This window comes from Xiphophorus hellerii, chromosome 18, assembly GCF_003331165.1.
Source record: "Xiphophorus hellerii strain 12219 chromosome 18, Xiphophorus_hellerii-4.1, whole genome shotgun sequence".
NCBI lineage: Eukaryota > Metazoa > Chordata > Actinopteri > Cyprinodontiformes > Poeciliidae > Xiphophorus > Xiphophorus hellerii.
Window position 1 is genome coordinate 3646272 of NC_045689.1, and position 245106 is coordinate 3891377.

At 39.7% G+C, this 245106-nt stretch overlaps 6 protein-coding genes, 2 long non-coding RNA genes and 1 other non-coding gene across 19 annotated transcripts; 5 read left to right on the forward strand and 4 right to left on the reverse strand.

Annotated features, from left to right (window-relative positions):
* The first annotated feature begins 3163 nt into the window (after window positions 1–3163).
* Window positions 3164–67058, forward strand: caln1 (calneuron 1). 2 transcript variants are annotated; one of them, XM_032544950.1, is made up of 6 exons: window positions 3164–3658; window positions 16186–16307; window positions 32458–32601; window positions 36218–36330; window positions 56182–56338; window positions 65404–67058. In XM_032544950.1, the coding sequence occupies exons 2-6, from the start codon at window positions 16193–16195 to the stop codon at window positions 65529–65531; spliced, it is 657 nt and encodes a 218-aa protein (XP_032400841.1). In that variant the 5' UTR covers window positions 3164–3658; window positions 16186–16192; the 3' UTR covers window positions 65532–67058. The 2 variants fall into 2 exon arrangements, with proteins under 2 accessions (XP_032400841.1, XP_032400840.1); XM_032544949.1 differs by lacking the exon at window positions 3164–3658 and adding an exon at window positions 5192–5722.
* Window positions 67059–76810: 9752 nt separating this feature from the next.
* Window positions 76811–92257, reverse strand: LOC116707490 (scavenger receptor cysteine-rich type 1 protein M130-like). 5 transcript variants are annotated; one of them, XM_032544854.1, is made up of 7 exons: window positions 91980–92257; window positions 89885–90088; window positions 88294–88602; window positions 85150–85443; window positions 78636–79004; window positions 77904–77989; window positions 76811–77827 (listed from the first exon to the last, which is right to left on the reverse strand). In XM_032544854.1, exons 1-7 carry the CDS (start codon window positions 92023–92025, stop codon window positions 77735–77737), a joined length of 1401 nt encoding a protein of 466 aa, XP_032400745.1. In that variant the 5' UTR covers window positions 92026–92257; the 3' UTR covers window positions 76811–77734. The 5 variants fall into 5 exon arrangements, with proteins under 5 accessions (XP_032400745.1, XP_032400747.1, XP_032400746.1 ...); XM_032544856.1 differs by having other exon boundaries at window positions 77904–77983; window positions 78675–79004; window positions 85150–85449; XM_032544855.1 differs by having other exon boundaries at window positions 78675–79004; window positions 85150–85449.
* A 1504-nt stretch (window positions 92258–93761) lies between these two features.
* On the forward strand, window positions 93762–96251 carry LOC116707635 (uncharacterized). Its single transcript, XR_004336542.1, has 2 exons — window positions 93762–94317; window positions 95969–96251. It is a non-coding gene; the product is annotated as an uncharacterized LOC116707635 (long non-coding RNA).
* Window positions 96252–120574: 24323 nt separating this feature from the next.
* LOC116707605 (scavenger receptor cysteine-rich type 1 protein M130-like) lies at window positions 120575–124488 on the reverse strand (the record flags this gene model as incomplete). The annotated part of the gene is made up of 3 exons (XM_032545019.1): window positions 124213–124488; window positions 122112–122321; window positions 120575–120828 (listed from the first exon to the last, which is right to left on the reverse strand). Coding segments are annotated over exons 1-3 (510 nt in total), but the record flags the coding sequence as incomplete, so codon positions are not given.
* Window positions 124489–147286: 22798 nt separating this feature from the next.
* On the reverse strand, window positions 147287–196416 carry galnt17 (polypeptide N-acetylgalactosaminyltransferase 17). Of its 3 annotated transcripts, XM_032591030.1 has the most exons (13): window positions 196303–196416; window positions 190092–190860; window positions 189753–189976; window positions 188367–188550; window positions 182248–182414; window positions 159153–159327; window positions 157844–158041; window positions 156837–156954; window positions 156226–156411; window positions 152702–152839; window positions 151901–151996; window positions 148940–149101; window positions 147475–147609 (listed from the first exon to the last, which is right to left on the reverse strand). In XM_032591030.1, the coding sequence occupies exons 2-13, from the start codon at window positions 190214–190216 to the stop codon at window positions 147475–147477; spliced, it is 1908 nt and encodes a 635-aa protein (XP_032446921.1). In that variant the 5' UTR covers window positions 190217–190860; window positions 196303–196416. The 3 variants fall into 3 exon arrangements, with proteins under 3 accessions (XP_032446922.1, XP_032446920.1, XP_032446921.1); XM_032591031.1 differs by having other exon boundaries at window positions 147287–147609; window positions 189753–190860; XM_032591029.1 differs by lacking the exon at window positions 196303–196416 and having other exon boundaries at window positions 147287–147609; window positions 190092–190216.
* On the forward strand, window positions 149000–150274 carry LOC116707632 (uncharacterized). Its single transcript, XR_004336539.1, has 3 exons — window positions 149000–149134; window positions 149681–149748; window positions 150219–150274. It is a non-coding gene; the product is annotated as an uncharacterized LOC116707632 (long non-coding RNA).
* On the reverse strand, window positions 196028–201666 carry rhbdd1 (rhomboid domain containing 1). 2 transcript variants are annotated; one of them, XM_032544916.1, is made up of 8 exons: window positions 201400–201666; window positions 200027–200191; window positions 199389–199668; window positions 199178–199310; window positions 197589–197677; window positions 197303–197365; window positions 196685–196819; window positions 196028–196610 (listed from the first exon to the last, which is right to left on the reverse strand). In XM_032544916.1, the coding sequence occupies exons 2-8, from the start codon at window positions 200177–200179 to the stop codon at window positions 196510–196512; spliced, it is 954 nt and encodes a 317-aa protein (XP_032400807.1). In that variant the 5' UTR covers window positions 200180–200191; window positions 201400–201666; the 3' UTR covers window positions 196028–196509. The 2 variants fall into 2 exon arrangements, with proteins under 2 accessions (XP_032400807.1, XP_032400808.1); XM_032544917.1 differs by having other exon boundaries at window positions 200027–200213.
* A 2516-nt stretch (window positions 201667–204182) lies between these two features.
* eml2 (EMAP like 2) lies at window positions 204183–240667 on the forward strand. Of its 3 annotated transcripts, none has more exons than XM_032590961.1 (22): window positions 204183–204424; window positions 219207–219434; window positions 220300–220417; window positions 221052–221153; window positions 226481–226509; window positions 226968–227097; window positions 228007–228156; window positions 230067–230136; window positions 230447–230557; window positions 231265–231360; window positions 231465–231599; window positions 232395–232494; window positions 232590–232744; window positions 233246–233371; window positions 233780–233911; window positions 233994–234061; window positions 235101–235189; window positions 235267–235364; window positions 236229–236316; window positions 236409–236504; window positions 237226–237356; window positions 239107–240667. In XM_032590961.1, the coding sequence occupies exons 1-22, from the start codon at window positions 204214–204216 to the stop codon at window positions 239230–239232; spliced, it is 2589 nt and encodes an 862-aa protein (XP_032446852.1). In that variant the 5' UTR covers window positions 204183–204213; the 3' UTR covers window positions 239233–240667. The 3 variants fall into 3 exon arrangements, with proteins under 3 accessions (XP_032446852.1, XP_032446853.1, XP_032446854.1); XM_032590962.1 differs by lacking the exon at window positions 204183–204424 and adding an exon at window positions 213370–213456; XM_032590963.1 differs by lacking the exons at window positions 204183–204424; window positions 219207–219434; window positions 220300–220417; window positions 221052–221153 and adding an exon at window positions 221844–221971.
* Window positions 206382–206571, forward strand: LOC116708375 (U2 spliceosomal RNA). Its single transcript, XR_004336664.1, has one exon. It is a non-coding gene; the product is annotated as a U2 spliceosomal RNA (small nuclear RNA).
* Window positions 240668–245106: the final 4439 nt, after the last annotated feature.

Sequence of the window (245106 nt, forward strand, 5' to 3'; positions counted from 1 at the left end):
GATCAGAGGTGTCCAAACTTTTTATCAAGTGATAAAGTTACCGTTTATCAGTGTGAGATGTCCAGTCAGTCTTTGCACGTCTGTCTGTTTTGATATGACCTGTCTCCGTGGTTTCCATGGCAACAGAAGCCGAGTACAGTTTCTAGATTTCTAAAAGTCTTGAGAAATTTGAAACAAATCATTTAAAGTTCTTAATTTTTTTTTTTACTTTGACAATTTCTAAAAAAGTGGAGATGAACTGAATCCACTAAAATACAAAATACTTTTTTTCAAATTTGAATCCAAAAGATTCAAATTTTTGGATATATACAGTTCAGACCAAAAGTTTGGACACACTTTCTCATTGAATTCAATGAGAAGGTGTGTCCAAACATTTGGTCTGTATATGTATATATATATATATATATATACACAGTATATAGTGGCTAATACAATGGTTAGAAATATAAATAAATAAATAAAAATCTGAGATGTGGATTCTGTGAGCTTCAGTTTGTTATTTAAACCGTCACAGAACAATAAAAAACTGTTTTTCTTAAAGGTTTACCAGAAGAAAACCTTTTAAAGACAAAACTTGTAGCCAACCAGGAAGTGATGGACTCTTCCTCTCTGATTGGTCTTTCAGGCCATGCCTGTAAATTACTTGTTTTATTGTGAATAAAGACACTTTTTATTTATTTATATTTTCTATATTTCCTGTTTGTTACTGTTGAAATTTATTGACTCAAACAAGAGATTTTTTTTTTAATGGTAAATCATGGTGTGCATTTAATATTTACAGATATATCTTTATTTCATTCATTTTTAAATAATGTCTGTTCATGATCATTTAAAAGAAAACATGCATTTCATCGCCCCACCTTAGTGCATTTCCATATTTTTTTCTTTGTTCAGGAAGTGCCTGCCATTAACTTTATTATCTGCCAACATTGATTAACAACCAGACGCAGGAAAACTCACCGGACTCTAAATCACTGGCTGTCCTCTCAGCAGAAGACGTCTCTCGTGTCCCTCGTCTCTTATTGAGACACCAAATGCATCCTGATTCCTTATCCTCTGGTTTTTATTCAGATCTTTGCTTCTACGATCACATCAAGTCTTCCCTTTTATTCACTGAAGCAAACTGATGATAGGAAATATTTTAGGAAATATTAAAGTTCACCAAGTTCTCCTCTAAAAATACCAGATAACTTTTTGTGTCACTTTATTTTCTGGGCTCCTGTTTGACGTAGAAAAGCCTTTTGTCTGAACCAACACCCTGATTTACGTTGTAATTCATCACAGAGTGGTTGGGCCCTCGCTCTCCTTCCCTGCTCCGTCGTGGAGATAAGAGCCAGAAACATTTGCTTTGTGCAGAGAACTGATTCAGGGTCACCTGGTGGTTTTATGCTGCGTTCAAGTTTTACTCGGAATTCTGAAATTCCGGCTTCCAGGTCTGAAAAGTCAACTGGAACCAGGGTTTTCATTCTGGTTTTGTTTTATTTCATTGTGACTTCCTGTTAGTCAGTTTTAATTAGTTTTTAACGTGGATTTACTGGTTTTTATTAGTTAGTATTAGCTAAATATTGTTTCATTTCAATTTAGTTTTGATTAGCTACATTAGTAGTTTTAGTTATTTCATACTTTGGTTAATTTTTAGGTTCAGATTTGAAAAAGGTCAATGAATTGTATTGTGATTATGTATGCATTGATTGGATAATGAATACTCAGCAGAAAACAATTTTTTTATGTATTCAGTTGAACAACCAAATTGTCTCTGGTGTTTTCTCCCGCCATTTTGTGGACTAGCATAGCGTAGCCACTAGGGGGCGCATGGAGCGCCATAATTACCGACTGCTGACGTAAACTGCTTATTTGGGGGGGCTAATATTATTTGCCTTTCACATCAGTTTGAAAGGCTAATAAATATATTTATACACACGAAAACAATATTACATCTGTACATTTATAAATGCACCATATAGTTCCAGTTAGTTGCAGTTTCCGTTTTTATTTATTTCAGTTAACGAAAAATGTTTTCTCGGTTTCAGTTTCCGTTATTTCGTTAGTTTTAGTTAACTGGAACAATCTTCACTGGACCGCCGTCCGAGGCGGAAAACTGGAGGCAACTCACGCGTTTCAAAATGGCCGCTCCTCACAACAACTGTGGTAAGATGAAGCGTAAACATGTTTATTTTATGAGACTCACCTGGAAAAATGCGTCTGCAATCAGCGTTACATCTGCAACTCTAAACTGAATAAATTAAAAGTTATGTTTACTCATGAAAATAAATTAAAGTTGCGTTTTGTAAACAATGTTTGTGGCCGTTCCCATTTATTATTGAAAATAAATAATTAGCACAAAAATATGCAGAATTAACTTTAAGTTTCTGAAAGGACAATACATTTTAAGTGCTACCATTTACTGTTTTTTTACTTAGAAAAACATGAAATTAAAAAAAGTTTAGCCTTTTCAATGATTTTGTAGGAGTACTTTGGAGATAAAAATATGTTTTCAGATTTATTTTGTAAGGTTTTATGAAAGTATATTAAATAAAATATACAATTATTGTGCATTTTGTACAAGTGTTGCACAAAAATGACATATATGCACATATATAATGTTCTAGACATTTTGATGGTCACCCAACATATTCGGAAGACATTTTACTCATTTTGTTTTGGATTAATGTTACGGTTTGTCAAGTTGTATTTTGTGAATTTATATGTAAATTTATCCAAAAATGAAGGAATTATGTATTTTATTCAAGCTGCTGTTTCTTGCTGAAAACTTACTTGTGACTCAATTTTGTCTTATTTCAAGTGTACTTAAAAATTTGCACTAAAAACAAGATCAACAGTAAGATGCTGTTTGACAATCATCTCAATTCACCAATTTTTTCTCCTGTTTTTGCGTTATTGTTTGATTGGCCTAATTTCGAATCATTAAATATCCCGAACAAACACATTCAACATTGATTTTTACCAAGTTTTTTATATATATATACCAAAAAACAACAGTTGGACGCATCACCGCTGCTCCTCCGTTGAGTTTAAGACGCTTTTGAACCTTGAACGCATCACGAGTCAAAGTTGGAGACACACGCGGGACCAATCAGGACCTTTCCCTCCCCTCCTGTCCGGGTTTTCTCTCCGGGCTGAATGAGAGGATGAACGGGCGGCTGCAGAGGGAGTGAGCGCAGCCAATCCGCTGCGTCCTGCCTGGCTGCGTGTTGGAGTCTCTTCAGCGCCGCCGCGCTCTCATCAATCTCCGCTCCTCACCTGTTTGCGTGGATCCGTCCCGCGTGGACTGCCACTCAGAGGAAATGCTGAGTGACTCGTTTTATGCTTTGTAATTTATTTATTTATCCACCGGATATCAAAACAACATTTTTTTTTGAAAGCTGATGAGAGTTTGGGCTGAAGGACCAACTCGTATAAAAGCAACCTGGACCCACAGACACGCCAAGCAGCTTGCGTGACATTTTCCTTTTTCTATCTTTAGCCTGGGAGGAAATGACCGCGGCGCGCTTTCATAATAAAGGAATAATCCAACATTTTCTCTGCCGTCAGGAGGATCGATCCGCGCCGCCGACTCGGAGCGGATAAACTGGATTCTTCCGCGGACATTGATCCGAGGATTTGACTGTTAACCTTCAGACATTTAACACTCCCAACGGTAAGTTCAGGAAATTAGGCAATAAATCTACTACTGATGGGAAATGACTGGTGTGTGTGTGTGGGTGTGTGTGTGTGTGTGTGTGTGTGTGTGTGCTGCACAGAAGGCATTAGATCACACAGTTGTCCACCTGTTGTGTCAGTGATGGTTTTTTCTATATGGATCGATATAAAATACTTATTTTATTTAAAATTTATTTTACAAGATTTTCTCATGATAAAAGAAATATGAACTTGTTCTCAGTTTTATTGACAATAATTATTTAGAGTCCATATGTGTTTTTGCAGCAGTTTTATCCACAGCGGTTGCTGGACCTTCATCTTCTCTTTTTCTGGTCAAAACGTTTCGGTTTAGCTTCAGGAGCAAAGCAATCAGTAATATGGACATGATAACATATCAATAAATTATTTTAAGTATATGTTTGGAAGTAAAGAATGAAAAACAGTTTAGATTTTGTGACAAAAATACAATTAAATATTTCTGATGAAAAAAAAAAACAGCTTAGAAGCACAATAATATAAAAAAGACAAAATGAGTTTTAATTTTTTTTTAGAATAATAGAAAAATAACTTTAAAAATTAGTTAAATATAGAATAAATTATGGTGATGTACACAGAAAAAATGCACAGATATTTACACTAAATATATCAAAAGTGAAAAAAAATAGAATTTTCAAACTGGGAAATATTCTAGAAAAACGAGGAAATTTTTGAGTTTGAAAAGTCAAACATTTGTTAAAAAAACTCTGACATTTTTGAGAATAAAACTTTGACATTTCTGAATTAAAAAATCCCCTTTGAAACTCTGAGATTTTAAGGGTTTTTTCTCAGAAATGTCGGATATTTTTAATAGAATTTTTTTCACTTTTGAAACTCAGGAAATTTCCAAAAATTGAAAAAAAAAAGTGAATTTTGACACTCAGAAATATCCAATATTTTACTGAAAATGTTTGAGATGAACCTCAACATTTCTGAGCTTTTTCTAATAATTTTTTATTTATTTTTTACACAAGCTCATAAATCTTGTGTAAAACTGTTCATGTTCTTCTTGTGCAATTATTTTAGATCAAATGCATTTTGGATTCAATCAAAAATTGTGAAATAGCCCTTTAGCTCAGCTCCTCCTTCTGATGAACAACAGGAAACTCATTCAGCTGACGTAGCTTTTCATTTTGGAGTGAGCCGCCGCCCCTGGATGGATGACACCCCGGGGAGAGAGCCATAAACTCATGAGCTGTATTTGAATAACATGAATCCTGAGCTGTAATCAGAATATTATAATCAGCTGTTGTGATGGAGAGAGAACGCAGCATGGATGATTACAGTGTGTGTGTGTGTGTGTGTGTGTCGGAGGGTCTGAGCGGAACAGCGGACCCCCTGCTGACCGCCGCCCCCCACACGGTGGCGCTCTGTGTGATTCTCTGCCTCCCTGCACTGACCTGCAGAGCGCACTGTAAGAGCGCCAAACACCGACTGAACGCAAAACACTCTTCACTTCTCTCTCTCTCTCTCTCTCTTCTTCTTCTTCTTTTTTTATAGTTTCAGCTGCGTTTGTTTCTCATTTTTGGGTTTTTGTCTGAGTTTCTTTCTCATTTCCCTCAACAACTCCTCAGCCGCTGTCAGTCGCCGGGGTTCATTAATGAGCCCTCCTCCGTTTCCCCATGTGGGGGAATGTTTGCGAGTGGGAGAGCAGAAAGAGGTGGGGGCGGGGGTCTGGTGAGAGAGACAGAGCAGAGGAGGAGTGGAGTGTGAGATTATCCGCCGTACCTGCTGCTGCCGCCGCCGCTGCTCAGATATTAACAGCTTCTTTCCGGGATCTGATGCTGCCCGGAGCGCGGAGGCAGCGCCGCTGGAGGCAACCCTGCTTCTGAGCCTCAGGTGGACAGATGGAGACGGAGGAGGAAGTCAGCGAGCCCCAGACAGGCGCGCCGCACCCCGAGGTGAACGGGGACTTGCCGGGGAACCCGTACCTGAGGGACGGGGCGCTGGACGCGGCGGGGAGTCCGGCCAGGGAGCCGGCGCCGCCGCAGTGTCCCCCAGAGTTCAGCCCCAGCCACCAGTGTGGGTAAGGATGGGAAACAAAGAGGCTGCTGCTGCTGCGGGAAACAGCTGCTGCCTCCTTCATCGGGCTGGAGGGATTGTTTGATCGTTTGTTGGGTTTTTAATAAGGCATTTTGTCAATAATCCCGCACGTCATTTATGGTAATGGGCTGCTGTGAGAGAAAACTCGTTTGTTTTAATTAGAAGGAAAAACTTTGACAACAAATTTTTGGTGTGGAAAATTGAAAGACTTGGTTTGCTGAGCTGCTGAGGTTTTGAATTTAGAGTAATTTAAGGCATTTTAAGGGAAACTTTGCTGGTAGTAAATCAATATGACTGAAAAGATTTACGTCACGTTGCCAGATTATTGTCCAGCTTGGTGTTTGGGGGTCTAAACCTGCTGCTTTTGCTCTTTGAATTGTACGGAAGAGGATTAGTGCCACTTCCTGTCATCTTCTTTGTCGTTTCCGCCAGTAGTAACATACAGTTGTTGATCATGTGACTTTCTGTGATTGCGCAGAAACTTTTTTAAAATGAAAAAAACATAATCCCAATTCTCACAAAATTAGAAAATTAGAGTTTAAAGTCAGAATTATTAACGTTACGATTAAAACTGTCGACATTCTGCTAACTTTGAAAAAACACAATTTTGCAATCGTGTTTTTGTTTTGTGTCATGTTAGCACAGAAGCATTTCTGTCTAAAAATATGATTTTTCTTTTTCAAATTGCAGTGTTTCCGTTAAGCAAACTTATTTTCGTACGTCGGATGGGAACGCAGCTCGTGTTTAAAACGCAGTGAACGCACACTGAGCTTCCTCTGTGACCAGAGAAGAAATGAGTTCACTCATTTTCTGGTGCTTCGGCTCAGAGTGGTGCGGGGTGAAAGCGTTTCTTTGGTCCTGTCCAGAGTTGGTTTCTGTGACCCGAGGGCCGGCGGCCGGTACACCGTGTCCCGGTGGCGTCCCCATCTGTGCCGGCCATCGCTGCGGCGCTGCGGAGTCTGACGGAGGGAACTGCCATCTGGCCTCCCTGTCATGCAGAAAGCCGCTCTTTTCATCAGGTTGCTCTCTCCTCGGTGTGCCTCCTTCTGCTCTGGTCACTTCTGGAGACGACTGGAACTTAAATGACCGGATGAGACTTTGTGTGCATGAAAATGTCGTCTGTGGCGTAGGGGGCTCTTTACACTCTTGGCTGTTTGCCAAGTGGGCGAAGCATCAGAACGGTCGATAAATTGCGACTTGGATCGAGAGCTTGGTGTTGTTTTCACTTGGTTTTGTCCTGGAGACGGAGGGGATGTAATTCAGTCTGTTCCTTCATCAAAGCTGCGGCCAAAGCAAAGAAATGTGGTTGTTTCATTTTATTTTTAAAGAGAAATATCCTAAATAAATCCAGTCTGAAGGGGAAACTCATTATATTTGATCGCTTTTATGAGAATATTTGAATAAAGCAATTATTCCCAGTCTGATGCTTTATTTTAAGTTCATGGGAAATTCCTAACAGGGATAGAAAAAACAGTTTGAGCTTTTCTTCCCAGTCTTTACTTCTCGTCAGATTCATGTAAAATCAAACCAATTGGTTTCACTGCTGTTATATTTAAGACTTTGAATTTGCAGGAATATTCAGAGTTGAGTAGTTACTAGTTACGTTTACTCCATTACACTTAAGTTTTTTCAAAAGAAAAAGTACTTTTAGGGAGTATTTTTACTACACTGTACGTTGAGTAACTTTATTAAGAAGTATTTCTGCTTTTACTTGAGTAAAACTCTGGATTTTCTCTGGAAAAACCTGCAGTTTCTGTTAAAGTTTCATAGGTTTTCTATTGAAAGAAACTGATTTGGAAAAAGTTTCTTTCTTAATTTTTTGCTACTTATATAAATGATTGTCATTTTAGTCCTTAAAATACCAACATTTCCACTTAACTTTATATTTTGGTCCATCTCATGATGTAATTCTTAAATATTAAATGATTGATAAGCTGATCAATCATACTTGAGTAGACTTTTTACCAAATACTTTTTGCTTTTACTTGAGTAAAAATATGTTGAAGTTGTGTTGCTCGTACTTGAGTACAATGTTGGAGCAACAGATCGAAAAGTTGCACACATGCAAAAGTTTTAACAACTTCCCACTTCCTGTCACGTCTCTCTATAGGAACCAGACTTCCTTGTACTTTTAAGTGTTTTTAATCAATAGTTTTGGGTTGTTTATCTAAGGAGGACAGAAAATTGATTGTTTCCCCCCCCCATAAATTCAGAAAGCAGACAAGTGGAGGACAGAGGAAGGTGTTTAAAATCAATATGTGCAGCAGAATGTTGAAAACTGAAAACCAAAAACCTGAGAGAGGCATCGTCCTTAAAGTGACCTTCTACTGAATGCTAGGCGTCCGGCTAACGGCTCTTTGCTAACAGGTTTGTTTTTTTAATAAATTAGAATACCATCAAAATGTTTCAGTAATACTGAAAAACATATAAAGGCTTGTTATACACAGAGTGACGTGTTCAAGTGTTTAATCCTCTTAATTTTGATGGTTATTGGTTAAGGAGAAATATACCTAAAACTTCAGTTTGTCAAGAAGTTACAATGTTTCATAACTAAATGTAATTATTTTTTTAAAGGAAAAGTTAAATTATCACCTAATCATGTGGAAATCTGCTGACTCAACAAATGTTCAGCAGTCATTGACTCCTTCCACAAGCAGCTGCAGGTCTTTGAGTCCTGTATCTAAGTATGTTAATGGAAAATTGTGTGGAAGGAAAAATGTGACAGATAAAAATGCTCCAGGAACAGTAGTAAATGTAAAGTGCAATTTAGTGATCAAAAGATCTGTTTTTAAAGTAAATTTGAAAATCCAAGGCCTGTGGGTCAAATTTGGCTTCCAGAAAAACAATCGTGGAACCCTGGAGGAATCGATCAATCTGCTCAACATCATTTAAATTTAAGAAATCGAATTCAGATGCGGCTACTTACTAAAGTTTTAGTAGTTTAATGTGTTTTATCAATATATTCTGGGAAGGATCTTAAAAACAGATCAACTTAAATTTCCAGTTTGGTTCATTAACTTTGCTGTAACAGGTCAGTCACAGCATATTGGAGCTTAAATTTTTTTAACATAGGAGATCGTAAAGTTTGAGTTAAATGGTTCCAGTCTCAGGCAGCAGGAAGAATCGTCTCTTGTGAAGTCGGACCTTCGCCTGGAGCTTCACACCGACTCCTGACTGAAAGTTCCTCTGAATAACGGCCGGCGCTGATGCCTCCGTCCGATTAAATAAGTCAATGAGCTGCAGCCCATAAAACCAGGGCAGGTTTCATCTGCCTGTTCAATCCCTGTATAGTAATAAACCTGCCGCTTTAAGATTGACGACAAAATAAATAACTATTCTATAAAGGTAACTGTCAGGAAACTTTAAAGCAGTCAGTTCTGCGTAACGCTGAGATAATGTCCTGATTTAACGCTTTTATTCTGAAGGGCAAACCGCTTCCCTTCAACTGGGAAACTTTGATCCATTCAATCAGCATAATGACACCAAAGCAGGCTCTGTTCTTTACAAACTGCTTCATGTTTTCTCCCCTTTAGCTCATATTTCATCTTCTGAATTAATAAAGATTTTATTATGAGATGTTAGAGTAAATTATGGCTGTAAGATATAGCAGCCTAGTAAGGTGCCATGTCCAGTTTGTGCCTCTGTCTACATTCTTGTTTGTCTTTAGTTTTTGCTTTATTTGGTTTCCTCATTTCATGCATTTCATGTGAGAAACAAACAAAAAAAAACCCCAAATCAAATCAAGGTACTGAGGATTTAGAGGCTTTTTAGAAGTCCTGCTGTAAACTTGAAATACATTTGATTTCTGCTGCATTTATAGTCAGAAGTTGTTAAACAAATCTAGATTACGGAGAAGAAAAGTTTCATGGCCTGATTCAGTGAATAATCTTCACTTATTTTAATGTTTTTTTACTTATAACAATACATTTTGCCCATGTTATAAGTGAAATAATCTGCCTATGTTATCAATATAAAACAAGCATCTACCCTCTATCTTGCTGAAAAGTTCTTTGTAAGTTTTAGCTTAATCTGATTTCAAACAAACAAAGATATTTTCAGTAGAAAAAAAATAAAACACTTGGTAAGATTTTATGCTTTTGTAACCCTTCAGTCAAGTTTTATTTGTGTAGCACCTTTCAGCAACAAGGTATTTCAAAGTGCCTTACATCATAAAAACACAAAAATACAAAGTTATAGAGCTCACAGTCAACAAATGAAGCATTATATTTTGTCCATTGCCATCATTACGCAACAGATTATAAATTTTTCATTAATTGTTGCTCAAACCCAACTCTAATCATGTGGGTTTTCAGTCTAGATTTAAAGGCACTCAGTGTTTGATCGTCTCAGCAGAAACTCTCAGGTTCACCGGATTCATTATAAGAAAAGATTGAAATCAAGATGGTGGTTAAAATCAGCCCAGCAGCTTCTGTACATTAAATAAAATACAATAAATAACCCTAAACAAAGTACAGATCAATAACTCCCAATGAGCAGTTAGCAGCAGTTAGCTGCTAGCTAACAGCAGTTAGCAGTTGTAAATTTAAACATAGCTAAAATGCACAACATTAATGATAAAAACGTATATAAAACGCAACAAAATTACTCATGAAACACTGAATATTATTAAATTTGTCTAAAATCTATCTAAAATATAATGGCTACTTCCTGTAAAAGAAAAGATGATCCTGATGCAACAGAAAAAAGGGGGCGTGGCTGTCAGCTACCGGTTGCTATGGTAACCGCCAACCGTCACGAGCAGCGCAACAGAACTTAATATACTGTAAATGTCTGTAGAAACAACTAAACAAAATGAATTCAAAGAATAAACAACATTTTGACAAACTTCTCTTTTACAATATTGTTAATGTCAAACAGAAACATGTTTTCAGATCTACTTTTTCTTATTAGCTTGGAAACAAAGTGATTTTATTTTAGAATGAAAAAATAGAAATAATATTGCAGTACCTTAAGCATATAGATAATGGCTACTGCAGATTTGTTTTTTTCTGTAAACATGTAACATCTAAGCTGTATAAGAACAATATAATCTTTACAAAAGTTGTAAAGATTGATTTATTTAAACAACTGGTGGCATATTTTGCTCGTAAACTGGAAAAAAAAAATGTTTTTGTACTGTCTTAAAATGATAGAAAATGAATCTGGGTATGAAGAGCTGAAGTGTGAGGCCGAGCAACACCTACACAGTGGAGTTATTTATTTATCATCCGCCACAATCTTTTATTTTTTATTTTTTCAAACCTGGAGTAAAAGCTGGAGAAGGAGTAATCGTGTACCTGCTGAGTCAGCACCAACCTGTAAGCAAGATGGCATGTGTGAATAAATATGATGTGATGAATGCATTAGTGACTCAAACAGCTGGTAAATCTTTCAGCCAAGGATTAAAAAAAAGATGATTATTTCTCTTTTTGTTTACTTCCAGGCACAGAGCAGTTGGCGCCTCTGCTGCTAGGAAGGTAAACCAAAGCTTGACTGGAAGAATGTCAAGTGTTTCGCTTACAAATTGGGCTAACTATGAAGAATCTTCCCCATAATTCAATCCAAACATGGGAAAAGAAAAGTTTTGAAATTAAAAAGTGAAAGAATTCACTGTAATTTTCAGACATATGGAACTGGTCATCCATTTGAAACATTTTCAGAGGTGGACAGAGTACTCAAAAACTGTACTCAGGTAAAAGTATCACTACTACAACATATTATTTTTACTCGAGTAATAGTAAAAAGTATTTGTCTACTCAAGTATAACTGATCAAATGATCAGTTATTTATTTAAAAATGACATCATTAAATGGACCAAAATATAAAGTTAAGTGGAAATTTTGGTATTTTAAGGATCAAAATGACAATAATTCATGTAAGTAACTAAAGAAAATGTTTCCAAATCAGTTTCTTTCAATGAAAAACTGATGAAACTTTAACAAAAACTGCAGGTGTGTGTCTGTGTCTGGCGAATTTCCGGTTGAAACATGTTTGTATTTCATTCAGTGGGTAGAAAATCCAGAAATTTTACTCAAGTAAGAGCAGAAATACTTCATAATAAAATGACTCAAGTAAAAGTAACAGTAAAAATAAAATACATTTTTACAAAAATGTTACTCCAGTAAATGTTAGTTTTAGCCAAACATTTAAACAAACTGCTGCTTGTGTATAATTTCTCCATTTCTCTTTATTTATTTTGATTTGTGAGACTATCTAATAAATGCAAGTACATAAATATAAATTACCTTCTCAAAACTCCAAGTAGTGCTTAAAAAATGGCATTTTGAAGGAATAATTAACCATAAGTTGCTGATGCTTGTTATTGACATGATGTGGAAAATTCAAACCAATATACCGATTGCTGAAAACTAAAGAATATTTTGGGAAGAAGCCAACAGTTACCATCATACAACATCACTGCTTCTGATTTTTATAAATGTCTTCCTTATCGGCTCTGTGCTCAGTTTGGTGAACTTTAAGAGCAATTCGTCTGCAAGCTGCACAGAACCAGGGTTGAATATAAAACGCGATGGATTGCTTTGCTATAAAGCAGAACGACGTGAGCTGGGACACGAGCGAATTATTGATGAATTAGGAAATGAAAAAGCTTCACATTATGCGCAAAATAAATCTGCATGAAATAGGTGGAGGTGCAGACATCTGGATTAGATTATTAAACTGACGAGTTGGAAAAATGAAAAAGAAGGGAGACGGGGAAAAACCCTCTAAAGTGACACAAACACAATTGTTGGACTAATATTAAAACAAAATGTCCTTTTTCCCTGATAACCATGAATGTGTGTTTGCTTCAGTTTGAACACATCAATAATTTACATTTAAAATAAAATAATTTACAGCTGTATCGGAGTTAAAGAAATTACAGAAATCAAAGCACTAAGTTGAGTATTTTTATCCAGCAAGAAACAAAAACTTTGTGCTTTTCATGTCTAATTTGGTGCCGAGGCATTTAATATTTAATAATTAATTTTAAAAATGTCATAAACTTCAACTTCAGCAACTCCTGCTGGAATATGAATATGTGAATATCAGTGAATATGCTGAGAAAGCCACAGACAGACTGGACTTTCCAGAAAACCTGATTAGACTGAATGTTTTCTGTCCTGCCTTGTGGTAATCCCCTGGCTCTGCCGCCCTGGGCAGAAAGTCATAATACCCACAGCAGAAACTGCTGCTGCCAAACGTGAAGCGGCTCTTCATTTATTATTTAAATGGCCGTTCTGCTGATGGATTTGCATCCAGCCTTGTTGGTTTAATCTTTTATTACAGTTTACCAGCAAACTTTTTTTATTTCCCTCCCGCTTAATGCAAATGAGAAGCAGCGTTTCTAAGCAGGCTGGAGGGATCCGTCGCTGATAAACAGCTCAAGGCTTTTTAAACGCTGAAGTTTTCCGTTTTCTGTCCTCTTTAGTGCTGTTCAGGGTCATGCAGGGCTGCCGCTAATCTGCTGCTGTCACAAAGCGAGAGGGGGGTACAATCTCCCAACACACACACTCATGCACACACACTGTTTGTGATGGGTAGCTAAGCTAGCAAGAATGCAACTGTTAAATCTCCTTCCAGGGAAGTCCTAAAGGAGCAGTATCGTGTATTTTCATGGCATGTGCGATCATTTTATAGCAAAATCAAGGAACTATGCTGTATATATCAAATAAATTTTACTTTGTAATTTAACACCTTCAAATTGGGCACCTGTCACTTTAAGAAGCTCCTGCTCTTCTGAATCTCCGCCTTCAGAAAGTCATCACAACATGGCTCCTCTATTAACCCTTTAACAACGTTTTTACCAGTGTTAAACTGAGAAGCAGCTCCTTTAATGAGCTGCCAGATGTTTGCTAATTGCTGCTGGCTAGTCTGAAGGAGACAGAAGCTTGGAAACTGAGGAGGAGCTGCGTCTTGAAGGCGGAGCTATGTCCACCCAGGCGTTTTTCACAGCTGAATGGTTGCCATGTAGATTTTCTTAGGCATGTTTGAGAGGTATGTTTTTGATTACAACATGATATACATCTAAAAAAGAGGCAGTTTTACATAATACTGCACCTTTAAAAATCTCCATTTGATCTTTAGATGCTCACAGAAAGATGTTCAGCAGAATTTGATCGTTTGTCTCCTGAATCCAGCCAGAAGAAAAACAGAATCTCTCCAATCTCTCTGCCCTCCTTGCTCTTACTTTTCCCCTCTGTGTCCTTCAGCTTCAAATTATTGAATAATTAATTGCCAGTTCAGACTCATTTGCACATACAGTGCATGCATGCACGCTGGCGCTCACACACTAAGCTTTTGCCTGAGTCTCCCTCACCGGAGGCTTCTCGTTTAGTGAAAAGGTTCTGCTTCATTTGTGGCTCTCCTAGTGCCCTTTAGATGCTAATTTACTTTAGCTTCACCTTTGTCCTTACTGTGGGGTAATATGTGCAACTTTGCTTGAAAAATAATTTTGTACACAAGGCAGCATGCCAGTGATTAAATTGTAGTTTCAGATGAGGGTACGGTAGTGGTATCCAAGTCCAACAACCGTTAAAGTTACTGCTAAATGTGCTAAAAGCGGATAAAAAACTTTTGGTGCGTTTAGAGCATCAGGAGCGTCTGGTTTACATTCAGAGTCTCTGTGGTCGCATGTCGAGGGGCGTCATGGCTGTGCGATGGAAGCATTTCCAGTGTTCGACTCACGTCAAGCGTCAAACACTGGAAAATTTAAACTTTTGCCACTGGAAGCGCAGCGCCAGCCAATCAGAGAGACTCTACTATGTGACACAGTGACCGGCAGTTGGTGTCCTGTGTTGAGAATTAAAAAAAGCTGGCTGCTAAGCTAAAGCTAAAGGAAATGACATGTTAGGAAATGCAAATGAACGCTAGGATTAAAGGATATGACACACTAGGTAACGCCTTCTTTAGGGCGGAGCTTAGACAGAGGCTGACAAAGGAAGTTACCAAGTGTTGCTTGCTGCCATTTTGTCCTGCTAGCTCCTGAAGGTAGCATGAGAATTGGACCAGCTGCATTTTGGTATTAATAAATGGAATTCATGAATTCAACTCACCGACTCTTCTTCAACCTCATACATCAAGAACGCAGCATGGAGAAGGATAAATTCTCCACACCAGCCAGGAGATGCAGGCAGGGTTAGCGGGTCGTCAGTCTGGACTCGGGTCAGACGAAAACAGCGCTGATGGCGACGTGGCTTGTGAAACTCGCGAAACTCGCAACACCTCTGAATTATCTGTTGAATTCAAACACACGTCCTACGGAGACATTCGCTTGCTTTCAGTAAATAAAAACAAGACACTCTCAAGATTTCATCCAACATTGTTCGAAGTAACCGGGAGAGGAAAAAAGGCAGGAGGTTCCAACGCGTCGTGCCGTTATCAGAACGAAAAATATTCAGCAAAGACATCTGAGCTTCTGTTATGACTGCAGAAGCTTTCAGTTCATACTATTTTGGTGCCGCTCTCTCAATTTCATCCGCCATTGTAGAAAGATACCGGCAACGCATCCAGAGCGAGTTTGATGCGTATAAAGCAGAATGTCAAGCGTCTGACTTCACAGTTCAAACGTGTCCAACTGGTAGCGTCGGACGTGTTTTTGAGGCACGAAACGCTTCCGGTGCGAACGCAGCTCAAAGCAGCAAAGAGAAAGGGTGTGAACAGCGGGTACTCGAGCATGATTGACAGCGCTAAAACCCTCCTTCTGGCTTGTGTTTGGTTGTTTCTGACCTGGAGTGGCGTATTTCTGCAGATGGATGTAAGACCACAAGACGTTTTTTTGGTTTTTTTTGCAGATTATCTGTCCCATATCATACTGACAGTGTGACAGTTTTGACAATTATGCAAGAAACTGTTTTTTGTTTGAATTATTGTCATTTTGTCCTTACAAACCCCCCAAAACATTTCCACTTAATTTATATTTTGGTACGTCTGATGATGTAATGTTTAAATGTTAAATGATTGATATTTTGATCAGTTACTCAGTTCTTGAGTCGACTTTCTACCAAATACTTTTTTACTCGGGTAATTTCTTGGATAGCCTCTTTTTACTTTTACTTGAGTAAAAGTATGTTGAAGTAGCGCTACTCGTTCTTCAGTACAGTTATCTGTTCTCGTTTGTGTTCAGACTCACCCGGTGACATCACAAACTAGAGCTAACCTTTTATGGATCAGTGGAAAGAAGAAAGCCAAAAGAAATTAGCCTGTTAGAGAAACAACAAACCAGAAGGAAGAAGTTGCTCTTCCACGAAACCTTCTGACCTAAATGCAGAATAAACTGAATAAAAACCAACTCTGGAAGAAAACCAGTTGAAGGTCGCATTTTTAAGATTTCTGAGTAGCTATGAAACCTGAAAACATGAATGTTGTGTAAGTGATTAACAGATTAACTGGATGTGCAGTGTGTTGGTGTCTGCAGCCGTCTTAATGCGTGTTTGTGTCGCCTGTCAGAGAGAAGATGCCGTTCCACCATGTGACAGCAGGTCTGCTCTACAAGGGGAACTACTTGAGCCGCTCGCTGTCCGACAGCGACAGCGACGTTCTGGCCAGCATCTCTGAGGAGGAGCTCGACGGTAAGGCTTTTCACACATCTGCCTCAGCTTTTAACACTTCACCTCAAGAGGATCACATGTGTTTGGTGCCTTTGCATTTACTGTGTGAATATTTGTATTTTTGTGGGGAGGAATAAGACGATCTGGTTTTGCTCTCAGAAGCTGACGACACGAGCTTTAGTCACTGTTTTACCAATTTGAAACCAATTTATTGTGACAAGGTAACTCAAGCACGTCCTTTCTGTGAAAAACAAAAAACACTTTGAGGAAAATGGCTGGACCTGAAACACACTGCTGCATACTAATCACAGCAAACAAACCTTTGCTCTGTTCTTTGTTACACTTCATGCCAGCTTACGGTCAGAACCACAGCAAACCGCTGCCTGAAATGGAAAAGCAGCAGAAATGTTGAGTAAAAATGGAAAACCCTTTGGAAATAAACATGGGCAAACTTATTTAGCAAGAAGATGTAAGCCCCAGTGCATACAAGTTACTGCTGTTAAAGAAACTTTTTGTTTTTCAAAGTACTAAACCTGCAGCACTGCAAACACACAAAAGTATTTTTGTCTAGTTTCCAGTGCAAATATCTTCATGTTCTTAAAATAAGACAAATCTATCTTACAAGTAACTTTTCAGCAAGATATAGCAGCTTTTTTAAATTTAAAATGTCTTAATACAAGCTAAATACTTTCCCAAAGGATCTAATACTTTTATGTCAATATGAAGGAATTATTGACTGAAAACAAGCTCAGATATCTTGCTGAAAAATTACTTGTAATTTAGTTTTGTCTTATTTCAAGTAAACAAAGATATTTGCACTAGAAGCTAGATCAAAATAATTGGTAATATTTTGTGTTTTTGCAGTGTTCACTTTAAAATTTTATTTCTTTTTGGTCATTTTTAGTCATTTTAGTCCAAATTTATTTGTATAACAGCAACAAAGCATCTGAAAGTGCTTTACATCATAACCAAACAAAAATAAAAAGTCATAAAAACAACATAAAGTCAACAATTTAGAAACCAAGCATTGCGTTTTGATGAATGTCGTCATCAAAAATAATCAATACACCTCAAATGTATTGGTCAAATATGTTGATCGGTGTTCCAGTAACTATTAATCAAAACAACTCTAAACTGGTGGGTTTTAACTTTGATTTAAAGGAACTCTGTGTTTCGGCTGTTTTAGAGTTTTCTGGAAGTTTATTCCAGATTTCTGTTGCACAGAAGCTGAAAGTTGTTATTTCAAGTAAACAAAAGATATTTGCAGTAGAAACTAGATCAAAAGTAATTGGTAAGATTTTGCGTTTTGCAGTGAGTGTAAAAAGCAGAAACGTTGCTACCGACCCAGATTCTGTTTTTTAAAGGTCAAAAACAGGAAAATAAAACTCTGGTTTGTTTTAAGCTTTAAAATGGTGCAGCATAAACTCATCCTGGTCTGTTTTTAACTCTCACAGAACAATCTGTCTTCCAGTATAATTTCTGCTGTGTCTCCTCTCGCTCTTTATGAACCTTTTGTTTTCTAGCCTGTCTGAGAGTAATCACCCGGCTCTGTACAACATCTACCTGATCAATAACAGTCTGCTGGAGTCAGCAGCGGCAGCCTCACAGGCAAACTAGACTTCCTCCCTCGTTCCAAAAATATTAATCCACTGATGCGGCATTAAGCTGCTGCCGCCGCCTGGAAAATTGGCAGCGCGGCGCGCAGTAATGGCCAGGTACTCTGTCAGGGTCGAGCTTTAATATGCATGAAGGAACCTGCGAAGTATGAATTCCTCACTCCTAGTTTCAACGGGCCTGTGTTGTTTGGCAGGTAGGAAATTGTCGGGAGCGAAGACGATTCATACGGGTTCCATTTGAAAACACTCCGACTGGCTAACTGCTGCCTGTCAACAGAATAATTACTGTAAAAGGATTTACCGTGCGCGCCATGCTGGATTGATGGCATCACGAAACACCTGGAGCTGAGAGGTTATTAGTTTGTTTTTGCAAGCGGCTGAAAGGGGAGCAGAGTCTTTAGTGCCTCAAACAATTAATCAACTTCTTTCTAATATAATGGAAAGGACCAAAGTTAACAGATGTGTTCTGTTTGTTTATGCATGAAGCGCCCAGCAGTACTTTGTTTCTGTACTTAAGTATGTTTTTCATGTATCTGTACTTTGCTTAAATAGATTTAATTTTGGAGAGGGTCTCCAAAAGTTGCATTCAAGTAAGATTTAAAAAGTATTTGACAAAAAGTCTACTCAAGTTCTGAGTAACTGATCAAGTCATCTATCATTTAATGTAAAAAATTTACATCATCAAACGGACCATAAAGTTAAGTGGAAATTTTGGTATTTTAAGGATCAAAATGACAATAATTCATATGAAGCCTAGGCGCAAATTCAAACTGGAAGACTCTTTTATCCCCACCGGGACCTGCTAATTGAAGCGACCCGCCTACAGACATCGGCCTATCAACGCTGGACCAAGTCCAAGTCCCAGCTGATAAGGACCTTCATTCATGGTGTCCTCCGCTCTCCAGCCGAGCTCAACCCACCACCACCCCTCCTCCTCCATTCGCCCGGTCCTGAGGCCCGCTCCCTTCTTCAACCGCCACCACCAGTGCCGGGCCCCTGGGGGATGACGTTCCTATCGGCATCGGGAATGCTCATCTGAAGCTTATCGCTAACGCTGCGATAACCGTTATCTCCAGCCGGGGCCTGAGCGCCAAAGACTTTAAATCCTGTATGTCAATAAACTCTTCTAATTGTCTTTTCTCCGTCTGAGTCTCTCCAGATTGAAATAACTATCAAAAAACAACAAAATCAGGCAAAAGAAAATTTTTTCAAACCAGTTTCTTTCAATAAAAAACTTATGAAATTTTAACATTAACAGTTAAAAACATACACAGAACACAGCAAATTTACTCATGAAATGCTGTATATGATTAAATTTGTCCAAAATATATGTTATATATATGGCGTGTCAAAAAAACACCCACAGCTCATCCTAATGGACCTTACCAAGCTCCGCCCACAACCGACCCACGTGACCGCAAGTCTCACAAACAAAGCCTCGCGGCGCGTTGTTTCTATGGAAACATGACTCAATTAGTGCATCATTTCTACCGGATTTTCACAATATATCAGCTACTAAATGGACAGAGGAACTAACAAGTTCATGTCATCATCTGGGAGGAGGTTACTGGTTTCTCAGTCACAAGCTGGTTGCAAACCTGAGGCCAGCAGGTGTCAGTCAGTTATGGTAGATCTGAACTTTGACCTCAATATGAGAAGCTACAGACTGACAGGAAGAACCAAAGAGCTCTGTAAATTAAAGCCAAATCTTCTGAAGTTGGGATATAATTAATTTAATTTCACATAATTACCGCGGTAGAAGCCATTTGTTTGTTAAAATTTTATGAAATATATTTGTTCTGTTTGATGTTTGTTGTGAATGACGTAAACTCACAAACGAACGAGGTAATTAGTCCAACGTTTAGAAAGTACAGCGGCTGTAATGCGCCACAGCAAAGGTAAACAAAGGTAAAATAACCCGAACAGGTGATCAACTCAAAACCACTCCTACCTTTTTACTCTCTCTCTCTCTGTAGTTTAAGCACACCTGTTACCGTGGCAACCGCCTGCGCCCCGCAAGCCGAGCAAAGATTAGTTAAAAACATAACATTCAGTCCGTTACGATATCAAGTTTCCAGGCTTGATATTTATTTCTCGATTATTAATCAGCGCTTCCCTGAACACAGCGATGGTTGACTGACTAGCTGTACTTGGTGCTAACGTGGCTAACACGAGTAACAGTTTAGTCCAAAGCCTTTTCTGCTAAAATAAAATCTTTAGTGTATGTCAGATACAGACACATTGCATATTGATCTGTTTAGCTAACGTAAGACTGTGTAGCAGACAGGCTTCAAGGTGTAGAAGTTGTATCAGTTCTGCCATTATGCTGTACTTAGCTAACGGGAAGCTAAGTGTGTTTGTGAGACGGCCGCGCACGCGACCACGTAGAATGGGCATCAGCCAATGAAAAGCGGCTTCTGTGGTAAGGTCCATCCCACAGTTACAGAACAGCAACAGCAAAAAGGGGGTGAAGCTGCCGGTTACTGGTTGCTATGGTAACCACCAACCGCCAAAACACCAAGAAATGTCTGGAGAAACAACTTGACTAAACAAAATAAATTCAAAGAATAAATAAACACATTTCGACAAACTTCACATCTATAGTATTGTTAAAATAAAACCCATTCTCCTCCACTGGTTTGAAACGTTTTAAAGTCTGTGAGACAAGCTGAAGAAAACAGAATAACAAAATCTTTTCCAACATGACAAAAAATGAACCGAATACACGAGGTGACCGTCAAACAACTGCGAGTTTCCTGAGGCAGAAACTCCAGGACCAAAACTGGATGCCGGTGACGGTGAGGCCAGGGGCCCATCAACACGTTTGCTGTAAACTCAGATGATTTCCAGCGTCCATCCAACACGAAGTGCAGCGAAGGGACTCTCTCACAGGCGCTTCCGGCTTGCTGGACACTGCTGGGTTTTATTACCTGACTGGTTCCACTGTGTGCATGTTGACAGGAACTGAAAACATTCCTCCCAAAGTTCCTGTAAAACAAAAATGATTTAATTCAAGCCGCAGATATCAGCATTTCAACTGTCGTCCAACGTATGTCAGACTGATTAATCCTGATAATTCGTTCTATGAGAATAAGCTAGATCCATCTAAAACAAATTCAGACATCACATCTGCAGATTTGTTTTTTTAGATATCTGCTAATTTTGTAATTTTAAAGCCGTTGCTTCCTCTCCATAAACTGCTCTGCAACTGATTTAGTTTATAATTAGTTATAAAAACAACTTATTGACTCATTTTGTAATTATGATAATTCCTTAAAATGAGCAGAATAATATTATTTCTTGAATGACAAGTAAAATTTTTAACATGTTTAATAATTCTAACCCATAGACCCATTTTATTTTATGTACCATGGTGAACTGTTGTGATATGTCTTTTAATTCTTTAAATATTATTTAATATGCTATTATTTAATTCTAATTATTTCATATTATTTAGTGGGTTTTTTATATGTAACCTATCTTTTTAGATAAAAAAGTCTTTTATTTATTTATTTTTTGATGGAAGAAGTTTGTTAACTTGCCATATTGCAGTATTTTTATCCAGCAGTGTTTTTTTCTTTTTGGCATTATGTTCATGATTTTTGGTGTCTGGAAAATTAGTAGTTTCAAAAACTTCTGGAATGTAACTTCAGGCACTGCGCCGTTACCTAGCAACCCAAGCTGAGCTCCAGAACATTTGGTCAGCTGGTTTTACCGCTATAATGGCTACTGTTGTTGTTGACTTACCATCCAGAAACCACTTGCTGCATTCTTGAGTTTCCATCACAAAAGTGTGCAAAACTCTGAAAATACATAATTTCACGGTTGGGCTGTTCCCATTAAATAAGAAAAATAATTAAAATCACATGTAGATAAGTTTGTTGACATGAAAAATGGAAACGCAGATGCTGCGCTGCGTCTCACCTGAACCGAAATGTTGAATGGGCAGCAGGAAGATAAAATCCAGGCTTCAAAGCCAGAAAGATGAAAAAAAGTAGAAGTTGGGGATTTGAAAAGATGTCTGACAGTCAGAGGCAGGTGGAGCAGATGAAACATGTGACTCATCTTACACACTCCCACCAAGTTGGAATGTCAAAAAGCTGAATAATGATCCACCCAGACGTCCAAACTGCTTTAGAAAAGTCCCTGCAGTGTAAATACATACTGATACCAGAGACGAGAAGTACAAACATGTTAACCAAAAGAGTGGGTTCCTCTCTACAACCTAAAAAAAAAGAAATGTTCTTCAAACTAACCATTTACTAAAGTTTAATTGGGAAACTTATAATTTCTACATTTTTGCTGAAGCGCCAGCTTTAAACTCAAAGTTTACCATTTTACAACATCAGAAATGGCTGTTTAAGTCAGAATCAGAAAGGCTTCGTTATTCTGCAAGGGGAAATGATTCATTTGATGACACTAAAAAAGAAATAAAAGGTCACTAATTTACGGTAAAATACCGGCATCTGAATTTTACCATATTAGTCCAATATTTATACGGTAAAATTCTGGCAACCACAGCTGGCAATATTTCACTATAAATTATAAAGTTTTTTTTACAGTACATCTAAAGTGCTAAAATATTAGAAAAAGCAAAATATAAGCATAACACAATTATTTTTACAGCTACTACACTGTATATATGTTGAAATTTTTTTAAATTGTTTTTTTTAAGTCAACATCAGTGACGTGTGGTGAGGTTCATAGCTGGTGAGGCATTGACTTAATCATAATCATATTTACAAATATAGACCCCTGCATGTTGTTGTTTACATAAGGAAATTTCGCGCATGCGGACAAAGCTGGAGGTCAAAAAGTCTAAACCTTTACTTACCATCGATAGCCGCGCTGCCGCCGTAGAATAATTCTGTTAACTCAAACTTGGACATTAGATATTAATTTCTGCTGGGCTCCACAGCAAAGTGGAAAACCGTTAAAGTACAACTCAAAACCACGTTTTTCTCGCTCTCCGTATCAACGCAGCTACGCGCAGACTCGTTGCCATAGCAACTGACAACAATGCCCCTAAAAAAACACTCAAATATTTCCCACGCAAAGAGCAAAACATTCAGTCTGTTGCAGTAGTATGGTTTTAGGCTTAAAGTTTATTTTGCGATTATTAATAAGCGATTGATGTGGTAAGAGGAGAAAACTATAAATATATCGCTGCACTTGACTGTATGGCTAGCTCCATGGCTAGCTCCATGGCTAGCTCCATGGCTAGCTCCATGGCTAGCTCGCTGTTACTGTCTCTTACGCTGCAGTTGTGGAGTCACAACGTCTGGGATCCATGAGCGCCCCCTGCCATGAGGCAAGAGAACTGCCTGCCTCACCTCCAGTCTGTTCTCTGCCGTTTCTGATCGCTACTCAGCACACGAAACATGTTACCCAAACAGTTAGTGACAAAAAACAAACACTGTACCTTATATACATAAGCTAAATTATGAAAAATCAGTTTATACATTCAATGTTTTTAGCCATTTTATTGGCGACATACAGCCAGGAGGAGCATGCTCTCATCGAATGGCAGCCAGTGCCGTTAGCTCTGCCTCACCTCACTGCACGTCACTGTTCAACATATATTAAATTCTTACTTTAATGTCAGAATTTTGACTTTTTTCTCAAAATTCTGACTTTAACCTCTTTTCTTTTTTCTCAGAATCAGAATAATTTAAACAAAATTTAATTTTCAAACTCAAATCTACCAAGTAAATTTGGACAAAATGTATAAAGTGCATGTGAAGTGATTATTTATGTTACGACATAATTGATAAACACCTACAAATGTTTGGTTATTTATTTGGATTTTGACATAAATTGACAGAAGTCTTTATTTTGGCCCTTATATTCTTCCGTACTATTTTCATGTAAATGCAACAGTTAATTTAGTCAGTAACAGCTTTTTCGATAAAGTAACAACAGGATTGAATGAAAAGTCGGGTTGCAGATGTTAATTCATGTCAAACTTGGATAAATCTCACGATTAAAATGTTGAGCAGCTGTTTGCCGTCCAGCTGTGTTTGGAGTTATTTAGATTTTTTTCCCGTCTGATTTCCGATTTCAGTCCAAATAAACGCCACAGTCTGTATGTTTACCACTTAGTGCTTTGCAATACTTAAAAAGGCGACTTACAGAGTTTATTCAGGTCATTAAAAGCCTTGCGCTGGCTGCCTTTTGGCTGAAAGTGTAAAATCATTCATCTGGTTAATTTCCCATCTGAGAGCAGAAGCTGCTGCTGCCTTCGGGGAGAGCCTGCGGTCTTCTTACCGTCTGGATAATGGCTTTAAAAGTTGACATCCATGTCAGTCATACAGAGGCAGGTTGCATCGGTGTCAGCTTTTATTTATAACAACCAATTATAGAGCAGCAAGAGAGGGAGAAAGGAGAACTTTATGTATAAATCCTGGAAGAATAACCAGTCTGTAACCTGACTACGTTAGTGCTGCAAGATGAAGTCGTAAATGTGCTTCCACAATGTTTTTAGTTTGTGATCGAAATGTAACGTTTTCCCCAGGAAAGTTGAAACTAATGTACTGTTTCTTCATTAGCTCTCTGTTTCTGCGTCCCATTTTCTCACACGACGTAATGAAGCGTATTCCTAACCATTTTCTGTCTAAATTTGTAACGTCGTTAATGCTAATCCTTGCAGAATCCTTAAAAGTTTTGGTTTTTAGTCGCAGAGTAAACCACGAAGGAAAAGACAAAGCAGGAGAAGATTCGGTCGCCTTCGTCTTCTGTTCTTCTGTTACAGTTTAACTGAAAACTGCTTCAGTTTTTAATGTACTTAAGAAACATTTAGGATTTTTTTCATACCTTGGAATAGTAGTACTACACCTTCAACTTTTAAACATTTTGCAACCACAAATGTCATTTGGTTTTGAGATTTTGAGAAAGCAGTGTATGTCTAGTTTTGACACCTAAAGGTTTTTTTAGTCTGCTCTGTTCACTCACACTTTCAGTTATGACCAGTTACCTTCAGAAGTCGCCTATTTTAGTAAATATAAACTTTTTCACTTAATCTTATCTTAACTCCAGGTTTTCAAAGAGAAGTTTAGAAAACAAACAGAATCCTGAAGACCAGAAAGCTTGTAAGACAGCATTCGCTTGTGTTTAGTTCAGCTTTAGTTCGTTTACCTAGAAAGTCCGGTTCGTTTGGGGAGGTGTGAATGCGTAATCAAACTGTGATGCAGACCAAAATGGTGAACTCTGGTCCGCCTAAAAACCTTGGTCTCAGTTCGGTTGACGTGAACTCTGGTTCGGTTTGAATGTATATGTGAACGCCAAGCAGACCGGAGACTGCTCCAAAAACAGGAAGTGGACTACAGCGCAGGGCATTCTGGGTAAAGATATACAGAACAAATGTGTTAGCCTAGTGCTAGTGGGAGAAATGATTTGTTGTCTTTAATGAAAGACAAAAGAGAAATCCTACAACTGTTAAAACAGGAAGTTGCGCTCAGCGTCTTCTTCAGAGGTAATCATGTTTTTTCCTTGAGTAGCGCCCCCACAGGTGAGAAGGGGGAACAGGTTTTTCAAATGGCAGCCGCTAAAAATGGAACAAATGTTGCAACTTTGATCAAACCGAATCTGCCGGACTGTGAGGTGTGAAAACAGAGCAATCCTGGAAGTAAACCTGCTGGAGTCACTTCAGTCACTAAGACTGAAGAAAACTAAAACTAAAACTCTGAATCGACACCCAGAGCTACAGAGAATAGTTTAAATCGAAGTCTAAAACTTTTAGATCTAAATTAAACCACAGCTCATCAGCAGGACTCCAAGCTGAAGAGTTAATTCATGTATTTCATTTAGATGTGTTAGAGCAAAGTAAATACATGTTACAAGGGCCTACTCAAAGTACAGACCTTAAATAGATAGATAGTCTTACGGATAGATTTGCAAACTGACGTTTACAGAAGCCCTCTGTCTAATCCGACTGAACTTCAGCAACTCTACAAAGAACAGTCAGAAATCTAGTTTGTATCTAAAACTATATTCAAACTCATTCCATACTTTTATTTTCTGCAAAAATAAAATACGTTAAAGTTTGAGGTTTGAGTTTTAACTGTATCATTTCTCCTGCCAGGCACTATTACTCATATCTGACATTTTCTTTCTGCCCAGAAACCTTTGAGAAAGGCCGGTGTGGGCACAACTCTGTTGTTTTCTCATTTGTTTCATTCGCAGCAGGTTGCAGCCCTTTTCAGTAAGGTTGCTGCATTAAACATGACATTTATACAAGTAGGCAAACATCAAGGGAAACTTTTGTCTTCATGTTTTATGCAGATCATATATCAGCTGCATGTTTGACCTCAGGATGGCCTTAAGGGATATTAACCTCATTTAAATTACTTTATTCAAATTTTTCCCAACGTAAAGTCACTTTCACAGATTTATGGTTACAAAAAAAATGTTAATTAAACTCAAACTGTGGCGGAAAAGCCACTGGTGGATTTATTTAATCAGAATCGGCTTCATTATGTGCAAAAACTATGAATTTTCTTCAGTTTTGGGCGTTTGCAGCAGCAGACGGGGCAGACATGTGAGGTGGTATTTGTTTTTCAGATGAAAGGAGCATCACACTGGGTTTTACTCTTAGTGATTTTGTTTTAAGTGCCAGGACAGCCGTGTCAGTCTGGATCAATGTTGGGATCAATTTTTGTTTCTTTTTATGTCTCTCTTGGTTTTCTAATTTGAGAGAATCACATTTCAAGGTTTTGTGTGGAGAACAAACAAATCTTTTTGTCCTTGAATCGTTTGGACCCGTCAGACTGAGGCGCCTCACTTCACTGGCAGATTTATTTCAAGATTTCTTTTGTTGTTTTGTAAGCTGTGCATGGATTGATTGTTATTGCTGCAGCAGGGATTTGCTGCTACGGAATACTTAATGTGTCAAGAAATTGGAAAAATTCACTCTGACTAAATCTATTAAAGAAAAAAAAAAAACCTGATCCAGATCTAAATAAATCAATAAATGTGTTTTTGTAGGTGATGTGTAGCCAGTCAGAAAGCAGGACATTCATGCTGAAGGTGCGTTTTGCCTTCATGGCTTGTTTTAAGGAAATAATTTCTTAATACTGATGAAAAAGTGGCAGATTATTTCACTTATAACAAGACATTTTCCCATACTATGAGCTGATTTTTTTGCTGCCAGTGAAACTAGAACTTTTTCATCAATACTAAAACATGATTTACTTAAAAAGGCTCAATTTCTTGCTAAAAAGTTACTTATAAGTTAGTTTCGACTTATTTCCAGTGTGCTACGATGTTTGTAATAGAAACTAGACGAAACGTACTTGGTAAGATTTTGTGTTTTTGCAGTGCAACTAAGATTTATTTTTTTATTGTCATGTTCAAAGTTTCTCAGGTATGGAGACCCTAAAGGGACACTGAAGGAAAAAATTAAAAAAATTAACTTTCAGAAGCTGCGTATCCATTACAAATACTCTTAAAAAATGTGTAAAAAAACAAAACATTTTCGCAGTTGCGGTCTTTCCATTAAATAAGAATAATTCACATATGAATAAGTTTGTTCATGAGTTATTAAAAAACATCATCCTAAAACTACTTCCTGTCGTCTTCTTCGTGGTTTTCATCAGTGGCAACATCCGGTTGTTGATAATGTGACTGGTGCGATGTGAAAAGAGTGTTTCCATTGCAGTTTTGCAAAATAAACCAATTTTGATACGGCCAAAAAAAATAATCTTCTAAGCAAACTTACTTTAAAATGTCAAATTGCGCAATTTTATACTCAATGGAAACACAGCAAGATACTCTAGAAAGTTTACTTTTTACATTTTTAGGGTCAAAATTTAAAATCTCGCTGTGTGGATTAGGCATGCATGATGAAAAGAAAGACCGATCGACGGCTGCCACCGGCCGGACGCAGCTGTTTGATAAAAAATGATGAAGCCTGATTTATCTGATGCCCGTCTGACAGCAGCGAGGCGCGTCGGCCTTTAGTCTTTACTGGACCCCTGCTGGGAAGTCAAACCTGTCCGGACAGATCCGTGTTTCCACCAGGTGTGTTTACAAGATGGCGATCTAAACGTTGCATCAGAAAGGTCAAATGTCATGTCATGGTGAGGAGATTCCAGCGGTGTCCAAAGATACGTGATATTAGGCATTTATATCCCCATAATGTGTTTTATTTGGCAGAACAAAGGAGGAAACTTAAAACAGGAAATTTAATCGTAGACGTTCTGATTTTTCTGCCAGACATGTGGAAACATTTCTGCACCAAATGTCAGATTTCAGCTGGAGAGTCGCTGAATGTTTCAGTTGCTGCGAGTGTTGATGGATAGCATTTGTTCATGAAGCAGACTGAGTTATTAGAATATACAAGGCGAGCCTGTGTTGTTCAGCGTGTTCCAGACAGAGGAAAGTGCTCAACAAAAGCCTGAGTCACTGCTAGATTTATGCACGAAACACTCATTTCAGCGCAGGGGGAAATTATCTGCATGCTCTGTATGTGGCTGTTGGTTGGCTTCCATGTGTTTGCATGCGGAGAAACGTTGGAGAGCGTTGTGTTGCTGCAGAATGATGATGATAATGATGATGATGATGATGGTTAGAGAGCCTCGTGACCAGCTGTCTGAAAAGGTCAAAACGATGCCATGTTTATGCAGTTTGTCACAGACTGCGGCCTCTAATTATCTCTATAAACGCAACCAAAACATTGTCTGTAACTTCATGACACAATTCATAATTCATGCTCCATTAAAGCTTCGCTGTCCCAACTCATTTACCAGCAGACGGGACCAGCATGACGATAATAAGATGATTGATTGGATTATTTTCAGACCGGCGATTATTTGGCTCAGGCAGACAATAAATAAGAAGTAAATTACGAGAATATCTGAGACTTTCCTTATTTTAAAGAAACACAGATTATCTGTTGGATACTGTACTGTCATGTTTTCTTTAAAAGTTCAAAGGTTGAACATTTTTTACTTTTCATTTCAACATTTTTTTCTAGAAATTTTCTGAGACAAATCAAAAATGTAGAATTTTTACCTAGCAAATTTTGACTTTTTAAACTCAGAAAATTTAATGTTTTTTCTAGAAAAATTCTGATATCTCAAAATTTCAGATTTTTTTCTTGCAAATTTTGACTTTTCAAACTCAGAAATTTCAGCGTTTTTTCCTAGACATTTTCTGACATTAATCCCAAAATCTCTGAGTTTTTTGACATATTTGTAGCCGATTTTTGTCTTTTCAAAGTAATAAATTTCCAAGTTTTTTACTTTGAAAAGACCTGATATTTAATCTGAAAATTTTTGAGGTTTTTTATAGAATATTTTGACTTTTCAAGTTGATAAATTTCAGTGTTTTTTGTTGAAAATTTCTAAGATTAATCTTAAAGTTTCTGAGTTTTTTCTAGCAGATGTTTAAACTCATCAACTTTAAAATGTTTTCCAGAAAATTTCTGATATTAATCATAAAATTTGTGAGATTTTTTTGTAGCAAAATTTAGACTTTTAAAATTTATAAATTTCCAAGTCTTTCTAGAAAATTTCTGAGATGAATTTAAAAAACAATTCTAGAAACGTTTTGATTTCACAAACTCATTAACTCCTAAGTTTTTTGTAGAACATTTCTGATATTAATCGAAAAAGTTCTTTCAACTCAAATATTTGACTTTTCAAACTGATGAATTTCCATGATTTTTTCATTCATATATTTCTACAAAATTTCTGAGCTGAACCAAAAATTTTTTATGTCAATCTCAAATTTTTCTGAGGATTTTCTGAGAATAAGGTTCCAAGTTTTTCTACAAAATTTCTGAGATGAATTTTGAAATTTGTGAAGTTTTTTTCCACAAATTTTGACTTTTTGAACTCATAAAATTCCATATTTTTTCTAGAAAATTTCTGAGATAAAACCTAATATTACTGAGTGTTTTGAGGAAATGTACTGTTTTTGTTTCCATGTATACTGGCCCTAATGTCGTATTACTAGAGAGCCAATGGAGGGACTGTAAAATGGTTGTGACATAATTTTATTTTTTGTGAGTAGCATTGCCACTCTTCTTTATTAAATGCATTTTCTGGACATTTTTTACTGAAATTTCATCAGAGTGAGTTGCAGCAGCCTGTAAGAGATGGAAGGATGGCCAAGTCTTCCGGCATCATTCAGGTTGACGGATGGAAGAAACCTTCCGATATTTTCTAGGTGACAGAATGAAGTGTGTAAAATGTGTTTCTGAGGAAACGTAGGAACCAAACACCGTTTAATCAAAAACAGGAGTACATAGATTTGTTTTCAAGATGGAGGATTTGACTCTTCGGCTTCAAAAGCAGCTGAAGTTAGTTTTAAAAACATTTCTGTTTCTGTCAGATATTCTGTTTTTAAACTAATGTGATTTTATGTCTCCAGGTTGAGATATATTACGTTCAGATTCAGTGACAATAATTTAAAAATTCAATTCAAAAGTTCAACATTCAGAGGTTTAAGAATGCCTCTTTTGAGCCACCAAAACCATTATTGACAAAAACCGATTTTAAGCTCTTGAGCTGTTTTTAGAAGCAGTAGGAAACCAAATGGAAGCACAAAAAGTGTGAATTTTGCATAACATTTCCCCCTTGAAGTAAATTTTTACTTCTCATCTAGAGTTTCATTGATTTGTGAGCAGCCATTTCAACCACAACTCCGGTAAACACGTTTTGATCTCTGTTGGTGTTTCCATCTAAACTCGTGGCGTCGACGAGAAAAGCCTCCAACGTTTCTGCTGCCTGTGAGGTTTGCAGGAAAGATGGAGGTAATCATCTATTCCAGTCTGCAATCTGATGTTATTCAGTGTTCAGCAGCGTGTTCATGCATGGCACACAGTCAGTGTTCTGCAGAGAAGTGACATTCCACCCCATTTAAAAAACACCAGATGCCTGTCAGCCTTTTCTTACCATCCTCCCTCTCTGATCCGCAGGCTCACTTGTGAAATATGCATTTATTAAAGCGCAGTGAAGTCTGCTGACTCCTCTACTGATGACATTATTACTCAGTGAGCAGCGAGTGAAGCAGCTGATTCAAGGTGCACCAGTGAGATGTTTCCGAGAATCGGCTCAGGAAAAGGATCTTCACACCGAGGTTCCTTCCACACAGTTCAGTACCTTTAAATGCACGGCAACGTTTGTTTTCTCAAGACTGACTCAAGAAAACCATCTAGAAAACGTACATGCGGGAAAACGGGGAATGAGCTCGTTATCTTGAGAAAACAGGAAATTAACTCATCATTATCTCAAAAAAAACATATGGAAAGTATATGCAGAAAATGTTCAAAGTTAGCAAAGAGGCTAAAAAAACTAAAACTAAATTAGCTGAGCTGTTAGCGCCTGGCTGGATTAGCTGATTAGCTGCTTTCCCATCACTTCCAGCTAATTTGACCATCAACACAGTTTGACCAGTAAATTCTTCACCGTCTTTCATTGCTGTTTATTAGAAAGCGTTTAATCTTTTTATTTATAATTTTGTGCAGTTTTGCTTCACAGAAACTTTGCATTCTATTCATAAATGTTTTCAGCTTTGTTACTATGTAAAAAAACATGCTGGGAAGCAAAACGGTTAGTTTGTGACAACAGAGGAAAACTAATGGAATAAGTTGTAATAATTTATGTTTAAATCAAAAGTTTTGCTGTGCACTGAGTAAATAGTATTTCTGTTTGTGTCGGAGGAATTTCCTTACTGTTACGGTTTTAGATTGTTTTTTGATTGCAGCTTTTAAGCTTTAATCATTTGTTGTGATGTGTAACCATAGCAACAAGGTGTTAATCAGCGGGGAGTGGCCGATTAACGCAGGAAAGAAATATTTATTTCATTTGCCTTTGGGATCAATAAAAAATGTTGTAATTTGAAAACATTTACGGTTTATAAAATGTGGTTAATTTATCTGAGGTCACATTTTTTGGTGTGTCATGAAACATACAATTATTTTCATATTTTTACAGTTTGACACTGTTCAGGTGAGTAAATAACTCCAACATTATCCACACAATTAGGTTCATTTTTCACTATTCATGGTGAAAATCATGTATATTTTACTCTCTAAATGCTTTTAGAGAAAGAAAATCCAGATTTTCTGAAGCTCAGATGCTTAACGCTGTAACAGACTGGATGCCCAGAGAAAAAAACCAGCCCTCCTTTATCTGTTCATTGTAGTGTTGGATGATTAGCTACCTGAAAGGTAAGAAAATGTTCTGTAAATGTGACTCAATGGGTGGAACAGAAAAAGCAGCTCAGCGAGGGCCGACTGTGAAAGCCTGACCAGAGGAGACGGCGGCTGCGGAAGCAGGTGTAGAAAATAAATCAATGGCTGGAATTGATTTTGTTAACTTGAGGCAGTGGTGCAAGACCAATCGCATAACAGGAAGCTGGGTCAGGCAGGAAGGAGAGGGAGCAAAGGGCGAGAGGAGAGGAGCAGAACAGAAATCCCAAAATGCAGAGGACAAAATATGAAATCCATAAATAAATAAATTTAAAAAACACCTTTTCCCCCCTGCAACCGTGAAGCAGGAAGATGAGGGTTGCTCACTGATTGTGAGTGGATTTGTTGTTTGTCTTGGCAGAGATCCGGGAAGCGTTTAGGGTGCTGGATCGTGATGGAAACGGGTTCATTTCCAAGCAGGAGCTGGGAATGGCCATGCGGTCTCTGGGGTACATGCCCAGCGAGGTGGAGCTGGCCATCATCATGCAGAGACTCGACATGGACGGTGAGTCACGGCCGCACTCGGCTGCAGAGACGGATTCGCTCGGCATCAGACGGAAAACGGCTCATTGTTGTACAAACGGTCGCAACAAACACCAAATCCTACCAAGGACAGCTTTTAATGCAAATGTCTTGGTGCACTTGAAGTAAGACAACAGTAACTTAAAAGTAACTTTGCATCAATTTACAGAAGGTTGTTTTCATGTCTGTAAAAATTTGAATGTTTTAAGTCGATAATTACTTTATATTGATGAAAAATACTAGTTCCATTGGCAGATTATTTCATTTGTTGTAAGTGAAATAATCTGCCAGTGGAATTTACTAGAACTTGGTTGCTTGGTAACAACCTGGGCGAGGCTGGGGTTGCTAGGTAACGGGACAGTGAAATATTCTACCAGAGGAACTACAACGTTGTAATCAATATTTCAGTCTTATTTACTTACAATAAGCTCCTATTTCTTGCTGAAAAGTTACTTGCGACTTAGTTTAGTCTAATTTCAGGTTCTCTAAGATATTTTAACTAAAGAGTAGATCAAAATTACTTGGTATGAATTGGTGTTTTCACACTCAAAGCATAATTTTTTTGTGTGCATATCTTAAAAACTTCAACATAAGTGTATAAATATACAATTTACTGTCTTTAATGTTGTGCCTGTTTTACTACTACGAAAATATCAAATGTTACCACGTTTCAAAACAGCTTTTCCTACGTTTCCTATGTTTGCATTTTTGTTCAAATTTTAAAAATCTGAACCCAATTATTTTCTGCACAGCCAGCTTACCTTTCACCTTTTAATCAAAACACATGAAAAAACTTTTTACTTTTTCTGAAAATATTATCTGTATCAAGCAAAGTCTGAGACAAACACCAGTTAGAATAAAAATGCCTGTCGGCTTATAGAGGATGTTCAGAGCACTGCAAAAACGCAAAATACTACAAAGTATTTTTGATTAGTTTCTACTGTAAATATCTCAGTACTCTAGAAATAAGATAAACTAACTAACAAGTAACTTTTTAGCAAAGTATTAGGAGTTTGTTTTAAGTAACTAATTTCTTAGTATTGATGCCAATCTCCCATTGGCAGATTATTTTTTCCCATCTTATAATTTGAACTTTGTCATCAATATTAAGGAAATATTAACTTAAAACAAACTCCTGTATGTTGCTGACAAATTACTTATGTTAGTTTTGTATTATTTCAAGTGTACTAACATATTTGCAATAGAAATTAGACCAAAATTACTTGGTAAGATTTTGTGTTTTTACAGTGTGGTAGAATAAATTCTTTTTTATTCTTGACAACCTTTTTACCTTCTGAACCTCGCACTTTCCTCCAGACATTATTGTCCTGCATTATTTATCACTTCAATAAAGAGGTGCCGTACTTTGTTTTAAATTCATGAAGCCAATTTCAAGCTGCAGCCCTGATTCATCGCCAGAGTTTGGAAAAAGGGTTTAAATTTAAGTCTGAGCGTTTACATGATAATTAGTAGGAAGAGAGACGGCATTAAAGAGAGGGATGATATTAGCAGACGACTGGGATTGGATTTTGGTGATTATATTTTGGCCAGATGAGATGTAGTGAACATTTGATCCTTGCTAACCTGCTGATTTTCAGCCTTGCAGCAAAGTTCAGCTAATCACAAAATCGACGGCTATCAGTTCTGCTAACTCACATTAGCTCTGTGAAACTATGTCTGCTTTTTGTTTCCCTCATTTGATTTTCCTCCACTTTAGCTCTTAGTTTCTGCTCTCTTTCAAGTGAACTCGAGTGACTTTGCTCATGCGTGCACAAATTCACTTCTGTAATAATTCATTTGTTCAGTTTCCAGCTGCTGGGTTGTAAAAAATGTAAGGGAAAAAAGAGGTGAAAAGCAGGAGGCTTTGACTGTGACGGACACAGAAAGTGACTCAGTGACTTTGTGCCGAATGTTGAGCTGTCACAAACTGCGCCTACAAAATGAGATCCAGCATCCATGATGTGTTTGGTAAAAAAAAAAAAAAAAAGGTTCACATTTGTTCCACAGCATTAGGCTGCGCTGTAAAGAGAGCACTCTTCGTTTAGTAGCTTTCATGCAAGATCATAACAAAACATTACTGTTTAAGTTTCAAAAATGATTACAAAACTCACTCCATGTAATTTCATTACAATGTTAACTTGTTAATTTATAAGTATTTCTACCATTTTCAAACACACAGACTGGTTAGCTTTGGTAGCTTGCAGATAAATGCACAAAGTTTACACAGATTAGACAAAAACAAACAAACTCTGATACAAAAATTTGACAGAATATTTAATTTTTTCCATGTTTTTAATTTGTAGCTTCAATATTTTTCCTTTTTAGTTAAAATTCTGTTGTTTTTAGTGAATATTAATGAATATTTAGGTGCTGTGGCTGAATCTGCATGCAGTGTGGGTACTGGAGCATGCGGACGGCTAAGCAGAGAGCTATTTTAGTCATTACTGTATTATTCATATTAAACAAGCTCACACACTAATGCCGTACGCTGATGGTGTGGGTAGTGCAATCATATCAGAGAGATTTAACCCACATGGCATATTCATATTCAGATCCAATTTTATCGATAAATTCACTGCATTTTTGAGGCGATTTGATGCGACAGAGAAGCACAGCTTCAGTCCAGACTAAAGCAAAGAATTCACTGGTAGTAAAGACAAAACCCAAAACATTAAGACCAGATAAAAATGGTAGAAATTCACATTTTGTTCTGCTGGAACATCAGAAATTTCTAAACAAAGCTTCAAAATGCAAAAAAAACAACAAAATGAGCTTCTCATAAAATGATTTTGACTTCAAAAATACAAAATCTTACCAAGAAATTTTGGTCTAGTTTTTACAGCAAATGTCTTAGTGCACTCGATAAGAGAAAACTAACTTACAAGTAACTTTTCAGCAGGATATAGGAACTTGTTTTAAGTCAATCATTTCTTAATATTGAAGAAAAGGTTTTAGTTTCATTGGCAGATTATTTCACTTTTAGCAAGACATTTTCCCATTTTATAAATGATAATCTTTCATTGGAACAAAAACTTTTCCCTCAGCATAATGGAATCATTTACATCAAACAAGTTTCTATATCTTGTTTAACATTTACTTGTAAGTTTTGTTTTATTTCAAGTGTAATGAGACATTTGAACTAGAAGCCAGACCAAAAATACTTGGTAAGATTTTGTGTTTTTGCAGTGTCCACTTTGAAATGTTACTCATTTTTGGTGATTTTTAATCAGTCTGCATAGCATCGCAGTTCAAATTGATTTACTTAATAAAAACACAAAATTAAAAAGCAACAAAAACAACATAAAGTAAACAGTTGAGAAACCAAACGGTACATTTTAATGTCAGATATGTTGGTCAGTGTTCCATGTATTATTAATCAGAAGCAACTCTAAACAGGTGAGTTTTAACTTTGATTTAAATGAACTCTGTGTTTCGGTTGTTTCGCAGTTTTCTGGAAGTTTGTTCCAGATTTTCGATGCGTAGAAGCTGAATGCTGCTTCTCCTTTCGAACCTTTCAATTCACAGGAAAAAAAAACAACATAATGCTGAAAGAACAAAACTAGTTCATAAATAAATGAGCACCACTGGTCGTCTTTCAGGTGACGGACAGGTGGATTTTGAGGAGTTCATGACGATTCTGGGCCCCAAGCTGCTGTCGTCTGAAACGAGAGAAGGCTTTCTGGGCAGCACGATAGACACCATCTTCTGGCAGGTAAACCTGGATCCCTTTCAGCTGCTGCTGTGGCTTTTATTGGGATTTAACCCAACTGTTCACCTGGTGGCGTGTCGGATGCTGACGCGTCAGATCTGAAACGTTAGAAAAAATGGAACTGAAGGCGATGAACGTGAAAGCTGTCAGATGTAAATTCAGGATTAGAGGAGAAAAAGTGAGTAAAACTGACTGATAAAATAGAATTAGTCCAATAAAAAAAGAAACAAACAGGTGTGTGTGCGGGCGTGTGTAGGGGTGTGTGTGTGTGGGCGTGTATGGGTATGTGTGTGTGAGAAAAGGGCAGGATATCTGGCACCTGTAAAGCTTTTACCAGAATCTCCATCTTGACCAGCGTTACCTCCGGGTCACGACCTTGTGGTTTGCACTGTAAAACTGCAGGCTGGGTGAACTCACTGCCAACAAGATCGGCTTATTAAAATACGCTGCTGGTTTCCACATTTTGTTTTCTGTAATAAAAGTTTGCCTGGGAGCGATGGGTCTCCTGTGGATTGTAAAGGAAGCTTAGAGAGGAGGAAATAAACGGCAACGCTTGATTTATGACGATTATAAGTCGAAGTAACTCATAAATGATGTGTTGAAGATTCACTTTGTTTTTTATAGTCTGTGATATTTTGGGAATGTGAATGTAAAGAGCTTGGTTATTGCTTTACAAGGTCTGTTTGAAGTAAAAGTTAAATGTTGAAAGGTTTTTGTTTCAAGAGTTGCGTCGCTCACGGTGGCAGCATATTTTATTCCTTGTTTTATAGACTTTTTTCATAATTGTTGCTATTATGGACAATTATTTTATCTGGTTTTGGATTCTGTGCAGCTGGAAGAATTCACTTTTTTTACTTCCAGACAGTTGCTATGAATCATTACTGTAGCAACATGTTATTATATAATTGGGAACAGCTTATTAGCATCTTACAAGCTCAAATAGCACCTGAACTTTGACCCCCAAATCTCAGACGAGATGAAAAGGAGACTTCTTGGATGCATAGCAGAGAGAGAAGGAAGTTTGTATCATTTTTCCCCATCAGCCATAATTGATAAGGATCATATCCCCTACTCTAACATCTCTCTGACCACCCATCATCCATTTTTGTTGATTTCTTTAGTTTTATGAGTAAAACAATGTTACTTTATATTATTATTATTATGGTGTAATTAAATCCTTTTCTCTTTTAACCAGATAAAACAAAAGTAGATTTGATGTTTTGTGAACATTTCTTAATAAACATTTATTTATGGAAAAATGTATAAAAATTATTTAGTCTGCAAGATGTTAAAACTATATTTTACTTTAAGACCCAATTTAAGCAGTAACCTCAGGTGAAACAAATTCAGATTCAGTTCAGAAAAACTTTATTAATCCCAAAGGGAAATTAAATAAATCTGTAAACCTAAAATCTGCAACCCCTATTCCTTTACTTTTTTTCCATTTCAAGTCAAACAAATCAAACATTTGACAAAAAAAATTATTTTAACAACTGGAAAAATTTAGACATTGTTAAAAATAATGATAAAATCCAGAACAATACTAAATAAAACGTTAGTAAATCACCTGGAATTTTTAAACTAATTCCTCCATATTTCTTATGCCTAATAAGCTAAAATGACTTGGATGTAAAATATGCTGGTGATTACATAACAATACATACTACTGTGAAGAGACTAAAATATGATTTCAAACGTGGCAAACTTGATCAAAATAAATATTTTATTTAATCCAAGTGTTAAAAACCCAGCAGGGTTGGCTGCACATTCCCAACTCACAGATTTTGAGCCAAGAATGCCATTTAATTTTTCACATTTAACAGATTTAAGGTTTTGCATTTTTATATTGAGATTATTTTGAACTGCAGTGACCTCAAGCTTCATAAAGCAGAACTAAGGTTTCTGGAAGCAGCTTTATTATTCGATAAGTTCTTGAGAAGGAAAACCTTCGTAAAGAGGAACTCTGTGTAACCCTTTGGATAATCACCCGTTATCAACGGTTTTCATGATGCTACATCTGTCTTTTTCTGGTGTTTTGCTGAGATTTGTCTGGATGGAGGCCGAGGACTGGGATATTTAAAGTGTTGCATAAACAGGCAGAGCGTTTCTGAACCTCAGATCGAGTTCTGCTTTCATCGGCTTTAACCTCGGAGGAGAGAAGTTCGCATCTTGTCCTGGCTGGGAGATTTTCTCATCCCAATAAAATCAGTCAAAGTGTCACATCCTCACCAGCTGGGGCGATGGGATAGTGAGTCACTGGTGTCACACACATACACACACACGCCTTCCTACTCACTTGGATTAGCTCTGAAAGACTTGGGGATTGTATCTAATCATCCCCTTAGATAATTACATGTCTGTAATTGAGAAGCTGTAAACGTTTCTCTGTTCTTTGTTTTGCTAATCGTCAGATGGGTAATTAGCAAAGTGTTTACTGAATTTTGAGGAGTAAACAGATGGAGTCTCCTGACTATTTGACCAGAATAAACAATGCATACAAAGCTTGTTGTTGTTGTTTGGTTTCTTTAACCATTAAGAATATATAATCTTGTAGGTTTGACGGCCACTAATTGTGTCCGATTAGTTTTTTGGATGTTTTGACACTTCACAGTTTGTTCGACTTGCATTTGTTACATTCTCAGCTGCTCTGGTTCTCTTTCATCTGTTCCCCTCCTCACCTGTGGGGGCGCTACTCAAGCAAACAACGCGAAAACCTCAAAAGAAGGAACGGAGAGTAACTTTCTTCTTCATAAAATGTAAATAAAAATAGAGTTTAATAAAAAGTTAACACAACTTACTGCTGTAAGTTTAATTTTCACAAACTCACATATTTAGGTTCAAAATCCTAAAACTGTCTAAATTTATTTGACTTAGATAGCAGAAGGCAGTAGACACAACCGAATGCGACTCAACTGTTTTACAGTGCAGTGGCATGCCTCCTCATTCTCCATGTCAGTAATGTCATCAGCTTGATGCAAACTGTCACTGGATGAAATGTTTCAAACTGAGAAGAAAAAAAAGCCTCTCATAAATGTGAGTAAATAGTTACTGACGTCATAATTGTCACAATATCTGGTAATAATATTGAACTATTTTATAAATGTATTTATGATGGATACAACCGTGGAGTCGAAAATGTAAAATATATTTCAAAAAGTAGAACAAACCGAACCAAGGAAGTATTTTAGAGTGAATGGTTTCCTTTGTGTTTGTTGTTAAACTGCAGCTCTGCTGGTCGTCTGATTTCCTATAACTTCCTGACAGAACAGCAGGAAGCAGCTTATTTTAGAGCGTCGCTCTGTAATCATTCTGGGAGCTCAACGCCCACCATCTATATGAAAAAAAACAAAAAAACAACCAACGTTGACTATTAAAGTCTCTGTTTTATGAGATCCAGTTGGCCTTTCTCTTTGTCTCCCAACAGAACGTAGCTCAAATGCAAAACATTTTATTTTTAGTTTTGCTCCTTAAGTCAAATAAATTTGGCCAGTTTCAGATTTTTAGCCTAAATGTGAGTTTGTGAAGGATAAACTTACAGTAGTGAGTTGTGTTAACTTTCTGTTAATTTCATCAAACCTCCAGTTGTTGAATAAACTAGAGTTTTTAAGATAGCACTTAAAAAAACTGAATAAAAAATAGACAGGAGTGGGAACCATTTCCCAGAATGCTTAGTGGCATATTTTTTGTGTGTTTTCTTAATGTAAATGTTTATTTTAATGCAGCTGACAGTTTGCAAAGCTTGAGGATAATGTTCTCTTCTCATTAAGTGTTTCTGAGCTGAATTCATTGAGATGTTTAATAAAATTCATCATCAGATCGGATAATAAACCATCAACATAAACCACCTTCAAATGTTTTACAGTGTAAAAATCCCTAGAACATTTTCTTCTAATCTCTTCACATTATAAATTTAAAGCTGCTGCACATTAAACATTCATAAGAACATACCTGGCGTCAGACGTTGGCATCACGTATAGCATCCTGTGAGACATCAAGCTGTGTAAAACACAAACCCTGTTTTTCTTACTCTGACGAGTCGGCTGGTTTCTGACGTTCCCATCCTTCTTAAAGTTATTTAGCAGAATTTAACTCTGTACTCTTACGTTGAACCTTCATTTTCTGTTTTTCTTCCGATGCCGAAAGCTTTATAGGACGTTATTGGAGATCATCAGGATGTTAAATGACCCACTTCAAAATGTATTTTATTCCATTAGTTGTGGAAATGACAGAAGTCCCTCTGAACCAATGACTGCTGTCGTGGCAAAAAACAAAACACATTTTCTGGGAAGGAAACGAGTGAGACGGAAAAGCCAAATGGTAGTTTGTGTATTTATTGTTGAGCTCACAGGGTGAAGCATCAGCCTGGCTGCAAAAAGGCTGAAGAGGAAATAAAGAGATGAATCCGTTTTACAGAAGATAATCAAATCTCTGATTTAAACCAAAACAACCTCTTATTTGGTTAAATAAGATTAAAAAAATACTCTTATTATCTGGAAATGTTTGGACTTTTAGTATAATTTCTGTTTCTGTTTTGATACACTGCAAAAACACAAAATCTTACCAAGTATTTTTAGTCTAGTTTATAGTGCAATTGTCTTAGTGCATTTTAAATAAGACAAAACTAACTTACAAGTAACTTTTTAGTAAGAAATGGAGGCTTGTTTTAAGTAAATAATTCCTTAGTATTGATGAAAAATATCTAGTTTCATATAGCATGGAAAAAATATCTTGTTATAAGTGAAATAATCTGCCGATGGAACCAGAACATTTTCATAAATATTCAGGAGTCATTTACTTAAAATAACGCTCTAAAATAAAATGTGACTTATTAGTTAGTTTTGTCTTATGTCAGGTGTACTAAGATATTTGCACTAAACTAGACCAAAACTACTGGCCCTGCGAGGCAGAGCCTCACCTGTCATCATGGAAAAATAATATATAATGATAAAATAATTTATATCGCTATTTTCACCCTCTGGTTTTTACTATAAAGTACCTTTTTTTCATTTAGCTTAACCAATTCTGATTATGTTTTTGTTTCAAAATCGCTGAATTTTCCCATTTTCATGTTCGAATAACTTTATCAATTTTGAAACCATAAAAACCAAATTTGGTTGTTTCTCTAACTTTGGTTAAATTGTTTTTAAGACAATTTGGATTTTTTTTCCTTGTACATTGGGATTTAAAGCAGAACCTTAATTAAACTGAATCTGTAAATATGTGGATAATACTCTTTTGTTTCAGTAAAATCCTCCTTTTTTCCATTTCCTAACAGTCACTGCAGACACTCCCGTCGTAAATCGTTGCCATTAATCTTCTTTTTATCAGTCCTTTGTGCCGGGGGAACAGTTTGAATTCATATCGACTTTGGAACAACTCATCTGTGATGAATAATACATGCAGCGCAATGATTTTTATTTTCTACGGAGACAGGTGAAGGAATAACTCCACATTGGAGCCGCAGCCTCCGGAGGAAAGACGTGGCTCCTTCTCAGACACACACAGTTTATAAAGGCAAACATGAACTTTATCTGCTGCTGTTTTCACACTTCTGTTTGGGATTTTACTGGATTATTGTTTCAATCTGGTAAATAATAAGTTTCTCTATTTACAAGGTGAGTTTTTCTTAAAAACGTTTATAGCACAATTTTAGCAACAGGGGAATTCAAAGTGATTTAAGAGATTAAAGGGAAAATAAAACAACAAACAAGCAAAAACATCACAACTCAAAATAAAGGAAAACAATGAAAACCAAACTACAGTTCATGAACTTCCTGTTGTTATTTAAGACTTGATTTAAAGGAACTCAGTGTTTCAGCAGTTTTTTAGTTTTCTGGAAGTTTGTTCCAGATTTGTGGTGCATAGAAGCTGAATGCTGCTTCTGCCTGTTTGGTTCTGGTTCTGGTTCTGCACACAGGACGGACCTGAAGGCTGGTAGAATAACAGAGAAGGTTTAATGCATTTTGCTTCTAAGCTGTTCAGTGATTTATAAACTAAGAGAAATATTTTAAAGTTTATTCTCTATGAGTATTAGGGCCACGCTAAGGAAATAAAACAAAGTAAAATTACGAGAATAAATTCATAATAACATGATTTTATAATATCATAAAGTCATGTTATGAATTTTATTATGACTTTATAACAACATAAAGTCATATTATTATGACTATTATTACTTTATAATGTTATAAAGTGATAAGTTTTCATAATATTAAAAATAATTTATATCTACTATGTTGTATATCTTAAGACTTTGTTATATATTACGATAAAATCCTATTATGAGAATAAAGAAATTACATTATTTTCATAAAGTCATTTCTTTATTTATTCTCATATTATTATGACTTTATTCTTGTATTATTTCAACTTTATTTTTGTCTGGAGCATCAAACTACAAATCGCTGCTGCTGTCAAAAACTACAGGAAACATCCCAGCTCTGTAATTGTACATAAATATTAAGGTGCAGTCTTCTGTTTTATTCATTACTAATTTCATGCAATAAAATGAAGAAAAAAGAGTAATACTAATTAAAGAATCATACATTGCAATTTCCTAGATTTTTCTTTTTAAATTCAGTTGAGGTGAAACGATGAAAATGGCCGACCTTTACGTCATTCTTTGTGTTAAAATGTGAAAACTGAGCCGCATATCTAATTATGTTTATAAATCTGGTTTGTTTTTACTTTTGTATTTTTTTACATCTCTTCCCTGTTTGCTGTTCTTTACATATAGTTAAAAACAAACGCTGACCATCTGTTTCTAAATTAGTTATGAAATTTAAATCTTGCTAGGAAGAGTTGAACTGAATCAGCCGCATAATTGAAGCAGTTTCCTGAACTCCAGGGCAGAAGTGCTGAAAGTGAAACAGGAAGTCACCTATAGAGGTGCTGACTGGCAGAGTTTCTGGCAGGAACTGTGAGGAGAGCCAGCGCCTCTCTGGCAAACAGCTGCTGGCTGTTGGAGAGATTCAGCGAAGCACGCCAGGTCGGCCGGGAGGGAGAAACAAACCGCCTTTCCTTCTGCAGACGAGGCCCTGATTAGCAATGAAGGTGGCGCGGAGACGTGACGTCAGCGGCAGCTAATCAGTGCTAACACACGCGCTCACGTCTTCCCCTTCCCTCCATAATCGGCCTCCTCTGACCCACCGAGCGCCTCGCTTAACGCTGTGCTCTTCAGAATCCAGCTCACAGGTTTGGAGGTGAATTATGGAGAATTATCGAAGTGCAGATGACTCCATTTGTCTCAATCCTGCCAGGCTTTCTCAGCGCGACTGCGCCTGGGGGAGCAGGATTTGGATCGCCTGCCAGATTCCTTCTCTCCTGGGTTTTCAGGTTCACATTAAATGTGGGCAACCTCCATTAACCAGGCATGAAAATGAAATGTTCTGGTTCAATTTGGAAGAAGTAGAAACAGAGTCAATCAAGTGCTTACAACTACACTCACTGGGATTATTATCGATGTTTGTCATTATTTATGTGCAGAGGTGGGCAGAGTAGCCAAAAATAGTACTTGAGTAACATTAAAACTACTTCAACATATTTTTACTCTAGTAAATTCAAAAGTAGCCGTCCAAAAAAGAGAGAGTAAAAAAGTATTTGGTAAAAAGTCTACTCAAGTACAGAGTAACTGATCAAATGATCAATCATTTAATATTTAAAAATGACATCAGCAAAATATAAAGTTAAGTGGAAATTTTGGTATTTTAAGGACTTAAATGATTCATATAAAAAGCATAATCACAAAATAACTAAATGAGGCAAAAGTAAAAGTTTCCACTTCAGTTTCTTTCAATATAAAACTGATGAAACTTTTCCAGAAACTGCAGGTGTGTGTCTGTGTCTGGTGAATTTTTGGTTAAAACATGTTGGTTTTTCATTCAGCAGGTAGAAAATCCAGAAGTTTTACTTAAGTAAGAGTAGAAATACTTCGTAATAAAATTACTCAAAGTACAACTTAATAAAAATACTCCCAAATGTAGTCCCCAAAAGTACATTTAAAAAAAAATGACTCAACTAAGATTTGACTTGCTGCTTTATTTTCTAAATTGAAACCATAAAAACCAAAGTCAGCTGTTGCTCTGATTGGAAATGTTTTTCTTTTTAAAAACAGTTTAATTAGGACTTTTTTTCTAATGTACTGCGGAAGAACATTGGAATTAGAAACAGAACCTACATTAAACTTGAGCTTTAAATATCTGGATCACCATTGCAAGTCAACAATTTGAGGAAAGACTTGCCAAAAGAAACCAAAGATTTCAGTGTCTTCCCGCCCAATAGTCCTGTAGATTCGGTTCGATTCGGGACAAAAGTTGCAACATTTATTACATTTTCAGCTGCTGCGGTTTGATTGTACACTGGATCGTGCCGAACAAACCAAAACCTTTAAAAAACCTGTTCCCCTCCTCGCCTGTGGGGGCGCTGCACCAAGAACCACTGAAGGAAACGATATAAAAACATCTGAAGAAGTTATTTTGTTTAAATTAGTTTTTAGTTGAACAAATAAAAATAAAAAGGAAAAATATAAAAAATACTGTGAGATTTTAAACTTGACATTCATGCCATTCTTGTCTCTGAAAACATGATATTTAAAAATCTAGACCCAAAACAAAGCAGCTGGAAGAAAAGAAGGACTTTTGTTCAGTCCCTGCAGAGTTTGCTGCAGCGTTTGGACGAACGCAGTGAGTCAGACTGACAACTGACTGTTCTTACCCTGAAAAAACAGGAACTGCTTTCAGGATTCTTGTCAAAAAGCTGCATTAGCGATCAGAAAGCATCGTAAGTGCAGCCTGAAACCTTCTGACATTTCTCTATCTGCTGTCGTCTGCTGCTACAGAAGACCTCGGTGACAGTTTGCGTTTCCCTCCTCATCCAGACCCAATCTCCTTATGTTTCATACTGCTTTAATTGCATGTGAGTCAGCTTGACTACCTCGGTGAGTCACGTCATTACAGAGCTTTCTCGTCCAGACCGCGGCCCTGCACAGTGTCAGCAGCACATTACTGCATTTTCTGCACAGTCGCTTAAACTTTCGGTGCGGACTCCCACGCACCGGAGAGGCGTTTGTGTCACCGAGGGGCCAGAATTTTAATTACGAGTCTGCCAATCAAAACAAAGCGACTACATCACAGAGTAAAATCACATTCAGATGAATGGGGGGAATATTCAGCGGCTCAGTGTGAGAAAGAAAACAGAGCCGGTGCTCATTGTTAATCATTTCACAGTGTTGGTTGGTGTTCATCCTTCTAGCAGTTCCTCCAGACAAAAGGAATTTAGATGTATTAAATAATCATTGGTGGATTAGTTGCATAAGCCTTATATATTTGTAATTTTTTTAAAGTCATTCTAAATTCAAATGTACAAGCTAAGCTAGTCTTTTATGCACAAGTGTAAAAGTGTAAGAATGCCTGCCAATAAACTAATAGCAATATACAAAAGGTAGAATATTCAATATATAGAATATACGCTGAACTCGGGTCCAGAACCGCACGGCATTCTGGGAGATGTAGGCAGAGGAAAGACTTTAGCTGTTTATGGCTAGCTAAGCTAGGTTGGTGGAATCAACTCACTCACTTACTCTTTGGTTGCTTGGCAACAACTTGCCGGGTAAGAAGCAGTTTCAAATTGCCCCCAGTCTCCCTCCCAACCTTGGTTACCTAGCAACGACCTGCTGAGTCATTCGCGCAGCAGCAGTTTGAAGCTTTGCCACAATTACGGCTTAAAAATAAATAATAATAATAATAAAAACAATGCAGTGAAGTGAAAAATGTGGATAAAAAGGGAGTTTGGTCATATTTAAGATATTTAAAACCACAAATTATCAAAATTCATAATCGAGACCCAATTTCAAGGCGTTAAGGCATTTTTATAACAACTGAATTTAACATATTTACTTTATTATGCTACAAAATAGCACTATGTGCCTGGAAAATATATAATCTGTATATGTATGTATTTATGGAATATTCATATACAACTGCTACATTCGTTTTAGTGAGAAATTGACATTTTTCAGTCTTTTTTTGTCGTCATCATTAATAAACTTTTGAGGTCTGGAGAGTATGACATGGAGATTTCTGGAGTTCAATGAAAAAACACAAAATACTACCAAGTATTTCAGGTCTGGTTTCTAGTGCAGATATCTTAGTACAACTCGAAATGACACAAACTAACACGTAACTTTTCAGCAAGATATATGAGCTTATTTAAAGTAAATAATTGCTCAACATTGATGACAGATCATTTTACTTATAACAAGGCATTTCCCCCATGTTTTAAGTTAATTTAACTACCAACGGGACAAGTCCTTTTTCATCAATATTAAGGAATTATTTACTTAAACTAAGCCTGTATATCTTGCTAAAAAGTTAGTTTATCTTATTTCAAGTGTATGAAGATATTTGCACTTTAAATTAGACCAAAACTGCTTGGTAGGTTTTTGTGTCTGCAGTGTTTTCTAGTTTCTCTGAGCCCGGTTCTGGCCTCAGTTGGATGGAACATCTTAGGGAAGATTGGCAGCTTTTCCCCGCTTGTGAATTATCCTCCTTACTGTAGATTGATGGACTTCAAATTGTTTGGAAATGGCCTTATAACCCATTGTAGATTGATAAGTTGCAACTTTTGCTTTTCTAAGGTCGTTGCTGATGCAACACAAGCAAATGCTTCCCATCAAAGCGTCAGTAGATGAGGTCACACTGATGGGAATCTGTCAGGAACAATCAATGACACTTGTCCTCTAAAACCATGCAGCAGCTGAGACACTTGGGAGTAAAGGACACATTTTAGGATTTTATTTTGAAAGGCCTTTTTTCTGTTAAATTATTGAGTAAATACATTTTATTTATTGTTTTTAATTTACTATTCGGGTTAACCAACCATCAGATTGGTGCAAAGTTCAGCTTTCCAGAGATTCACAAAGTCCTGGTCATTCATGGAGATTCTTTAGAAATGTGGATGCTAACATTAGCGTTAGCATGTTTAGCATTGAGATGCTATTTTAGGCCTGAACAGCTTTGCTGACAGGCTAGCTTCGTTTCCAGTGTCCCATCAGATGGTTTTTTGTAGCGAAATTTAACCCTGAGTGGGTCAAGAGAAGCAGGTTTGTCTTCCACTGCTGTTGTTAGCGAGTCAAATTTATGGGCGTACCAGAAACGCAGTACAAAGGTTCCAGCTCGAGACCTTTTTGTTTTAATAGAAAAGAAATTCAACTAATTGCACTAAAATTTTTAAACGGGCTGTATTATGTAGTATCCAGGAAGTACCTTTAGTTGTATAAAAATGTGACATGTATAAAATAATACTTTGACTTTGTAATTTATTGGGTCTCTGTCTCTTTTAAAGGTTTTGTTGGCTCGAGTGGCCTTTATTTGATAGTTAATTGACAGGAAAGTGGGTAATGAGAGAAGGGAAAGACATGCGACAAAGGTCGCCAAACCTGCGACGGCCGCGTCGAGGACTAAGGCCTCCTTATGTGGGTTGTGCTTAACCCCGGCGCCACCACAGCACACCGGGTCTCTGTCTCTTTAAAAACTCCTGCTCTTTCTGAAAGCCCTCCTTCAGGAAGTCGTTACAACACGGCTCCTCCATTAACCTTTAACATTTTTACCAGCATTTGACTGAGAAGTAGCTCCTATAATGAGCTCAGCAGTTCCACCAGGTGTTTGCTAGTTGCTGCTGGCTAGTCTGAAGGAACTGAGTGGGGGAGTTAAAGGGAAGGCCTCCTTTGTTAGCTGGAAGCTTGGAAATTACGAAACTGGAGCTCCAAGAAGGAGCTGTGTCCTCGAAGGCGGGGCTAGGTTCACCCAGGCGTTTTCGCATCTGAGTGGTTGCCATGGAGATTAAAGGATTTCTCAAACACGCGTTAAAGAATCCAGGCAACACTCAGGTACGTTATAACATGATGTTAAGCTAAAAAAAATTATTCTACACAATATTGCCCTTTGAACATATTTAAATTAATTAATCTAAATTAACCGCAGCCCTCCTGTGAAGACTTTTTTACAGGGTTACTGTCACTTTAAGAATGAGAAACACTATTTTGCTCATGTAAGACTTTGGTTGATCTATTTTGCCTTGGATTAAACTAAAACCCTGGTGAATGTTTCCTGTTTCATTTAGAAAATTTAAACTTTAAGAAAAACTTTCCATTTCCTCCTGTTTTTTGTTTTGTTGTTGCTGTTGTTGTTGTTGTTGTTGTTGCTGTGAGCGTTGTTGTTGTTGTTGTTGTTGCTGTTGTTGTTGTTGTTGCTGCTGTGAGCGTTGTTGTTGTTGCTGTTGCTGTTGTTGTTGTTGTTGCTGTTGTTGTTGTTGCTGTTGCTGTGAGCGTTGTTGTTGTTGCTGTTGTTGTTGTTGTTGCTGTTGCTGTGAGCGTTGTTGTTGCTGTTGCTGTTGTTGTTGTTGTTGTTGCTGTGAGCGTTGTTGTTGCTGTTGCTGTTGTTGTTGTTGCTGTTGCTGTTGTTGTTGTTGTTGTTGCTGTTGCTGTGAGCGTTGTTGTTGTTGTTGCTGTTGCTGTTGTTGTTGTTGTTGTTGCTGTTGCTGTGAGCGTTTCTCTTGTCTGGATTCCTCCTGTTATCTTCCTCGTTGATCGTCGGTGATGATAAGGACTCACAGAGGATGCAGGCCTGCCGGTGGCCCCCAGGGAGCTCTTACTGCCCGCTCTGGTCCAGGTTAATCTGACTTTTTCTCCCTCATTAATCAAAGTAACTGTAATTGACTATTGATGAGCGGTTTAAGCTGATTCCACGTCTTTGCCTTCGGGTTAACACCTCTGTCTTTTTGATGCATTGCTCACAGTGGAGCCCAAAATGAGTGAAAGTCTGGAAGAAATAGTGAATTTTACTCAACTTTACTCAAGTTTGACAGATATGTTCATTGATCCTTCTTTAGAGTCGATGAGATTTTCCGTGAAGGTTCATTTCATTGTAGTTTGTCCCGTCACTTCCAACGCCTCACTGCCTCATCCAAACCACGTCTGAGCGCTGATCCATTTTCCTGTTAGTTGTTGCTCCCCTGGTGCCTGTTAAGTTTTCTCTTTGCCTAAATTAATCTCCTGCCTCTTGACTGCTGGGTGATGCAGCGGTAATGGAGACATAAATTTCTCCTGAGCGCTCTGGGCCTCTGAACCGAAAGGTTGCTTAAAAGCGCAGATCGATGTCGGTTCCTTCGCGTTCCCTTTTAACGGGGAGGAAAACGTGTGCAAGTGGAACCTTCTGCATTTAGAAAGCTTATTAATTTAAAACCGTTTTTAACATTTAACCTGACGGTCAAAGGTGTTTTTGTTTTATGTCCTTCAGTGATAAAACTTTGAGCTAGTTTGTGATAATGGCCAGAAATAACTGTTACACTGTAAAATCTAACTAGTTAAAAAATATTATCTCAAAAGAAGTAAGCACAAGATTAGTGAGTAAAAAAGCATAATTTATTTTACGTAAGCAGAAAAACTAATGAAAAAAATTCTGTTCAAATTAACCAAATCAGTTTTCTTAAGTCTTTCCTCTTTCTCTCATTTCTTTTTTTTAAATTAAGGTTTTATTGGCTCTAGTGGCCGTCGCTGCCACTTCACACAATTATTAATTACATCAAATTTTGAAATAAATAATGTATAGAAATATTCTGTCTGATAAAATATACAGTAAAGATTAATTCACTCTCACTCTGGACCATCTTTGTCGATTATTTCTTTAATCATGAGTCAGATTGGATAAATTATTGGCTCCAGAAAAGAAAAAAAAACTCAGGTAAAGTATTTGTACTTGGGTACATTAAGTATTGAGTTATTTTCCAAAAAAGCACAATTATTAAGAACTTTCTAAATGAATCCAACTCAAGTAAAGTTGGAAAAACTTTAAAATAAGGTCCTAAAAATGAGTCTTGATAGCAATTTGATGACAACGTACTATTTTTAGTTAAATATCATGTCTGCTTTTACAGTGTAGACAGTCAGTCATCACTGCATTACACAAACGCCTGACAGTTCAGGTGAATAAAAATATGCAAAGAGAGAAAAAGTTGGGAGAGTCTCATGAAAGAAAGAGGAGAGTCCTGACTGAACAGGTAAATATTTGATGGTTGTTTTTAGTCATATTTGTTCATTTGGGCATTTATTTGTAATAGAGCTGAGTCAATTAATCGGATTAATCGTGAATAATCACTGTTAATCAGATGAAGTGTAATTAATCATGATTAATTGTTGAAAAAATTGTCGACTATCTCAGTATCATTAAGGTTTTTGTGGAAAAGCTAAAAACCAACTCAAACGAACGTTTCAAAACTTTTGTGCCAAAGTGAGGAAATTATTTCAAGTTTTGTCGTTTTTATTAACTTTTTCTTATGTAAAAAACTCAAAATGAGCATAAAAAACATTGGCAGGAAAAACGGTTGACGGTTATTCTCTAATACAGAGGTCTCCAAACTGCGGCCCGTGGGCCATTTGTGGCCCTCGGATTGATTTCATGTGGCCGTCGACTGCGATTCAAGAATGGCACAAATTATTAAATTTCTTTAGGATGAGAATTTCCACTGCAAATCTCCTCCTACAGCTCAAAGATTTTTTTTTTTACTTGTATAATTTCATTTTTGTCTCACAATAAGTCGTGCCACAAACATCAAGTTTTTACTCAAAAAACAGATTTTGGCGAAACCAATTTATTATATTTGACTAAATACAACAAAGTTTTGTAGGAGATTCTTATTTTTGTTGCTGGAAATGAACTAAAAACATTTGATAAATATGAGAAAATATAAAAATAATAAGGCCAAAATGTTAAATGATTGTAAACATTTATTTATTGTTGCCCAGGTAAAAGAGAAATAATTCACTGAGAAATTTTTGTGTTTTCCAGATGGGGAAAAAATAAAATTTTGGCCGTTGAGTACTTTCAACGTGAAGATTTTGGTTTAAAAAGTTTGGACATCACTTCTAAAATCCTTTGTTTAATAAAAATGTTTAAAACATTTCATCTACAATCCCAGACAGGTTTTTTTTCTGTTCTTTTTTATCCTGGAGCCATAAACTCTAATTATATCTTTCTAAATATTTAATATTTTCTTTTAATACTAATTTTTTAATTCAATTTCCTGAGGGAGTCTTCCCAAGGGATCAATAAAGTACAAGTCTAAGTCTAAGTCTTTAAAAACTTCCACAAATATTGAATTTCTGACTCTACCATACTTTTCCTTCCTTTTCTGTAAAGATTTGTTTATATTTTTGCTTAAATGTTTATCCGAAAGGCTTCTGCCAAAGCACGGCAGGAAATGGGGATTTAAATTTATATTAAATATATCACATCATAACGTTAAAAACTCAAAATATCCCTTCTCTTCAGTGAACTGTATATGACAAAATGAATCGCATATCAGATAAAAACATAGAGCAGTTTTTGATTAAAAAGGAAATCTTTTCATGAAGTTGAAAAACATCTACACCTATTTTCTAAACTCTTCATAAAAGTTTAATGTGTGTTTTATTATAAAATGCTCTGTTGGTACTGCATGATTATTAAAGTTTTGCAGGTTTGCATCCAGATTTTATTTAGTAGAGTTTAGTTTTATTAGTTTTAGCATCAATCGTCTGACCTGAACTGGAAATGATTTGACTTTTAAATGTTTTTATTATTCCAGCATATGCACTGAAAATGTTTCTTTGGATCAACAAATACTCTAAGTTGTTACGGGTAATTTTATTAGTTTATTAGTCTAAATGTAATTCTGTATTGAAGCTTAAAGTTAGCCGTCACAAATGGGAGTAATTCTTTTCAGGAATATTTTTTTCAGTGTGCAGAAGGAAACCAGTCAGCATTAAAACAGCCAAAGTGTTTAACTTCTCCAAATAATTTAACCATGAATATTTTATAATTGCATGAGGCTTTTGTTTCTCGCTGGTCGTTCCAGTGGCACTCAGGATCTTTTTTCACTGCGAAGTCAATATTTCAAACAGGATTATGACTGTTTTGTTTTTTAAAATTTGATATCTTCTGTTTCGGGTTTTCACTGAATGAGCCGTAAGAAGAATGAGACGCAGCAAACCTCCAGATTCACAGATGTTTTGTTCCAGTTGATGTATTTAAAAAGTAACTAACTTAAATGACCAAATTAGTAGTTGCTCGTCTTTTTTATATTTCCAGTGGATTTAGATATATTTTGAAAGCTGAAGATATTAAACCCTGTTGCTTTAAATGCAGTGCATGCGCAGCGCTATCTGTTGGCCGAACCGCAACAGGCTGAACTCAACAGATGGATGGACGCAGGCTCTTGGCACCTCGTGTGTGTGTGTGTGTGTGTGTGTGTGTGTGTGTGTGTGTGAACCTCATTTATGACTGTACAAATGTACAGAGCTTTCTCGTCAGGGTGACTTCCTTTGATTATCTGTCTCCCCCGTTCAGCCTAAAGACAGAAATGAATCATTTCCGTTTGATCAAATCGACTGGATTTAAACAGATTGTGAGAAATCTCACTGCAGAAAAAATGTGGAAGTTAGTATTTAGCACGACTATTAGTGGCTTGTAAAAGTGTTTAAATCCCTTAAATCGGATTCATTTTGTCATTTTGAAACGAAGCGTCAACATGTTTTATTAGGGTGAAGTGAAAATGTGATCTTAATAATTGGTGTGTGACACATTTGTATTCAGTTCCACTCAATTAATCGTTTGTAAAGCAACTTTTTCTAAAAAAATAAATAAATAAAAAATGAAAAAGTACTTGTTCTATTGGCAGATAAATTAAATAATCTGCCAGTGGAACTGGAAAATTTTCATCAATATAAAATAATTATTTACTTAAATCTAGTGTCCATATCCTGCTAAAAAGTTGCTTTTAAGATAGTTTGTCTTATTTCCAGTGTACTAAGATATTTACACCGGAGACTAGACCAAAAATACTTGGTAAGATGTTGTGTTTTTGCAGTGTATAAAGTGAGATGTTGTGTTTTTGCAGCGTATAAAGTGAGATGTTGTGTTTTTGCAGTGTATAAAGTGAGATGTTGTGTTTTTGCAGCGTATAAAGTGAGATGTTGTGTTTTTGCAGTGTATAAAGTGAGATGTTGTGTTTTTGCAGTGTATAAAGTGAGATGTTGTGTTTTTGCAGTGTATAAAGTGAGATGTTGTGTTTTTGCAGTGTATAAAGTGAGATGTTGTGTTTTTGCAGCGTATAAAGTGAGATGTTGTGTTTTTGCAGTGTATAAAGTGAGATGTTGTGTTTTTGCAGCGTATAAAGTGAGATGTTGTGTTTTTGCAGTGTATAAAGTGAGATGTTGTGTTTTTGCAGTGTATAAAGTGAGATGTTGTGTTTTTGCTGAGGTTATTGCTAGTTAAATGGACTCTGCGTGTTTGTTAGAGGGGGTAAGTGATCCTCGGCCTGGAAACGTTTGAGAAACGCTGCTACAGAACAAGCAGAAGGAGAAAGAGAAAGAAACAACTGTTCGCTTTCAGCAGCAGCAGGTCTTCACAGGTTGTGACATTTCCACCTTTTCCAACGCCTCCATTAGCTTTGTGATGACTCTGCAGCCTGAACTTCAGGGGAGAAGGCGGGACAAAGAGGAGCCAAAGGTGTCAGCGTGAATCTGAAGGTCATGCAGCAGTGGGAGTCATTTCAGGTCGAGGTGTGTTATTCTTTTCGCTACTCTCTCCTGAAAGGTCAATCGGCGGTGAATATAGACTCAGAAAGTCTGAGGAGGCAGAAAATAAACAGATTTTTTTTATGTGTCCCTGAAGTACTCGTGCTTGTTCGCCCTGGCAGACGAAGCTCTTGGCCGTCTCTTGATGCCTGCCATCGGCGTCAGGCAGCAGCGAAGGTTTAGAAAACAATCAGGGAGGAGCTGGCTGCAGCACTGAGCGGCGGCTGCTGCAGCACTGAGCGGCGGCTGCTGCAGCTTCGCTCCAGCTACATCGGGAATGGTTTCTCATTTCAGAATGTTTTCATTTGGAGGAAAACAGTAGCGCTCTGTTAGAAATCTGAGTCAGAAAAAACAATTTACACTGTGGCTGATAAACCTAAAAAAAGCTTAAGTCAGGGAGATAAAGATGGGATTTTCTAGTTAGTCTCAGAGTTGGGTAGTAACTAGTTTCATTTACCGTAATTTTCGGACTATAAGCCGCTACTTTTCTCCCACGCTTTCAACCATGCGGCTTGTAGCCCGGTGCGGCTTTTCTGTGGATTTTTCTTCAACCACCAGGGGGCGCTCTTTAGCAGGAAGTGAATCATTGGAAGTCAAAATTGGAAATCAAAGAAGAAAGCGCTGATTTTCATTTAGAACAAACACATGCTAGCAGCAGGCACGACGGAGGAATGTCTTCAAACTCAAACCCCTCATCCAGGAAACGACATGAAGAAGTTGATATGATGCAGCTTTAAGTTGAAGGCCATCGATCCGGCGGGACAGGTCGATGGCCGCTGGCTCGGCCTGAACGGGTCCATGGTTCGGCGTTGCAGACGCAGGGCTGCGACCTGAATTATTTTTATGTCTCATGAGAATCAAACTGTTTTTTAAGACATTGAATTGATAAAACTGAATTTTTATCCTGTGCGAATATAAATATGGCTTTTTTTTTTTTTTTTACTTAAATTTGCTAGAAAAAAATGTTTCCTGCAAAAATTTGTCAGCAAGCAACACCAGTGCGTTGGTCGGGGTCAGAGGTGAACTGGCAGATTATTTCATTTATAACTTAGGGAAAATGTTTTAAGTAAAATAATCTGCCAAACAAACTAGAACTTTTTCATCTACATTATTGACTTAAAATAACCTCCTATATCTTGCTGAAATAACTTCAGGTTAGTTTTGTCTTACATTTAGTGTACTCATATTTTTGCACTTGAAACTATAAAATACTTGGTAGGATTTTGTGTTTTTGCAGTGTAACAATACGAATCCAGACAAATTAGTCTCTTTAAAAGTTTTCCCACAGAAAACAAATCATAAAAACTTTCTCATCTGAAACTCCTTTTCTAACCTTTACATTAATAAACCATCTAATCTCTCACTGATTTGTTTTCAGTGTTTCATTAACTTTGCATGTGATCATCAGATCAACACCCTTTTAGTTTCTAGGTTATTTATTTATTTCAAACAAAAAAAGTAAAAACAAGAAAACAGTTCAATAATAACACTGACGTGGATTTTACATAATTAGTTTGAAAAGGAAGAAGGTAGAAGATACAAGATCTTTTTATACTCATCAACCAGATAAACTATTAAATTATTTAAATTATTCCCACATCATGCGATTTGAACCTGCGTGCGCAAAGATTCAACCAAAACATGGAATGACTAATGCATTTGACATTTTTATTTAGGCGTGTTGCAATAAGCAATAAATCGATTAATCAGTTAATCGCAGGATAATTTGTATGATTTATTGTTTTCTCTCCTTCTACCAAAAACTGGAGGATAAAAGTCTTCAGTCTGAATTAGCTCTTATTTCAAAAAGATACTTTATAATTAGTTTACTTTGTTGTTTAGTTTGTTTATTTTGGATGTTTAAAATGTCTTCCATTTCCAGAGTTTGAAGTTTGTTGAATTTTGAGAATGTGTTCTTGTCATGTTACTTGAAAATCGTCTCAAAACATCATTATTATCGTGTATCGCGATAACTTCTGGGATGATTTATCGTCCAGAAAAATGTGTTATCGTGACAGTCATTTGTTTTCTCATGTGAGCTATGAACAGGAGAACGGATGTTTTGATCTGAGGATGTTTGTAAAATGTTTCTCTGGTTGAGTTGCTGCTTCAGTTGATCGTTCTACCAGCTGCTCAGCAAAAAAAAAGAACAAAACAAAAACACTTTTTAAAAAAAATATGTAAGAGGATTTGTCTTTTATTTTTAACTTTCCTGCTCATCTCTCTCTCTCTCGCTCTTGTTGCAGTTTGACATGCAGCGGATCACCCTGGAGGAGCTGAAACACATCCTCTTCTACGCTTTCCGCGATCACCTGACCATGAAGGACATCGAGAACATCATCATCAACGAGGAAGAAAGCCTGAAGGAAAACTCCGGGAACTGTCAGACGGAGTTTGAGGGAGGTGAGTGAAAGTCCCTGGGCTAATTTCACACGCAAGCACTTTAGGCACATGGACGTGTCACAGGCAGGCGCTGGGCGCCGCGTGGGCAGAGAGAGGGAGGAACTTATCCCGGCTGTCAGAAAGGATTTAAGCTTTCTCATCAACATCTCCAGCCAACAGAGTCCCAGCACACCTGCTGATTTATTGATTTGGGGCGTTTGTGAGGACGAGTGTCAGCTGGTCAGCTGTGGCTCGCATGAAATATGCATGACTCCTCTCTGCACCAACAGCCATCCGAAATTTATGGATGTGAGCGCAGCAGAGGGTATTCTAGGACTCTCTCTTTTCTCTCCATTAAAACAGCGAGTGTCATTGTTTCTTCTAAGCTAATTATCATTCAGCTTTTTGAAATGCCAGCTTTCGATTCAGATCCAGTGACTCAGCCTCCACAGTCATTTCTGTTCAGGGTCTTCATACGTTTTTAAAAAACAACAACTTATAAATATTAGCTGCAGAAGAAGAGATATTTCAGGAAATATGTTTTGATGTGCCAGCTTTTAATCTCAAAGGATGAACTGTAGCAGTTTGTTTCCTTATGGTACAAAGACGATCAATATCCACAGTAAAATGAGACCCAAAAAAGCATTTTACTGCAAATATCTGTATTTTTAAAATACATATTGTTGTAATTATAGTTTTCTTAATAAACCCAAGTCAATTGAAACAAGCAGTTCTTGGCATTGGTGAAAATAAGCGCTGCTGAGTGTTCATTAGCGTCGATGCAAGCAGGAGTTCAACTAGTTGAAACATCTGATAGAGTTTATAAAAGTAGTTGCAGATTCAGTTAAACACTGCAAACACACAAAATCTCGCCAAGTATTTTTGTCTGGTTATAGTGTAAATAACTTCGCACACTTGAAATAAGACAAAACTAACTTAAAAGTAACTTTTCAGGAAGACATAGAAGATTATTTTCAGTAAATCATTCTTTAATTTTGATGAATAATTTCTAGTTTCACTGGTAGAAAGTTCTGCCATTACCTAGCAACACCAGCCACGCCCAGCCCGTTACCTAGCAACACCAGCCACACCCAGCCCGTTACCTAGCAACCCAGTTCTATTTCAACTGGCCGATTATTTCACTTATACTTATACTTTTTCACTATGTTATGAGTTAAATAATCTGCCGGCGGGACAAATAATTTGTCATCAATAATAAGGAATTATTTATTTAAAACAAATTCCTATATCCGAAAAATAACTTTTAAGGTAGTTTTTTCTTATTGATAGTGTACTAAGATGTTTGCACTAGAAACTAGACTAAAAATATTTGGTTAAATTTTGTGTTTTTGCAGTAAAAATAGTGAAATGAGTCTAGTTCTGTGTACCACTAAAAAAACCATTAAAAATAAAAAGCAGATACTCTATGGTGAGATGATGTCAGTCTTTAGATTTAAGAGTCTCATCTGTTGTATTGTTTTTGTGGTAATTTTATCTTTTTAAAATGTTTTTTCTTCATGGCCGTGTGCGCTGTTCTTATTCTTCTTAACAAGCCGTTGGTTATTTGTTTTATATATATTTTTTATATTGTTAAAAATAATAATTTACTGAAATGTCTTTCGGACTGCTAAGTGGATCATTGGCTTGAAAACCAAACCAGACCTTTGGAAATCTAAATCATGAACTTACATTTTAATAAATTATTTATTTATTTATGTTTTGGCTTTTAAAAACTGAAATCATGCTAACATTCTTTTGTCATTTAAGTTTAACTAAAACGTTAGCATTTAACCTTAAAGCCGAAACACTAGGATGGCTTTCTCTGATGTGACCCAGAAATTTGTGCTAGCACTTTAGCCTAAATGTTTATGCTAACACATTCGGTAACTTACAAACCTTTGAATTAAAACTTTGTTGTGTGTGAATAAGAATACCATTCACTTAGGACTTAAAGTTTTTCAGATAATATAAATTGTGCTTTTTAAACCTTGAAGCATTAGCATAATATTCTTCTATGTAACTTAGAAAGTCATGCTGACATTTGATTAAAAAGGCTGTATGCTAATGTAAACAGTTAGCTAGCATCTTTTAGTCGAAAACGTTTCGCAGTGTTTTTACACAGAAAATAAATTCAAGGAAAGTGATAACATTAGATCTCATGCATGTGCTAATCATGTTCATGTCGGACATTTAGCTTTGGATTTTAAACATCATTTTAAAAACTGCACCAGTCACTCTAAAGCTAACGTTGTTGTCAAACTTTAAAACATTTTTGGTGGAAACCAACTGACCAAAAACATTTTCTTAATTATTTTGCAGTTCTGAAATGTCATTCAGTGTGTGTTCACTGCGATTGATGTATTGTTTGCTCTGAAAGCTTATTAGGAAAATACAACTTTCTCTCTGACATCCATTATAGCATTAATTCATTAATAACATGAAACTGGATGGTAAAAAACGCTGAGTCAGCACGTCACCAGTTCCTGCATTTCTAACAGGAAAAATCGATGATCAAGATCATAACAGACATTATAATGCTGCAGGTCTAGGATGTCAAACTCATTTTCATTTGGGTCAGATTAAAATTATAAATGCATTGATTAAACCCTTTCAAAACTGTTAAAATATTAATAAAAGCTGTCTATATTTGATACGTATTTCTTAAAATGAAATAATGTTGAACATCTTTTCTCATTGATCAGTTTCTCCATGACTTTGTGATTGTTTTTTTGTGATTTTTTGGAATAAAAATCTATATTTCCACTTTGTATGACGGCAAATGTGACATTTTTTTACTTGCCACGTCGATCACAGATTATAGCTTCACATCAGGTGAGGCTGAGGCAGCAGTGTAAAAGTAAAGAAATGCTGCCACCTGCAGGTGGGAGTTAGCATCACTTAACTTAAATTAGTGCGAAAAACTGGAGGGACAGCAGGCCGGATTTGGCCCGCGAACCATGAGTTTGACACATGATTTAAGGCGTCAGCGTTTCCAGTGAAATTCTGGTCTTTTCTTTTCATTTATAATCATCTATATTTCATTTTTAGAGGAAAAATGAACAATAAAGTCTCTATAATCACCACCTGCATGAGAGTTTATTGATTAGTTTTACCAGAACAACAGAGTAGCTAAAATTGTACTGAAGTAAGAGTAGAACTACTGCAACACATTTTCACTCAAGTAAAAGTAAAAAGTATTTGGTAAAAAGTGCTGAGTAACTGATCAAATTATCAATCATTTAATATTTAAAAATTCCATCATCAGACGTATCAAAATATAAAAGTTAAGTGGAAATTTTGGTATTTTAAGGACCAAGATGACAATAATTCATATATGTAACAAAAAATGACAAAATCAGGCAGAAGAAAATGTTTCTTTCAATAAAAAAACTTCTGAAACTTTAACAGAAACTGCAGGTGTGAGTCTGGTGGATTTCTGGTTAAAACATGTTTGTTTTCCATTCAGAGGGAAGAAAATCCAGAGATTTTACTCAAGTAAAAGTAGAAATACTTCATAATAAAATTACTCAAAGTACAGCGTAGTAAAAATACTCCTATAAGTACTTTTTCCCCAAAAAAGTTACTCCAGTAAAAGTAAGTAGTTACTACCCGACTCGGACCAGCACTGGTGTTATTAAGAGAGGTCCAGATTTCACCAGCGCTTCATCGGATCCATAAAACGGCTGCAGGATGATAACATGAAGCTTCATGATGACGGACGACCGCCGCAGACAGAACTGTCCGTCGGGTCCATCAGAACCACCTGGCGCTCACAAACACCAAAATGTGCTCAGTCATGGAGAAATCAATGCATTCTGTCACAACGCGGTTCTTCCTCGACCCAATCCATCATGCTCCTCCGGCGCTTATTACATCAGCCGGCTGATATATGAAGAAGCATGAAAGGAAGTTTGATTTCCCCGTGGCTTCTCCTCGTTCAACAGTCAATACGCCGTTGCTCTGAAAAACGCCAGCATAAAGAATTTAACTGGTCCACCGAAACCCACCAGCCACTGATTCATAGCTGAACAAATTGTTCTGATGGCGTAAAGCAGAGGAAACATGCCGGGCAGCAGATGTCCAGTCAAAGCCTGCCACTTCCAATCGGCCCCGTTGCCTCTAGGTGTGTGTATTTAATGATTTATAGATTTAGTTTCTGTTTTATAGTGAAGGATATGCTAATACCAACAGCCGCAAACACCTGCACATGTTTTAAGAAGGCCAGAAACCAGTAACAGGTCATTACTGGTGACCTATTATTCTTCCTTGAAGAGGTTAGGATAGATCTATGGTCTTACAACGGGTGTCAAACTCAAGGCCCGTGGGCCAAATCCGGCCCGCCGAAGCTTTTTATGTGGCCCTCTAGATGCTAGGCTAAACACTAATGCTAAAATATTATGTTATCAATCAAATTGATGCAGTTTTTATCTGTTTACTGCCGATTCATATCAATCAGTTGCTCCAGTTTCTTGAGAGCTATTGTGGAAATTCACACAAAATCAACAAATCCCTGCACTTTTTTTACGCTAATAATTGGGAGTTTATTGCAGATTTTTCTCAAAAATTGTCAAAAACTTTCTTACTTGCACTAAACAGCTGCTTCAGTTTTAACTGGTGTCAGATTATAGTCCATGATCTGTACAGCGAGTAATAAAACATTGCATTTGCCGTCATAAATAAGCTCAAATATTTCCAAATTAGTTCCACAAACGCCTTGATTTTTATTGCAAAAGAATCACAAAAAGAATCACGGAATCCTGGAGGAACTGAAAACATGTTCAGTAATAATTTTAAGGATTCATTAATATGATAGCAGTTTGTGAACAGGTTTTATCAATACATTTGGCCCTTTAAGAGGATTCATGATTTTGATTTGGCCCAAAATGAAAATGAGTTTGACCCCCCTGGTTTATACAAAACAAAATAATTCTTAGATAAAAAGATTTTCGCCTGTTTTAGAGCCTCCTGTCACTTTAAATCCAAATAAGCTGCTGCTGGCCACGCCCCTCAACTCAACGTTGACACTCACATGTGAAAATGGCTGCAACTGACACGCAATTTTAGAGCCATACACCTTTGAAAAGCAGAAGTAGAGCCTCCTGCACAACCAACAACGGTGCAGCAAGTGGTATCTGGATGGTAAGTCCACAACAAAACACTTGTCTTTTCCAGCAGCCATTGTGCAGCTGAAATGTGCTAGAACTCTGGTCGGGTTGCTAGGTGATGAAAAGAGTTCCATTGGGGTTGCTAGGTAACAGTGCAGTGCCCATCGAATGAGACTTAACAACTGAGAGATATTTGAAACGGCTCATTTTCCAGACACCAAAAAACATGAACTTGTTGCCAAAAGCTGTTTTTTTATGCTTGGGTTGTTTTTGGAAGCAGTAGAAACAAAAACATGCAAAATGTGAAATTTGCCTAACACGTCCCGTTTAATTTTGGCTGCTTGTAGGACATCCGCCGGCCAACAGAAGGTCCAGGTAATTGGACTGAGAGCTAATGTCCAGAACAGAAATCTCCCTCCGTCGTTAATGTCCAGCAGCTCAACATCTGTTCATTCCAGTAGCAACACGTTGAGCTCAGTTTGGCTTCCTGCTAAATGCAGTTAGATTACCGGTTATGTTGTAGAGCGCAGTTTTTGTCTCTTCAATGAAACTTTTTATCTAGAGCTTGTTTTATGCAGTCAAAGGTAACATAAAGCACTTTACAGAGGTGAAAAGAGAAGAAGTGACGTAAAACTGCTGAAATCACAAGATACACATCAGATATGGGTAACCCTTTTGCATTTTGAAAGCTGGTGGTTTACAGTGTTGAAAACATATTTATACCACTTAAACGTTTTGCAATTTTTGACAAGTTACAAACGCAAACTTAAGTAACTTCAGGTTGGTAAGAGCTGATGGAAAATGCAGAAAAATGGAGGAAAAACCAGAAAATCTGCCAGAAAAGTCCCTGAAAATGAAGCATTTCTTGATTTTAATTGGAAAATTTACAAAGACAGTTTATTATTGTCAGATTTTAAACAATAAATACAATATAAGATGGATGCAACGTATAACAACAAATGACATTTTGTAAAATTGTTGGAAAATGGTTAAAAAAATTAACTGGGAATTATAAAGAGAGATTAAGAAAGTATTTTAAGGCTCAATCTCCACTACGTTGGATATCCAGCACAGCATTTTAAAATAGGTTGTTATGAAGTTATTTTGTAGAAATCTCAGATATTCTCTGGCAGTTGTAGTCCCTAAAAATCTCAAATGTCAGCTGAAAAGTTTAGTAAAAGCTTGTTGAACCGTCAACGGAAACATGAATCCTTATTTTGCCTGAGCCATGCTCAGGACCTTCTTCTTTTGGCTTTTTATGTGGATGTTGCTCTTTATCACGACCTGCTGGTGAAGCAGAGGCATTACAAGTCTTTTTCTGTTGCTCATGTTTCAAATCCAGAAGGAAAAAAAATCCCAGTCTTTTATAGCAGCCTGTCACATTGTTACTTATGTCGTGTGAACGTGTTGAGTGATGTCACTCAGGCCAAACCAGCCGACTAACGAGCCTCAAATATCCGGTTCCTCTCTTGGTCAGAAGTTGGTATCTTCAGCAGCCAGGAAGCGTTTTGATGACTTCAGCAGGTCTTGGATTAAGATGTAAAAATAGCCTGAGTGAGAGCTGAGGTCACCGCGGGTCACTGGCCCAGCTCGCATGATTACTGTCGGCTGGTGAAATCATTTCACTTCAGTCGTCTGAGATGAAGAGCTGAACTACATGCTGGTACCAGAGGAGGAGAGAAACGGAAAACATGGAGGAAAACACGATGAATGGAGATTCAGAAAGACATTAGTGTGTATTCAACCAATAAATATTGATTATTTACTCAGTGTATTATTATTGCTATGTAGCAATAATTTCTATTTTGAATGTATCATTATCATTATTGTACTATTATTATTATTATTTTTAGTAGTAGTAGTAGTAGTACGCTTTTTTGTAATCACTTTTTAAAAATGTTCTTAGTAGTAGTAAGTATGAGATTATTAAAATTACCAATAATATCAACTGTATTATTTGTAATGATAATAAATAATAATAATATTAATAATAATACATTTAAAAAATATCACAGTCTATTATTATTTTAGCAATACAAATATTTTATTTCTTGAATGATGTTTTAGCAATAATAAAACATTATTTTCTATATATTCCAATCATTTCCATTTTAAATGTATTATTAATAGTCGTAGTTGTATGCTTTTTTAATGTAACATTTTAAATGTATCAGTACTTATATTAGTATCTGTAGTAGTGATAGTAGTTCTACTAGTAATACTGAGTGCGGCATTATTTATATATTTAATAACATATAAACATTACCAGTGGTATTATAATCATTGATATTATTACTATTTTGTATGTTTTTATTTTCATGTCAATTTTAAAAATATTATCACTATTATTAGTAGGAGTAAGTCTGGCATTATTTCTACATTAAATAATAACACAAACATTAAGAATGGTATAATATAATAATAATAATTTATGTTATTTCTGCATTTTTATTGCTCTTTTGCAAACATTATATTTCATATAGTCATAATAATGAACTTTTTTCCATTTATGATTGTGAACATCATAATATTTTAAAACTGGAGGTGAAAGAATTAGTTTCTGTCGCTTTAAGTTCCCCGTTCTGCTGCGCCGGTTCCGGCCTCTTTGGGTTTTTATGAACATTTGGACCTTTATGGGCGTATTTGGCTTCTGAGGAGAAGCCAGTCTGTTCCCAGGAACTGAGCCACTTACCTTACGGTCCGTCTCTGCTGGTCACCTTCCAGCACTCAGATGAGACGTTAAATCTGCCCGGCGACAACAACGACGAGCTCACACTTCAGGCTGATTTCTGTTTCTCCAAACTGCAGCGGAAGATTAGACACGGAACCGACATGCGGTTCAAACCTAAAAGATTTTTACTATCAAAGTTTCTTAGCGTTGCCACAGACTAATAATAACTGGAACATTGATTAAATTTAGTCTTCGTTCCAGTGTGCTGTGATTATGATGAAATTTGAGAAAATGCCATGTTTTTGGCTGTTTTATTGTTTTATGTTTCATTATAATTGGAGTTTGCAAGGTGTTCACATAAATACACTGCAAAAACACAAAATCTTACCAAGCATTTTTGGTGGTGTTTCTAGAACAAATATCCGAGACAAAACTTATTTACAAAGTAACTTTTCAGCAAGATATTAGAGCCTGTTTTATGTAAATAATCCTTAATATTGATGAGAAAATGCTAGTTCCAATTTCTTGTTAAAAGTGAAATAATCTAAACTTTTTCATCATTGTTAAGGCATTGTTTACTTAAAACAAGCTTCTATATCTTACTGACAAGTTACTTGAGTGTTTGGTTTGTCTTATTTCATGTGCACCAACATGTTTACATTAGAAACTAGACCATTTGTGTTGTTGAAGAGGGAGCTCCAGCACATTTGGTCAGCTGTTTGTGCCGCTGTATAATGGCTGCTGGAAAAGACATGTGTTTTGTCGTTGACTTTCTATCCAGAAAGTGGCTGATCCATTCTTGTTGGTTGTACAGGAGGCTCCTCTTCTGCTTTTCCAAGATGTACAGTTGTAAAATTGAGCATCAGTTTTTTACTTGAGTGTAAATGTTGGTTTGGGGGCGTGGCCAGCTCCTTTTACTTGCTGAAAAGTTACTTTTAAGTTAGTTTTGCCTTATTTCAGGTATACTAAGATATTTGTACTACAAAACTAGACCAAAAATACTTGGTAAGATTTTCTGTTTTTGCAGTGCATGTAGACAGGAAAACATTTTTACTGTATTTTGATTTAGAAAGTGTGTGTACTTTAATGCATAGAAACACCGGATTGGGAATAAACTCTTACAGACTTGTTTTGTTCTGTCTGTTTGCATTATTCCTGTCAAATAAACAAATAAATCAAATTAAATGTGAAGCAACTTGAGTTGCCGGTTGCCATACGAACTTGATTGAATCCGTCTCTACGCAGACGAGCGCGTGTTTTTGTGGACTCTTATTTTACCGTCTTTTCTCTTCGTCTTCTTCTCGTTCCAGTCCACCCGTCGAAGAAGAACCGTCAGACGTGCGTGAGGAAGAGTCTCATCTGCGCTTTCGCCATGGCCTTCATCATCAGTGTCATGCTCATCGCAGCCAATCAGATGCTGAGAAACGGCATGGAGTAGCCGGGTGGAGCCAGCCTGCATGTGCATGCCTGGTGGGTGAAGCCGTGCCGCTGTAGACAGAACTACCAGGCGCAGCAATCCAAGCCGTCAACCAGGAAAAAAACACGCTTTGTTTTTCATTTCAACGCCTCCAGTTGACCCAAACAAACCCGCCATGAAGCCAGCATGAGGAGGCGCCCGAGACTCCTCCCCCTTTACTCCGACAGGGACTTTAAGGGCTGACATCACATCCACTGTCGTCTCTGTTTCCCTGATGCAATAATTCAAGCCGAACATTTAGAAACGAGTGCAGGAGTTGAGATCCGCTCCAGACGGGAGGCGGGCCCGGCGCCCAGCAGGAGGCTGATGAACTACGCCGGGACGAGCGCCACCGAAGCACACCAACATGGCCGCCTGGTTCCTGCTGGGCCGCCGTACTTCAGCTCTCTGATTAACTGCTGACTCTGTGGGCCGGCGTCAGGAAACGGTGAGAGAAGTTTCTGAATGAGAGCGGATCATTTCCCCCTGCTGGATGCCGGTCCGCTGAACGCTGACCAGAACCCGACCGCTAACGCTTCAGAGAGCTGAAACCGTGGCTTCACCTGAATTAGATGCAAAATGTTTGTATCTACACACATAAATCATCGATTCAATCGAGACGAATCCTTTCTGTTTCGACATGTTTTCTTCAGAATAAGTAGCAAATAATCAGAATCAGAGATTTGAATTGTTATAAAGCTGGATTTACTTACATCTTGTCACAACTAATTAACCTGGAGGTCTTTGATTCCATCCTTCATCTAATTTAAAAATGTCACTCTAGTTAAATTAGTTATTTATTTCACCTTTCTATTTATCGTTTGTTTTGGCTTTCAGAGTTTTCATCCTCTTTTCACTTCAAAAACACAAAATTTTACCAAGTATTTTTGATTTAGTTTCTACTACAAACAGCTTAGTTCACTTACAATAAGACAAACTAACTTACAAGCAACATTTTAGTTAGAGACAGAGGTTTTTTTTAAGCAAATAATTCCTCAATATTGATGAAAATTTACTAGTTTTATTGGTGAAAACAATTTATAACAAAAATATAAATGAAATAATCTGGGATTAAAACTAGAATTTTTTCTTCAATATTAAGAAACTGTTGACTTAAAACAAGTCTCCATTTCTTGCTAAAATTACTTGTAAGATTGTTTTGTCTTATTTCAGGTGTAATAAGATATTTGCACTAGAAACTAAATCAAAATACTTGGTAAGGTTTTGTGTTTTTGCAGTGTTTCTTTTTAATCAAGAAAGTCTTAAAGTCATGCCTAAAACTAAGTCAATAATTTCACCATGCATTTAGTTTCTAGTGCAGATATCTCAGTAAACCTGAATTAAGACAAAACTAACTTACAAGTAACTTTTTAGGAAGATATATCAGCTGGTTCTAAGTTCATAATTCCTTAATGAATTTTTATGTTTTTTCTAGAAAAATGTCTGAGATAAATCAAAATTTTTTTAGGTTTTTTTTGCAGAAATTTATCTTTTTTTTCTGTCAACACTGGTCCTAATGCTTTTTCATCAATATTAAGAACAAAATATTTGTAAATTAGTTTTGTCTTGTTTCAGATGAACTAAGATATTTGCACAAAAATACTTGGTAAGGTTTTATGGGTTTTTTTGTTTGTTTTGTTTTTTGTCTTTCACTCTGTTGAAGTTTGGACTTGGACTAGGCCAGTGCAAGCCTTTGAGCCTGTCTGTGTTTTGTTTCATTGTCCTGTTTGGACTGAGACTCAGGATGGAGGAAGTTGATGTTAGGCTGCAGAACGAGCCCAGATCACCACCCGGCCCCCGCCGTGCTGACATCAGCTGTTTGTCTCGTTGTTTTAGTTTGGGGATTCTGACCAACATCTCTGCTGTTGTCGTCTCACTTCTAGACGGTTTGTGATGCAGCTTTAACTTGTGCTTTGAAATAGACGGACCTCTGCTGATCAAAGCTGGTTAGCTCTGTCGTTTCTTAACGAGGTTCATTCATCGTCTAACATGCCGACTCAGGGCTGTAGAGTCTGACATTGAGCTCTCAAGTTTTTCTAATCTCTCTGTGATTTCGCTTGAACGTCGACTCCTGGGGAAATTAGCGGCTGTCGTAAATGTTTTCCACTTGTGAATAATTTTTCTCTATATAGAGTTAAGACTTAAAATTTTTCTTGTTTACTCCAGAGCAGCAAAACGTCTCCTTTCCTCTGCTTTTGATGAAAAGCTTGTGAAACAACAAGGGGTGCACTTAGTTTTTCTCATAACTGTTTATATTCATTTTAGCTGTTTTCACCTGCAGATACTTTACATCGGGCTATTCAATCTGTTTTTTCTGTTCTTGCAGCATAAAAATATTACAATGATGTTTTAGGACCGTCGTAGAGAGAAAAGGGGGAGGAATTTACACCAAAAAAACAACAACAAAGAACTCAGAAACTTTTGAAAAAAAAAAATTATTTCTGAGTTTGAAAAGTTAAAAATCTTCCAGAAAAAAAACTTTGAAATTGTTATTTTAATCTCGGAAAATTTCTAGAGGAAAAATGAAAATTTCCGAGTTTCAAAAGTCAAACATTTTCTAGAAAAATTACAGAAATTTTGAGCTTAGTCTGAGAAATTCTCTGGACAGAACTTAGAAATTTCAGAGTTTGAAAAGTAAAAAATGTGCTAGAAAAAAATTGAGATCAGGCCCAGAAATTATCTAGAAAAATATAAAGTTTCTGAGTTTGAAAAGTTGAACATTAGACTTTTCAAGTGTCAATTTTTCATCTTTTTTTAACTTATCTATGTTTTACTTTTCCAAGTTTTTCTAGGAAATGTTTGACTTTTCAAACTCAGAGATTAATCTGAAAATTTCTGATTTTTTTCAAGCAAATTTCCAACTTGTCAAACTAACAAAAATATTTGCGATTTCTAATAAAAATATCTTGTGTTTTTCTTGCAAAATGTTGACTTTCCAAACTCATGAACTTTCATGTTTTCTTCTGTAAAAATTTCTAAATCTAATTTTTTTCCTAGTGTTTTTTTCCTACCAAATTCCCAATTTGTCAAGCTAAGAAAATTCTTTATGTTTTCTAGAAAAATTCTGAGAATAATCTAAAAATGTATGAGTTTATTCTTGCAAAGTTTCAACATTTCAAACTCAGAAATCTAGTTTTTCTAGACATTTTTTGCCCTTTCTTCTATCTAAAATGGCGCTGGAGCGCCGTGGTAAAACACGTCTGAACTCGCCGTAGCTTCCGGTGACTCGCTGTTCACTGATTCGGCTCTGAACTCCTGCACCGCTTCTCATTTACACTCTTAAAGGGCCAGCAGCCCCTCACTAACTGCATGTAATCGAGTCTGTGTCTTGTGTAAATGTTGCAACCTCTGTGTGTCCCGTGTGTGTTTCGACGTTTCTGCGTGTGTGTGTGTGTGTGTGTGTGTGTGTGCATGACTGTCGGTGTTCTCCGCTCTCCGGGGGGTTCAGAGTCCTGAAACATCCGGGTCGCTGACGTCCTTCCTGTTCCCTCTGAACCCTCCATCCAAAGCCATAAACTCCACGGAGATGAACCAGACATCTAAATGTCGTCTGTTCCTGTTTTCACATGGAAACATGAGATGTAACGGGCATTTTTAGACAGAAATTTGATTTAATTTGTTTAATTTTTCACTTGTTATCCACTCTGATGGAAGGAGAAGTTGGTTTGTCAGTTTGTGTTATAGTGCCATCTAGCGGCGACGTCTCTCCACAGTGACTTCTGTATTTTTCACGTTTTAAGCAGAGCCGTCTGGAAAACTGATGCTAAAATGTCATGTAAAATGTACAGGGAGAGAAGCTTTTATTTAAACTTGATATTTATTGGGATAAATTTCTTGCCTGTGGCATAAAAATAGATTTTGAACCTGTAAAAGGTTTAATTTATCTACCTTTGGGACTCATTGAGCTCCAATGTAGTCTCAAAAACCTGCAAACGTGTTTTATAAATATTTTATTTGGTTTTATTGCATTTGGTTTGAAGAGTTAAATCTGCAGAATGGTTGCATGTCTCCATCGCTGAGTTACTCTGCAGTAGCATGATGGATAATTCCCACTTCTTAATTCTCACATGTAATTTTGTAAATATTTACCTGGACAGAATATCTAGACAAGCACATACTGTACTTAATGCATGTGCAATATTTACTTAGACTAGACTTTCAGTCATACTATTTATTAGAGGTATAATAATTATAATCTTGTAAATATGAAAATCTGTATAAACGCAAAACAAATAATTGTTGCAATAAAAACTTTTTTTTAAACTGTTTTTTTTTCCGTCTTATTTTTATAGCAGATTTTCTATAAAAACATTCTGAAACCTGATCCATTATTTAGTTATAAAACAATTAAAGAAATAAAAGTTTTGAAGGATGACTTCTTGGAAAAATATTTTACATTTAAAAAAAAGTCACAGTAATTGCTCAGTGTTTTCCTGTAGCATTTTAACTCCACTAAGTTAAATTAAATGAATAAAAATATATATATATTCCTTCAGTGTTTCATTCAGATTTGCAGTTTTCACTCTGTCCTCATGGGGGCGACATTCCAGTTTGTAAACTGTTTACTGACAAGAGAAGAAAAGGAAGAAACAACTGGGACAGTTTTTTGTATGAATAATAGAAATTAACATGTCAATTGAACCAGAAAGGTTTTTTTTTTTCAAAACAGGTAAATTAATTAAATTATATAAATAAAAATATAATTCCTGTGTTCAACAGGTTTTATTTTTTTAATTTGTAGTTAATTGAAGGATAAAATGGTTTAAATTAGATTTAGACTAGAGCAGATAAAATGATTTTTATTAATGTGTTACCATTAACTACAAAATAAAAAAAGAAATTAATTATTAAAATCAAAATATTAAAAACGGGAATTTTAAAAATCACACTTTAAAAAAATGGCACTCTAGATAAAAATGTTTGGATTAATGAGTTACACTTTAAAAAAGTTTTTTTTCTTTTACACTTTCCATATAATAAAACAATACTTTTCCATCCATATATTTCTAGATTTCTTTGTTGGTTTCTGCAGCATCTTTAAAGTATAAAGCACAGGTGTCAAACTCCAGTCCTCAAGGGCCGCTGTCCTGCAGTTTTTAGATGTGCCACAGGTACAAAACACTGGAATGAAATGGCTTAATTGCCTCCTCCTTGTGTAGATCAGCTCTCCAGAGCCTTAATGACCTAATTATTCTATTCAGGTGTGGTGCAGCAGAGGCACATTTAAAAGTTACAGGACAGCGGTCCTTGAGGACTGGAGTTTGACACCCCTGGTATAAAGGATGGCTGTCAAGTTAAATCAGCAAACCCAAAACTTTTGAATGCATTCACAATCTCCACCCATCTGGCACACACCGCACAAAGAATCAAGCGCACCCACCCCTTTCACTGCTGGAGCTCAGCAGCCAAATCTATCAGGTAACCTGGCTCACCTGAGCTAAACAATGATCTCTGTTCAGACACAGAACCTCAAGTGAAAGTTTCCTCCAAGGCACCGCTGGTAGGAAATCGACATTATTCACACTTTACATAATTCAGAAAAACAAATTAGACTTATTGTTTGATGGAATATTTTTCATGTGTTTGGAAACAGATTAGTTTCACTGCTTGGAATATAGTTTATTTATTCATTCACTGTTAACTTACAAGTAAATTATTAAATCATTACTTGAGAAATGAGTTAAAATGAACTCATTGTTATCTGTGATTAATATTTCTCCTTTCTGTTTGCAGGTTTTCAACCTCATGCTCATGTGACCTCATTTCTAACCCATTCGGTGTCGTTAAGGCTGTCAAAAATTCTTTTTGCTACACACTTGTTAATTTTTAGGAGGTCATCAGGAGTTGGTAAGTGTTGTACATGAATGGTTGCATAACGCGGTCCTTTCAACCCATCCGGGGAACGAGACGCCCCCTCCGGGAAGTCTCCTTCGAAGTACGCTTCTGGTCCAATTGTCCAAATCCATGGGAAGGTGTCATTCAACCAGGTCTCAGACTCTATCTTCAGTTCACGCCGACGGACCCATGAGACAGTCAAATATTCCCTTAAGGACAAAACCATATAATAACGACCCCTACATGTGACAAACTTGCTCCAGATGCAGGCATGTAATTTGTTAAACTTTTCAGAGCCCCCAGGCTCTGAAAACAGCAGTAATCAAACCACTTATAAAAAAGAACAATCTGGACAAATCACTAATGCAGAATTACAGGCCGATCTCCAACCTCCCATTCATCAGCAAAGTTATTGAAAAAGCTGTGTAAACAATTAACTAGCTTCCTAACTATAACCAACCTCTTTGACTCCTTCCAGTCTGGTTTTCGTGCTCACCACAGCACAGAGACCGCCCTCATAAAAGTGTTCAATGACATCCATATAAATACGGACTGTGGCAGAACCACAGTGCTGGTTCTGTTGGATCTCAGTGCAGCTTTTGACACTGTTGACCATGACATATTACTGAATCGACTGGAGAGTTGGGTCGGACTCTCCGGTCCAGTGCTTAACTGGTTTGAATCCTACATAAAGAACAGGGATTTCTTTGTTTCAATTGAAAACTTTTCATCAAAGAGGTCAAAGGTCACATATGGGGTACCCCAAGGTTCAATCCCAGGACCCCTTTTATTCAATATTTATATGCTCCCACTAGCTCAGGTTATAACAGGAAATAATATTAGCTACCATAACTATGCAGATGACACACAGCTCTACATTACGATGTCACCAGGTGACTCAGAGCCCATCCAATCACTGAACAGATGCTTAGAACAGATAAATGTGTGGATGTGCCAAAACTTTCTCCAGCTGAACAGAAACAAAACTGAAGTTATTATTTTTGGACCTAAAGAGGAACGATCTAGAGTCAATGCACAGCTTCAGTTATTACAACTGAAAACCAGCGATCAGGCCCGAAACCTGGGAGTAGTGATGGACTCTGACCTGAACCTCCAGAGCCACATAAAGACAGTTACAAAGTCGGCCTTCTATCACCTGAAGAACATTTCCAGGATTAAAGGACTAATGTCTCAGCCAGATCTAGAGAAACTCATCCATGCGTTCATCTTCAGTCGTATTGATTATTGCAACAGCGTCTTCACAGGTCTGTCCAACAAATCAATCAAACAGCTGCAGCTGATCCAGAATGCTGCTGCTCGCGTTCTCACTAAAACCAGGAAGATAGAGCACATAACACCAGTTCTAAAGTCCCTCCACTGGCTCCCTGTAGCTCAAAGAATAGACTTTAAAATACTGTTGTTAGTTTATAAATCACTGAACGGCTTAGCACCACAATACATTAAAGATCTGCTTTTATTGTATCAACCTTCCAGACCTCTCAGGTCTTCCGGTTCTGGTCTGCTCTGCATCCCCAGAACCAGAACCAAACGAGGAGAAGCAGCTTTCAGCATCTATGCACCACGAATTTGGAACAAACTTCCAGAAAACTGTAAAACAGCTGAAACACTGACTTCTTTTAAATCTCAACTGAAAACCCACCTGTTTAGAATTGTATTTGAAATGTAATCAACTACAAATTTATTGATGGAACTTGACTTAATGCTTTGTTTTGATTATTGATTCTATATTGCATTGTGATTCTGTGTTTGTAATGATGTAAAGCACTTTGAAATGCCTTGCTGCTGAAATGTGCTATACAAATAAAATTTGATTGATTGATTGATTGATCTCTCATGCAGTCTTGTTGTTCATTTTGGAACAGAAAACGTCAGGGTCCTTGCTTGATGAGGAAAGCTGTGATGTTCTGGAAAATATCTGGTTCAGGGCGTTTAGTGGGTTTAACATCAGAAACATTTCCTCTGGGAGGTTCAGCTGTTTTCTTGGTGGGTGGTTGTGGAGTGGAGGTTGAGTTCATTTCACAATTCAGGTGGTAGTGGCCCCAAAACTCCCAACGTGGTAGCCAGGTTCAACAGTCCGATGATTTGTGTGGAGCTGAGTAAACTACCTCATTTTCCCAATAGCTTTGATTGGGGAGCAGCACCAGGGGTCGACAGGCCATGTTGCAATGCCACTCCGGCCTCCCTTGGTCTGGATGGATATAGTTACATCTAATAATTCTGCGTACCTTGTTGTGCAGAACTCGGATCCAACAAACTACTCCATCTTCCATGAAGTCATATCTGTAGATCTCCCAGGTGCGATTTAGAAGGCCATCGATGGTGGGGTCACTGAGATTGAAGGCTTGGCTCTCCACATGCATTTTCCCATTGTCCTTGTTGAACTTTGCGGTTTGATTTTGGACAGGCGTGCAGGGGTCCCATGGCACAAAGATGGACATGGTACTGGTGTTCCAGCAACTAAAATTGGCGTACTTGGAGGGACCATAGGTGACTCGTGAGTGTGTGAGACGCCATGGTCCAATCCCGATGAGATAGAAAATAGTGATGAAAATTGTAGCAGCAAATAGCAGGGCGAAAAGCATAAGCAAACGTTTTATACAAAGGGCTTTATCCGTTATCATGGTCGATTTCCATAGCAGGGTTCGTTCAGAGATTTCCAGGTCGTCATCCTCAGTGTCGGTACTTTCTTCAGAATCTGGTGAATTATCCATACGCATCATACGTGTTGGTTCCATCATGGCCACTTTGATTCTTGGGCTAAGTGTTCTCTTGGGTCTGGTTCACTTAATTTACTGCAAACCTTTTGTAGAGTTTTGTTATGACATGGAACAGTGAAGTTCTTGGTCACCCGTCTGGTCACTAGTGCTTGCTGCAGTGTCGTATATACCGGAGAGGGGAAGGGGAAGTGAGGTTCCAGCCCCCTCCACACCCACTTCCAGAGAAACACCCTCCAACAGTCAGGCCGAGGAAATGGGCCTTGAGCGGTGCCACTCTTCAGCGCTTGATCTTGCCAGGCTTTGTGCCTGTACTCCACTGGTGTTGGCATTGTAATGTAGGTGCACAGTGATTGCCCACTCAGTGTGAATTTGGTGCAATATCCCCAAGGTGGTGGAGTAAAAATGGTGTGGGGGATTAGGGTAGACTGTCTATTTCTAATTTTGGTGGGAGTCTTGAGTTGTTGAAGACATAGCAGTCCGGGTCCACTTCCATGTTTACTATGGTTTTCACCATATCAGGTGATATAGTCCAAATGATCAGGTTATTCACTGAGAGTTCACAGTATAAACCCTGCATTGGTTCCAGGTAATGGGGACCCCACCTAATCCTCACCTCCTTCCCATCTATTAACATGTACACTGTGTTAAAAATCCATGGGAGATGTTTCTGGCAAGAGGGTGAGATTGCTGCATGTCTGATTGAGTCACCTGCCCTACCTGCCAAGTTTGAGGCTCTAAGGGGACAAAATAATATGGTCTGTGCCATGGATGCTGTATTAATTTTTCTCCTTCGCCCACTCCTTTTGCTTCTTGGAAAATCAGTGGGTCGAAGGTAAATCAAATGCTTGAGAAAATAGGCTTCTGAGAGTGGATATGAGATGGTGAAGTCCTCTCTCGGCATATCTAATAATATGGAACTGTTCGGGAGTTTCAAAAAGGGGCCACTTTTAGAGGTCCCAGACCAGATGTGAATGACTGCCAGGAGCTGGATCTGACCTTCTTATCAGGGAGTTCGGAGCACATTGCGGTTGCGTAGACTTGCTCTTTTGGTACTTGCATGAACGTTGCTCCAATGGAGTAAATTTCCTTATGAGGGATGGCAACCATCCGCACCAAAATTTGAACCTGTCGGGTGGAGCTTGGGTCGAAGGGTGCACCCACTCTTTGGGCCACACCTCCTGGGACTTGTAGCACTTTGTCACGAAAGGTGGATTCTGCTGTTACCCAATACAGGGCTGACTTCTCTTTGGGCCTTGCGGCATTACCTCCCCATGCGTCCGGTGGGGTGGTGTAATAGTACAGATCTGTGGTGCGCTCTCCACGTTCCCGTGGGACATCTGGTAGATCCACTGCTGGAATGGTGGAATGACTGATGACTTCCAAAACCAAGTCTGCCCAGGTGGTCAGCTCCCAGGGGCCATTCCAACCCCCTTCTGTTGCGTGTTCTCTGGTGTCATCTGGGAGCATGTCCAAAGCCACAGCTGGTGGGTGACGATGTGGATACCTAAATACACAGAAGATCACCGGAGTATGCGTGATGTTTACTGGTGGAAGTGCTGCTGGAATCAGAGCAGGGTCGTACAGCTTACAGTTTTCTGTCAAGGTGCTTCAGAGCAAAATCATGCGCCAGGGTAACTGTCAAATCTCCGAGATTCACTTCCATGTATTTCTGAAAAATTTCAGAGCTCAGCACACACCATCTTTGTCTCATCACTGCTATTACTGTGATTGAGCTACAGATATGAATCACGGTATTATGGGAGACGACAAATAGCCCTCTCATATGCTTCAAACAGTTTTCCAATACGTCTCTCGGTTCCTGAACGACAAGGAGTTGTTCAGGCTGCTTTTTCCATATAAACTGACTGGGTGTCTCACAAAGATAGAATTCTTTCTCCACCTTTCTGTCTCACACACACTGGACAGTTGAGCTGCTCTTTAGAACTACAATGACTCAAGGTTAGAACTACAACATGGCGGACACTCAGTGCCTACAAAAGAGGTCTGAGCTGGCCATTAGAACTACTTGTGTTTTGGGCATTTTAGAACTGATTTTACCCAACCATTGTTGCACATGGGATTAGAGTGGCCATTTAAAATGAAGCTTACTGAAAATTTCAAAATGAAAGCCGTGACAATTTTTACATCAAGTAATTGCTATTTTGGACTTTATGTGACTGGTTTAAAGAAACCACTGTTAGACATTGGATTAGTGTGGCGACTTAATATGAAGCTTACGGGTTTTTTCAAAATAAAACCCTCAATATCCCACTCAGGTTAGTGCACCGCCGCAGCAAGGCAGTTCATTAGCATTAGCCTTTTAGCTTAAATAAGCTATTAGCTATTTTTCTAACTTATTAGCCATGTCTAGTATGCTGAATGGAGTAAGTCAATTATAGAAAACATCCTAGTGATGCACCACATGCTACTGACAGCATTCATGCTAACATTAGCATTTTGGCTAATTTTAGCTGATAAGCTTACTTTATCATACTAAATGGTGCAAGTCAATGTTGGTCAATATTCTTGTGATTCTCCACATGCTACTTTGGAATTTTTGAGCTAAGCTTAGCATTGATGCTAATTTTTAGCATCAGAACGCTGGGTCCAAACCAACGGGCACACTTTGGCAGGCCCCGGTTAAATTTCTTCAGGAATTTTCTAGTTCATCATATTATTCATGTCTTAATCTGCTCTTTATTACATCAACTCTTTGTATAATCATCAGTAAATCAAAGTACAAAAATCCTTATTTTATAATCATTAATAAATCAAAACACAAGAATACATTTCTTATAATCAATCAGTAATTAAAATACAAGAATATATATATTTTTAATCAACAGTAAATCAAAATGCAAGATTACTTATGCCTCTCAGGCCTTTATGATCCATTTTCTGCGTATACCTGGAAAGATCTCACCACTCTACACCAGTTTTCACAACATTGGTCAAGAGTGTCCGCATGTTTTCTTTTTGTTTGTTGCTGCATGTTTGTTTCTACATGTACTTGGTCTGCCAGTCACCAGAACCTCATTATTCACACAGAGAGTTCATATCTCCTTTACAAAGCCATGGTCTCGAAGCCATGGGTCCACTATGCATTGTGCATGCACTTCCCTACGAAGATGGATCACATCTGGTTCAGACTTGTGGGAACTGGATGTATTGGATGGGTTATCATGGCAGTGATGACATACACCACCTACAGGCAGGACAAAGTATTACAAGCCAGGATAAACTGTATTACATTTGTCATACAATTCAACTAAGACAAGGACACAAGCTGGGTTCAGGGCCTGATGGAATTGGCTACCTGACCTTTGACCCCAAATATCCTATCATATGCTATCCTTGCAAGATTTTGATGAAGTGGGTTTTCTGTTATATTTTGTTTGTTGAATGTTTTGTTTTGTGTTCCCTTCTTATATAAGTTTAACTTAAGTAGGTTTAGTCCAGATACAAATTTCTGAATGTTGAACTTCCTTCCTGCTGCAGGAGCACAGAGACATTTTATCATAGATACATAGACGGATAGATTTCCAGGAGTCTGAAACATGTCTCTGCTCCTTCCTGCGGATGTGAAATGAAGATCATTTTCTCCTGGTTCCTTCAGACTGCAGTCTCCTCCTCTAAGCTGCCTTCAGCTCTGGATCCTTCATCATGATGGTTGTTTTCTGGTCCAGACTTCTGGTTTCTCCTGGCCTGGAAACAGAGGATGGTTCAGCTTCAATGCAAGAACTTTCCCAACTGAACACATCATGCATGATACATGCAGTACCTTAAAGTAGAGGAGCAGGACTGATCCCAGCATACCCAGCAGGACGACAACCAGTCTGATGATCAAAGCAGTGGGAGAGGCTGAAACTGAATGAAACAGATTCAGGATCAGCTTTCATCAGATGAGTCCAGCTAGAAAATAATCATATAGACCCTTGTTTTCATGCTGCCTGTAGATCTGATCATGAACATTAATATCATCAATCCTCCTCTCTGACCTCATGAATGAGGCAGACAGCTGTTACATGTTACATGTTTTACAGCGGTTACATGTTTTACAGTCATCTGAAGTCATCTCGGTGGTTTCCAGGCAGTCAACAATTGCCTCTAATAAGCTAAAGTACCTCTCTTATGAAAGTTGGTCCACATGGGAGGGCGAGCTCACAAAGGTGTAGTGTTTTTATTTTTACAGCAAAAATTTACAATTGGCAGGAGAGAATTGGCCCCAGCTCAACTGCCAAGGGATGAAATGTCCACTGAGACTCCAAGATGGGATCAAAAATGATAAAATCGATGTAATGCTATCCTTACGTTACACTCAAAAAACAGCCCAACGCCACATCAGTTACTTTAAGACCACATTCAGGTACAATAGCAAAACAAAAATCTGGCAGTGGACGGTAAAAGAAAAGAAACAGAAGATGGCCAATTAGGGGAAATCTGTCTTAAAAAAAAAAAAAAGAAAGAAACAATAGGATATTAAGAGAAAGGCATGACAGATGGCAAAGTTCACCTGAAGCAGAACTTTTCCTCATGGACTCCATGACATTGCCTGAGACAGTGAGGTTGAGAGGCTGGCTGATAGAGGAGAAGTTATAGGAGAAAACGTAGACGTGGTAAACGCAGCGGTAGGTTCCTTGGTGGGCGTGGCCAGCAGCAGAGAACAGGAAGAGGGCGGAGTGATTAACAGCTGGCAGGGTCTGGTTCTGAGTGTAGTTAGAGGTGCTGAAGATGAGCTGGAAGGAGCCGCCTTCATACTGAGGTCTGATGGAGCACATGATGCTGAAATGTGAGCCAATGAGGAGCTCAGACCCCTGCTTTCTGCCTGTGGAGACCCCGTCAGTGGAGGAAGAGAGGAAGATGAGCGGCTCAACCAGCAGACCTGGGAACGCAGAGGAAACACAGAGACAACTGGATCTAATCTGAGGTGGAAAACAAGATGGCATGAATGAGAAAGAGACAGGAGCTGATCACAGACTGGTTGCCATGGTTACTAGCATGTTTAAACATGATTACTAGCACCATTATGATAGATCTATAGTCTGTCAGTAATATTTAAACCAGTTTTAGTTTCTTTCTCCTCGCGGTTTCAGGTTCTTAGTTAAAGGTGACGGTTTCTCTGCAGACATCTGGAACCTGATGGAAGAAACATTTTAAAAGAAATAAATATGAGAGTTCAGAGTTACCTGAGCAGATGATCTCATGGCTCTGATCACTCGTTTTAGCCTCAGGTAAACAGTTCTTTAATGCAGATCCTGACTGCAAACAGTAAGACCTGATCCTCCAAACTGGTCTCTCTGAAGCTTCCTTTGACTTTCTTGCTGAAACAGCAGAACCACAGTCCAGTCCAGCACAAACTGCAGCAACTGAGTTCTTGTCCCAGTAACTATCCATAACAACCACTGGTCTCCGATCTTCTTGATGTAACATCTCCAGTCTCCCGGCACATCGGCTGGCCTCTCCCACCAACCTGATGTTGTCTTGATCTGAGCAGAGACAGAGAGTTCATTAATGAAGGAAGTGAAGCAGTGAACAGCAGCAGGTCTGCAGATCCTCCTCTACCTGAACAGGTGAGTCCAACAGCTTGACCAGGTGAGCAGCTGTTTCTACCTGAACTTTTCCTGCTGCTGCACTTCAGCAGAGCAGACTCACTGCCTTCACACAGGAACTCTCTGCTCCCCACTGGAGCCTCTGCTTCTCCATAGAGCGCCCCCTGGTGGACTGAAGGAGGCCCACAGCTAATCTCCCTGCAGACCACCTCTGCATCCTGCAGGTCAAAGTCTTTTTCACACACTGAGGACCACGACTGGTCGGTCTTCACCTCCAGTCTGCCTGAGCACCGGTTGGTCCCTTGAACCAGCCTGACTGAGTCTGTGGATGCAGAAAGAAAAAAGGTTTAAAATATTTCAGAACTTTATTTTTATAGATACACATGGAAACATCTCTGAGTTTGATAAAATAAAGGCCAAGAAAACCAAACTAGAAAAACTCAGAGCATCAAAGGTGAAGTGAAACCGACTGTACCTGGAATTTTTTTAATATAATTTATTTTTGAGGTATTGAGAAGATGACAAAAGCACAATTTCAGTCTGTGATCAGATTCAAAATTCATTTTATTTACATTTCTATTTACAAAAACAAATTAAAAATATGGAACATGGGGTTTTTATTTTGGAGAGACATTTCTTTTATCTGTATAACTCAGTAAATTATATAGTAAAGAGACACTTCCTGAAGGATGAAGTGTTTTTTTTTTTAATTCTCAACAATCTAGTATTCTTGCATATTGTGTTTGGGTGACATAGGAAACCCATTTGGACCACAAGATAATGAACTTGTTCAGTTGAAAATGAATTAGAAATGTTAATCTTTCCATCTGATAGATTTCATTAACACACTCTATCTATTCTTCTATAGTGGGAGGTTCAGGGAGGATCCAGCGTCTGGTGACAGTTTGTTTACAGGCTGTGATTAGTATTTGAAACAGATAGTTTATGTTGTCAGGTAGGCATTCTGTGTCACCTCCAATAAAAATAGTAAATTTAAAAGGTATTTTTATTTTCAATATTTTTGAGTATTTCTATCCAATAATGTCTTATAATTGTACAGTCCCAAAATATATGCCAGTGGTTGGGTTCTGTGTTTCCACATTGCCTCCAGCATGCAGGCTGCCCCCTGGTTTGAGAGATTTTCTGTTTCGGTGTTATAAAACAGTGAATGTAAGCATTTCCAGTTAAATTCTCTCCATGAGTACAAATTGGTACATCTCCAAACTGTTATGCAGTAACTAGGCCATTTTTCTTCTGGGATTTTCATTTTAATTTCCTTTTCCCATTTTGTTTTCACATATAAAGTTGAATGTGTTTTTTTACTCTTAAGTCCCTTAAATAACCGTGATATAATACCTTTTTTGGATTATTCCTAATATACCATTAGTATTTCTTTAAGCACTGGTTCCTGTTCATCTATATGTCTGATAGTTTCCCGATTAAGATAATGGCGTACTTGTAGGTATTTATAAAAATTCTGTCTTCCCAAGTTATAAATCGTTTTAAGTGTTTGAAAGTCTTTTATTTGTCCTTCATCCATTAATGAGAAATGTGTTGTTTTGCCTTTAGATGTTCAACTACAGAATCCTGTATCTGTTTGATTTGGTTTAAAATCAAGATCGTAAGCGTGTCATGTAGTTTATATTCCTGTTTAACATCTGTCCAGATCTTTAATTGGGATCTTATCCAAGGATTTTCATTTTTGAGTTTAATCTGTTCTAAATCTTTATTCCCACAGATTGCCTGTAAGGGGGTGTCTGGAGATAGAGCCAATTCAATATCCTTCCATCGGGCGTTGTAGTTTTTATTACAAAGGTTTATCAGTGGCTTAATTTGTGCAGAATAGAAGTAGTTCTTTAACTGTGGTACATTTCTTTTGAAAGCTGTAGTGTTTTAAATCTAATTATCTGCGTTTTTCCCCAAGCTATAGAAATCTGGAAAGCATTGTGTCCCACTCTATAAATTGCTTTCTTGTAATTTCTCCCTGTGGGGCTTGAAACAAGAAAATGAATCTTGGTAGTAGGTTCATTTTAACAGATTCAATTCTTTGGGTTAAACCCATGAAGGGTGACAGTCCATCGTTGTATATCCAGTCTAATTTTGGTCAGAAGATCTTAGCTATAGTGGTTGTATCTTTGGGGATCAGAACCCCAAGGTATTTCAATACAGTTTGGTCCCATTAAAGTTTTAGTTCGACCCACAAAGAATTTGGTGGATTATAAGTAAATGTCAATATCTGTGATTTTTTTCACATTCAATTTATATCCTGCAAATTCACCAAAGCTTCTCAAGCTCTCAAATAATGTAGGCAGCGACGTGCTTGGTTCGCTAATTTATAACAACACATCATCTGCAAATAGCGCCACTTTGTGTGCTTCACCAGAAATGTTTATACTCTTGATATTGTCAGTTTGCCTAATTAGTTGGGCGAACGGTTCCATGAAAAGGGCAAATAGTAATGGAGCGAGTCCACATCCTCGTCTCGTTCCATGTTCTAATTCAAAGGTATTTGAAAGATGTCCATTGATTTTTATCTGTGCAATTGGTTTTTGGTATAGTGACCTGATTACGTCAATAAAATTGGAGTGGAAACCAAACTTCTCGAGTTCTTTATATAGAAAGTCCCAGCTTACTGTATCGAGAGCTTTTTCAGCGTCGCGGCTGATCACTGCAGCTGGTGTTTGGCAGTTTTGAATGTGGTTCAGGATATGCAGTGTGTGACGGATATAATCATGGGTTTGTCTCTGTGGGATAAAACCGGTCTGATTGGTCTGAATAAGATCTGGGAGGATCTCCTGTATTCTTGAGAGAATTGATGTGAATAATTTATAATCAATATTAAGAACAGAGATAGGTCTGTAGGACCTGCAGCTCAGATGGTCCTTTCCTTCTTTTGGAATAACAGATACTGTAGCCTGTTTCCATGTTGGTGGCATTTTACCCTTTTTCAGAGCCATGTTAAACATTTGAAGGAGGAATGGTGATAACTCTGACTTAAATTGCTTTTGGACGGAAATCCGTCCGGACCAGGAGATTTGTTTGTTTAATCTTTGTAATGGCGTAAGAGAGATCCCGCTCTGTGATATTCGCTATTAATCTTTGATTTTGATCACACGACAGAACAGGTAGGTTCAGCTATTCAAGGAATTGTTTAATTTGCTGCGATCTTTTAAGCTTGGTTGTGTGTATAATTGTTTATAGTAAGTTTGAAAAGCTTGTTGGATTTCATTTTATTTATATACACACCTCTCAGAATTTGGGTCCCTTATTTTATATATTGTGTTTTCTGCTTGTTGGTTTTTAAATTTTCTCCCAAAGAGTTTTGCTAATTTGGCTCTCGATTCATAATATCTCTGCTTAGTATAAATCATCTTTTTTCGTATTTCTTGTAAATACATTGCATTAAGTTTATTTCTTAATACTTTAAGCTTTATATGATGTTCTGGTTTTAGTTCTTATGTTTTGTATCAACCCTTTTTATTTTGTTGTTTAATTCTGATAGTTTTAATTGGTTTGCTCTCTTTCTTTGGACACAGAAAGATATAATTTTTACCTCCCATAACTGCTTTTAGTGCATCCCAAACTATTTCTGGACTAACCTCTCCGTTATTGTTTTCTTTTAGAAATGTGTTTATGTCAGATTTGATTAGTTTCGTAAATTGGAAGTCATTCAGTCAGACAGTATACTCGTATATAATCTCCATTGTGTACTTTTAGGCTCCTCATCTAATTTTAAAGTTAATAATAGGGGTCATGATCAGAGAGGTCAATGTTGCCAATCTCACAGTTATTAATCTTATGACAATCTCTTTTAACAGTCAAGAAATAACCTATTCTAGAGTATACCATATGTTCATGAGAGAAATGAGTATAATCGCGGCTTGTTGGATATAAACTCCTACAGATATCTATAACACCATATTCTGATATGGGACTATATTCAGCTATGGATTAAGTCTTATTTCCCAAACTCCTCCACAAATACGTATACCAGTTTATTGTCCCATTAAATCAAAGGTGACAGTTTCTCTGCAGACATCTGGAACCTGACGGAAGAAACATTTTAAAAGAAATAAATATGAGAGTTCAGAGTTACCTGAGCAGATGAACTCATGGCTCTGATTATTGTTTCCATCAAAAGGTAAACATTTCTTTAATGCAGATCCTGATTGGAAACAGTCAGACCTGATCCTCCAAACTGGTCTCACTGAAGCTTCCTCTGAATCTCTTGCTGAAACAGCAGAACCACAGTCCAGTTCAGCACAAACTGCAGCAACTGAGTTCATGTTCCAGTAATGAGACCAAACAGACACTGGTCTCCACTCTTCATGATGTAACATCTCCAGTCTCCCGGCACATCGGCTGGCCTCTCCCACCAACCTGATGTTGTCTTGATCTGAGCAGAGACAGAGAGTTCATTAATGAAGGAAGTGAAGCAGTGAACAGCAGCAGGTCTGCAGATCCTCCTCTACCTGAACAGGTGAGTCCAACAGCTTGACCAGGTGAGCAGCTGTTTCTACCTGAACTCTTCCTGCTGCTGCACTTCAGCAGAGCAGACTCACTGCCTTCACACAGGAACTCTCTGCTCCCCACTGGAGCCTCTGCTTCTCCATAGAGCGCCCCCTGGTGGACTGAAGGAGGCCCACAGCCAATCTCCCTGCAGACCACCTCTGCATAATGCAGGTCAAAGTCTTTTTCACACACTGAGGACCACGACTGGTCGGTCTTCACCTCCAGTCTGCCTGAGCACCGGTTGGTCCCTTGAACCAGCCTGACTGAGTCTGTGGATGCAGAAAGAAAAAAGTTTAAAATATTTCAGAACTTTATTTTTCTAGATCCACATGGAAACATCTCTGAGTTTGATAAAAAATAAAGGCCAAGAAAACCAAACTAGAAAATCTCAGAGCATCAAAGGTGAAGTGAAACCGACTGTACCTGGAATTTTATCATTCATTTTTATTTCTGCTGAATTTATCATATTTTTGGGACATAAACATGTTAATAAACTCAATAAATGTAAATCAAACTTTACAATCTGGTATTGTTTGTATTTCAGTTGAATTAAAAATAATTTTGGCAAAATGGCTGAACAGCGCCCCCTAGATCAGCCAGGCCAACAACCATAACAAACAAAAGGTTTTCCTGCTATTTTCTCTAAAAACAGGAAGTCCACCATTTGGGAACAAAAGTTAATTTCTGTTAATTTTCAGGTTTTGAAAATGTCTGATTTCCTTGAACTCCTCCTGGGATTTTGATGCATCGACTTCAAAGCAGCAGAGATTAAAAGTTATTAAAATGATGAGTTTTTGTTTATCTATGTGGCTAAACTGAAAACTTTATCTGGATATTTAAATTATTTTAGTTTCCCTCTTCTCAAGGTTTCAGGTTCTTAGTTAAAGGTGACGGTTTCTCTGCAGACATCTGGAACCTGATGGAAGAAACATTTTAAAAGTAATAAATATGAGAGTTCAGAGTTACCTGAGCAGATGAACTCAAGGCTCTGATCACTGTTTCCATCAGAAGGGAAACAGTAATTTAATGCAGATCCTGACTGCAAACAGTAAGACCTGATCCTCCAAACTTTTCCCTTTGAAGCTTTATTTGACTTTCTTGCTGAAACAGCAGAACCACAGTCCAGTCCAGCACAAACTGCAGCAGCTGAGTTCATGTCCCAGTAATGAGACCAAACAGCCACTGGTCTCCACTCTTCTTGATGTAACATCTCCAGTCTCCCGGCACATCGGCTGGCCTCTCCCACCAACCTGATGTTGTCTTGATCTGAGCAGAGACAGAGAGTTCATTAATGAAGGAAGTGAAGCAGTGAACAGCAGCAGGTCTACAGATCCTCCTCTACCTGAACAGGTGAGTCCAACAGCTTGACCAGGTGAGCAGCTGTTTCTACCTGAACTCTTCCTGCTGCTGCACTTCAGCAGAGCAGACTCACTGCCTTCACACAGGAACTCTCTGCTCCCCACTGGAGCCTCTGCTTCTCCATAGAGCGCCCCCTGGTGGACTGAAGGAGGCCCACAGCTAATCTCCCTGCAGACCACCTCTGCATCCTGCAGGTCAAAGTCTTTTTCACACACTGAGGACCACGACTGGTCGGTCTTCACCTCCAGTCTGCCTGAGCACCGGTTGGTCCCTTGAACCAGCCTGACTGAGTCTGTGGATGCAGAAATAAAAATTTTTTAAAAATATTTCAGAACTTTAATTTTCTAGATCCACATGGAAACATCTCTGAGTTTGATAAAAAAATAAAGGTCAAGAAAACCAAACTAGAAAATCTCAGAGCATCAAAGGTGAAGTGAAACCGACTGTACCTGGAATTTTATCATTCATTTTTATTTCTGCTGAATTTATCATATTTTTGGGACATAAACATGTTAATAAACTCAATAAATGTAAAGCAAACTTCACAATCTGGTATTGTTTGTATTTCAGTTGATTTAAAAATAAATTTGGCAAAATGGCTGAACAGCGCCCCCTAGTTCATCCAGGCCAACAACCATAACAAACAAAAGGTTTTCCTGCTATTTTCTCTAAAAACAGGAAGTCCACCATTTGGGAACAAAAGTTAATTTCTGTTAATTTTCAGGTTTTGAAAATGTCTGATTTCCTTGAACTCCTCTTGGGATTTTGATGCATCGACTTCAAAGCAGCAGAGATTAAAAGTTATTAAAATGATGAGTTTTTGTTTATCTATGTGGCTAAACTGAAAACTTTATCTGGATATTTAAATTATTTTAGTTTCTTTCTCCTCAAGGTTTCAGGTTCTTAGTTAAAGGTGACGGTTTCTCTGCAGACATCTGGAACCTGATGGAAGAAACATTTTAAAAGAAATAAATATGAGAGTTCAGAGTTACCTGAGCAGATGAACTCAAGGCTCTGATCACTGTTTTCATCATAAGGTAAACAGTTCTTTAATGCAGATCCTGATTGGAAACAGTCAGACCTGATCCTCCAAACTGGTCTCCTTGAAGCTTCCTTTGAATCTCTTGCTGAAACAGCAGAACCACAGTCCAGTTTAGCACAAACTGCAGCAACTGAGTTCATGTCCCAGTAATGAAACCAAACATCCACTGGTCTCCACTCTTTTTGATGTATCATCTCCAGTCTCCCGGCACATCGGCTGGCCTCTCCCACCAACCTGATGTCGTCTTGATCTGAGCAGAGACAGAGAGTTCATTAATGAAGGAAGTGAAGCAGTGAACAGCAGCAGGTCTGCAGATCCTCCTCTACCTGAACAGGTGAGTCCAACAGCTTGACCAGGTGAGCAGCTGTTTCTACCTGAACTCTTCCTGCTGCTGCACTTCAGCAGAGCAGACTCACTGCCTTCACACAGGAACTCTCTGCTCCCCACTGGAGCCTCTGCTTCTCCATAGAGCGCCCCCTGGTGGACTGAAGGAGGCCCACAGCTAATCTCCCTGCAGACCACCTCTGCATCCTGCAGGTCAAAGCCTTTTTCACACACTGAGGACCACGACTGGTTGGTCTTCACCTCCAGCCTGCCTGAGCACCGGTTGGTCCCTTGAACCAGCCTGACTGAGTCTGTGGATGCAGAAAGAAAAAAGGTTTAAAATATTTCAGAACTTTATTTTTATAGATACACATGGAAACATCTCTGAGTTTGATAAAAAATAATGGCCAAGAAAACCAAAGTAGAAAAACTCAGAGCATCAAAGGTGAAGTGAAACCGACTGTACCTGGAATTTTATCATTCATTTTTATTTCTGCTGAATTTATCATATTTTTGGGACATAAACATGTTAATAAATCCACTAAATGTGAATCAAACTTCACAATCTGGAAGTGTTTGTATTTCAGATGATTTAAAAATAAATTTGGAAAAATGGCTGAACAGCGCCCCCTAGTTCACCCAGGCCAACAACCATAACAAACAAAAGGTTTTACTGCTTTTTTCTCTAAAAACAGGAAGTCCATCATTTTGTATCAAAGTTAATCTTCTGTAGATTTTCAGGTTTTGAAAATGTCTGATTTCCTTGAACTCCTCCTGGGATTTTGATGCATCGACTTCAAAGCAGCAGAGATTAAAAGTTATTAAAATGATGAGTTTTTGTTCATATAAGTGGCTAAACTGAAAATTTTATCTGGATATTTAAATTATTTTAGTTTCTTTCTCCTCAAGGTTTCAGATTCTTAGTTAAAGGTGACGGTTTCTCTGCAGACATCTGGAACCTGATGGAAGAAACATTTTAAAAGTAATAAATATGAGAGTTCAGAGTTACCTGAGCAGATGAACTCATGGCTCTGATCATTGTTTTCATCCTCAGGTAAACAGTTCTTTAATGCAGATCCTGATTGGAAACAGTCAGACCAGATCCTCCAAACTGGTCTCTCTGAAGCTTCCTTTGAATTTCTTGCTGAAACAGCAGAACCACAGTCCAGTTTAGCACAAACTGCAGCAACTGAGTTCATGTCCCAGTAATGAGACCAAACAGTCACTGGTCTCCACTCTTCATGATGTATCATCTCCAGTCTCCCAGCACATCGGCTGGCCTCTCCCACCAACCTGATGTTGTCTTGATGTGAGCAGAGACAGAGAGTTCATTAATGAAGGAAGTGAAGCAGTGAACAGCAGCAGGTCTGCAGATCCTCCTCTACCTGAACAGGTGAGTCCAACAGCTTGACCAGGTGAGCAGCTGTTTCTACCTGAACTCTTCCTGCTGCTGCAGTTCAGCAGAGCAGACTCACTGCCTTCACACAGGAACTCTCTGCTCCCCACTGGAGCCTCTGCTTCTCCATAGAGCGCCCCCTGGTGGACTGAAGGAGGCCCACAGCCAATCTCCCTGCAGACCACCTCTGCATCCTGCAGGTCAAAGTCTTTTTCACACACGGAGGACCACGACTGGTTGGTCTTCACCTCCAGTCTGCCTGAGCACCGGTTGGTCCCTTGAACCAGCCTGACTGAGTCTGTGGATGCAGAAAGAAAAAAGTTTCTTCAACATTTTCACTGAATTTGGTTCCAGTTTGTTCAGCAAAGCTCCAATACAGAGCAGACTCTGTGTGGAGGAACGAACCAACTGGTGGAGAACGGGTGGAGAGGGGAGCTGGGCAGAGTTTTGTTTTTTTAAATCTACTGTTTAATATTCTTTACACTTTTAGCATCTGCTTATACTGCAGGCCGGCCCTGGAGATGGGTGGGAAAAAAACTTAAGACAAACAGAGAAAATTACACTACAACATCACAAAGAACCTATGAATTATCAATTATTAATATTTCATCCTTGTCTTCTACAAAGCAAATGTGAGAACAGATTTAATCACAGAATAATAGAAAACTATAATCTTTTTACACTTTAAACTTAATTTGTGGAGGAAGTTCAATATTTGATCAGCTTCTTCTCAATGACATTGAGGTTTTTATAACCCTGAATCTGCTCCACTGGTTCCCCTTTAATCTAATCAAACTTCATTAAATCACTAACCTGGTAAAAACCAGCCACTCTGTAACTACACTTTGATTCATCCAGAGAGTCTGGACTGTGTTGAGCTTTTAAATTTCACCCAGTTGCTAACGTTTGTCCATGACATGCAATGCACCAGATCCACACTAAGAAGTTTACTGGAAGTTTCCTGGGCCGTAAACATGTAGAAAAAATCAATTACCAAGCACTGTTAGATGGAATCACTCAATCAGGTTTACTAGCATATTGTGCACAATACAGAGAACATATAAGAGGATCAATAGTGAAACATTTCCTGATTGAAAACTCTTTCAGGCAGAGACAGCAGGAGTTTTATACCAAGGCTGAGGGAGAGACGCTCTGGTTCTCATGCAGCTGCAGGAAAACATCTCCCAACCTTGTGCTTGCAACCCAAACAGCTTCATTTGGTGAGAATCACTAGCATTTAGAATGAAGACAATACAACCAGCAGATATTACCTTACAATAATTTGTCCACCACAAAACAGAGAAGAGCCGTTAAAGTTAATTCAATATTTGGAAGTGTGGCCACCATGGACTGAACTTCCTCCACTGCATTGCTAAAACTACAGAGACTATGTTTCTAAAATAACAGAAAATAAATCATCGTTCAAACTTCTCCTTCTGTTCGCTGATTGGTCCGGTAGAAAATCTACCAGAGTGAATCCAGGTGAAGTGGAAGAAGCCCAGACTGAGCTGGAAGTGAGAATTTTTTTACAGTGGAGTTGGAAGCAGAACAGGAAGGCAATGGCCAGGATATGAAATCACCTGAACAGACGATCTCTACATTGTCGTCCTCATCTTTTTGTAACGACACCACAGATCCACAGTGGAGCTGTCTGCAAGTTCCAGCTGCTGATGTAAAGTTCCAGTTCCAATCAGTCACTGGTTCCCAGTCTCCCCGATTCTTCTTCTCCAGTCTGCCAACACAGCGCCTCCTTCCTGCTACCAGTCTGAGTTCATCAGACAGCGCTGGAAGAAACAACATTTACATGTTGGGTTACAAAAAGCAAAGACAGATTTAGGATGTGTTGACAGGATCCTGTTGATCGTGTTTATTTGATCTTCTCTTGTTTCTTCCTCCTGTTAGAGGCAGAGCTATCATGGATGGTTCTGATCAAAGCATCTTTATGTTGGAATGGCCTAGTTAAAGCCCAGACCTAAATGTTATTTACACTATGTAGTAAGACCTGAAATGTTTCTTATTATTCACCTTTCCTACCCATTTATATTTTATGTCTTTACTGAAACCAACCAAAGTTAAATTCATTGTTTTTGTGTAAAAAGTTGTCAAATCCAACAGATTCTGATTCTGAATGCAGAGCAATCAGAATCAGAGCAGCTCATCTAACCTTGTAGATGAGCTGGTAGATAACTTCCATCGTAAAATTTCAGATGTCATTGATTTCTTTGCCTAAATTAAAGTGAAGGTCGTGTCTGGTAGGAACAAACCTCCATGGAAAAATGTGCAAACATTTAGATCTGCAAGACAATTTAGCCGTAGGGCCGAACGTAAATGGAGTAAAACTCAACTTTGTTTATTATGAAATCTATTAAGAAAGACTGTGAAGCTATCACTCCACACTAAAACATGCAAAGGAAACATTCTTTGCAGAAATCAGAAACAAAAACATGAACAATGATTGAGCTTTATTTGCCATAGTTGACAGGCTGACAAACCACCTGACCTGCAATCAAACTCGGCCTGCAATGAATTTGCCAAATACGCTGCAGAGAAAATTAAAAATATTAGAGGGTCAACATTCACTGCCACACAAAATCTAATATGGATGCTATGCCCAAAGATAATAACACCCACAACTTTTCTACAGAAAGTCCTGCCTGTCATTTCATCTGATCTGATTCAAATATTAAACTCTTTGCTCTCATCAGGTTTTTTCCCCCAGCAGTTTTCAAACCACTGATATAAAAAATAAAACGATCTGAACAAATCATTGCTGCAGAATTACAGGCCGATCTCCAACCTTTCATCCATCAGCTAAATTATTGAAAAGCTGTTTCAACAATTAACTCTGCAAAACAACCGAAACTCTGAGTTCCTTTAAATCTGGACTAAAAACCCAGCTGGTCAGATTTGCTTTAGAAACATAATAAATGAAACACTGAACAACATTTTGATGTGTAACGACGACACTTTGACAAAATGTACTGTTTACTGGTTTACTGTGTGGTGTCTTTAGGACTTTTTGTGTTTTTATGACGTAAAGCACTTTGAACCGCCTTGGTGCTGAAATGTGCTTTACAAATAAACTGATCGATTGGTTGATTGATTCTAATCTGCAGCAGGCGAGTTCCACATCCTGCCTGAGACACTCCCACGTCAGACGGAGCTCAAACGTTTTCACCAACACAACCAGCGGTACCAGAAGCTGGTCCAATGACCGTGGTGCTACTGGGCTCGGTTGGCCAGCAAACGGGCCTGACCAGAACCTCATAGAGAACCTGTGGAGCCAAGAGGAAGATGAGAGAATTCATGCAGAAGGAGCCATTTTATGTGGCTCCACCTGTTTACTGCGCAGATTCAGCGCTGGTGCAGAGTTTCTGCAGCTTCTCCTTATCAATCAATCAATCAGATTTATTTTATAGCACATTTCAGCAACAAGGCAGTTCAAAGTGCTTTACATCATAAAAACACAAAAACCAACAATTCTTGATTTTATTGGCTCCTTAGCAGCAAGTAGACAATATAAACATCACTAACTGTGTAGCAGCAGCTCTATGATCTGAGACTAGAAACAGTTTCCAGTTTTTTGTTTGTAAAATTTAACATGTTTATCAGTCGATCATTTTTAATTTGAACTCTAGTGAATATTAGTGTTTTTGTTTGAAAGTGGAGTCCTACCTGAGCTGCAGAGACACAGAAGCAGCATCAGAGCTGTTTGGTCCATGTTTCCTCTGGATGTGGAGTGAAGCTTCGTCTCTTGATGTGATCAGGATGTGGCTCCAAACTCTGAACACTTCCTACTTTAAGCTTTTTTATCTGCTACTTCCTGAACGTCACAGTTCAGGTCTTTGGCTGCTTTCAGAGACAACGCCTCCTTCCTAGGAGCTGATCATGAAGATGGGTTCATACTGGGCCTACTGGGATTCAGGGGTTTCACCAGTCTCTGTTGTTCCTGTGTTTAAATCAGGCTTTGTTCTGCATGTGGCCGGCGTCAAGAAAACCCGAGCTCATCCCAGTTCCCCATGCTGGAGATTTTAGTTTAACAGTAATAATAAATAAAGTTGCCTTTAAAATTAATCACACAAGTGACATCTAGGCCCAACATTAGAATTAAACTTGAATAAAATCAATCTGGTTGTGTGTGTGTTGTTTTTGTCTCCTGCAAACTTTGCTTTAATTCTATTTATTTTTTTCTATCTAATCATAAGAAATCATAGTCAGACAGAGAAAGTCATGAGACAGGAAGAGCAGGTTTCCTGAAAAAAGAGGAAGTAAGTTCCCAGCTTGCAGATTCATCAAAATAGTTGAGAGACTATTCCTTATTTCAAAGCATGAAAGTTTTAAAGAATAAAGTGTAAACATTTTGAGTAATTGGATAAGATTCAAAATAAAATACTTATATTTCATCCATCTATGATCCGTCCATCTTCTTCCGCTTATCCGGGGTCAGGTCACGGGGGGGGGGGGTAGCAGCTTACATTATATTACTGGTTTACTTATAATAATATTTAGACATACACTTGTGGAAATACTTACAAGTAAAACAAGTAACTGTAACTTTGGTATCAAATAACTAGAATCGTGGATTATTCTTGGTTTCTTTTCAGAAAAAAACTCTAATAACTCACGTTAAGATCATAATAAGAGTAACTAATAAGTTATGGTTATAATATTATAAATGAATGCTAAATCAAAGAAACTGAAAAGTATGGATGTGATTTTGACATTGAACTTGAGATGGTGTAAAACATGTAACTGCGATTAAAGGTCACTGATGTTGTGTTGGAGGTAGATGGTAGGCGAAAGGTTAGGGGGAAAAGGGGAACTAACTGGAGAGCAGAGATGATCAACGCCTTATATGGAAGCAGGGTGTTGAACAATGTAAACGTTTCAGAGAAAAGCTTGTGCAGGCAAGGGACATAGGAGGTTGAGCAACCCTGAGACATTAGCACAGACATCAGGACATAATGTTTCTAAGACAGTGATGGATATGAGATCATCTGTCCAAGCAGACAGCCAATGAAACAAGCACAGCATCAGTGCTGGCCAATACAAACGCACCAAAAGGGTGGATAAACCGTATAAAGGTGAGTGCAAAAGAGAAACCTTTGTGTTGGGAAAATTATTATCTAAGTTCATTTACTTATGAGTTTATTTGAAAGGCTATGTTTTCATATTATTATTCTGTGTGTTGTATACTTGACTCCTTTCTCTTGTGGTACATTATTAACTGTTTCTTGGGTGTTTGCCTGGAGGCTAGAAACATTTACACATTATTGTGTTAACAGCTTCCTGATGAAACTGATTGGTAATGGTCAGCCTCATGCCCTTGTAAGGGCATGTCCACAGAAGGTCCCAGAACATCTTGTGGTTCTTGTAAGGGCATGTCCACAGAAGGTCCCAGAACATCTTGTGGTTCTTGTAGGGCATGTCCACAGCAGGTCCCAGAACATCTTGTGGTTCTTGTAAGGGCATGTCCACAGAAGGTCCCAGAACATCTTGTGGTTCTTGTAAGGGCATGTCCACAGAAGGTCCCAGAACATCTTGTGGTTCTTGTAAGGGCATGTCCACAGAAGGTTCCAGAACAGCTTGTGGTAAAGGTTATGGTAAAGGACTGTGTGAAAAAGCCCAACCTCATTCCTTGTAATCATAATAAAAGGCAGTAGGGGAATGAGAGCCGGCAGAGTTGATCACAGACAGTGTTTGATGGCAGGTTCTCCGCGTCTGGCACAGCTTCCCTCTTCTGCAGAAAAGTTATTTGTGTTTTTGGTTGATTCCTTGCAGGTTAGGAACTAAAATAGACCCAACATTTCGGAGGCTCGTTCGGATTCCCAACATACCCGCCGCTGACGGAAGGAGTACGACGCGCTGGAGTCTGCTGGCAGTCAGGTTCTTCGGACCTGTCCTGAAAAGTCCCGGGGGGTAACTTCCTCGCTGGGCCAGCGTCTTAGGACACCTCCTTCTGCCATCGGCAGATTGACGGGATTCGAACCAAGACAGAGCAGCAATCAACCAAGTAAGTGAAAGGTACGTGCGGTTTTAAGTCCCCCGTTTGATGTCAAGTAAAGTAAAAAAGGGAATTATAAAAAAACACACACACGAAGGGAAAGGTAATAAGTGTGACACCTAAAAACAGTGGGAAAAGTAAGTGGTGGGCTTGTTGTGGATAATTCTCCACTCAATCACCCGTTGAGTCGAAGCGAGAATTGCAGCAACAAGAACTTGCCACCACCCCACTCTTCCTATCCCCGTTCTGTAGAGCCCACTCTAGGCATAAGGAACGGGATGAAAACACTGTTATAAAAAATGGGTTCTTCACAAAGGAAGGAGAAAAGTGTTAAAGGGGATGAAAATTTTATGTCCCACTGCTGTAGGAGCACAAATCGAGTTTGTCAGTAATTATAAATATCTTGGTTTTATTCTAGATAATGAACTCTCTTTTAAAAATCACATAGCAAATCTACTACGGACATTGAAAATGAAAATTGGGTTTTATTATCGAAATGGATCTTGTTTTACACTCAAAGCTAGAAGAAAATTGGTAGCAGATACATTCCTGCCACTTTTGGATTATGGAGATGTTTTATATATGAATGCTTTGACCAAATGTCTTTAATCATTAAATACTGTGTATCATTGCGCTTTAAGATTTATAACCGGTAGTCGACGTTTGACACATCATCGTGATTTGTACGCAAAAGCTGATTGGCTCCTTTAAGTCAACGGAGAAACAATCATTTAATGATCCTGATATATAAATCTCTACTCGGTCTAACCCCAGCATATTTATCCACTCTCCTACATAGAACTATCAGTTCTCATTCTCTACGCTCCAATAACATTATTCTTCTGCATGTCCCACGCTTTCGAACTGAAAAAGGGAAGCAGGCATTCAGTGTTTTGCCCCACAGCGTGGAATCAGTTGCAGTCTGAACTTAAGATGTCGGAAATTATTCACTGGACTTATTTCGAGCAGTTTAAAGATAGGCAACAAGATTCTATGAAACAGTGTCATTGTTTTAAATTGTTTTTATTGTTTTATACTTGTGCATATGTATTAATTGTTTTTATCTTGTAACCAGGTTGCTATGTATTGCAAATTTTTTGCCCTGGTCCCTCTTGAAAATGAGATTTGGATCTCAACGGGGTTTACCTGGTTAAATAAAGGAATAATAATAAAAAATAAAATTAGAAAATGTGTCAAATAGAGCCAGGAAACGTAATGTACCTGACTAAATGGAAAAGAAGTACATTATAGATGGTGTGTTGTAAGTAGAACAATGGAAAAACATGGTGTTTGGGTTGGAAACAAGCGCTAGGTTAAAAACTGGTACCAGACAACAAGAAATTATTGGTTGTTGCTAGATCCTAATATAAGTTTGAGATATCTCTTTTTAAATGTGCACATGTTATTTAAAACATGTTCCTGCATGTTGGAAAAAGTCATTATCTAAGGTTATTTAAATTATGAGTTCATATGTTTTCATATTATTATTCTTTTATGTTTCTTCTTTGGACCCTTTTCTTTTATGACACATTATTAACTGTTCTTCGGATGTTTGCTTGAAGGTTAGAAATGCTACACACTCTTCTTGTTTTATCAATGTTTGTTTGGAGATTAGAAATGCTCACTCACTCTTCTGGTGTTATCAAACTATCTGTCATAGACGAGTCAGCTTTGTGCCTTGTAAGAGCATCCTAGAACATCCTGTGGCAGAGTTCTCTGAAGAAACTATCTGGGTGACTATGTAAAGCAACCCAACCCTCTTTTCCTTGACGTGATAATAAAAAGCAGCTGAGAGGTGAGAACCGGTGGAGTTGATCCCAGACAGTTGTTTGACTGCGGTTCTCCATGTCTGGCTTCTCTCCCCTCTTCTGCAGAAGAGTAACTTGTGTCTCTGGTTGATTCCTTGCAGATTGGGAACCAAAATAGAGCCAACATCTTGGGGGCTCGTCCAGGATCCCAACATACCTGCTCGCTGACGGAGGGAGTAGGACGCGCTGAAATCTGCCATCTGAAAGTCCCAGGGGGTAACTTCCTCGCTGGGCCAGCATCTTAGGTCACCTCCTTCCGGCAACGGCAGATTGACGGGATCCAAACCGGGACAGAGCAGGGATCAACCAAGTAAGTGAATGGTACGGGAGGTTTGAGTCCACCGTTTAAACATCAAGGGAAAGCAATTATCTAAAAAGGTAGATAGTGGGTATTTTTACTCTCTTTCACCTTTAAGAAAAGAAAGCAACTATCTAAAAAGGTAGATAGTGGGTATTTTTACTCTTTTTTCACCTTTAAGTAAAGAAAGCAACTATCTAAAAAGGTAGATAGTGGGTATTTTTACTCTCTTTCACCTTTAAGAAAAGAAAGCAACTATCTAAAAAGGTAGATAGTGGGTATTTTTACTCTTTTTTCACCTTTAAGTAAAGAAAGCAACTATCTAAAAGGTAGATAGTGGGTATTTTTACTCCTTTTTCACCTTTAAGTAAAGAAAGCAACTATCTAAACAGTAGATAGTGGGTATTTTTACTCTCTTTTCACCTTTAGGAAAAGACAGCAACTATCTAAAAGCTAGATAGTGGGTATTTTTACTCTCTTTTCACCTTTAGGAAAAGACAGCAACTATCTAAAAGCTAGATAGTGGGTATTTTTACTCTCTTTTCACCTTTAAGAAAAGACAGCAACTATCTAAAAGGTAGATAGTGGGTATTTTTACTCTTTCTTCACCTTCAAGTAAAGAAAGCAACTATCTGAAAAGTAGATAGTGGGTATTTTTACTCTTTCTTCACCTTCAAGTAAAAAAAGCAACTATCTAAAAAGGTAGATAGTGGGTATTTTTACTCTCTTTTCACCTTTAAGAAAAGACAGCAATTATCTAAAAGGTAGATAGTGGGTATTTTTACTCTTTTTTCACCTTGTGAAGTAAAAATTGTTTTATTATTTCCTTTAACAATTTTATTTAATTCTTTTACTCATTTAACCACATTAGTTTTGTTCAACCTGTATGAAGACTAGAGAATCTCTGCAGAACCAGTTAGATAGGTTTCTTGTTGACCTCTCCCTGCAGCAATTGCAGCAGGCTGCTAGTGACAGCAAGGCACCAGAATTTGTTAACAGAAAAGAACAGACAGTTTAGATAGAAGTTCTGAGGCTTAAGTAGTTTCTCTATGGAAAATCACCAGCTCAGAGTTTCAAGAGTTTGATGCACCTGCTGGATATTCCGGTTTGACAATGTTGTTGTTATGCAAAATTGTTCCATTATCAAACCTGATTTTTTTGGAAACTCACATATTTGAACAAGAAGATGTTTATCATCCAAGGAGTTAACTGACCCTCCAGTGTGATTAAGTGGCTTGTATATTGTTCAACTGAAACTGGAATGACTACATTGTGTAACTTATGTTGTGTAACATGAGTTACACAATGCAGCAAGCTATTGTGAGAGCTTGCAGCTCCAAATCAGAACTCAGAGCAGCTTGCTGCTGTGTTTGTTCTCCGTCTGCAGACGAAATAAAGCTTTGCTCTTTGCCATTTGCCAAAGTCTCAGCCTGATCTGTTATTACACAAGATTTTTGTCCACAACCTTTAAGTAAAGAAAGCAACTGGTTAAGTATTGGAACCACGAAGGGAAAGAATTGAAAGCTATGAAGGGAAATATTTAAAAGGGTGAAGCCTAAAAGCAGTGGGAGAGTGGGTGATGGCTTGTTGTCGTCAATGCTCCACTCAATTAACCGTTGAGTCGAAGTGAGAATTGCCACAATAAGAACTTGACCGTCACCCTGCTCTCCATATTCCCGTTCCGTATAGACCACCCGAGGTGTGTAAGGAACGGGGCTAAAACACTGAAAAATGGGTTCTTCACAAGGCAAGTAGGGAGGTCTTAAGGAGTATGGTGTAACTGGCGTGTTGAAAATAGGACAATGGAAAAACGTGGTGTGTAGGTTGAAAACAAGCGCTAGTTCAAAGACTGGTACCAGACAACAGAAAAAATTAAAAGTGCTTGAGGTTGCACGTAGCTGGCTAACACAAGCACAAAATAAACAAACTGCGAGCGCTAAAAATACATCAGATCAAAAAACAGAAGCTATGTTTGTCAGATCGGAAGATAACGAAACTCAACCCCGAACTCGAGCGCGTGTGCAACGACCCCCACCCCCAACCTCTGACTTAGACCCAAGCGAGGACGCTCCCGAAGCATCAGGGGGTGTGCCAACAGGCCGGCCTGCCAAAAAAGAAAAAAAAACAAGCAACACAAGGCCCGTCTCATGAATTTGGCCAAGCCTTGCAATTTTCCTTAGGGAAAGACTGGGCAAAAGTCCGGGGCAATTATACTGGACACTCCTCCCCTGACCCAACGAATGTACTCCCACACCAGGGTCCCAGTTGTAGTGAACAACAAAATCAGTGGGATGGATTACAACAAAGGGTTAAGGAAGTCTATGCTAGACACACGGATTATTCCCACCTTAGATCAGTAAAACAAAAGTCCGGGGAGGATGTAGATGATTTCAAACTCCGCTTTGAAAAAGAAATATTGATTCCACAGCGACATCCCATATGATGACCGAAATAACTCCCCTTACCAGCAAAAACTTAAAAATATGCTAATGTCAGGTTTCCACCCATCTATTACTAAATGGATCAGAAAACATCTAGTGGCCTTTAATACCTCCACCGTTCAGGAGCTAATGGAATATGCACGTCACGCTGAGAAACATGCAACAAAGGGAGGAGAAAGTGCAAGTGGACACAGCCTGTGCAGTGGGCTGACACGCAGCTCACTGCCTGGCTGGCTAAAGTGGCTAAAACTATACAATAACGAGAGAAAAGATATAAAAAATTAAGGCAGGACAAAGTATTACAAGCTAGGATCAACTGTATTACATTAGTCACACAACAATTCAGAACCCCAACCAAGACAAGGACACAAGCTGGGTTCAGGGCCTGATGGAATTGGCTACCTGACCTTTGACCCCAAATATCCTATCATATGCTATCCTTGCAAGGTTGATGTAGATCAGATTTTGATGAAGTGGGTTTTCTGTTATATTTTGTTTGTTGAATGTTTTGTTTTGTGTTCCCTTCTTATATAAGTTTAACTTAAGTAGGTTTAGTCCAGATACAAATTTCTGAATGTTGAACTTCCTTCCTGCTGCAGGAGCACAGAGACATTTTATCATAGATACATAGACGGATAGATTTCCAGGAGTCTGAAACATGTCTCTGCTCCTTCCTGCGGATGTGAAATGAAGATCATTTTCTCCTGGTTCCTTCAGACTGCAGTCTCCTCCTCTAAGCTGCCTTCAGCTCTGGATCCTTCATCATGATGGTTGTTTTCTGGTCCAGACTTCTGGTTTCTCCTGGCCTGGAAACAGAGGATGGTTCAGCTTCAATGCAAGAACTTTCCCAACTGAACACATCATGCATGATACATGCAGTACCTTAAAGTAGAGGACCAGGACTGATCCCAGCATACCCAGCAGGACGACAACCAGTCTGATGATCAAAGCAGTGGGAGAGGCTGAAACTGAATGAAACAGATTCAGGATCAGCTTTCATCAGATGAGTCCAGCTAGAAAATAATCATATAGACCCTTGTTTTCATGCTGCCTGTAGATCTGATCATGAACATTAATATCATCAATCCTCCTCTCTGACCTCATGAATGAGGCAGACAGCTGTTACATGTTACATGTTTTACAGCGGTTACATGTTTTACAGTCATCTGAAGTCATCTCGGTGGTTTCCAGGCAGTCAACAATTGCCTCTAATAAGCTAAAGTACCTCTCTTATGAAAGTTGGTCCACATGGGAGGGCGAGCTCACAAAGGTGTAGTGTTTTTATTTTTACAGTAAAAATTTACAAATGGCAAGAGAGAATTGGCCCCATCTCAACTGCCAAGAGATGAAATGTCCACTGAGACTCCAAGATGGGATCAAAAATGATAAAATCGATGTAATACTAACCTTACGTTACACTCAAAAAACAGCCCAACGCCACATCAGTTACTTTAAGACCACATTCAGGTACAATAGCAAAACAAAAATCTGGTAGTGGACGGTAAAAGAAAAGAAACAGAAGATGGCCAATTAGGGGAAATCTGTCTTTAAAAAAAAAGAAAGAAACAATAGGATATTAAGAGAAAGGCATGACAGATGGCAAAGTTCACCTGAAGCAGAACCTTTCCTGATGGACTCCATGAGTTTACCTGAGACAGTGAGGTTGAGAGGCTGGCTGATAGAGGAGAAGTTATAGGAGAAAACGTAGACGTGGTAAACGCAGCGGTAGGTTCCTTGGTGGGCGTGGCCAGCAGCAGAGAACAGGAAGAGGGCGGAGTGATTAACAGCTGGCAGGGTCTGGTTCTGAGTGTAGTGTTAGAATAATTATCTAAGTTCATTTACTTGTGAGTTTATTTGAAAGGTTATGTTTTCATATTATTATTTTGTGTGTAGTTTAGTTGACTTCTTTTCTTCTGTGAAACACTATTAACCATTTGTAGGATGTTTGCCTGGAGGCTAGAGACTTTGCACATTCCTGTGTTATCAGTTCCATCTGTAACTGATAAGTTGTGGTCAGTGTCAAGAAAACTGGCATAGGGTGTGAGATCTTTTCGGGTGCATGCAGAAAAGGTGCATAGAGGCCTGAGAGAGAATAAGTAATCTTGTAGTTTGATTAAAAGTTAATTAAGTTGAATATGAATGAATATAATTAGTAAAATGACTACCAATAATCACATAATAACCTTCTGAAATGTACTTTTTCTGAAATATGATCTGTAATGATTTCTGTAATGATTTAACTTGATTTCTGTAATGATTTAACTTGATTTCTGTAATGATTTAACTATGAAACGATTATGGTTGATGAATTATAATAAGTGAGAGATGTGATTAATTATTAACTAAGGATCAAACTTGTGATAATTTGAAGTCAATGTTCAAATGGGTTTAATACAGGTTAAATGTGTTTAATGATTGTAACAGATGGAAAAGTGAGTTAGAGAAAGAAGAGGAATGTATGGGTGAGGTCCTGATAACAGGAAATGTCGCAAGCAGTTCTGAACAGATGGCCAGAGCGCACAGGATGGGTAGTGCGGTGAGTTTGGCTGAAGCAACGGAAAAAGAGGAAGTACGGGAACTTCCACTATGGTCAGCAAAAACAGGTTGGGAAATGTAGGGGCTTTTTCATGAGCAGATGTGAGGAAAGTCACGTAGCCCAAATCCTCCCATACACACACAGGGTGGAGAAATGTATAAAAAGGGACCGAAAAGAGGAACCAGCCGTTCCCAGTCCGGCGGCGCAAAAGGAGAGACAACTTGCAGAAGCAGCTACGGACCGCACTTCAGAACCACGGGGAAGCTCGGACTTCACACCGCTACGACAAGGACTGGGTCCCATCGCCCCATCTCTGGTTCTTCATTCGGCCGTTGGTCTCGTCTCAACCCAGCAACAATTTCAAACTCTGCAACCAGACTTGGAGGAAGGACAAAGGTCCCTCAGGGATGAGGAACTGAGGTTTGCAAAAGGATTCGGACCCGTTCTGCTTTGTTTCCTTTCTAAGGAGGATTTTTCCACACAAGGCAAAGACCTCAACCAAGGATGCTAAAAATTCCTGTTGCCAAAAGATCCACCATCTTCTGGGTATGAGTTGAATCTGCTCCTTGAAATTCCATTACAGAACGTGCGACTTATCTCTTAGGGAAAGAAGATAGGGTAGTAGGATTGTACATGTAAATTTTATTACACTGTCTTTGATCTATATACGATTGATTATTGATTTGTATGTCGCATATCCCTGCTTAAGCTTGCTTAATAAAGTTATACTATGAAATTCTAATGAGGTTGGTGGACATTGGAATTAATAGAGTCATTTAATCTTTGTCCAGTTCTTTTTAATTAAGGTAAAACTAATGTACATGATTCCAGTAAATAGGAGGCTTCATAATTTCCTTTGGTGAGAGTAAATAATGACCCTGGGACTTACATCTAAGTCACTAAACATAATCTAGCCGGTTCCAAGTGCAAGTTATGATTTAGAAAGTGGGCTACCGTTAACAGAAGTGGTTATTGGAATTATGCAGCTGCGAGGGCTACTCAGCTGATTGTTTCTTAACTGTAAAGGGTCATAACTTCTGGATTGGAGGTAGTTAGAGCTAGACGAATCACTTTCGCCACCAGTTTAAATAGATTATCTCTTATAGAGTACTTTTAGGGTAATACCCTGGTCTCAGAGATTTTCCGGACCTGTTAGACGGAGAACTGGTCAGTAGGCAGCCCTGTGAAGTTGTGAGGAGTGGGCGGGGCTGACTATTGCAGGATAACCTTCATGGCGCCCAACGTGGGGCGGCGCACAACTGAGTAGGCGGGCCCCAAAGACACCAAGTCAGTGAAAACAGATGTGAGACTCTGAATAGCTCACTTGGGTCACTAACTCTTAGGGAAGAGAGTTAGTGGTGACTGATAAGGCCATCAGTCACAACCCTCGCAGTAACTGTATAGCATGCAGGTGAGGGAAAGCTTCTACTGAGGATGGAATGACCAGATCCAGACAGTGAAGCCAGTAGCCAACACAGCCTGGACCCATCCCTACTCGAAAGCGCAAAGAGAGGCTTTGGGGGATAGGCGACTCGAAAGACAAAGACAACTATGAGTGAAGACGAAGAAAGAGGGGAACTGGATCCCCTACGGAAGCCAGCGATGGGACAAGGGGCAAGCCACATCAGCCAAGACGGGGAAAATCATCAATCCCGTCTTTCCCAATCTATTCTAACACGAATTCCTGTACAGCTGATATTGCTCGGTGATGGATTGGAATCCTGGACTGAGATAAATAAAAGAATGTTCTTTGACTCTCACTACAACACCAGTAAGGTCAGGGTTCAGGACTTACTGGAGATCCTAGTGCGGCATCACGTATACTACTGCACCCAACTTAAACAGGGTCACCGTCTGGGAGTCGTCAAATGCCCAGTGAAGGTTACCAAGAAGACAGAGGCTGCAGAATGGCTGAAATGGTTCGCCAAGCTCCTTGAAGAATGGACGGAGGGTACGCTACGGACTATCTACAGCCCCTCCGAAAAGTATGATCGTGTGGTAAAAACCGCTACAATAGCAGCGGGCATCGACGGAATCCTGGTGAACCCCCAAGCACAGGGGGTGCGCCATTACAAAGAGTGTTCGGAGGCCCTGGAAAAACTGCGTGCCTACAAAAGAGACAAAGAAGGCAAGGAAAAGGAGCAAGCCCTCGAAGAGGCAGGGTCGGAGGTGGCCGAGGCTCCGTCCCGATTGCCCAGCAGAGCCACGACACCGATTCGTCAACGGAAGCAGGTTCCAGAGGATCTGATAGACCTGACGGCCGGCAGCGACGACAACGACGGCGGTGACAACAACAATGATGACGACGGAGGCATCCCAGCTCGACCGGGTCCATCGCGGAACGAGGAGATCCCCCCCGAACAGTCGGATGAGGACGACCCCGAGGGAGCGCTCGTCGGCGGACTCACGGAGGAGCAGTGGAAGGATGCAGCCAAGGAGTGGTCCCCTCAACGGGACCCGGAGCTCGGGTTTCATCCCCGAGTCCACAGCACGGAGAGGAGGCATCCACTGCCACCTACAGAGACCCCAGCGGCCAGCAGTTCCGACGAGGACGAGGAGGAATCGGACGAGGAGCAGCGGGGCCCCGGCCGCCCCAAGAAGAAGACTCAGAAATCGGACACCTGGAGGATGGCCCGAGAATTAGCCGAAATACCACCGGGGGCCAGCAACTTTAGACTGCAGACCGGCCTCCGGATTTATCAGGTTATTGGAAGAATATGGGATCTTGAGGGTGACGGACTGATTGTGTTCACCAATGACAGATACAAGATCCACAATCGAAAGTTCAGACGCAGCCTTGAGGACCAAGCAGGGCAAAGTTATACAGCAGATTTAAGATTGCTGGCAGCTACCTGTAGCCCAAAAACGAGGGGAGAGGTAGTCTTGATGAACGGCTATAGTCTCCCTTATGGTGCTGTAATCCTGGTCCCGATTGACGTCTACCGAGAAGGAGAGAGTCTGGAGGAATATCGGAAGAAGATGTGGCACGGACTCGAGCGGGGCCTGGTGGCAGCCAGCAACGAAGGCATGAGAAGAGCGGTGGTGAGTGTACAGGGACTGAGATCGCCGGATCTGCCAAGGGACACCGCCAGATCAATTGCGGAGAACGGAGTGGTGAATATAGCCAAGACCAACAGTCATTTCTTTGTGTTCAAAGAGGTGGTGGTGGTGGTTGACCCCCGTCTGCATCGACTCCGCACTGAACAAGGGGTGCAATTGGCAGCTGAGATGGAGGAGCAATGCCGCATTAGCCATCCATCACAAGAAGTCAAGAAATATCCCTTAAAAATTCCCCAGAGTGAGGTTTCAAGCACCACCCAGATAGGTAAAGCCAAGGCCGTGCAGCCACCCAGGATAAAGATAAAGGAGGCACCTGTTGAACCAGGGTTCCCCGCAGCAAAGTACGTCAAGGAGTTCTCGTTTGAAGAGAGCCGCAGTACATTGGAAAAGCCCAACACAGGAAGAGTCAAGAATGAGCAGCCGACGGTCCCGAAAGAAGAAGGACCGATGAAACCAGCCAAGATTCGCCCGTTGAACTCCCCCAGGAGAAAACCTCTTCGACAACAGCAGTATGAGGACATCAGCGACTCAGAGGACGAAGAGGAGCAACCGGAGATCGAACATCCTGGAGAAGAAGAAGAGGAGAGCGATCACGGCAGCGTCTTCTCCGACCCAAAGCAACTACCGGCCGAGCATAAGACACTCCGAACAGGACAGCACCGGGGTAAGAAGAAAGAAATAGAAACTTTTGACATCGAAGGATCTTCCGAGAGACTGGCAAGAGACGTGACCTGGGGTCCCGTGCAGGCTAAGGACGGACGGCGTACGTATGTACCAGAGGTCGGCCAAACCGAGTACCAGATCCCGGCAGGATGGGCCAGCAGGTTGGGAGACCGGGTGCAGCTCGAGGTGGAAGCGACAATCGGAGAATGGGCTAACATCCTGATGACACCATCCTGCTCCACCCTGACAGCACACTATTCCCTGACTACCAACTTCAGGAACGCATACATTGGAATTATGTATGATGTGATGCTGAGACGAATGAAGAAAGCCGCCTACAAGTACTCCAGGGAAACTCAACAGCAGCTGGACGAAGTGTCAGCTGACGAAGAGGAACCTCAGGCGACGTCTTCGGAGCCAGGACCGCAGATCCCGGTGAGACAACCAGAGGTGTCAGCTCAGCCACCTGCCACTAATACAGGACAAGATGCTTACGCCGAATTGAAGAATCTAAGGCTGGTGATTAGGAGTAAAAACGCAGACGAAAACAATGAAGAGTATCTGAAAGATGTTTGGCCAACCGTGCTGTCTACCACCAACCATGAAGGAGCCAAAAAGTTGTGGCTGACCAGCGTGACTACGGACCCGATGGTTGGAACAGATTCAGCACAGAGCAACTATGAAAGGCTGGTGTTGGAGGACATGGATGATGAAGAGTCCCAGGTGAAGAGAGCCAGAGGACGGCTGGACAGGGGAAGCCGGTTGGAACCACTTTGGCACACACTTAAGCAAACCGTTTCTCCGGCGAGATATGTGAAAGTACTGCGTGAGGTGACAAAAGGACGCAGAGGAGAGATCGTGTTCGTGAAGTTGCCAGTGAGAAGCACAACAGTCGCTCAGATGGATGTAGCAGTGCAAGGATTCGACCTGGAACAGCAGTACTACGAGGACAAAAGGAAGAAGGAGGCTAGCCAACCGGCAAAGCCACCTGGAAGGGTTAACATCAGACAACCATCTAACTTCCAGGGTAGACCGTTCCAGCAAGGAGCACCGCCATCCAACTTCCAGAGCAGACCGTTTCAACAAGGAGCACCGCCATCCAACTTCCGGAACCGGCCGTTCCAGCAGAAACCACCGGGACCACAAGGGAAACAGACCAACCCTCCGGCTTCATCAAACCAGCCAGGAAAAGGTCAGTTCCTGACAGATGAGGAGTATAGGAAATTGAGCCCAGAAGAGAGGACGGCCCTCCGTGAGTCCCGTAAAGCCGGGGCCGGAGGGTCACCAAAGTAATGGCGTCCAGGTCGCGGGTCATTTTAGAAAATGCCTACTGGGAAGGAGACGAAATCTACGCTAAAGTAGAGGGAATACCCTACCTGGTGGACACCGGAGCGGAGGTGTCTATGACCCGCAAAGACCTAAAAACAGCAGGACACCTGAAGGTTCAGTTTGCCAATGGAAAAGTAGAAGAAATGCCGTATGGGACTTGGAGAGGAGTCGTGTGGGTGAAAGGTCCCTACAATCTCCTCACAGTAAAAGACTTAGACGAACTCAGTAAAAAGAAAGGCACACATCGCAGACTGGAGCGAAGGCTGACAAGCTTGAAAGCAAGGCTGGTGAAAGTCGGCCCGACCCAAACAGGATCAGAAAAACAAGATTGGTACAAACCAGTTGACATACCAGCGGTGACAGAACAGAAGCTTGAAGAGAGTGACTTCTCCCCGGCTGGGAAGGAGAAGCTGCGTGAGATCATCGTTACGACGCAGGTGGCACGGTTCAAGAACGATTGTGGAGATTTGGGCCCAAAGTTTGTTCATCACATCGAAGGTGGGGTTCATCCACCTGTTCGACAGTACCCGTTGAACCCAGGAGCAGTCGAGGAGATGGACAAGATCGTGAAGGAACTGGGTGCCCTAGAAATCATCAGAGAGGAACTCAACCCGATCACCAACAGCCCCATCCAGGCGGTGAAGAAACCTGAATCGGCTGGAGGGGGTTGGAGGCCAGTCATCAACTTCAAGGCCCTGAATCGAAGAACAATAGCAAACCGAGCCAGTTTGATCAATCCACAAGGAGCGCTGAAAACTCTTCGAGTCAAGAAGTTCAAGTCTTGCATCGACCTAGCTAATGGATTTTTCTCCCTACGCCTCGCCAGACAGTCACAAGGTAAAACTGCATTCACCCACAAAGGCAAAAGCTATGTGTGGCAAAGGTTACCCCAGGGCTACAAGAACTCCCCAAATGTGTTTCAGTCAGCAGTGATGGAGGTACTGGGGGACGTAGGAGCTACTGTGTACATTGATGATGTTTTTATTGCTGATGACACAGAAGAAGAACACCTAGAGAGGCTACGAAAAGTGGTTGAAAATCTCACCAAGGCAGGTTTGAAGTTAAACCTCAAGAAATGTCAATTTGGACAGTTCCAAGTGAACTATCTGGGTTTCCAAGTCACGTCGGACTTGGGACTCTCGGATGGGTACAGAGAAAAGCTGACGAACATTCAACCACCACAGTCAGAAAATGACTTGCAGAAAATATTGGGACTGTGCAACTATGTCAGAGACCATGTACCCAACTATCAGAAATATGCCAAACCCTTGTACCATTGCCTGAGGAAAAGTGAGGACGATGAGAAAGACGGAAAAAGACCCTGGGTTTGGACAGCAGCCAATCAACAGAACCTAGAAGAATTGAGAAGAGCCATTCAAGCAGCTGTGAGATTGGAGCCAAGGAGTTTGTCAGAAAGACTAGTGGCAGAAATCAGCTGCGAGAATGACGATGCCATGATCAAAGTGAGTAACGAAAATGGAGGCTTGGTTACCCTGTGGAGTTACACCCTCACTTCGGTTGAGAAGAAATACCCGCAGGAAGAGAAAGAGCTAGCGGTGTTAGCCCGCTATTGGGGTGTGCTGAAAGATTTAGCACAAGGACAACCGGTTAAAGTCATCACACAAAGCCAAGTTCACAAGTACCTAAGAAAAGGGACTGTGGAAAGTACTAAAGCAACCAATACTCGGTGGGGAAGATGGGAAGACATCTTGCTGGACCCGGAGCTTGAAATTGGGCCAGCACAACCCACCAGTAAGAAAAAACCACAAGAAACACCTGAGAAGCCAGGACAACCTGAATGGACAATCTACACCGATGGATCCAGAAAGGGGTCCGACCAGTCGGCATACTGGGGATTTATTCTGAAGCAGGACGGCAAAGAGAAATGCCGTCAGAAAGGAAAAGCCCCCGGTAGTGCTCAAGCCGGAGAAGTGACGGCAGTACTGGAAGGATTGCTGGAGCTGGTGAAAAGGAAGATTAAAAGTGCCAGGTTGGTAACCGACAGTTACTACTGCGCTCAGGCCCTTAGAGAAGACTTGGCCATTTGGGAAGAAAATGGTTTCGAGACAGCAAAGGGCAAGCCAGTGGCACACAAAGACTTGTGGAAAAAGATTGCTGAGCTAAAACTGCAGTTGGAAATAGATGTTGAGCATCAAAGAGCACACACGCATGAGGGAGCTCATTGGCGTGGGAATGATGAAGTGGACTGTTATGTCCAACAAAGAAAGATCGTCTTTGTCGGTACCGAGAAGTGGGACAGTACTCCCAGAGGACGGGAGGTCCCAGAAGAATACGTGGTCGAGGTCGTGCGGAGCGTGCATGAGGCCCTTGGACATGCAGGCGTGCGACCTACACGTAAGGAACTGGAGGAGCAAGACCTTTGGATCCCAGTGAAACAAGTCCAACGCGTGCTAAGGGACTGTGAAGTGTGTGGTCAATACAACGCAGGTCGCCGAGGGCAGCGGATGGATGGGTTGTCCATCAAAAGCACGGTCCCCTGGGGCTCAGTCTGCATGGATGTTGCAGGTCCCATGGGGATAACAGGAAGGAGAGGTGAGAAGTACCTCTTAGTGCTGGTGGATTCTATGTCGGGGTTTGTAACTACAAAAGCAGCCAGGAAAGCAAACGGCAATAGCGTTGTCGGCATGCTGGAACAAGTATGCAGTGCCCTGGGAATCCCGAAAGAGCTGCGCACGGACAATGGGACTCATTTCCGTAATTCACAGGTTGACCAGTGGTGTCAGAAGTATGGAGTAATGCGAGTTTACTCGCCACCCTACACCCCACAAGCTAACGGAGTGGTGGAACGAGCCATAGGGTTAGTAAAAAGCTGGATAGCTAAAAATGCTAACACCAACAGCTGGAGCACCCAAGCGGTGGAAATAGGGCAGGCCCTGAACGACAGAAGCAGAGCCGAAAGACCCGCCCCTGCGATGGAACTCAACCAACGGCCGTTCACCACGAAGGAAGTGGGGCGGGGCTCCAGCGACAAAAAGGAGAAGCTGACGCCCAGAGTGCCATTCCGAGAGGGACAGCGCGTATGGGTCAAAGCAAGAGAGCAACCTGTACATGCAGCAGTAAAACCCAAGTTTGAGACAACTGACATCGTCAAGCAAGTACTGGACAGGAACACAGTATTGCTGGAAAGAAAAGGGATCCAAGGAGTTGAGCAGCTCAAGCCAGTTCCTGACTAAAGCGAAACAGAAGCCGGTGAAATGGCCAGTGAATCATGTACCATTCCACCCTATCTCGGACTGGCCACCGTGAAAGGGGTGGTTGTAATTAGAAGAACACCTTCAGGGATTTGGGCAGGACGAGCCCTGAAGAAATTGGATTGGGCTAAAAATGGAGTCCTGTCGGAGGAGAGAGAAATGCTGATTTGGGGAAAAGCTAAGGGTCGCTGTCCGATCTGTTTGGCAGGCAACCAACTCCCCATCATCTGGGAAGGACCGGGCCGTGACAAACCCGTACGACAAGGAGCTACTGCGGAGGCACTACAACATCTTCGTGTTTCCCCGGTCACGATTTTGAGCAACCTGATCTGCGGGAAATGCCGTGTGAGTTACCTACCCCGGCTTAAGTTGGAGACCCACTGGACCTGGCAGGAGGACGAACCAAGTGGTTGTTTTTGCATGTGGGATGGAGACGATCTAAGCCACTGTTCTGTATGCCGGGACCAGCTGCGAGGGGGAGAAGTTACCCTAACAGGTGAAGCTGAAGGATGGCAGGTGGCACGATTTTATAGCTCACTGCGATACTACAGAACGTATGGACAAGTACAGCCAAACTATGGGAGCCCCATACCCATAGGATTACTAGGGCCTTCAGCTCCCCCGAACACCCCAGAGGAAGCAGACCAATGGGTATGGAGAAGGGACGAGGGGCCCCATGATATCCTGTGGGAATCTATCAACGCCGCCTGGCCGTACGATCCCGCTAGAGCGTCCCTGTCATTCCCACCACTGAACACCATCCATTACCCCATGGTCTTCCGTGTCTTACGCCAGCAGGAGTACCAACCGTCGGCTGGGGGGCTTAATGCACTTCCAGATGACACAAAAGAACAAGCCATTGAGGGAGGTTGGACAGGCCCCTGGGAGCTGACTACGTGGGCACATCTGATCCTGGAGGTCATCAATGACTGCACCATTCCTGTGACGGATCTACCGGACGTACCGAGAGAAAGTGGAGTACGCAGCTCGGATCTGTATTATTGCACCACTGAAATAGACGGGTGGGGCAGTAGTACGGTGAGACCGAAGGAGAAGTCCCGCCTATACAGAGTGACGGCGGAGTCCCGGTTTCGGGATGGGATTTTGCAACACCCAGGAGGCGTGGCCCAGAGAGTGGGAACGCCCTCTGATCCCAGCACCACCTGTCAAGTTCAGCTGTCAGTGCGCATGGTCACCGTCCCCTATAAAGGGATCTACTCGGTCGGAGCAACCATTACAACGGTGCCGGACGACCAAACTTTTGCCACCGCATCCTGCACGGAACCAGAGCCTCCTAAGAAGAAACCAAAGACGCACGCCTGGCAAAAACTCACTTCAGCATTTCCATGGAGGAAGACAAACCAAGACTAACGGACAAACCGGACGGAGGAAAACGAGTCGTCAAGACTAGAGGTCAGCAAAAGCCCAAAAAACGCAGCGGAAAACTGTTTTTCATGACTAAATTGTTCAAGGTGGGAACAGGAGTCTTATCAGGACTGTCCGACAAAGGCCCTTTTCTGAAACTACCTACTACTTCCATCCTACTAGATAAGCCAAGAGAAGATTTCACGGTCCCCTATCCGCTTACCGAGGCCTACTTTCTCCAATACTTCATATACCTCCGACCCACTGATTTTCAAAACACAAAGGAGGTGAGGGAAAGTGAAGAGTCCACATCACCCCCTGTACATAAGCCATTTTTGTTCGTTCCCACATTGCCGGCCACGTGGCAAGGACGAGGGTCCCCTAACACGGTTAATTATGCATCGATTTCACCAATGTGTCCGAGACCCCTGCCATGGACTTTTAACACAGTGTACCTGAGAATACGGGGAATCGAAGTGCGAATCAGATGGGGTCCCCATTACCTTGAACCATTGCAAGGACTGTATTGTGAAATTTCGATTAATGATATGCTCATCTGGACTACCTCACCAGGTATGGCGAGGGCTATAGTAAAGAAAGAAATACACCCAGAAGGTTATGTATTTAACAATACCAGACTTCCATTGTTGTTGCAAATAGATAGGGTTTACCCCAATCCACCACACCAGAGGATTTTTACTCCGTCAACCTGGGGGTACCGCACCAGACTGACTTTGCATGGGCAATCATTGTACACCTACATCACATTACCCGCCCCGATTGGGTACAACCACGACCTCTGGAACGATCCAGCATTGAAAAACGGCACCGCCCAAGGCCCGTTTCCTCGGCCAGACTATTGGAGAGTCTTCCTCTGGAAGTGGGTGTGGAGGGGGTTGGAGCCTGATTTGCCCTACCCCTCTCCAATATATAAGACATTGCAGCAGGGAAGAGCCACCAGACGGGTTGCAAAGAACCCTGCCACCCAAGGTCGCCTCAAGGTTCTGAAAAGAATCTGTGCAACGCCTGATGCAGCGGATCCAAGAGAATCACTAATCTGGCCCTTATACTAACCAGGATGGAGGAAATCTACCTGCGGCGCAAGCCTACACACCCGGAGTTGCTGGATGTTACATCAGAATCGGACAGCTCTACTGACACTGACGACGACTCGGAAACCTCTAACGAACCCTTGCTACGGAAAACGACTACGATAACCGGAAAATCCCTATGCCTGAAAGGGCTGCTAACGCTTCTTGCCCTGCTGTTTGCTGCTGCTGTTCTTGCTACTATCTTCTACTTCATCGGAGTTGGACCGTGGTATCTTACGCATACAAGAGTCACCTATGGACATTCCAAGTACGCTAACTTCAACTGTTGGAATACAAGCACCACGGCTATTTTTGTGCCATGGGACAACGAAACTTCTGTCCAGAACCGAACCGGACTATTTGCCAAAGACAACGGTAAAAAGTACGTGGAACGCCGAGCTTTCGGATTGAACGACTCCACTCTGGACGGCCTTCTGAATCGCACCTGGGAGATCTACAACTATGACTTCCTCGACACCGGAGTGCTCTGCTGGATACGGGTTCTGCAACACAAAGAACGACGGACCGTCAGATGCAACTGGATTCACCCGGACCGAGGTATGCCAGAATGGCATTGCAACATGGCTTGTCGATCACTCCTACTGTTACCAAACCAGGGGTACTGGGATACCGAAGTAGTATACCCAGCCCCACACAGGTCCTCAGGCTGTCGAGCCTGGCTTCCCCGAGAGGAGTTTTGGGGAGATTTTCACCTGAATTGCCGGGTGGATGACACCATCCCAACCGCACCGCCGGGGAACTGGACCTTCCGAAATGCCTCCCGAGGTAATCTTCCAGTCAATGCGACAATGCCACCTACACCAGCTAATTTGACTAACATGACGGCTTTCCTGATCAGACAAGGACCTAGACAGTTTATGTATCAGGCCGAGCAACAGCACTGTTATCAACACCACTTTCGTTGGTTAAATCCTTGCCTCTGGAATAAGTTTGTGCAATGTGCGGGACAGAATCATATAGTTTCAGCCATAGAAGAATACTGGGCTGATTTTTGGCACTCTACACGCACAGTCCGTACAGAGATTGAAACCTGGCTGAACAACACATTCCCATGGACATACATAGCCAAAGACCAGACGTTCTTTATGGGAGATTTCCCGGAGGGAACGGTTCGCTCTCATACTGGGTTGGAGGAGCTACACATTGCCAATTTGCGTACACAACCCCTTCCAACTCCTGATGACCTTCTGAGTGCTCCTAAAACGGACTTTGCAAAAATTGACAAATGTGTCGCCAAAAGAATTTTTGAGAGCCTAAATGACACCTGTTGGAAGAAAACCCACTCATCGCCACGTTGTGACCTCTGGCAAACTGGAAACGCTTTTCACTCTACCTGGAGATACAACTGCCCTGATCCTGACAAAGCACCTACGGTTAAATGGGCTCTGCGGGCCTGGTACGAGGATTACACTCGAAATTGGGACTACGAGTGGTGGGGACTCCAACAAGAAGAGTTTGAAGCTTGGGTGACACCATGCCTCACGGAGTCAACAAACTACTGGGTCAAGTACCAGTACATCGCCACGGTTTATTCTAAAGACCGCATGATTTGGCCTGGAGTTTTTTGGAGACCTGACAGCTATATCAACCCCAGACCTTGGCGCATGACTTGTAAGAATAACACAAAAAACATCCTTGAATGCGTAATAAGTTTGGCCAGACGACCCTGCGGAACTGTCCGGGGGTGGGAAAGCTACTGCGAAGAACATTATACAGATGAGTATGACACTCACTCTTCTGAGGTTACTTGGCGAAAAATCAATGGACAATGGCGAAGGGCGATAGTGAGCGGACGGACATGCACCGACGCAATCCTAGGATATCATCTCCAGAAGCGCAAGAGCATTCTTGGACTACCCGTTCCGTTCATTCCAAATCCCCTGATAGCCATCGCCGAAGGACATGCTTTTCGGAAAGGTCTGTGTGAAGGGAACATAGACTCAGGGTTTGACTGGGTAGGACCCAACCTGTTGTATTCCAATCTCACCTGCTCCACCACTATGGAGCATTGGCAGCAATGTGGAGAAGGCGCTAATAAACATGACTGTTTCTGGTATGAGGCTTTGGGAGCAACTTTGGTGGCCGTCGCCACCGAGGTTGTGGAAGAAGTTGCTCATGTGGTGGAAGAAGGCCTCAACATTGTTGAACAGTGGCTGCTAGACGCTTTGAGCGTGCTATGGCCATATCTCTTAGGTCTCCTGGGCGTCGCCGTAGCAATACTCATCGGCAAAATCGTCTTGGAGGCATGGCTGAAAGCACTTTGTCGTTGCAAAAAGAGGAACTACCAGCCCCTCCCCCCTAAGGAGGAGCCTACTTCTGCATAAAAGAGAGCTGCCGTGTGCCTGCGAGCCATTCAACCTTCACCGCAGCTGTTGACAAGACCTGATCCAGAGCGACCATCATCTCACATCATGGAAACCAACTCTTCAACTAACTCTTCAACCAACTCCTCGAATCCCAACTCACTTTTTGCACCGATTCAAGTGAGTACCCTTGAGCATTTAGGGATTACCCTGGCCTGGGTAGTCTTCTGCCACACCTGTCCTTGGCCTAAGGGACATCCTATGAGGATCTTCGTCGCGCTACAAGGATATGCCAAGTTGATCCTCCGCCCCATCGTTCTCCACAAATGGGGGTTGGCTTCATCCCTTTTCGCTTGTTACTTGATGGGTCGTACCCGCATTAATTGGCGCAGGGGTGTTGTGGTCTGCCTATGGCTCATCACCGATACCACAGCCCTGATATTGGAATTGGTCCTTGGGGGCGCACAAGCCACACGAACCGCCCCATTTAAGATCCTCACAGCTATTCTAGAAGGGCTTTTCGCAGTTTCCATCCTCATCTACTTAGCACGCCAGGCCTTGTCTATCAAGGGTCGGGGACGGCGAATTTGGATGCAAAAGTGGATAATTCTGGCTCTTTGGGCAACGGGTTGGGGGGTCCTGGTGGTCCTCTACTGGCTTCATGAGACCGCGGACCTCGCCATTGTTGTATGGCTGATGACCTACGCGGCAATATTCCATGATTCAGCTCATGTCTATGATCGAGGTGAACCAGCTCCAGATCATGACATTCCGGCTCCTGTGATTAATTCACCTTGGCTCGCAAAACAAGCCGGCACACGGGCTTAAACCAGCCTATTCTCTCAGCTTTCGCTTTTGCATTTTCGTCGTTGTAAGTAAATGTAGTTAATCAATAACCACTGATCATGAAGTTACCTGGGTTACTGTTTCTCCTCAGGCATCAACCTGCTGTGTGGGGTGTGGAATAGCTGCAGAATCTTATGGATTCATTTGGGTTGCATCGTCTTCCCGTTGGTGTCACAACTGCGTGAGCAGTCATTTCACCGATGTAACGGCAATTCTCTGCGCCACTGGGCGAGAGGATTTGCCCTACATTGCGGCTTCCACATCTAGATCCCTGGAACGGGTGCACAAAATCGTGTGGACCTCTGCGTTTGGCCAAGAAGACGAAGAGCTTACAACATCTCCGCTGTACAGGGGACTACAGCTGCCCATAATTCAGAAGTTATGGGAACACCAGCTTACTCGGCAATGCCTCCCAACTTTACATCTTCTGGATGGACGAGTTGTGGCAGTGGGCAACTACCTGCCGCCTACATGTCCCATGTCTCCGGATTTGTTTATTGACGTCGGATGCCAAGCCTGCAGGGCAACTAACGTGAAAAGTACCCAAACTGAGACCCTCAGTTCATCTCACCAAGCCTGCCAGACTGAGGACACCCTTTCCCCATCATCTCCATCACCAAGTGATATGGATTTCCAGGATCTGCTGGCAGAGTTGGACAGCTACTGCAACAACCCATCAACGACGCCAGACTTCGGGATGGACCTGCCCTCGCCTCTGCAGCCCCCGCCGGAACGAACCACCCTTTCCGTCTCAGGTAGATCTACACTTGACAACGGTTTGGGCGCAGAAATCTGGCTTTCTCCGCCGTCCAATCTGACGGAGTATGAGGTTGTGGATTCCTGGACACCTTCATCATCTCCGGTTACCTGCTACGAGCGGGACATCCTGACTGCCGACTGTGGTGATGGGCTTGACCTCTTTTGACTTTGGACTGTGTGGTTTCTGCGAAGCACCGTCCGATCTCAAGGAGGGGGTGTCAAGAAAACTGGCATAGGGTGTGAGATCTTTTCGGGTGCATGCAGAAAAGGTGCATAGAGGCCTGAGAGAGAATAAGTAATCTTGTAGTTTGATTAAAAGTTAATTAAGTTGAATATGAATGAATATAATTAGTAAAATGACTACCAATAATCACATAATAACCTTCTGAAATGTACTTTTTCTGAAATATGATCTGTAATGATTTCTGTAATGATTTAACTTGATTTCTGTAATGATTTAACTTGATTTCTGTAATGATTTAACTATGAAACGATTATGGTTGATGAATTATAATAAGTGAGAGATGTGATTAATTATTAACTAAGGATCAAACTTGTGATAATTTGAAGTCAATGTTCAAATGGGTTTAATACAGGTTAAATGTGTTTAATGATTGTAACAGATGGAAAAGTGAGTTAGAGAAAGAAGAGGAATGTATGGGTGAGGTCCTGATAACAGGAAATGTCGCAAGCAGTTCTGAACAGATGGCCAGAGCGCACAGGATGGGTAGTGCGGTGAGTTTGGCTGAAGCAACGGAAAAAGAGGAAGTACGGGAACTTCCACTATGGTCAGCAAAAACAGGTTGGGAAATGTAGGGGCTTTTTCATGAGCAGATGTGAGGAAAGTCACGTAGCCCAAATCCTCCCATACACACACAGGGTGGAGAAATGTATAAAAAGGGACCGAAAAGAGGAACCAGCCGTTCCCAGTCCGGCGGCGCAAAAGGAGAGACAACTTGCAGAAGCAGCTACGGACCGCACTTCAGAACCACGGGGAAGCTCGGACTTCACACCGCTACGACAAGGACTGGGTCCCATCGCCCCATCTCTGGTTCTTCATTCGGCCGTTGGTCTCGTCTCAACCCAGCAACAATTTCAAACTCTGCAACCAGACTTGGAGGAAGGACAAAGGTCCCTCAGGGATGAGGAACTGAGGTTTGCAAAAGGATTCGGACCCGTTCTGCTTTGTTTCCTTTCTAAGGAGGATTTTTCCACACAAGGCAAAGACCTCAACCAAGGATGCTAAAAATTCCTGTTGCCAAAAGATCCACCATCTTCTGGGTATGAGTTGAATCTGCTCCTTGAAATTCCATTACAGAACGTGCGACTTATCTCTTAGGGAAAGAAGATAGGGTAGTAGGATTGTACATGTAAATTTTATTACACTGTCTTTGATCTATATACGATTGATTATTGATTTGTATGTCGCATATCCCTGCTTAAGCTTGCTTAATAAAGTTATACTATGAAATTCTAATGAGGTTGGTGGACATTGGAATTAATAGAGTCATTTAATCTTTGTCCAGTTCTTTTTAATTAAGGTAAAACTAATGTACATGATTCCAGTAAATAGGAGGCTTCATAATTTCCTTTGGTGAGAGTAAATAATGACCCTGGGACTTACATCTAAGTCACTAAACATAATCTAGCCGGTTCCAAGTGCAAGTTATGATTTAGAAAGTGGGCTACCGTTAACAGAAGTGGTTATTGGAATTATGCAGCTGCGAGGGCTACTCAGCTGATTGTTTCTTAACTGTAAAGGGTCATAACTTCTGGATTGGAGGTAGTTAGAGCTAGACGAATCACTTTCGCCACCAGTTTAAATAGATTATCTCTTATAGAGTACTTTTAGGGTAATACCCTGGTCTCAGAGATTTTCCGGACCTGTTAGACGGAGAACTGGTCAGTAGGCAGCCCTGTGAAGTTGTGAGGAGTGGGCGGGGCTGACTATTGCAGGATAACCTTCATCAGCCATGCCCTTTTAAGGGCATGGTCACAGAAGGTTTCAGAGCACCCTGTAGAAAAAGGTCATTGGTCAAATTCTTTGTGTGACTATGTGAGAAGGCCCAACCTCCTTCCTTGTATTTTCTAATAAAACCAAATGCAGAGAAAGATCTGGCAGAGTTGATCCCAGACAGTGTTTTACAGCGATTTGTCGCGTCTCGGATCTTCCCTCCTATTCTGCAGAAAAGATAATCACGACTGGTCTGAATCCTTGCTAGATAGGAATTAAAATAAACCTATCAGTAATTAGAGGTGCTGAAGATGAGCTGGAAGGAGCCGCCTTCATACTGAGGTCTGATGGAGCACATGATGCTGAAACGTGAGCCAATGAGGAGCTCAGACCCCTGCTTTCTGCCTGTGGAGACCCCGTCAGTGGAGGAAGACAGGAAGATGAGCGGCTCAACCAGCAGACCTGGGAACGCAGAGGAAACACAGAGACAACTGGATCTAATCTGAGGTGGAAAACAAGATGGCATGAATGAGAAAGAGACATGAGCTGATCACAGACTGGTTGCCATGGTTACTACCATGTTTAAACATGATTATTAGCACCTTTATGATAGATCTACAATCTGTCAGTAATATTTAAACCAGTTTTAGTTTCTCTCTCCTCAAAGTTTCAGGTTCTTTGTTAAAGGTGACGGTTTCTCTGCAGACATCTGGAACCTGATGGAAGAAACATTTTAAAAGAAATAAATATGAGAGTTCAGAGTTACCTGAGCAGATGAGCTCATGGCTCTGATCACTGTTTTCATCATAAGGTAAACAGTTCTTTAATGCAGATCCTGACTGGAAACAGTCAGGAAAGATAAACCAAACTGGTCTCTTTGAAGCTTCCTTTGAATTTCTTGCTGAAACAACAGAACCACAGTCCAGTTTAGCACAAACTGCAGCAACTGAGTTCATGTCCCAGTAATGAGACCAAACATCCACTGGTCTCCACTCTTCTTGTTGTAACATCTCCAGTCTCCCGGCACATCGGCTGGCCTCTCCCACCAACCTGAAGTTGTCTTGATCTGAGCAGAGACAGAGAGTTCATTAATGAAGGAAGTGAAGCAGTGAACAGCAGCAGGTCTGCAGATCCTCCTCTACCTGAACAGGTGAGTCCAACAGCTTGACCAGGTGAGCAGCTGTTTCTACCTGAACTCTTCCTGCTGCTGCAGTTCAGCAGAGCAGACTCACTGCCTTCACACAGGAACTCTCTGCTCCCCACTGGAGCCTCTGCTTCTCCATAGAGCGCCCCCTGGTGGACTGTAGGAGACCCACAGCCAATCTCCCTGCAGACCACCTCTGCATCCTGCAGGTCAAAGTCTTTTTCACACACTGAGGACCACGACTGGTTGGTCTTCACCTCCAGTCTGCCTGAGCACCGGTTGGTCCCTTGAACCAGCCTGACTGAGTCTGTGGATGCAGAAAGAAAAAAGGTTTAAAATATTTCAGAACTTAAATTTTCTAGATACACATGGAAACATCTCTGAGTTTGGTAAAAATAAAGGCCAAGAAAACCAAACTGCAAAAACTCAGAGCATCAAAGGTGAAGTGAAACCGACTGTACCTGGAATTTTATCATTCATTTTTATTTCTGCTGAATTTATCATATTTTTGGGACATAAACATGTCAATAAATCCACTAAATGTAAATCAAACTTTACAATCTGGTAGTGTTTGTATTTCAGTTGAATTAAAAATAAGTTTGCCAAAATAGCTGAACAGCGCCCCCTAGTTCAGCCAGGCCAACAACCATAACAAACAAAAGGTTTTCCTACTATTTGCACTAAAAACAAAATGTCCACCATTTGGGAACAAAAGTTAATTTTCTGTAGATTTTCATGTTTTGAAAATGTCTGATTTCCTTGAACTCCTCCTGGGATTTTGATGCATCGACTTCAAAGCAGCAGAGATTAAAAGTTATTAAAATGATGAGTTTTTGTTCATCTATGTGGCTAAACTGAAAACTTTATCTGGATATTTAAATTATTTTAGTTTCTCTCTCCTCAAGGTTTCAGGTTCTTAGTTAAAGGTGACGGTTTCTCTGCAGACATCTGGAACCTGATGGAAGAAACATTTTAAAAGTAATAAATATGAGAGTTCAGAGTTACCTGAGCAGATGAACTCAAGGCTCTGATCAATGTTTTCACCAGAAGGTAAACAGTTCTTTAATGCAGATCCTGACTGCAAACAGTCAGACCTGATCCACCAAACTGGTCTGTTTGAAGCTTCCTCTGACTTTCTTGCTGAAACAACAGAACCACAGTCCAGTTCAGCACAAACTGCAGCAGCTGAGTTCTTGTCCCAGTAATGAAGCCAAACATTCACTGGTCTCCACTCTTCTTGATGTAACATCTCCAGTCTCCCAGCACATCGGCTGGCCTCTCCCACCAACCTGAAGTTGTCTTGATGTGAGCAGAGACAGAGAGTTCATTAATGAAGGAAGTGAAGCAGTGAACAGCAGCAGGTCTGCAGATCCTCCTCTACCTGAACAGGTGAGTCCAACAGCTTGACCAGGTGAGCAGCTGTTTCTACCTGAACTCTTCCTGCTGCTGCAGTTCAGCAGAGCAGACTCACTGCCTTCACACAGGAACTCTCTGCTCCCCACTGGAGCCTCTGCTTCTCCATAGAGCGCCCCCTGGTGGGCTGAAGGAGGCCCACAGCCAATCTCCCTGCAGACCACCTCTGCATCCTGCAGGTCAAAGTCTTTTTCACACACTGAGGACCACGACTGGTCGGTCTTCACCTCCAGTCTGCCTGAGCACCGGTTGGTCCCTTGAACCAGCCTGACTGAGTCTGTGGAGGCAGAAAAGAAAAAAGTTTCTTCAACATTTTCGCTCAATTTGGTTCCAGTTTGTTCAGCAAAGCTCCAATACAGAGCAGACTCTGGGTGGAGGAACCAACCAACTAGTGGAGAACGGGTGGAGAGGGGAGCTGGGCAGAGTTTTGTTTTTTTTAAATCTACTGTTTAATATTCTTTACACTTTTAGCATCTGCTTATACTGCAGGCCGGCCCTGGAGATGGGTGGGAAAAAAACTTAAAACAAACAGAGAAAATTACACTACAACATCACAAAGAACCTATGAATTATCAGTTATTAATATTTCATCCTTGTCTTCTACAAAGAAAATGTGAGAACAGATTTACTCACAGAATAATAGAAAACTATCATCTTTTTACACTTTAAACTTAATTTGTGGAGGAAGTTCAATATTTGATCAGCTTCTTCTCAATGACATTGAGGTTTTTATAACCCTGAATCTGCTCCACTGGTTCCCCTTTAATCTAATCAAACTTCATTAAATCACTAACCTGGTAAAAACCAGCCACTCTGTAACTACACTTTGATTCATCCAGAGAGTCTGGACTGTGTTGAGCTTTTAAATTTCACCCAGTTGCTAACGTTTGTCCATGACATGCAATGCACCAGATCCACAGTAAGAAGTTTACTGGAAGTTTCCTGGGCTGTAAACATGTAGAAAAAATCAATTACCAAGCACTGTTAGATGGAATCACTCAATCAGGTTTACTAGCATATTGTGCACAATACAGAGAACATATAAGAGGATCAATAGTGAAACATTTCTGATTGAAAACTCTTTCAGGCAGAGACAGCAGGAGTTTTATACCAAGGCTGAGGGAGAGACGCTCTGGTTCTCATGCAGCTGCAGGAAAACATCTCCCAACCTTGTGCTTGCAACCCAAACAGCTTCATTTGGTGAGAATCACTAGCATTTACAATGAAGACAATACAACCAGCAGATATTACCTTACAATAATTTGTCCACCACAAAACAGAGAAGAGCCGTTAAAGTTAATTCAATATTTGGAAGTGTGGCCACCATGGACTGAACTTCCTCCACTGCATTGCTAAAACTACAGAGACTATGTTTCTAAAATAACAAAAAATAAATCATTGTTCAAACTTCTCCTTCTGTTCGCTGATTGGTCCGGTAGAAAATCTACCAGAGTGAATCCAGGTGAAGTGGAAGAAGCCCAGACTGAGCTGGAAGTGAGAATTTTTTTACAGTGGAGTGGGAAGCAGAACAGGAAGGCAATGGCCAGGATATGAAATCACCTGAACAGACGATCTCTACATTGTCGTCCTCATCTCTTTGTAACGACACCACAGATCCACAGTGGAGCTGTCTGCAAGCTCCAGCTGCTGATGTAAAGTTCCAGTCCCCGCTCCAATATTTCACTGGTTTCCAGTCTCCCAGATCCTTCTTCTCCAGTCTGCCACCACAGCGACTCCTTCCTGCTACCAGTCTGAGTTCATCAGACAGCGCTGGAAGAAACAACATTTACATGTTGGGTTACAAAAAGCAAAGACAGATTCAGGATGTGTTGACAGGATCCTGTTGATCGTGTTTATTTGATCTTCTCTTGTTTCTTCCTCCTGTTAGAGGCAGAGCTATCATGGATGGTTCTGATCAAAGCATCTTTATTTTGGAATGGCCTAGTTAAAGCCCAGACTTTAATGTTATTTACACTCTGTAGTAAGACCTGAAATGTTTCTTATTATTCACCTTTTCTACCCATTTATATTTTATGTCTTTACTGAAACCAACCAAAGTCAAATTCATTGTTTTTGTGTAAAAAGTTGTCAAATCCAACAGATTCTGATTCTGAATGCAGAGCAATCAGAATCAGAGCAGCTCATCTAACCTTGTAGATGAGCTGGTAGATAACTTCCATCGTAAAATTTCAGATGTCATTGATTTCTTTGCCTAAATTAAAGTGAAGGTCGTGTCTGGTAGGAACAAACCTCCATGGAAAAATGTTCAAACATTTAGATCTGCAAGACAATTTAGCCGTAGGGCCGAACGTAAATGTATTAAAACTCAACTTTGTTTATTATGAAATCTATTAAGAAAGACTGTGAAGCTATCACTCCACACTAAAACATGCAAAGGAAACATTCTTTGCAGAAATCATAAACAAAAACATGAACAATGATTGAGCTTTATTTGCCACAGTTGACAGGCTGACAAACCACCTGACCTGCAATCAAACTCGGCCTGCAATGAATTTGCCAAATACGCTGCAAAGAAAATTAAAAATATTAGAGGGTCAACATTCACTGCCACACAAAATCTAATATGGATGCTATGCCCAAAGATAATAACACCCACAACTTTTCTTCAGAAAGTCCTGCCTGTCATTTCATCTGATCTGATTCAAATATTAAACTCTTTGCTCTCATCAGATTTTTTCCCCCAGCAGTTTTCAAACCACTGATATAAAAAATAAAACGATCTGGACAAATCATTACTGCAGAATTACAGGCCGATCTCCAACTTTTCATTCATCAGCTAAATTATTGAAAAGCTGTTTCAACAATTAACTCTGCAAAACAACCGAAACTCTGAGTTCCTTTAAATCTGGACTAAAAACCCAGCTGGTCAGATTTGCTTTAGAAACATAATAAATGAAACACTGAACAACATTTTGATGTGTAACGACGACACTTTGACAAAATGTACTGTTTACTGGTTTACTGTGTGGTGTCTTTAGGACTTTTTGTGTTTTTATGACATAAAGCACTTTGAACCGCCTTGGTGCTGAAATGTGCTTTACAAATAAACTGATCGATTGGTTGATTGACTCTAATCTGCAGCAGGCGAGTTCCACATCCTGCCTGAGACACTCCCACGTCAGACGGAGCTCAAACGTTTTCACCAACACAACCAGCGGTACCAGAAGCCGGTCCAATGACCGTGGTGCTACTGGGCTCGGTTGGCCAGCAAACGGGCCTGACCAGAACCTCATAGAGAACCTGTGGAGCCAAGAGGAAGATGAGAGAATTCATGCAGAAGGAGCCATTTTATGTGGCTCCACCTGTTTACTGTGCAGATTCAGCGCTGGTGCAGAGTTTCTGCAGCTTCTCCTTATCAATCAATCAATCAGATTTATTTTATAGCACATTTCAGCAACAAGGCAGTTCAAAGTGCTTTACATCATAAAAACACAAAAACCAACAATTCTTGATTTTATTGGCTCCTTAGCAGCAAGTAGACAATATAAACATCACTAACTGTGTAGCAGCAGCTCTATGATCTGAGACTAGAAACAGTTTCCAGTTTTTTGTTTGTAAAATTTAACATGTTTATCAGTCGATCATTTTTAATTTGAACTCTAGTGAATATTAGTGTTTTTGTTTGAAAGTGGAGTCCTACCTGAGCTGCAGAGACACAGAAGCAGCATCAGAGCTGTTTGGTCCATGTTTCCTCTGGATGTGGAGTGAAGCTTCGTCTCTTGATGTGATCAGGATGTGGCTCCAGACTCTGAACACTTCCTACTTTAAGCTTTTTTATCTGCTACTTCCTGAACGTCACAGTTCAGGTCTTTGGCTGCTTTCAGAGACAACGCCTCCTTCCTAGGAGCTCATCATGAAGATGGGTTCATACTGGGCCTACTGGGATTCAGGGGTTTCACCAGTCTCTGTTGTTCCTGTGTTTAAATCAGGCTTTGTTCTGCATGTGGCCGGCGTCAAGAAAACCCGAGATCATCCCAATTCCCCATGCTGGAGATTTTAGTTACACAGTAATAATAAATAAAGTTGCCTTTAAAATTAATCACACAAGTGACATCTAGGCCCAACAGTAGACTTAAGTGTCAATAAAATAAATCTGGTTGTGTGTGTTGTATTTGTCTCATGCAAACTTTCCTTTAATTCTACTTTTTTCTATCTAATCATAAGAAATCATAGTCAGTCAGAGAAAGTCATGAAACAGGAAAAGCAGGTTTCCTGGAAAAAGAGGAAGTAAGTTTCCAGCCTGCAGATTTATAAAAATAGCTGAGACTATTCCTTATTTTAAAGCATGGAAGTTTTAAAGAATGAAATCTAAACATTTTGAGTAATTTGATAAGATTCAAAGTAAAATACTTATATTAATATTGATTTACTTGTAATAATACTTACACTTACATTTGTGGGAACACTTACAAGTAAAACAAGTAACTGTAACTTTCGTATCAAATAATTAGAATCATGGATTATTCTTGGTTTCTTTTCAGAAAACATATGTAATAAGTCACATAATAATAAGAGTAATGATTATGAGTATGGTTATAAAATTACAAATGAATGCTAAATCAGAGAAGCTAAAGAAGTTATAAATGTGATTTTGACATTGAACTTGAAATGGTGTTAAAAGGTGTAACTGCAATTAAACATCACTGATATGTTGGAGGTAGATGGTAGGTGAAAGGTGAAAGGTTAAGGGAAAAAGGGGAACTAACAGCAGAGCAGAGATGATCAGCGCCTTATTTAGAAACAGACTGAACAACGTAAATGTTTCAGAGAAAAGGTTGTGCAGGCAATGGACATAGGAGGTTGATCAACCCTCAGACATGAGCACAGACATCAGGACAGAATATCTCTAAGACAGTGATGGATATGAGATCATCTGTCTAAGCAGTCAGCCAATGAAACAAGCACAGCAACAGTGCTGACCAATGCAAACGCACCAAAAGGGTGGATAAACCCTATAAAAGGTGGGTGCAAAAGAGGAACTTTGGTTGGATCCTCCAGGCAGCTTCGAGCCAAGATCGAGATTGACAAAGTATTCTGCATCTGAAGAAGAGCCGGGGCCACAGAGCCGAAGACTGTCCTGCGCATGGGGACCAACCCGTCAGGCCCGCAACCTGTGGCTTCAAATCGCACTTCTCTCACCAGCTGGGTTCAGACCCCAAAGACAAAGATGAAGATAAAGACAAAGACCAAGGCAAAGACAAAGAACAAAGGCAAAGAAGAAGAACTGGTGCCTTCCTTCAAGTCCTGTGTGACCTCACCATCCATGCGGAGAAGAAGCTCATCAGACCTACAGAGATTCCTGCCTTCGCCGATCAACTTCCTCCTCCTGCTGCAACACCTTCTTCATCATCAGGCCAGGTCTGGGGTTCGAAACGTCAAACTCCGTCCGTCTCTCTCAAAGGTTCCCTTTTTTAGTTCTCAGTGTCAGCAGTAGGGAAAGATAGACTAGATGATTGATTTTACTTATTTGATTATTTCTGCTACTGAATTAAGCTGTACTGACCCTTGCAAAAATGCCTTACTAATAAAATATTTAGCATAAAGAAAATCTAAAAGATGTTGTGGACATTCAGTTAATGAGTCACCTTAAAGTTCTTTGATGGTTGTAAAATAGCTATGATGTTTGATTCTGGAGAGGAAAAAGTGGAAAATTGTCAGGTCTAAATACCTATTAAACAAACACAGGAAAGACAAGAGAGTTAGATTCTTGTTTCTCGCGAGGAGAGCAGACAGAGATATGCTTTCAGTTACAAATCTCCAACCGCTCTGAAACACATCTGTCTGTTCCTCTCTTTTTATTGCTCTTCAGGAACCCTGCCACACGGGGCGCTGCAACTCTAAAAGGGTGGAGGGGCACATCGTTGCAGCGCTAATGACATTCACTAATCTAGACACATGTTATCTATACTCTAGATCCCTTTTGCTCCAAGCACGGCGTTGAATCGGACACGTTGTATAGCTTCAAAGCAACGGCTTTGTAGCACAAAGAAGCACAGAGCAGAGTTTATTGTCAGGCTTGTAAAACTCTGCTGGGAGCAATTAACACCTCCATTTCCCAGGGAGTCCTGCTGAGAATATCTATCACCTCTCTCTCTCAAGGAAGCCTTAGGAAAGAATCAGAATTAAATAACATACAGAAACATTATCTAAATGTAACTACAAAAGCTACATGATACAACAAATATTTGATAATTACTAATAATACAATTTACCTAACATTTCCCTCCTGTTTAACAAATATTTGGTGACGTCTAATATCCCTCCAAAAACAGTCACTTCAAATGATTTTCAGCTGGGAGATCTTTTTCTGGAAAGCAAACATGTTTACACTCAGGGGTCATACCCAGTCCAAAAGCCAGGATCTGGATACCTGTCAGAAGAATCCTCATCAGAGTATTCTTTGTCAACATCAGATTTTTTCTCTAATAAAGGATACATCTGTGCCATCTGGTCCTCCATGGGTGAAATCGCTGTGGTAATGAGACGGTTAAACAAAGAACGCAGGCACGGAACAAAACAACATCCACACAAAGTCAAAATTGCAGCAAAAACTGCAATTGATACTAAGACAGAGGACACAAAGTTTCTATACTTCCCAAAGGCATCCATCCATGCATCCCACATGGAAGTATCCACTCCAGAGTGTTCCTTCATTTTGCCATTAAGGGTACGGAGCCCTGTAATGGCCTTCGTCAAGCTCCCATCAGCTGCTGTATTGTTTGGCAAAAATGTGCAACACTTTTCTCCAAAAATCATGCACACCCCTCCTTTCTCAGCCAGCAGCATGTCAAGAGCTATGCGGTTCTGAAAAGCCATCAGTGAAGTAGCAGCCAGCTGTTCATGCACTGCCTCGAAACCAGCCTGTGTCCAGTTGCCCAGTTTTTGTACATTGTAATGGATGTAATTTATTCTGTCTACGTTTTTGTTTATCGTGCACCACCAACAAATTGTAGATTCAAAACCAGCCCCAACCTGATCAACTAATTTATATTCATCAGGCACTCCACGAGGGACTCCGATGGCATCGATGTATGTCGGATCAGTATCTGTATTTTTCCATGTCACTTCACGTTTCTGTAAGTGTTGCCTCTTCTGAAACAAAACACTAGACAAAGAAAGTATTAGATCTTTAGCAGATGTAGGATAGACATATACAGGTAATAACAGAGAAACTAATGCACAAAACCCTGTAATCACCAGCTTCAAAAGACATGTTTCCAAAGTAATGTTTTGCCAAAATGTTAAACATATGCAGATCTTCCTCTTAAACCAATCTTATAAAATAGAACTAAACAAACAAAACAAAACAATAAACAAAAGCTTAAAATTTGCTGCAGTTGTACAGTTTACATTTATCATCAAAACAATGAATATCAATGTGAATTAGACAGTCCAGTTTAAATTACTTTTATAGTACAAACTGGATCTTACTGGTTATTTGTCTAAAACATTCAACATGCTTTCCTTAAACAAAATTCAAAAGAGTTAAACTTGGAGAAATTATAATGTCAATGTATAATTTAACAAATCTAGACATTTTCAAAATATACCAATTTTACCTAGGTCTTTTACTTGTCATTGAATTTAAAGTTTTATTCAAAATCGTTTTAAATGGATGTAAATCAAAACAAAAATCAAGTTTAGAAAAATCATTATAATCCCACCTGAGTACTTTTACTGATTAGTGATAACTTTAATCAATAACAGATTCTTCAAAACATTTCTTAAAGCATTCTTGCTCCATTAAATTAATGCTCTGAAAATGGCTAACACAATAATATTTTTAATTTCTATAATTGTTTTCCCAAGTTAATTTACCAAAATATGCTTCATTAATCGCTATAAATTTGTTATCTATCGTTTCAAAATACTTTAGCCCATTGTCAGAACATCCTTCAATGGAGAACGACTCATATCCATTCAAAAGAAACATATTTCACCAGACCATATCTTTCCTTTCACTTTTTTATGTGTAACACAGATCAAACATGTTCTTCAAAATAAAAAATTTTATTTAAGTAATATAAAAGATAAACCTATAACATATTCTCCCCCCTGATGATGCATTACCTGCTAATGCATCACAATTTCTACTACTTTAAATAACGATGTTGATAAAACAGGTTTATGACGTTCCCTGAGAAATTCTACCAAATTCAATGCTGCCTTTTTCCCAAAAGGTAAACTCGTCAAAACAAACAAAACAATTTATGTTAGCATGCTTTATCTTCAAGATTACTATTTTCCCAAAACACTTCACATTACAGTTTTAAAGCTCCTTATCTCATTTTACTCTTATGATTGTCAGATAAATCATTTTACAAACTCCTCAAAAATTTTCACTAGTGTTTGACAAGGCGTGTTTACCAATTAAGACTCTGTGAAGGTTTGGCATTAACCAGCCAGAGAGACGTTGAAGAAAATTCAAAAATATAGTCTACAAAGAAAATCCAAAAATGATAAATTGGGCCCAAACTAAAATCAACATAACAAAGTACAATTCAGTTGGTAACAGAACAAACTCAAGCACAAACTGACCTAACAAACAAGACATGAGGGGAACCTAAATAGTGGCTGATCAGACCATTAACACACACTAGCGGTAATTAAACACACAAAAACCTAACAAATACTGGTCAGAATATTACCAAATCTACAAATGAAAGAAATTAAACTAAAAACCAAATTTCCCCCTCCCTGGGTGAACAAATGGAATGGCCCGCTAAGGAAGTTTGACACCCATATATGGACACCAATCAGCTGGAGCTCATCTGTATGATGAGCAACAGGTCCAGAGGAAACTGGTAACTCAAAAGAAAGAAATTAATTTGTTATATTTAACAAAATATAAAGAACGGACACTTAAAGTTAAACAAAATGAGTGCACAAAAAATAGCCAACCAAAAAGTCAGACCAACGAAAACAATTTCAAAAATAAAAATCCAAAACTACTCATTTCTCAATATATAAAATAATATTAAAGGAAAACAGTAAATCAGTACCAATAGTATCTGTGTGTGACGGTCAAGACAGCTGTCACAGACTCAGTGTTTTGATGCTAAAAACTTATATTTAACATTTTCCACATTATTTCAATGCTCACTAAGTATTTGCTTGCCCAAAACATCCACACCAAAGAGAAAATGTCCCACTAAATCTAAGAAAACAAACTGCATCAAAATCCTGCCTTATGTAATGATAAAGACCCTCTAAAATTAATTAAATCCTTATATTTTTAGATTTCACAAATTATATTTTAAAGTTACACTAATCTGAGCAACCTCTATTGTCAGATCACAAAACAAACCCTGAAGCCTACCATAAACCCCTCCCTCACCTCTTGGAGGGAGTGACTCCATGGAAGGAAACAGAATTAATAAGGATTTTAGGAGGAACTCTTAATTCTTCTACTGCTTTATTAGGCTTTGGCACTCGAATCATCAGATATGTTTTAGTTTCTTCTAATTTTAAAATTTGAACTTAAAAACCTTTTGTCGTTCCACTACTAAAATTGTAACTTATATTATGATATTTTGTCAGGAGGTACTTTTAGATGATGGGAGAGAAAGTGATTTACATCACACCTTCTCGTTCTGTCTTGCGAAGCTACTGCAAGTGGGGGTTACTTCACACTTAAAAACTAGTGATTTGCAAAGAGGCTTCACATGATAATTAGTTGAATCTAGTGGGGTAGCAGTTACAGCCCAACTCTGTGGCCCCCCTGCGGAGCTGCTGCAAGGGGGGGCTGCAAGTCCCCTGATCTACATTATTCTCTACAAAAGTTCCACCAGATCCTCTTTGATTAACCCATAAGTTATTTCTAACTTAATATTATCCTTCAACAACAAATTTGTACAGTGTAGCAAACTTTTTCTATACTCAATCAATTTCTAGTCAACAAGTGAGTTACTTCTATTTTATTCTGTCTTATTCATCCATAAATAGAGTAATGTTAATGTATCTGTCTTACCATCCCCCCAGTTGAGACATGCGAAAACGCCATGGCTCAATATTGCAGCCCACTTATACAAGTTGTTTTTTGGCAAGATAGGCCTATTTGCAGGTCACTTATAGAGTTGATCTTCTATTTAGTACTCCATTATTAATCCAAAGATCTTTTTTTTTTTTCTAGGACTTAATTGTTACATGTCTTTTAGGATCTATTTCATACATTAGTTTGCGTAAAGGAACCACTATTACTGCATAATTAGGCACCCAGTTTCGACATTAGTTAGTTAACCCCAGAAAAGACATCATCTGTTTTTTTTGTTTGCGGTTTTGGTGCCTGGAGAATCGTTGTTTTTCTATCCTCCATTATGGTCCGCCCTCCTGCACGTAAATTATGACCCAAATATTTTACTTGTTCTTTACACAGTTGGAGTTTATTTTTATTGACCTTATGACCTTCCTCAGCTAAATGTTTTAGAAGCGCTAAAGTGTCTTGTTTCCAGATTTCCATGTTTGGAGATGCTAATAAAACATCATCTACATATAACAAGACTTGGCCCCCTCCTGGAGGTTGGAATGTTGACATACTGGCACTCATCACTTGAGAGTAGATTGTAGGGCTCTCACAGTAGCCCTGGGGCAGCCTGGTGTATGTGTACCCGTTCCCTTCAAATGTAAATGCAAACCAAAATTGACTCTCCTTATCTACTGGTATTGAGAAAAAGGCATTACTGATGTCTACGACAGTAAATACTTTTGCATCTGATCTAAGAGAGTTTAACAATGTATGTGGATCAGGTACACACGGTGCTCTTTGAATGACGGCATTATTTACTGCTTGTAAATCTTGAGCCATGCGCCATCCAACAGAAGGTGGTTGTTTTTTAACAGGAAAAATAGGAGTGTTACATGGAGAATTTTCACACTGCACTATGACTCCTGCCTCAATAAGATCTTTAATTACTGGTTTTATACCCTCCTGTGCATCTGTTTTTAAAGGATATTGCTTAACTTTTGGTCTAAACTCTGTTTTGGGTCTAATTTGCACTGGCAAAGCTTCCTTCACAAGACCCACATCTGTGGGCCCCTTTGACCATAATTTATCAGGAACGTCTTTTAAAAGAACTTCCTCTTCTTCTGTAAGTAACATTTGTCAGTTTTGTTTGGAGTACAAATGCTGTCCCTTTTGCACCCCTGTTGTCCAGAACAATGCTTTTCTAGTTAAACCAGTAGAAGCACTAGTTTCTATGTTTGAGGAAGTAGTTACCCAATCGGTAGCTGCTTCTCCTTCCTCAACAAGATTACCTAATTGATTCCACTGCTCATTTCTTTGTTTAAACAGAGATACATGCGGGGAGGTCCACGTTCTGTCTAAAGATTTTAAATCATCAGGAAGAGCGACAGCTGCAACGGCTGTGTGTTTTGTATCTGTATACAGATAGGTCACTGTGATTTTAGTTGGAGTGACCTTGTTGAGCCTGTCTTCATAATTCTTATCAGGCCCAGCCGCATTTTTGAACCAAAGAATTATGTGTTAGTTGTCTGGAGGCATTTAATCCCGGGGGGCAGAGATGGCTCCCTCAGTCAGGAGTGCCTGAGTAAAGTTAGGTGGGGGTCTGTCGGGCGCATCTAATGTATAACAATAGTGTGGATTTCCATTGCCCTTAACAACAAAGAAATCTCCCCTTTTTTTTATTTCTGACTGCCTTTTAACTGCTATGTGCCCATCAGTGGTTGGAATCAAAGCTAATCCTAGCTACATAAGGCCATCTCTGCATGAAAAGTGTTATTTCTGGTCTTACACTGTCCATAGATAATAAATCCTGTAGATTTAAATTGGACCTCTTCACTCTCTAAACTTTCTGATTCTAGTCATGCTGACTGATCTATGTATTTTTTTTCTGAGCAACATCTGGCTATGTGTCCTTCTTTCCCACAACACCAACATCCTCCTAAATTTTTCTGTCTGAAGTTGTTTTGTCTGTAGTTCCCTCTTCCCAATCTCCCTTTCTGTCCTCTGGGGTTCTGACCTCTACCCCTAAAGCTTCCTCTTCCTCTCCTGTCTTGATATAATATTTGCTCCTCATCTGGGAAAAAGGCTCCTGAAACCTTTTTCTTTTCTTTTGAGACCTTTTTTGCGTGTATAGCGTGGTTAATGTATCCATCTAAAATCCCAGTTTTCAATCCTATGTAATGTTGACGCATTCTCAGGCTGTATTCATCAAACGATTCTTCCTCCTCTTCTCTTTTTTTGTGCTAATTCTAACCAAAATTTTACATCCTCATACCCTTCTTTGCGCATTTTCTTTGGGTTTGACTTTGTTTTTTGTTTTATTTTATCCTGCAGTACTGTTAGTTTCTGTGAGTTTAGACGGCCGTCAAAGTTATAGTTTGTTATCCATTTATCTAAATGTTTTATTTTATGCGGATCCTGATTTTCAACATATTTCCAGTCATTTGATTTTAAACTGTCTGTTGGCTTATTCTTGCTTATACTTTTCCCCATTTTTTTTATTTTTTTTATTTACAAGTTGGTCCAGTTTGTCCGACTCCTAGGGAATCCTATAAACTGGAGATCTTTTCAGTAGGCCAGCAATTAAAAATACCTGTAGTGGTAACCTCCGCTTCAACTCTTTCAAGTGGGAGGTTCTTACCTGTGCATCCAAGACAGGTTTGCTGGTTACAACCCTACTGTTTTTTATATGAGATAAAACACCAAGTGGTATTTATATCTCCAATCACACTCACACGGAATTTAAACGCCCGCCTCGTCGGACTCCGCCATCCGTTCCAATTACAATTTTAGTGCCTGATTTAAATATTTTTATTGTTGAGTAAATTTTTATCATTATATATCGAATTGAAAATTTTTTATTATTTTTTTTATTTCTATCGCCTAATTGATTAAATTTTATTGCAGGTTTATACTAGGCTCCGTGCGCCTTTTCCACGAAATTTTTGATCAAGGACTTCGGACGTCCTTCACGGATTTTATGTCCTATTTTTACCTGTTAGAGTCTAGAATTTACAGGGTTTTCTTATTCGCGCAATGACCCTCAGTCATTCGCCACACTTTTAAACAAGAATCCACTCACCCTCTGTCTTCCCCTCAGAGCCGTCAACCGTAAGATCCCAGCAGGCAGGCAGAGCGCCAGCCCTTGAACAGGTTCTGATAAGCTTCCACTAGGAAACTTGCCGTGCGCACGGTCTTTACTAGGGTCCACCATGCCCGCTGGAATCCTTCCGGTATTTTGGCCTCCGGCTCGAAGGACCAAATAATGTCAGGTCTAAATACCTATTAAACAAACACAGGAAAGACAAGAAAGTTAGATTCTTGTTTCTCGCGAGGAGAGCAGACACAGATGTGCTTTCAGTTACAAATCTCCAACTGCTCTGAAACACATCTGTCTGTTCCTCTCTTTTTATTGCTCTTCAGGAACCCTGCCACACGGGGCGCTGCAACTCTAAAAGGGTGGAGGGGCACATCGTTGCAGCGCTAATGACATTCACTAATCTAGACACATGTTATCTATACTCTAGATCCCTTTTGCTCCAAGCACGGCGTTGAATCGGACACGTTGTATAGCTTCAAAGCAACGGCTTTGTAGCACAAAGAAGCACAGAGCAGAGTTTATTGTCAGGCTTGTAAAACTCTGCTGGGAGCAATTAACACCTCCATTTCCCAGGGAGTCCTGCTGAGAATATCTATCACCTCTCTCTCTCAAGGAAGCCTTAGGAAAGAATCAGAATTAAATAACATACAGAAACATTATCTAAATGTAACTACAAAAGCTACATGATACAACAAATATTTGATAATTACTAATAATACAATTTACCTAACATTTGTTTTTAGGTTGCTGGTAGCCCATATGTAAAACATCATCCTTGGGACTCGCCCAAGTCACTAAAACCTACCTGGTTCAATAACAAATGCAAGTTGTAATTTAGAGAAGGAGCGACCATTAACAGGTGTGCTCTGTGAAACTAGTTGGCTGCAGGCTGCTCAGTCTGGCTAATTCACAGGGGGAAGAAGGTTGGGACACCTGGATGGAGGCCGTCAGAAACCAGGCGAATCGTTTCTCGAAACCAGCTTAAACAGAGTTTACTTCAGTTCTGGACAGGGTAAATCCCAGCAGATTTAGGAAACTCAATTAACCTGTTAGAAGGAGAGCTGGTAGCACATCTCCCCTCTCAGAAGAGGAAGTACGAGAGTGAGAGAGTAGAGAAAGAAGGGGGGTGGGGGGTGTTGCGCAACAACAACAGCCAATGAAACAAGCACAGCATCAGTGCTAGCCAATGTAAACGCACCAAAAGGGTGGATAAATCATATAAAGGTGAGTGCAAAAAAGAAACCTTTGTGTTGGGAAAATTATTATCTAAGTTCATTTACTTCTGAGTTTATTTGAAAGGCTATGTTTTCATATTATTATTCTGTGTGTTGTATACTTGACTCCTTTCTCTTGTGGTACATTATTAACTGTTCCTTGGGTGTTTGCCTGGAGGCTAGAAACATTTACACATTATTGTGTTAACAGCTTCCTGATGAAACTGATTGGTAACGGTCAGCCTCATGCCCTTGTAAGGGCATGTCCACAGAAGGTCCCAGAACATCTTGTGGTTCTTGTAAGGGCATGTCCACAGAAGGTCCCAGAACATCTTGTGGTTCTTGTAAGGGCATGTCCACAGAAGGTCCCAGAACATCTTGTGGTTCTTGTAAGGCCATGTCCACAGAAGGTCCCAGAACATCTTGTGGTAAAGGTTTTAGTAAAGGACTGTGTGAAAAAGCCCAACCTCCTTCCTTGTAATCATAATAAAAGGCAGTTGGGGAATGAGAGCCGGCAGAGTTGATCACAGACAGTGTTTGATGGCGGGTTCTCTGCGTCTGGCACAGCTTCCCTCTTCTGCAGAAAAGTTATTTGTGTTTTTGGTTGATTCCTTGCAGGTTAGGAACTAAAATAGACCCAACATTTTGGAGGCTCGTTCGGATTCCCAACATACCCGCCGCTGACGGAAGGAGTACGACGCGCTGGAATCTGCTGGCAGTCAGGTTCTTCGGACCTGTCCTGAAAAGTCCCGGGGGGTAACTTCCTCGCTGGGCCAACGTCTTAGGACACCTCCTTCTGCCATCGGCAGATTGACGGGATTCGAACCAAGACAGAGCAGGAATCAACCAAGTAAGTGAAAGGTACGTGCGGTTTTAAGTCCCCCGTTTGATGTCAAGTAAAGTAAAAAAGGGAATTATAAAAAAACACACACACGAAGGGAAAGGTAATAAGTGTGACACCTAAAAACAGTGGGAAAAGTAAGTGGTGGGCTTGTTGTGGATAATTCTCCACTCAATCACCCGTTGAGTCGAAGCGAGAATTGCAGCAACAAGAACTTGCCACCACCCCACTCTTCCTATCCCCGTTCTGTAGAGCCCACTCTAGGCATAAGGAACGGGATGAAAACACTGTTATAAAAAATGGGTTCTTCACAAAGGAAGGAGAAAAGTGTTAAAGGGGATGAAAATTTTATGTCCCACTGCTGTAGGAGCACAAATCGAGTTTGTCAGTAATTATAAATATCTTGTTTGAAAACAAGCACTAGGTTAAAAACTGGTACCAGACAACAAGAAATTATTGGTTGTTGCTAGATCCTAATATAAGTTTGAGATATCTCTTTTTAAATGTGCACATGTTATTTAAAACATGTTCCTGGATGTTGGAAAAAATCATTATCTAAGGTTATTTAAATTATGAGTTCATATGTTTTCATATTATTATTCTTTTATGTTTCTTCTTTGGACCCTTTTCTTTTATGACACATTATTAACTGTTCTTTGGATGTTTGCTTGAAGATTAGAAACGCTACACACTCTTCTTGTTTTATCAATGTTTGTTTGAAGATTAGAAATGCTCACTCACTCTTCTGGTGTTATCAAACTGTCTGTCAGAGACGAGTCAGCTTTGTGCCTTGTAAGAGCATCCTAGAACATCCTGTGGCAGATTTCTCTGAAGAAACTATCTGGGTGACTATGTAAAGCAACCCAACCCTCTTTTCCTTGACGTGATAATAAAAAGCAGCTGAGAGGTGAGAACCGGTGGAGTTGATCCCAGACAGTTGTTTGACTGCGGTTCTCCATGTCTGGCTTCTCTCTACTCTTCTGCAGAAGAGTAACTTGTGTCTCTGGTTGATTCCTTGCAGGTTAGGAACTAAAATAGACCCAACTCTTTGGTTGGATCCTCCAGACAGCTTCTAGCCAAGATCCAGATGGACAAAGAACTCTGCAGCTGAAGAAGAGCCGGGGCCACAGAGCTGAAGACTGTCCTGCACATGGGGACCAACCCGTCAGGCCCGCAACATGTGGCTTCACATCGCTCTTCTCTCATCAGCTGGGTTCAGACCCCAAAGACAAAGATGAAGATAAAGGGAAGCTGAAGATCAAGTCAAAGGCAAAGCCAAAGAAGAAGAACTGGTGCCTTCCTTCCATGAGGTCGGCTCATCTACATCTCAACGGACCAGAAAGATCGTGAGAAAAGATCAAGGAAGCTTCAGAGCCTCAAGACAAGAAGCTGAGGAACGCTACACATGAGTACTCTTCCTGCCAGCACCCAAGTCCTGTGTGACCTCACCATCCATGAAGAGATGTAAGCTCATCAGACCTACAGAGATCCCTGCCTTCAACAATCAACCTCCTCCTGCTGCAACACCTTCTTCATCATCAGGCCAGTTCTGGAGTTTGAAACGCCAAACTCCGTCCATCTCTCTCAAAGGTTCCCTTTTTAGTTCTCAGTGTCAGTGTAACCCTGCTGTATTTGTACTGTGTTATTTGCTTTTCTGTATTCTTTTACTTTATAGGTAGTGTCCCTTTAAGACGTTACTTTACGGCAGCATTCCGACTGCAGTTGCTAGGGGAATTCCCGGGCTTTAGAGTTCAGAGCTGCTGCAGAGCAGAGACATGCTAGTCTCAGCCTGGCTTCTGCATATCGCCTAACTTTTATGCCCATATGATGTTTCCCTGCTAGTGCATTGTTGTGAGAGGAACGTTGGGCCTTCACATGCCTGCAGAGGAGGAAGGAGAGGCTGCTGAATTTTCCGTGTTTGTGGACACCGGCTGCCATCATCATTCTGGGTCCCTATCCCAGCCAAGACAACCTTTTTCATTTGTAAGCACCAGACACACACGTACAAATATAGAGCTCTATATGAACTTTTTTTTTTGCTGGCCAGCTTTTTTTGTTTTTGTTTTTTTTCTCTACCTAGGACCCCGTTACAGTGAATGTTGTTCACTCTATGATTTGAGTTGAGATGAAGTTGGATGTATTTCAGTCCAGAAATTTGTAATAAACAAAACTGGTTGATAGTAAACTGTTATCTGAACCCGACTAAATTCTATTCTTTGGTTACATCAGCATTAGGGAAAGATAGACTAGATCACAGGTGTCAAACTCCAGTCCTCAAGGGCCGCTGTCCTGCAGTTTATAGATGTGCCACAGGTACAAAACACTGGAATAAAATGGCTTAATTACCTCCTCCTTGTGTAGATCAGTTCTCCAGAGCCTTAATGACCTAATTATTCTATTCAGCTGGTGCAGCAGAGGCTCATCTAAACGTTGCAGGACAGTGGCCTTCCAGGACTGGAGTTTGACGCCCCTGGGCTAGATGCTTGTAGACATTCAATTAATGAGTCACCTCAAAGTTATTTGATGGTTGTAAAACAGCTATGATGTTTGATTCTGGGGAAGAAAAAGTAGAAAATGTTTTATTGGTTGCTTTTAGCCCAAAACACCTGGATGTAGGCCGTCAGAAACCAGGCAAATCGTTTCTCGAAACCAGCTTAAACAGAGTTTACTTCAGTTCTGGACAGAATAAATCCCAGCAGATTTAGGAAACTCAATTCACCCGTTAGACAGAGAGCTGATAGCACATCTTACCTCTCAGAAGAGGAAGTAGAGAGTGAGAGAGTAGAGAGAGAAAGGGGGGGGGGGGGGGGGGGGGGGTGCAGCAACGACAAGCTTAAGCCATATTTGGATAGGATCCCAGTTTTCCTTTGCTTTGGCTGACTTGATGTACTAAATGATGAAATATCAGTCAATAAATGAAAATTCAAACTCTTCAACGTCACCAAACAGATTACAGACTTCTGAGTTAAATTTCTATACTTTTCTGTCATAATTAGCACAAGGCTACAAATATGTTATTAGTGGAACTAATTTTTATCTTAGCGCTAAAGCTAACTTAAAGGTAGAGAAACTATTCTCATTTTCAGAATAATCGCTGGTTCTTCTTGGTTTAAACTAACTAAAATGGCTGCAGGAATCATTAAATAATTGTCTGTTATCGCGCAATATCCAGCCCCGCCCTCTTCACCACAACTCCTTCGGGCTGTCTACTGACCAGTTCTCCGTCTAACAGGTCCGGAAAATCTCTAAGACCTGGGTATTACCCTGAAAGAGATCTATGAGAGATAATCTGTCTAAACTGGTGGCGAAAGCGATTCGTCTAGTTCTAACTACCTCCGATCCAGAAGTTACAACCATTTACAGTTAAGAAACAATCAGCTGAGTAGCCCTTGCAGCTGCATAATCTCCATAACCACTTCTGTTAACGGTAGCTCGCCTTCTAAAATATAACTCGCTCTTGGAACCGACTAGATAAGTTTAGTGACTTAGATGCAAGTCCCAGGGTCATTATTTGCACTCACTAAAGGAATTTACGAAGCCCCGTATTTACTGGAATCATGTACATTAATTTTTCCTCAATTAGAAGAACTGAAAAACAATTAAATGACTCAATTATTTCCAATGTCCACCAACCTCATCAGAATTTTATAGTATAAATTTATTGAGCAAGCTTAAGCAGGGATATGTGACATACAAATCAATAATCAATTGTAAATAATTCAAGAGCAGTATAATAAAATCAACATGTATAACCATACTATCCTGTCTCTTTCCCTAACTTATGTCGCAAGTTCTAAGGTGTAATTTTAGTGAGCAGAAGCAACTCACACCCCGTTGATGTTGAATCTTGGTAACAGAAACATCCAGAGTCCTTGGTCAGAGTCTTTGTCCTCGTGTGGAAAAATCCTCCTTAGGATAGACGCAAACAGAACGGGTTCAAATCCTTTGAAAAACCCAGCTCTTTATCCCTCAGGGATCTTGGTCTTTCCTCCAAGTCTGTTGTAGAGTTGGCGATAGGTGGGTGGAGGCAGAGTCGACGGTCTAATCAGGAACCAGGGCTGTGGGTAGTCGGATCTTGTCCCTCCCGTGGCGGCGCGGAGTCTTGAGTTTCCCGTGGTTCCGAGCTGCGGACCTCTGCAGACTCTCAAGCTGCTTCGCTATGTTATCTCTTCTCCAACGCCCCGGACTAAGAACCCTGCTTCTTGTCTTCAGTGCGCCTTTATACTTCCCTTCCCATCTGTGTGTGTGTGGAGGGTGTGGTCTCCATGACTTCCTGAACATCTGTTACTGATTTTCACGGAGAGCCCCGATTGCCCCTCCTGTCTGCTGACTTTGTGGAAAGTTCCGTACTTCCCCAACTTGCGGCATGTCCTGCCAGCAGGACTACACCCATCCTGCTAACTTAACCTTATTTTTCTCTCAATCAATCAATCAATCAAATTTTATTTGTATAGCACATTTCAGCAGCAAGGCATTTCAAAGTGCTTTACATCATAACAAACACAGAATCACAATGCAATATAGAATCAATCATTAAGTCAAGTTACATCAATAAATTTGTAATTGATTACATTTCAAATACAATTCTAAACAGGTGGGTTTTCAGTTGAGATTTAAAAGAAGTCAGTGTTTCAGCTGTTTTACAGTTTTCTGGAAGTTTGTTCCAAATTCGTGGTGCATAGATGCTGAAAGCTGCTTCTCCTCGTTTGGTTCTGGTTCTGGGGATGCAGAGCAGACCAGAACCGGAAGACCTGAGAGGTCTGGAAGGTTGATACAATAAAAGCAGATCTTTAATGTATTGTGGTGCTAAGCCGTTCAGTGATTTATAAACTAACAACAGTATTTTAAAGTCTATTCTTTGAGCTACAGGGAGCCAGTGGAGGGACTTTAGAACTGGTGTTATGTGCTCTATCTTCCTGGTTTTAGTGAGAACGCGAGCAGCAGCATTCTGGATCAGCTGCAGCTGTTTGATTAATTTGTTGGACAGACCTGTGAAGACGCTGTTGCAATAATCAATACGACTGAAGATGAACGCATGGATGAGTTTCTCTAGATCTGGCTGAGACATTAGTCCTTTAATCCTGGAAATGTTCTTCAGGTGATAGAAGGCCGACTTTGTAACTGTCTTTATGTGGCTCTGGAGGTTCAGGTCAGAGTCCATCACTACTCCCAGGTTTCGGGCTGATCGCTGGTTTTCAGTTGTAATAACTGAAGCTGTGCATTGACTCTAGATCGTTCCTCTTTAGGTCCAAAAATAATAACTTCAGTTTTGTTTCTGTTCAGCTGGAGAAAGTTTTGGCACATCCACACATTTATCTGTTCTAAGCATCTGTTCAGTGATTGGATGGGCTCTGAGTCACCTGGTGACATCGTAATGTAGAGCTGTGTGTCATCTGCATAGTTATGGTAGCTAATATTATTTCCTGTTATAACCTGAGCTAGTGGGAGCATATAAATATTGAATAAAAGGGGTCCTAGGATTGAACCTTGGGGTACCCCATATGTGACCTTTGACCTCTTTGATGAAAAGTTTTCAATTGAAACAAAGAAATCCCTGTTCTTTATGTAGGATTCAAACCAGTTAAGCACTGGACCGGAGAGTCCGACCCAACTCTCCAGTCGATTCAGTAATATGTCATGGTCAACAGTGTCAAAAGCTGCACTGAGATCCAACAGAACCAGCACTGTGGTTCTGCCACAGTCGGTATTTATATGGATGTCATTGAACACTTTTATGAGGGCGGTCTCTGTGCTGTGGTGAGCACGAAAACCAGACTGGAAGGAGTCAAAGCGGTTGGTTATAGTTAGGAAGCTAGTTAATTGTTTACACACAGCTTTTTCAATAACTTTGCTGATGAATGGGAGGTTGGAGATCGGCCTGTAATTCTGCATTAGTGATTTGTCCAGATTGTTCTTTTTTATAAGTGGTTTGATTACTGCTGTTTTCAGAGCCTGGGGGAAAACGCCTGACGAGAGCGATGAGTTTACTATTTGGATCAGATCAGCAGCAATAACAGGCAGGACTTTCTTAAAGAAATGTGAGGGTAAAACATCCAGACAGCAGGAACTGGAGCTTATTTGACTTATAATTTCCTGTAGGGTTTTATAATTAAGTAGTTGAAATTGGGTCATTTTTCCTGTATTTGTTTTGTTTGGGCACAGCATTGGTACTGACTTTATAGTGGATGTACAGATTAATCCTCTGATTTTTTGAATTTTCTCTGAAAAGAAGCTGGAAAACTGGTTGCAGGCGGCAATACATTGGAATTCAGGCGGTAACGTCACAGGAGGGTTTGTGATTCTGTCAACTGTTGCAAATAAAGCTCGAGCATTGTTAATGTTTTTGTTTATGACATCTGCAAAGAAAGCCTCTCTTGCATGTTTTAGTGTTAAATGATAGTTACGTAGTCTTTCTTTATAGATGTCACAATGAACGTGGAGTTGAGTTTTACGCCATTTTCGTTCTGCCCTACGGCAGAGTTGTCTTGCAGATCTAACTGTTTGTGCATTTCTCCATGGAGATTTCTTTTTACCAGACACAACCTTCATTTTAATTGGGGCAATGGAATCAATAATATCTGAGACTTTAGACTGAAAATCATTTACCAACTTATCTACATCATTACAGCTTAAGGGTGAGGAAGAAGAGTAGATTTGATTAAAAGTTTCTGCTGTGTTTTCAGTGAGAGAACGTTTTGTGATGGTTGCTGTTTGTCCAAGTGGGTTAAAAGATAAAGAACTTTCAAAGATAACAGCGAAGTGATCCGACAGGGCGACATCAGTTACAGAGACATTGGAAATATTCACACCCTTACTGATAACCAGGTCCAGTGTGTGTCCTTGAGTGTGTGTTGCTTGTTTGACATGTTGTGTTAGACCAAAAGTCTCTAAAATATTAGCGAGCTTTTTTTGCCCCTCTGTCTTGGGGGTTGTCTATAACTCTCTTGTCTATAACGCCCTATTGTCCACTATTACAACCATTTAAACATATTTCACACATTAAACATTCGACCTGACTTCACATCATCACATGTTTGGTATTCATTAATCTCAATCACAACTCTTACTTATTGTAAATCATTAATCATTACATCGTCAGAATTAAAAATCATCTCTTGTTTGTTATAAATCATTGTTCAGAATTACATTACAGAAAGTTATTCAATGATTACTTATACTCATCCTACTAATGATAATTGTAGATATTCAATTTAATTGTTATTGTAATCATTTCACAAGACTGCTTTTTCAGGCCTTTATGCACCTTTTCTGCGTGCACCTGGAATGATCTCATAACCCCATGCCAGCTTACTTGACATAATTTAAATATGTCAAAAAATCTATTTAAATTCTGATACAAGCCTGTCATTACTTCACTATTAGTTCTCTGGTATTTGGTTGATTTGGTAAAAAAAAAAAAAAAAAAACAACAACGAAAAACCAATAAGACACTTTGACAAACAGAAAACATGAATTAATCACAAACACAGGAGTTTTGTAATTAATGAACTTGGCATAACAGGCACAACAGACAAAACAGCTAAAGATAAACTCTGCAAATGTAAAAAAGACCAATAATGCTTCAGTAGGAACAAAAAACAAGAGATCATTCCTCTTTCGGGTCGCTGCTTATTATCTTATTCATTTATTTACTTATTTTCATCATTTATTCATGCATTTATTTAATTTCGGGCTGAAATGTTTTCACAGGTCAGTTAAACTGAAGCCCTCAGTTTATCATATTTGACCACCAGGGGGAGCTGTTAGAAGTCCATTAAGTCCATTTTGTAAAGGGGGTATACGTTTCTTAAAAGATAATTTGATAAATTCACAATAATAAAAAACTTGATGAGCTTAAAGGAAAATGAAGTGGATTTAAATGATTGTTGTGGTTTGTTTTCCTGCCTGATAGTTTAGGTCGTCATATAAAGACAGATTGTCTTTTCCTCTTTATTCTACTGATACTTTTGTTTTCATATCAGGTTGGAGATTTAAAATGATTGTCATTATTCTGCTCTTTATGTTGGAGAAAGCCTCACAAATCAAAATTGGCTCTTTTTGGCAGAGTGGAAAACTCCCGAGAGGCCAGTTTACACCCGACCCAGCTGGAAGGTTTGCTGCCTAAAACCTGAAATTAGCAAACTCCACATGTTTGGATTTGTTTTGATACCATAGAGGAAGATTTTCAATAGTTATAGAAATTTATGGCCACTTTCCTTTGATCCTGATACCCAAAATTCTAAACATTTTCCTTTCTTGCAAAACGAAAAAATGTTCAACTGAAATAAAAAATTTCCTAGACTTGCCTGGAGTCCAATCAACTTAAAAATGAAATCTAAATAGAAAAATAAAAGTTGTTTTTTTTTTTTTGCAGGAACTTTCAGCTGCAAAAAAATTTGAATTTAGAAAAAGATCTGAGAACTTAAAAGATTATTTCTTTTTTAGATTTTAACTGAGATGCCAATAAGTTGGACTTCACCATATATGCATGATTTGTACATTTTCCATTTAACTGAAACAGAGAAATGAATAAAAACTGATAATGTTTATTTTACATTTGTGCATGAAACACTTTGTGCTCAGGTGATCCAAATGTGCCAGATGTATTAATTTCTGAGTTGATTTTCAGCATTGGATGATTTTTCGCTCCTGTGGTCGTTCAGTCGTTAAAAGTCTGGTCAGCGTTCAGGGACATGTTAGCATGCATGCATCGTCCTTGAACGCCACACCAGCCTCTGCAGCTTCAAACAGGGCCTTGTGCTCCTGCAGACGCTCCTCGTTTCATTTACATCTCCAAAATGAACTGATGCTTCATCCACAGCAGGACGCTGACACCAAGCAGCAGGAACATTCAGGAACATATGGAGACATCAGAGTTTAATCTGGAAGTTTTACATCTCTAGATGTTTCTATCCAGCGTTGTGCCACCTGGCTGCTGCTGTGTGAGATTTAGATGTGATTTTTTTGTAACGCTGATGGAGCCAAAGCTTGTCTAATCGAGGTTTGTGCGGATGACAAAAAGGAGGGGAATTTCTTTAAATTCAGAGGACTGGTTTCACAACATGTGGTGGTTTATTTAAATAACAAAAACATGCAAATTATTAAAGCAAAAAAGAAAACGCAACAGAGAAGCTGTAGGAATGTCCTAATCAGGATTTACTCTGAAAGCTAATTAAAATTAGACATTTTCTGAAGCCACATTAGAAAATGCAGTTTTTACCCAACTGGACATTGATAAGGTTTCTCCAAGGTAACAAACTTTATCTGAGATTTGGGTTTGGTTATAAGGGTGCATTTCTGCTGTTATCATATTCTCTGCAATGAAAAATGAATTGAGGCTAAAACTGGACCATGGGTGAAAATTAGAATAAAAAATGTTATATATAACTTAAAGAAGACTTAGACTAAAAAAAAAAAACTTGTGTAACTTAAAAAAAAGACTTCATGTAAAAATAATACTAATATCAGGCAAAAATGACACAAAATGCAACCAAGGCTCAAAAACATGCCTTAATCGGAGGGTGTCTAAAGTGCGGCCCCCGGCTGCAATCCAAAACTGGCACAAATTTGGCCTTTAAATGGAGATGGAAACTTTTAATTTGTAATCAGGCTAAAAATAGTCACCAACAAAAAATGTTTACACAGGAAAATGTAAAATGCAACAGAAAGTATTTGTGTTTTATAACCAAGTTTTAAGAAAAGGTAAAACCAAGTTTATCCAGAGACTTTTACTGAAAAACTGCACAGAAATCAGCTTTTATTCTTTCTTAAACTTGGTTAAATACGGCAAATGTTTTGAGAGAACGTGACCAAAGTCCTGTTTTTATTACTGAAAATAAATGTATCCAATTGAGCCTAAAAGAAACTGAAAACTAGATGCCTCAAAAATGTTCTAAAAAATTTTTGAGGAATCTAGAATTTTCTTTAAAAATTCGAATTTTTAAGAAAAATCAATGTCGGAAATTTTCTACAAACAAGTGTAATTTTGAAATGCTAAAAATTTCTGAGATTAATCACAAAATGTCAGCTTTTAGCAGAACTGTGCTCCTTTCTTCTGTCTGCAGTGGTTCTAACACACAAACAGTGTTTATGTAACGCTTCCTAAAAAACCAGCCACGCAAAACCCAGGAAACCATTTTGTTTATTGGAAGACAATCTGAGAAACCAAACCAATAACACTGAATTATTTGAATTATTTGACATCACGCTTCTCAGAGTCGGAACAATTTCAGCCTGGAAAGTCGTCGATGCGTTTGATTGCAAATCAATCTTCCTGCTGCAGTCTGGAGAAAGTGCTTCATTCGTTTTGGCACTCAGATAAACAAACAAACTCAACTTTCCTCCAATGAGCATGAAGTTTTCACGCTAACCTGTGCGTTGCTACAGGATGCCTCCAGGTAAAATGACTGAAAGTTCACTTCTCTCTTTAGTCCTCTTGGCACTTTTTAAAATTATTTTATTTATTTTTTGACAGCTTTTAAAACACTTATTGTGCCTTATTCTTCAAATTATAAATATTTACAGGGTTTAGACTTTTTAAAGATGAAAAGTAAAAAATATCTTTATGCTTATTAACGAGCGTAACTTAATTTATTTCATCACAGATGGGATCTCGTCTTTTTTACACTAAAATCTGGAACAACAACTAACGGATTTCTGTAACTACATTCTGAACAGAGCGTCATTTTTTTAAAAACACCTTACAGGACATGACAAGGAATGGAGTATTGCAGAGATTTAGATAATAAAAATATTTAAATGAGCCTTAAGGAGCTGTGCAAAAGTTTTAAATCAATAATTCTCCAGCTTCTCTTCCAGTCTTTCATTTGAGTTTTTTATTTATTTATTTTGATATTTCAGATTATGATGGCAGCACATCACAGAGTGCTGCCTTTGTTTTTGTTTGCTGTTAAAATGTTACTTTTACCCAATAAATTGAGCAATTTTTGTTGCTTTATTTTCTGTCATCTAAAGAAAACTCTAAAAATTGTTGTTCACTGCAGTGAAATGAGGGAAAATGTGGCCAGAAATGTGAGGAAAACCTCAGAGAATCTGCAGCGCTGCTCATCCAAACCAGTTTAAAACGAAACAGAAACGCATGAAGTACGCAGAAACGCACCGAAATGAAGGACGGCTCCATAGCTTCTGCTCTTCCTGTCAAACATTTTTGGTTGATTAAATCTCAAGTCATGAACGTCAAAGCACTGTACAGCAGTAACACACACACACACACACACACATCCACACACACCCCTACACACACACACACATACATTTTTGCGTGGCTATCTTTGTGGGGACTTTCCATTGACTTCCATTTATTTCTACAGTCTAAACCTTAACCTTATCCTAACCCCTAACCATTACATACATAACCCTAACCCTATCCAAAACTCAATTCACACCGTAGTACTAAATCTGACCCCTGACCCAAACACAGCGTTTCCCCTTGTGGGGACCAGGCTTCGGTCCCCACAAGGATCAGTGGTCCCCACAACGTAGTATGTGTCAGGAAAATGGTCCCCACAAGGTATTAGAAACAAACGCACACACACACACACACACATGCACACAGGATTTATAACAACACATTAAGTCAAAATAAATCAGACAGAATCAGTCCTCATGCTTAGTTTGTCATTCTGAATGTTCATTTTATAAAAAATAATTCACGATAATCTTCATGGCACCCAAAGTCTTGATAAAACATTTCTGTTCAGCGTCTTGTTGGCTCGTTGTGACCAGGCTGAGCCAATCGCAGCCCAGGAAACGGGCCGCGCCGGTGGCTATTGCTTCATAGCGTTCTTGATGGTCCACCTCTGACCCGAGCAGGGCTGCAGGACCAGCAGGTGGCCAAAGTAAACGTTGGCCGGCACCACCTCCAGACAGCGACCCGTGGCCCGGTTTACGATGGAGTCGTTCTGCAGGATCGGGACAGAGGAGTCAGGATGCATCTTGGTTGATGTTAAAGGGAACCAATGAAGTAAAATTCCGTTTTTGCATGTTTTTATACTTCCATTAGGATCTCTACTGCTTATTAAAAAACATCCATGTTTTTAATGGCAATAATTTAATGTGTTTTTTGTGCCTGGAAATTAAAAACCTCCTGATTGTTGATTCACAATCAACAATAAGGCACATTTGACGATGACTGTGTCGTAACCTAGCAACCACAGCAACACTGCAACATGGACACATGAACACAGAGGATTTGATGTAAAAACAGAATAACCTCTGACCTTTTAGAAAGGAAGTAAAGTAAACAATAAAAATGGTGATAGACAACACTTGGCTAGATTTTGTGTTTTTGCAGTGCATCCCAAGTGTAAATGTCTAAGTATACCTAAAACAAGACTAAACTAACTTATAACTAAGTTCTCAGCAAGAAATATGAGTTTGTTGTAAGTCAATAATTCCTTAATATTGATGAAAAAATACTAGTTCCATTAGCAGATTATTTACTTAAAGCAAGATATTTTCCGGTAACACTTTATTTGACGGGGTGTGCATAAGACAGACATTAACATCTGTCATGAAGATGAGGGAGTTTTTATGAATGTTTTGGTGACACTTTTGGCCTTTTTACTTTATAATCCAACAGGATTACATATGTAATTCGTGTCGCCAGGATCTATTTTTTAGCAAGAGATTGAAGTGTCATTCTCTTGTAAATAATTACACTCTTCATGCAAAGTCGCACTAAAAGGTGCATTAAGTCGATTAAAAGTGTAAACTTTGCATTATTCAGTCAATAATGACCCGTTTAATGCAAAGTTCTATTAAAATTTGCATTAAAATCTATTAAAATTGTCAACTTTGCATGAAAAGTGTCATTATTTACCGAAGGATGCTTCATTCAGTCATAAAAATTCATAAAAAGTTCTTCATCTTTATGACAGTGTCACGTCAGCCTCATGCACATCCCGTCAAGTAAATGTTTCCCATTTTTCTCATGTTATAATTTAAGTAACCTGGCAGTGGGAAAAATGCTTTTTCATCAATATTAAAAAATTATTTACTTAAAACAAACTCATATTTCTTGCTGAAAAGTTACTTGGAAGTTAGTCCATTTGAAATCAGACAAAACTAAGATATTTGACTTGGAACTAGATCAAAAATACTTGGTAAGATTTTGTGTTTTTGCAGTGTGGGAGAACCAGAACCACCTGAAATAACAAATATTGGGGAAGATGTACACAACTTTACGTTTTTATTTCCAGTTCAGACTCTTCCCTCTTCCTTCCTGCTCACCTGGGAGAAGCTCCACGTCTTCTGCTTGGCGTTGGTCACCTTGTCACAGTTCAGGAGTTGGGGAAAGCTGCTGATCTGGTCGTCCACCACGCAGCGCGTGTCGTCTCCGGTGCTGCCCAGCGGACCCAGGAACAGCTGACCCTCTTTGGTGTAGCGTCCCAACTGAGCGAAGACAAGAAAAAACCGTCATAAGAGGTAAAAATTAAGGAAAACTTTATTAGAACTAAAGTCCCGATGTTGAAACCTTTGCAGTTTCAAAGTGTGAGAAGTTTTGGGTCATGACTAATTCTGACAGGAACTTCCTCTCATCATTCAGGCTAATTTTAGTTGCTTTAAGCAAAATGAGGTGTTGTTGTTCCAGAGGATGATGAGAAACTAAACAAATCTTTGTTTTCCACTGGCTTGTATTGTGTTTCCTGTTAATTAGTGTTATCAGCTTCAATCTGTTCTGTCCCAACCCACAGAAACTCCCAAAGCTGCTGCAAACAATTAAAGTTCTGATGTTTCCGTATAAAAATAAAAACCTGATGTTGCAAACAACGTAACATCAAAGCATAAAAAAGAGAGAAAGACGAGCTGCTTTTAGGTGCTCAGATTGTGTTTACGCCTGAATAACTTTGAATTTCTCCATCTCAAACCCGCAAATTAAGTAACCGAAGTTTTCTCTTAAACTTATTGCAAAAAGTTTTAAAATACAGTTTTCTTAAAATGATTTTGATGACACTCTTTATAATCCAACAGGATTACATGTGTAATTTGTGTCACCAGGATCTATTTTTCAGCAAGAGATGATGCCACTACAACAAAAAGTAAATTTACTTTCATGCTTTTCACACATACAGGTAAAAAAAAAAAAAACAGTTTATGGATATAGTCAACTTCAGATGTCTTAGTTATAAAATATGCTGATTTTGGAATAAAAATAATCCCAACGGATTACGTTAGATTAAAGAACCACCCGTTTTTATTTCAATGAATAATGTAAAAAATATTGATTGATAAATGTTGGGCACTGCTAACTAAAAAGTTACACCAGGTTTTTTAGAAGCTAATGCTAAATCGCTAACTTCAATTTGAATTATATTTACCCTACAATCCTCGAGGATCAACTTAATTTTGACTTTATAGTTTTATAAAAACATTATATATTTATTCATGTTTATATCTTGTTCTCTGTCTGCGTTTCATTTTGTTCCTCTCTTTTTCTTGTTTGAAAGAAAAACAGAGGACATGGAAACCGTCTTCGACCACAAAAACTGCGTTTTCTGTTTTGCTTTAGATTTCATCTTGATCTGAAGTTTCCCTACTCCTTCATTAAAGAGATTCCTTCATGCATTCAGGACCAAATACAATTTTTTTGATAAAAAATAAACTTTTCTACTGCATTAGGCTTAAAAAAAACTGCATGAATAAATAAATTGCAAAACGAAATGAGGCTTGACCAAACTCAAACGATCCTTTAAATCTGTTGATCTCTGCACATTTCAGTGCCGCCCTGAGCATCTGCCTGTGGCTAAACCTGGATGCCTGCAGACTGAAGCAGCTCATGAGCTGACACCTGCTGACTCAGCACAAAAAAAGTGAAAGACAAACATTTCCCCTCTGACAGCAAAATTCAATCCAGAGAGACTTTCAGTTGAGCTTGTTTGACAAACACAAGAGTACACTCGTAAGTAGTAGATTTCTTAAAGATGACTTGTTATTAGGATTGGTCTAAACAAAACATGTTCTTTGCATTTTTTTGTGCAAAGACTTCTATATTTAGATTTTAGTCTGAGCAGTTTGGAATATCTTGAGGTGTTTTAGGGCATTTTGTCACTTTAAGTCTAAATAAGCCGCTGCAGGCCACGAACCCCAAGTCAATGTTTACACTCACATGTGAAAATGGATGCAAACAGATGCACAATTATGCAACCGTACGTCTTTGAAAAGCAGACGCGGAGCCTCCTGCACAACCAAACACTTGTCTTTTCTAGCAGCCATTCTTAATCTTATTCGGTTTTATACATGCACAGCTCTGGAAAAAATTAAGAAACCACTTAAAATGATCAGTTTCTCTGATTTTACTTTTTAATGGTACGAGTTTCAGTAAAATGAACTTTGTTCTTTTATTCTATAAATTACTGACAACATGTCTCCAAAATTCCAAGCAAAAATGTAGTATTTATTTGCAGAAAATGACAAACGGTCAAAATAATCAAAAGGATGCAGTGCTTTCAAACCTCAAATAATGCAAGGAAAACAAGTTCATATTCATATAGAAACAGCAGTACAAATGTTTTAAGTCAGGAAGAGTTCAGGAGTCCGTATTTGGTGGAATAACCAGCAGGTTTCAGTGCAGTGGGCTCTTTATTTTTTCCAGAGCTGCATAAAACACATATAAAACTTGATTTTAAAAATGATTTTTAACTTTGTAACTTGACATGCTCCTTTTATATTAAGAAATCCTTTTTATGTATCATTATTTTTATTCTCTTGTTTTAGAAGAAGCTGTCTATACTGCATTGTAACATATTATATTTATATTGACTGTACTTTGAGGGACTACAGATGAAAACTAGCGTTATAGCTAACTCTGCCGTATTGTGTGATAACTAAACAACAACGCAAACTGCAGTAAAACCAGCTGACCAAATGGGCTGGAACTTAGCTTAGGTTGCTAGGTAACTAGGGGGAAGGGGCAGAGTTCTACTGGGGTTGCTAGGTTACGGGCAGTGCCTGCTGACTTGTGACGATACATTCCAAAGGTTTTTGAAACGGCTCATTTTCTGACACCAAAAAACCAAATGTTATTGTTAAATAAACACCAAGATAGTTTTTTTTAAGTGCTTAGGTTGTTTTTAGAAGCAGTGAAAACTCAAAATGGAAGTACAAAAATGTGAATTTTGAATAATACGTGCCCCTTTAAGAGACACAACCCATGTATTTATTTTGATTTTTTTTTAAAGCACAGTGTTTTACCTGAGGACCCCAGCCATGGCAGGGGTGAAGGGTGGCTGTGTGGTTTTCCTTCATACCCTGATCCATACACAGGTGGCTCACTTTGGAGTTACGGATCTGAGGGGGAAAAAAATAACACGCAAACTATCAGTCAATCACTACAGCTTTCTGAAAAAAAGAAATCAAATTTTTCAGGTTCATCATTAAGCTTTAATTGCACATTTCTTCTAATTTTCCAATTAGAGGTTTTGTTTTACTTCTGTGACTTGAGATGTACAACCTTTGACCTCCATGTCGACTGATGACCCAAAACTGTACTCAGGTAAGATTAGCAATACTTCAACATAATTTGACTCAAGTAAAAGTAAAAAGTATCTGTCCAAGAAATTACTCAAGGAAGAGTAAAAAAGTATTTGGTAAAATGTCTACTCAAGGACTGAGCAACTTATCAAATTATCAATCATTTAATACTTAAAAATTTCATCATCAGATGGGCCAAAATGTAAAGTTAAGTTGAAATTTTGGTATATTAAAGACAAAAATGACAATAATTCATAACAAAAAATAGCAAAATCGGGCAAAATTTTCCAAATCATTTTCTTTCAATAAAAAACTTTAACAAAAACTGCAAGTGTGTGTCTGTGTTAAAACATGCTTGATTTTCATTCACTGGGTGGAAAATCCAGAAATTTTACTCAAGTAAGAGTAGAAATACTTCATAATAAAATTACTCAAAGTGCAGTGTAGTAAAAATACTCCTAAAAAAAAACAATTTTCAAAAAAGTTACTCAAGGAAATGTAACTATTTACCACCCAACTCACCTCACCGTAGAACACCGTGTTATTGTACCTCCTCATTTCCGGGTAAACGTTGTCCAGGTACCACTGGAAGCTCTTACACTGCAGATTCTTCCTCAGCGCGACCCTCTGAGAAACGTCGCCGTAGTCGATGCCGTGGTTCTGCGAAACACAAACCACCGGTACAATCCTGCCAGTGTGAGGTGTGAAATACTGATGCAACTCCCCCATTCCAGGTCAAGGAGTCACAGTTTGAATTTGTTTTGTCATACGCTGGGAAAGTTAGTGGGATTAGTTGCGTCAGGGCCGGCCCAAGGCATAGGCGAGATTAGTGGCTGCTTAGGGTTCCCCAAAGCAGAAGCTAGCATAACAAATACTCATCTTGTTTACTGTAAATTCAGTGTTCATCAGCTGGTGTTACTTTCCAGTAGTTAGTATTGTACACTTAAATACTTCTCTACATTTTAAAATCCATTTTTTTTAGTTTGTTACTCCTGTAAGGCTAACATCAGTAGCTATAACACTGCTAGGACGTTAGATATTTATAAAAGATGCTAATGATAGATACAGAAATAGAGTAGCTTAGGAATGATAAAGCATCTGGTGTTGACATGTTGGTATGGGGGACACCCAAGTAAAAATCTGCCTTGGGCCCCAAAAAGGCTTTGGCCAGAACCTGAGTTGCATGTCTTGCTTTGCATTACAAAAAGGAACAAAAAACATTACAATTTTGGATATTTTAAGCAGATTTTACCATCAACATAGAGAAATTTGCCTTTTCTTTATTTGGACATTTTAATATAGGAATTTTGCTGCTGCAAAGATTTGTAAAAAATTAGAAAGCCCTCAAAAATGTCAGTGTTTTTGACATTCATGGCTAAAACATGAATTTAGCCATGTTTTTATGGGTAAATTCATAAAAAAAATAATAAACTAACAATAATCTATTTTACAACATTTAAAGTTCAATCTGTAACACATTATAGCCATTATCTTGAGTCCTTTTTGCTTGTATTTCTGAACCTTTTTTTTTACCAGCATGAAACTAGCATGTACTAGCTAGCTAATATATGCTAGCTAGCTAGTAGTAACTCCACTTATTACTTGTTTCCAAACTTCTGAATATGTCTTACATTACTGTACATTGAGATTTTCACATTAATTATTTTCAGACATTTTCGATGAGAGTTTATCTGTCGAAATCAAACCAAAAGTTAAAGTTATTAATCAGAAGAGATTTTAAGAATTAGCTAGAAATTAGCAACAGGTTTATGCTGTACAGCTTTGTTAATTTGTTCTGTCTGAAAAGTTATTTTTCTGCTGTTTTAGTAACATCAGTCATCTAAATATGATTCACTTGTAGTTTCTTCTTACATTGCCTTTAAATGTACACAATAAAGTTAGACACATCGTCTGAGATAGCAGGTTGTTTGTAGATTAGCTGCATTGCTCCCCTGTTTTGGAGCACATTAGTGAGTTAATGTAAAGAAAATACAAAGCATTTGTGTATCCCTATCAGGGACAGCCTGAACATTTGCTGAACTTGTATAAAAATTGCTTTAGAAATCAGTGCATGTAAGCCAATTAGCCATGTGCTAATTAGTATGATGCTGCTGTGATCGCTGCACTAAATTAACACAGACAGGGCGGTAAGATGTCTGCAGTGTCTTACACCTAATTAATTTTCAAAAACACATTTTCTGTACTTCTGTGGTTCTAAGTATATAAATTTCTGTTGAGGATTAGAGGAAATATGAAGCGTATAAGCAGCTACATTATGTTGTGTTATTAACACTAATTATTCAGAGGATTTGGTATGAGTAAATAAAATAATAGCACTTTGCGTTAAGAATGTACTAATTGATGCAAATGAATAATAAAAATCTAAGGGGAAACAACAGAACAAAAATATTGAGGATCTGTAAAGTTGAAGCTAAACTTAAATGGAAAATAGACAAAATATTTTATAAATACCATCTGTTTTAACTTTTTTTTGTTGTTGCTGTAGTTCAGGGGAGCTCAAACTTTTTGAGACCAAGATCTACTTTTTCTGTCACCAGCCGGCTGAGATCTACCTCATGACAACCGCCTGCACCCCGCAAGCCGAGCAGAGATTACGTCAAAAACATAACATTTCAGGCTTGATATTTATTTCACGATTATTAACAAGCGCTGCCCTGGACACAGCGATGGTTGATTAGCTAATTTAAACTCCTGCTCTGCTCGTCAGAGTCGATCTTCACCTTTTTTCTTTCTTTTTTTTAAATTGAACCAAAACGCACTGAATTGGCCAACACCTTGTTGAAACAATAATTACTGAGATCATTAACTTGAACACGTTTTGTTGATTTATTTTTATTATTTAATAAAGTTACAAACGTTTTGGATCTTTGAATATTTTGATAAAGCGCGTCAGAAGAGGACGTGCTGGTCTCAGCCTCTTGGCGGCGTTCAGTTTGTCACCTGCTGCCGAGATCAACTCAAAACCTTCCGTGATCGACGTATTGAGCAACCCTGCCGTAGTTAATTGGGAATCTGTGAGATTGATGTCGTTCAGATGAAACTCTTACCAAACGTTTTGCAGCAAATCTTTATCCTGATAGTCAAACAATACAATGAATATTACCCTGAAGCTAAACTCTGAAACTAAACTTGTTATTTAGGAACATTTCAACAGATTTCAAACACTTTTCTTTAAAGTAAAGATCTTATTATTCTAAAATTTCATGCCACTCCATTTTTGGTTACACTTAATGAAGAAGGAAGTTGCATTCAGTAGCTCTGTTTCCATAACAAGGCTACGCAAAACTTCCACTAAATAAGAAAGGCAATTAAAATCACATGTGAATAAGTTTGTTCATAAAATACAAGTCATTAAAAGACAAGCACCATCATCCTCCTACCACTTCCTGTTGTCTTCTTCTTTTCCCACAGTGGCAACATCCGGCTGTTAATCACTTGAAGCGTATAAACAGCTACATTAGCAATAAATGCAGCTGTGATGCAATAAAAACTGTTTTCCAGAATGCACTAATTTCCATACAAAAAAAACCCTACTTGTTCCTAGCGCCAAAACTTTATATCAAAAACCGAGAATTATTTTCAAAGTTGCCGTTTCCATTACACAAATTTATTTTCAAAATGTCAAATTGTGAAATTTTAAGCTTAATGGACATATTGTTTCTTTCATGTGGGGCTTGTTGCAGCACCCCCACCAGGTGAGGAGGGGAACTGTTTGTCCAAGGGTTTGATTGGTTGGACGCAGTTCAGTGTGAAAGAGAAGCAGCAGCTGAAAAGCAACAAATGTTGCAATTTTGATCCCCAATCAAATGTTTGCTTTATTCCCAGTGCACAGATTGTAACAGTCTCCAACATCAGTGCATTTGCATCTGAAAATGCATTTGATAAAGTCAAAATTACAATCTTATAGGCAAACCGAGTCTACTGGATTGTCAGGCATGAAAACACCCTGAGATAGTTTGTGTCTCAAATTTAAGGAGATTGGTACAAATGAAAGTGTAAACAAGCTAAGCATCATAATTCCTCACCTCCATGGGGATGTTCCAGGCCAGGTACACGTTGGATTTGTATTCGTCCATCCAGACCTCTGCCACACGCAGAGCGTTGCGCCGGGTGTGGAACGCGATGTTGCTGTGGTAAGGTTTCTTCATTCGAGCGATGTGAGCCACTCTGGAGCAAGGCAGCACCTCCATGCTCCCGCCGCAGAGCCAAACCTGCAGGCAAAACGTTCCACAAGCATCTAAACATGGGCTGGCAAAAATAACTATAAAAAATGTATTCATGAAGGTGGTTTGAATTTTTATTTTATCCTCTGATGCTTAGAATTCGCTAAATGAGAGCTGGGGACGTAGTATTTGATTTTCCGCTGCAGAATTTAATAAAATTCAGTTTAAAATAATCCAATACGACAGACTTTTAAATCAAAGTGTGCAGAAGCAAACTCCCAAACCTTCCTGCTTCATGTGACCTATTTATCTTTATGGGCCTGCTGTCGGCGGCACACACAGGACCGCTCCTCCTGGAGACTTAATGGGGCCTCATTTATCAGTGATGCCACGCTACAGCGGCCACTGCTCCATTTAAACCTGCGGGCGTAAAGAGTGCTCAAGAACAAAAGGAAAGTGGGTGACACACAAACCCTGATGCCCAGCTCAATGTTCTCCCCTCCGTAGACGTCCATGCCCGAGTCCAGCAGGCCGAGTTCCCCAAAGTAGTCCCGGTTGGCCACGAAGGAGCAGCCGATCATGGCAGGAGTCCTGCAGCAGAGCAAATCCCCAGAAGAATACCAGCGATAAAGACAATTTGGAAACTGTAAGGAAAACCTGTCGAGTTCACAGCTTTTGCAATCATAACTGCAAAAACACAAAATCTTACCGAGTATTACTGGTCTAGTTTTAGTGCAAACATTTTAGTACACACAAAATTAACTTACAGGTGACTTTTCAGCAAGATACAGAAGCTTGTTTTATGTCAATAACTCCTTAATATTGATGAAAGGGTTCTAGTTCCATTGGTAGAATGTTCCACTGCGCCGTTACCTAGCAACCCCTGCCAAGCCCAGCCGGTTGCCTAGCAACCCAGATCTAGTTCTACTGGCAGATTATTTCAATTATAACTAGGGGAAAATGTCTTGTTACAAGTTAAATAATATTCCAGTGGAACTAAAACTTTTTCATCAATATTAAAGCTGCAGATTGTAGCAGAAAGTGTGTGAAAAAGAAATCACTGCAAAAACACAAAATCTTACCAAGTATTTTAGGTTTAGTTTCTAGTGAACATGTCTCAGTTCACTTGAAATAAGACAAAACTATCTCACAAGTGACTTTTTAGCAAGAAATAGGAGAATGTTTTGAGTCAATAATACCTTAATTTTTGATGCAAAAGTTCTAGTTCCACCGGAAGATTATTTCACTTATGGGAAAAATGTTTTAAGTGAATCTGCCAGTGGAACTAGCATGTTTTCATCAATATAAAGGAATTATTGACTCAATACAAACTCCTATATCATTTAATATTTTTTTCTAGTTTTTGGGTGACTGCCCTTTTCTAATGCCGCCCTGGACAACCGCCCATATGAAGAACTGCCACAGTGTGGACGTGTATTTAAAGCTTTTTTTTACAGTATTTAGGGTGAGTGTCTCTTGCCTGATAGGTGCAGACATGTCCCCCTCGTCCCACCACTGCTTGGGCGGGTTGATGTACATGCACCACAGTTCCCAGTTGTAGCCGTGGCCCGAGTTCTCGTAGCGCTCCACCTCGAAGGTGTCGTGCTTGATGTTGTCGATGGACGGCAGGATGATCCTCTTATGGTCCTCTTTTATTCTGGCCAACACCGGCTCGGCCCTGATCACAACGCAAACACGTTACTTAAAAAAATAAAATAAAAAAAACGCACACACAAACCCAACAAAGTTTCTGAACTTCTCACAAATTTTAATCAGGGAGTATTAAGCTTTGTCTTCATGAATCCGCTCTAATTATCTCAACTTCTGCTTCAGAACGCCAATCCTCTGAGTGCTAATTAAATTTATCCCGTCTTAGACTGCATGAGAATCTGATAAGAACGGCTGAATTAAATCCTCTGATACAGCTGGAGGCTCCGTTTGTTCCTGACAATATAGCTGCAAATGTATTGATACTGGAAGCTTTAATTGGTGACCAACAATAGGGGGTTTAGCCTAGCAATAACCCTAATGCGATAAACGGTGGGCAGATGGAAATATACACCTGAAGGTTGGAAAGCGTTTGTTTATCAATAATAGTTTATATTATCGTTTAATTTCCTCCTAAATGTTTATGTAAAAAATATCAAAACAAGAAAGAAATAGAGAAAAACAGACGGGATGATTATCTGCACCAGACATGGAAAAGAAACTAAATAATGTGAAAGTACAGTTACTTTGACATAACTTTACTTAAATACAAGTAAGCTTGTCATTAGGCCAGTCGCAATAAATTAAACAAGCTCAATAGTTTCCATTTGCCTGATTTATAGTTTTTCTACCAAAAACTGGATGATAAAAGTTTTCAGTCTGATGTTTTTAACTGTTTAGTTAAGTCTTAACAACTTAATACTTCATAATAATTCTTTTTAATTGTTGTTTCTGTTGTTTTGTTTATTTATTTTGGGTATTTAAAATGTCCTTCAGTTACAGTGTTAAATGTTCATTAGAATTTAAAGGTTATTTATATTACTTCAACATGGTCTCAAAACAACAATATTATTAACTTTAACTTTTTTTATTGATTTTGTCATTTCTACTGTTTTCTCAGCCAAACTGCATCTGTGTTGCTATAGAAACACATCCTAAAGCGAATCAGATTTCTACGATGTTTTAATGGGCGCTTCCTTTTTTTTTTTTTTTGCTCCGAATCTCTGCAGAGGCTAAAATTTGTTTGCCTATTGAAGAAAATTTAAAATATCATTACAGAAAAGATGAAGGTCAGTACGCACCATGACGGAGTAAACTCCACATGGGCATCAAAGAACCCGGTAACTTCCGCCGTCGCCACCTTCCAGCCCTCGATTCTGGCCCGGATCAGTCCTTCTCTCTTCTGGTTTCTGACGATCTTGACCAGCCCAGGGTAGCGCTTGTTCACGTAATCCTCCAGCGGTCCCTTCAGCTGCTCTGTAGACCAAAGACAAGCGAGTCAGAAAACTCTCACACCTCGCTAATCCCAGTTGGAAAATAAATTCACTCTGCAGTAGATTAAAGACCAACAATCTGGCAACAGGCGATCAAACCTTTCAAACGTTATTTATCTGTGGTAAATAATCAAAGTGACTGTATTCAAACATTTCAGAAGTTTTTATAGCTTTCCTTATAGGGGCTGATAATAAAAAATAAAGTCACTCTTCAAAACAGGAATAATTCGAGAACCTTCGGGAAATACAGATGTTTGTTGATTTTGATCATATGACAGCCTATTTTCATCACTACACTGCAAAAAACACAAAACCTTACCAAGTATTTTTGGTCTAGTTTCTAGTGCAAATATCTTACTGCACTTAAAATAAGACAAACTAACTTACAAGCAACTTTTTAGCAATATATAAGAGCTTGTTTAAACTCAGTAATTCCTTAATGTTGATGAAAAATTGCTAGTTGCAATGGCTAAATATTTAACTTATAAAACTTATTGACTGTTTAGAAAATATTTAGTAGTCAAATTGAAGGTCAGTACATTTTAGTGTCGCTGCCTTCAACATTTATTCCTTTTAAACCTTTTTGACATCTTTACAAATGATTGCAGGCGCAGCTGCATGTACATTGCTGTGAATAAACGTTGCTATGTCTGACCTTGTCACATTTTCACAGAAAATGCATCGGGTTAGCGCCAGCAGAATAATTTACTCTGAACATAGAGATTTTCAGTTCCAGACAGATTAATGGAAAGAAGAGCATGAAGGACACAGACTTAGGAAATTAAGCCGATCCCAGCTGAGGAATCGGACCTGCACACTCAGGCTGTTGATTACAGTTAAACAGCAAAGCTCTGGGTTACACTTCGCCCTGCTGAAACACTGAATTAGGCTACATTCACACTGCAGAAGTGGTTTTTTTAATGCGACCCGTATCGGATCTTTTCATGACAGTCTGAACGCCACCGATTCGTATCTGATCCTTTCAAATGTGACCGGAGTCTGAACCTCCAGGTCGCATTCATCTGACCTGAACGTCATTCATACTCGACAAACGTCACTATTCTGCGTCCTGCGAAATAAAAAAGAGGAAACCATTATATCCAGATTACGTTTTGGTCAAAGGGGGCTAAATAGTACATTATTTAAAATGGGAAAACATCCAACAGGAAATTTGGATTTCAAGAAGAGACAGTAAAACCCGTTTTGTTGTTTTGTTCTAAATATTCCATTGAAAGAACTGAATTAGTATGCAGATTACAAGAAAATAAATTACAGTTAAATATACAAGATATTTTGGACAGAAATTCTACTTCTGAATATTTTTGTTCTTTAATGAATTACGTTAAGAAAACGGAATTGATAGAAAGGACATAAGCTTTATTTATTGTATTTATTTATTTGTGGGAGAATATATATGTAGCGTCCCGATCCACGCTCCATGCCAGTAGATGGCGGTAATGCACATCAGTGAGTTGCTTGCCAACCGCCATAAAAAGAAGAAGAAGAATTCTGCGTCCTGATACGTAAGCACGAAGAAAAAACAACCACCATGGCAGACTATAATGAGGATTAAGTTGCTAATATGCTGGCTCCGGTTGGATAACAACTTCAAAATCTTAACCTATGCTCCACCGTTAGCGTCCACTTCCGCAAACACTGAGCATTTCTTCTTCTTCTACTTTTTTATGGCAGTTGGCAAAACACTGAGCAGGCTCTCAGGACATGTTGACACTGCAGCCTGACGTGACCCAATTCCGATTTTTTTCCCCTTAATGCCACTTATATCTGATCGATCTATTCATAACAGTCTGAACAACACTGATCGGATTGTTTTTTGTTTTTTGTTTTCCGAATGCGACACAGGCCACCTGGATGTCCGATATTCATCTGATCTTTTCACATTTGACCCGAGTCTGTACAGCCAGGTCTCATTCATCCCACCTGAACGTCATTCATACACCGTTAGCATCCACTTTACTTCCGCAAACACCGAGCTCTTCTTCTTCTACTTTAGCAAACCACTGGTCACCCTCTCTATGTGTGACGTTATTGCGCCCTCCACTGCGCATGCGGGACACTTTCAGATCGTTTGCAGTTCACACTGGAGAACACATACAAGTGGCATATATTTGGAAATGTTAACGAACACGCCAAAAACTAACGAACAAACAAAAATTTTCTATATTACTCCATATAGTTTTAGATTTATTTGAAAATCAGCACAATTTGCCAGGAGATCATTTATTTTCTTCTGATCCTGACTTAGTAAAAGACAAACACACACAAAAGAAGGCTTCAAAACAAATGTGCAAAAATGAATTTCATAACACGAGCCCGGCATACAGTGGAGCAGAAAGATGACGCAAATCTGCTTTCATGGTTCCCTGCGGTGCTTTCTTTAAGCTGCAGCAGACTCCAAACAACACCGAGGGGAGTCTACGGCTCCACCTTTGATCCATGAATTAACTCATCAGCCGTTTCCCTCCGGAGTCGAACACAACCTCTGCTTTCTTCCCTACACACACCAACACACACACTTATATATTCCCCCCAAAACAAAAACACATTTCTCATTCCCTCTGTGTGTTTCTCTTTGCTCTTATCTCCGTCCTTCTCACCCGCGCTCTTGATCACAAAGTAATTTCCCATCCTGTGTTTTTGTTCTCTCTCTCTCACACACACACACACACACACACCCCACACACACACACACACACCATGCATCCAAACACGCAGCCTTGCAAACGAGGCTAAAATGGAAGTATTCTACACTGCAAAAACCCAGAATCTCACCAAGTATTCCTGCGCTAGATTCCAGTGTAAATATGTTTGTACTCTTGAAATAAGACAAACTAATTTACAAGTAACTTTTTTAGCAAGAAATAGAGGCTTATTATAAGTAAATAATTCCTTAATAATGATAAAGTTCTAGTTTCACCGTCATTAAAATTAAAGTATAACAAGGGAAAAATATCTTGCTATAAGTGAAATAATCTGCCAAGAGAACTAGAACATTTTCATTAATATTAACCAATTATTTACTTAAAACAAGCTTCGATATATTGTTAAAAAGTTACTTTTAAGTTAGTTTATCTTATTTCAAGTGTACTAAGATATTTGATAGAAACTAGACCAGAGATACTTGGTAATATTTTGTTTTTGCAGTGTAAGTTTCTGTGTTTACCTCTGAGTGTTTCTGAAATGGATTCTGCTGAGTTAGACTGTTAATCCTCTTTTATGCAGGATTATATTTATTTACCTTACAGTGTGAATCACTCTACTGTATGCTAATATTCACCAAATGTGTATTTTTTCTACTGCTTTGCTGCTAGCGCCACATCTGTATTTGGTGGTTTCTTCACCTCAACCGTGCAAATGTGCACAAATCTGTCAATATGACAAAATCTGATCATTTTGGCTCAGAATGGTGTCAAGAAAACTGGCATAGGGTGTGAGATCTTTTCGGGTGCATGCAGAAAAGGTGCATAGAGGCCTGAGAGAGAATAAGTAATCTTGTAGTTTGATTAAAAGTTAATTAAGTTGAATATGAATGAATATAATTAGTAAAATGACTACCAATAATCACATAATAACCTTCTGAAATGTACTTTTTCTGAAATATGATCTGTAATGATTTCTGTAATGATTTAACTTGATTTCTGTAATGATTTAACTTGATTTCTGTAATGATTTAACTATGAAACGATTATGGTTGATGAATTATAATAAGTGAGAGATGTGATTAATTATTAACTAAGGATCAAACTTGTGATAATTTGAAGTCAATGTTCAAATGGGTTTAATACAGGTTAAATGTGTTTAATGATTGTAACAGATGGAAAAGTGAGTTAGAGAAAGAAGAGGAATGTATGGGTGAGGTCCTGATAACAGGAAATGTCGCAAGCAGTTCTGAACAGATGGCCAGAGCGCACAGGATGGGTAGTGCGGTGAGTTTGGCTGAAGCAACGGAAAAAGAGGAAGTACGGGAACTTCCACTATGGTCAGCAAAAACAGGTTGGGAAATGTAGGGGCTTTTTCATGAGCAGATGTGAGGAAAGTCACGTAGCCCAAATCCTCCCATACACACACAGGGTGGAGAAATGTATAAAAAGGGACCGAAAAGAGGAACCAGCCGTTCCCAGTCCGGCGGCGCAAAAGGAGAGACAACTTGCAGAAGCAGCTACGGACCGCACTTCAGAACCACGGGGAAGCTCGGACTTCACACCGCTACGACAAGGACTGGGTCCCATCGCCCCATCTCTGGTTCTTCATTCGGCCGTTGGTCTCGTCTCAACCCAGCAACAATTTCAAACTCTGCAACCAGACTTGGAGGAAGGACAAAGGTCCCTCAGGGATGAGGAACTGAGGTTTGCAAAAGGATTCGGACCCGTTCTGCTTTGTTTCCTTTCTAAGGAGGATTTTTCCACACAAGGCAAAGACCTCAACCAAGGATGCTAAAAATTCCTGTTGCCAAAAGATCCACCATCTTCTGGGTATGAGTTGAATCTGCTCCTTGAAATTCCATTTCAGAACGTGCGACTTATCTCTTAGGGAAAGAAGATAGGGTAGTAGGATTGTACATGTAAATTTTATTACACTGTCTTTGATCTATATACGATTGATTATTGATTTGTATGTCGCATATCCCTGCTTAAGCTTGCTTAATAAAGTTATACTATGAAATTCTAATGAGGTTGGTGGACATTGGAATTAATAGAGTCATTTAATCTTTGTCCAGTTCTTTTTAATTAAGGTAAAACTAATGTACATGATTCCAGTAAATAGGAGGCTTCATAATTTCCTTTGGTGAGAGTAAATAATGACCCTGGGACTTACATCTAAGTCACTAAACATAATCTAGCCGGTTCCAAGTGCAAGTTATGATTTAGAAAGTGGGCTACCGTTAACAGAAGTGGTTATTGGAATTATGCAGCTGCGAGGGCTACTCAGCTGATTGTTTCTTAACTGTAAAGGGTCATAACTTCTGGATTGGAGGTAGTTAGAGCTAGACGAATCACTTTCGCCACCAGTTTAAATAGATTATCTCTTATAGAGTACTTTTAGGGTAATACCCTGGTCTCAGAGATTTTCCGGACCTGTTAGACGGAGAACTGGTCAGTAGGCAGCCCTGTGAAGTTGTGAGGAGTGGGCGGGGCTGACTATTGCAGGATAACCTTCATGGCGCCCAACGTGGGGCGGCGCACAACTGAGTAGGCGGGCCCCAAAGACACCAAGTCAGTGAAAACAGATGTGAGACTCTGAATAGCTCACTTGGGTCACTAACTCTTAGGGAAGAGAGTTAGTGGTGACTGATAAGGCCATCAGTCACAACCCTCGCAGTAACTGTATAGCATGCAGGTGAGGGAAAGCTTCTACTGAGGATGGAATGACCAGATCCAGACAGTGAAGCCAGTAGCCAACACAGCCTGGACCCATCCCTACTCGAAAGCGCAAAGAGAGGCTTTGGGGGATAGGCGACTCGAAAGACAAAGACAACTATGAGTGAAGACGAAGAAAGAGGGGAACTGGATCCCCTACGGAAGCCAGCGATGGGACAAGGGGCAAGCCACATCAGCCAAGACGGGGAAAATCATCAATCCCGTCTTTCCCAATCTATTCTAACACGAATTCCTGTACAGCTGATATTGCTCGGTGATGGATTGGAATCCTGGACTGAGATAAATAAAAGAATGTTCTTTGACTCTCACTACAACACCAGTAAGGTCAGGGTTCAGGACTTACTGGAGATCCTAGTGCGGCATCACGTATACTACTGCACCCAACTTAAACAGGGTCACCGTCTGGGAGTCGTCAAATGCCCAGTGAAGGTTACCAAGAAGACAGAGGCTGCAGAATGGCTGAAATGGTTCGCCAAGCTCCTTGAAGAATGGACGGAGGGTACGCTACGGACTATCTACAGCCCCTCCGAAAAGTATGATCGTGTGGTAAAAACCGCTACAATAGCAGCGGGCATCGACGGAATCCTGGTGAACCCCCAAGCACAGGGGGTGCGCCATTACAAAGAGTGTTCGGAGGCCCTGGAAAAACTGCGTGCCTACAAAAGAGACAAAGAAGGCAAGGAAAAGGAGCAAGCCCTCGAAGAGGCAGGGTCGGAGGTGGCCGAGGCTCCGTCCCGATTGCCCAGCAGAGCCACGACACCGATTCGTCAACGGAAGCAGGTTCCAGAGGATCTGATAGACCTGACGGCCGGCAGCGACGACAACGACGGCGGTGACAACAACAATGATGACGACGGAGGCATCCCAGCTCGACCGGGTCCATCGCGGAACGAGGAGATCCCCCCCGAACAGTCGGATGAGGACGACCCCGAGGGAGCGCTCGTCGGCGGACTCACGGAGGAGCAGTGGAAGGATGCAGCCAAGGAGTGGTCCCCTCAACGGGACCCGGAGCTCGGGTTTCATCCCCGAGTCCACAGCACGGAGAGGAGGCATCCACTGCCACCTACAGAGACCCCAGCGGCCAGCAGTTCCGACGAGGACGAGGAGGAATCGGACGAGGAGCAGCGGGGCCCCGGCCGCCCCAAGAAGAAGACTCAGAAATCGGACACCTGGAGGATGGCCCGAGAATTAGCCGAAATACCACCGGGGGCCAGCAACTTTAGACTGCAGACCGGCCTCCGGATTTATCAGGTTATTGGAAGAATATGGGATCTTGAGGGTGACGGACTGATTGTGTTCACCAATGACAGATACAAGATCCACAATCGAAAGTTCAGACGCAGCCTTGAGGACCAAGCAGGGCAAAGTTATACAGCAGATTTAAGATTGCTGGCAGCTACCTGTAGCCCAAAAACGAGGGGAGAGGTAGTCTTGATGAACGGCTATAGTCTCCCTTATGGTGCTGTAATCCTGGTCCCGATTGACGTCTACCGAGAAGGAGAGAGTCTGGAGGAATATCGGAAGAAGATGTGGCACGGACTCGAGCGGGGCCTGGTGGCAGCCAGCAACGAAGGCATGAGAAGAGCGGTGGTGAGTGTACAGGGACTGAGATCGCCGGATCTGCCAAGGGACACCGCCAGATCAATTGCGGAGAACGGAGTGGTGAATATAGCCAAGACCAACAGTCATTTCTTTGTGTTCAAAGAGGTGGTGGTGGTGGTTGACCCCCGTCTGCATCGACTCCGCACTGAACAAGGGGTGCAATTGGCAGCTGAGATGGAGGAGCAATGCCGCATTAGCCATCCATCACAAGAAGTCAAGAAATATCCCTTAAAAATTCCCCAGAGTGAGGTTTCAAGCACCACCCAGATAGGTAAAGCCAAGGCCGTGCAGCCACCCAGGATAAAGATAAAGGAGGCACCTGTTGAACCAGGGTTCCCCGCAGCAAAGTACGTCAAGGAGTTCTCGTTTGAAGAGAGCCGCAGTACATTGGAAAAGCCCAACACAGGAAGAGTCAAGAATGAGCAGCCGACGGTCCCGAAAGAAGAAGGACCGATGAAACCAGCCAAGATTCGCCCGTTGAACTCCCCCAGGAGAAAACCTCTTCGACAACAGCAGTATGAGGACATCAGCGACTCAGAGGACGAAGAGGAGCAACCGGAGATCGAACATCCTGGAGAAGAAGAAGAGGAGAGCGATCACGGCAGCGTCTTCTCCGACCCAAAGCAACTACCGGCCGAGCATAAGACACTCCGAACAGGACAGCACCGGGGTAAGAAGAAAGAAATAGAAACTTTTGACATCGAAGGATCTTCCGAGAGACTGGCAAGAGACGTGACCTGGGGTCCCGTGCAGGCTAAGGACGGACGGCGTACGTATGTACCAGAGGTCGGCCAAACCGAGTACCAGATCCCGGCAGGATGGGCCAGCAGGTTGGGAGACCGGGTGCAGCTCGAGGTGGAAGCGACAATCGGAGAATGGGCTAACATCCTGATGACACCATCCTGCTCCACCCTGACAGCACACTATTCCCTGACTACCAACTTCAGGAACGCATACATTGGAATTATGTATGATGTGATGCTGAGACGAATGAAGAAAGCCGCCTACAAGTACTCCAGGGAAACTCAACAGCAGCTGGACGAAGTGTCAGCTGACGAAGAGGAACCTCAGGCGACGTCTTCGGAGCCAGGACCGCAGATCCCGGTGAGACAACCAGAGGTGTCAGCTCAGCCACCTGCCACTAATACAGGACAAGATGCTTACGCCGAATTGAAGAATCTAAGGCTGGTGATTAGGAGTAAAAACGCAGACGAAAACAATGAAGAGTATCTGAAAGATGTTTGGCCAACCGTGCTGTCTACCACCAACCATGAAGGAGCCAAAAAGTTGTGGCTGACCAGCGTGACTACGGACCCGATGGTTGGAACAGATTCAGCACAGAGCAACTATGAAAGGCTGGTGTTGGAGGACATGGATGATGAAGAGTCCCAGGTGAAGAGAGCCAGAGGACGGCTGGACAGGGGAAGCCGGTTGGAACCACTTTGGCACACACTTAAGCAAACCGTTTCTCCGGCGAGATATGTGAAAGTACTGCGTGAGGTGACAAAAGGACGCAGAGGAGAGATCGTGTTCGTGAAGTTGCCAGTGAGAAGCACAACAGTCGCTCAGATGGATGTAGCAGTGCAAGGATTCGACCTGGAACAGCAGTACTACGAGGACAAAAGGAAGAAGGAGGCTAGCCAACCGGCAAAGCCACCTGGAAGGGTTAACATCAGACAACCATCTAACTTCCAGGGTAGACCGTTCCAGCAAGGAGCACCGCCATCCAACTTCCAGAGCAGACCGTTTCAACAAGGAGCACCGCCATCCAACTTCCGGAACCGGCCGTTCCAGCAGAAACCACCGGGACCACAAGGGAAACAGACCAACCCTCCGGCTTCATCAAACCAGCCAGGAAAAGGTCAGTTCCTGACAGATGAGGAGTATAGGAAATTGAGCCCAGAAGAGAGGACGGCCCTCCGTGAGTCCCGTAAAGCCGGGGCCGGAGGGTCACCAAAGTAATGGCGTCCAGGTCGCGGGTCATTTTAGAAAATGCCTACTGGGAAGGAGACGAAATCTACGCTAAAGTAGAGGGAATACCCTACCTGGTGGACACCGGAGCGGAGGTGTCTATGACCCGCAAAGACCTAAAAACAGCAGGACACCTGAAGGTTCAGTTTGCCAATGGAAAAGTAGAAGAAATGCCGTATGGGACTTGGAGAGGAGTCGTGTGGGTGAAAGGTCCCTACAATCTCCTCACAGTAAAAGACTTAGACGAACTCAGTAAAAAGAAAGGCACACATCGCAGACTGGAGCGAAGGCTGACAAGCTTGAAAGCAAGGCTGGTGAAAGTCGGCCCGACCCAAACAGGATCAGAAAAACAAGATTGGTACAAACCAGTTGACATACCAGCGGTGACAGAACAGAAGCTTGAAGAGAGTGACTTCTCCCCGGCTGGGAAGGAGAAGCTGCGTGAGATCATCGTTACGACGCAGGTGGCACGGTTCAAGAACGATTGTGGAGATTTGGGCCCAAAGTTTGTTCATCACATCGAAGGTGGGGTTCATCCACCTGTTCGACAGTACCCGTTGAACCCAGGAGCAGTCGAGGAGATGGACAAGATCGTGAAGGAACTGGGTGCCCTAGAAATCATCAGAGAGGAACTCAACCCGATCACCAACAGCCCCATCCAGGCGGTGAAGAAACCTGAATCGGCTGGAGGGGGTTGGAGGCCAGTCATCAACTTCAAGGCCCTGAATCGAAGAACAATAGCAAACCGAGCCAGTTTGATCAATCCACAAGGAGCGCTGAAAACTCTTCGAGTCAAGAAGTTCAAGTCTTGCATCGACCTAGCTAATGGATTTTTCTCCCTACGCCTCGCCAGACAGTCACAAGGTAAAACTGCATTCACCCACAAAGGCAAAAGCTATGTGTGGCAAAGGTTACCCCAGGGCTACAAGAACTCCCCAAATGTGTTTCAGTCAGCAGTGATGGAGGTACTGGGGGACGTAGGAGCTACTGTGTACATTGATGATGTTTTTATTGCTGATGACACAGAAGAAGAACACCTAGAGAGGCTACGAAAAGTGGTTGAAAATCTCACCAAGGCAGGTTTGAAGTTAAACCTCAAGAAATGTCAATTTGGACAGTTCCAAGTGAACTATCTGGGTTTCCAAGTCACGTCGGACTTGGGACTCTCGGATGGGTACAGAGAAAAGCTGACGAACATTCAACCACCACAGTCAGAAAATGACTTGCAGAAAATATTGGGACTGTGCAACTATGTCAGAGACCATGTACCCAACTATCAGAAATATGCCAAACCCTTGTACCATTGCCTGAGGAAAAGTGAGGACGATGAGAAAGACGGAAAAAGACCCTGGGTTTGGACAGCAGCCAATCAACAGAACCTAGAAGAATTGAGAAGAGCCATTCAAGCAGCTGTGAGATTGGAGCCAAGGAGTTTGTCAGAAAGACTAGTGGCAGAAATCAGCTGCGAGAATGACGATGCCATGATCAAAGTGAGTAACGAAAATGGAGGCTTGGTTACCCTGTGGAGTTACACCCTCACTTCGGTTGAGAAGAAATACCCGCAGGAAGAGAAAGAGCTAGCGGTGTTAGCCCGCTATTGGGGTGTGCTGAAAGATTTAGCACAAGGACAACCGGTTAAAGTCATCACACAAAGCCAAGTTCACAAGTACCTAAGAAAAGGGACTGTGGAAAGTACTAAAGCAACCAATACTCGGTGGGGAAGATGGGAAGACATCTTGCTGGACCCGGAGCTTGAAATTGGGCCAGCACAACCCACCAGTAAGAAAAAACCACAAGAAACACCTGAGAAGCCAGGACAACCTGAATGGACAATCTACACCGATGGATCCAGAAAGGGGTCCGACCAGTCGGCATACTGGGGATTTATTCTGAAGCAGGACGGCAAAGAGAAATGCCGTCAGAAAGGAAAAGCCCCCGGTAGTGCTCAAGCCGGAGAAGTGACGGCAGTACTGGAAGGATTGCTGGAGCTGGTGAAAAGGAAGATTAAAAGTGCCAGGTTGGTAACCGACAGTTACTACTGCGCTCAGGCCCTTAGAGAAGACTTGGCCATTTGGGAAGAAAATGGTTTCGAGACAGCAAAGGGCAAGCCAGTGGCACACAAAGACTTGTGGAAAAAGATTGCTGAGCTAAAACTGCAGTTGGAAATAGATGTTGAGCATCAAAGAGCACACACGCATGAGGGAGCTCATTGGCGTGGGAATGATGAAGTGGACTGTTATGTCCAACAAAGAAAGATCGTCTTTGTCGGTACCGAGAAGTGGGACAGTACTCCCAGAGGACGGGAGGTCCCAGAAGAATACGTGGTCGAGGTCGTGCGGAGCGTGCATGAGGCCCTTGGACATGCAGGCGTGCGACCTACACGTAAGGAACTGGAGGAGCAAGACCTTTGGATCCCAGTGAAACAAGTCCAACGCGTGCTAAGGGACTGTGAAGTGTGTGGTCAATACAACGCAGGTCGCCGAGGGCAGCGGATGGATGGGTTGTCCATCAAAAGCACGGTCCCCTGGGGCTCAGTCTGCATGGATGTTGCAGGTCCCATGGGGATAACAGGAAGGAGAGGTGAGAAGTACCTCTTAGTGCTGGTGGATTCTATGTCGGGGTTTGTAACTACAAAAGCAGCCAGGAAAGCAAACGGCAATAGCGTTGTCGGCATGCTGGAACAAGTATGCAGTGCCCTGGGAATCCCGAAAGAGCTGCGCACGGACAATGGGACTCATTTCCGTAATTCACAGGTTGACCAGTGGTGTCAGAAGTATGGAGTAATGCGAGTTTACTCGCCACCCTACACCCCACAAGCTAACGGAGTGGTGGAACGAGCCATAGGGTTAGTAAAAAGCTGGATAGCTAAAAATGCTAACACCAACAGCTGGAGCACCCAAGCGGTGGAAATAGGGCAGGCCCTGAACGACAGAAGCAGAGCCGAAAGACCCGCCCCTGCGATGGAACTCAACCAACGGCCGTTCACCACGAAGGAAGTGGGGCGGGGCTCCAGCGACAAAAAGGAGAAGCTGACGCCCAGAGTGCCATTCCGAGAGGGACAGCGCGTATGGGTCAAAGCAAGAGAGCAACCTGTACATGCAGCAGTAAAACCCAAGTTTGAGACAACTGACATCGTCAAGCAAGTACTGGACAGGAACACAGTATTGCTGGAAAGAAAAGGGATCCAAGGAGTTGAGCAGCTCAAGCCAGTTCCTGACTAAAGCGAAACAGAAGCCGGTGAAATGGCCAGTGAATCATGTACCATTCCACCCTATCTCGGACTGGCCACCGTGAAAGGGGTGGTTGTAATTAGAAGAACACCTTCAGGGATTTGGGCAGGACGAGCCCTGAAGAAATTGGATTGGGCTAAAAATGGAGTCCTGTCGGAGGAGAGAGAAATGCTGATTTGGGGAAAAGCTAAGGGTCGCTGTCCGATCTGTTTGGCAGGCAACCAACTCCCCATCATCTGGGAAGGACCGGGCCGTGACAAACCCGTACGACAAGGAGCTACTGCGGAGGCACTACAACATCTTCGTGTTTCCCCGGTCACGATTTTGAGCAACCTGATCTGCGGGAAATGCCGTGTGAGTTACCTACCCCGGCTTAAGTTGGAGACCCACTGGACCTGGCAGGAGGACGAACCAAGTGGTTGTTTTTGCATGTGGGATGGAGACGATCTAAGCCACTGTTCTGTATGCCGGGACCAGCTGCGAGGGGGAGAAGTTACCCTAACAGGTGAAGCTGAAGGATGGCAGGTGGCACGATTTTATAGCTCACTGCGATACTACAGAACGTATGGACAAGTACAGCCAAACTATGGGAGCCCCATACCCATAGGATTACTAGGGCCTTCAGCTCCCCCGAACACCCCAGAGGAAGCAGACCAATGGGTATGGAGAAGGGACGAGGGGCCCCATGATATCCTGTGGGAATCTATCAACGCCGCCTGGCCGTACGATCCCGCTAGAGCGTCCCTGTCATTCCCACCACTGAACACCATCCATTACCCCATGGTCTTCCGTGTCTTACGCCAGCAGGAGTACCAACCGTCGGCTGGGGGGCTTAATGCACTTCCAGATGACACAAAAGAACAAGCCATTGAGGGAGGTTGGACAGGCCCCTGGGAGCTGACTACGTGGGCACATCTGATCCTGGAGGTCATCAATGACTGCACCATTCCTGTGACGGATCTACCGGACGTACCGAGAGAAAGTGGAGTACGCAGCTCGGATCTGTATTATTGCACCACTGAAATAGACGGGTGGGGCAGTAGTACGGTGAGACCGAAGGAGAAGTCCCGCCTATACAGAGTGACGGCGGAGTCCCGGTTTCGGGATGGGATTTTGCAACACCCAGGAGGCGTGGCCCAGAGAGTGGGAACGCCCTCTGATCCCAGCACCACCTGTCAAGTTCAGCTGTCAGTGCGCATGGTCACCGTCCCCTATAAAGGGATCTACTCGGTCGGAGCAACCATTACAACGGTGCCGGACGACCAAACTTTTGCCACCGCATCCTGCACGGAACCAGAGCCTCCTAAGAAGAAACCAAAGACGCACGCCTGGCAAAAACTCACTTCAGCATTTCCATGGAGGAAGACAAACCAAGACTAACGGACAAACCGGACGGAGGAAAACGAGTCGTCAAGACTAGAGGTCAGCAAAAGCCCAAAAAACGCAGCGGAAAACTGTTTTTCATGACTAAATTGTTCAAGGTGGGAACAGGAGTCTTATCAGGACTGTCCGACAAAGGCCCTTTTCTGAAACTACCTACTACTTCCATCCTACTAGATAAGCCAAGAGAAGATTTCACGGTCCCCTATCCGCTTACCGAGGCCTACTTTCTCCAATACTTCATATACCTCCGACCCACTGATTTTCAAAACACAAAGGAGGTGAGGGAAAGTGAAGAGTCCACATCACCCCCTGTACATAAGCCATTTTTGTTCGTTCCCACATTGCCGGCCACGTGGCAAGGACGAGGGTCCCCTAACACGGTTAATTATGCATCGATTTCACCAATGTGTCCGAGACCCCTGCCATGGACTTTTAACACAGTGTACCTGAGAATACGGGGAATCGAAGTGCGAATCAGATGGGGTCCCCATTACCTTGAACCATTGCAAGGACTGTATTGTGAAATTTCGATTAATGATATGCTCATCTGGACTACCTCACCAGGTATGGCGAGGGCTATAGTAAAGAAAGAAATACACCCAGAAGGTTATGTATTTAACAATACCAGACTTCCATTGTTGTTGCAAATAGATAGGGTTTACCCCAATCCACCACACCAGAGGATTTTTACTCCGTCAACCTGGGGGTACCGCACCAGACTGACTTTGCATGGGCAATCATTGTACACCTACATCACATTACCCGCCCCGATTGGGTACAACCACGACCTCTGGAACGATCCAGCATTGAAAAACGGCACCGCCCAAGGCCCGTTTCCTCGGCCAGACTATTGGAGAGTCTTCCTCTGGAAGTGGGTGTGGAGGGGGTTGGAGCCTGATTTGCCCTACCCCTCTCCAATATATAAGACATTGCAGCAGGGAAGAGCCACCAGACGGGTTGCAAAGAACCCTGCCACCCAAGGTCGCCTCAAGGTTCTGAAAAGAATCTGTGCAACGCCTGATGCAGCGGATCCAAGAGAATCACTAATCTGGCCCTTATACTAACCAGGATGGAGGAAATCTACCTGCGGCGCAAGCCTACACACCCGGAGTTGCTGGATGTTACATCAGAATCGGACAGCTCTACTGACACTGACGACGACTCGGAAACCTCTAACGAACCCTTGCTACGGAAAACGACTACGATAACCGGAAAATCCCTATGCCTGAAAGGGCTGCTAACGCTTCTTGCCCTGCTGTTTGCTGCTGCTGTTCTTGCTACTATCTTCTACTTCATCGGAGTTGGACCGTGGTATCTTACGCATACAAGAGTCACCTATGGACATTCCAAGTACGCTAACTTCAACTGTTGGAATACAAGCACCACGGCTATTTTTGTGCCATGGGACAACGAAACTTCTGTCCAGAACCGAACCGGACTATTTGCCAAAGACAACGGTAAAAAGTACGTGGAACGCCGAGCTTTCGGATTGAACGACTCCACTCTGGACGGCCTTCTGAATCGCACCTGGGAGATCTACAACTATGACTTCCTCGACACCGGAGTGCTCTGCTGGATACGGGTTCTGCAACACAAAGAACGACGGACCGTCAGATGCAACTGGATTCACCCGGACCGAGGTATGCCAGAATGGCATTGCAACATGGCTTGTCGATCACTCCTACTGTTACCAAACCAGGGGTACTGGGATACCGAAGTAGTATACCCAGCCCCACACAGGTCCTCAGGCTGTCGAGCCTGGCTTCCCCGAGAGGAGTTTTGGGGAGATTTTCACCTGAATTGCCGGGTGGATGACACCATCCCAACCGCACCGCCGGGGAACTGGACCTTCCGAAATGCCTCCCGAGGTAATCTTCCAGTCAATGCGACAATGCCACCTACACCAGCTAATTTGACTAACATGACGGCTTTCCTGATCAGACAAGGACCTAGACAGTTTATGTATCAGGCCGAGCAACAGCACTGTTATCAACACCACTTTCGTTGGTTAAATCCTTGCCTCTGGAATAAGTTTGTGCAATGTGCGGGACAGAATCATATAGTTTCAGCCATAGAAGAATACTGGGCTGATTTTTGGCACTCTACACGCACAGTCCGTACAGAGATTGAAACCTGGCTGAACAACACATTCCCATGGACATACATAGCCAAAGACCAGACGTTCTTTATGGGAGATTTCCCGGAGGGAACGGTTCGCTCTCATACTGGGTTGGAGGAGCTACACATTGCCAATTTGCGTACACAACCCCTTCCAACTCCTGATGACCTTCTGAGTGCTCCTAAAACGGACTTTGCAAAAATTGACAAATGTGTCGCCAAAAGAATTTTTGAGAGCCTAAATGACACCTGTTGGAAGAAAACCCACTCATCGCCACGTTGTGACCTCTGGCAAACTGGAAACGCTTTTCACTCTACCTGGAGATACAACTGCCCTGATCCTGACAAAGCACCTACGGTTAAATGGGCTCTGCGGGCCTGGTACGAGGATTACACTCGAAATTGGGACTACGAGTGGTGGGGACTCCAACAAGAAGAGTTTGAAGCTTGGGTGACACCATGCCTCACGGAGTCAACAAACTACTGGGTCAAGTACCAGTACATCGCCACGGTTTATTCTAAAGACCGCATGATTTGGCCTGGAGTTTTTTGGAGACCTGACAGCTATATCAACCCCAGACCTTGGCGCATGACTTGTAAGAATAACACAAAAAACATCCTTGAATGCGTAATAAGTTTGGCCAGACGACCCTGCGGAACTGTCCGGGGGTGGGAAAGCTACTGCGAAGAACATTATACAGATGAGTATGACACTCACTCTTCTGAGGTTACTTGGCGAAAAATCAATGGACAATGGCGAAGGGCGATAGTGAGCGGACGGACATGCACCGACGCAATCCTAGGATATCATCTCCAGAAGCGCAAGAGCATTCTTGGACTACCCGTTCCGTTCATTCCAAATCCCCTGATAGCCATCGCCGAAGGACATGCTTTTCGGAAAGGTCTGTGTGAAGGGAACATAGACTCAGGGTTTGACTGGGTAGGACCCAACCTGTTGTATTCCAATCTCACCTGCTCCACCACTATGGAGCATTGGCAGCAATGTGGAGAAGGCGCTAATAAACATGACTGTTTCTGGTATGAGGCTTTGGGAGCAACTTTGGTGGCCGTCGCCACCGAGGTTGTGGAAGAAGTTGCTCATGTGGTGGAAGAAGGCCTCAACATTGTTGAACAGTGGCTGCTAGACGCTTTGAGCGTGCTATGGCCATATCTCTTAGGTCTCCTGGGCGTCGCCGTAGCAATACTCATCGGCAAAATCGTCTTGGAGGCATGGCTGAAAGCACTTTGTCGTTGCAAAAAGAGGAACTACCAGCCCCTCCCCCCTAAGGAGGAGCCTACTTCTGCATAAAAGAGAGCTGCCGTGTGCCTGCGAGCCATTCAACCTTCACCGCAGCTGTTGACAAGACCTGATCCAGAGCGACCATCATCTCACATCATGGAAACCAACTCTTCAACTAACTCTTCAACCAACTCCTCGAATCCCAACTCACTTTTTGCACCGATTCAAGTGAGTACCCTTGAGCATTTAGGGATTACCCTGGCCTGGGTAGTCTTCTGCCACACCGGTCCTTGGCCTAAGGGACATCCTATGAGGATCTTCGTCGCGCTACAAGGATATGCCAAGTTGATCCTCCGCCCCATCGTTCTCCACAAATGGGGGTTGGCTTCATCCCTTTTCGCTTGTTACTTGATGGGTCGTACCCGCATTAATTGGCGCAGGGGTGTTGTGGTCTGCCTATGGCTCATCACCGATACCACAGCCCTGATATTGGAATTGGTCCTTGGGGGCGCACAAGCCACACGAACCGCCCCATTTAAGATCCTCACAGCTATTCTAGAAGGGCTTTTCGCAGTTTCCATCCTCATCTACTTAGCACGCCAGGCCTTGTCTATCAAGGGTCGGGGACGGCGAATTTGGATGCAAAAGTGGATAATTCTGGCTCTTTGGGCAACGGGTTGGGGGGTCCTGGTGGTCCTCTACTGGCTTCATGAGACCGCGGACCTCGCCATTGTTGTATGGCTGATGACCTACGCGGCAATATTCCATGATTCAGCTCATGTCTATGATCGAGGTGAACCAGCTCCAGATCATGACATTCCGGCTCCTGTGATTAATTCACCTTGGCTCGCAAAACAAGCCGGCACACGGGCTTAAACCAGCCTATTCTCTCAGCTTTCGCTTTTGCATTTTCGTCGTTGTAAGTAAATGTAGTTAATCAATAACCACTGATCATGAAGTTACCTGGGTTACTGTTTCTCCTCAGGCATCAACCTGCTGTGTGGGGTGTGGAATAGCTGCAGAATCTTATGGATTCATTTGGGTTGCATCGTCTTCCCGTTGGTGTCACAACTGCGTGAGCAGTCATTTCACCGATGTAACGGCAATTCTCTGCGCCACTGGGCGAGAGGATTTGCCCTACATTGCGGCTTCCACATCTAGATCCCTGGAACGGGTGCACAAAATCGTGTGGACCTCTGCGTTTGGCCAAGAAGACGAAGAGCTTACAACATCTCCGCTGTACAGGGGACTACAGCTGCCCATAATTCAGAAGTTATGGGAACACCAGCTTACTCGGCAATGCCTCCCAACTTTACATCTTCTGGATGGACGAGTTGTGGCAGTGGGCAACTACCTGCCGCCTACATGTCCCATGTCTCCGGATTTGTTTATTGACGTCGGATGCCAAGCCTGCAGGGCAACTAACGTGAAAAGTACCCAAACTGAGACCCTCAGTTCATCTCACCAAGCCTGCCAGACTGAGGACACCCTTTCCCCATCATCTCCATCACCAAGTGATATGGATTTCCAGGATCTGCTGGCAGAGTTGGACAGCTACTGCAACAACCCATCAACGACGCCAGACTTCGGGATGGACCTGCCCTCGCCTCTGCAGCCCCCGCCGGAACGAACCACCCTTTCCGTCTCAGGTAGATCTACACTTGACAACGGTTTGGGCGCAGAAATCTGGCTTTCTCCGCCGTCCAATCTGACGGAGTATGAGGTTGTGGATTCCTGGACACCTTCATCATCTCCGGTTACCTGCTACGAGCGGGACATCCTGACTGCCGACTGTGGTGATGGGCTTGACCTCTTTTGACTTTGGACTGTGTGGTTTCTGCGAAGCACCGTCCGATCTCAAGGAGGGGGTGTCAAGAAAACTGGCATAGGGTGTGAGATCTTTTCGGGTGCATGCAGAAAAGGTGCATAGAGGCCTGAGAGAGAATAAGTAATCTTGTAGTTTGATTAAAAGTTAATTAAGTTGAATATGAATGAATATAATTAGTAAAATGACTACCAATAATCACATAATAACCTTCTGAAATGTACTTTTTCTGAAATATGATCTGTAATGATTTCTGTAATGATTTAACTTGATTTCTGTAATGATTTAACTTGATTTCTGTAATGATTTAACTATGAAACGATTATGGTTGATGAATTATAATAAGTGAGAGATGTGATTAATTATTAACTAAGGATCAAACTTGTGATAATTTGAAGTCAATGTTCAAATGGGTTTAATACAGGTTAAATGTGTTTAATGATTGTAACAGATGGAAAAGTGAGTTAGAGAAAGAAGAGGAATGTATGGGTGAGGTCCTGATAACAGGAAATGTCGCAAGCAGTTCTGAACAGATGGCCAGAGCGCACAGGATGGGTAGTGCGGTGAGTTTGGCTGAAGCAACGGAAAAAGAGGAAGTACGGGAACTTCCACTATGGTCAGCAAAAACAGGTTGGGAAATGTAGGGGCTTTTTCATGAGCAGATGTGAGGAAAGTCACGTAGCCCAAATCCTCCCATACACACACAGGGTGGAGAAATGTATAAAAAGGGACCGAAAAGAGGAACCAGCCGTTCCCAGTCCGGCGGCGCAAAAGGAGAGACAACTTGCAGAAGCAGCTACGGACCGCACTTCAGAACCACGGGGAAGCTCGGACTTCACACCGCTACGACAAGGACTGGGTCCCATCGCCCCATCTCTGGTTCTTCATTCGGCCGTTGGTCTCGTCTCAACCCAGCAACAATTTCAAACTCTGCAACCAGACTTGGAGGAAGGACAAAGGTCCCTCAGGGATGAGGAACTGAGGTTTGCAAAAGGATTCGGACCCGTTCTGCTTTGTTTCCTTTCTAAGGAGGATTTTTCCACACAAGGCAAAGACCTCAACCAAGGATGCTAAAAATTCCTGTTGCCAAAAGATCCACCATCTTCTGGGTATGAGTTGAATCTGCTCCTTGAAATTCCATTTCAGAACGTGCGACTTATCTCTTAGGGAAAGAAGATAGGGTAGTAGGATTGTACATGTAAATTTTATTACACTGTCTTTGATCTATATACGATTGATTATTGATTTGTATGTCGCATATCCCTGCTTAAGCTTGCTTAATAAAGTTATACTATGAAATTCTAATGAGGTTGGTGGACATTGGAATTAATAGAGTCATTTAATCTTTGTCCAGTTCTTTTTAATTAAGGTAAAACTAATGTACATGATTCCAGTAAATAGGAGGCTTCATAATTTCCTTTGGTGAGAGTAAATAATGACCCTGGGACTTACATCTAAGTCACTAAACATAATCTAGCCGGTTCCAAGTGCAAGTTATGATTTAGAAAGTGGGCTACCGTTAACAGAAGTGGTTATTGGAATTATGCAGCTGCGAGGGCTACTCAGCTGATTGTTTCTTAACTGTAAAGGGTCATAACTTCTGGATTGGAGGTAGTTAGAGCTAGACGAATCACTTTCGCCACCAGTTTAAATAGATTATCTCTTATAGAGTACTTTTAGGGTAATACCCTGGTCTCAGAGATTTTCCGGACCTGTTAGACGGAGAACTGGTCAGTAGGCAGCCCTGTGAAGTTGTGAGGAGTGGGCGGGGCTGACTATTGCAGGATAACCTTCAATGGTCTGATCACTTTCCTTGGTGCTGAGCTGCTTTGAGTTTGTGACCATGTCACCTGATGTTTTCGTTAGGGGTGCACCGATTTATCAGTGCCAATTTCCTTAATTTTAGGAGATCGGTGATCGGGCAATACTTGCAAATAAAACCGATTTAATCCCCTGATCCTATCAACCTCTGTCTAAAAATGAACCACTCCTTTAAAGCTAGTCTAAAACAAACGTCTGTAACCTAATATCGCTTCTATTTAGTTGATTTCACTTTAAAAACAGTCACAGGTTGCTGAGCAGTCGGCGGCAAAAACAGACAAGGGTAGAAACCAAACGTGTCATTTTATTTTATAATCTTTAATGAGGAAAGATACGGCGGCAATGGAGAGCAGCCATCAATCATAATGACTGGCAGCGGAGCAGCAGTGAACACTTTTTACAAGACGACTAAGTATGATTAGAAAAATGTCAAATATCAAATAAGGCAGAAGCTACGCGTCTAACCATTAGTAACCATGGAGATGATGCCGCAGCGTCATGTAGCCTAGCATCTATGGAAAAAAACGGGTTAGCATCTCGTCTTTTGCACGTTTCTAATGTTGATCCGGTTTAAGGGGAAACGCTGTTTATGACACAGTGACATAAATCATATGGTGTGAATTCAGGCAAAGTCATTAATTGGATCAACAAGTCAGGAGGGAGGAAGTATGGCTCTGTTTCTAATCTATCTGTTTCCAGCTTCTGTAAATACTGCCGTCCATGAGCCCCAACCAGACGTGCTACGTTCAGACAAATTAGCTCGACCCGAACAAGTAGAAGCCATGAATAAACTGGCAAAGACAATGTGATGGCGAGCCACACGGTAAGATCCACACCTCAGCATAAGTTGGTTTTCACTTTAGTTTGCTTTGTAGTTATATAAGTATTCCTTATTATATTATTTTCTAACACCTAACAATGTTTATATGGAGTGCACACATATTAACACTGCAGGGCCAAAATTCAGTTATGATGTATTAATATTATTTTCTTTGTTTGAGTTACCCGGGTGTTTGGTTTCTGAAGTACTACTGATGGCCTCGTTGGACTGAACCACATGCTTCATGCTGAGGGGTGTTCTGGGACTTTTTTCATTGTTTTGGGTTAGTTGGCAGGTGGCAGCCATTTTGTTTTCCCCTATTGTGTCCATATGGTTTAGCTAAACCAATATTTAAATCCCCTTATGTGTCATATTTAAATCCCCTTATGTGTCATTTCAGGTTAGGTCAGTCTGTCTTATGTCAGTTATGTCTTTGAGTTTAGTAGTCTGCGTTGACCTCTTTTATTGGCATGCCTGTCTAATTGTTATGTTAATCATTGTTCATACTTTGGGGTAAATAAAAACCCACTTTTTTGAATTCAACACCTGTGTTCTGCCTTCTGTGCTGTTTGGGTCCTGACAAACAACTTGGGAAAACAATTTCATTGGCTCTGTTCAATACTCCCAGTTCTCACTTCCAGCGTCCATCATGGCGCCTGGATTGATTAGGTGACGTAGTTGCAAAGGGTCAATAGGAACCATTTAACCCGAGGTTAAACTTGGGACAGATGCCTGACTGGTTTCATGGTTGCGTTTAAGCTCTTTGTTGGATTTACAGAAAACATTTAATTGCCTAATTCTGTGACAGCCTCATGTCTTCCCTTCGACGTCTCCATCAAAGTCGTCTTTGCTTTCCGTTCTGCTGGATTGCTCCCTCCATTTCATCCGGATCCTGCAGTCGCTCTCCGACCTCATTTATCTCTCAGCCCCCCCACCACCTCCTCCTCTAATAGCCTGGTTTGTTCTCGCAGCTCTTCCATTATTTCATGCTTCCTCCTCTCTACTTCTCTGACCTTCCCTCTTAATTTGCCTTTTGTCATTTCCTTCAGCTCTTTTCACTCTGTGACCTTTCCTTTCTTGCAGTTCCATCCCATTCCTCCGACACCTCTCTGTCTTTCTGGTTTCTTTGTTCTGCTGTTTGCTTTGAACCGTTCTCATCTCAGAAAGCCCGCGATGAACAAGACGGGGACGTTTCTCCTGTGACATGTCGCTGATCGCTCTGTCTCTATCTGCCTGTCTGTCGGAGAAAGACATGGACGCCATCAGTCACCGCGCTGAACGCTCCTCTTCACACAAACCTACAGCGTTTCCCAGAGAGTCTCATCAGCTCGTTTTTCCAGACACCAAAAAACATGAACTTATTGCCACAAAAACGGGTTTGATGGGGGTTTTTAGACACCTGGGCTGTAGGAACCCAAACGGAAGTACAAAAACGTGAATTTCTCGTAATCCGTCCCCATTTAAACTCAACCGGACTGTGAGACTCTTACTGACCGTCGTCGCTGTTGTCGTCCACCAGGATGATCTCTTTGAGCAGGTGAGCCGGCGTGTGATTGACGGCCGAGTGGACGGAGCGCAGGATGACCGACAGCGCCTCATTGACGAAGATGAAGATGAGGGAGATCTGAGGAAGGTCTCGGGGGTAGCTGACTTTTCTACATCTGCAGGAAGAAAAGCAAATATTAGCTAAATTTAATGCTAACCAAATATTCTGCATATAATCATCCTTCACTGCTGCTTTAAAGCACCAGGGAAGGAAAAACATGTAGCTTTTCTCTGCAGGCTTATTCATATGTTCTTTTGGCGTTTTCACAGTGCGTGTGTGTGTCGGCGTGTGTGTGGGTGTGCGTGTGTGTGTGTGTGTGCTGCTGACAGGAGGCTTATTTTCACCTCTGCTCAAACAGCTCTAATGAAGAGCAAAGAGGAAGGGTGACACTTTAGCTCCAAGTTTAGCTCTCATATAGACGGTTACGTCTTCCTTCACGTTCCTCTGTTGCCTGTCTTTAAACAATAACAGTGTGAGATAAAAAGATAAATGGAAGTAAATAATATTTCTACGGTTTTCAACTGAATGAATGACTGTCCTTCCTGTGATTTTAGATAGAGATTTTTAAACCATATCATGATTGATCCTGGGATTTGTATGATGAAGAAATTGCTCTGATGCTCCTTAAAGCTGCAGTAGATTACTTTTGTAAATTATGTTGTTTTTTTTACATGTATTTCTTAAAACTGTCACTAAGTGTTGACATTATAAACTTACATAATTTGTGTCAAAATCAAGACATTCTAACATCTCAGTGTTGTCCTACCGCTGTCTGCAGAAATGTTTGGTGAAATCCAACCAATCAGAACGAGGGGGCGGGTCCTAGCGCTGCTCAGACTTTTCAACCAGTTTCACAAACGACTGAGACGTTTTTCTTCATGACATGTTTTATTGGCCCTGTTACGTAGTGAAAGCTTCTGCAATCAGATCGCAACAACTGATGACAGCAACAGCTGTTCGTAACCTAGCAACCAAAATCAACAGAAGGCAAGATAGTGACAAAAGACAAAACCATACTTCAAAATAAAAGTCTTCCTCTCTCAAAAATCAATCACGCTTTGTAGTTTGTAATTATGAACAATCGAGTTAAACTCAGTGAATAATAATAGTAATTATGTAAATAAGTCACAACAACTGCATTTAATTTGGTTTAAAAGCAGTTTTTTTTTCTCTGTATATATCCTTGGTAAAGACAAATTAAAACATCTTATCTTGAAGATTACTTTTTGTTCTTTTGAAAATTTGTTTCCAAATCCAAACACCCAGTCCTCTGCAAGATGATCTTACAGCAAGACCAGGATCAGAAAGCGCTGACACATCCGGACCCAGATTAATTCAAGAGTTTTCCTGTCAGTTTATTAAAGGAGTCAAAACCCAACGGGCCGTTCTGCTTTTCTTTCTTCTGCCAAACTTTTCCCTTAAATTTAGCTTAGACATTAAGACTGCGCCTAAAAATTTGTGACAAAATTTCAGAGAGAAACACTGAGAAAACTTTAAATAAAGCTCAAACTAATGTACGAAACAATAGTCTGAAAAATTATCTCACATTTCCTTCCAAATTTCTGTTCACATAGTAATTATACCTCGTCTTTTCTATGGTTAGCTACTTAATTAATCATTAAAATAGATGTAATTCCTGCTAGTTATTGATTTTATAAGTGTATAGATGGAACATGATTCCTCTTTTCCAAATTAAATTAAATAAATTTCCATTTCAGTCAAATATGAAATTAAGGGCCGACTTACAACATGAGCAAAATATTTAATTAGCCTAATAAGATTGTTGATGTGTTATTACTATTATTTATTTCTTAGAAAAAATCTTATAGCAATAACGAACATGAAAGGTCCTCAAGGCAAATTGAAAACTTTCATAAAGTTCTTAAACAGTCGTTGAAAACGTTTTTAAAATAAAAATATAGACTTGAAAAAGATACAATAAAAGAAGCACAAAAATTTCCTCCACTCCCACAACTTTACCTATTTCCACTGGAAAAGTTCTAGCTTCTAAATAAGAAAAATAAAACATCACCGCGTCTCAAAGAACATTTTTACTGCCTCAAACTGCAAAACACATTTGTTTTCTGCAGCAGCTTTGATCTCATGGTTAAAAGGCGAACATCAGACGGGAGTTAAAAGGGAATATTCAAAGCTCCAGGCAGAACTGGAAACTGAAAAATCTAAAGATGTGAAGTGAATCGAGTTAGTGTGAAACTGAGGAATTATTTTCTCAATAAACACTTTAAAATAAACATCAACCTAACATAATCAACCTAGAGAACTCCATATGATGTGATATATACAGATATTATTAATATTCCTGTGATGCTACGGGAAAACAGTTGACCAACCACACAATCTGCACAACTACAACTCAAATATCAAAGCAACCAACCTGGGATATCATTACTTAACCCCATCCTGTTTACACAAATCCACTTACAGTACAGACCAAAAGTTTGGACACACCTTTTAATTCAATGAGTTTCCTTTATTTTCATAACTATTGACGTTGTAGATTCACACTGAAGGCATCAAAACTATGAATAACACATGTGGAAATATGCACTAAACAAAAAAGTGTAAAACAACTGAAAATACCCCTTATATTCTAGTTTCTTCAAAGTAGCAACCTTTTGCTGTGATTACTGCTTTGCACACACTCTGCATTTTCTTGATGAGCTTCAAGAGGTAGAAACCTGAAATGGTTTTCACTTCATAGGTGTGCCCTGTCAGGTTAATAAGTGGGATTTCTTGCCTCATAAATAGTCATGAAAATAAAGAAAACCCATTGAATTAGAAAGGTGTGCCCAAACTTTTGGTCTGTACTGTACCTCTGCATGCCAAATGCTGAAAGATGAGCTACTATGATTTTGGCTCAAAATCATTCATAGATAATGAGATTTCAGTCAGCTCCGTTCTGCCTATTCTGAGCTGTTTTAGAGCCTCCTGTCACTTTAAATCCAAATATGCTGCTGCTGGCCACGCCCCCCCAACTCAACGTTTACACTCACTCCTGACAATGACCGCCACAGATAAGTAATTATACAACCGTACATCTTTGAGAAGCAGAAGTGGAGCCTCCAGTACAACCAACAAGAATGCAGCGAGTGGTTTCTGGATGGTAAGTCAACAACAACACACTTGTCTTTTCCAGGAGCCATTGTACAGAGCAATCAGCGGTAGAACCAGCTGACCAAACGTGCCGGAGCTCAGCCTGGGTTGCTAGGTAACGGGCGGAATTCTGCTGCAGTTGCTAGGTAACGCTGCAGCGCCTGCTGATTTGTTATGGTACATTCCAGAGGTTTTAGAAACAAACAGTTCTTTTTCCAGACACCTATGAACATAAACTTATTACCAAAAACTGGCTGGGTGTTTTTGTTTGTTTGTTTTTTAACGATTAGGTTGTTTTCAGAAGCAGAAGAGACCAAAATGGAAGTAAGAGACATACAAAATGTGAATTTTTGCATAATAGGTCCCCATTAAAATTGAAAGAAAAACTTAGCCTTGACTCACCTTTTGGCTAATTCAGCTAAAAAATATTCTGAACAATTAAGGGAACTCACAGACCAAAGATAATTCATGCCCAAAGGTTAATTAATCTCCTAATATAAAAATACCAGATTATTCCAATTAAAACCAAACATTTTCCCAATATTATAAGTGAATTTATGCTTTTAAATCAATATTAAGGAATTATTGACCCAAAACAAGCTCAAATATTGTATTAAAAAGTTACTTATAAGTTAGTTTTGTCTTATTTAAGCAAATATCTTAATATTTAGTGTTTTTGCAGTGAGCTGCAGTATAAACTGCAGCGATTCCAGCAGTAGAGCTGAATGATGAATGCAAGCAGGAACAGCAGTGTGTAGGAGAGCGGCATGAATAGTTTCAAATATGAGTGAGAACTTGTCACTTCACAAGTACAGAGTCACTGAATACTGTGTCTGTAATCGTCCTTTATGATTCCCTCAGCGGTTCAGACGGATGTGAGCGGCTTCACAAAGTTTCACATCTGCAGGTTTAAACAAATTAATGCAAGAGATGTTGGATTTTTTTATGTCTTTTAGCAGCTTTTTTCGCTCTGCCTTCGTGTTTCTCCGCCACCTTCTGCTCTGCAGAGTAAAAGGAGCCTGAATGAAACGCAGCGAGGCTCATCAGGCTCCAGCTGACATCCTGCTGCTGCTTCCAGGCTGCAGGTATCGCACCCAGACTCGCTTCGCTCTTTTCCCACCACCCTGTGAGACTCCCTGCGGTGACGAGTAAGAACGCTTTTCCACGCTATGCGAAAATGTCCACACATGCACGCCGCTGGTGGCAGCAAAGAGCAAGGGATTGTTGTTGGTAGTGACTTTTAATTTGCTCATCTACGCAGAAAACTGGGTTGGGAAAATGTTCCCAGAGGAAGAAACATTCGATAAAAACATTTACAACATGAATAAAGATAAAATATACAGGTTTAGTCTCCTTAGGAATGCTATTTCTACACTTCTGTCATCATCAAACTAATTTTAATAAAAATAAATCTGAGTAAATACAAAAAAAATGTTTTCAAATCATGATTTTTCTCTTTGAGTGGAAAAATATATTGAAATAAAATTAGGAAAAATAAAAATAATTCTCCCCTTTGTAGCAGATAATTACAAGTATTATTTTTAAATCACTTAAAGAGACAGTTTCATGTAAAATTCACTTGTTCTGTTCCCTCATCAAAAAAGTACCTGGAGTGTTGTTTTGATCTTTTTCATGCATGTTTGAGAAATCCTTTAATCTCCATGGCAACCATTTAGCTGAGCAAAACGCCTCGGTGGACTTAGACCCGCCTTCGAGACGCAGCTCCTCCTCAGAGCTGCAGTTTCCAAGTTTCCATTTCCCCCACTCAGCTCCTTCAGACTAGCCAGCAGCAATTAGCAAGCAGCTGCAGTGCTCATCGCAGGAGCTACTTCTCAGTTAAACGCTGATAAAAATGTTGTTAAAGGGTTAATAGAGGAGCCATGTTGTGATGACTTCCTGAAGGCGGAGCTTCAGAAAGAGTAGGAGTTTCTTAAAGAGACGGAGGCCCAAATTCAAGCAATCAATTTGTGAAGTCAAATTTCTTCTAAGTTATGTTTGGTATAAACATAGTTGGGTAGTAACTACTCAATTACATTTACTTGAGTAGCCTTTTTTTAAGTACATTTAGGAGTATTTTACTACACTGCACTTTTTTTATTATGAAGTATTTCTACTCTTACTTGAGTAAAAATTCTGGATTTTCTTCCCACTGAATGAAAAACAAACATGTTTTAACCAAAAATCCACCAGACACAGACACACAGCTGCAGTTTCTGTTAAAGTTTCTGAGGTTTTTTATTCAAAGAAACTAATTTGGAAACATTTATTTTGCCTAATTTTGTTATTTTTGTAAATTATTGTAATTTTAGTCCTTAAAATACCAAAATTTCCACTAACTTTATAATTTGGTCCATCTGGTGATGTAATTTTTAAATATTAAATGGTTGATAATCTAATTAGTTATACTTGAATAGACTTTTTACCAAATACTTTTTTACTTTTACCTGAGTAATTTCTTGGCTACTTTTTACTTTTACTTGAATAAAGTTATGTTGAAGTAGTAATGGGTTGAGTACAACTTGGAAATGAATAAGAAAGCTGAAAATAACTGGAAATATGTTTTAAATCTGATGTTTAAGACTGAACAAAGCACCAGAGCGGTATGACTTACATATTCATGTGACGAAGTGGGGATCATCTAGTATCTCTTTTCTTTTGCTGAAATAATGAACTTCTTGCAACTGAAGTTTTCCATGTGAATTATTAAAAGCATTTTCAAAAGTTTTAATTGGATTTTCTTTGCAGAGCAGAAAAAGTTCCAAGTACATCTATTCTCAGCGAGTCGTGTTTCCATTTATTTATGGAAATAGATGTCGCTTCTGAATTATTAAAACTTGTTGTTTTATTATTGGCTGAAAGCACCAAATAATTATGTGTAATCTGTAATCTGACGTTAGAAGGCCTTGGAAGTTGAGTTTTTTGGAGGGTTTTTTTGTGGCTGACGCAGACTGACTTGTTGGGCCGGTGGTCCGGGATGGTCCGGTCCAGAGAGATCCTGTCGCTCAGGTAGGCGTTGTAGCCGTACTTCTCCTTCAGGTACTTGGCGTCGTTCTCCTCCAGCGGGGAAAGCGTGGCGGGCAGGCCGCCTTTCCCGCGGCCGCCGAAGCCCTCGATCAGGCCCAGGGACTTGGACAGACCTGTTGGACCAAGACGAGCCTTCGGGTTGAACGAATTCATGAAAGTTCAAAGGTTACAAACTGCATGACGAAACTTTAGCATGAACTTCACTTTTAAACGGAATCACAGAAATCTGCTTCAGTGGTAAGAAGAAAAGTCTTTGTCTTTGTTTGTGGAGGAAGGAGAAAACTGGTTAGATGAGAGCAAAATCAAACTTTCTGACCACAACAAAACGTTAAATGTAGAGAAAAAACTGAAACTGTGACCCTGCAGTGAAATGCGGTGGTGGCAGCATCATGCTATGGGAATGTGTGGCAATAGAAGCTAATTATAATTGATGTAAAGATGAAGGAAGGTAAATAATCCTGGATGAAAATCTGCAAAAGACTGAAGGGAAGCGTTGCGTTCCAATGGAATGGTTTAGATTTATGTGTGAAAATGGCCTAGTCAAAGCCCAGATGTAAATCCAACAGGGAATCTGTGTTGCACATTGATGTTGACAGGTGCTTCCCATCTACTCAGCCTGGGATTCAGCTGTTTAGTGAAGAGGAATGGGAACTAGTTTCAGTATGCTGTAATTATTTTATAACTTTTTGATGATTAATCGATTAATCAGATTTTAAAAATTTAACCACTTTTCATTTAACCACTGAAGCCTTTTTCACACAATATTTTAAATACATAAGAAGATGAAAAGAAAATATTTAAATTAGTTTTTGGAAAATGAAGCAAATTTTTTTTTCCTAAAATGCAAAAATAGATAATTTGTAGCAAATATGAAACTGCAGCTAAAGATATAGTGAATACTGATCGGTTGATTATTTTTTGGGTTAATAATTTGATATTAAAAGGTGGTTAGTAGTTTTTTGTTTTTTTAAAGAATTTGAATCAGGTGAAGCTAAATCTGCGACTTTAGGAGTATTTACATACAAACAATTTACTTTTTTAATCTAAAAATGCAAAATATATTTATTCTTAGTGCAGTTCTTTTATCAAATGTCCATTTTAGAGTCTGCATACTTCAGTTAACGGTTAATCAACCACTAAATTAGCCGGTGATTATTTTAATAGTCGATTAATCAAGATTATTTAGATTAATCGTTTTAAAGTGTCCAAAAAGTGAAAATGAAAGCGAATTAATATCTTTACAGGTGTCGGAGTTTTACTTCCCAGGTGTTTTGTGAGGATTGAGATGATATCTGAGTGGAAATGTTTTTGTTACCGTTTAGCTGCCGGTACACCACATCCTCCAGCGAGCTGAGCCTCTTCAGCAGCACCTCGTGGCTCACGCTGGGCCCCTGCGCCGTCCCGTTGGCCCGGGGCCGCCTCCCGTCAGCCGGAGCCTCCGGACCGACCGCCTGCACGCTGCGGGTGTTGCACTTGGCCCAGAAGGTCATGAACCCTGCGACCGCCAGCACGTTGAGCAGCAGTAACACCCTCCATCTTCTGAAGACAAAAGCCATGAAAAAGAGTTCGGGCGCTGGTTTGTTTTGGGTCTTTAGGGCGGGCGGAAGGTCAGGTGATGTTCAGCGGCGATCTGGAGGCTGCAGGGACGTCTCACCGGGTAACATCAGCTGGACGGAAAGCCGCAGGGAAGCTTGAGCAACCAGAACCAGCAGTGCGCCGATGAGAAGACGATTTATCCGCCGCTTTGCTCTCCGACTCCGGGGTTATTTTAGGCTGCATGTCGCTCTGCTGGAGCAATCAGGGGCGCCGTCCGCCGCCTCTCCGTTTGAAATCATCCTCTGAAGATGCGAGACAAAGACAGCAGTGTGTGCGGGGCGCAGAAAGCAGATGAATAATTGAGGAGAAAGGAAAATTTTCCGCGCTTTTCTTCTGGGGTTCCTCTCCCTTCGCGTCCGAGAGAAGTCGGCAGTGATGCGACTGAGATGCGGACAGATGCTTCAGGGAAATCCTTCTGAAGGTCCAGCCAACATCTCCTCCTCCTCCTCCTCCCCTTCCTGCTCTTCCTCCTTCAGCCGTTTATCACTATCAGATGCGCGGATGGTGAGGAGCTATCTGCGCTCGGAGAGATGCGGCAGCAGCAGCATCAGCAGCATCCTCTGAGAAATTCACTCCGGAAACCGGCAGCAGCCAAAACAGGAGCAAAAAATTAAAGCGACCTTCTTTCTTTTTCTTTCTCCCCTCTCTTCACATTTTGTCCCTCTAGTCCTCCCGGCACAAAACGTCTTCCTGTTATTCCTCGCCCTCTTCTTGTTTATTGCGGCTGTTTGTTTCCTCTCCTTCTATCGGGATTCTGGACTCGATCCGGGGACGTTTCCCTCCGCAGCAGCAGGTCGGGGAGGGGGGAGGTGTCCGCTCAAATCACACTGAGAGAGAAAATACCGTTCTTAGAGAAACTTACACTCCAACATTAAAGATAATTAAGCCAGGGGTCTCCAAAGTGAGGCTCGGGGGCCGTTTGCGGACGCAGCAGTGATTTTTTTCTGGCCTTCAACTGCAGACATTAACGCCCAGAGTGTCACTACTTCAACATATTTTTACTCAAGTAAAAGTAAAGAAGTATTTGGTAAAAAAAAAAAAAAAAAAAAGTCTACTCCAGAACTGAGTAACTGATCAGATTAGCAATAATTTAATATTTAAAAATGACATCATCAGACGGAAAAAAAAAATAAAGCTAAGTGGAAATTTTGGTGTTTTAAGGACCAAAATGACAATAATTTATATAAGTAACAAAAAATAACAAAATCAGGCAAAAGAAAATTTTTCCAAATCAGTTTCTTTCAATAAAAAACATCAGAAACTTTAACAGAAACTGCAGCTGTGTGTCTGTGTCTGGTGGATTTTTGGTTAAAACATGTTTGTTTCTCATTCAGAGGGAAGAAAATCCAGAAATTTTACTCAAGTAATAAAAATACTCCATGATGCTTCAAAGCACAGCAGCAAAATTACTCCTAAAAATACATTTTTAAGTTACTCAAGTAAATGTAATGCTGACTCTAAACAACAGTCTATTGTCTGTTGCAGAAACAGCAGACAATGCTCTTCCTCATCACTGCGGGGGGATTTCACTCCTCTTCACAGAAACATTCATTAATGCGACGGGAGGAGGTGGACGCAGGAATTTATGTTTCCCTGCTAGAAAAGGTCAAATCTCAGCTGGAACAGATCAGTAACCGTCACTGATCTCATGCACGTTTAATAAATTACGTTAAAATGAGGAGGTGGGTGAGAGTGAGCCTCAACAGGTGGGGGAGGGGCAACGAAACATAACTCTGGTCACTTTCTTTACAAAAAAATAAATAACAACTAGAAATTGAATATTTCTGCAGTTTTTAAATCTTTATCTAGTTTCTTCTGCAAATAATTTAGTTCACTTGAAATAAGACAAAACTTAAAAGTAAATTTTCGGCAAGATAAAGAAGTTTGTTTTAAGTAAATAGTTATTTAAAATTACTGAAGACACATTGCTTTTATTGACAGATTATTTAACTAATAATATGGGAAAAGTGAAATAATCTGCCGGTGGAAGTAGAATATTATATTATATTATATTATAATATTTTTTAAATCAATATTAAGGAATAATTGCACTAAAACAAGCATCTATCTTGCTGAAAAGTTACTTTTGTCTTATTTCAAGTGTATTGAGATATTTACACCAGAAACCAGATGAAAATACTTGGTAAGATTTTGTGTTTTTGCAGAGATTGAGCTAAAACTAAATTATTTTTAGTTTTTCTTATTTGCAGATCGACTTCTAGACTGCAGGCCAAGAATAAACACAAGTGCAGAAAACCCAAAGATTGTACTAAAGTAAGAGTGTCACTACTTCAACGTATTTTTACTCAAGTAAAAGTAAAAACGTATTTGGTAAAAAAGTCTACTCAAGTACTGAGAAACTGATCAGATTAGCAATCATTTCGTATTTAAAAATTACATCATCAGATGCAATGATGATGTAATTTACAATATAAAATATAAAGTTAAGTGGAAATTTTGGCATTTTAAGGATCAAGTGACAATAATTCATAAAAGTAACAAAAATAGCAAAATCAGGCAATGAGAGATTTTCCAAATCGGTTTCTTTCAATAATAAACTTGAACAGAAACTGTGTGTCTGTCTGGTGAATTTCTGGTTTAAACATGTTTGTTTTCATTCAGCGGGAAGAAAATCCAGAGTTTTACTCAAGTAGGAGCAGAAGTACTTTATAATAAAGTCACTCAAGCAAAAGTAAAAGTAAAAATACTGCTAAAAGTACATTTTCACCAAAGACGTTACTCTATCAAATGTACTTGAGTAAATGTAACTAGTTACTTCCCTATTCTACTTTCAAGTAACTTCTCAGCAAAACGTAGGATCTTGTTTTAAGTCAATAATTCTTGAATATTGATGAAGAAGTTCTACAAGACATTTTCCCCAAGTTCTAAGTCAGATAATTGGCCAGTGGAACAAGAACTGGGTTGCTAAGTAACGGGCTGGGCTTGGCTGGGGTTGCTGGGTAACGCCGGAATATTCTACTAGTGGGACTAGAACTTTATCATAAGTATTCAAGAATTATTGACTTAAAACAAACTCCCATTTACTGTAACATTACTTGTAAGTTAATTTTGTCTTATTTCAGGATATTTGGATTAGAAAGTAGAGAAAGTAAAAGTAATTTATTAAATGTAACTAGTTATTCCCGAGCTGTGCACATGAGGTGTTTCATTTTTAGGTGTAATGGTAACATTGACATGGTGATGGAGACGTTGTTTGGACTCAACGCGGTGAAACGTTGGTTTCACTGCAGAAGTGGGTCACCCGAACAGAACCAGAATCAGAGAGAATCACCAACTGTGATCTGAAGGAAACTCTGGCGCAAAGACACAGAGCGCCTGAGTGAGGAGGAGGAGGAGGAGGAGGAAGAAAAGAAGCGGCGTGAGATCAAAACCTTTGCTTTGGTCTGTGAGACCAGAGATGAACTGAGAGAGAAAAACACATCAGTCAGCGAGAACAGGCAGAGAGAGAGAGGAGAAAAATCCTCAAGCAATAGAGAGAAGAAAAGAAAGGAAGAAACGGAGGGGAAGACTGTGACAGCAGGGAGACGAAGAGTAGATGAGAGCTGATTTTTATCTCATCTCTTCAGCCTCTCGAATTGTTGTAGAGAGGAAAGGTCAAGAGGTCGCAGCTTGGTGCTGAACTGAACCCGACCCCTGCTAGAGAACTTCAGGCTCTGCTGTTCGGATCCAATCCGCTGCATTTCTGTGAGCGTCAGTCCGGCGAGGTGAGCTTCACGCTTCCACAGCAAACCGTTTCCACAGCAAACCGTTTCCACAGCAAACCGTTTCCACAGCAAACCGTTTCCACGCGACGACCAGGTGCAGAAACGTGAAGCCGCACGATCACCTGGGGCACACTGTAAAAACGGAAACTCTCACCAAGGAGTTCCTGCTCTTTTTCCAGTGAAAATGTCTCTGAACACTTTAAATATAAATATATAAAACAACCTTTCAGCAAAATGTAAGAGCTTGTTTTATGTCAATAAGTTCTACTTTCAATGACATATTATTTCACCTAACATGGTAAAAATGTCTTATTATACGTTAAATAATTTGTCAGATGAATTAGTACTAAATATTAATGGATTTATTCACTTAAAACCAGGGCTGGTCCAAGGAATAATGCAAGTTAAGCAGCTGCTTAGGGTCCCAAAAAGCTAGAATAATAAAAAATTATTATATATATAGGCCTATATATAATATTCCTCAAAATTCAACAAATTTTGATATTACTTTAAAAAAAGATTTCATTACTTGACCTTAAAGGAATGTGAGAAATTAGACAGATCTGCTATATTAAAAAAATGTTTAGTAGATTTCTCTATTTGACAGCAACTTTCAGAATAAAAAAAATAATCAGAACTGGAAGATGGTTAAGAAAGACAAGAGAGGCTCGGTGGAAACGATCCAGAATCGATTCCTGATCAATCAGAACATGCAAAGATTAAATCTGCTTCAGAAGCGACCCGTCGGTCTGCAGCTCATTCACTGCGACACTTTTTCAGTTGCTAAGCAGGATTTGATGCTCGGCTTTAACACCAGCAGCTTGTTCCGTTTATGCAACAACACGTTTGGTTTTCCTGTGGGAGTCGCTGTGATCTCAGCTTGCAAAGGCAACGACTAATTGACCTTCACACAGGATTGACTGGAGCGGCAACTTTCTCTCCAACGGGATCAGAGGGTGGGAAGCGTGTGCAATCAGAGCAGAGCCAGGCTGCTGTATGAGCCAAAACATCGACTATTTATTAGATTTGTCCATCAGATAGGAGGAAATCAGTTGAAATATTGTCTTTGGAGACCTAGCAGACAGGCACCCCACCAGTTTAAACCAACCTGACAGGAAGACTGCCATGGCCAACAAGCTGGAAGCCATGAACTGTGACTGCTTCAAATTATTTGTGATTATTTTACAGCCGTCATTTCTGTGCGTTTTTCTCAAGATTAGAGTTTTTGTCAAAATATGTTGATATATTCAGTAACTTTAAAAACAAATTATTCAAAGATGCCAATTTGCATCACAATCAATACAAACTGAGCTACATTCGCTTCTTCCATGTTTCAATAATAAACAACAATCACTCAGTTTAACGTTGCTAACATGTCGAGAACATCTATATGGAGCTAAATTGAGGCCAAAAAGTTTGTTCAAAAGGAAAAAAAATTGAGACTGAAAGAAAAAAACCTTGAATATGAAAAGTAGTTTAACACATTATGTTCAGATAAAAAAAATTATTTTCTCAGGTTCAAATTTTTTTTTCAGTATCAAAACTTTTCTAGACTAATAAACACGCTGCATTTAAAGGCAGACTTAAAATTTTGGTTAAATTAAATCAGTGTGAGACTTTGCTACTGCAAAACGACATTTATTCTAAGGCCTTTTCAACATGTTCTGTGACAATTTGTCACAAAAATAAATAATTAGAAAATTAAAGAAAAATCATTTGAGAATTCACAAACAGCAAGAAGAGCTGCAGCTTTATTTGATGGCAACAGCCAGAAAAAAAGAAAATTGTACAATTGTACATCTCCAAATTAAGAGAAATTAATTTGGTGAAATTAATCTCTCTCAAATTTTCTAGAAAAAAAACATTTCTCGGGAATTTTCTAGAAAAAAAAATCATATTTTAATTACTTGAAAAATTACTTTTATATTAAAAAGTCCAAATTTTTTTAATTTTGAGTAAAAAAATCTAATTTTCTACAAAAAAGTCAAAAGTTTCTGGAAAATTTTCTACAAAAAGACAACAATTTTATGAGAAAATTTCTAGAAAAAAAGAGAAATTTCATAAACATTTTCTACAGTCAGGTATTTCTGAGAAATTTTCTGTAAAAATTGTTTGTTTGTTTTTTTTATTAGAAATTATCCAGATAAAAAGTCAGAAATTTCTGAGTTTGAAAAGTCACATTTTATTCTAGAAAATCCTAAAATCTCAGAAAGAACTCAGAAATTTCTGCAATGTTTTGACTTTTCAAACTCAGAAATGTAGGTGTTTCTACAAAATTTCTAAGATTAATCTGAGAATTTGAGTTTCTCCCAAAATTTTGAGTCAAAATGTTTTTTTTTTTCTAGAAAATTTGAGACTGATTTCAGACTTTCAGAGTTTATTTTCTCAGACATTTATTCCTCTGTTTTTTATATATCAGTCTGTCTAACAGACAGTCTGATATGAAACTGGAAAATGTTTGATGATTTTTATAAGCAAACTGTCCAAACCAACCAGAGTTCAGTTGAAGTTAAAAAGGAAGAGAAATCTTCTTTTCACTTTTACCTCCAAAGTTGGTCCTGCAGTCGAAGCTCAGAAGCTGCACGTCTTCTGGTTTTAACAAAATATATAAGCTCAGAATCGGCTCTCTTTGGCTCATTAATAACAGACTCAGGAAAGAACAGAAGGTGGTGAAACGCCGACGTTTGATCGCTTTATTCAGAGCGATCCTCCTCAGTCTGTTCCTCCTTCCACCAAAACCAGAACCAGAGTTCAGCTGTCGAACCGCCTCCTCCTCCTCCACCTCATCTCCTCGGCGCTGACATCATCAGAGGAGTCACGATACGGACGACCTCGTCGGTCATGGCCTCGTCCTGAGAGAATGAGCAGGAAGTAACGTCAGGTGTGTTTCTTTCAGGTGAGGAGTCCAGAGTTCAGAGCGTCTCACCTCGGTCGTGCAGACTGTTTCTGATGGCCGCCTCCAGCTGCTGCTCCTCCGTCAACCCGCCGGTGTACGACGCCGTGTGGTAACCTGGGGGGTCATGAAAGTATCCATAGTGTACTCCACTCTGGCCAGCATAACCTGAATATGTGAGAGAATGAGGGCCATGATAAGAAAAAGATAAATAAAAGACAAAATTATGAGAATAATGTCAAAATCTTCTGAGAAAATGTCATAAAATTAAGAGAATAAATTCATAATACCACAAAAATGGAAGTCAAACAGAAATGAAGAAAATAGTATGATAATAAATAAATAAAGTAATAAAATTACAAAATTCAACTCTTAGTAGAATAAAATCTTAAACTTTTCAAGAATAAAGACATAAAATTGTGAAAACAAAGTCATAATAATATGAGAATAAATTTATAATATTACATCAATGAAAGTCAAACAAAAATAAAATGATAGAATTAGCAGAATAAAGTTAGAAATTTACAAAAATAGTCAGAAGATTATGAGAATAAAGTTACAGAAGAAAGACATAATATTACCACTTTATCCTGGTAATATTATGACTTTATTTTCATATTTTATGAAATATTTCCCAGCATGCTCTGGTACCTGATGTGCCAGAAGATCTGTAGTAGTTGCGATGTGATCCGTGTTCGTTTGATATGAACAAATCTGGAGAAAACACAGAAACAGAAGAATCCAGTGAAACCAGTAAGTTACTGTTAAAACTGTCTAACCAAACTGAAAGACCCGGTTATGATAAATGAGTCAATTTCTAATCAAATGAATTTAAAACTTTGGACATATTTAAGAGCTGATGTGTTTGAGCCGCGGCGTCTCCTCAGTGTCAGATCGAAGGTTTTAAAGAAGAGAAAACGGCTAAATGAAGTCAAACCTGCACATTTCCTCATGATTCTGTTGAGCGGTCCGGACGTGTAGAGCAAACCCACCAGGATCCCTGCCAGGTGACCCACAAACGAAGTCCTGGAGGAGCAGCAGACACGGATCAATCAATCAATCAATCAATCAATCAATGGTTTCAGCATCAGGGCAGGTCAAAGTGCTTTACGTCATAAAAACACAAAAATCAACAATTGAAACATTACATTTAGTTAAATATCATCATCACACATTAAAATGTTGGTCAATGTTTCATTAGCAACTCTAAACATTTGGGTTTTTACTACCGATTTAAAGGAACTCAGTGTTTCGGCTGTTTTTCAGTTTTCTGTTCCAGATCTGTGTTGCACAGAAGCTGAATGCAGCTTCTCCATTCCTGGTTCTGGGAATCAAACACTTCCTGGATTTAATGGTTCCCAGCAGAACATTTCCAAAGCTCAGGATTTCACTGCAAACACTAAATATTATCAAGTCATTTTACTCCAGTTTCTGGTGTAAATGTCTTAGTACAATTGAAATAAGACAAAACTAATTTACAAGTAACTTTTCAGCAAAATATATGAGCTTGTTTTAAGTCAATAATACCTTAATACTGATTTTTAAAAAAAGTTCCACTGGTAGAAAATATATTTTTCCCAAATCATAAGTGAAAGATTCTACAAATGGATAAAAAAATGCAATGTTTTTATTTATTTAACCCTTAAAATGTCACGTCTCTATTGTAAATAAGAACTTGTTTTTAATAGCTTACCTGGTTTAATAAAAGTTGAATAAAAATGTTATCTTTATATTGTTTTCAGGCTAATCTACTTGAGAAAAAGTCTCATTTTCAAAATAAAACCCTTGTAATAAAAAATACAGTTTTTTTCATGGAACAATTGGAATAAGTTTCAACAATTCTTCAGAATAATCAATAGATTACTCGATTACTGAAATAATCTTTAGCTGTAGCTGTAATTAGCAGTAATAATTTTTCTTGTCATTCAGTTATAAACTGTGCTTTTAAAAAAAGAAAATTAACAAATATCAACAACCAATAAAAGAACATTTTTATTTTTTGCACAATTTTTATACATTTCTATATTTTTAAACCTAAAAATTACATGAAATTACTCTTCAAAAAAATAAATGTCTCACAATAGATATTTATCAAAAACAATAAGCTGTTTTTATTAAAAGGTCAGTTTAGATTTTTGACTAAATGGTTTTAATTTATCAGGACTGAGGACAAAAATGTCTTTTAAGTCTATAATATATATTATTAAACACGTGAAACGGCTCCATCTAGTGGATCAAATCCAACAGTGCAGTTAATAAAAAGCATCTTTAGAAATTTGAATAGGATATCATTTAGTGCAGCATTATGTTTAAATAAATTAATAAAAAAATAAACTGGAAATAAACTAGTGGAAAGTGGAACCTAAAGTGTTTCAGAGTTATAAAATACAGAGTTAAAGTGAGAAGAAGGCTTAGTTAATGATTATAAAGCTGTTTAAATTGGTTTTACTGGGATTAAAAAGCATCTTTACGAGTCTAATCTGGGGAAGCGGCTCCAGAATCCAGGATGTTTTCTCTTACACTCACCCAGGTGCCGTTAAGTGGATCAGAATGAGCTCCACCCAGCTGGCGTAGCGGCTAGCCACCGGCAGCCCCATCACGTATATCACGCTGCCGGGGTGGTAGTGGTTATTCAGCACCTTCAGCGCAAACAGCACACCTGGAAATAAAACATAAAAACCAAGCAGTGAAGAGGACCCAAACGTTTCCACTCAGAAACCCGTAGATCTACTCGTACCAGAGAAGCCGACAGCGCAGGCCTGGCTGTAGGACTGGTCGTCAGCTAGCTCTGTTAGCAGCGCCTCCAGCAGCAGGTACACCGCCCCGGTGAGCACGGAGAAGACGGACAGAACGTAGATGAACCAGGTCGTGCCCAGCCGCCGCTCCAAGTTCATCCCTTTCCACAGCAGAGACACCATGTTGAAGTACAGATGCCAGTCGTCGGCGTGGTGGAACGGCGACAGGAGCAGCCGCCGCCATTCACCCTGCCAGTACGCCTGCTGGACGCTCACACAGGTCTGGGAATAAACAAAACAAATTAAGGGTGAACCGATCCACTTCTTCCACTTCTGAGGTATCGGCTGATCTGATGCAGAAAAACAGCTGACCTGACTTTTTAAACAGACATAAATGTGATGACTTACACATTTATTTAATTACTTTGCACCAAGAGTAATTCAGTTCCAAGCAACTAAACTACCAATAAATTGAAGAATTAATACAGATATTAATATCGGATCAGTGCGTTTCTTTTAGAAATCATGCAAAATGGTGATTATTTCTGTCAACTAAACCACCAAGGACAATTCAGTAAATGAAAAAAAAAAATACATCGTTTTGCTTTTAAATGTTTGGATGTGTGGATTAGTTATTTACCCTCAGGAGCGGAGCTGCTGGGAAGAGGTAAAGGTAAACGTTGAGAGCCAGGACAGCCAGAGTGACCGGGGGGATGTTGTCCAGGCCCACCTGGAGCAGCTGGGAGCCCAGCATCAGCAAGCCCAGATGGGACGACCTCGATCTCCTGTTCATCCTGAAACCAGCCTGACAGGAAGCAGCAACACGACTTCAACCATGGCCGACGTTACGAACCAGACAGAGCAGAGCAGAGCAGAGCAGGCGCTCTTTAAGGATGTTTTCACACCGAATAGCCCAATAAACTCGGTTTGAATGGGGACCAAACCTGAAATCTGCAAACCTAACACTCCAAAAAACAGCTCCGAAAAGCTAAAAGTGACACTGTCAGCATGTTTTGTTACATAAATCCTTAACATTTTGACAAAACAAAATGCAGTATAATATTCAGAATGTTGATTCAAGATATCTGACGTAGAAAAGCTGTTAATGGTCAACATATCTCTAATTCATCTGGAGATATTTTAAAAGGAAACTTTGACTAGGACTGTCACAATAACAAATTTATACTGGACGATAAATTGTCCCAGAAGTTATTGCAATAAACGACACTATTGTTGTCTTGAGATTATTTTAAATACATTTTAAATTCTACTGAACATTTAACACTGGAACTGGCAGATAATTTAAATATCCAAAATAAATAAACAACAGAAATAACAAATAAAAAATTAATTATGAAGTCTATGTAAACAAAATTGTCATTTAAAAAAACGAGCTGACTAAAGTCTTTTGTCATCCAGTTTTTAATGAGTTGATTGAGTTCACTGTAATTTATCATGCAATTGATTTATTGCCAAACTTTGAACTAATCTCTAAATTAGTTTTGCTGAGTCATTATTTGCTTTTTAAATTTAATTTGCACTTGTTTGATCTTGTATATCACGTGTCTATAAGTACATTTAATATACGTTTAATTGGAATTATGACAAATCAGATCAAAAAGTGAATCTGACGTTACTTATACAAGTCAGAATGTAATTAGATATTTCCCAAATAGGTATTGCGTGTAGTCAAAACACAATTGGATATCTTAATTAATACATTTAGTCATAAACTAATCTCAAGTATTTGAAATGTAAGTGTGGTGAAACCGATTTTATGTTAAAACGGCCAGATACATATCCGATTACTGTAATTAATTCCTTTACTGTTGAAGAGTTTTTTATTTCATCAAAACTTTGGTGTGTAGCCACTTTGGACAAACACTCACAAATGAGCGGTTTGAAAAATATTAACTCGGTCGGTTTAACAACTGTTGATATTTCTTCCTCCCATTTTTCTTCAACCACTTTTTTCTTAGCTTAAACAGAAACATAAAAGTTAGTTGTACTCACTGTGAGTTCAGTTCTTCCTCCGTTGAAGGCGCTTCGGCTAATGCTAACCCCACCGACAGTAAAGTTAGCTTCTGGTTTAAAGCGGCTTTTCACCAGAAAAGCCTGAGAGGAACCTTAACACAGACCGACGGAGTGAAGTTTAACTAATAAACCTCTCGGCCACACGTCACAACGTTTCATTTCTCCTGGTTTCATCATAACTTCGAGCACTTTCAAGCAGCGGCTGGAGTTAGGAATGGTCACGTGACAATAACAACACTAAGTAACGGCGCAGGCGCATTACGTAGTTCAGGGCGGGTGCTGATGACGTCAATGCAAAGCGTGTGTGACCGTAAATAGTTTGTAGAAATCCCGAAAAACAACCGGAGTTCTTTACCATTGAAGTCAACGTAATTAACGGCAATATGAATAACTGGAAAATAGATATAATGTTTAAACTCAATTAATAAAAGTTTAATAATTAAAAGTTATTATAGAATAACTTTTAATAAAGTTTGGTGTTTTGTTTGAAACATAAAACAAAAACTATTGATTGGAATGGATTTTATTTATTTTTACTTAATTTGTTTATTTAGAAATTCTTCCGTCTCTCCTGCAGATATTTGAGAAAATATTTCAAAAACAAGAAATTAATTTTTATATGCTATAAGTTGGTCATTTTATATATCATGCATAATAAAATCCCATGAACTATCACTAACCTCAAGTGTAACATAAACACACAATATACTGTCATTTTAATACAGTGTATTTAATAAACATATTATTTATTTATTTTTAGGTTTCTGTCCCTTTTTATTTCCTATTTATGTAGCAACAAGTAGTTCAAAGTGCCTTTCATAAAACAAAAAGAAACACTACATTACACTGCCAAAATAAAGAAAAGCAATGATAAAGTAATAAAAAGTTGTTCAGACCAGAATTAACATATTTTCCAGTCAATGTACAAGGTGTGTGTATTTGTGCATAGAAAACACAAAGAGGCTACAGGAGATTAGAAAGACTCTTTGGGACTCTTCACCTCCCTTCGGTCAAGGGATGTGAAAATAAAGGCAGGGATGTTATTTGAGATTAGAAAAACTGCACAAATATCAGCAGGGATGCAAAACATCTCTTGAGTTTGCTGGGAGCAGTGCTGCTGGGAGGAAGGATCTGCCATAACGCTCCTATGTGCACCAAGCTGTCTAAATCATTTAAACTTAAAAATATAGGATTTGTCATAAGTTTAACTTCTGGGATATGGAGAAATGATTATAGTTGACTGAAAATAAACTAATTTTGTTTCATTTTAGTTCACTCATTCATTCATCGGCGCTCCCTAATCAATTTAAAATAAGAGTAGCTGCTGCTTCTACATCAATTATTAAAGAACAAAACCACAACACCGAGATTACATTTGGCCTCTCAGAGACTGAAACCTCACTCACCCGCTTGTTACGTAATTTGGACGCACACTTTTCCAAGCCTCAACCTTTTCTGCCTCCAATGGTCAAGCAGCTAGCTGGCGGAGAAGCTGTTGCTATAGAAACAGCGACAGGGAGGGTAGATAGAGGAAGACATTTCCGTAAGTTAACCGTAGTTAACGAGGGAAACCGGACATGGAATGGTCGGATTTTCAAAATAAAACCTTTCTAATTATGTGAATGAATGAAATTGCAACCAAATAAATAGTTTTAACATTTTAACATGATATTTTATGATTAAATACAATCTATTAGAAACATAATCAAAGATTTTAAAAAAACACCTGAAATGTAGGTTTTCTATGATATTCAACAAAATAAGTTTTTTTAAGTGACAATTTATGCACATCTTTTTAAATATAAATAAGGAGACATTTTTTTAAAGAAGTGCTGAAATTTTCAAAAATTTCTTTTAACTTGACAAAGCCTGTAATCACATTTGGTCATGAATTATTATTGATTTCAGCTGGTATTTTGTGCCAGCATTGAAAAGATTTGTTTAACAGAACAGGAGAGTCCAAAAACCAAAGTGACCTATGAATGGGAATCGCAGATTTAAACGAGTTGGGAGAATCGTTAACCTCTGGTTATTAACCTCTGGCCTCCTTTGCAAACCCACACACAATGCTACAAAATGCATAAAAAAGCATACATTTTAGAATGCTTTTTATTCAATTATTACATTCATTTAGCATAAATTTGCTTCATACCTTCTGATTTTAGATGGCCATGATTTCTGTGGTTGACACAATCCCCTCTCTTAATGACATTAAACTATGAAATATTTTATATTAATCTCATACATTTCATTTTATTCCCATTATTTATTTATTTACTTATTTATTTATTTTATGCAGCAGGACTGTTCATTTGGCCTTTTTCTCACAAGCAGCTTTTCCATTTATTGCTTGCTTGATGAATTTGACTTTCAAATTATTAGAAAATGATTAAGTTATTTTAATTTATAATTTATTTAAAAGATAATGAAAAGCAGAAAACAAAAATTATGATGAAAAATTTGAGATAAAAAAATTATGGGATTCAACGTTTTTTTGCATGTTATTTTTCATAAATGATCTAAATAGTGGTTTATTTATAGGCATTCTTTCACACCTAAGAAAACTATGAAACATGGCGGTGGCAGCATTATGTTGAGTCTGTTCAGAACGCTGCCATTTTTGTATTCCAATAAGGAGGATCCCAAAGTACGGTCAAAACAGAAGCGACATGCTTTTAATTTGAAAGTAAGAAACGGAAGTGGGTCTGTAATAAAAACGTCGGCTTGCCGCTGGCTGTGAAGCTGGAGCGGGAGAAGCAGAGGCAGCGGAGGCAGGTGAAGGTGTGAATGTGAATGTTTATGGATGTGGGGGAGACGGGAAGCGGCGAGGGCGTGAAGACGAGGCGGAGAAAAGCGAAGGGAGGACGGGGGAGTCCGCCGAGAGCCGGAGGAGCCGCGGACAGGGACGGCAGAGGCGAGGAGCGGGGAAGGATGTCGGAGAGGATCGCTTCGTGTGGGAGCCTGTGTGACAGCACCAACCTGCTGCTACAGTACTGCAACAACGGTGAGCCGCCTGTCACCTCCGGCAACACGTACACACCTGGTGGCTTCAAGGAAACACGAACATTCACACACATTTTTTAAATTAAATCATTTTATTCGGTGTACATTTACTCACTACTTTTAGAACTCTTGTTCTATATTGCATTTACTTATGTAATTAAAATATTGATATGAATTATATATATATTTGGTTTAGTTTGCACAATACATTTAAAAAATAATCATTAAACAATCATTTAAAAACAGTCCGTTGGTAATATTTTTTTAATTATATTTTAGTTTTCTAATCTGTTTTAGAATAGGAAGTAATTTTCTTTTGAATTATTATTATTTTGTTTTCATGTGTTTCTAATATTTAAATTGAATTAAAGTTTGGTTAGTAAGCCCAATTATTCTGAAAACTAATCTTAAAATAAATGTATTGGTAATATTTTTCTTTTTTCTGTTTGTTTCTAATATTTGAATTAGAATAAATACATATTTTATTTTTAGTAAACACAGTTGATCTGAAAATGAATCTTAAAGTAATCCATTTAAAATAAGATACTGTGGTATTGATAGTATTTTTATTGTACGTTTTAACTTTTTAAATCAGGGAATTTCAAAATAGAGTTTAGCACAATTAATCTGAAAATTAATCTTAAAATAACCAATCAAAAGATCACAGGTATGGGTAATTTGTGTTATTATTTTTAATCTATAATAATTCAACTAAACAGTATTTAAAAATAGAAAGTAATTTTCAAAATGTTTTTTCAGTTTATTTATTAGAGGTGACTTGTAGAAAAAGTGTTTACGTGTCCCTAAATTATTATTTAATAAATAAATAAATTAATTAAATAAATCTAATCTCAAGTGTAAAAACGCCACACAACTCGTTTCACAAGGGCATTGTTAATAAAACTAATAAGGAGAAGTTTGTGAATACTGTGTACTAAAAACTCTTCCGGGTTATGATAATTTATTTTTAACCTTTCTTTCTTTGTGCTTGTGTAAAGCGGCTGGGTATGCCGTCTGCGCATGCGCGTACTGAAGGCTAGGTTAATTGATCGTTAGCTTAGCTCATTTTCCAACATCAATTCAAGAAGTAAAGCGACGTTTCCTGGTGAGTTTCAGTTTATCTTCGGCCTGAAAGTGTGTGTTGCATACAAATGTAGTTGCATTCACATTATTACAGCTATAATTACGATGCAAATGTTTTCGTTGTACATGTTTCTCCTATAACATTAATTTCCAAAGGTTTAACAGCAGTTGTGACAGTTTTGTTGTTGTTGTTGTTGTTTACAACATAATACCGTCGTCGGAGTGTCGTTGATAGTTTTAATGAGGTAAACTAAGTAAAAGTTTTAATATATCGGACTGAGTGTGTTACCTTCTGGTAGTGTTGGTTGGTTGGAGGTGACTTATGTGTGCAGGTTGTGTCTGGGCTTGCTGTACATTTTTACTAAAGTTTATTTTTTAAAGGTTCCTGGGAATATTTAACAAGTTATTAACGGGTTGGTATTTAGTGTAAGAGCCTCTCCTCGCTGCCATTGGGCCCGTTATGAGTTACTTTTGTCGTTAGTGTCATATATCAATTACTTGGTTGGGTTATAAACTTAATTTAGCTATTCTGGAAAACTTTATTTAAGTAACTGGAATTAAACAGCGAAAAAAAAAATCGTCACGTACGTTTATGTGTTACGTGAAACTAAATTGGTAGTCGCATTCGCTTCTCCGCTTCCTATTGGACGAACGCGCACCACGTGGTTTCATGTAAACCCGGATATTTTCCTTCAGTTGACTGATTGAGTTTAATATCCCGCGACATACTAATACTAAAACTACCGGGTCATGATAAAATAAATATACCACTGTTTCTGTTCCTGCTAAAGCTTTAAATTAATTTTAAAGTTTCCGAACCGTGAGTTAAACTGAACTGGGCCTGGAAGAAATGGTTTCCTCCCCGGTTATGTGGTATCGCTTCTCGGCCTTTTGGCTCAGATCAAGTGTAAATTCTGTTCTTATCAGTTTAATATCTGATAGTCCTCTACACGAGGACCAAATATTAAATTGATTTTTGGAACAAGGAGCTGGATCTGCGGCTTGCCTCATCCACTCCATGCATTGTCCTGGTATTGCAGTATCTCCTGGTACAGTGCACCTCCATTATGCTGTTAAATAATAATGCTATTGAGTACAACAGATTAAGAATTAATGATAAAGATCAAAGTTTTGTCTAAACTAAATTTTGGATGTTTTTACCAGTTACTTGTCAAAGCTGATAACTTTTCAATATGTTTAAAATATAAACAAACCATGAAGAAAAAATTTATTGTCTTCTGATCATGTATCTGTTGTTTGAAATTTATTTGCTTTATTAATTATTTACTTGTTTTTTTTTTTTGTTGCCTAGAAATGTATTTACTCCTTAATCTCAAATTTTTGAAGCACCGGTAGGCGGCTGGGCAAACATGGCCGCCATGGCGTTGTTCTAAACAGGGTTGTCATTTCTGCTAATGTTCAGCGATGGGACCGAAGTGGAAGTTGCTCAGTCAGCTACAACTGCTGAAAAACTAGCAACACTTCAGAAAAAGAACTTTATACAGACAAATCTATACGATGGATTGCGGTTGCTTTTCTTCTTCGTATCAGAGACAGTTTGCCTGAACTTCTGGAATCTTTGAACCTATTTATCAGGAGGATGTTGCAAATCAAATCCACCTCTGAATGGCTCAAAAAGAAAATAACAAATTGAAGGTTTTGGGAACGACATAGTCAAAGTCTGGACTTTTTTTAGTGTGTTTTACTTTAGAACCTGTCATGGTGGGTGAATTAACAGAATGCATAGTTCTCATGTGACCTCACACCTCTGGGAACTTTGGTGGCCATCTTGGTAGGCACCAAAACAAACTGCCATAACAGTTGCTATGGGGTTGCTATGACAATAACAAACAAGCCATGAGATTAGAACTAGCTCTTGCCTCGTTCTTAAATTATAAACAACTATTACTTGATTACAATTTTTGAGTACTCTACCTCTGTGAAATACTGAGATAAATATCGGATATTTACTGTAATACTTACTATCAAACTAGCAATATGCCATTGGCTTATGTTGTTAATAGTTGTTAGCACCACAAACATTAGCAACTCAGTTCAGCTTTCTGACGTTTAGCTACACACAGCAAATGTTTGTATGTCTTTGACATTGGGTTGAGCTTTTATCCTATCGTTTATCATTTATCTTGATAAATATCTTTTCAATGTAAGAATTATGATTCTTACCCCAATTGTTTTGGGGTTTTAAAACAATTGATAATGTTTTAAAACCCCAAAACTGTCCGTATTGTCGGGATTGTTAGCTTTGCTATTTTTTCCTTTGCATCGATAAAATTGAAAATATGATTAGATGCAGTTACTGTGTCCTGCTTAGTGTTACAAATCACACTTTTTCATGTGGCTGCTGTCCTAAAGAAGCGTATTATACATGGGAATGATTTTCAAGAGCAGTATTTGTGTTTGTGGGTCTATTATAGCTGAGAGAGACACAGCCACAGTAACACATTTACCCAGAAATGTAGTAATAAATAGTTTTTATCATCAAGGTTGTTATGGCTGCCGGTGGTGGAGTTACTGGTTTCCTTATCCTCCCTGGCAAGTTTGCATCTTCAATATCCTGATTCTCATGAAGCATTACATGCAAATACGTGAAGAATTTGGATATTTATCATATCTAGAGCATCAAAGGAGAAGTGAGACAGTTAAATTAGGCATTGGGTTTTGGACTAGCAGAGTAAAATGTTCAGACCTCTACACACGTCCTCAGTGTTGATCTCTGAGTCGGTACTTTCTAGAACCTCCTTTCACTGCTATGACCCCAGCAGGTCTAGTTTGCCATATTTATTGTGGTAACGATAAAAGTGAAGATTAAAAAAATCAACGGACAACTTTTTTGCAGTGTCTTTTAGGCAATGCGGTTACTGTGTAAAATACTCATATTTAGATTTTTATTGATATTTCTTGATGCCGTCATGGAACCAACAGTGGAGAAAATAGTAAAAGTAAAAATTCTCTCAGTTTTGGGTTTTTTAAAGGTACAGTAATTTGTAAAACTGACTTTATTTTTAGCTTTACATCATGTTGTAATGTTATTCAGTCATCAAAACCAAATCTGGAGTGTTGCTTTGATTCTTTCATGCATGTTTGAGAAATCCTTTAATTTCCATGGCAACCATTCAACTCTGCAAAATGCCTGGTTGGACCTAGCCCCGCCTTCGAGGCGCAGCTCCACCTCCAAGTTGCAATTTCCAAGCTTCCAAGCTTACATCTCACAGAGCAGCCTTCTTCAGCAGCTCCTTCAGACTAGCCAGAAGCAACTAGCAGACACCTGGTGGAACTGCGCATCAGCTGAGCTCTTTATAGGAGCTACTTCTCAGTACAACGCTGGTAAAATGTTGTGAAAGGGTTAGTAGAGGAGCAATGATGGGATGACCACCTGAAGGCAGAGTTTCAGAAAGAGCAGGAGTTTTTAAAGAGACAAAGGCCCAATTTCAAGGCGTTAAATTACAAAGTCAGATTTCTTTTGATATATATAAGATTTTGATAATAACTGAAGAAGTAAACTGAAAGGGGGATACAAATTTTAAATTTCCCTTTTGAATGTCTAATTTTTTTCCACTTCACAATCCAGCACCACTTTGTGTTGGTGTATCCTATTAAAGTTCCCCACAATACATTGAAGTTTTTGGGTGCAACATGAAAAAATATGAAAAATCTCGAGCTGTCTGTATATTTTTGCAGGGTTCTGTGTTTGTAACAGATCCATAGATGTGTCTTTTTCTCTTTTCTGTGAAAGCAGAATTGATTTTATAAATGAATCATCCTGAACCACATGAAACTAGAGCAGAATACAATCTGAATCTTTGAACTTTTAAACCAGAGTGTGTGCCGGTGAGTGTGTGTGTAGATTAATGCATTGCTGCTCATTAAAGCCCACAGACTGCCCCGCTGAGCGGCAGGTGGAAGGACAGCGAGGGGTGGTGAAAGTCTGACCGGAGCTGTAATGTTCCAGCACAATCTGATTGGTCAATGTTGAACTTTTAAATTCAGCTGAAGCTCCTGGTTACACATCATCTAATTAAAAAACCCAACATAAATACTGTTTAGCTGAAAGTGAGGAAGGGATGGAGAACATGGAGGAAAAATGATGTTTTCTGGCAGTTGTTAAGTGACAGCTGGTCCTGCTGGGGAAGGTCATCTGCCCAACTTAAGCTTCTCAGTTGTATATTTGATTTTATCCAACTGAAACACTGATTATTAAAGAAGTATTGCATCTAGTAGCATCAAAAACCTCAGGTGATTTATTCCACAACAAGGACGACTACAGATCCTAATCCTTTTGCATGGTTGGTAATCGCAATATGACAATGTGAAAGTAAATCTGCTTAATGGAAATAAGCCAATTTCTTTTCTTTTTTAAAAAAAGAGTTGTCACTAAAAAATGTTGATGGGATGAGGTGGTTTTCTTTTTTTGGTGTTTCCATTCAAAAACTGCAGTGCACACTCCTTTTTTTGCCACTGTTGGTTTGCCACTGGTGCAAACCACGAAGAAGACAACAGGAAGTAGTTGGAGGATAATGGAGCAGAACTTTTATTAATGACTTATCATCTGGACAAACTTATTCACATCTGATTTTAATGGAAACACCATAATTGTGATTTTTTTCCCTTTTTTTTAACATGACCAAAACACTGACAAAGTTTAATGCACATTAGTAAAGGAAATGCAGCTAATGGCAGAATTCAAGAGTTGGGACTCCTCTGGACAGGTCACCAGGTCTCCAGCAGAGACAGAACTCACGCCCAGTTCAGTGCTTCAACTATACACCTAGCCTAATCCGTCTTTACTGTCACTGTTCTTTGTAAAAAAATAAAATAAAAAATTTATTTAAAATAAAACACTTATCCTGGTGGGGGGCCAAGTAAAGCCTGGTGGCCCGTCAGGCTTATAATGGGGTATACCATGCTACGGATGTCTTTCTGGCTCTTAGCGTCACATGATGCTAAGGAGGATCATGGCTAATTTTTATGGTCAGACAGCAGCGAAGCAGGGTGGTGTCCCGTCAGAGCGTCAGTTCCCGAAACCACACAAAAAAACCCTCAGTGCCACTCGGCATGAGGTAAAGAGGTAGTGAGGCCCAAGTGACCCTTTGGATCTCATATGCTCGTTTTCTGTATCTTCTGGTGTCCCTCAAGTCTCTGTTCTTGGTCCCCTCCTGTTTGTCAGAATGTATCACCTTTTTCTTTCTGGAAATGTAATATTTTTTACCTTTACATGTCAGCTGTTAAATTTGAAATAGTTAAATGTTGAAGGAGTTGCATTAAAGATGCAAGATGTGGAACAGCATGAAAATGCGTAGCGGTGGTAAAGCCTCATGTCTGCTGTTCTCTGTCTTTACCAACCATCTGTCCTCTGTAACCAGAGACCTTCCACACAGATCAGCTTTTCTCCTCTCACTCCTGATTACACCAGAAGGCCAACACTGTTCCCCTTCACCTGTTAATAATGTTTATAGTTTTATTGCACTCCTCTGGATTACATATTAAAGAATTTTATGGCATTATAGGAACCATTCTCAGATTAGCTCCCCACATAAGCAACCAGGCTGCTTTTTAACACACTTTTAACTCCACCCCGAATTGATGCAACTCAGTGAATTTGGGTTTTAACAGTTTCACTGTCTGTTGGTGGATTTGATGGTTCCTGTCTCTGAGTTCACATTAGTAGGCGTAGAATTTATGTCTTGTTGGAACTCCCATCCGGACTTTAATTAGCTGAAATGTTATTAATGGGTAATGTTTGTTTTTTTATTTTCTACTAAAAAAAACTCGATTTCTCTTGGAAAAAGGCTGGATGTTTAAATATAAAAGAACAAGAGGGAGCAGATGTGTCTCCACAAAAACACACACACACACACACACACACATTACTGCAGAGCATAACGGCACCTGAAGCACATTTCCAGTTTAAAGGGAAAGCTGCAGCCAGCAGAGAACAGACTGTTCCTTCAGATCGATGTGACTGATGACTGAAGCAGTGCGTAGAGTGTTACAGCTGATAGAGCCGTCCGTCACAGCCCTGTTTGCCAGTGGACAGCGCTGACGTGCAGACTGTGGTGTGAGGTGATAAAAACAAGAGACAAAATGACACATCTTTTGTGCGTTCTTCAGGGAGTGAGAGAGTCTGCCGTCAGTTTAGGCATCAGGCACTGAGGTCAAATTTTTATCCATCGGTGTAAAGAAATAAGGACTTATTGAATTGAGTGCTTATAAGATCTCTGTTTACAACACTTCTGTGTGATTATATGGTTTTGTGAATCACAGAGAGACAAAATGTCTCACTATCATAATAGATGTGTTTTTTAAACACGTTTTTCGTTTTTCTTTAAAAAGCATCAGCTTCCTTGCCTGCAATGAAAGTTAAATTTGTCTCTTGATAAAGCCTGTCACAATTACAAAGTTTGCTGGACAATAAATTGTCCCAGTAATTATTTACTACAGTTATTTATTGTGATAAACGATAATATTTTAGTTTTGAGACCATTTTCCGTTAATTTTATGATGAAAGCAGAATAATGCAACTTTACCTTCTCAAAGACCAATAAACACTTAGTGCTGGAATTTGAAATATCTAAAGTAAAACCTAACAATAAAAAACAGCAAAAATAAAAACCTAAAACAACCAATACCATAAATAAAATGGATTATGACGTCTCTGTAAACAAAATTACCTACCCTTCTAAAAAATATCAATCATCAGGATGGAAATTATTGACCTCATTTTAACTTATCATACCAAGGGTTATAATAGTTTTGGGTTTTTAATTATAGTGTCGTTTTATTTCTAATTAAAGCAATTAATTTAGCTTTAATTCGTTTTTAGTGTGTTTGTTAGTATTCATTTATTAGTTAAATGTAATTTAATTATAGTTTAGTTCTTATTAGTTGTATTAGTAGTTTGTTTTTCATATGTCAGATTTAAAAAGTCAGAGTATTGTGTTGTGATTATGTATACATGGATTGGATAAGGAATACTCAACAGACGTTAACAACAGACTCTGGTGTTTTCTCCCAACTTTTTCTGTTGCCGTTTTGCAGATGAGCTTAAGTTCAGCTCGAAAGGCTAATAAATAGATTCATAATCAAAAAATCAAAGGATATTATATTAATAATTTCATTTTTTTGGTTTTATAAACACGTAATTCTAGTTTATGTTTTTTTTTTTCAGTTAACAGAAATGTTTTCTTATTTTCAGTTTTTGTTATTTTGTTAGTTTTAGTTCACAATAATAACCTTGATCATGCAATTAATTGATTATTGCGGCATGCTAAGTCTGGAGCTTACCAGACTAAACAGGGAAAATCTCCTTTATGCTTTGAATTTTATCACTTTTTTGCGATTTAAGCTGCAGAAATCCACTTCCTGTCGATCCAAACTGAAGACAAACGGGATCTCTTTAGCCAGTTGGTGTAACATGGCGTCTTGTTATTATATTTCCACCAGGAAAAGGCTGCATGTGTCGGTGTGGTGCCTAACCTTTTCTGTGAGGGTGCCATTAATCATGCAGTGTGACTCTGCAGCATCTCTTCCTGGCGGTGCCTGGCTGTACGGATGCTGATGCAGTGTGTGTGAACGTGGCCGTGAGCCAGGCTCCGCCCCGCCACTCTCCGCTCTCCCTGCCTTTAGTTAATGAGACACGAGGAAGAGGAGGGATGTAAAGAGGATGAAGAGGGAAATCTGGGGGGAGGGAGTGGCAGGAGGAAGAGGGAGTGGTCCAAGGGACTGAGGAGGAAGTGGAGATGGAGGAGGGAGTGGTTCAGCTAGAGAGGAGTGTGTGTGTGGGGGTGTGTGTGTGTGTGTGTGTGGAGATGGGAGGGAGTCCATGAGCTTGTAGTTGGGGAAAGTGACCAGGCTGACTGAGCGTCTGTTCGCTCTCTGGACTGACTGACTGACAGGAGGAGTGACCAGAAATCGCCGTAGGCCGGATGGCAGGTAGGCAGCTCCACCTTCATCCTCATCCTCAATTCACAGCATGAATATTTCACCACCTTCAATTTTCTGATTACCCCCCGGCCTGCACCGGCCCCCATCACTCAGTGCTTCATCAGCCGTATCGTTCCGCCTGTCTCCCCCCCCATCTCGCTCTCTCTCTCTCTCTCCATTCATCCCTTTGTTTTGTCTCCCAGCTCCCCTCGTTCCCTGCTTCCTGAAACCAGCCATGTGTCTGAATCAGCTTCACGTCAGCTGACTCTTAAATACCGCTGCCGTGTTGTTTAAATGGAAATCCTACAGAAAGGGAAGTTGGTGCATGTGAGTTCTGTTGGCTGCTGAATATGAAGTCGATGTGACCTCTGGTTAGCAGGGACAGTAATGCAATACCACTGAATTGCACCCACTGTGACTCTGTGTGTTTTATGGTAATTGAAGGACAAAGATGAATAGTATCGCTGCTGTAGTTCCTCCAAACAGATGGTGGATATGAAGGTGAGCCCTGCTGCTTTCATCCTGTTTTCTTCTGAACCTGTAGGAAATGAGACATTACCTCATAAACACGAGTTTACACATAGAAAACTGAAAGATTTTGAACAGATTTCAATCAGGAAATCTGAGCTAACACAAAATGCTATTTAATTTACAAAAGGAATAAAGCATCTGTCTGAACCAGCCAGATATTAGAGCAGATATTACCTCAGAAACACAAGTTTGCACATAGGAAACTGTCAGTTTGAACAACTTAATACCAAAGATAATCTGAGCTAATATAACAAGCTATTTAATTTACAAAAGAAATAAAACATCTGCCTGAACCAACCAGTCCCCATGTAAAAGAAAAAAAAACATATAATTCCCCACCTAAACCTTATAACTGGGTGTGTAACCTTTGGGATTAACTCTCAATGATTGATTTCTTGCCCACTTTTCCTTGCAGAATTGATTTTGCTCAGCCACACTGGTGGATTTTTGAGCACAAATGCAAGATTAAGGTCATGCTGCTGCATGTCCAGTTCCAGGATGAAAACAACTTCCCAGCCACAAAAATACACAAACCCATCTTGTCCCCAAGACATTTGGGAAAATATTCTGTGGACAGATCCTGTTGTAAAATTACACTGTGAAAACACAAAATCTTTATTTTTATCTACTTTCTAGAGCAAATACTTTAGTTCACCTGAAATAAGACAAAACTAATTTACAAGTGACTTTTCAGCAAGAAATATCAGCTGGTTTAAGTAAAAAATTGCAAGTTCTACTTACAACACTTGGACCGTTTTATGTAAAATTGACTTTATTAAACTTTACGTCATGTTTTAATGTTTTCTGTTATCAAAAACATACTTGATGTTGTTTTGATTGTTGTATGCATGTTTGAGCAATCCAATTGAATCTCCCCTGGCAACCATTCTGGATGCCTAAACGCTTGCTCTTACCGAGCGCCGTCTTCCACTCAGCTCCTCTAGACTAGCGGCAGCAGCAGTTATCAAACACCTGGTCGCACTACATGCAACCTACTACTCATCCAACGCTCCTAAAAACGGCTGCAAACGGCATAATGAGGAGTACTGTTGTGAGGACGTGTTGAAAAGAGCAGGAGCTTCTTAAAGAGACAGAGACCCAATTTTAAGACCTCAAATTACAAATTAAAATTTCCTTTAAGTTAGTTTTTTATATCTACAGCATTTTAGTAACAACAGAAGGCATTAGTTACTTGGTTGTGCTATAAAATGGCACCATGTGCCTGGAAAATACAAAATACTTCCCTTTTAAGCTCCAGCACACCTGAGCAGCAACACAATAATGATGCAAAGCAAATTAGCGAATCCAGCTGACGACTCACAAAAACAAAAGTGAAAGCTCTGGAGTGGTACACTCAAAGTCCAGACTTGAAATAACAAGATATGAGCAACAACAGACTAAATAACAATTCTTCCATGAAGAAAGGGCTTTGATCCCTTCACAATGTAAAACATTAATAGCCAATTATCATAATTGCATGATGGAGATCGTTCCTTTCATAACCACTTTTTAGATTTAGGGGGAAATTAATATTTCACATCCAGCCAGAAACTTCAAAAATAATATCCTGGGCATATTTTTCTACTTTATTGGTGCCACTGAATTCATTCTGTTTTTAAAGTGTGCAGTTCATTACTAACAGGTTTTTATTGACTGCATCATGGCATCGAGACATTTTCACGCATCCAGTTGATTAAATCTGAAATGTACTTAAACTGCATCAGGCTGAGTTTAAATCTGGGATCTTTTCCCTCTTGCTGCTCTAAAACACATTTTACTCTGTTTTTACTGCTGTATGTTAAAGGTAATGCTTGTGTAGTTTAAAATGTTTCACAGTATTTTCACCCTGAATTGATGACTTTCATGATGATTTGTTTTTACATTGTGTTTGGTGAAGGCTACATTTCAGCTGAAATCAGTTGGTTCTTGGCGCCCTGTGATACTAAAACAATCCCTATCTCACCTTGTTTGCTGTGTGCCGCCTGTGTGTGTAATTTTTACTGCAGCCTAGATAAACAAGACGTTTCTCTTTATAATTCTCTCTCATGATCTCCTCCCACCAACATTCTGTCCACTTCCTCGTCAGTTTCATTTCATTTTCATAAAATGGCGGTTTTCTTGTTTCTAACTCCACCAGAAACTGTTAGGAAAGAGACGTGATTAGTCAGATTTTCCACATCATTTTTTTGAGGTGTTCCTGGATGTAATTTGTGAGATAAATGACAAATAAGCCACTGAAAATTAATAAAGGATGTTTCTCTTTAAACCAGTAGCTATTTAAAACCTTATCCAATGCCTCCTGTTAGACACGAAGTGAACGCTTGATGAGAACTTGATATAATTCAGCATTATTCTGTTTACTAGCCCCACAGAAACGGTTTGGAAACAGACGGATTTAATTGGATATTCAACTTAAGTTGTGGTGTTTTTTGATGTAATTTGTGAAATAAGTGACAAATGGGTCACTCAGAAAGTAAAAGAGGTATTTTTCCTTCAACTGGTAGATGTGTAAACCCTTATCCAACGCCTCCTATTAAAAACAAAATGAAAGTGTGATGAGAAGTAAAGATAATGCAGCGTTATTCTGGTCACTTCTGCCATGCAAATCTCCCCTGAGGCTGATAATTGCATGTAAATCAGACGTTTGATTTCCCTGCAGCCTTTTCCTGCCTGATTTGACAGTGAAATGTGTTGCTGTAGAAGTTACAGAGCTGCATACGTAGCTCTGAGGTGATGCAGTGGCGAAAATAATTAACTCCACTTTGTGGTTTTATATAAATCTACACACCGTCTTTATTTTGTCTTTGTTTTGTTAATTGTGCAGCTAACCCAGTTGAATAGGAAGTTTTTTTTATTATTTACTTTAAAGTATGTAGTCCACTGAAACAACATTCCTGCAACTTTTCTATCAGGTTCAGTTCTGGACTTTGACTAGACCATTTCAACAGCCTTACCAAATGCCTTTTCTTGGTGGAACATATTTACAGACAAGGTATTTTTCTTTAAATTAGAAATGTACATATAGATTTCTTCTACAGTTGTGGCTTTATTACCGCTGTGAATATGTTGCTCTTTCAACTAATCCTCTCTTTTTGAGTATGTAAATTAGTTGATTATTTCAATAATCAACTGATCTGATTGTTTCAGTCACAAAATGAACTATAAAGTGTTGCAGATTATGAAATGCATTTCTTTTTATTATTTTAATTTGTTTAACAGAAAAGAAAACTGATTTTGCACAAGATTCTTTTTTTTTTTTCAAATAAGGCTTCAACAGAAAGTTATTTTCAAAAATAATAACCCAAAAACCCTTTTCTTTTTTCTTTTTTTTTGCAGTTTAAGTACTTCCGTGTTATGCCAGAATTGTCTTGTATGTAAAGTAAAATGTTTTTTGGTTCGCAGCAGACTGTAATCCGGCGATGTGGGTCAGATGAATAATCTCCAGAAGGCAGTTTTGCCTTTGGTAATCTGACCAGCTTTCAGCGCTGCCTGCCGTGCTTCAGATGATGGCAGATGATTGTGTTGGAATGGGTTTAAAATAAGAGTGGCAAAGTGAAAGACGGTTAGGTTATTAGAATAGAAGCACAGCCTCACTTTTTCAGTGAGATTTTAGAAAAATCTATTAGTCTGGTCGATGTATTCGGCATGGATGGACGTCTGTCGTCTATCTGCTGGTCCTTGCAGCAGTTTAGAGAGGACCAGCTACCCCTACAGTTATGAATTTGGACTGTGAAATGAAGCTAAAGTACCTGGAAATAACACCTGCATACACAAGGAGAACATTTGAACTCCATGCTGATCTCTTCATCTCGATAAATGTTTCCTGATTTCCAAACTTTGGCTGAGGTGGTGCTTGTAATTCCAGTTTCCAGTGTGGTAGTGGAGCGCAGATTTGCCCTCCAGGTCATTACAACCTTGAGACATTTGATTACGCACAAGCTGGTGATCAATTCAGGTGATTAATCAGTTGTTATTTACTGAGGCTAGAATCAGTGGTATTTTTCACTGAAGAGACACATTTACATCTATCCATCTGCTTTATGTGGATTTTCTTCTCAGCTTGTTGAATATTAAACTAAATTAAAATTAAATGCAATTAAATATGTCATTATCATTTTATTTTATTTTTAAGTTCAACCTGTGGATGAAACTAAAGCTGTAGGCTTTCTTTTCCTCTGAAGTATCTGGAAACTTGTCAGAATAAAGCGTGTCATGAACCTTTGAGATTTTACATAAACACAAAAATCTGGTTTCATCGTCCAGGGAAATGAAACTGGGCCATAATTTGACTTAATTTTACCTCGTTAAGGTAACGATCACCTTTTAGAGCCTTCGTACGTTTTGCTCATACGAATGACTCAGTCTTCTGGAGAGAAATGTTGAGAGCACAAACAGGTCCTTTGGAAGTTGTGTTTATCTCCGGCTCTCTCCCACTGTGCTGTTGTGTGAGTAGCGATCCAGATTCTTCATTTTTTTCTCCTTTTCTTTTATAATTGCAGCCTCAGCGACACAGTGTGGCATTATCTAAAATTACACCAGTCAAACGTAATATGATAAACAACTCAGGTAAAATTAGCCTTCCTGTATTTACTCTGTGGATTCCAGTACAGAATGGACCATCATGCGTCATCAACCCATCGGTGAAAAAATGGCGACCTCCATGGGTGAAAATTATAACAAAAGATGTAAATTTTTGAAGTAATTATGAGTTTTGGTGCATCACAAACAACATTTTTTAGTCAATAGGAAAATTACAACATATTTAGGCCAACATGTTGAACTAATCCTGGATCAGGTTAAAACTGGTTCACACTCTGCCTTAACAACATTTTCTCACATTAAACTAGTTCACTTAAATTTTTAATTCAGGAAGGAAACAAAGCATTGTTTTGTTTCTGCAGCTGCGACTCGGATCGTTTTCCCATCCTTCCTCCTCCAGCCTGTCAGTTTAAACTGGTGTTGGTTTACTTTGATTGTCTTTCCTTCTTTATGTCTGGATCAGACTCACTCTCCCTAAATAATTGAAACTGGTTCATCTGTGGAAACTCCTCCAGCCAAAAGGATGATTTTATTTAATTTAAAGCGTTTGTTTTTGCTTTTATGTTCGTCTTTATTGTTGTCCAGTGTGAAGCCACCATTATATGTTCACTTCTACACTTCCTCCTCCTCATTTTTGCCACAGTTTTGCTGAAAGCATGATTTATTTTTGAGTCTGACCTTCTCTCCAGACGACACGGTGTCGGCCAGCAGCAACATGGACATGGAGGACAGAGTGTCCCACCTGGAGCAGAGGCTGCAGCTGCAGGAGGACGAGATCCAGCTGCTGAAGGCGGCTCTGGCCGACGCTCTGCGTCGCCTCGGTTACTGCGAGGAGCAGAGCAAGGGGCCGCATGCAGGGGGCGCTCATGCTGGCAGGAGGCCGCTTGCTGCTGCCGCTTCCACACCTCCTACTAAGGGTAAAGACTTTGCTTTTTTTACAAACCTATTATTTAATTTCTGAAAATGTGTAATAAGAAAAGGCATCAAAGTAGCAACGAGCGTTCAACTGAACCATCCATCCATCCATCCATCCATCTTCTTCCGTTTATTCGGGGTCGGGTCGCGGGGGTAGCAGCTTCAGAAGGGAGACCCAGACTTCCTTCTCCCCAGCCACTTGTTCCAGCTCCTCCAGGGGAATCCCCAGGCGTTCCCAGGCCAGCCGAGAGACATAGTCCCTCCAGCGTGTCCTGGGTCTTCCCCGGGGCCTCCTCCCGGTGGGACGTGCCCAGAGCACCTCACCAGGGAGGCGTTCAGGAGGCATCCTGACCAGATGCCCGAGCCACCTCAACTGGCTCCTCTCGACGTGAAAGAGCAGCGGCTCTACTCTGAGTCCCTCCCGGATGACTGAGCTTCTCACCCTATCTCTAAAGGAGACCCCAGCCACCCTGCGGAGAAAGAGAGGTGACATTCCACGTCCCAAGATCCAGCTTCTGCAACCGAGGGTCGGACCGCCAGGGTCCCCTCCCTCAGCCGCCACCCATCACACACTGCACCCGACCCCTTTGGCCCCTCTCACGGGTTGTAGGCCCATGTTAGGGGGGACCCATGTTTCCTCTTCGGGCTGAGCCCAGCCGGGCTCCATGGGAAAAAGCCCAGCCACCAGGCGCTCGGCATCGTGCCCCCCTCCAGGACAACTGAAATCAGACTAAAGATGCTGCCTTGTTTCTTTCATGCATTTCTGTTTTCTACATAATTTCTAAATAATCCATCACTGCTGAAGCTGAAATTGTTATTTTTTTGAGCCGGTTAATGATGCTCAGTGTCAACAATGTTGCCTTCCAGTGCGCCAGCTGCTGCAGGCTCTTCCCTCCAGGCCTCTGAGTAACGGCTACGTTCAACAGAAACGCCTCCTGTCCTCGCCGTCGTCGCCAAAGAAAGAGGTGCTGCAGTCCATCAAGAGGTAGGATGGGGACGGGAAACTTTGGCTAGGCCAAAAGGCTCCGCGTGCGTTCTCAAGATTTTGAATTATCCAGAAAAATTAAAATACGTCATATGGAAAAGAAAAAAAACTGTGTATACACTTCTTTCCAAGAAAAAAAACTTTTTTTCTACCTTTCTTCCTTTCATTCCATTTCTCTTTTTAGTATCTTTTTTGTTACTTTGTTTTTGTCTTTGTTCTTGCTTTGTATCTTTCTTAAATTGTTTCTCTTTTTCTCTTTTTTCTTCTTTCTTTTTCTCTCTCTTGCTTTCTTTTCCATATTAACACCACATTTGATTGTGATTTCTTTTAATTCTGAATTTAAAGAATAAAAATGTATATCTGTGTTTTTACTAAAACACTTCAATTTTCAGATTGAATGTGGAATTGATTTTAAAATGGTATTAATCTAGCTCAAATCATCACTTTGATTCAACTCAAGTAAAATTTTCTAATCATCTAATGATTATTTTTTGTCGCATAATCCAAAACATGAAGTTTTTAGGATAAATATGAGTTCTTCCCAGTTTCATTAAATTTGCTTTAACTCACAGTTTAAAGCCCTAAAGCTCTGGACCTTCAGATCTGTTGTGTTTTTTGTTTTTTCCGTCTGCAGGAAGAGCATGTCCACAGAAAGACTTACCCTGGTCCGCAGAGAGATGGCAGCAGAGAGTCGGAGTCGGACCACGTCGTCCAGCAGCTCCTCTGGTGGGAAAAGGTAACTTCTGCTGCTGGGTGGGGCAGGAGGGTGAAAACTGTTTCTGAGCCGCCAACTAGACAACACACACACACACACACACACATAAACTGAAAATGTAATTTATTTAAAAAGAGCAAACAGAAATGAACAAGCTTCATAGAAATTTATATGCTCAATATGATTTGTTGTTTATTAAAGCTAAATTATTCTGGATAACGGCTGAATGAACTGGAAGTCTGTGGAAAGTGGTAAATCCAAACATTTTAATTAAATAAACTGCAGTTGATTAACTTGAACTAGTTTTTTTAAATATAATTATTGTTTCCACAATAAATTATGACACAATTTTAATTCCATATTGCAAAAAATGAACATAAAGCTTAAAACTTTATTTTACATTAAAATCAATGAAGTTCATAACATATGAAAAGTATAAATGTGTGTCTGATGGGTAAAATGCTGTTGTTCTTTGTACAGATTTAATGTAGCGTTACTTCAAAACAGTTTCACTCAGGTTAAAGTAAACATAGTGATGAGTTCCTCTCAGGTAAATGTGACCATTTGGTCCCATTCTGCTGCTCGCCTGTGTTTCTGCTGATGGGTCCGATTTCCTTCCTGGTATAGAGGTGTGGTTACTCTGTAAAATGTGGGGGCGTGGCTTTGGGCTAGAAGCTGCCCTCTGATTGGCTGCGATTGGCCTCCAGGCTGAGCTAAAAGTTTGCAGAGAGAAGGAGGAAGTGTGTGTCTGTGCGGCTGCCGAACGGGACACAAACGGCTCTGCGGGAAGCTGGAAGCTGCTCTAACGGGAAAACTGCAGACATGAAGCGATCCACCAGGTAAACACCAACAGCAGCACTTCGGAGACCCGCTGGAACCACTTCCTGCTGGTTCTGTTCCACTTCAGACAGGTTTTCACTAACATTTGAATGTGTTATGGATTTCTAAGCCTGAGGAGGTTTGTGTTGTCACGCGAACAGCTGGATGTGGTTAAGTGTGTGTGTGCAGCGCGGTGGGGAGGGGCAGCAGCAGCAGCACAAACCGACTGGAGATAAAATAAGTCAATAAGACAGTTTGGTGTTTCCTTAATGTTTTCTCTTCACATAAAAAACTTCTGTTTCATTAATTACAGCAAACAGTTGTCTCCTGACGTAACAAAACAAACAGATAAGGAAGGAAAGGTGGATCCCTCGGCAGATCTGAGCTGGTCGCTACGGTAACCAGCCGCAGCTCCTCCTTTGTTTATGTTCGGGTTTACCTGGGGATCACCTGCTGGGCTTTTAAAATGAGCTGGAGAGTCGGTTTGTCTTGTCTTTGCGGCAGAGTTATAATTGCGGTTATGAACGCTGCTTGTGCTGAAATTGATTACATTTCCTGCTTAACATGCAGCAAACTCGGCTGCACCACCAGGAACTGGGTTGAGTTTCTCCGACCGCACTGTTTTAGATGTCTCTGTTCGAAACAAAAACCTGATTCAAATGATTTCACCACACATTTTGCTTCATTTAGTACTAAATAAAACTTATTTTGAATCACTGGAATCATTTTGTGAGCAAGTAATCTTGTTCAGCTGTTTTCAGACGTGATAAATCCTGCAGGATTTATTCCGATTTTGTACAATTTGATGTTTCTGAGTGAAACTGTGCAGAAAGTGTGTTTATAAAGTCAACAGCTGCACCACTTAAGTCATAATGGATCAGGCGATGGATGACCGCTCCCATCATCCTGCATTTAGAGGACGCCACAAACCATTAGTGGGGTAGAAACGTCCATTTCCTCCCTGCAGCTTTGACTGCACTGCCAGTATCTCACAGCTTTGTTTTCTGATTCCTTTTAGTTGGAGTAATCCCTTTAAGAAAAGCCAATCAGATGAACTAGAGGATAAGGAAAATGTCTAACTGGAAATATCTTTTAATGCAAAGTCAAAAGGCTCAGAAAACATAAAACAAAACATGAAAGCTGAAATGAAAAAGTTAGAAAAGATGTCATAAACTATTCTGACTGTTTTTGGGTTCAGGTTTCATTTGTGGATGGTAACCAGCAGGGATCGGTTGTTCTTAGTTTAAGCAGAGCACATGAACTTTGACCTGCTCATCTAAGAGGTTTGAGGTTTTTGTTTTGGATTCTAAATTTTGGCAGACTTGTTGAAATAAAACTTTCTGAACTGGTTTTGCTGCTTCAGGCTGAAAACTGAAATAACTGACAGGTTTACAGCAGGAATATGGGCGGTGGTACGGCAAGCCGTTTGAATATATAATCAAACCACACTTCCAACAGCTAATTGAACTAAATGTCTTAAAGTAGCACCATGTTTTATGAAGGCATGTTGGGATTTGAAGGGGTTGAATTTGGGTCTCTATGAAGACATTTTCCGATGCGTTTCTGTAATCATTTATTTTCTTGAAAAAATATGCAACAAAATCACGATTAATAGAGTTTTCTGCAGTATTAGACATTTTTGAGTCAGTTCTTGTTGGTCAAAAGAAACTTTTTCACATCCAGAACAGTTTCCTCCTGATCTCATGTTTTCAATCTGATCTCAGCTGATCTTTGTCAACGATCCCATCTGTAATAAATGATAAAACTGCCTTCCATACCTCCTAGTGGTGTAAAGAAACCTTTAAGATTTTACCAGCAGGTTTTATTTTTGTTTTTTAGTTTAACATCCACCACAGATCTGCTGTTTTTGTTTTTTTTTTGTTTTTAGGTTGATTGCTGCCCTTATTGTTGGCTCCTCTGTTGAACTTTAAACCAGCAGACATTTTGTTCCTGCTTTACGTTTGTTTATCAGAAACGTGTAGCTCTGGAGAAACGTACACAGGATGATTACTGCGTTCCCCTGGTGCATCCTTGCAGCCCGTTCGTCCCCTCTGTGTGTTTTCCCAGCGCAGCCATCCAGGCGGAAAACGTTCTGCATGTTAATGAAGGTTCTGTTTGTTCATCTCCCCCTGGAAACCAGGAGACTCGCTCACGTCTCACAATGAAGAGGTTTTTGATGTGCCAGTATTTACAGTGTTTTTCTGCCAGCATCCCAGCCAGCTCTGCTCTAATTACGGAGTCAGCCGCGGCCTTTGATTGGCTGCAGCCGCGCCACGCCTCGTCTCCCTGCCAGAGCGACACGCAAACAAACGGGCCTTTATGTGGTTAGTGAAAAGAGCCGACGCCCGGCCTGCTGGTCTCCACCTGACCAGAACCAGATCAGACATCTGCTCTCTGATCTGCTCTTTAATCTGCGCCTCATATTGAAACAGGCTTACATCTTCCTTGACTCAATAAAAGAGACCTATTGTGCTTCACTGAACAGGTTAGAAAAGGTCTATTCAAAACCTGCTCATTACACTTTTTGTAAAAAATTGTTCTTGGATAAAAGATTTCAGTCTGTTTAGTTCTGCCTTCCTTTCAGATTTTAGATGTTTTAGGGCGTCCTGTCACTTTAAATCTAAACAAGCTGCTGCTGGCCACAAACCCAACTCAACGTTTAAACTCGAACGTGAAAATGGCTGCAGACAGATGTGCAATTATACAAACGTACATCTTTGAGAAGCATTAGTAGAGCCTCCTGCACAACCAACAAGAATGCAGCAAGTGGTTTCTGGATGGTCAGTCAACAACAAAAAACCCGTCTTTTCCAGCAGCCATTGTACAGCGGTAAAACCAGCTGACCAACCGTTCTGGAGCTCTACCAACCTGTTTGGTTGTTCTGTCTCCACACCTTTCAGTTTTTGGGTTGAAGTTAAAACTTCTTCCCTTATCCAGATGGTCTGTGTGTCATCACTTCTTCTGTAGCTGCGGCTGATTGGTTGACAGGTCGTCCTGCCGGTCAGCAACCAGTGAAATGCTCAAACCGCAGCAGCTCTGGCCGGCTGACTGACGGCTGATTCAGGAGCAGCAGAGCACAGAGTTCGGCTGAATCGTTGTAATTTTGCCTTTAGCTACACAGATTTCCAACATAAATGTGCAGAGCTTTGCTGCCTGCTGTTTTGCGTCACATTTGGGCCCACGCTGAGTGTCATCTTCTCTTTTTATGGGAACAATAGCATCTCTGTATTCTGTGTTGTACTTGATCAAAAGTCACTTCTTTTATGTTTAATGGGAACACTGGAGCACAAAACCTTCAGTGTTTCCTCTCTTTATCAAAAAAGATCGAAGCCTGAGAGCAGAAGAGAAAACGTTCCAAAACAGTTTTTCTGTCTTAAAACTGAGGAATGTAACTTTTATAAGGGAAAATATTGTTTATGTATCAAACTATCACTGTGTTGTGAGACAAATAATCGGTGAAAAAATTGACACAAAAAATACACTGCTCTGCCAGAAGCAACCAGTCAGAGCCAGGAGGAGGGTCTTAGCGCTGTCAATCACACTTGTGTACGCTACAGCTGGTTCATGAATGCATGGCCACCGATGACGATGGTAAGTTGTTTCTCCTCCATCAGCACATTGAACAGCTTATACAAGAGCATGATTGACAGCGCTAAGACGAGGCCTGTTGCGATAAATCAATCACATGGTAAATTAAAACGAGCTCAATAACTTCCATTTGCATGATCTATCGTCTTTTCTCTCTCTTTTACCAAAAACTGGATGATAAAATTTTTCAGTCTGGTGCTTTTTCTGAAAGACTTCTTAATTCATTTATTTGTTGGTTTTGTTTATTTTGGATATTAAAAATGTCGTCCAGTTCCAGTATTAAATATTCATTATAATTTAGAGTTTAATGATTTTAAGGATGTGTTCTTGCTTTATTGTTATGCCATTACTGCCATAATATTCCTTGAACATTTTAATAAATGTTTTTTTTTTTGAGAATTAACTTTTGTAAAGGTGGCAAGCTGTAGCTTTTAAATGCTAGCTCTGTGTGCTACCAGATTATTTCCAGTGTTTTTAATTAATTTTTGTCATCTTTGGCTGTTTTTGAAAGCTCGTTGCTGCATGCGCCTTTCGCCCATCAGCGCTGCGACTTTATGCTCCAAACACCTGGAGTGACCTGCGGCCTGTCCGCCGCGTCGCAGCGGCAGCAGCTGGTTTCTTTAATCTGATTGGTTATTCATGAGTTCTGCAGCTGAACGCTGAGGTCCACTTTGTGTTTCTGCTGACTCCCACGTTTCCTCTTGCTGTCCGGTCGAATTAAGTAATGAGGGTTGAAGCCTGGAGATGAAATGATGTAGCGAGGGCCGTATAATGGAGCGCCATATTCGCTGCTCCATTTCATGCATTTACTCAATGTATGCTTGATGTTCTCTCTGGATCCATGGCTCAACTTTTTAAACATTTTTAATCTTCAGAGTGGAAAATGACTTAATTCTGCTGATCAGATGGTTGATCCTTTTTTCTGTGTTTTCTTTTTTCAGCAAATCTAAAGAATGCACCTACAATGCAGGTAAAATATATTTTTATATATGTAAGTATTTTTTGTTTTGTTTGTTGTCTTTCTGTGTGGAGTGCCTTTAAGTTTTTTGGGGTTTTTTTTTTTGTTACAACCTGCAGTGTATTTGTTAATAAACCAAGACAAGGTGTTGGATAAATAAACCTTGTAAAAAGTGAAAAACTTTGGCACCGCCAGTTAAAATGCTCCAAGTACAACATTAACAGTTTGACTTTGTTGTTTGGAGGGGAAGTCAGAAACTTAATTCTCAGACTTCAGCTCCTTATTTTGCTTATTTGATGTAAAAGTAAACGTTTAATGACCTAAACAATAAATTTAAAAGTTTTTTTCCCCCTTTTGTCTCTGGATTTTTATAGCTTTTTCCATTGTGGTTTTTTCTTTTTCATACTTTTCTCTCTGTTTAACCACTGATTCACACTCTGTAAGTATTTAAAAACGTTTTTCTCCTCCAGAGGACGGCTACGTGAGGATGTTCCTCCGCGGTCGTCCCGTCACCATGCACGCCCCAGACCAACAGCGGGACAGCTTCAGCCTGGACCAGAAGGTGGCGCTGCCAGAGAAAAAGCTGAAGCTCCAGTGGGTGTATCCTTCAAACCGAAAGGGAGATGACAACCATGAACAACTCTATCTATGGTCCAAACAATGGATGAGAAATATTTTTAAAATATTGAAAAACATTTAATTAGCTTTTCTTTTATTGTAATTTTAAATACTGTATAATTTTTAAGATTATATATTTTTTAAATTCTGTATCAAGTACTGTGAAAGCCACACTTCTCATTTATTAAAAAAAAAGGTTGGCTCCAGAAAATCAAATAAATGTCACTGTTACACAAGTACTAATGTAATTTCATGGTCTTTTATACACAGTTAATAGCTTTGTTAGTAGCTTGTTACCTTGCTGTTTTTTATTTTTATTTCATCACCACTTTAGATTTTATCCACTTGGCGAAAACTTCATGTAATTAATCAACTACATGATTAATTACATGTAATTGAGTTAATTTCAGTCTGTAATTAATTATCCTCATTTTAATCGAAAGCCATGTCAACAAAATGATATTTTTTCAGTTCAACTCCCCTTTTTGCTGCTAAATCACTGAATAAATAGATATGAGCTCAGCGACAAATATATTTATTGTTTTTAAATCTCTTATTTAGGTTCTTCCACCATCAGATTGGTACTAACTTCTGTTCCTTCCATTCAGCTTCTTTAGAAATTGTGGCTGCTAACATCAGCATTAGCATCTATGCTGCTGCTGCATGTTTAGCATTGCGATGCTATTTTAGCCTTGCTGATAAGCTAACTCCTTTTAGCACGACCTGAGCACAACAATAGTCTTTCCCAGCGTCCAATCAGATCAGTTTTTGAAGCAGAAATTAACCCCCAGCTTTGGCGTCCATCTTTGTTTGGGGATGTCTTGTGTAAAAAATGGCTTCCTGCCAATCTTTACAGCTTCAGTCACCTTCCCTAACTAAACGGTGGGCTAGCTACGGCTACCGCGGCCGTGACTGCCGCTGCAACCTCTACCTGCTGCCCACCGGGGAGATCGTGTACTTCAACGCTTCGGTGGTGGTTCTGTACAACACGGAGGAGCAGCAGCAGAGACATTACCTGGGACACAACGACGACGTCAAATGGTGAGGAAACAAACTTTGATACCGTAATAAAGCCTGTGGAAGGCTGTTTATTGCAGCTGCAACACACATCTGTGCAAATCTTTGTTGATATTCTGCTGATGTCGAAAAATTACAGTTTTGCAGGTGCAGTGTTTGTATTTCTTAAGAAATAAAATTAAAATCACACATGAATAAATTATTAAAAATCATGGCAGTGACGGTTGCATAAGATTATATTGATAGTTCAGTCATCAGTTCAGTCGTCATTGGCGTTGGCGCGACCACTAGGCTAGTCGCAGTAAGCAATAAATTAGTCGCATGATAAATTAAAATGAACTCAATAATTCCTGGGACAATTTATCATCAAGTAAAACTTGTTACTTTCGCCACAGGCCTAGGAACAAGCCTGGCCTACTTAGGAAGGGGTACTTTTGTGGCGTTTTGGGGAAATCATAGTCGGCCATTTTACATAAGAGCGAAGGATTCAACATGTTAGATTGACAAATAACTTTTTATGAGCTGTGAAGCTGTGATGGAGCCAGAAGAAAAACCGAAACAGATCATCATCCTGCTACCACTTCCTGTCGTCTTCTTTGGCGTTTCTGTCAGTAGTAACATCCGGTTGTTGATTATGTGATGCAAAAACACTGTTTTTAGTTTGAGACACTGCCTCACTCTATTTCAAAAATGTTTTTTTTCCTCTAAATTTATTATAATTTCAATTTGCTTGATTTTATGGTTAATGTAGACGCAGCTACTGACAGATTCATTAGCATCCAGTTCAGACTAGATCACCAAGCAGCTGAATTTTTCCTAGAAAAACTTTGAAGCACTCAGTTTTCACACAAAGAGGGATCTAATTGCATAATTTCTCCCTTAATGGTCTGACTTCACCACTTCATCAGAAAACCACCATCTCTTTCTTTCTTCCACCAGAGGAATCTTCAGAATTTCCTGTTGTTCCCAGTATGAATCAGACTTTTCTGGGAAAGCTCCCAGTTGCAGTTTTAAACCTCCTCAAACTTTACTCACCTTTTTTCAGAACTTTTGAATTAATTCCCACTTTTAAAACTATTTCATGGTCTGGTATTTTGCATATTTTGCTCATTTTATGTCCACTGAAAAAAACCTAGACACACAAAAAAACTATAATTTCCTTGAAATTGATCTTTGGTCATTTTTTTTAATATTACACTTTATTATTTTTTTTCAATGGGTGATCTTTATAATTGAACTTGAGACACACATACTGTTCAGGGTCAAATTGACCTGCTGATTAAAATCAAGATAAATGAGTATATAGAGAGTATTTATGTTTTCCTCCACTTCTGCTGAGTGTCACTCAGTGTGGGTGGAGTTTGTCCACGGGAACAGGAAATGTTCTCGTCAAGAACACCTGCTTTCTCGCAGTTTCTTAGTGAAGTATTGTGTGTGGTGTGTTGTGTTGTGTGTGTGTGTGTGTGGTGAAATATGTTTCATAGCTGCAAGGAAACATTTAGAATTGGACATTTTTTAATCGTTTTTTGCACTTTAACCTGACTGCCGGGTCAAATTGACCCAAACAGCATCTATGTAAAAAGTAGACCTAGGGGTTGGTACAAATGTGTAAAATGAATAAATTTTCAATTTATATGTAGAGTGCACCTATTAAGACAAATAGAAAAAGTTTCATGCCAAAAAAATACCTCCAACTATTTAAAAAAAAAAAGTAAACTTTAAAACCGGGTCAATTTGACCCGGAACATAACAGGAGGGTTAAAAGTTTTTTGCTGAATGTAATGTGGGCATAAAAATGTCCATGTGACATGTCGATTTTTTTTATTTTTTTTACTTGAAAAAATGTACTTTTTTCAAGTAAATGTTGAACTTGCAAACATTGCAAAAAAAGTTGTGAAAGATGTGAATCGTTTTGTCACTTTCGCTCTCCTCAGCCTGACTGTTCATCCTGACATGGTAACCATAGCAACGGGTCAGGTGGCTGGAAACTCCAAGGATGGAAAGGTAAAGTGAAGGCCACACCTCTGTTTGTTTTATTAACCCAACTTCAGCTTTGTTCATCCATTTTTGACATTTATTCCTTTTTTTGTTTTTTTAAAGCTAAACAAAAATGTTCAAAGAGCTTAGAAAGAATCTGTCAGGAGCTTTGATCAAATAATTTTCCAATAAAAATGTTGCTTAGAATGCAAGAAAAAAGTTATTTTAATTGCTTGTTTTAGGGGAATTAATAAAATATGTTATCTGAATGGGATTGTAGTTTTCTTCAGTAATTGTCCTTTAATTCTGTAGTTATTTGTTTGTTATTCCTCTTCAGCTTCTCGCTCCTCACGTTCGCATCTGGGACTCGGTGAGCCTCAACACGCTGCATGTGATCGGCATGGGGGCGTTCGACAGAGCCGTCACCTGCGTCTCTTTCTCCAAGTCGGTGAGCAACGGCATGAACGGCATGAACGGGCTGCTGGAGAGTAAAAATGTCAGATTCCCACCAAAAACTCTGAGATTTTATAAAGATAAAAGAGGACATTTTCTTGTTTTGTTTCTAGAAAATTTGAGATAAAAACTCAAAATTGTGGAATTTTTTTCCAAGTAAATTTTTCAAAGATTTCTAGAAATGTGAACATTTCCGAGATGAAAGTAAATTTTTCTCAAGAAAATTGTAAACTTTGAAACTCAGAAATTTCCACGTTTTGTTTCTAGAAACTGTTAGATGAAACTAAATATTTGAGTCTTTTTTTTTTGGACATTTTAGACTTTTGAAAATCTGAAATTGTCACCTTTTGTTTTTAGAAATTTTTAGATTAATCTCAAAATTTCTGTTTTTTAAGCAATTTTTCAACTTTTCAAACTCAGAAATTTCTGTTTTTTTCTTCTAGAAAATTTGAGACTTATCTCAAAATGTTGATTTTTTTTTTTCAAGCAAATTTTTGACTTTTCAAACTCAGAAATTTCTAAGTTTTTTTCTAGAACATTTTGGAGATTTATCTAAAAAATTCAGAATTTTTGGTGGAAATTAACATGACATTTTTTTCCCCCTGTCTGCAGTGGCCCTAATAATCCACCGTATGAAGCTGTGCAACAGCTGGAAATCAGTTTTTATATTTTTGTGATATTTTTTTTTCTTTCTCCACTCAGAACGGCGGCTCCTTCCTCTGTGCTGTGGATGACGCCAACGATCACATCCTGTCAGTCTGGAACTGGCAGAAAGAGAAACAACTTGCTGAAGTGAAGGTAAACTTTGCCTTTTTGTTCAATAAATCATCATTTCATTTTATCATCAACTGATGAAAACTGTAAATGAGCTGCAGATGACAGAATAATGTTTACTGCTGCAGTGCTCCAACGACTCCGTGCTGGCTGCCGTGTTTCATCCCATGGACACGAATCTGATCGTCACCTGTGGAAAGTCGCACATCAACTTCTGGACCATGGAGGGAAACGCGCTGACCAAGAGGCAGGGACTGTTTGAGGTAGAACCGCCACCAACATCAGAGATTTAAAATTAAAAATATGAAAAGGTTTGAGCCTGAGCAAAACTGGCCACTTGTTTCTACGCTTCACTTCGGCCCGGGATCCTCGGCTCAGTTGATCAGTAACTAGTTACATTTACTCAATTACAATCACTTGAGTAACTTGAAAGAAAAAATCACTTATATGAGTATTTTTACTTTTACTAGAGTAATTTTATTATGAAGTATTTCTGCTCTTACTTGAGTAAAATTTCTGGATTTTCTTCCCACTGAATGAAAATCAAACATGTTTTAACCAGAAATCCACCAGACTCACAGTTTCTGTTAAACTGATTTGGAAAGTAATTATTTTGCCTGATTTTTGTTATTTTTTGTTACTTATATTAATTATTGTCATTTTGGTTTTTAAAATACCAAAATTTCCACTTAACTTCATATTTTGGTCTGTCTGATGATGTAATTTTTAAATATTAAATGATTGATAATTTGATCTGTTACTCAGTACAGGAGTAGACATTTTACCAAATATGTTTTTTACTCTTCAGTATTTTCTTGGACAAATACCTTTTAGTTGAGTAAAAGAGTAAATTGATCCTGAGAAATCAAGCTCAATGGGAGAAATCCCACATTGAGCACTGAAGGGAGATGAGAATCAAACTGAAGCTAACATTATCTTAGTCTTTTAAAATATGTTCTCGCTGCTGAACTTAGTTTTCTGCTTATTTGTGTTGCAAATGTTAATTCTCAGTATAAAAAAAACATTAAACCTGCAAATTTTTCCATCCGTTTCCATAGAAACACGAGAAACCAAAGTACGTTCTGTGTGTGGCCTTTGCTGAAAACGGGGACGCCATCACAGGAGACTCCAGTGGAAACCTCTACATCTGGGCTAAAGGTCGGGTTTGCTCCTGCTCTCTGATGGAAGGTCACTCTGTGAACGTAGGATCAACCAAAGTGTGTGTGGGCGTGTGTGTGTGTGTGTGTTATCAGGCGGTAACCGTATCAGCCAGGTGGTGTCGGGCGCGCACGAAGGCGGCATCTTCTCCGTTTGCGTCCTGAAGGACGGTACCATGGTGTCCGGAGGCGGGAAAGACCGCAAGGTGGCGCTGTGGGACCACAACTACAGGAAGCAGGCGGAGATGGAGGTAGAGGAAGAACGAGGAAGGAGGGATGAAGCACACAGACAGAAAGATAGATTCATGTTTCTGGTTCATGTGAAATTATCCAGTTGGTCAGAGATAATGACAATCTGAAAACAGGAGCAGGAAAATATTTGTTTTTCCAACCTTTATTCCAGATACATTATCTAAACATTCCTTCCTTTTTTTATCCTCCTTTCTCACTCACAAACTTCCTTCTTTCTCTCTTTTCTCCTTTACGTCTTTCCCTCTGTCACTCCATTTCACCCCTTTATGTTTATACTTCCTTCCTTTCTTCTTCCTTCCTCCCTTTGCAGGTTCAATATGTAAATCATGTTTGCTGTCCAACAGTAAACAGTATCTTTTTATGAATATAAATCACTGATATCTCTGCAATAGTTGGTTCCAGTAACAATAACCAGTTTAACCAGTAGGTGTGTTTTGGTGTATTGGTCTCTGCTTCCTGGACGATAGTCTCTTCTTCTCCTTCTCTCCTTGTGCGTCCAGGTGGGCGAGCCGCTCGGCCCGGTCCGGGCTCTGGCTGAGGGGAAACCAGGTGAGCTGTTCGTCGGAACCACCAAGAACGCCATCATCAGAGCGGCCTTCCCCGACACCCTGACCCCCATCGTACAGGTACACACCTGGACAAGGCTCCGTTAGTATACGTTAGCTTCTAATGTTAACTTCCGATAGCATCTGTTAGCTTCCAATAGCAGTTGTTAGCTTCTGTTGGCGTCCGTTAGCTTTCTTTGGCAATTGTTAACTTCCATTAGCTTCCGTTTGCGTCCTTCCGTTGGCCTTTGTTAGCATCTGTTAGCTTTTCTTAGCATTTGTTAGCTTTTCTTAGCATTTGTTAGCTTCCATTGGCTTTTGTTAGCATCCATTGGTTTCATTAGCATCCAATGGCGTTCGTTACATCCATTATCTTCGTTAGTGTCCTTTTGTTAGCATCCGTTAGTTTTTTGTTAGCATCTGTTAGCTTTTGTTAGCATCCGTTAGCGTCAGGCGACCTCCTGTTTTAACCCCGGCGTGTGTTTCCAGGGTCACACAGACGAGCTGTGGGGTCTGGACGTCCACCCGTCCATGGACCAGTTCGTTACCTGCTCTCAGGACAAGCAGGTTCACCTGTGGGACACCTGCACCCACCAGCCGCTCTGGAGCAAGACCATGGAGGTGAAAGGAGCAGCAAAAACGGAAAAACAAGGCCTAACCCAGATAACTAACGTGGATAATTAGCATTTTGGTTCTTGTTCAGGATCCAGGAAGGTCTGCAGGTTTCCATCCCAGTGGCGCCGTTCTGGCTGTGGGAACCATGACTGGAAGGTTGGTCCACCGATCCAGCTGCTACTCTAAAACTAGGCGTCTGGAAAAACACTAAATTTAAACAGTGACTCCATCAATTCTTCCCAATTATTTCTGTATATTTTAGAGAGCAAAAGTATTCGTTTTTTTGCTACAAAATCTAATTTCCTCCAAGAATTGAGCAGTTATTTTGGTTTTTTCCCCAGATACGCAGCAAAAACACAAAATGTTACCAAGTATTTCTTCTCCAGTTTCTAGTGCAAATATATTTGTACACTTGAAATGTGTTTACAAATAGCTTCTTTTGGTCTGCGAATTTTTGACTTCCAAAAAAAGAGAGGAAATTTCTGAGTTTGAAAATGTGTTAATCTGAATATTTGAGTTTGTCTTGCAAATTTTCAACTATAAAACTCAGAAATGTCCCTGTTTTTTGTAGAATATGTTTGAGTCGTCACGTCTCAAAATTTCAGCCTTTTCGTAACAAATATTTGACTTCAAACTTAGAAATTAACTTGTTTTTGAGAATTTTAAAATAAATTCTCAAATATTTCTATAAATTTTTTTAGAATAATTGCAAAGTGTCTGAGTTGTTTTGCAGCAAATTTTCAAATTCAGAAATGTTCTTGTTTTTTCTGGAAGAGTTCCGAGATTAATTAAAAAATTTCTGAGCTTTTTGGCAGACATGTACTCTTTTCTTTCTGCCTATAATGACCTCAATACGCCATCGCAGGTAACAGCCAATCAGCATCAAGGGGAATTAATGGCTGTCCTGGATTGGCTACTCAGTAAATGCCAACCAATAGCATATAAAGTAGCATTTTGCAAATATTGAAGTTTCTCCAGCTGCTTTTTGTTTGAATATTTTAGCTAAACTCTACAAAAAATCTACAATTTCTGAACAGTAACCAGGCATGGGTTTAGAAATGTAAAAGATTGATTAAGCTAAAGCTAAATATTTATATTTCTGGTGGTTTTTGGAGCCAGGAAGTGAGGCGTTGCTGCATTTATTGGCTCTGCTGTTCACCTGGGTGTTGCCAGTGAACGCTTCTTGTTGTTTCAGGTGGTTGGTGCTGGACACCGACACCCGGGATTTAGTTTCTATGCACACAGACGGCAGCGAGATCATCTCAAACGTCAAATACTCTCCAGGTGAACGCCCAGATGTCTCCATATTTCTCCATAAATGTTTCTTTCCGAGCTGCTCTCTGAACCGTTTGTGTTTGTAGATGGTAACTTCCTGGCTGTCGCTTCCCATGACAACTTCGTCTACATCTACGCTGTGAGCGAGAGCGGCAAGAAGTACAGCCGCGTGGGGAAATGCACCGCAAGTCCAGATTCTCTACCCTTAACAGAGATCAGTGTTTCTCAAACGTTTTCAGGCTAAAAACCTCTTACCCCATTTTTAAAAAACACTCACAGGTGAAACACCTGTTAAAAAATGCAACCTGAAATGAAAACATTTCTCTCTTTAACATTCTTATTGTTGTTTTTCTTTGTTTATCCCAATGAGAACCAAAACCATAAACTCGTCTATTTGGGGCATTTTGAGTTATTTACAGATTCTGAAAGTGTAGGTCCTGAGTTTTCCAGTTATGTCAAACACATAGAAATAAAAAAAATGAGTTGCTATTTATTAACAATTGTTGAGTGAATTAACATTTTAAGGCTGTTTGTAATTTAGAAGCACAGTAAAAGAAAAATAGACTTCAAAATTATCCACCAATTCAATAAATTGTATTTACCTATCGTATTTAATGAATTAATTTAATCATTTTTAATTAAATAAAAATAACAATAGCTGTGGACATGTGAGCAGAGCATTATAAGCAAGCAAAGTCATCAAAGAACAGTTCTCACTGAGACTCGTTCATGACAGAGCTGTTCAAAAGAATCGAGTCGCTGGTGAATGACTCTGATGTAAATATTCCTGCCGTGGTTTTGTTTCCTCCGATATCTTCAGTTTGTGTGACCTGGTTTTAAGCCACTTGTCCATTGTTATTTTTGAACACAATCTTTTGCTAAGCTAACTGCAGCGTCGTACTTTGACCTCTCTGTTACATGCAGTACCCTGCGGACCACAAGAGGGCGCCTGGGGGCCACAGTTTGAGAAAGACTGAAAAACATTTTCAGCAATGAGGGAAAACTGTGATTTAAACTGGAATTATTCTGATTTGTTTGGGCTTTTTAGGGTCACTCCAGTTTCGTCACCCATCTGGACTGGTCCGCAGACAGCCAGTACTTCGTCACCAACTCAGGAGACTACGAGATCCTCTTCTGTACGTCTCATGTTTTCCTGTTTTCTCCCAAAATAGGAAGCCTCATGTGTATGAAGCTTTTGTTTTGTAATCATTATTATTTTAATTTCCAGGGGAGGCATCCAGTGGTAAACACGTGACCAACATGGACACGGTGCGCAACCTGGAGTGGGCCACCTCTACCTGCACTCTGAGCTTCAGCGCCTTTGGTAGGCCTTCAAGACGAAAACTAAAACCAAATAATTCTGCTGATGCAAAGTCTCACAGGTTGCATACGCTGCAAAAACACAAAATCTTACCAAGTATTTTTGGTCTGGTTTCTAGTGCAAAAGTCTGCTAACTTACAAGTAACTTTTCAGCAAGACATATGGGCGGGCATGTGTTAATCAGTAATTTCTTGTTACTGACAAAAAAAATACTAGTTCATTATTTTAATTACAACAAGGGAAAAATTTCTTGTTATGAGTTATTTTATCTGCCGATGGAACAAGAACTTTTTCATCCATACTGAGGAATTATTGACTTTAAACAAACTGCTATATGTTGCTAAAAGTTACTTATAAGTCACTATCGTATCATTTGTTCTATTGTATCGTGGAAATGATGTATCATTTTATTGTGCATTCTATCGTATCCTTCATTCTATCTATCATTCGTTCGTTCTAGTGTTGGTTCTATCGTGTTCGTGTCCTGTTCCTTTTCGTTCCCAGTGCTACTGGCTACATGTATTGATGCTAACACCAAGATGACTCCACTGGACAGCTACTGTGTAAAATGTCCAGCTTTCACTCTGAAATCATTTAAAGTTTTCTTCATGTTTTCTTTCAGATGCCCTCTGACCCCCTGGTATTTTTCTGCAGGCTGAAAACAGAACATGACATGAATATAAATATTTGTCTCCTGCTGACTTCCTAACTCTTTGTTTCCCAGGAATTTGGCCAGATGGAGCCGACGGCACGGACATCAACGCCGTGTGCCGCTCACATGATGGCTCCCTGCTGGCCTCTGCTGACGACTTTGGCAAAGTGCAGTTGTTCTCCTTCCCCTGCTCCCAACCAAGGGTCGGTCACATTCAGTCTGCACTCCATCGGCTTTACATAAACACTCTGTAAATCAATTACTGGGTCATAAACACAATGAAAGCCTGAAAATAAAATGCTTCCAGATTTTTTTTTAAGAGCTGGATGAAAACCAGATGTGTAAAGTTCACATTTTCTACCAGGTGTTTCCCCGTTTTCATTGAGCCGTAAAACCTAATACTGAAATGACTTTGACCAGCTAAAACTCTTAAAATTAGAATTTCCTATAAACACACAGTAAACACAGGAAACATGTGAACTGCATGAGAAAACGCTCCAGACGGATTTTAAATATTTCACTAAACTTTCTGAGAAGAAAATCGACGCTTAACTCCTAATTTAATCTTTTTTAAACAATGTTTTTTTTACATATTTGTTAAAAGTGTCACTACGTCCTGACAACCAGAAACAACCAGCGCTGTCAATCATGTTTGTGTACACGCTGCTCACCCCCAGGTAGTTCCCGTCACCACAGGCTGAAGTGAACGCTCAGGCTACTTAGCATAGCCACAGCTAACGCAGAATAAACCGCTTTCCTGTAAGTTGTTTCTCCAACATTACTGCATTTAGCAACCCACACACTAGCATGATTGACGGCGCTAAGACCCTCCTCCTGGCTCTGATTGCAGTATTTCTGCAGATGGCGGTAGAACCGCAGGGAGGAGCTCGACCTTCACAGATTATTTTACAGTTTTCATAAATACAAAATCTGGGCTCTCAAATAATTTGCAAACTAAATAAAACACTACCATAACTTGGATAAGTTAAATTAAATGTTTATTAGTTGCTCCTAAACAGACAGCCCAAAGTTTTAAAACGGTGATGCTGTAATGAGGGGGATGGGCTGTTTCCGTAGCAACCTCCTTTAAAAATGATACAAAATATGTAAATCATCAACCTTTTTTTCTCTTCTTTATTCACTGAACAGTAACTATTACGGTTGTTCAGCATAAATGTTGTTTCATATCTTCTGATTTTAGTCGACCAGAGGCTGCAGGGAATTTTGTAGCAGTTTTCTGAAGCATGGCTGCTGGACGTCTCCTAGCTATGCTATGCTATCTATGCTATGCTTGCTATGCTAGCTATGCTAGTGCACAGCTTGAGAAATTCAAAATCAGAAAAATTTCAAAAAACTATTTTAAATTTTGTGATTACGGAAAAACAAATTAGATTTTATGATTAAAAAAAAACTTCTATTATATAATTTTGTATATTGTTGCATTTAAAAAAAAGAAAACTTTTTTTTAAACCACCATATGATGAAAAATTAAACTTTCTTGTAAGAGGCATTACTGGGCTTAACAAATGTGAAATTATAGTGGCACCCACATAATTTAAATGTACATGTGTAGCGGGAATAAATAAGTTTGTCTTCTTCTCTTTCCTTTTCAAGCCTAATACATTCCTGTTTCTCTAAATACATTAATATTATTGTTATATTTATAACATGAATTTTATGACTCAGACTTACTGAATGTATATTCATGGTAAATATTCCTGTATATGTGAATGCAAATATATTTACTTCCGTTTTTTCACATTATGGCTCAGAATAAAGCGTAATAATAATATTCATACTGTGTGCTTCATGGGAAAAACTTAATTTTTGCAGAACTGTAACATTAAGTGATCCTTCGTTAGTTTATACAATTTTAAAAAAAAAAGTGAAACAAATAATTTTTGAATGATATTCTTGTTGATTTAAGTATTTGTTTATTTTTTTTCCAAACAGGCTCCGAGTCACGAGTACGGCGGCCACAGCAGTCATGTGACCAACGTCGCCTTCCTGCACGACGACAGTCACCTGATCTCCACCGGCGGGAAAGACACCAGCATCCTGCAGTGGGTCGTTGCCTAGGCAACGCTCTGTCCGGCCCCTCTTTCCCCCCTTCCCCGCCAACAGGTGGCAGCACCCCTCTGTGCCTACGGCTGCGTAACCAACCGGACCGACCCACAGATGTCCAATCAGAACCGTGTGAAACGAAAGAGAAAATGTAACATCATGGCTGACCTGTGACCTTTAGCGTTAGTACTTCCTGTGCCTGAACTGTGTTCATTTCGACCCCCTTTAACAGAAACTCCACCTGATTTCATTTGGGACGAATGCGGCTCTGAACGCACGGGTTCCTCTGAAGTTTCTGCATCATGTTGAGCAAATTGATGCAAAAACCTTAGAAGAAACATTGTTCTTCCACTAAATCAGAGGATTTGACTGAAACGGGTTGAAAAGCAGATTGTTTACGGGATTTGTTTAAGCCCAAACGCAGTCTGAGTGAAGTTGGCCAACATCTTCCTCAAATCTAACAGAATTGGTGTCAAACGTTTGTGCTACGTTTGTGCCGCTATCATTTTAAAATTTCACCAAATCAAACAAATTCTGTGTCAATTGACCGACGCTACGTTTGTGCAGCAAAATTTTAATTTGCTTTGAAGATACTGATGGTGACGTCTGGAAACTCTTTGATTAAAACCTTTAAAATAATAGCGGCACAAACGAAAATTTATGCTGCACAAACGTTTGACACCAATTTTGTTAGATTTGGAGAAAGTTGGCCAACTTCAGTCGGGCCTAAAGTCTGTTTGCGACTCTGAACATGCACAAGTTTCTCCTTTAAACACACAAAACTAGTTTCTCCTTTAAACTTGAAATAAACTCTTGCAGGGACTTAGCAGTCGAATGTAACGACCGTCGTTTTAAATTCCAAAGTGAGAGAGGCTTGTGTGTGTTTTTGTTCTTTAAGCCGTAAATGAAACGGGTGGAGTTCAGATTTCAGCAAAACTTAGGATGACGCCGTCGCCTTCTTCTCTTCCACTTCGAGTCCCAGAAATCGTTTGATCGTCCCTAAAATGTTCTCGTTTAGCTTTTGGAGAAGCGGTACGAAGCGCCCGTTTCATTTCATGCTGCTGTTTGATTGTACTACTGTAACCATGCTGAGCAAGCACTGGGTGGCGCTGCAGTGCAAGAAAAGGAGCATGACTGAGGCTGCCCTCCTGCTGTAGATGCTCTTGATAATGTCTGTAAACTTTGTGCTCCACAGTAGATTTGAGTGGCCGTGATATTTTAATATTTATCTCTAACAGCAGTGATTGTTACTGATATAATCGTGGCTCTTTAGCTGTGGACACAACCATGATGCTGTGCTGTTGCGGTGAGCTTAAGCTGTGCTTCGCCTTCTGTTTTGGTAATAAATATTCATTTTTTAATCTGAATGTTCTGGAGGAATTTTATTTTATTTTACACTGTAAACAATTTAAAAAATTGTCTGAATAAAATGGAGAGATGTTGAGCCTAACTAGTTTTCTGAATGGTAAACATTTTTCTTTTAACCTTTTATAATTAAAATGTGATGTAATTTTTCTTGTGCTGCTAATATTTAATGATATTAAGAGTTGACTGAAACTAACAAAATTACAAAAGCTGAGAATTGAGAAAAATAATTTAACTTGAATAAATAAAAACTAATTAATGGGGGAAAAATATGACTAACTGGGACTTTACTGCGTGCTCATAAAACTAAAACATGCTGAAATTATAAATGCAAAAATCTTCTATTTTGTGTTTATGAATTTATCTAAATATCTAAAGGTAAAAACTAATTAAAAAAATTTAATGAAAATGAGCTAAAATCCACGTCATGAGAAAAGAAAAAGGACAGAGTGGTTCTCATGTTCCCCAAGACATTTAATCCAATAAAACCGAACGGAAAACCCCGACAGTCTGAGGTCTTTTCCGTTGGAGTACAACCCTGAGGCTGACACACACACACACACACACAAATTAAAAATAAAACTCTTAGAGACATTTCAACTGATTCCTGTTGATTTACCCTGAGTTTCAATCCAAAGAAAACTTCTTAATCCCTCAGTCACTCTGAAGATTATTTCACTTAAAAGTGAAGCAAATATTAATGAACTTTCAACGTTTTAGGCGTCGCTAAAAACATTTTGTCCTCTACGTTTATTTAATACGCGCTGGTTGACATATTGGAAAAATGTGACTGTTACCAAAAATACTTTATTTTTCTTTATTATGACTCACATTTAGGTTTTTAAAATATAACATCTGACCAATAAATAAGTGCGCTAACAGTTTTCAAAGTGAAGAAAATTGCTAAACTAAAAATTAGCTCGGCTATTAGCGCATTAGCAGCTCAGTACACCTGCTACACTTTTTGTTTTTTCCTAAAAACGTACAAAAATGTACCGTGTTAGTCTCCATGGTTACAGGGCCTAACTGCTCTAAATGTTTTCAAAGTTAGGAAATTCAATAATCATAAAATTAGCTCCCATATTAGCGCATTAGCGGTCCAGCCTACATCATTATTTCCTATAGTTCTGCATCCTGTCGTGTAGTTACTGTTTTTATTAATTGCTTACAAAATTATTAGATTTTTGTCTCCATGTTTACAGTGCCTAAGTGCGCTAAACGTTTTCAAACTTAGGAAAGTTTCCAAGCGAAAAATTAGCTCCCATTTTAGCGCATTAGCGGAAGTGAGCGCAGCTCTGCTAAAACCGAAAGAAACTGGCTTGGATGTTCAGGCAACAATCCCCAAAACTTCACTTGGCCACGATGAAGCATCAATGTCACCATCTACAGATTCACATCGTTACTGACTGAGACTAAAGGAAGTTCCTGCTCCGACATCCAGACCTTCAAATTTAAATTTAATTAACATCTGCCCACATAGAAAACACAAATGTCAAATAAGACTAAAAGATTTGGGCAGAAAGGCATGAAGTGTGTTTGAAAGAGTGAAGCTTTTAAATCTGGGAAAACAGCAACAACTGTCAAGTGTGATAGTGGCAGCATCATGCTGTGGGCTTGTTTTGCTAACAGCAACATTGACGGAAATATGAAATATTTTCCATTTTTCAAATCTGCAGCTTTAAAGTTTAATTTTTGTCTCTTTTTATCAGAAATGTGACTCTTTTTTAAACATAATTTCTTAAATAATGCCTGATGCTGACTTTTATTTACTTTTTTGTTTGGTTTATCAAGTAAATATTAAATCTGGATAATTAATTTAGCTGCAGGAAAACGACACAACGAGCTGCAGCTTAGTTAAAACTTCTCCGTCTGCCAAGATGCTGCTTGAAATAAAGCAAACAGCGATTAATACTTCCGACGTGAATTCATAACAAAGTGGCAAAAGACGAGAAAAAGTAAATAACAAACATTAAAAATGGGCTAAAATCCAGATAGTTTCATACAATGAACGTATCTGTTCCATAGAAGCTTTTTACTTATTTTGGGCTTTTAATAATTAAACATTTTATAGTGTAAATATTAGGAGAGATAAGACAAATCTAAATATACGGCTCGGCAGTATTCACTGAAACTATCAGCGTTAGAAAACTTTTTTTTTTCTCATCTCACAAAAAACATAAACTTAGAAAAACAGCAACTTATTTGTTGATAGTTTGACCTGAAAAAATATCTAAAATTATATACAGTGTCTGTAAAAAGTATCCAAGTCATTCCCTTGGATATTTTACCCAAATGAATCTCGATCAACAGTTTTTTATTGAATTAAATATCTAATTAATTCAACAATTTATTATTGCATTAATTAAATAATATTAATTAATTTAATAATAATAATAATAATTCTATAATTATTGAATTAATCAGAGAAGAACTTGCCAAGCTCCACATAAACTGTTTACTTGCATCTTTCTGAGTTTAGATTGTTTGGAGTCACAAAGTCAAAGGTCAAGGAGCGCTGACCTCTGGGAGGCGCTAGACAAGAAAACAAACTTTATTCTGCTAATTAATCAGAGAATTTTGTGAGAGATCTGTCATGAATATTTAGCTGAACTCTGACCCCATCTTAAGCTTAAAATGAAACAAAATATTTAGTAGAATATGAATTTGTGTTGACAGACCAAATGTGGATTTTATTTTTCGTGTCAAATTAAAGTTTATTCCTTTTCATGCACAAACAAGCTGAGAGGAAACAGATTGTGATGTGAGACGTTTTTATTCGTTTTAAAAACGGTCGCAGCAGGACGAGCGAGCTGCGCCCCGAACATCGACACGCCGCTCCGCAGGCAGAACACACACACACACACACACACGCACACACACACACACACACACACACACACACACACCCCGCCGGCGCAGAGACGCCATGTTTCACACACACTTCCTCACACAGGGGGAAAAGTTTGCTCCATTTTCTCACTGTCAGTCATGTTTTATCTGCTGGACTGTTGGAATTCATCTCAGAATTTAATCACAAATAATAACACATTTCTGAGTTTCAAAAGTTAAAAGTTTTCGACTTTTGAAACCCAGAAATGTCCTTGTTTTTTCTAGACGATATCTGAGATTAATCTCAAAGCTTCTGAGGATTTTTCACGTAAATCTTCGACTTTTGTAGCTCAGAAATTTTAAAAATAATTTTGAAGAATTTTCTGAGATCTATCTCAAAGTTTCTGAGTTGTTTGTTGTTTTTTTTTTTACTTCTGTAGGTTGTCAGAAATTTCCTTTCTTTCTAGGAAATTTCTGAACGCAATCTAAAAATTTCTGAATTTTCTTTTTGCACTATTTTCAACCTTTGGAGCTCAAAAATGTTCTTGTCTTTTCTAGAAAATATCTTAATTATTTCTCATAATCTAGAGCTTTTTTTTGCAATTTTCTGACTTTTTGATCTCAGAAATGTCCTAGATTTTTTTCTAAAAAAATTCTGAGTTTACTCTCAAAGTTTCTGAGTTTTTTCTCAGAAATTGTTCTCATTCTGAGCTCAGAAATTTCCTTATCTTTTCTAAAACATATTGAGACTAATCTCAATTATTTCTGTAGGTTTTTTTGTTTTTACAAATTTTAGCTTTTGGAGCTCAGAAATGTCTGTTTGTTTTTTAAATATCTGAAATTAACCTAAAAATTTCAGTTATTTTTATCATATAGCTCAAATATTTTTCTGTCTTTTCTAGAAAATTACCTAAAATTGTGCTAAAGGTTTTTAAGTTTTTCTTTTGAGTTTTGAAGGTCTGAAATTTCCTTCATTTTCTAGAAAATATGTGCGATTAATCTCAAAGTTTCTTGAAAATTTTCAAACTTTTGGAGCTCAGTAAAAGAAATTGGCATAAATTTACTCCTCTTTTAATTGTACATCTATAATTTCCATAATACACCGTTAAGCTATTCTGACATGATTCCTGCAGTTAAAATCAAGTGCAAATCATTTCCATTTGCTGAATTTACCTCATTTAGTGCAATTTGTTGAGTGAATCCAGGACAAAAAGGCAGATAACCAAATAAAAACAGTAAAGACAAAAATAAAAGCAATCTCTTCCTCTTTGGTTTGGTAAGATATCCATGCTTTGAGTGGACAACAGGCCAGCTGCATTTCTGAAATAGCAGCTCCGCGTTGTTGTTCCTGCAGAAAAGCCTCGCTGAGGATCTTTCATCTCTGCGTGGTTCTGACTCCGTTAGCGACCTGGAGCCGCTCCAGCGTTTAGGAGGCTCCATCTGTCTCAACAGACCTGGCCTGAGATTCAGGCTCATGTGAGACCAGCGGAGAATAAAACCCACAGAATCGCTTTAAATCCAACCTGAGGAAAATCGCCGACGGTCGATTCAGAAACCGGCAGATTACTGGGAACTGATGCAAGTCAGATGTTTTAGTAAAATTTGATTTTTTTTTTTGGTGTGGTCGTCCACATTAGTATGCAGAGGTATCAGAATTACTCTCTCTCTATAGTAGAGAACCTTGTATTAAAAAAT

What these genes read in the sequence shown, in the direction of transcription:
- eml2 (XM_032590961.1), top strand. Translation starts at nt 204,214, where the DNA reads ATGTTTATGGATGTGGGGGAGACGGGAAGCGGCGAGGGCGTGAAGACG. An exon ending in AAGCTGAAGCTCCAGTGGGT is followed by an intron (nt 227,098 to 228,006) that starts GTATCCTTCAAA and finishes ACGGTGGGCTAG; the next exon opens with CTACGGCTACCGCGGCCGTG. An exon ending in AAACGTCAAATACTCTCCAG is followed by an intron (nt 235,190 to 235,266) that starts GTGAACGCCCAG and finishes TTGTGTTTGTAG; the next exon opens with ATGGTAACTTCCTGGCTGTC.
- galnt17 (XM_032591029.1), bottom strand. Translation starts at nt 190,216, where the DNA reads ATGCAGCCTAAAATAACCCCGGAGTCGGAGAGCAAAGCGGCGGATAAA. An exon ending in GGTGTACCGGCAGCTAAACG is followed by an intron (nt 188,551 to 189,752) that starts GTAACAAAAACA and finishes TTGGTCCAACAG; the next exon opens with GTCTGTCCAAGTCCCTGGGC. An exon ending in AGACGTGGAGCTTCTCCCAG is followed by an intron (nt 147,610 to 148,939) that starts GTGAGCAGGAAG and finishes CCGATCCTGCAG; the next exon opens with AACGACTCCATCGTAAACCG.
- LOC116707490 (XM_032544852.1), bottom strand. Translation starts at nt 92,025, where the DNA reads ATGGACCAAACAGCTCTGATGCTGCTTCTGTGTCTCTGCAGCTCAG. An exon ending in TGTTGGACTCACCTGTTCAG is followed by an intron (nt 85,450 to 88,293) that starts GTAGAGGAGGAT and finishes GTCTCTGCTCAG; the next exon opens with ATCAAGACAACATCAGGTTG. An exon ending in GAGGAAAAGTTCTGCTTCAG is followed by an intron (nt 77,990 to 78,635) that starts GTGAACTTTGCC and finishes TGTTTCATTCAG; the next exon opens with TTTCAGCCTCTCCCACTGCT.
- caln1 (XM_032544949.1), top strand. Translation starts at nt 5,544, where the DNA reads ATGGAGACGGAGGAGGAAGTCAGCGAGCCCCAGACAGGCGCGCCGCAC. An exon ending in CTCTGAGGAGGAGCTCGACG is followed by an intron (nt 16,308 to 32,457) that starts GTAAGGCTTTTC and finishes TTGTCTTGGCAG; the next exon opens with AGATCCGGGAAGCGTTTAGG. An exon ending in GCAGAGACTCGACATGGACG is followed by an intron (nt 32,602 to 36,217) that starts GTGAGTCACGGC and finishes GTCGTCTTTCAG; the next exon opens with GTGACGGACAGGTGGATTTT.
- rhbdd1 (XM_032544916.1), bottom strand. Translation starts at nt 200,179, where the DNA reads ATGAACAGGAGATCGAGGTCGTCCCATCTGGGCTTGCTGATGCTGGGC. An exon ending in CTGCGCTGTCGGCTTCTCTG is followed by an intron (nt 199,311 to 199,388) that starts GTACGAGTAGAT and finishes TTTTATTTCCAG; the next exon opens with GTGTGCTGTTTGCGCTGAAG. An exon ending in ATCCACTTAACGGCACCTGG is followed by an intron (nt 197,678 to 199,177) that starts GTGAGTGTAAGA and finishes CTGCTCCTCCAG; the next exon opens with GACTTCGTTTGTGGGTCACC.